At 43.4% G+C, this 288,358-nt stretch overlaps 15 protein-coding genes and 12 pseudogenes across 17 annotated transcripts; 18 read left to right on the top strand and 9 right to left on the bottom strand.

Annotated features, from left to right (window-relative positions):
- The first annotated feature begins 3,039 nt into the window (after positions 1–3,039).
- Positions 3,040–4,366, top strand: LOC117191839 (annotated as a pseudogene).
- A 15,010-nt stretch (positions 4,367–19,376) lies between these two features.
- LOC117191838 (NADH-ubiquinone oxidoreductase chain 5-like) lies at positions 19,377–20,501 on the bottom strand. The gene is given in 2 exon segments (XM_033396607.1): positions 19,377–19,841; positions 19,843–20,501. Coding segments are annotated over 2 exon segments (957 nt in total). The 5' UTR covers positions 20,352–20,501; the 3' UTR covers positions 19,377–19,393.
- A 4,810-nt stretch (positions 20,502–25,311) lies between these two features.
- Positions 25,312–26,783, bottom strand: LOC117190398 (annotated as a pseudogene).
- Positions 26,784–62,787: 36,004 nt separating this feature from the next.
- Positions 62,788–63,985, top strand: LOC117190396. Its single transcript, XM_033395473.1, has 2 exons — positions 62,788–63,088; positions 63,978–63,985. Exons 1-2 carry the CDS (start codon positions 62,788–62,790, stop codon positions 63,983–63,985), a joined length of 309 nt encoding a protein of 102 aa, XP_033251364.1.
- A 6,103-nt stretch (positions 63,986–70,088) lies between these two features.
- LOC108158199 lies at positions 70,089–115,276 on the top strand. 3 transcript variants are annotated; one of them, XM_017290418.2, is made up of 3 exons: positions 70,333–70,776; positions 105,156–105,347; positions 114,223–115,276. In XM_017290418.2, the coding sequence occupies exons 1-3, from the start codon at positions 70,476–70,478 to the stop codon at positions 114,447–114,449; spliced, it is 720 nt and encodes a 239-aa protein (XP_017145907.2). In that variant the 5' UTR covers positions 70,333–70,475; the 3' UTR covers positions 114,450–115,276. The 3 variants fall into 3 exon arrangements, with proteins under 3 accessions (XP_017145909.2, XP_017145907.2, XP_017145910.2); XM_017290421.2 differs by lacking the exon at positions 70,333–70,776 and adding an exon at positions 86,551–86,790; XM_017290420.2 differs by lacking the exons at positions 105,156–105,347; positions 114,223–115,276 and adding an exon at positions 84,307–84,437 and having other exon boundaries at positions 70,089–70,776.
- A 1,690-nt stretch (positions 115,277–116,966) lies between these two features.
- Positions 116,967–118,413, top strand: LOC117190983. The gene is made up of 2 exons (XM_033395963.1): positions 116,967–118,223; positions 118,301–118,413. Exons 1-2 carry the CDS (start codon positions 117,150–117,152, stop codon positions 118,307–118,309), a joined length of 1,083 nt encoding a protein of 360 aa, XP_033251854.1. The 5' UTR covers positions 116,967–117,149; the 3' UTR covers positions 118,310–118,413.
- A 4,383-nt stretch (positions 118,414–122,796) lies between these two features.
- On the top strand, positions 122,797–124,301 carry LOC117189745. The gene is made up of 2 exons (XM_033394821.1): positions 122,797–123,473; positions 123,551–124,301. Exons 1-2 carry the CDS (start codon positions 122,844–122,846, stop codon positions 123,557–123,559), a joined length of 639 nt encoding a protein of 212 aa, XP_033250712.1. The 5' UTR covers positions 122,797–122,843; the 3' UTR covers positions 123,560–124,301.
- A 3,013-nt stretch (positions 124,302–127,314) lies between these two features.
- Positions 127,315–128,498, top strand: LOC117189744. The gene is made up of 2 exons (XM_033394820.1): positions 127,315–128,308; positions 128,386–128,498. Exons 1-2 carry the CDS (start codon positions 127,490–127,492, stop codon positions 128,392–128,394), a joined length of 828 nt encoding a protein of 275 aa, XP_033250711.1. The 5' UTR covers positions 127,315–127,489; the 3' UTR covers positions 128,395–128,498.
- A 3,651-nt stretch (positions 128,499–132,149) lies between these two features.
- Positions 132,150–133,333, top strand: LOC117189743. The gene is made up of 2 exons (XM_033394819.1): positions 132,150–133,143; positions 133,221–133,333. Exons 1-2 carry the CDS (start codon positions 132,325–132,327, stop codon positions 133,227–133,229), a joined length of 828 nt encoding a protein of 275 aa, XP_033250710.1. The 5' UTR covers positions 132,150–132,324; the 3' UTR covers positions 133,230–133,333.
- Positions 133,334–136,950: 3,617 nt separating this feature from the next.
- Positions 136,951–138,409, top strand: LOC117189740. Its single transcript, XM_033394816.1, has 2 exons — positions 136,951–138,219; positions 138,297–138,409. Exons 1-2 carry the CDS (start codon positions 137,146–137,148, stop codon positions 138,303–138,305), a joined length of 1,083 nt encoding a protein of 360 aa, XP_033250707.1. The 5' UTR covers positions 136,951–137,145; the 3' UTR covers positions 138,306–138,409.
- Positions 138,410–142,026: 3,617 nt separating this feature from the next.
- On the top strand, positions 142,027–143,485 carry LOC117189741. Its single transcript, XM_033394817.1, has 2 exons — positions 142,027–143,295; positions 143,373–143,485. Exons 1-2 carry the CDS (start codon positions 142,222–142,224, stop codon positions 143,379–143,381), a joined length of 1,083 nt encoding a protein of 360 aa, XP_033250708.1. The 5' UTR covers positions 142,027–142,221; the 3' UTR covers positions 143,382–143,485.
- Positions 143,486–149,714: 6,229 nt separating this feature from the next.
- On the top strand, positions 149,715–151,194 carry LOC117189742. The gene is made up of 2 exons (XM_033394818.1): positions 149,715–150,984; positions 151,062–151,194. Exons 1-2 carry the CDS (start codon positions 149,911–149,913, stop codon positions 151,068–151,070), a joined length of 1,083 nt encoding a protein of 360 aa, XP_033250709.1. The 5' UTR covers positions 149,715–149,910; the 3' UTR covers positions 151,071–151,194.
- A 6,767-nt stretch (positions 151,195–157,961) lies between these two features.
- Positions 157,962–159,368, bottom strand: LOC117191847. The gene is made up of 2 exons (XM_033396613.1): positions 158,118–159,368; positions 157,962–158,040 (listed from the first exon to the last, which is right to left on the bottom strand). The coding sequence occupies exons 1-2, from the start codon at positions 158,979–158,981 to the stop codon at positions 158,032–158,034; spliced, it is 873 nt and encodes a 290-aa protein (XP_033252504.1). The 5' UTR covers positions 158,982–159,368; the 3' UTR covers positions 157,962–158,031.
- A 14,128-nt stretch (positions 159,369–173,496) lies between these two features.
- LOC117190395 (nischarin-like) lies at positions 173,497–174,891 on the top strand. The gene is made up of 4 exons (XM_033395471.1): positions 173,497–173,547; positions 173,751–173,883; positions 174,058–174,477; positions 174,540–174,891. The coding sequence occupies exons 1-4, from the start codon at positions 173,497–173,499 to the stop codon at positions 174,683–174,685; spliced, it is 750 nt and encodes a 249-aa protein (XP_033251362.1). The 3' UTR covers positions 174,686–174,891.
- A 420-nt stretch (positions 174,892–175,311) lies between these two features.
- Positions 175,312–175,999, top strand: LOC117190394. Its single transcript, XM_033395470.1, has 2 exons — positions 175,312–175,486; positions 175,572–175,999. Exons 1-2 carry the CDS (start codon positions 175,312–175,314, stop codon positions 175,997–175,999), a joined length of 603 nt encoding a protein of 200 aa, XP_033251361.1.
- A 282-nt stretch (positions 176,000–176,281) lies between these two features.
- Positions 176,282–183,476, bottom strand: LOC117190024 (annotated as a pseudogene).
- LOC117190070 lies at positions 177,776–179,556 on the top strand (annotated as a pseudogene).
- A 567-nt stretch (positions 183,477–184,043) lies between the features above and the next one.
- Positions 184,044–185,293, bottom strand: LOC117190393 (annotated as a pseudogene).
- A 30,576-nt stretch (positions 185,294–215,869) lies between these two features.
- On the bottom strand, positions 215,870–217,792 carry LOC117189845 (annotated as a pseudogene).
- Positions 217,793–217,974: 182 nt separating this feature from the next.
- On the top strand, positions 217,975–220,915 carry LOC117189844 (nischarin-like). The gene is made up of 4 exons (XM_033394918.1): positions 217,975–218,376; positions 218,408–218,641; positions 219,623–220,484; positions 220,547–220,915. The coding sequence occupies exons 1-4, from the start codon at positions 218,134–218,136 to the stop codon at positions 220,690–220,692; spliced, it is 1,485 nt and encodes a 494-aa protein (XP_033250809.1). The 5' UTR covers positions 217,975–218,133; the 3' UTR covers positions 220,693–220,915.
- On the top strand, positions 218,704–219,558 carry LOC117189843 (annotated as a pseudogene).
- A 1,110-nt stretch (positions 220,916–222,025) lies between the features above and the next one.
- Positions 222,026–229,259, bottom strand: LOC117189842 (annotated as a pseudogene).
- Positions 223,517–225,297, top strand: LOC117190069 (annotated as a pseudogene).
- A 576-nt stretch (positions 229,260–229,835) lies between the features above and the next one.
- LOC117190917 lies at positions 229,836–231,068 on the bottom strand (annotated as a pseudogene).
- Positions 231,069–231,709: 641 nt separating this feature from the next.
- LOC117190566 lies at positions 231,710–232,625 on the top strand (annotated as a pseudogene).
- Positions 232,574–233,163, bottom strand: LOC117190567 (annotated as a pseudogene).
- Positions 233,164–233,546: 383 nt separating this feature from the next.
- LOC117185961 lies at positions 233,547–245,678 on the top strand. The gene is made up of 5 exons (XM_033395624.1): positions 233,547–234,478; positions 242,734–242,952; positions 243,036–243,380; positions 243,444–243,836; positions 243,897–245,678. The coding sequence occupies exons 1-5, from the start codon at positions 233,753–233,755 to the stop codon at positions 244,857–244,859; spliced, it is 2,646 nt and encodes an 881-aa protein (XP_033251515.1). The 5' UTR covers positions 233,547–233,752; the 3' UTR covers positions 244,860–245,678.
- Positions 245,679–288,358: the final 42,680 nt, after the last annotated feature.

The raw sequence follows: 288,358 nt of genomic DNA, 5'->3' as shown, positions 1-288,358 counted from the left end.
AGGTCCAACGCGAGGAGCTGGCTCATCTGACTCAACCTTTTCTGTTGCGCTCTCGTACCCATCAGTACCGCTGCTACTGGGATTCTCCCCGTCAACGCTTGCACCATGGCTGCTGTCTCCACCGCTGCTGTCAATGTCATCAGTATCGCCGCCTGACTGCATGCTAACTTCTGCCTTCGGAAGTTCGAATGTGACTGTATCCTTGTCGTCTTGGATCTCGTCAAAGAGAACATCTCGCCTCTCAATCACCTGAAGAGACACAGGGTCATACAGTCGATAGCCCTTAGCCGCTACTGAATATCCAATCATGCGATATTCTTTGCCTTTTGGTTGAAGTTTACTCTTACTTGGACCCTTGTCCAAAGCTACTGCAACGGAGCCAAAAACCTTTAGATGACCAACAAAAGGTTTCTTACCAGTCCACGCTTCCATAGGCGTCATACTGGTCAGCGCCTTGGTCGGTGATCGATTCCGTACATACACAGCTGCGTTGACTGCCTCAGCCCACAAGGATTCGCCTAATCCTGACTGGACCAGCATACATCTTGACATTTCCACCAGAGTGCGGTTTGCCCTCTCAGCAACGCCGTTTTGCTGTGGAGTGTACGCCACTGTCAGCTGCCTCTCAATCCCATTAGTTTTCAGAAATTCATCAAACGATTTGTTGACAAATTCACCGCCATTGTCGCTCCGGATACATTTGAGACTTTTTCCCGTTTGCCGTTCAACCAGGGTTTTGAACTCGACGAACTTCTGGAAGACTTCATCCTTTGTCCGCAGGAAATACACAAATATACGCCTTGATTTGTCATCGATGAAGGTTAGAAAATACTTTGATCCAGCAAGCGACTGTGTGCCAAAGGGCCCGCACACATCTGCATGAACTAGTTCCAATATATCTTGAGCTCTAATGGTGGTTGCAACAGGAAATGGTTGCGCATAAATCTTGCTGACCATACATGTTTTGCAATTCATATTCGCCAGGAAAACCATATTTTCAATGCCGCGCACCATTCCTTTGCTGATCAAATCTTTCATATTACTGATGTTCAAGTGGCCGTACCGTTTATGCCACAGGGCACCATCAGCCTTAACCGCCGCAAAACAGTTGTTTTGTTTTCCTCGAAACATATACAAGTTTCCAACTCTGTTCGCCTTTACAATGCATTCGCCATTTTGGATAACTCGTGCATATTCTTGTCCAAAAGTGACGAAACATTTATTCTGTACAGCGCTGCTCACCGAGAAATAATTTCCATTCATTTCGGGCACATAGAGAACATTCTTTAACAGCAGCGTGCATATCTCTGTCTTCAGCTCTACTTCCCCTTTTCCTTCAGCTTTTAGGAAACCGGAGTCAGACAGACCAATCATTTCTGTGTGTTTCTCGAACTTTGTGAATAACTGTTTCTCACAACACATGTGGCTTGTGGCACCACTATCCAAACACCACATACTCTTTTTCAAATTATCTGCGTCCAACGCATTTAATAGACTGCACTGCTTGTTCTCCACTCTTGCTGCCCTTTCCACATTTGCGCTCTCCTTCTTACACTGAGCCTTCATATGCCCGCGCTCACCACACTTGAAACATATCATTGTATTGTTTCTCTTCTTTTGCGCTCTGTGCGCGGCCGGCTTATGTACTGCGGTATATGCCTTTGCGTATTCCTTTTGATCTTCTGTGTTTCCCTTTCGTTCGCCTTCTTCCTTCAGTTTTACGCATAGAACATCGAAAGTCGGCAGACTGTCGCGCGTCTCTATGGCGACAACGAAATTTTCGAATTGTTCTGGAAGGCTTGACAACAAAACAATTGAGCGCAGTTCATCATTTAGCTCGATTCCTACTGACCCAAGGCCATCAAGAATATCCACGAACTCATTAATGTAGCTTGAAATGCTTTGCCTTTGGTCCATGCGCTTGCTTAGCAATTTCTTGTACAGTTGAACCTTTCGTACAGGTCCACTTGGTTGATGAACACTCTTTAATTTGTTCCATGCTTCGGACGACCTACTGCAATTTTTAATGTATCCCAACTGTGAAGTTTTCACACTCAATGTGATCATGGCCAGCGCCTTTTCATCCTTGGCCTGCCAATTCACACCTTCGGGAACATTCGTTGATAGCAGGTCACCAGATGCCACACTCCACAATTCAGCGTGCACCAACACAGACCGCATTTGAATACACCAGGAGTCATAATTTCCCTCCTCTAATTTGTCTATTTGATACATCCCGCTCATTGCTGATTATCGTTTAGTCTCTGAGTCACACCGATGTTAATAGTTCGTAACTAAAACAATCACTTTACTTTTAATTTACAAAATCCGAACCTGGGCCCATAACCTGTTGGACAGAATTTCGCTGCCGTTGCAAGGGAAGTTCTTGTACCAAAAAGTAAAAACGCAACCATTCATATGTAAGGTTTATTTGTGACTAATAAATGCTCTGCTCGCAGGCAGATAGAGACCGAAACGAAAGGGAGAACAAAAAGGGAGATAAGAGAACGTCGCTTCGTTACGTCTCTCACTCATACATACGTCTACATACTCATATGTCTGTCAATACATGCGTGCATTGCTAGAGATGGTCATTCTTCAACAGTAATTCAAGAATTAACATTTTGTAATCAATATTTTACATTAACAATTATAATAATATCAACATTAATTACATTATTTTTTTATTTACGAATTTGTTATTCAGCATTCATGCTAAATTATTATGAAAATAATTGAACAGTTAATACTCAATTTAATAATATAAACGCAAATTTATATTTAATTTGTACTTTTTTTTCAATTTTTGGATTATTTTTTATTTCTTTGTTCTTTTTTATACTTTAAGGCTTTAAGTTAAATAAACTAATAGCCTTCAAAGCTGTAAATAGGGGTAATCCTTTAAGCCTTAGTAAATTTTTACTCCTTCAAAATTGCAGTTTGATGTCATTATTGACTATAAGACTGTTTGATTAAGAAGAATAACTCTTATAAATAAATTTACAATCTATCGCCTAAATTTCAGCCACTTAATCGCGACAATGATAATTTTCTACAAATCATAAAGATATTGGAACATTATATTTTATTTTTGGAGCATGAGCCGGTATAGTAGGAACATCTTTAAGAATTTTAATTCGAGCTGAATTGGGACATCCAGGAGCTTTAATTGGAGATGATCAAATTTATAACGTAATTGTTACAGCTCATGCATTTATTATGATTTTTTTTATAGTAATACCTATTATAATTGGTGGATTTGGAAATTGATTAGTTCCTTTAATACTAGGAGCTCCTGATATAGCTTTTCCACGAATAAATAATATAAGATTCTGATTACTACCTCCTGCTCTTTCTCTTTTATTAGTAAGAAGAATAGTTGAAAATGGAGCTGGTACTGGGTGAACAGTTTACCCTCCCCTATCATCAGGAATTGCACATGGAGGTGCATCTGTTGATTTAGCAATTTTTTCTCTTCATTTAGCCGGGATTTCTTCTATTTTAGGAGCAGTAAATTTTATTACAACTGTAATTAATATACGATCTTCAGAAATTACTCTTGATTACCATTATTTGTATGATCAGTTGTAATTACAGCTTTATTATTATTATTATCTTTACCAGTTTTAGCGGGAGCAATTACTATATTATTAACTGATCGTAATTTAAATACTTCTTTTTTTGACCCAGCTGGTGGTGGAGATCCAATTTTATACCAACACTTATTTAGATTTTTTGGTCACCCATATGTTTATATTTTAATTTTACCTGGATTCGGAATAATTTCTCATATTATTAGTCAAGAATCAGGTAAAAAGGAAACTTTTGGATCTTTAGGAATAATTTATGCTATATTAGCTATTGGATTATTAGGGTTTATTGTATGAGCTCATCATATATTTACAGTAGGTATAGATGTTGATACATACACGAGCTTATTTTACATCTGCATCTATAATTATTGCTGTACCGACAGGAATTAAAATTTTTAGTTGATTAGCAACTCTTCATGGAGCTCAACTTTCTTATTCTCCAGCTATTTTATGAGCATTAGGATTTGTATTTTTATTTACAGTTGGTGGATTAACAGGAGTAGTTTTAGCTAATTCATCTGTAGATATTATTTTACATGATACATATTATGTAGTAGCTCACTTTCACTATGTTTTATCAATAGGAGCTGTATTTGCAATTATAGCAGGATTTATTCATTGATTCCCATTATTTACTGGTTTAACAATAAATAAGAAATTATTACAAAGACAATTTGTTATTATATTTATTGGAGTAAATTTAACTTTCTTTCCTCAACATTTTTTAGGATTAGCAGGAATACCTCGACGATATTCAGATTATCCAGATGCTTATACGACTTGAAATGTAGTATCTACAATTGGTTCTTCAATTTCACTTTTAGGGATTTTATTCTTTTTTTATATTCTTTGAGAAAGTTTAATATCACAACGACAAGTAATTTACCCAATTCAATTATGTTCATCTATTGAATGATATCAAAATACTCCACCCACTGAACATAGCTATTCTGAATTACCTCTTTTAACTAATTAATTTCTAATATGGCAGATTAGTGCAATGGATTTAAGCTCCATATATAAAGTATTTTACTTTTATTAGAAAATTTATGTCTACATGAGCTAATTTAGGTTTACAAGATAGAGCCTCTCCATTAATGGAACAATTAATTTTTTTTCACGACCACGCATTATTAATTTTATTAATAATTACGGTATTAGTTGGATACTTAATAATTATATTATTTTTTAATAGATATGTAAATCGATTTCTTTTACATGGACAATTAATTGAAATAATTTGAACAATTTTGCCAGCAATTATTCTTTTATTTATCGCTATGCCTTCTCTTCGATTATTATATTTACTAGATGAAATTAATGAACCTTCAATTACACTAAAAAGAATTGGACATCAATGATATTGAAGTTATGAATATTCAGATTTTAATAATGTAGAATTTGATTCTTATATAATTCCAACAAATGAATTATCAAATGATGGATTTCGACTACTAGATGTAGATAATCGAATTGTTTTACCTATAAATTCTCAAATTCGAATTTTAGTGACAGCCGCTGATGTTATTCATTCATGAACAGTTCCAGTTTTAGGAGTTAAGGTAGATGGAACACCTGGACGATTAAATCAAACTAATTTTTTTATCAACCGACCTGGTTTATTTTACGGACAATGTTCAGAAATTTGTGGGGCTAATCATAGTTTTATACCTATTGTAATTGAAAGTGTTCCAGTAAATTATTTTATTAAATGAAGTTCTAATAGAGTAAATTCTTCATTAGATGACTGAAAGCAAGTACTGGTCTCTTAAACCATTTTATAGTAAATTAGCAATTACTTCTAATGATAATATTATTATTAATGAATTTTCTTTTAATTTATAAAAAATTAGTTAAATCATAACATTAGTATGTCAAACTAAAATTATTAAATTTTTAATATTTTTTGATTCCACAAATAGCACCAATTAGATGATTACTTTTATTTATTGTATTTTCTATTACATTTATTTTATTTTGTTCAATTAATTATTATTCATTTATACCTTCATCACCTAAATCTAATGAATTAAAAAATATTAATTTAAATTCAATAAATTGAAAATGATAACAAATTTATTTTCTGTCTTCGACCCATCAGCAATTTTTGGATTATCATTAAATTGATTAAGAACATTTTTAGGACTTTTAATAATTCCTTCAATTTACTGATTAATACCATCTCGATTTAATATTTTTTGAAATTCAATTTTACAAACTTTACATAAAGAATTTAAAACATTATTAGGACCTTCAGGTCATAATGGTTCAACATTTATTTTTATTTCATTATTTTCTCTAATTTTATTTAATAATATTGTGTATTGCGCCTTTTGTCATGTATTAAATAGAGAACGACGCGTCTGTGTTCATAAGTGGTTTATTCAGAACTGAAGAGATGACATGTGTACATATGTACTTACATACGAATAGGAGAGACGAGAGATAACAGAGGCTCTCGCTGTTCATGTACATTATGTTAATTAGCGTTGCCAGACAGATCATATTATGGTTACACTTCAAATTTCAACCCTTTTGCTTAAGCATAATATTTTGTGATTACAATGTATTAATCAATTAATCCAAGCGATTTTACAAATCTATAATGCTTTTGCTTACATAAACTTTTGGTTAATACATCGGCAACGTTTTTCTGTGTGGATACATATTCAAGTTTTATCTCTTTACTTTCTACTTTGTCTCTAACAAAATGATATTTTAAATCTATATGCTTTGTGCGTTTATGGTGAATAGGATTTTTCGCAATATGATGCGCACTGAGGTTGTCACCATAGATAGCCATTGGCCCTTGATTTGAGTATCCAATCTCTTGCAACAGACCTTGTAGATATACTGCTTCTCTAGCGGCTGTTGATAGCGCCACATACTCTGCTTCGGTGCTGCTCATGGCGACGACGCTCTGCTTGGCTGATGTCCACGAAAACGCACTACCAGCTAGGAAGAAAACGTATCCGGAATATGATTTTCGGTCCAGCTTGTCATTTGCCCAATCAGCATCGGCGAACCCTTTTACTGGCTCTCCAGACTTTTGGTAGATGATGCTCATATTCATTGTGCCTCGTAAATAGCGAAACACATGCTTAGCTGCAGTTTCGTGCTCCACATGAGGGTCTTGGTTTCGCTGTGATAGTTTGCTCACAGCATGAAGAATGTCGGGCCGGCTCAAAACTGCTAAGTACATGAGCGAACCAATAAGTGATTGATAATATGTCTTATTTACCTTTACACATTCTTCATCTTTACAACCAACGTGAAAACCTGGGTCAAGTGGTGTTGCGACTGGACGGCAATCCTGCATACCGAAAGTATTCAAAACGCTTTCAATATACCTCTTCTGGCATAACTTGAGGGCGCCTTGTTTGCCTTCTCGATGAATTTCCATGCCTAGGAAAAAGTTGAGCTGACCTCCATCTTTCATCTCAAATACGGATGCGATATTTTGCTTGATCGCGCTGACGTCCATCTCTTTTGGACAGATGATTATCAGGTCGTCGACGTAAACTGCTATATAACTGAAGCCTTGTTGATGCTGTTGTAAAGTAGTGATCCTAGGCTGGGGTCAGTCTCAGTCTGCCCAGGGTCACCTACAGTTTATTTGTAAGTTGCTGAGACGTTGAGACTGGGGGGGGGGAGGCGGGTCGTTGGCGCAGGGATCGCCGAGCCGCCGTCAACGACGGGGCCTTCGGGAGAAATTAGGGAGGGGGGGGGGGGAAAGCGGCGTTGGGCCGGGCGGCGCGAAACTCACCCGAGACGCTGCACTCCCCGACTTCAGCAGGGTAAAACCCCTGTTGCCAAGGTCGAAGTGGGCCGCGGGTCCGGGGAGGTGAAGGAAAAGGATGAGGGGGGGGCGCCTCTGTCGAAACGCGTACCACTTCTCACTCCAGCAGGGTAAAACCCTGTTGCCAGAGTCAGAGCGGGAGCGTAGTGACCGAGAACAGTCAGGAAAACGGGTGGGGAGGGGGTGGAGAGATGACCGCAGTCGGTGGTCCGACCAGAGAAAATAAATGGAAGCCAACGCGTTCTTAATTCTATGATCGAAGTTTTATTGGATTGGTTCCCCTCGCACTCCCCCCTACTCCTACTACTACCTTGGCCAGCGGCCAGCTCACCCGCGGATCCGGCGCCTGTGTTCCCGCAGCTCCTCCATGCTTTTCTCTCCTCTCTGGCGCGCGGCCGTTCAACACTTTTTTTTCTCCTCACTTCGATGTCCGCGACGTTCCGTCTTCGCTCACTTCCCAGAATCGACTCTCTCTCTCGCTACGGTCGCTCGACGTTCTCGCCACGCCTCGCGCTCGTTTTCGGGCCAACGGGACTTTTCCGAAAGAGCTCCGCTCTGCTGCCGGCTGAGCATGGCTCCCTCTCCTCGCCGTCTTCTTTGCGGTTGTTCCGTGTGAGCTGGCCGTTTGGCGGGATTTCGGCTATGCAAAACATAACTAGCTTATTTACTACTATAGCATATGGTTGTGAGTAATCCAATTATTAATATTATTATTATTATTCTTGTTACTATGTGAGGGTCCCAGTATGGGTCCTCACACCCTCTCCTTACTTCGGGGGGCCCGTGAGCGAATAGTCACTTTGCTCGTCTTGCTGATGTGGACCTGGAAGAAGGTGTTGTCCGCCTCTGCCAAGAATCGGACATCTTTACGCCGCGGGTTGACGAGTTGTGCCAGGAGCCGGGCTTTCAGGGTGTCTGGCAGCCGGCCGTCGGGCGTACGTACTCTCCAATCCGCCTCCCCAGTCACCCAACGAACGGCTGGGTTGGGGGTCGACGTTTCTGGTATCTCCGGACGGCCGCCCTCGGGATGTAGGATGGCGTCCAGATCGCAGGCGTCCGGTAGCTCTGCGTCTTCGGTGGCGATGTCTTCGGGACGCAGGATGGCGTCAAAGTTGCTGACGGCCGGTAGTCCTGCATCTTCGGTGGCGATGTCTTCGGGACGCAGGATGGCGTCAAAGTTGCTGACGGCCGGTAGTCCTGCATCTTCGGGGGCGATGTCCAACCCGTCTATCCGTTCGAGAAGGTTGAGCGTATCAAGGGCCCCGAAGAGTGCCGGAAGCGGTGGCTCTTCCCAGCGGAGCACCTCTTTTTCGAACTCCGTCGGCTCGAATTGCTGGCGGTATCCGCGTGCGGTGGCACCTGGCAGCCCGTCAGGGATAGTGATGGCCTCTGCCCCCTCGTCGGGGCTCGGACCCGGAGCGGTGTAGTCGGCTGCTTCTCCTACGGTGGCGTGTCCAGGGCCCTGCGCGTGGTCTTCGGCGACCTGGTCGGGGTTGACCTGGCTGGGGCCCTGAGCATGGGTGAACGTGGCTCTGGCGGCGTTGCCAGGGCTTGGGTCCCTGTACGTCTGGGCCACGTCTCCTGTAATATTGACGTGATCGGGGTCTGAATCGTGCCCCTCGATGATCTGGTCGATGCGGGGCCAGCTTACGACGTCGCCGCATAAATTTTCCCAGCTGAGGACCTCTGGGTGGACTTGGAATTCTCGTGGAGTGGGGCGAAGAATCAGTTCCTCGATGATCTCCCAGTCGACTGGGGGCTCCGGCCTGGCTTTTGTCGTAGTTCTCCGACGGCGGGGGTCTCTCGCATTCGATGAGCTGTGAATAGGCATGGACTTGTTGACTACAGGCAAGAAATACTTTGATACTCTATGAGTGCGGCGGAGCGGTTATAGACTTAATGAGAATCTCCAAAATGTCGGCCTTGGTTGGTCCCTTCGGTACAATCACGGTTGCGGTTTGCCCTTGAAGGAACAGCCACGCCCGCTTCGTTTGGTGCGTCGTTCTTCGAAGGATGTCCGGGTCCCGGAAGCGGATGTGTCCAGGAGAAGCGGCCACGCACGCCTCGTTCGGTGCGTCGTTCCTCGCAGGATATCCGGGTTCCTGAAGCGGATGGGTCCAGGAGAAGCAGCCACGCACGCCTCGTTCGGTGCGTCGTTCCTCGCAGGACATCCGGGTTCCTGAAGCGGATGTGTCCAGGAGGAGCAGCCACGCACGCCTCGTTCGGTGCGTCGTTCCTCGCAAGATATCCGGGTTCCCGAAGCGGATGTGTCCAGGAGGAGCAGCCACGCACGCCTCGTTCGGTGCGTCGTCCCTCGCAAATTTTCCCCACCTCACCATCATGGATCTCAGGGGATCGGCCACGCGCTCCTCGTTCGGCACGTCGTTCCTCGTCGGTTCTTGATGCTGGGCGACCCGGTCTCGGCTGAGATTCGTAGGTTGATCCAGGCGGGCTGGGGATCCTATGTCTTGAGTCCTGGTATCATGGCTGTGTTTAAATTGCAGGCGCAAGGGGACTCCTCCACACTGCAGGGTCGCGTCTATTCCGCATAGGAAATCCATCCCGAGGAGGACGTCATCCAGCACGTCTTTCATTACTAGCACCGGCATCTTTACTTGTTGATCTCCTAGTCGTATGTCTGCCATCAGCGCCTGAGTCAATTCCCGGAGGGACCCATCCGCCAATCTGATCGTCGTTCGCACCATCGCTATACTCTGTCCGTTGTCCAGCTCCAGGGCTTTGCGTTCGCTAACGAAGCTCCGTGTGGCGCCTGTGTCCAGAGTAGCGAGTAGGTCCTCTCCTTCCATGGTTACTTGCGCGCGAATTCGTCCTCTCTCCAGCCGCAGGGTTCCCTTTACTGCCTCGGGGTGGGATTGGCGGTCTTCGCCCGGTCCCCTGCCGAGTGAAGCGCCTGTCCGTTTCCCGACGAATTCCTGCGACAGCATTCGATGGTGCGTAGCCCGCGACGGCCGCAGTCCCAGCAGTACAAGACTTGGGGCTGTTTACACTCCCTGGAAAAGTGTCCGGACCCGCCGCAGTTCCTACAAGCATGCTGCACGTCGATTATGGGGTCGGCGTCTTGGAGGATGGTTCCATTCCTGACATCCGGCTGCTGCGAGTCCGTCGACCAATCCCTCACCTGGGTTCTATCGTGCCGGAGATCCTGTGTCCTCGCGGCCGCGTGATTCCTTGGTCCTCGTTGACCAGCCGTTGGCCCTAAAGTTTCCCGCGGATGGGTGTCTCGTGCTTGGTTCGCGTAGCCCGTGAGCTCCGACGGTCCCTTGTTACGCGTCACCTCGAAGTTCACAACCAGTTGCGTTAATTCGGAGAGAGAATCAAAATCTTTTCGTCTCGTAAACAACTGGTATTCCGGGAGCATGTTATCGTATATCCTTTCCAATTCCTGAGCCTCGGTGTATCCCGCGCGCTGCATCATTAGTCGAATGTCCACGAGGTACGTTTTAAACGCTTCTTTTGGTCGTTGAAAATGGGTTCGGATCTCGTCTTCTAGCCGTTGAAAGTACCGGGGAGGCAAAAAAAACTCTGAAAACTCTTTGCGAAAGGTCTCCCATGGTTCTCCACTAAGGCGGCTCGTTCGAAACCAACTCTCGGCCCGACCGGTCAACAACACGAGGATTCCTTGTGATAAGTGGCGTAGATCTATCTTATAAGTGGCTGCCCTCTCTTGCACGTGCTCCAGGAAACTTAACGGATCGCCGGACCCATCAAACACGATTCCCCAGCGGACCATTTTCTCGGTGATCGCAGCGTTAAAATGCTCTTCGTTCCAGGTGGACCCCTTCGTTGGTGGGTCCTTGCTACCGTGCAGGTTTCTCTGCGCGGCACCGACGTCGATGCCATGGAGTAGGCTCTCTGCCGGCACAGCGGATCCCGACGCCACGATACTACGGCTACTGGCGGGTACGACATCATACGCAGCCGGGGGATGGGGTTGTAGGTTAAGAGGCGCGAGTGTAGAAGGGCGGGGAGAAAGTGGTTTAACCTCTGGAGTCACGGCGACTCCGTACTGGGCCTCCAATTCCTCCAACCGAGAACGCGCCGTACTTGGTAAATCGGCCGAGTTTGCGAAGGTCGCGAGTCGACGTCTCAACTCTTCGACAGTTCCAGCGCTGTCTAACCCAAGCTCCGCGGTAATCATCTCCAACTCGTTCTTGCGCCTGACCGAAATCCACTTGACTCCCATGTTGAGTTGGTCCGGGTCGCTGTTGCTGCACGTGGTCTACGATCAAATGTCTGGAGCGTCGCCCGAGGAGTCGAAAAACGTAGCTAAGGACGCGGCGAAAGACGGGGCTCTGAATCCTTAAACGGCGAGGACGCGTGCGAGGCTATTCGGTAGTGAATTACCGGTGGGCCGTCTTGGTCGTGGGCCTGGACACGGGGGCTGGCAATTAACACGCGCTTGTTCAGGGGTACTTCAGTCGTTGGTTTCTGCAGGATTGTTCCGGTTAGAATCCGTTGGTTCGTGTTCAGTTTCGGGGGGAGCGCGAGGTGGACAGAAGACGCGGGGATCGCTGTCTTTCGCACGTTGTATGCTGCGGGATAGGGACCACTGTATGCTGCGGGTTGTGTACTGATCGAAGGCAGGGGATCACTCTGTTTCACACGTTGTATGTTTGACCGAATGCTGAGGATGACTGTCTCTTGCGTTGTATACAACCCGGCTTATATTGGGTCTGGCTGAACGGCCGAGCCTCTGCCGACGTCGACGTCTCGGAGTCGGCCGAGAACACCACGCGAGAGAGCCGCGGGCGAATGGTTAGGTAAATAGTCGAAGATCGGGGGGTGCGGGTAGTATGAGAAAGGGATAATTTCATGTATTATACTCGTGGGTCGTTCGGCTCATGCCCGCCGCCGACGCCCAGAACTGTTCTCCGGTCTTCACCCCCTCTCTCCCCACTGAGATGTAACAGAGGTCTGGCTGCCCTTGGCTCTTTCCCCACTGTACCGGGCGCTATGATCCCGCATGGTTTTGCCTGAGGATAACGGGGACCACAGAATTTTCGTTCTGCTTTGCGTGCTGCTTCGTCGCTGGTGTTTCGCTTGGATTTTTTTTTTCTCTTTCTGCTGGACATGGGAAGGGCATCACTATGCTTTGCTTGGCTGCGGGCTGTACTTTCATTCTGTCGTTTTCCTCTCTCATTTCCTCTTTCCCGTTCTCTCCTCTTCATTTGCCGACGGCTAACGGGGATTGTACAGCTTTTCAGCCACGCTTTGCTCGCTGCTGGCCTGTACCTTCGTATCGTATTTTCTTATTGATACCCTATAAATTTCTCCTCGGTTTGATGCGGCGCTACCTACGCGATCTACTTGTGGGTCTTTAGGCCACGAAGGGTGAAATCCCCCCCAGAAAACTATCGTTTGAATTGTCTCAACAGTCCCTGCTCGGGCGCCATCTGTAAAGTAGTGATCCTAGGCTGGGGTCAGTCTCAGTCTGCCCAGGGTCACCTACAGTTTATTTGTAAGTTGCTGAGACGTTGAGACTGGGGGGGGGGAGGCGGGTCGTTGGCGCAGGGATCGCCGAGCCGCCGTCAACGACGGGGCCTTCGGGAGAAATTAGGGAGGGGGGGGGGGAAAGCGGCGTTGGGCCGGGCGGCGCGAAACTCACCCGAGACGCTGCACTCCCCGACTTCAGCAGGGTAAAACCCCTGTTGCCAAGGTCGAAGTGGGCCGCGGGTCCGGGGAGGTGAAGGAAAAGGATGAGGGGGGGGCGCCTCTGTCGAAACGCGTACCACTTCTCACTCCAGCAGGGTAAAACCCTGTTGCCAGAGTCAGAGCGGGAGCGTAGTGACCGAGAACAGTCAGGAAAACGGGTGGGGAGGGGGTGGAGAGATGACCGCAGTCGGTGGTCCGACCAGAGAAAAAAAATGGAAGCCAACGCGTTCTTAATTCTATGATCGAAGTTTTATTGGATTGGTTCCCCTCGCACTCCCCCCTACTCCTACTACTACCTTGGCCAGCGGCCAGCTCACCCGCGGATCCGGCGCCTGTGTTCCCGCAGCTCCTCCATGCTTTTCTCTCCTCTCTGGCGCGCGGCCGTTCAACACTTTTTTTTCTCCTCACTTCGATGTCCGCGACGTTCCGTCTTCGCTCACTTCCCAGAATCGACTCTCTCTCTCGCTACGGTCGCTCGACGTTCTCGCCACGCCTCGCGCTCGTTTTCGGGCCAACGGGACTTTTCCGAAAGAGCTCCGCTCTGCTGCCGGCTGAGCATGGCTCCCTCTCCTCGCCGTCTTCTTTGCGGTTGTTCCGTGTGAGCTGGCCGTTTGGCGGGATTTCGGCTATGCAAAACATAACTAGCTTATTTACTACTATAGCATATGGTTGTGAGTAATCCAATTATTAATATTATTATTATTATTCTTGTTACTATGTGAGGGTCCCAGTATGGGTCCTCACACTGTTTGACGTATAGACATGGCTCGTGTTGACTTTTTTTAAAGCCCATGTTAACCAGCACCTCGTTCAATGTGTCATTCCAGACACGTCCAGACTGCTTCAGCCCATAGATAGCCTTTTGAAGTTTGAGTACCTTGTGGGGGTTCTGCTCATCTATAAAGCCTACGGGTTGCTTCATATAGACGAATTCTTGGAGTTTACCGTTGAAATACGCGTTAGAGATATCCACCTGATGCATGTGTAACTGCTTTTCTGCAGCAATCGCAAATAACATTCGGATTGTCTCATAACGTATCACTGGAGAATATGTCTCCCAGTAGTTAACGCCAAACTGCTGGCCACATCCTTGTGCCACAAGTCTCGACTTAAACCTTTCAATGTCACCGTTTTGGTTGCGTTTGATTCTGAAAACCCATTTTGAACCTATAGCCTTTTTTCCGGGCGGAAGATTGACAGGAGTCCATGTATTATTTGACACGAGTGCATCGAATTCCTTTCGCATAGATTTTTTCCATTCTTCTGCATCGTGGCTTTGCAACGCCTCTGCAAAGGTCCGTGGAGTCTCAATGTCATCGGAGCAGCTAAGATTGTTGAGGACATTGTACTGCTTCTTTGGTCTGCCAGGTTGACCAGCACGAATGATTTTTGGCCTTCCTGGGCCACGTATTTGTGGGATGTCTTCTTCATCTGAGCTGCGGCTCTGTTCTGGATCGCTTGCAATTACGAAGTACTCCTCCTCATCATCATCGCTGTTGTCAATGTTGCTAATCGTTTCGTCTTCGGGCTCAACAACAGTTTGTACCTGCACAGGTTCTTCGTTTGACTCAAAGCGTATGATGATTTTTGCAAGATCCTCAGTCTGATCTCTATTTTCGTAAATATCATTTACTTCCTTGACGAACTCACCCTCCACAATTTTGACTGCAAAAGAGTAGCCAACAAAAATGTACTCCTTTCCTTTTGCAACGAATTTGCCTTTTTTGGTTTTTTCCAGTGCAAATGCGCGTGAACCAAATATTTTCAGATGGTTTACCGACGGCTTGCGCTTGTTCCAAGCCTCGAAGGGGGTGCATCCATTTAACGCTCTGGTCGGACATCTATTTCTCAAATATACTGCAGTTTGAACGGCTTCAGCCCACAAAAATTCTTTTAAATTTGCATGAATTAACATACTCCTAGCCATTTCAACGATTGTACGATTTGCGCGCTCAGCAACGCCGTTTTGCTGAGGTGTGTAAGGCACCGTTAGTTCTCTTTTTATTCCGCACGCATTTAAAAAATTTGTAAATTCATTGCTATTTACTCAGTACCGTTATCGCTTCGCAAGGCTTTGATTGTTTTTTCGGTTTGGCACTCAACATAACTTTTATACATTTTAAATTTCTCAAAAACTTCATTTTTGGCGCGCATAAAATATACGTGAATTTTTCGCGAGTAATCGTCTATAAATGTAACAAAATAACGGTTTCCAGCCAGAGATTTAACATTCATAGGTCCGCATACGTCGGTATGGATCAATTCGAGAACACTTTTCCTAACACGTTCTGCCTTTTGTGGGAACGGCAATGCACATATTTTAGCCTTATTGAATGTGTCGCAATTTGTGTTTACGGATACGTTATTAATTTTCATCCCGATTACACGTTCTTTCTCACAAAGATTCTTTAAATTTTGAAAATTTAAATGCCCGTAGCGGCTATGCCATTTTTTTGCAAGAGATATATCGGATATCAAATGCACTGCATCAGTGGTTTTTTCCACTCCATACACGTATAAATTGTTTTCTTGTACCGCTCGCAACATTATATGTCCATGTTTATTTCGCACTAAAGCTTCTGAATTTCCGAATGTAGTGACATTCCCGAACTCGGCTGCTTTGCTCACCGACAAAAAATTCATTTTTAAATCCGGCACATACAACACGTTTCGCAATTCTATATTTGTTTCATTTGATTTAATTTTTACAGTTCCAATACCTAGGGACTCAATATACTTTTCTGCAGCCAACATAATGGTTGTGTTTTTCTTATTAAAGGTTTCAAACAAATTTTTATTACAACACATATGCGATGTTGCCCCACTGTCGATACACCAAGAATTTTTTCGCTGCTTAACAACGCAGCTGTGCATTAAACAGTTTGATTTTTCATCCCTTACGCACTCTTTCGTATTATCTTTGTTGCTTTTGCACTCGGATGCGCGGTGCCCGCTTTGTTTACATTTGTAGCATTTTCCTCGAAACTCGCGATGCTCGTTGGATTTCTGGCCGTCTCGTTTGATGTCTTTTTGACTGGCGCCGTAATTCTTCGAACGCGCACCGTTTCTTTGAGTCTGTGTGTGTGCGTACACTGCCTGTACAGCAAGCTCACGATCGTCTCTTTCGTCTTTACGTGCTCCTTCTTCAAGTATTTTTACTTTACCGTTTCGAACGGCGGCAGACTGTCGCGTGTTTCTATCGCCACGACGAAATTTTCCCAACCGCTGGGCAAGCTCGACAACAACATTATTACTTTTAGCTCGTCTTGAATGTCGATATTTAGCTCGGCTAACTTTTCAGTAATTTCCACGAAAGAATTTACATATTGTACCACGTTATCACCGTTTTGCATATTTTGCCGCAAAAGTTTTTGGTATAACTGTACCTATCGCACTGGTCCCACTGACACATGTACATCGCGTAATTTTTGCCACGCCTGATTCGACGTTGTGCACGACTTTATGTGCATCAACTGCGTTGCTTTTACATTTAATATAATACATGCCAACGCCTTTTGATCAGCCTTGTCCCACTGTGCCAAGTGTTCCTGTGTTCCTGCTGCTTCCTCCTGTGGCCTTTCGGTTTTACCACTTACATATGTCCACAAATCCGTTGTGATCAATACACTACGCATGGACATAGACCACACATCGTAATTGTCTTCCCCCAATTTTTCAATTTGCAGAGACACACTCATATTGTTTTAATTGCTACACGCCACTTTCTAACTGGTGCACGATTCATTTGCAATTGCATCAAACAAAATATTAACTTCCAGTTCTACCACGGTTTTTTAATTGTTTTTAATAAACGCCCGATCTTTCGGTGATCTGGGCCCATAACCTATTGTGTATTGCGCCTTTTTTCATGTATTAAATAGAGAACGACGCGTCTGTGCTCATAAGTGGTTTATTCAGAACTGAAGAGATGACATGTGTACATATGTACTTACATACGAATAGGAGAGACGAGAGATAACAGAGGCTCTCGCTGTTCATGTACATTATGTTAATTAGCGTTGCCAGACAGATCATATTATGGTTACACTTCAAAGTTCAACAAATAATTTTATAGGTTTATTTCCATATATTTTTACAAGAATAAGTCACTTAACTTTAACTCTTTCTTTAGCTTTACCTTTATGATTATGTTTTATACTTTACGGTTGAATTAATCATACACAACATATATTTGCCCATTTAGTACCCCAAGGAACACCAGCTATTTTAATACCATTTATAGTATGTATTGAAACTATCAGAAATGTAATTCGACCTGGAACTTTAGCTGTTCGATTAACAGCTAATATAATTGCAGGACACTTATTATTAACTTTATTAGGAAATACTGGTCGTTCTATGTCGTATTTTTTAGTAACATTTCTATTAATTGCTCAAATTGCTTTATTAGTTCTTGAATCAGCTGTTGCTATAATTCAATCTTATGTATTTGCTGTATTAAGTGCTTTATGCTCTAGAGAAGTAAATTAATTGATAATGTCTACACATTCAAATCACCCATTTCATTTAGTTGATTATAGCCCATGACCTTTAACAGGAGCAATTGGTGCTATAACTACTGTTTCAGGAATAGTAAAATGATTTCATCAATATGATATTTCTTTATTTTTTTTAGGAAATGTAATTACTATTTTAACCGTTTATCAATGATGACGAGATGTATCACGAGAAGGAACATATCAAGGATGACATACTTACGCCGTAACTATTGGATTACGATGAGGAATAATTTTATTTATTTTGTCAGAAGTATTATTTTTTATAAGATTTTTTTGAGCTTTTTTCCATAGAAGTCTATCTCCAGCTATTGAAATTGGAGCTTCATGACCTCCTATAGGAATTATTTCTTTTAATCCATTTCAAATTCCTTTATTAAATACAGCAATTTTATTGGCATCAGGAATTACAGTAACTTGAGCTCATCATAGTTTAATAGAAAGAAACCATTCACAAACAACTCAAGGGTTATTTTTTACTGTATTATTAGGTATTTATTTTACTATTTTACAAGCATATGAATATATTGAAGCCCCTTTCACAATTGCAGATTCAGTTTATGGATCTACATTTTATATAGCAACAGGATTCCATGGAGTACACGTTTTAATTGGAACAACTTTTTTACTTGTATGTTTATTGCGTCATTTAAATAATCATTTTTCAAAAAATCACCATTTTGGATTTGAAGCAGCAGCTTGATATTGACATTTTGTTGATGTAGTTTGATTATTTTTATACATCACAATTTACTGATGAGGAGGTTAATTAAATATTAATATCTATATAATATAAAAGTATATTTGACTTTCAATCATAAAGTCTGTTAATAACAGTGTAGATAATTTTTTCAATTATTTTAATTGCTTCATTAATTTTAACAATTGTTACTATTGTAATATTTTTAGCTTCAATTTTATCAAAAAAAGCTTTAATTGACCGAGAAAAAAGATCACCGTTTGAATGTGGATTTGACCTTAAATCATCTTCACGATTACCCTTTTCTCTTCGATTTTTTTTAATTACTATTATTTTTTTAATTTTTGATGTAGAAATTGCTTTAATTTTACCTATAATTATTATTTTAAAATTTTCTAATATTTTCATCTGAACTTTTACTTCAATTATTTTTATTTTAATTTTATTAATTGGACTTTATCATGAATGAAATCAAGGTATATTAAACTGATCAAATTAATTAGGGTTGTAATTAATTATAACATTTGATTTGCATTCAAAAAGTATTGAATATTCAATCTACCTTAGAATATGAAGCGATTTATTGCAATTAGTTTCGACCTAATCTTAGGTAATCTTACCCTTATTCTTTAATTGAAGCCAAAAAGAGGCTTATCACTGTTAATGATACAATTGAGAATTAATTGAAGCCAAAAAGAGGCTTATCACTGTTAATGATACAATTGAGAATTAACTCCAATTAAGGAAGTATGGTGATCAAGTAAAAGCCGCTAACTTTTTTCTTTTAATGGTTAAATTCCATTTATACTTCTGTTTATATAGTTTAATAAAAACATTACATTTTCATTGTAAATATAAAATAATTTTTTTTTATAAATTACTAAAATTAATTCACTATATTCAAAGATAAATTTATCTCCATAACATCTTCAGTTTCATACTCTAAATATAAGCTATTTGAATAAATAAATAATAAAAAATTAAATAAAATTAAGATTCAAAATACAAATAATATTAAATAAATTTTTAAACTATTATTATGTATTAAAAATAAAATTTGAGAATAATTAACTAATTTTTGATATAAATGTTGAACACCAAAATACTCTGATCACCCTTGGTCAAAACTTTTTACAACAATTTGACCATAATTTAAAGGATAAAAAATTATTCCATAAGTTCTAATATAAGGTATAAATCATATTGATCCTAAAAATGTTGAAAAATTATAAAAAATAAAAGATTTATTTAAACTATATAACTTAGTTAAAGAAATTAAATAACCTAATAATCCCCCAAAAATACAAACAAATAATGTTAATAATTTTATTGATAAAGGTAAACAAATTATATAAGGGTAAGGAAAAATTAATCAATTTAATATTCTACCCCCAATAATTCTTATAATTAATAACCCTATTATACCACGTAATATAATTCATCTTTCATCATTTAATATATTTAAACTACCACAATTTAAATCACCAGTTATTGAATAGTAAACGAACCGAAAAGAATAACTAACAGTTAACCCTGTAGAAAAAAAATAAAAAAAATGAAAATAAATGATTATTACTAATTATGACAATTTCTAAAATTATATCTTTTGAATAAAATCCAGCTAAAAATGGTATTCCACATAAAGCTAAATTAGAAACATTAAAACAAGCAGAAGTCAAAGGCATATGAATTCTTAAACCTCCTATTAAACGAATATCTTGAGAATTATTTATATTGTGAATAATAGCACCTGCACATATAAATAATAAAGCCTTAAATAATGCATGAGTTAATAAATGAAATATAGCTAATTTATAAAATCCTATAGAAAGAATTCTTATTATTAATCCTAATTGTCTAAGAGTTGATAAAGCAATAATTTTTTTCAAATCAAATTCAAAATTAGCCCCTAAACCAGCTATAAATATAGTTAAACCAGATAATAATAATAATAATTGACCTAATCAAGAAGTTCTTAATAAAATATTAAACCGAATTAAAAGATATACCCCAGCTGTAACCAAAGTAGAAGAATGAACCAACGCAGAAACAGGAGTAGGAGCAGCCATAGCAGCTGGTAATCAAGATGAAAAAGGAATCTGAGCTCTTTTAGTTATAGAAGCTAATATAACTAAAAACCCAATTATTAATATTTCATAATCATTTTTTATAACTTCTAAATAAAAAATATAATTTCAACTCCCATAATTTAATATTCAGGCAATAGCTAACAATAAAGCTACATCTCCCACACGATTTGATAATGCTGTTAATATACCAGCATTATAAGATTTTACATTTTAAAAATAAATAACTAAACAATAAGAAACTAATCCTAAACCATCTCAACACAAAAAATTCAAATTAAATTAGGACTAATAATTAACATTATTATTGATAAAACAACAATCAAAACTAATATAATAAATCGATTAATATTTTCATCTCTACTTATATATTCTTTTCCATAAAAAATAACTAAAGAAGCAATTATTAAAACAAAAGATATGAATAATAAACTTATTCAATCGAATAATAAAGTTATTACAATTCTCAAAGAATTTAACGAAACCAATTCATATTCAATAAAATAAACTATATTATTTAATAAAAAATATAAACTTAATAAAAAACAACATAATCTAATAGAAATTAAATTAACAAATCTAATTCTACAAATTGATAAATATTTCACGATCTAAAATGAATTATTTCATATCACTAACACCACAAATTAGTATTTTTATTAAACTATTTAAATTTATAATCATAATATACATGAATCTCTTCTTAAAATTAATAAATTTAGAGGTAATCAATGTAAAATTATTAATAAATATTCACGAATTTTCCCTCCTCTAAAAGAATTTACACCAGAAAATAATTTTCCATGTTGACTAAAAGAATATAAATATAAAGTGTAAGCTGCTCTAAAAAATGATAAAAATGATAATATAATTATTGTTAATCATGATCAAGAAACAATTCTATTTAATAAAGAAATTTCTCCTAATAAATTTAATGTAGGAGGAGCTGCCATATTAGCTGAACTTAATAAAAATCATCATAATGTTATAGCAGGTATAAAATTTAATAACCCTTTATTAATTAATAAACTTCGTCTACCTAAACGTTCATAAGATACATTAGCTAAACAAAATAATCCGGAAGAACAAAGCCCATGAGCAATTATTAATGTGTATGAACCACATAACCCTCAATAAGTTATTGTTAAAAGACCAGCTAATACAATTTCTATATGAGCAACTGAAGAATAAGCAATTAAAGCTTTTAAATCAGTTTGTCGTAAACAAATTAATCTTACTAAAACACCACCTACTAAACTAATTCTAATTCAAATAAATCTATATTTTAAATTTATTAATTGAAGAAACGAAATAACCCGTAACAAACCGTAACCTCCTAATTTTAATATAATTCCAGCCAAAACTATAGAACCTAAAACAGGGGCTTCAACGTGGGCTTTTGGCAATCATAAATGAACTAAAAACATAGGTATTTTTACTAAAAAAGCACACAATATTCAAAAATATAATAAATCATAATTAAATATATAATTATTTATTAAATAAAAATTTATTGAATTTACTTCATTTATCACATAAAAAATACCAATTAATATAGGTAAAGAAACTAATAAAGTGTAAAATAATAAATAAACACCAGCCTGTAAACGTTCAGGTTGATAACCTCAACCTAAAATTAAAAATATGGTTGTGTTTTTCTTATTAAAGGTTTCAAACAAATTTTTATTACAACACATATGCGATGTTGCCCCACTGTCGATACACCAAGAATTTTTTCGCTGCTTAACAACGCAGCTGTGCATTAAACAGTTTGATTTTTCATCCCTTACGCACTCTTTCGTATTATCTTTGTTGCTTTTGCACTCGGATGCGCGGTGCCCGCTTTGTTTACATTTGTAGCATTTTCCTCGAAACTCGCGATGCTCGTTGGATTTCTGGCCGTCTCGTTTGATGTCTTTTCGACTGGCGCCGTAATTCTTCGAACGCGCACCGTTTCTTTGAGTCTGTGTGTGTGCGTACACTGCCTGTACAGCAAGCTCACGATCGTCTCTTTCGTCTTTACGTGCTCCTTCTTCAAGTATTTTTACTTTACCGTTTCGAACGGCGGCAGACTGTCGCGTGTTTCTATCGCCACGACGAAATTTTCCCAACCGCTGGGCAAGCTCGACCACAACATTATTACTTTTAGCTCGTCTTAAATGTCGATATTTAGCTCGGCTAACTTTTCAGTAATTTCCACGAAAGAATTTACATATTGTACCACGTTATCACCGTTTTGCATATTTTGCCGCAAAAGTTTTTGGTATAACTGTACCTTTCGCACTGGTCCCACTGACACATGTACATCGCGTAATTTTTGCCACGCCTGCTTCGACGTTGTGCACGACTTTATGTGCATCAACTGCGTTGCTTTTACATTTAATATAATACATGCCAACGCCTTTTGATCAGCCTTGTCCCACTGTGCCAAGTGTTCCTGTGTTCCTGCTGCTTCCTCCTGTGGCCTTTCGGTTTTACCACTTACATATGTCCACAAATCCGTTGTGATCAATACACTACGCATGGACATAGACCACACATCGTAATTGTCTTCCCCCAATTTTTCAATTTGCAGAGACACACTCATTTTGTTTTAATTGCTACACGCCACTTTCTAACTGGTGCACGATTCATTTGCAATTGCATCAAACAAAATATTAACTTCCAGTTCTACCACGGTTTTTTAATTGTTTTTAATAAACGCCCGATCTTTCGGTGATCTGGGCCCATAACCTATTGTGTATTGCGCCTTTTGTCATGTATTAAATAGAGAACGACGCGTCTGTGCTCATAAGTGGTTTATTCAGAACTGAAGAGATGACATGTGTACATATGTACTTACATACGAATAGGAGAGACGAGAGATAACAGAGGCTCTCGCTGTTCATGTACATTATGTTAATTAGCGTTGCCAGACAGATCATATTATGGTTACACTTCAAAGTTCAACAAATAATTTTATAGGTTTATTTCCATATATTTTTACAAGAACAAGTCACTTAACTTTAACTCTTTCTTTAGCTTTACCTTTATGATTATGTTTTATACTTTACGGTTGAATTAATCATACACAACATATATTTGCCCATTTAGTACCCCAAGGAACACCAGCTATTTTAATACCATTTATAGTATGTATTGAAACTATCAGAAATGTAATTCGACCTGGAACTTTAGCTGTTCGATTAACAGCTAATATAATTGCAGGACACTTATTATTAACTTTATTAGGAAATACTGGTCGTTCTATGTCGTATTTTTTAGTAACATTTCTATTAATTGCTCAAATTGCTTTATTAGTTCTTGAATCAGCTGTTGCTATAATTCAATCTTATGTATTTGCTGTATTAAGTGCTTTATGCTCTAGAGAAGTAAATTAATTGATAATGTCTACACATTCAAATCACCCATTTCATTTAGTTGATTATAGCCCATGACCTTTAACAGGAGCAATTGGTGCTATAACTACTGTTTCAGGAATAGTAAAATGATTTCATCAATATGATATTTCTTTATTTTTTTTAGGAAATGTAATTACTATTTTAACCGTTTATCAATGATGACGAGATGTATCACGAGAAGGAACATATCAAGGATGACATACTTACGCCGTAACTATTGGATTACGATGAGGAATAATTTTATTTATTTTGTCAGAAGTATTATTTTTTATAAGATTTTTTTGAGCTTTTTTCCATAGAAGTCTATCTCCAGCTATTGAAATTGGAGCTTCATGACCTCCTATAGGAATTATTTCTTTTAATCCATTTCAAATTCCTTTATTAAATACAGCAATTTTATTGGCATCAGGAATTACAGTAACTTGAGCTCATCATAGTTTAATAGAAAGAAACCATTCACAAACAACTCAAGGGTTATTTTTTACTGTATTATTAGGTATTTATTTTACTATTTTACAAGCATATGAATATATTGAAGCCCCTTTCACAATTGCAGATTCAGTTTATGGATCTACATTTTATATAGCAACAGGATTCCATGGAGTTCACGTTTTAATTGGAACAACTTTTTTACTTGTATGTTTATTGCGTCATTTAAATAATCATTTTTCAAAAAATCACCATTTTGGATTTGAAGCAGCAGCTTGATATTGACATTTTGTTGATGTAGTTTGATTATTTTTATACATCACAATTTACTGATGAGGAGGTTAATTAAATATTAATATCTATATAATATAAAAGTATATTTGACTTTCAATCATAAAGTCTGTTAATAACAGTGTAGATAATTTTTTCAATTATTTTAATTGCTTCATTAATTTTAACAATTGTTACTATTGTAATATTTTTAGCTTCAATTTTATCAAAAAAAGCTTTAATTGACCGAGAAAAAAGATCACCGTTTGAATGTGGATTTGACCTTAAATCATCTTCACGATTACCCTTTTCTCTTCGATTTTTTTTAATTACTATTATTTTTTTAATTTTTGATGTAGAAATTGCTTTAATTTTACCTATAATTATTATTTTAAAATTTTCAAATATTTTCATCTGAACTTTTACTTCAATTATTTTAATTTTAATTTTATTAATTGGACTTTATCATGAATGAAATCAAGGTATATTAAACTGATCAAATTAATTAGGGTTGTAATTAATTATAACATTTGATTTGCATTCAAAAAGTATTGAATATTCAATCTACCTTAGAATATGAAGCGATTTATTGCAATTAGTTTCGACCTAATCTTAGGTAATCTTACCCTTATTCTTTAATTGAAGCCAAAAAGAGGCTTATCACTGTTAATGATACAATTGAGAATTAACTCCAATTAAGGAAGTATGGTGATCAAGTAAAAGCCGCTAACTTTTTTCTTTTAATGGTTAAATTCCATTTATACTTCTGTTTATATAGTTTAATAAAAACATTACATTTTCATTGTAAATATAAAATAATTTTTTTTTATAAATTACTAAAATTAATTCACTATATTCAAAGATAAATTTATCTCCATAACATCTTCAGTTTCATACTCTAAATATAAGCTATTTGAATAAATAAATAATAAAAAATTAAATAAAATTAAGATTCAAAATACAAATAATATTAAATAAATTTTTAAACTATTATTATGTATTAAAAATAAAATTTGAGAATAATTAACTAATTTTTGATATAAATGTTGAACACCAAAATACTCTGATCACCCTTGGTCAAAACTTTTTACAACAATTTGACCATAATTTAAAGGATAAAAAATTATTCCATAAGTTCTAATATAAGGTATAAATCATATTGATCCTAAAAATGTTGAAAAATTATAAAAAATAAAAGATTTATTTAAACTATATAACTTAGTTAAAGAAATTAAATAACCTAATAATCCCCCAAAAATACAAACAAATAATGTTAATAATTTTATTGATAAAGGTAAACAAATTATATAAGGGTAAGGAAAAATTAATCAATTTAATATTCTACCCCCAATAATTCTTATAATTAATAACCCTATTATACCACGTAATATAATTCATCTTTCATCATTTAATATATTTAAACTACCACAATTTAAATCACCAGTTATTGAATAGTAAACGAACCGAAAAGAATAACTAACAGTTAACCCTGTAGAAAAAAAATAAAAAAATGAAAATAAATGATTATTACTAATTATGACAATTTCTAAAATTATATCTTTTGAATAAAATCCAGCTAAAAATGGTATTCCACATAAAGCTAAATTAGAAACATTAAAACAAGCAGATGTCAAAGGCATATGAATTCTTAAACCTCCTATTAAACGAATATCTTGAGAATTATTTATATTGTGAATAATAGCACCTGCACATATAAATAATAAAGCCTTAAATAATGCATGAGTTAATAACTGAAATATAGCTAATTTATAAAATCCTATAGAAAGAATTCTTATTATTAATCCTAATTGTCTAAGAGTTGATAAAGCAATAATTTTTTTCAAATCAAATTCAAAATTAGCCCTTAAACCAGCTATAAATATAGTTAAACCAGATAATAATAATAATAATTGACCTAATCAAGAAGTTCTTAATAAAATATTAAACCGAATTAAAAGATATACCCCAGCTGTAACCAAAGAAGAAGAATGAACCAACGCAGAAACAGGAGTAGGAGCAGCCATACAAGCAGGTAATCAAGATGAAAAAGGAATCTGAGCTCTTTTAGTTATAGAAGCTAATATAACTAAAAACCCAATTATTAATATTTCATAATCATTTTTTATAACTTCTAAATAAAAAATATAATTTCAACTCCCATAATTTAATATTCAGGCAATAGCTAACAATAAAGCTACATCTCCCACACGATTTGATAATGCTGTTAATATACCAGCATTATAAGATTTTACATTTTAAAAATAAATAACTAAACAATAAGAAACTAATCCTAAACCATCTCAACCCAAAAAAATTCAAATTAAATTAGGACTAATAATTAACATTATTATTGATAAAACAACAATCAAAACTAATATAATAAATCGATTAATATTTTCATCTCTACTTATATATTCTTTTCCATAAAAAATAACTAAAGAAGCAATTATTAAAACAAAAGATATGAATAATAAACTTATTCAATCGAATAATAAAGTTATTACAATTCTCAAAGAATTTAACGAAACCAATTCAAATTCAATAAAATAAACTATATTATTTAATAAAAAATATAAACTTAATAAAAAACAACATAATCTAATAGAAATTAAATTAACAAATCTAATTCTACAAATTGATAAATATTTCACGATCTAAAATGAATTATTTCATATCACTAACACCACAAATTAGTATTTTTATTAAACTATTTAAATTTATAATCATAATATACATGAATCTCTTCTTAAAATTAATAAATTTAGAGGTAATCAATGTAAAATTATTAATAAATATTCACGAATTTTCCCTCCTCTAAAAGAATTTACACCAGAAAATAATTTTCCATGTTGACTAAAAGAATATAAATATAAAGTGTAAGCTGCTCTAAAAAATGATAAAAATGATAATATAATTATTGTTAATCATGATCAAGAAACAATTCTATTTAATAAAGAAATTTCTCCTAATAAATTTAATGTAGGAGGAGCTGCCATATTAGCTGAACTTAATAAAAATCATCATAATGTTATAGCAGGTATAAAATTTAATAACCCTTTATTAATTAATAAGCTTCGTCTACCTAAACGTTCATAAGATACATTAGCTAAACAAAATAATCCGGAAGAACAAAGCCCATGAGCAATTATTAATGTGTATGAACCACATAACCCTCAATAAGTTATTGTTAAAAGACCAGCTAATACAATTTCTATATGAGCAACTGAAGAATAAGCAATTAAAGCTTTTAAATCAGTTTGTCGTAAACAAATTAATCTTACTAAAACACCACCTACTAAACTAATTCTAATTCAAATAAATCTATATTTTAAATTTATTAATTGAAGAAACGAAATAACCCGTAACAAACCGTAACCTCCTAATTTTAATATAATTCCAGCCAAAACTATAGAACCTAAAACAGGGGCTTCAACGTGGGCTTTTGGCAATCATAAATGAACTAAAAACATAGGTATTTTTACTAAAAAAGCACACAATATTCAAAAATATAATAAATCATAATTAAATATATAATTATTTATTAAATAAAAATTTATTGAATTTACTTCATTTATCACATAAAAAATACCAATTAATATAGGTAAAGAAACTAATAAAGTGTAAAATAATAAATAAACACCAGCCTGTAAACGTTCAGGTTGATAACCTCAACCTAAAATTAAAAATAAAGTCGGAATTAAACTTCTTTCAAAAAATAAATAAAATAAAAATAAATTTATTCTTCTAAATGTTAAAACTAATACTAACAATAATAAAATAACATTTAATAAAAATAAATTTTTAGAATTATTATATTTATTAACACTTTCTCTAGCTAATAATATTAAAGAACAAATTCACAAACTTAACAAAATTAATCCATACGAAAGCATATCATTCCTTAAAAAATAAGAAATTTCAGATCAATAATTTATAAAATTATTTATAATTAAAAAAATAAATCTAATAAAAAATAATAAAATTTGTACCATCCAGTACATATTATTAATAAAACAAATTGGAGATAAAAATACTAAAAAAAATACTAACTTTAACATTATATAATTCTAAAAGATTGAAAATAATCATTACCATGAGTACGAATTATAGAAACTAAAATAGATAAACCAAGAGCACCTTCACATACACTAAAAGTTAAAAATATTATTCTAAAATAAATTTCATAATTTAATAAAGTTAAATAAATAAATAATATAAAAAATAATATTAAAACAATAAATTCTAAACTTAATAATATAGAAAGTAAATGTTTTCGATTAGAAACAAAACAAAATAAACCTAAAATAAATAAAATTATAGGTAATCTTCAATATAAAATTATAATCATTAGTTTTAATAGTAGAGTAAAACATTAGCGCCTAGATCTCAGAGACTATAAAAGCAAGAGCAACCAAATTTGGTATCCACACTCCTTATATATCGGACCGAGACGAGTTTGTTTCAAAATTTCGCCACACCCCCTTCCACTCACGCAAAGGATGAAAATCTGGGGATATTCACAAATCTCAAAGACTATTAAGGCTAGAGTAACCAAATTTGGTATCCGCACTCCTGTTAGATCTCACTTTAAAACGTATATCTCAAAATTTCGCCCCACCCCCTTCCGCCCCCACAAAGAACGAAAATCTGTTGCATCCACAATATTGAGGATACGAGAAAACTAAAAACGCAGAATCATAGATAATGATCATAACTATCAGATTGCTGAATCTGGATCAGATCAGATCATTTTTATGCTCAAAAGGAACAAATCAACACGCTCAGACTAATTTTCTGTCTCTCTCGCACGCACTCTTTGTCGTGTCGTTCAATATTAGCGGCGTCTGCCGGAGGAGAGCCATACTGACTTAGTATCGGGTATAACTGTAGAGTTGCGGTGTCCGCTGAAACTCACAACGTTCCCCCTCGCTGGCCTTTTTGTTTAGGCTCTGGCTTTGGATAGTTAGGGAAGATGAAAGGAAGATTAAAACGAGGGGGAACGTTGTGAGTTGCTGCGGAGACCGCAACTCTACATTTATACCCGATACTTAGTCAGTATGGCTCTCCTCCGGCAGACGCCGCTAATATTAAACGACACGACAAAGAGTGCGTGCGAGAGAGACAGAAAATCAGTCTGAGCGTGACGTCGGGCGCTGCGTAGCCACTGCAAATTGATTTCTTGCTTTTGGTTACAAAAATGATCCGATCTGATCCAGATCCAGCAATCTGATAGATATGGTCATTATCTATGATTCTGCGTTTTTAGTTTTCTCTAATGTGCAATATTGTGGATGCAACAGATTTTCGTCCTTTGTGGAAGCGGAAGGGGGTGGGGCGATATTCTGAGATATACGTTTTATAGTGAGATCTAACAGAAGTGCGGATACCAAATTTGGTTACTCTAGCCTTAATAGTCTCTGAGATTTGTGGATGCCCCAGATTTTCGTCCTTTGCGGGGGCGGAAGGGGGTGTGGCGAAATTTGGACACGAAACGGTCAAGGTCCGATATCACAGGAGTGTGGATACCAAATTTGGTTGCTCTGGCTTTTATAGGTTCTGAGATCCTTGAACTCATATTTTGCAATTGGCAAAACCGACCATGAAACCTGTGTGTTAGAGAGAGACAGAGCGAGAAAGAATGAAATTGTTTTCTTGATTATGGCTATAATAATTATACGTTCTGGTTCAGATTTTACACTCTAGAACATATAGTCATCCTCTAAGATTCTGCGTTTTTGGTTTTATCGTATCTTTAAAAATGTGGATGCCACAGATTTTCGTCCTTTGTGGGGCGGAAGTGGGCGGAGCGAAGTTTTGAAATATTTTTGTAGCAGTGACATATCACAGAAGTCTGGATCCAAAACATCGTTGCTCTAGCTTTTATAGTCTTTGAGCACTAGGCGCTGAAGGGGACGGACAGACGGACGGACGGACGGACGGACGGACGGACGGACGGACGGACGGACGGACGGACGGACGAACAGACGGACAGACAGACAGGGCTCAATCGGACTCGGCTTTTGATGCTGATCAGGAATATATATACTTTATGGGATCGGAAACGATTTCTTCTGGACGTTACACACATCCACTTTTACCACAAATCTAATATACCCCGATACTCATTTTGAGTATCGGGTTAGATTACTACAAGTATTCCAAAGGGGTTTCCACTTTGTCTGCTGTGAAATCTGGGCAACTTTAAAGCATTTACCATTTTTAAGCTATTAAGCGTTTTTAACAACTGTTGCAATTTGAAGTTAATGAAAGTCGAGAGGCTGTTTATAATTCACAATTTATTTGCATATGTAAACCAACTTATCGCGTATGTACATATGGGGATGATTGGGGCGAACGAATGATGCGAGGATGTTAGTCTAATAGCTGCGACGATTAGCTCAAGACTGCCCATGCAAGGGCTGACGGGCCAAATTGATGGGCCCTATGCAGCAAGCTTAGACGCGAGCGAGAGCGTATGATAGCCCGAGAGCGTTAGAGCTGCTCGGGGACGCTGTTAAGCCGAGTCCGAGAGATTGCGACATAAGGAGACGAAAGAATTCCGCTGCATGCGCATATGCGGTAGCAAATGATCTTTGCAGTAGGGGCATTGCAAACGACAACACCAAAATGCAATTCCTTTGGGCCGCACCACTGGCAATAATTTAAAATATTTAAGCTGCTTGACCCGACATACTCCCCCCGTTGGAAGCCTGACTTTCAACAGCATCTTTAAGGGGCAGCAGGCACAGCTTGTTGACGGCGCGCTTGGTGATTCCAGATGACTTCTTCAGCACAGCACCTCGGGCAACGCCATCTCGTCCAGGCAAAAGCTCGACCACTCTCGCCAGTGGCCACTTCATGGGAGGAAGATTCTCATCCTTGACAAGAACCAAATCTGCGACTGCTAAACTAGGCTTCGCAGTGCGCCACTTTGAGCGCTGCTGCAGTGACGTTATGTACTCCTCCTTCCACCGGGACCAAAAGAGCTGCTGCAGGTACGAAACGCGCTGCCAGCCGTCCAGGCGATCGAAGTTTAGCTGCGTGACGTCAGGCTCAGCGAACGAAGCAGGAGGGTCACCATTCAAGAAATGCGCTGGAGTTAGAACATCTAGATCGGCAGGGCTCTCTGAAATTGAAACTAAAGGTCTTGAATTAATCACTGCCGTGATGTGGCACAACAGCGTCCGCAGCTCGTCAAATCCAAGAACCGAGTTGCCTATCGCACGGTAGAAGTGGTACTTGGCCGTCTTCACTGCAGCCTCCCATAGACCACCAAAATGAGGGGAGCGCGGCGGAATGAAATGCCAGTCTATAGCCTCGACCAAGCAAAAATCCAGCAGCGCCTTCTGATGGTCATCGCTGAGGACCAGGCGCTTTAATTCCATCAGCTCATTCTCAGCGCCGACAAAATTGGTTGCGTTGTCTGACCAAATTTGCCGCGGCTGCCGCGCTTTAGTCCATGTAGAAAAGCAACTGTGGATAAGTCCTTTATAAGCTCCAGATGAACAGCCTTGGTAGCGAAACAAATGAAGACGCAGACGTAGCACTTGATTGGAGCCTTGTTGCGTGCCTCCGGTTTGTAGAAAAACGGCCCACAGAAGTCCACGCCTGTGATCTCAAAGGCATGAGAACCATCGAGCCGCTCCTTTGGAAGATCCGCCATAATATGCTCCAATACCCTGGGCTTCAGTCGAAAGCATCTTACGCACTTGTTTACTGCCTTGTTTACCGTCTTCCTCCCCCCAATAGGCCAATATTGGGATCGAATTAGTCCAAGCAAAGCTCGAGGACCAGCGTGCAGATTCCGCTCATGAAAATGGGAGATTATTGAAAGAGTCAGTGGATGGCTGCTGGGCAAGATGATGGGATGACGGCCATCAAAATCCAACGAAGAGTTTTTTAGTCGACCATCTACCCTGAGAAGTCCAAACTGATCCATGAATGGCGATAACGATGCGATTGAGGTCGATGAGGAGACTGCTCCCCTTGCCCGCAGTGACTTCATGTCCTCCCATACCTGAGTACGCTGGACTAGTCGTAGCAATACCTGGGTTCCATGTTCAATGTCAGAGACAGTGAGTCCGGGGCGCCGAATTCGGTTGCAAAACTTGTGAATGTATCCGAAAACGCGTTGCAAAGAAGCAAATAAATTCGCATACTTGGAATCAGCAATAATGTCCATGTAGGGCGATTTGACCAGAAGAGCCTTCCGACGAAGTTCAAGGGCTGGCTTATCAGGTAGCACAGTGGTTGGCCAGTCATCTGAGGAGCCGCAAAGAAATGGAGGACCATGAGCCCAAAGAGGTGACTCATTCAGCTCAGTCGGATGAGCCCCTCGAGACAGAATGTCGGCTGGGTTTAAAGCTGTGGGAACATAGCGCCATTCCATTTTTTCGGTCATTTCCTGAATCGTTGACACTCTATTTGCAACAAAAATATTAAATCTTGACGGCTCGTCCCGAATCCAAGAGAGCGCAACGGTAGAATCACACCAACAGTAACACCTTCCCTTGAATACATTCATTCCAGCTATCTCTGATATGAGCCTAGCCAGCAACTCCGCTCCACAAAGCTCCAACTTTGGTACTGTAAGTGTCTTCAAAGGAGCCACACGAGATTTGGCACAAAGTAAGTGACTGCTGAAATGCTGACCCTTGGACACGACATAAATGCATGCACCATAAGCCTCGATGCTGGCATCGCAAAATCCGTGAATTTCCAGCGTAGAGTCTGGAAGGAGCACAAGCCGAGGAAATTCAAGTCGACGAATCTGACCAAAACTGGTGCATATTTCCTGCCACTCGGTGTTCAGTGCGACTGGAAGGCTTTCATCCCAGGACAACTTCTCTTGGCACAAACGCTGGAGAAAGATTTTGGATTTAGTAATTACGGGACCAGCTAGTCCGAGAGGATCGTAGAATCGCGCTATGGATGACAAAACAGAGCGCCTGCAGGAATTCAAAGAAGATTGAAGGGCCGAGAACGAAAATAATAGTAGATCAGAAACCGGATCCCACGCAAGTCCTAAGGTTTTAGTCACATGGCTGCCATCGTCGAACTTCAAAAATGTTTCCTTGTCCTCTTCCGGAACTCCATCCAGCACAGCAGGGACGTTCGAACACCATTTCCTCAATCTGAACTGACCTCTAGACAAAATTCCAGTAGTTTGCTCCCGAATCCGGATAGCCTCCTCCTGCGAGCTGGCTCCAGATATCAAGTCATCCACTTAGAAGTCACGGCGAAGGATTTCAGCTCCAACTGGAAACGCCATCTGCTCGTCTATTGCCAACTGATGCATCGCTCGCACAGATAGATAGGAGGCAGGCTTCGTCCCATAAGTAACGGTGTCCAATTGAAACACACGCAAGTCTTCCTCCCTGGAGTTTCTCCACAGAATACACTGCAAGTTGCTATCCTCGGTCGAGACTCTAACACAACGATACATCTTACAGATATCTCCCGTAATCGCAACGGCGTATGACCGAAATCGAGCAAGAATATGAAACAGTTTGGGTTGGATTACGGGACCAGCCATTAAAACGTAGTTCAGGGAATATCCAGATGAGGTTGAAGGGGATCCATCAAAAACGACGCGAAGCTTGGTCGTAGAACTATCTTCCTTCATGACGCAATGGTGAGGCAAAAAATATCGGCAGTTGCTGATTGACTGGGTAGGAACCTGAGACATATGGCCTAAATCAAGGTACTCCTTTATAAATGCTGCATACTGAGATTTAACATCAGGGCGACGATCTAACTTTCTCTCAAGGGTCAGGAATCTACGAAGCGCTTGATTGTAAGATTCTCCAAGGAGATCCAAATTAAATTTTGCTGGCAGCCGAACACAATAATCGCCTTTATGTAGTCGACGGAAATGCTGGCGCTATGTTCCCACAGCTTTAAACCCAGCCGACATTCTGTCTCGAGGGGCTCATCCGACTGCACATCTAGCTCTTCTTTGGTAGACTTTATTATTGGTTCGATGCAATTTTCTACCTCCCAAAACCTCCGAAGAAGCACCTCAAGCCGATCCTCTGGACTATTATCCTCAGCAGCTACGGCCCGAGCGCGAGAGACCATCAACGAGGAACCTTTTAAACGCGAACTACTTCCAGACACGACCCATCCCAAGCGCGTTTTCTGAATTGAAGGCAATCCTGGCAGTAGCTTGACCTGACCAACACACAGGAGCTCGAAAAACAGACTTGCGCCAATTAGCAGATCGACGAGCTGCGGCTTATAAAACTCCGGATCAGCTAGTGGTATGTTAGATGGAATTTTCCAGTTTTGAGTGTCAATTCCAAAGCTTGGCTGTCGATCGGTTATGCTAGAGGCTACAATGGCAGTGATGAGAGTTGAGTAATCCGATGAGCGAGAGTGCAGGCTAACGTTGACCGAAAATCCATCCGTGACGAAGCTAGAGTCGCCTATTCCCGAGACTGCAGTCGATGATTTCATTTTTCGAAGCTGAAGCTGATTCGCGAAACGAGAAGTTTTTAGATGCAACTGGGAGCCGGAATCCAGCAACGCTCGGCAAGGAACTAAAACTCCGGAACGATTTTTTACTACGACCGTGGCCGTGGCAAGTAAAACAACACCATTCCTGAGATCTTGGGCAATAAGGCAGACGAGGTAGCCGCTGAAGTAGAGGGCGCAGTGGTATGCTCAGACGGCGTAGACTCAGACAGTGCAGACTGAGATGGAGTATACGGCGCTTATTTCCTTTGGACTGCGGTATCTTCAGGGCTACCAAAATGAAGGAGGGTATGGTGTCTACCCCCGCAGGTACGACAGTTGCTCGAGGTGCACTGAAGTAATCGATGCCCTGTTCTGAGACAATTTATACACAACGAAAGCCGCTTGGCTTCTTTATGGCGATTTGTGGGGGACAGTGCTTTAAACTTCTGGCAGTGCTGGACCTCGTGAGCACCATCGTTGCACAGCGCGCAGCGTGCTACGGTTTGGTTCGTTGGAACCAGTGTGGAACTAGAATTATTATGCTTTCTACTTCATCCCACCTGATTGCTCAACGCATAGCTTGCCATAGAAAAGTCCATCGTCTCCAATGATCTGCATCGCTGCTCCAAGAACGAGGCCATAGATTCCCATGACGGAATCAAGTTTGCGAATGCGGGGTCGTTGAATCGTTCCTCCCACTTCTCTTGGCTCGCTGGATCCAGTTTTCGGAGAATTTCCTGCACGACGATGCATCCTGCGATCTGCTCACTGGTGCCCAAACCCTGGAGCGCGCGCATATGTGAATTGAACTTGTCTGAAAGCTCCCGAAGCATGACCACTGACCCAGGTTCCACAGCCTGGAGCGCCAAGATCTCATTGATGTGTGCCTGAGAGACCAATCGCTGATTATTGAATCTGTTTTCCAACAAATCTAATGCCACAGCATAATTGCCATCTGAGAGCTTTTCTATGTTTGTTAAGTCCGGATTCTGGTCTGATGAGCTCGTGAGGTGGCTCAAAGGTCGGGTCGCAGGTTGCGGATAGCGAACGACCTACCTATATACAGGTCATATAGGTAGGTCAGCTGCGAATAATCGGACATCCCTAGGGAGAGTACCGAAAATAAGCAGCCCCGGACAGCCAGCGGGTGTTCGCGAAGTAGCAACACTGACGATGCGCTTGTGGTGCCGCCTCGTATAAGTAGCTCACACCCCCCCCTATCCCTACACACTACCTACCCACATCCCAACCCCCCACATTCAGCTCACACCGGGCCGGACTAAGAGTGTTATTCGACCCGTGCCGAGAGTCAGCCTGGCTGGGGGCCCGGTATATAAAACTAGCCCAGTCGTTAACGGAGAGCTCAGGGACTTGGCAGCCCCCTGTTCTAAGTATGCCTTATCCGGGCAACGTGGATCTCTGCCCGGACGGACCGTACCCCTTCTCTGCAGCTCGTGGGAAAAGAATGGAAGAATTAAAAAACAAACAAAATGAGTCTGGCACTCCCCAAATGCCAACAGGGAGCAATCCCAAACAGGGGAAGGCAGCGGCCCAAAGGCCTGGCCCGACCCGCAAATTAGCAGGGAAACCCTGCGCGGCGGAAGATGCTAGGGAGAGCCCAAAGGGGTCCCATCCCGGTGTCGGGGTGGGTGGTGAATTGGCTCCCAAAACCGATACCTTGGCAGAGTGGCTATGCAATCCTGCGGCTGCTCTGCCTGCTGGTAAAGTGGCGGGTGATGAGTCACCATCTACTTTTACATATGCCGATAGAAGGAGTGCTGGCAATATACTCCGTCGGCAGAACGCAAGCCAGATGTCCAGCCCGACGGACAAATGGATAAAGAAGGTTGAGTGGGCCTCGAAGGTGCTGCCGAACTTTGGCAAGGAAGCACCGAAGAAGGAAGCCCCTCAGCCAAAAAGGCAGCGCTCGCAAGAGACTCCGGGGCCGACACCGAAGCGCTCCAGAGTGCTGCCTAACACATCATTCGCGCAGATTGCCAGAGAAAGAACGCTGATTGGCGTCCTGGACAAAGGCAGCGCGGACTCCCGGATACCTAGAAACCAGTGGAAGTGGGTGGAAGCGGCTCTGGCCGACCGCTGCTTCGAGCTGCTGGAAAAGCAGCCTGGACCCCCCCCCGTCTGCAAAGACATGGGCTGGTACCAGGGCTGCATAAAAATCGTAGCCTGTGAAGACGAGTGCTCCGTACAGCTGTACAAAGCAGCGGTAGCGCAAGTCGGGGAAGTCTACCCAGGGGCGAAGCTCGTCGCTGTAGACTGTAGCGAAGTGCCCAGTAGACCAAGAGCGAGAGTCTGGGTGCCCGCCTCCATGAAGGAGCCGGAGCGCATCCTAAAAATGTTGCAAAGATGCAACCCCCACCTCCCAACAGCGGATTGGAAGGTGGTCAAAGTTGAGACGACACAGGGCCCCACAAACCAGGCGGTGGTCGTCCTCAACAAAGAGTCGCTGGCCCCGATTGAGGCTGCCAAAGGCGAGCTCAATTTTGGGTTCAGCTCTGTGACCGTAAAGGTCTACAAGTCGGATGCGGCGGCCGAGGCACGTCCTGTCGACAAGCCAGTCGAGCAGGACGCTGCCTCGGAGATCGAAGCACCCGACGATCACACAGAGATAGACCCAGAGGGCTACTCCACCTATGGCACGCTGAGATGCGACTTCGAGGCGATGTGTTGCCACGAGGAAGTCGAGGACGATCCGGATGCCGACATTACAGTGGTGGAGAACACTAAGGATGTCCTTGAGGCTCCTTCAGATCAATCTCCACCACTGTAAAGCAGCATCCGCTGCTCTTATACTCCGCCTCGAAGAGAGCTGAGCAGACGTAGCCCTGATCCAGGAACCTTGGATAGTGGGAGACAAGGTTTGTGGACTAGGGTCGAAGGAGTACAAGATAATTGTAGCTCAACATGAAGGTAAAACCCGCATCTGCATTCTCGCCAGAAAGCACCTTAATATCTTTCTGCTCCATAATTATAGCGATAGCGACAACACGGCGGCAAGCCTAGAGCTGAAAGGGACACATCTAAGGCTGATGTCGTCCTACATGGCCCATGAGGGAAACGATCCTCCCAACGACCTTGTTCTCAAACTAGCCAGCGAAAGCGAGAGGTCGGACATAGACCTATTAATAGGTTGCGATGCCAACGCTCACCACACTCAATGGGGGAGCTCGAACACAAATGTAAGGGGTGAGTCACTTTTCAGCTTCATCCTTAACTCAAATCTATTTATTTGTAATCGGGGCAACGACCCCACTTTTATAATTAAAAATCGACAGGAGGTTATTGACATCACCCTAGTGTCTTCCAACCTGTTAGACATAGTCAAGAGTTGGCAAGTCCTTGATGACCACTCTTTCTCTGACCACAGATACATCGAGACCACACTATCCCTCGAGGGTCTGAAACCTAAGGACTATATTAATCCCAGGAAAGCCAACTGGGAAAAATATAGCTCAGCCCTGGAGGACTTACTCCCCTCCAAAGCACCATCATGCCCTGACACAAAAGACGACCTAGATCGCCTAGTGAACAGGTTCACAGAGGCATGCAACAAAGCCTTCGCGGCAGCGTGCCCCTCTAGCAAACCTAGGGGGAAAAAGAAACAAATAGACAAATGGTCAAAACAAATAGACATCCTACGTAAAAGCTGCAGGACCCTCTTCAACAGGGCCAAAAGCGCGAACGAGGAGAGCCACTGGGCAGACTACAAAATCAGTCTGTCACTATATAAAAAGGAAACAAGGAAAGCAAAAAGGGCCTCTTGGCAAAAATTTTGCTCGGAAATTGAGGAAACGTCAGAGGCCGCAAGGCTTCGGAAGATTCTCTCAAAAACTAACCCCTCGGTAGGGTATCTTAAATGGAATGACGGCACGTGGACTAACTCTAGTGAGGAGTCCCTGCACATTCTACTAGACACACATTTTCCAGGGTGCACAACCATCGAGACGGCACATCTTCCAGGAGAGGGACCGGTAACCTCGATGGATCACATCCTCACAAAACGTAACATAAGCTGGGCAATAAACAGCTTTAACCCGTTCAAATCGTCAGGCCCAGACCAGGTAATCCCGGCCCAACTTCAGAAGGCCGGGGATACGGCCATCAACTGGCTACAAGGTATCTTCAGGAAGATACTGGCTGTGGGTACAATCCCGCGAACATGGCTTAAGGCAAAGATAGTCTTCATTCCCAAAGCTGGGAAAGCCTCGCACTCAGCTGCAAAAGACTTTAGACCAATCAGCCTATCGTACTTCCTCCTCAAAACCTTTGAGAGACTCGTCGGGCTGCAACTGAGGACAACTATACTCCCTCAGTTGCTGTCAGGCGCACAGCATGCCTACCGGAAAGGAAAATCCACGGAAACGGCTCTTCATGAAGTGATCTCAGCGGTAGAGAAATCTCTGCATCACAAAGAGTACTCTCTCATAGCCTTTCTCAATATTGAGGGAGCTTTCAACAACGTTGTACCGGGCGCCATTACAGAAGCCCTGACTGACCTGGGGGTGGACCGTCACTTGGTGATGCTCATTGATCAATTGCTCACATGCAGGACGGTGACATCATCGATGGGATCGTCCGCCCAGTCAAGGTATGTCAACAGAGGCACCCCGCAAGGTGGTGTCCTGTCTCCTCTTCTGTGGAACATAGCAGTCAACAAGATTCTATGTGACCTAGAAGGGGGGGGGGGGGCTGCAAAGTCGTGGCCTATGCGGACGACGTTGCGATTATCTTCTCGGGGAAATACCCCCAAACACTGTGCGACTTAATGTCCACAAATCGCGCGGTCTGGGAGTTAATCCCTCAAAAACGGAACTAGTACTATTCACAAATAAATACAAGGTCCCGCCCCTCAACCCTCCAATACTACAAGGATGCAGGCTCTCCTTTAGCGACAGTGCCAATTACTTAGGGTTGGTAATTGACAAGAAGCTTAGCTGGAACCTGAATGTCAAAGACAGAGTGAAGAAGGCAATGACTGCACTCTACACATGCAAACAAGCTATTGGGCTAAGATGGGGTATGATCCCAAGCATAGTCCAATGGATATATCAAGCTATAGTTAGACCAATACTACTCTACGGAGTTACGGTGTGGTGGCCGGCCCTATCAAAAAGGGCGATCACCAAGCAACTGGGCAAAGTCCAGCGGACTGCCGCCTTATGCATCAGCGGAGCTCTTCGCACCACCCCAAATGATGCGCTAAATGCCATCCTATGCCTACAGAGCCTTGACCTCGCAGGAAAGGAACGGGCAGAAGCAGCAGCAATACGTCTAAGAGACTCAGATCAATGGGTGACACAGTGCATAGGTCACTCAGCCATATTAAATAATAGCAGTACCGTCCCTCAAAAACAGACTACCAAGTTCCAAGAGAGTACACAGACACTCCCTTCGACACAATCATCCCTCACAGAGACGAATGGCTCGAGGGACTCCAGGCCCAGATGGGCCTTCACAGATGGATCAAAGCTGGACGACAGAGTCGGAGGGGGAATCTACTCTGAACAGCTAAGCATAAGGCATTCCTTCAGACTCCCAGATCATTGCAGTGTCTTTCAAGCGGAAGTCATAGCAATCAGGGAGGCTCTAGACTGCCTACAAGCGGCTGCCGTCACGGCAACCAAGCTAAACATTTATAGCGACAGCCAGGCTGCGATCAAATCGCTAAGCGCGATTTCCTCGAACTCGGCCACCGTGGCAGACTGCCGCAAATCTCTGCACGAGATGGCTCAGCATTTTGCTATTAGCCTGATTTGGGTCCCGGGCCACCGGGACATCGAGGGCAACTGTATAGCGGACGAGCTGGCCAGATCTGGCACTACAATCCCCCTTCTCCAAGACAAGGAGGATATCTGTATGCCAATGGCCACCTGTAAGCTCATTTTAAGGCAGCAATACAAGCGACTAAAAAACGATATGTGGCAAACAGTGCCACGATGTCGCACAACTCGGCAAACATGGCCGACCATGGACATGAAGCGCACCTCCGAGTTCCTCAAGTTAAGCAGGAAAAGGTGCAGCGTAGTCACACGTTCCCTCACGGGACACTGGCTAATAGGCACCCACGCTAACAGGCTGGGGGCCCCAAATAACGATTTTTGTCGCAGCTGTAGAGACGAGGAAGAGGAGGAGACAGTGGAACATCTGTTCTGCTCCTGCCCAGCTCTCAGCAGAAGAAGGCTACAGCACCTGGGCTCAGCCTTTCTACACGACATCTCAGAGATGTCCAAACTATGTCCCAGGAGGATAGCGAACTTTGTGAGAGCATCTGGATGGGATAATTGCTGACGGGAAGTCTCACAACGCAGGAAGGAAATGATCCTATGCGGTATCACAACGGGCCGAAACCGGCCTAAGTGTGACGGGTTCCGAGTGAGCCCGGCAGCCGCCTCAACCTAACCTAACCTAACCTAAGTCCGGATGGCTGTCGATGATGGTGGCAAACATTGAATAAAAGTCCGTCCAGTTCGCATACCCGCCGCTAAACGTCGGCAATTGTATAGGAGGCAGGGATGGTACTTGTCTACGGTGAGGTAGAAATTGCGAGCCGGCAAACTCAACCGTAGTATTTCCTCCAGCCAAGGTAGAATGAAACGGCATGCGGCCGCTACTCTTAGCCATTTCCCTCATAATCGCCGCCTTCAGCGAGCTTGCAAGTGACTCAAAAATGTCACACAAACCACTGTGAATTTCGCTTCGATCCAATTCCTCAAGCTCGCCGTGAAACATCTCAAATTTGCTGATCAACTTCTCGACTTGCTCTTGCTTTACCACGAGCATGTAGTAGTCACAGTCTGACGACTCATTCTGCCAAGCGGTAGCTAACCTTTTCATTTTCTCGCATAATTCCGTTGACTTAAGCTTCAAAAAAGACACCCTGTTTTGCTCACTGGTCATTGGAATTTCGTTAGCAGCATTAATTTCCATGGTAGCGGCAGCGTTAGCAGAAAGACCAACGTCTCTAGCGGGAAGATGATCGCAAAGAGTAACACGAGCAATAGACGACAAGAACCGAGCCCAGCAAGCGAACAGCTATGTACGAACTGTATATACAAAGGCGACCGGTGTAAGAAACGTTTCTTGCGGGAAGATGACCGAAAAGAGAAGCGCAAGCCAACAGCTCCGTGCACTACCGAATATGCAGGGGAGGCCGGTGTATATATGTATGGATAACTTATGTGGTCGATGACACTGGTTGAGATGGCAATTAGTTAAGATCTTTGAATGCTATTTTAGTTTGTGATTGCACTGATGGATTATTTATTGCACAATCACGTCGGGGTCATCAAATGTTAAGCTATTAAGCGTTTTTAACAACTGTTGCAATTTGAAGTTAATGAAAGTCGAGAGGCTGTTTATAATTCACAATTTATTTGCATATGTAAACCAACTTATCGCGTATGTACATATGGGGATGATTGGGGCGAACGAATGATGCGAGGATGTTAGTCTAATAGCTGCGACGATTAGCTCAAGACTGCCCATGCAAGGGCTGACGGGCCAAATTGATGGGCCCTATGCAGCAAGCTTAGACGCGAGCGAGAGCGTATGATAGCCCGAGAGCGTTAGAGCTGCTCGGGGACGCTGTTAAGCCGAGTCCGAGAGATTGCGACATAAGGAGACGAAAGAATTCCGCTGCATGCGCATATGCGGTAGCAAATGATCTTTGCAGTGGGGGCATTGCAAACGACAACACCAAAATGCAATTCCTTTGGGCCGCACCACTGGCAATAATTTAAAATATTTAAGCTGCTTGACCCGACATACTCCCCCCGTTGGAAGCCTGACTTTCAACAGCATCTTTAAGGGGCAGCAGGCACAGCTTGTTGACGGCGCGCTTGGTGATTCCAGATGACGTCTTCAGCACAGCAACTCGGGCAACGCCATCTCGTCCAGGCAAAAGCTCGACCACTCTCGCCAGTGGCCACTTCATGGGAGGAAGATTCTCATCCTTGACAAGAACCAAATCTGCGACTGCTAAACTAGGCTTCGCAGTGCGCCACTTTGAGCGCTGCTGCAGTGACGTTATGTACTCCTCCTTCCACCGGGACCAAAAGAGCTGCTGCAGGTACGAAGCGCGCTGCCAGCCGTCCAGGCGATCGAAGTTTAGCTGCGTGACGTCAGGCTCAGCGAACGAAGCAGGAGGGCCACCATTCAAGAAATGCGCTGGAGTTAGAACATCTAGATCGGCAGGGCTCTCTGAAATTGAAACTAAAGGTCTTGAATTAATCACTGCCGTGATGTGGCACAACAGCGTCCGCAGCTCGTCAAATCCAAGAACCGAGTTGCCTATCGCACGGTAGAAGTGGTACTTGGCCGTCTTCACTGCAGCCTCCCATAGACCACCAAAATGAGGGGAGCGCGGAGGAATGAAATGCCAGTCTATAGCCTCGACCAAGCAAAAATCCAGCAGCGCCTTCTGATGGTCATCGCTGAGGACCAGGCGCTTTAATTCCATCAGCTCATTCTTAGCGCCGACAAAATTGGTTGCGTTGTCTGACCAAATTTGCCGCGGCTGCCGCGCTTTAGTCCATGTAGAAAAGCAACTGTGGATAAGTCCTTTATAAGCTCCAGATGAACAGCCTTGGTAGCGAAACAAATGAAGACGCAGACGTAGCACTTGATTGGAGCCTTGTTGCGTGCCTCCGGTTTGTAGAAAAACGGCCCACAGAAGTCCACGCCTGTGATCTCAAAGGCATGAGAACCATCGAGCCGCTCCTTTGGAAGATCCGCCATAATATGCTCCAATACCCTGGGCTTCAGTCGAAATCATCTTACGCACTTGTTTACTGCCTTGTTTACCGTCTTCCTCCCCCCAATAGGCCAATATTGGGATCGAATTAGTCCAAGCAAAGCTCGAGGACCAGCGTGCAGATTCCGCTCATGAAAATGGGAGATTATTGCAAGAGTCAGTGAATGGCTGCTGGCCAAGATGATGGGATGACGGCCATCAAAATCCAACGAAGAGTTTTTTAGTCGACCATCTACCCTGAGAAGTCTAAGCTGATCCATGAATGGCGATAACGATGCGATTGAGCTCGATGAGGAGACTGCTCCCCTTGCCCGCAGTGACTTCATGTCCTCCCATAGCTGAGTACGCTGGACTAGTCGTAGCAATACCTGGGTTCCATGTTCAATGTCTGAGATAGTGAGTCCGGGGCGCCGAATTCGGTTGCAAAACTTGTAAATGTATCCGAAAACGCAAAGAAGCAAATGAATTCGCATACTTGGAATCAGCAATAATGTCCATGTAGGGCGTTTTGACCAGAAGAGCCTTCCGACGAAGTTCAAGGGCTGGCTTAACAGGTAGCACAGTGGGTGGCCAGTCATCTGAGGAGCCGCAAAGAAATGGAGGACCATGAGCCCAAAGAGGTGACTCATTCAGCTCAGTCGGATGAGCCCCTCGAGACAGAATGTCGGCTGGGTTTAAAGCTGTGCGAACATAGCGCCATTCCATTTTTTCGGTCATTTCCTGAATCGTTGACACTCTATTTGCAACAAAAATATTAAATCTTGACGGCTCGTCCCGAATCCAAGAGAGCGCAACGGCAGAATCACACCAACAGTAACACCTTCCCTTGAATACATTCATTCCAGCTATCTCAGATATGAGCCTAGCCAGCAACTCCGCTCCACAAAGCTCCAACTTTGGTACTGTAAGTGTCTTCACAAAGTAAGTGACTGCTGAAATGCTGACCCTTGGACACGACATAAATGCATGTACCATAAGCCTCGATGCTGGCTTCGCCAAATCCGTGAATTTCCAGCGTAGAGTCTGGAAGGAGCACAAGCCGAGGAAATTCAAGTCGACGAATCTGACCAAAACTGGTGCATATTTCCTGCCACTCGGTGTTCAGTGCGACTGGAAGGCTTTCATCCAGGACAACTTTTCTTGGCACAAACGCTGGAGAAAGATTTTGGATTTAGTAATTACGGGACCAGCTAGTCCGAGAGGATCGTAGAATCGCGATATGGATGACAAAACAGAGCGCCTGCAGGAATTCAAAGAAGATTGAAGGGCCGAGAACGAAAATAATAGTAGATCAGAAACCGGATCCCACGCAAGTCCTAAAGTTTTAGTCACATGGCTGCCATCGTCGAACTTCAAAAATGTTTCCTTGTCCTCTTCCGGAACTCCATCCAGCACAGCAGGGACGTTCGAACACCATTTCCTCAATCTGAACTGACCTCTAGACAAAATTCCAGTAGTTTGCTCCCGAATCCGGATAGCCTCCTCCTGCGAGCTGGCTCCAGATATCAAGTCATCCACGTAGAAGTCACGGCGAAGGATTTCAGCTCCAACTGGAAACGCCATCTGCTCGTCTATTGCCAACTGATGCATCGCTCGCACAGATAGATAGGAGGCAGGCTTCGTCCCATAAGTAACGGTGTCCAATTGAAACACACGCAAGTCTTCCTCCCTGGAGTTTCTCCACAGAATACACTGCAAGTTGCTATCCTCGGTCGAGACTCTAACACAACGATACATCTTACAGATATCTCCCGTAATCGCAACGGCGTATGACCGAAATCGAGCAAGAATATGAAACAGTTTGGGTTGGATTACGGGACCAGCCATTAAAACGTCGTTCAGGGAATATCCAGATGAGGTTGAAGCGGATCCATCAAAAACGACGCGAAGCTTGGTCGTAGAACTATCTTCCTTCATGACGCAATGGTGAGGCAAAAAATATCGGCAGTTGCTGATTGACTGGGTAGGAACCTGAGACATATGGCCTAAATCAAGGTACTCCTTTATAAATGCTGCATACTAAGATTTAACATCAGGGCGACGATCTAACTATCTCTCAAGGGTCAGGAATCTACGAAGCGCTTGATTGTAAGATTCTCCAAGGAGATCCAAATTATATTTTGCTGGCAGCCGAACACAATAATCGCCTTTATGTAGTCGACGGAAACGCTGCACAAAGTGTGCTTCACAATCTAGCTCTTCTTTGGTAGACTTTATTATTGGTTCGATGCAATTTTCTACCTCCCAAAACCTCCGAAGAAGCACCTCAAGCCGATCCTCTGGACTATTATCCTCAGCAGCTACGGCCCGAGCGCGAGAGACCATCAACGAGGAACCTTTTAAACGCGAACTACTTCCAGACACGACCCATCCCAAGCGCGTTTTCTGAATTGAAGGCAATCCTGGCAGTAGCTTGACCTGACCAACACACAGGAGCTCGAAAAACAGACTTGCGCCAATTAGCAGATCGACGCGCTGCGGCTTATAAAACTCCGGATCAGCTAGTGGTATGTTAGATGGAATTTTCCAGTTTTGAGTGTCAATCCCAAAGCTTGGCTGTCGATCGGTTATGCTAGAGGCTACAATGGCAGTGATGAGAGTTGAGTAATCCGATGAGCGAGAGTGCAGGCTAACGTTGACCGAAAATCCATCCGTGACGAAGCTAGAGTCGCCTATTCCCGAGACTGCAGTCGATGATTTCATTTTTCGAAGCTGAAGCTGATTCGCGAAACGAGAAGATTTTAGATGCAACTGGGAGCCGGAAGCCAGCAAAGCTCGGGGAGGAACTAAAACTCCGGAACGATTTTTGACTACGACCGTGGCCGTGGCAAGTAAAACAACACCATTCCTGAGATCTTGGGCAATAAGGCAGACGAGGTAGCCGCTGAAGTAGAGGGAGCAGTGGTATGCTCAGACGGCGTAGACTCAGACAGTGCAGACTGAGATGGAGTATACGGCGCTGATTTCCCTTGGACTGCGGTATCTTCAGGGCTACCAAAATGAAGGAGGGTATGGTGTCTACCCCCGCAGGTACGACAGTTGCTCGAGGTGCACTGAAGTAATCGATGCCCTGTTCTGAGACAATTTATACACAACGAAAGCCGCTTGGCTTCTTTATGGCGATTTGTGGGGGACAGCGCTTTTAACTTCTGGCAGTGCTGGACCTCGTGAGCACCATCGTTGCACAGCGCGCAGCAGGCTACGGTTTGGTTCGTTGTAACCAATGTGGACCTAGAATTATTATGCTTTCTACTTCTGCCCACCTGATTGCTCAACGCATAGCTTGCCATAGAAAAGTCCATCGTCTCCAATGATCTGCATCGCTGCTCCAAGAACGAGGCCATAGATTCCCACGACGGAATTAAGTTTGCGAATGCGGGGTCGTTGAATAGTTCCTCCCACTTCGCTTGGCTCGCTGGATCCAGTTTTCGGAGAATTTCCTGCGCGACGATGCATCCTACGATCTGCTCACTGGTGCCCAAACCCTGGAGCGCGCGCATATGTGAATTGAACTTGTCTGAAAGCTCCCGAAGCATGACCACTGACCCAGGTTCCACAGCCTGGAGCGCCAAGATCTCATTGATGTGTGCCTGAAAGACCAATCGCCGATTATTGAATCTGTTTTCCAACAAATCTAATGCCACAGCATAATTGCCATCTGAGATTTCCAGCGATCGAACAGTCTCCAATGCCGAATCCCGCAGACAGGAACGCAAATGCTGGAGCTTTTCTATGTTTGTTAAGTCCGGATGGCTGTCGATGATGGTGGCAAACATTGAATAAAAGTCCGTCCAGTTCGCATACCCGCCGCTAAACGTCGGCAATTGTATAGGAGGCAGGGATGGTACTTGTCTACGGTGAGGTAGAAATTGCGAGCCGGCAAACTCAACCGTAGTATTTCCTCCAGCCAAGGTAGAATGAAACGGCATGCGGCCGCTACTCTTAGCCATTTCCCTCATAATCGCCGCCTTCAGCGAGCTTGCAAGTGACTCAAAAATGTCACACAAACCACTGTGAATTTCGCTTCGATCCAATTCCTCAAGCTCGCCGTGAAACATCTCAAATTTGCTGATCAACTTCTCGACTTGCTCTTGCTTTACCACGAGCATGTAGTAGTCACAGTCTGACGACTCATTCTGCCAAGCGGTAGCTAACCTTTTCATTTTCTCGCATAATTCCGTTGACTTAAGCTTCAAAAAAGACACCATGTTTTGCTCACTGGTCATTGGAATTTCGTTAGCAGCATTAATTTCCATGGTAGCGGCAGCGTTAGCAGAAAGACCAACGTCTCTAGCGGGAAGATGATCGCAAAGAGTAACACGAGCAATAGACGACAAGAACCGAGCCCAGCAAGCGAACAGCTATGTACGAACTGTATATACAAAGGCGACCGGTGTAAGAAACGTTTCTTGCGGGAAGATGACCGAAAAGAGAAGCGCAAGCCAACAGCTCCGTGCACTACCGAATATGCAGGGGAGGCCGGTGTATATATGTATGGATAACTTATGTGGTCGATGACACTGGTTGAGATGGCAATTAGTTAAGATCTTTGAATGCTATTTTAGTTTGTGATTGCACTGATGGATTATTTATTGCACAATCACGTCGGGGCCATCAAATGTTAAGCTATTAAGAGTTTTTAACAACTGTTGCAATTTGAAGTTAATGAAAGTCGAGAGGCTGTTTATAATTCACAATTTATTTGCATATGTAAACCAACTTATCGCGTATGTACATATGGGGATGATTGGGGCGAACGAATGATGCGAGGATGTTAGTCTAATAGCTGCGACGATTAGCTCAAGACTGCCCATGCAAGGGCTGACGGGCCAAATTGATGGGCCCTATGCAGCAAGCTTAGACGCGAGCGAGAGCGTATGATAGCCCGAGAGCGTTAGAGCTGCTCGGGGACGCTGTTAAGCCGAGTCCGAGAGATTGCGACATAAGGAGACGAAAGAATTCCGCTGCATGCGCATATGCGGTAGCAAATGATCTTTGCAGTGGGGGCATTGCAAACGACAACACCAAAATGCAATTCCTTTGGGCCGCACCACTGGCAATAATTTAAAATATTTAAGCTGCTTGACCCGACATACTCCCCCCGTTGGAAGCCTGACTTTCAACAGCATCTTTAAGGGGCAGCAGGCACAGCTTGTTGACGGCGCGCTTGGTGATTCCAGATGACGTCTTCAGCACAGCAACTCGGGCAACGCCATCTCGTCCAGGCAAAAGCTCGACCACTCTCGCCAGTGGCCACTTCATGGGAAGAAGATTCTCATCCTTGACAAGAACCAAATCTGCGACTGCTAAACTAGGCTTCGCAGTGCGCTACTTTGAGCGCTGCTGCAGTGACGTTATGTACTCCTCCTTCCACCGGGACCAAAAGAGCTGCTGCAGGTACGAAGCGCGCTGCCAGCCGTCCAGGCGATCGAAGTTTAGCTGCGTGACGTCAGGCTCAGCGAACGAAGCAGGAGGGCCACCATTCAAGAAATGCGCTGGAGTTAGAACATCTAGATCGGCAGGGCTCTCTGAAATTGAAACTAAAGGTCTTGAATTAATCACTGCCGTGATGTGGCACAACAGCGTCCGCAGCTCGTCAAATCCAAGAACCGAGTTGCCTATCGCACGGTAGAAGTGGTACTTGGCCGTCTTCACTGCAGCCTCCCATAGACCACCAAAATGAGGGGAGCGCGGAGGAATGAAATGCCAGTCTATAGCCTCGACCAAGCAAAAATCCAGCAGCGCCTTCTGATGGTCATCGCTGAGGACCAGGCGCTTTAATTCCATCAGCTCATTCTTAGCGCCGACAAAATTGGTTGCGTTGTCTGACCAAATTTGCCGCGGCTGCCGCGCTTTAGTCCATGTAGAAAAGCAACTGTGGATAAGTCCTTTATAAGCTCCAGATGAACAGCCTTGGTAGCGAAACAAATGAAGACGCAGACGTAGCACTTGATTGGAGCCTTGTTGCGTGCCTCCGGTTTGTAGAAAAACGGCCCACAGAAGTCCACGCCTGTGATCTCAAAGGCATGAGAACCATCGAGCCGCTCCTTTGGAAGATCCGCCATAATATGCTCCAATACCCTGGGCTTCAGTCGAAATCATCTTACGCACTTGTTTACTGCCTTGTTTACCGTCTTCCTCCCCCCAATAGGCCAATATTGGGATCGAATTAGTCCAAGCAAAGCTCGAGGACCAGCGTGCAGATTCCGCTCATGAAAATGGGAGATTATTGCAAGAGTCAGTGAATGGCTGCTGGCCAAGATGATGGGATGACGGCCATCAAAATCCAACGAAGAGTTTTTTAGTCGACCATCTACCCTGAGAAGTCTAAGCTGATCCATGAATGGCGATAACGATGCGATTGAGCTCGATGAGGAGACTGCTCCCCTTGCCCGCAGTGACTTCATGTCCTCCCATAGCTGAGTACGCTGGACTAGTCGTAGCAATACCTGGGTTCCATGTTCAATGTCTGAGATAGTGAGTCCGGGGCGCCGAATTCGGTTGCAAAACTTGTAAATGTATCCGAAAACGCAAAGAAGCAAATGAATTCGCATACTTGGAATCAGCAATAATGTCCATGGAGGGCGTTTTGACCAGAAGAGCCTTCCGACGAAGTTCAAGGGCTGGCTTAACAGGTAGCACAGTGGGTGGCCAGTCATCTGAGGAGCCGCAAAGAAATGGAGGACCATGAGCCCAAAGAGGTGACTCATTCAGCTCAGTCGGATGAGCCCTCGAGACAGAATGTCGGCTGGGTTTAAAGCTGTGCGAACATAGCGCCATTCCATTTTTTCGGTCATTTCCTGAATCGTTGACACTCTATTTGCAACAAAAATATTAAATCTTGACGGCTCGTCCCGAATCCAAGAGAGCGCAACGGCAGAATCACACCAACAGTAACACCTTCCCTTGAATACATTCATTCCAGCTATCTCAGATATGAGCCTAGCCAGCAACTCCGCTCCACAAAGCTCCAACTTTGGTACTGTAAGTGTCTTCACAAAGTAAGTGACTGCTGAAATGCTGACCCTTGGACACGACATAAATGCATGTACCATAAGCCTCGATGCTGGCTTCGCCAAATCCGTGAATTTCCAGCGTAGAGTCTGGAAGGAGCACAAGCCGAGGAAATTCAAGTCGACGAATCTGACCAAAACTGGTGCATATTTCCTGCCACTCGGTGTTCAGTGCGACTGGAAGGCTTTCATCCCAGGACAACTTTTCTTGGCACAAACGCTGGAGAAAGATTTTGGATTTAGTAATTACGGGACCAGCTAGTCCGAGAGGATCGTAGAATCGCGATATGGATGACAAAACAGAGCGCCTGCAGGAATTCAAAGAAGATTGAAGGGCCGAGAACGAAAATAATAGTAGATCAGAAACCGGATCCCACGCAAGTCCTAAAGTTTTAGTCACATGGCTGCCATCGTCGAACTTCAAAAATGTTTCCTTGTCCTCTTCCGGAACTCCATCCAGCACAGCAGGGACGTTCGAACACCATTTCCTCAATCTGAACTGACCTCTAGACGAAATTCCAGTAGTTTGCTCCCGAATCCGGATAGCCTCCTCCTGCGAGCTGGCTCCAGATATCAAGTCATCCACGTAGAAGTCACGGCGAAGGATTTCAGCTCCAACTGGAAACGCCATCTGCTCGTCTATTGCCAACTGATGCATCGCTCGCACAGATAGATAGGAGGCAGGCTTCGTCCCATAAGTAACGGTGTCCAATTGAAACACACGCAAGTCTTCCTCCCTGGAGTTTCTCCACAGAATAGACTGCAAGTTGCTATCCTCGGTCGAGACTCTTACACAACGATACATCTTACAGATATCTCCCGTAATCGCAACGGCGTATGACCGAAATCGAGCAAGAATATGAAACAGTTTGGGTTGGATTACGGGCCCAGCCATTAAAACGTCGTTCAGGGAATATCCAGATGAGGTTGAAGCGGATCCATCAAAAACGACGCGAAGCTTGGTCGTAGAACTATCTTCCTTCATGACGCAATGGTGAGGCAAAAAATATCGGCAGTTGCTGATTGACTGGGTAGGAACCTGAGACATATGGCCTAAATCAAGGTACTCCTTTATAAATGCTGCATACTAAGATTTAACATCAGGGCGACGATCTAACTATCTCTCAAGGGTCAGGAATCTACGAAGCGCTTGATTGTAAGATTCTCCAAGGAGATCCAAATTATATTTTGCTGGCAGCCGAACACAATAATCGCCTTTATGTAGTCGACGGAAACGCTGCACAAAGTGTGCTTCACAATCTAGCTCTTCTTTGGTAGACTTTATTATTGGTTCGATGCAATTTTCTACCTCCCAAAACCTCCGAAGAAGCACCTCAAGCCGATCCTCTGGACTATTATCCTCAGCAGCTACGGCCCGAGCGCGAGAGACCATCAACGAGGAACCTTTTAAACGCGAACTACTTCCAGACACGACCCATCCCAAGCGCGTTTTCTGAATTGAAGGCAATCCTGGCAGTAGCTTGACCTGACCAACACACAGGAGCTCGAAAAACAGACTTGCGCCAATTAGCAGATCGACGCGCTGCGGCTTATAAAACTCCGGATCAGCTAGTGGTATGTTAGATGGAATTTTCCAGTTTTGAGTGTCAATTCCAAAGCTTGGCTGTCGATCGGTTATGCTAGAGGCTACAATGGCAGTGATGAGAGTTGAGTAATCCGATGAGCGAGAGTGCAGGCTAACGTTGACCGAAAATCCATCCGTGACGAAGCTAGAGTCGCCTATTCCCGAGACTGCAGTCGATGATTTCATTTTTCGAAGCTGAAGCTGATTCGCGAAACGAGAAGTTTTTAGATGCAACTGGGAGCCGGAATCCAGCAACGCTCGGCAAGGAACTAAAACTCCGGAACGATTTTTGACTACGACCGTGGCCGTGGCAAGTAAAACAACACCATTCCTGAGATCTTGGGCAATAAGGCAGACGAGGTAGCCGCTGAAGTAGAGGGAGCAGTGGTATGCTCAGACGGCGTAGACTCAGACAGTGCAGACTGAGATGGAGTATACGGCGCTGATTTCCCTTGGACTGCGGTATCTTCAGGGCTACCAAAATGAAGGAGGGTATGGTGTCTACCCCCGCAGGTACGACAGTTGCTCGAGGTGCACTGAAGTAATCGATGCCCTGTTCTGAGACAATTTATACACAACGAAAGCCGCTTGGCTTCTTTATGGCGATTTGTGGGGGACAGCGCTTTTAACTTCTGGCAGTGCTGGACCTCGTGAGCACCATCGTTGCACAGCGCGCAGCAGGCTACGGTTTGGTTCGTTGTAACCAATGTGGACCTAGAATTATTATGCTTTCTACTTCTGCCCACCTGATTGCTCAACGCATAGCTTGCCATAGAAAAGTCCATCGTCTCCAATGATCTGCATCGCTGCTCCAAGAACGAGGCCATAGATTCCCACGACGGAATTAAGTTTGCGAATGCGGGGTCGTTGAATAGTTCCTCCCACTTCTCTTGGCTCGCTGGATCCAGTTTTCGGAGAATTTCCTGCGCGACGATGCATCCTGCGATCTGCTCACTGGTGCCCAAACCCTGGAGCGCGCGCATATGTGAATTGAACTTGTCTGAAAGCTCCCGAAGCATGACCACTGACCCAGGTTCCACAGCCTGGAGCGCCAAGATCTCATTGATGTGTGCCTGAAAGACCAATCGCCGATTATTGAATCTGTTTTCCAACAAATCTAATGCCACAGCATAATTGCCATCTGAGATTTCCAGCGATCGAACAGTCTCCAATGCCGAATCCCGCAGACAGGAACGCAAATGCTGGAGCTTTTCTATGTTTGTTAAGTCCGGATGGCTGTCGATGATGGTGGCAAACATTGAATAAAAGTCCGTCCAGTTCGCATACCCGCCGCTAAACGTCGGCAATTGTATAGGAGGCAGGGATGGTACTTGTCTACGGTGAGGTAGAAATTGCGAGCCGGCAAACTCAACCGTAGTATTTCCTCCAGCCAAGGTAGAATGAAACGGCATGCGGCCGCTACTCTTAGCCATTTCCCTCATAATCGCCGCCTTCAGCGAGCTTGCAAGTGACTCAAAAATGTCACACAAACCACTGTGAATTTCGCTTCGATCCAATTCCTCAAGCTCGCCGTGAAACATCTCAAATTTGCTGATCAACTTCTCGACTTGCTCTTGCTTTACCACGAGCATGTAGTAGTCACAGTCTGACGACTCATTCTGCCAAGCGGTAGCTAACCTTTTCATTTTCTCGCATAACTCCGTTGACTTAAGCTTCAAACGAGGGGGAACGTTGTGAGTTGCTGCGGACACCGCAACTCTACAGTTATACCCGATACTTAGTCAGTATGCTCTCCTCCGGCAGACGCCGCTAATATTAAACGACACGACAAAGAGTGCGTGCGAGAGAGACAGAAAATCAGTCTGAGCGTGACGTCGGGCGCTGCGTAGCCGGTGCAAATTGATTTGTTCCGTTTGGCTATAAAAATTATCTGATCTGGTCCAGATTCAGCAATCTGATAGATATGGTCGTTATCTATCATTCTGGGTTTTTAGTTTTCTCGAATGTGCAATATTGTGGATGCAACAGATTTTCGTCCTTTGTGGGGGCGGAAGGGGGTAGGGCGAAATTCTGAGATATACGTTTTATAGTGAGATCTAACAGAAGTGCGGATACCAAATTTGGTTACTCTAGCCTTAATAGTCTCGGAGATTTGTGGATGCCCCAGATTTTCGTCCTTTGCGGGGGCGGAAGGGGGTGTGGCGAAATTTTGACACGAAACGGTCAAGGTCCGATATCACAGGAGTGTGCATACCAAATTTGGTTGCTCTGGCTCTTATAGGTTCAGAGATCCTTGAACTCATATTTTGCAATTGGCAAAACCGACCATGAAACCTGTGTGTTAGAGAGAGACAGAGCGAGAAAGAATGAAATTGTTTTCTTGATTCTGGCTATAATAATTATACGATCCGGTTGAGATCTTACATTCTAAAACATATAGTCATCCTCTACGATTCTGCGTTTTTGGTTTTATCGTATCTTTAAAAATGTAGATGCCACAGATTTTCGTCCTTTGTGGGGGCGGGGCGAAGTTTTGAAATATTTTTGTAGCAGTGACATATCACAGAAGTCTGGATACAAAACATCGTTGCTCTAGCTCTTATAGTCTTTGAGCACTAGGCGCTGAAGGGGACGGACAGACGGACAGACGGACGGACGGACAGACGGACAGACAGACATGGCTCAATCGACTCGGCTATTGATGCTGATCAAGAATATATATACTTTATGGGGTCGGAAACGATTCCTTCTGGACGTTACACACATCCACTTTTACCACAAATCTAATATACCCCAATACTCGTTTTGAGCCCACTTCCGCCCCCACAAAGGACGAAAATCTGTGGCATCCACATTTTTAAAGATACGATAAAACAAAAAACGCAGAATCGGTGAGGATGATCATATCTTTTACAGTGCAAAATCTGAACCAGATCGAATAATGATTATAGAATCAAGAAAACAATTTCATTCTTTCTCGCTCTGTCTCTCTCTAACACACAGGTTTCATGGTCGGTTTTGTCAATTGCAAAATATGAGTTCAAGGATCTCAGAACCTATAAGAGCCAAAGCAACCAAATTTGGTATCCACACTCCTGTGATATCGGACCTTGACCGTTTCGTGTCCAAATTTCGCCACACCCCCTTCCGCCCCGCAAAGGACGAAAATCTGGGGCATCCACAAATCTCAGAGACTATTAAGGCTAGAGTAACCAAATTTAGTATCCGCACTCCTGTTAGATTTTACTATAAAACATGTATCTCAAAATTTCGCCCCACCCCCTTCCGCCCACACAAAGGACGAAAATCTGTTGCATCCACAATATTGAGGATACGAAAAAACTAAAAACGCAGAATCATAGATAATGACCATATCTATCAGATTGCTGAATCTGGATCAGATCGGATCATTTTTGTAGCCAAAAGCAAGAAATCAATTTGCACTGGCTACGCTGCACCCGACGTCACGCTCAGACTGATTTTCTGTCTCTCTCGCACGCACTCTTTGTCGTGTCGTTTAATATTAGCGGCGTCTGCCGGAGGAGAGTTATACTGACTTAGTATCGGGTATAACCGTAGAGTTGCGGTGTCCGCAGCAACTCACAACGTTCCCCCTCGTTTTAGTTTGTGATTGCACTGATGGATTATTTATTGCACAATCACGTCGGGGTCACCAAATGTTAAGCTATTAAGCGTTTTTAACAACTGTTGCAGTTTGAAGTTAATGAAAGTCGAGAGGCTGTTTATAATTCACAATTTATTTGCATATGTAAACCAACTTATCGCGTATTTACATATGGGGATGATTGGGGCGAACGATTGATGCGAGGATGTTAGTCTAATAGCTGCGGCGATTAGCTCAAGACTGCCCATGCAAGGGCTGACGGGCCAAATTGCCGGGCCCTATGCAGCAAGCTTAGACGCGAGCGAGAGCGTAAGATAGCCCGAGAGCGTTAGAGCTGCTCGGGGACGCTGTTAAGCCGAGTCCGAGAGATTGCGACATAAGGAGACGAAAGAATTCCGCTGCATGCGCATATGCGGTAGCAAATGATCTTTGCAGTGGGGGCATTGGAAACGACAACACCAAAATGCATTTCCTTTGGGCCGCACCACTGGCAATAATTTAAAATATTTAATCTGCTTGACCCGACAACCATATTTGCAGTTTGTAAAAAAAGATTGTTTCGGGCCAGCCGCTGAAGAATAACCGTAACTTTAACATTATTATTGTATGAGCAGAGAGAGCCGCTTATGTTGTAAAACGTTGACGTTCTGCAGAGCTGCTGCGCTCTCCCGCTAAAGGGGCTCTCTGCCGCCGGCACTTCGGCAACTACTTTGATCTGCCGCCGCCACCTCGGCAATCACTTTGATCTAACGCCGTCGTCTATAGTTTAGTTCTATGCTAACCCCTCTGCGCATTGGTTGCATATCGATCTCGCATAAGGTTTATCTGGCAATAGCAAGCAATCGGCTTCCGCTAAGCCACCAAGATTAAATACGAATTATTAAGTTTAACCCGAAATCTCTTTTGATTTTTGAAACACATAGGTGCCAAAAAAGCTTGGCATCTCAAACATTGGTGATCCCCGACGTGATATAAAACCATTGCTTAATCGCGTTCCGTTAAAACACTTATTATTTATACAATATTTTGTTGTTGGGTAGTTAAACTACCAACAAATACATTTGGGTGCACGTTGAAAAACAGTTTAAAGTGCAAATTCAGTGAGAGTGCGGCTGGAATATTTATAGACAAAATCCGGTACTTTAAGCGTCGAATCTCTCATTCTCTGCGCAGCTGCAGCCGCGGTTCTTGACTTTTCGTGTCTTGCATTCTCGCTCTCGCGTCTATACATCGTCGCTTAAGCGGTATTTCATTTTCCGTTGTTGTGTCGAATTGCACAACGGTTAACATGGACAACGATCCGAATACAGGCGCGGGCGGAAATATTGTGGTGGCTGATTCCAGACTGAGTCTGTATAAGCGTAAAAGTCAGTCATTATATGATCGATTGCACAGGCTTGGCGAATCCTTCGCGGGGAATAAAATCGATAAGCTGACCGCCGCGGAAGTCGAGGTGCGCCTTGATATGTTGGCAGAAATTCGAGAGGAATTTAATAAGGCCCATAATGAGTTGGAGGCTCTCGATCAAAACGAGATTGGGAGTGAGCTGCGCGAAATCTTCGATACTCTTTTCATATCGTTGAAAGCTGAGTTGCTGGCTGCTGTTGAAGTAAGCCAGTCACACGCCGCTGCCCATTCTACGACTCTGCCAAGCCATTCCGGACATAGTACCATCATCATGGCTCACCAGCAGCGACTTCCTGAGCTGAAGGTGCCTAAATTTTCTGGTGGATAAGTCGAGTTCTCGGATTTTATGGCAATGTTCAAATCGGTGATTGAAGCGGATGCGGATCTCAGTGACATCGAGAAATTCCAGCACCATCGCTCTTGCCTCGCTGATGCGGCTTTGGATTCGGTTCGATCGTTAGAGCTCTCCAGTGCCAATTATCGTGCGGCTCTGGATATACTTAATAAACGCTTTAATAACAAAAGACTTGTTTACCAGGCACACATCAAGAAGATTCTTGGGCTAAAGAGGGTAGACTCGCCTTCTGCTAAAAGGCTTCGGGAGTTTTCGGATGCAGTCAATTTACACATGCGAGCGTTCCAGACATTGGGAACTGCTGAGGAGATTTCAGGATTCATGGTCATCAACATGCTGCTGCAGAAGTTGGATTCGAAGACGCAAACCAAATGGGAGGAGCACACATCGTCGGATGCTATACCTACCGCAGAGGAATTCTTCGAATTCTTGCAGCAACGCTGCCAGAAAATGGAGCGGTTGGAATATGCTACAGCGACACACGCTAGTAGCGATCAGGTGGGAAAAAACCATTCCTATACGCAGATTAAGAAAACGTTTGTAGCTTCCAACTCTTCCGCCGACCCGTCTGTATGCGTCTTTTGCCACTCAGCGGGCCATGGAATATACTCGTGCAAGATATTCGGAAATCTCTCACCGTTGCTGCGCCACAAAGAAGTGAAGAAGCTTTCCCTATGCTTCAATTGCCTAAAGCCGGGGCACCGGACCCGCGCATGCAATAGTGGAAAATGTCGAGTATGCGGCGGTAGGCATCATAGTTTGTTGCACTTCGATAGTATACAGCCCACAACACAAGTCTGCCCAGGTATTACTCCTCCCGATCTGGCCGTTCAACCGGACACTCTTTCCGTTGCTCAAAATTCTGCTAGCAGCTCGTCTCTACCTTCGTCTACCTCTCTTGCTGCCCAAGGTCTTCACTCTGATGTCGTGCTTCTGGCTACAGCCGTGGTTCTCGTAAAGAATCGGTCTGGCGTTTTAGTTCCTTGTCGTGCCATCTTAGATTCAGGATCGCAGCTGCATCTCGTCACATCCAGGTTCGCCCAGCAGCTTCAGCTTAGGAGAACTCAAACGTCTGCACTTGTGTCTGGGCTAGGCGATACCAGCGTTTCTACTGAGGGATCCACCATAAGCATTTGTATGCATTCTCGCACCTCTGCTTACACAACTACCCTTACTGCTCTCATCGCCCCCACGATTACCGATTCTCAACCAAGTATGACAGTAAATGTATCCGATTGGCGTATTCCATCTAACATTCAGCTCGCTGATCCTGCATTTTTCAATCCTCAACGGGTTGATCTTCTCATTGGTGCGAGCGTTTTTTATGATCTCCTCTGCGTAGGGCAAATCAAACTCACCGATGGACTGCCTCTTCTGCAGAAGACCCGGCTTGGGTGGATCGTATCTGGCGGTGGACAGAAGGTATCAAGCTCGGCGCTTTTGGCTACGCACAATTGTCCAGATTCGATAGCTGAGATGGAAGCAAGGTTGGATAAATCTCTTCGTATGTTTTGGGAAGTCGAGAATTGTGTGGAGGCTGGGTTGAATACCAAAGAAGAAGACATTCTCAGGAAACATCAGGAGGGCCGTCACTCGGCTATGTGTGCTGCCCCTTAAGGAATCTGTTGAGAGACTAGCTCCCAACGGGGGGAGTATGTTCGGGCCAGCCGCTGAAGAATAACCGTAACTTTAACATTATTATTGTATGAGCAGAGAGAGCCGCCTATGTTGTAAAACGTTGACGTTCTGCAGAGCTGCTGCGCTCTCCCGCTAAAGGGGCTCTCTGCCGCCGGCACTTCGGCAACTACTTTGATCTGCTGCCGCCACTTCGGCAATCACTTTGATCTAACGCCGTCGTCTATAGTTTAGTTCTATGCTAACCCCTCTGCGCATTGGTTGCATATCGATCTCGCATAAGGTTTATCTGGCAATAGCAAGCAATCGGCTTCCGCTAAGCCACCAAGATTAAATACGAATTATAAAGTTTAACCCGAAATCTCTTTTCATTTTTGAAACACATAGGTGCCAAAAAAGCTTGGCATCTCAAACAAAGATTATATTAACTTTTTACCCATCCTTACTGTTGCATATAATTTAATTCATATTAAGGGATTTATTTACATTTGTTTTTTGTTCATTCGTAGTTAGTTCGTTGTTATTATATTTTGCACTTTAAAGAATGCAGCTGTAATTGGTAAATATTTCCATTTCCATACAGGGTGTTCTCCGCTGAATTTCGGATTAAATTGGTACCGCATTTCTTATGTAAAAGACAATTTGAATATGTGCATGCGAATGTGCCTCCATTTTTGATTAAAATTACGCATGACAGGGGTTACTTCTCTCTCTCTGTTTTTACGATTATACATACGAGTTTTCGTGGGCCTAATTCTCTCTTCAACTAACTAATCCTCTATTTCAACTAGCCGGAACGCACTTTCCTTTATGGCCACGGTACCCTGTGTGCTTAGAGCAGCCATAAAGGAGGCCTGGGATAGGGAAATACTCGTGTATAGATGGAGATGTAGGAATAGAGGATAGGGAGGGGGATAGAGAGATGGGGATGCAGAGAGAGGGATGGAAAGAAACCAACCACAATACAGGCTTTCCAATTCATTTGCTAGTTCCCCAGAAACACTCAGGCAGACAGACAGAGAGACAGAAAGCCAGCATTTCTGTGTAAGATTGGAGTCGAAGAGGCAGCTTCCTAAAAGCCAAAACAGACGAAGCCAAAAATAAACACACAGAAGCCCAGAAAAGAGGGAAGAAGACCGCTAGTGACAGCCGAGGGAGGAGATGGAGCAGAGGTAGGGGAAAACAGTTAGTTTTATGAATTGCACCGCGCTCAGTTAACAGTCTGTTACATCGCCCTCTGCCTCGCTCTCGGTTTGTTCAGGGTAACAGCTGTAACAGGGACCATGCTAACAGCCTGTTATAGCTGCTGGATACCGCGCTTATTTAACAGTCAGTTAACAGTCGCCCTCTGCCTCGCTCTCGGTTTGTTCAGGGTAACAGCTGTAACAGCTTGTTATTGCTGCTGGGCACCGCGCTCAGTTAACAGCCTGTTACTTCGCCCTCTGCCTCGCTCTCGTTCTCTCGGTTGTGGGCGCTCTTACGATCCGTTACGATCACCGTTATCTTAGCAGGTAAGTTAGAATCAGTTTCGATTCCACCCCCGGTCCAAGCTGCCGTCGTGCCTGATAACATACACTTATTGGAACAAACAAATATGAAATACACTTAGTTTAATCATGAAATATATTTAAATCAAAGATATACATAGTAATGCCAAAATGTATCTACGATTTCCACTCCCGGTGAATATTTCAGACCTTTTTTCGATAAGCTCTGCTCACTGTCAGCACTGTGAGACAGAGAGCTTCGCTCTCTCTCGGGCACTCTCTCTGTCACTCGCCTGGTTTTGTGTGTCGTCGACGGCCGGGAAGCGATTGTTGAGCTCCGAGTTGCTGCTGCTGCTGCTGCTCCGCTCCTGCAGGATGGCAGGCACTGGGGTCCCGGCCATTCTTAGTGTTGAAGTGTCGCTGGCCTTTGTCAGTCGTGCCTGAGCTTGTGCCAGAGACAGTCAGTGAGTCAGTCAGCGAGTCTGTGAGCGAGTCTGGCTTCCGTTTCCGTTGGAAGTCCCTGGCTGGTAATCTGTGGTTGTGCACCTTTTTATACCCGATACTCAAAATGAGGATTGGGGTGTATTAGATTTGTGGTAAAAGTGGATGTGTGTAACGTCCAGAAGGAATCGTTTCCGACCCCATAAAGTATATATATTCTTGATCAGCATCAATAGCCGAGTCGATTGAGCCATGTCTGTCTGTCCGTCTGTCCGTCTGTCCGTCCGTCCGTCTGTCCGTCTGTCCGTCCCCTTCAGCGCCTAGTGCTCAAAGACTATAAGAGCTAGAGCAACGATGTTTTGTATCCAGACTTCTGTGATATCTCACTGCTACAAAAATATTTCAAAACTTCGCCCCGCCCCCACAAAGGACGAAAATCTGTGGCATCTACATTTTTAAAGATACGATAAAACCAAAAACGCAGAATCATAGAGGATGACTATATGTTTTAGAATGTAAGATCTCAACCAGATCGTATAACTATTATAGCCAGAATCAAGAAAACAATTTCATTCTTTCTCGCTCTGTCTCTCTCTAACACACAGGTTTCATGGTCGGTTTTGCCAATTGCAAAATATGAGTTCAAGGATCTCAGTACCTATAAGAGCCAGAGCAACCAAATTTGGTATGCACACTCCTGTGATATCGGACCTTGACCGTTTCGTGTCCAAATTTCGCCACACCCCCTTCCGCCCCCGCAAAAGACGAAAATCTGGGGCATCCACAAATCTCCGAGACTATTAAGGCTAGAGTAACTAAATTTGGTATCCGCACTTCTGTTAGATCTCACTATAAAACGTATATCTCAGAATTTCGCCCCACCCTCTTCCGCCCCCACAAAGGACGAAAATCTGTTGCATCCACAATATTGCACATTCGAGAAAACTAAAAACGCAGAATCATAGATATCGACTATATCTATCAGATTGCTGAATCTGGACCAGATCAGATAATTTGTATAGCCAAAAGGAACAAATCAATTTGCACTGGCTACTCAGCGCCCGACGTCACGCTCAGACTGATTTTCTGTCTCTCTCGCACGCACTCTTTGTCGTGTCGTTTAATATTAGCAGCGTCTGCCGGAGGAGAGCCATACTGACTTAGTATCGGGTATAACTGTAGAGTTGCGGTGTCCGCAGCAACTCACAACGTTCCCCCTCGTTCTAACTGTTCTTATAGACATTCAAAATATTGAAAGTAAATTTGGAAATATCCACACCATATTTTTCTAACAACTTTATGCGAAAAGGTTTCTACTCGTGAACGTTACAGTGCAAATTGCCCATTAAATAAACAAAAAATACAAAAGTATAGAAATACAAACAACAAGTAAACCTTAATAAGTTGTTTCCCCTGTGTGAGTGAGAGTGCGACTGCGTGTGTGTGTGTGTGCGAGTGAGTGTGAGTCTGAGTGCGCGCTTGTGTGAGCGATTTATTAAACAAAAGGCATTTGGTAACCTAGGCCAACTGGAATTATAGAGACCCCACCAATACAAGTGACTTAAAATCAAATCAAATATAATGGGCTGCAACACCAGTCAGGAACTGAAGACGAAGGATGGCGCCGCCATCGACGCGGTCAGCAACGGGGAGCCGGAGCCGAGTGCCCCGCAAATGGAGAACGAAGGTCTCCAGTCCTCCGCAAAGTCCTCAAACAAACATACAAATCACGCCAAATCAAATTCAATTACCTCCAATGGCGATGCCAAGGCGCCGAACGTCGGCGCCGGTGGAGGAGGCGCCTCATCCGAAGCAACAAATTGCATTGATCGTCCCTTCGATAAGGCGGCAATCACGGAACTCGACGACGACGAGGACGAAGGTAAGGCTGGGGCGCTTTCAACTTCCTTCACTAATCCTCAATACGCAATACATTCATAACTAAACCTATTCAACATTCTCTGTGTGTGTGCCTGCGTGCTGTTTGTGTGTGTGTGAGCATTGAACGAAATCCCTTGTTCAGGGGATTCAATATTATTTATTAGATCAACATGCTGTGAGCACATCTCTATCACAGTTTGCCGCCCCCTGCTTAATGGTGTCGCAAATATAAATTGTTCCACTATACACGCATATAAAAAGCATACACGCATGCGTATATGTATACTGTATACACTGCACTCCATTACACTCCACTACATACGCCAGAATTTGATGTGGCAATGGCAAATTTGTGTGAGATTCTTAGCTTAGTTAAGTAGCAGCCACGTTGATAGCTCCACGTTTTTGGCTTGAGGCGAGGCTCGGCCAAAGGCCAGGATCCAAGATTCTCCTAATGCACATTATCGCAGTTCATCTTCCCGCTTATGTTATCTAATAATCGTGGCCCGAATATAATTTTATGGCTGGCTATATACCCAACATAATAATACATATTCCATAGCATACTTTTCTGGGCACCATTCGAGATTATGGCTGTGCATGGCTGTGAAGGAAAGAAGCTTTTAATGTGGTCAGCAAGGAAAGATCAGAGAGAATAAGGTGTAGAATAATATAATAAAATGAGCATACGTTAACATAAGTGGATCTTGTTTAGCAGACACCCAATTGGGAATTCTATGGGAGTAATTTAATTAACTTTAATTTATGGAAATCCTTGTGGATATTCCTTTATTATTCTCTCTTGGGAAAACTAAAACCATTTCAAATTTATTCGTTTACTCATTTAAAAATAACCCCGAATAAATTCATAAACTTGTTTCTCGCTTCAGAAGAGTGAAAAGTTCTGCTTTTCGTGTCTTGCATTCTCGCTCTCGCGTCTATACATCGTCGCTTAAGCGGTATTTCATTTTCAGTTGTTGTGTAGAATTGCACAACGGTTAACATGGACAACGATCCGAATACAGGCGCGGGCGGAAATATTGTGGTGGCTGATTCCAGACTGAGTCTGTATAAGCGTAAAAGTCAGTCATTATATGATCGATTGCACAGGCTTGGCGAATCCTTCGCGGGGAATAAAATCGATAAGCTGACCGCCGCGGAAGTCGAGGTGCGCCTTGATATGTTGGCAGAAATTCGAGAGGAATTTAATAAGGCCCATAATGAGTTGGAGGCTCTCGATCAAAACGAGATTGGGAGTGAGCTGCGCGAAATCTTCGATACTCTTTTCATATCGTTGAAAGCTGAGTTGCTGGCTGCTGTTGAAGTAAGCCAGTCACACGCCGCTGCCCATTCTACGACTCTGCCAAGTCATTCCGGACATAGTACCATCATCATGGCTCACCAGCAGCGACTTCCTGAGCTGAAGGTGCCTAAATTTTCTGGTGGATAAGTCGAGTTCTCGGATTTTATGGCAATGTTCAAATCGGTGATTGAAGCGGATGCGGATCTCAGTGACATCGAGAAATTCCAGCACCATCGCTCTTGCCTCGCTGATGCGGCTTTGGATTCGGTTCGATCGTTAGAGCTCTCCAGTGCCAATTATCGTGCGGCTCTGGATATACTTAATAAACGCTTTAATAACAAAAGACTTGTTTACCAGGCACACATCAAGAAGATTCTTGGGCTAAAGAGGGTAGACTCGCCTTCTGCTAAAAGGCTTCGGGAGTTTTCGGATGCAGTCAATTTACACATGCGAGCGTTCCAGACATTGGGAACTGCTGAGGAGATTTCAGGATTCATGGTCATCAACATGCTGCTGCAGAAGTTGGATTCGAAGACGCAAACCAAATGGGAGGAGCACACATCGTCGGATGCTATACCTACCGCAGAGGAATTCTTCGAATTCTTGCAGCAACGCTGCCAGAAAATGGAGCGGTTGGAATATGCTACAGCGACACACGCTAGTAGCGATCAGGTGGGAAAAAACCATTCCTATACGCAGGTTAAGAAAACGTTTGTAGCTTCCAACTCTTCCGCCGACCCGTCTGTATGCGTCTTTTGCCACTCAGCGGGCCATGGAATATACTCGTGCAAGATATTCGGAAATCTCTCACCGTTGCTGCGCCACAAAGAAGTGAAGAAGCTTTCCCTAAGCTTCAATTGCCTAAAGCCGGGGCACCGGACCCGTGCATGCAATAGTGGAAAATGTCGAGTATGCGGCGGTAGGCATCATAGTTTGTTGCACTTCGATAGTATACAGCCCACAACACAAGTCTGCCCAGGTATTACTCCTCCCGATCTGGCCGTTCAACCGGACACTCTTTCCGTTGCTCAAAATTCTGCTAGCAGCTCGTCTCTACCTTCGTCTACCTCTCTTGCTGCCCAAGGTCTTCACTCTGATGTCGTGCTTCTGGCTACAGCCGTGGTTCTCGTAAAGAATCGGTCTGGCGTTTTAGTTCCTTGTCGTGCCATCTTAGATTCAGGATCGCAGCTGCATCTCGTCACATCCAGGTTCGCCCAGCAGCTTCAGCTTAGGAGAACTCAAACGTCTGCACTTGTGTCTGGGCTAGGCGATACCAGCGTTTCTACTGAGGGATCCACCATAAGCATTTGTATGCATTCTCGCACCTCTGCTTACACAACTACACTTACTGCTCTCATCGCCCCCACGATTACCGATTCTCAACCAAGTATGACAGTAAATGTATCCGATTGGCGTATTCCATCTAACATTCAGCTCGCTGATCCTGCATTTTTCAATCCTCAACGGGTTGATCTTCTCATTGGTGCGAGCGTTTTTTATGATCTCCTCTGCGTAGGGCAAATCAAACTCACCGATGGACTGCCTCTTCTGCAGAAGACCCGGCTTGGGTGGATCGTATCTGGCGGTGGACAGAAGGTATCAAGCTCGGCGTTTTTGGCTACGCACAATTGTCCAGATTCGATAGCTGAGATGGAAGCAAGGTTGGATAAAACTCTTCGTATGTTTTGGGAAGTCGAGAATTGTGTGGAGGCTGGGTTGAATACCAAAGAAGAAGACATCCTCAGGAAACATCAGGAGGGCCGTCACTCGGCTATGTTTGCTGCCCCTTAAGGAATCTGTTGAGAGACTAGCTCCCAACGGGGGGAGTATGTTCGGGCCAGCCGCTGAAGAATAACCGTAACTTTAACATTATTATTGTATGAGCAGAGAGAGCCGCCTATGTTGTAAAACGTTGACGTTCTGCAGAGCTGCTGCGCTCTCCCGCTAAAGGGGCTCTCTGCCGCCGGCACTTCGGCAACTACTTTGATCTGCTGCCGCCACTTCGGCAATCACTTTGATCTAACGCCGTCGTCTATAGTTTAGTTCTATGCTAACCCCTCTGCGCATTGGTTGCATATCGATCTCGCATAAGGTTTATCTGGCAATAGCAAGCAATCGGCTTCCGCTAAGCCACCAAGATTAAATACGAATTATAAAGTTTAACCCGAAATCTCTTTTCATTTTTGAAACACATAGGTGCCAAAAAAGCTTGGCATCTCAAACAAAGATTATATTAACTTTTTACCCATCCTTACTGTTGCATATAATTTAATTCATATTAAGGGATTTATTTACATTTGTTTTTTGTTCATTCGTAGTTAGTTCGTTGTTATTATATTTTGCACTTTAAAGAATGCAGCTGTAATTGGTAAATATTTCCATTTCCATACAGGGTGTTCTCCGCTGAATTTCGGATTAAATTGGTACCGCATTTCTTATTTAAAAGACAATTTGAATATGTGCATGCGAATGTGCCTCCATTTTTGATTAAAATTACGCATGACAGGGGTTACTTCTCTCTCTCTGTTTTTACGATTATACATACGAGTTTTCGTGGGCCTAATTCTCTCTTCAACTAACTAATCCTCTATTTCAACTAGCCGGAACGCACTTTCCTTTATGGCCACGGTACCCTGTGTGCTTAGAGCAGCCATAAAGGAGGCCTGGGATAGGGAAATACTCGTGTATAGATGGAGATGTAGGAATAGAGGATAGGGAGGTGGATAGAGAGATGGTGATGCAGAGAGAGGGATGGAAAGAAACCAACCACAATACAGGCTTACCAATTCATTTGCTAGTTCCCCAGAAACACTCAGGCAGACAGACAGAGAGACAGAAAGCCAGCATTTCTGTGTAAGATTGGAGTCGAAGAGGCAGCTTCCTAAAAGCCAAAACAGACGAAGCCAAAAATAAACACACAGAAGCCCAGAAAAGAGGGAAGAAGACCGCTAGTGACAGCCGAGGGAGGAGATGGAGCAGAGGTAGGGGAAAACAGTTAGTTTTATGAATTGCTATCTGGCCAAATGAGAAGCCAAGAAGCAACACAAGAACGTATTCATTGATATCTTTATGGATGAGGTTGCCCCTTTGTAGCATTGTATTTGCCAGGGTCCTTCCTTCTGCCATTCAACCATTCAGCTGTTCACGGCTGGGCCTGCCCGAGTGGGGGTGTGACCGTAGCTTCCATGCTGATGATGCCATTGCCTTTGACAATGCCCGGCTGCTGTTGCTCTTCGGATTCTGTTGCTGCCGCAAGGGTTTTTGTGGCCCACTCTTAGGGGTTTCTGGGTGTATGATTTTGTTTGTGTGTGTGTGTGTGCCCCTGTCGACTGTCGGCTTTTGTTGTCGGTTTGTTTATTTGCGAAAAAGTTTTCAGCCAAAGCAGCACTCAGAGCATGCTCTCTTTAGCTCACTCGCCTGCTCTCAGATTTGGTTATTTTTTAGCCCGCACAGTGGTTGAATGGAAGGCGAAAACTTAAGCAGGAAAACAGCAGGAACAACAGTACATATACCATATAATATTGCATTGGAATTCCTTACCTTCCAACGAACACAAATTGGCAACGACTCTATTTTTACACAACAAGAAACAAAACCATATTTAAATTAAGTATTCGGTTTATAGATACAAACATACACACATTTGAATTCATTTTCTTAAAAGTTATATGAATATTTTAATCGAAACATATTCACTCTGAATATAAAAACCATATTGTTTCCGGGTAGCAGCTGTAACAGGGCAACCGCGCTGTTAGCACCCGAGGCTAACAGCCTGTTATTGCTGCTGGGCACCGCGCTCAGTTAACAGTCTGTTACATCGCCCTCTGCCTCGCTCTCGGTTTGTTCAGGGTAACAGCTGTAACAGGGACCATGCTAACAGCCTGTTATAGCTGCTGGATACCGCGCTTATTTAACAGTCAGTTAACAGTCGCCCTCTGCCTCGCTCTCGGTTTGTTCAGGGTAACAGCTGTAACAGCTTGTTATTGCTGCTGGGCACCGCGCTCAGTTAACAGCCTGTTACTTCGCCCTCTGCCTCGCTCTCGTTCTCTCGGTTGTGGGCGCTCTTACGATCCGTTACGATCACCGTTATCTTAGCAGGTAAGTTAGAATCAGTTTCGATTCCACCCCCGGTCCAAGCTGCCGTCGTGCCTGATAACACACACTTATTGGAACAAACAAATATGAAATACACTTAGTTTAATCATGAAATATATTTAAATCAAAGATATACATAGTAATGCCAAAATGTATCTACGATTTCCACTCCCGGTGAATATTTCAGACCTTTTTTCGATAAGCTCTGCTCACTGTCAGCACTGTGAGACAGAGAGCTTCGCTCTCTCTCGGGCACTCTCTCTGTCACTCGCCTGGTTTTGTGTGTCGTCGACGGCCGGGAAGCGATTGTTGAGCTCCGAGTTGCTGCTGCTGCTGCTGCTCCGCTCCTGCAGGATGGCAGGCACTGGGGTCCCGGCCATTCTTAGTGTTGAAGTGTCGCTGGCATTTGTCAGTCGTGCCTGAGCTTGTGCCAGAGACAGTCAGTGAGTCAGTCAGCGAGTCTGTGAGCGAGTCTGGTTTCCGTTTCCGTTGGAAGTCCCTGGCTGGTAATCTGTGGTTGTGCACCTTTTTATACCCGATACTCAAAATGAGTATTGGGGTGTATTAGATTTGTGGAAAAAGTGGATGTGTGTAACGTCCAGAAGGAATCGTTTCCGACCCCATAAAGTATATATATTCTTGATCAGCATCACTAGCCGAGTCGATTGAGCCATGTCTGTCTGTCCGTCTGTCCGTCTGTCCGTGCGTCCGTCTGTCCGTCCCCTTCAGCGCCTAGTGCTCAAAGACTATAAGAGCTAGATCAACGATGTTTTGTATCCAGACTTCTGTGATATGTCACTGCTACAAAAATATTTCAAAACTTCGCCCCGCCCCCACAAAGGACGAAAATCTGTGGCATCTACATTTTTAAAGATACGATAAAACCAAAAACGCAGAATCATAGAGGATGACTATATGTTTTAGAATGTAAGATCTCAACCAGATCGTATAACTATTATAGCCAGAATCAAGAAAACAATTTCATTCTTTCTCGCTCTGTCTCTCTCTAACACACAGGTTTCATGGTCGGTTTTGCCAATTGCAAAATATGAGTTCAAGGATCTCAGAACCTATAAGAGCCAGAGCAACCAAATTTGGTATGCACACTCCTGTGATATCGGACCTTGACCGTATCGTGTCCAAATTTCGCCACACCCCCTTCCGCCCCCGCAAAGGACGAAAATCTGGGGCATCCACAAATCTCCGAGACTATTAAGGCTAGAGTAACTAAATTTGGTATCCGCACTTCTGTTAGATCTCACTATAAAACGTATATCTCAGAATTTCGCCCCACCCTCTTCCGCCCCCACAAAGGACGAAAATCTGTTGCATCCACAATATTGCACATTCGAGAAAACTAAAAACACAGAATCATAGATAACGACCATATCTATCAGATTGCTGAATCTGGACCAGATCAAAAGGAACAAATCAATTTGCACTGGCTACGCAGCGCCCGACGTCACGCTCAGACTGATTTTCTGTCTCTCTCGCACGCACTCTTTGTCGTGTCGTTTAATATTAGCAGCGTCTGCCGGAGGAGAGCCATACTGACTTAGTATCGGGTATAACTGTAGAGTTGCGGTGTCCGCAGCAACTCACAACGTTCCCCCTCGTTCTAACTGTTCTTATAGACATTCAAAATATTGAAAGTAAATTTGGAAATATCCACACCATATTTTTCTAACAACTTTATGCGAAAAGGTTTCTACTCGTGAACGTTACAGTGCAAATTGCCCATTAAATAAACAAAAAATACACAAAAAATACAAAAGTATAGAAATACAAACAACAAGTAAACCTTAATAAGTTGTTTCCCCTGTGTGAGTGAGAGTGCGACTGCGTGTGTGTGTGTGTGCGAGTGAGTGTGAGTCTGAGTGCGCGCTTGTGTGAGCGATTTATTAAACAAAAGGCATTTGGTAACCTAGGCCAACTGGAATTATAGAGACCCCACCAATACAAGTGACTTAAAATCAAATCAAATATAATGGGCTGCAACACCAGTCAGGAACTGAAGACGAAGGATGGCGCCGCCATCGACGCGGTCAGCAACGGGGAGCCGGAGCCGAGTGCCCCGCAAATGGAGAACGAAGGTCTCCAGTCCTCCGCAAAGTCCTCAAACAAACATACAAATCACGCCAAATCAAATTCAATTACCTCCAATGGCGATGCCAAGGCGCCGAACGTCGGCGCCGGTGGAGGAGGCGCCTCATCCGAAGCAACAAATTGCATTGAACGTCCCTTCGATAAGGCGGCAATCACGGAACTCGACGACGACGAGGACGAAGGTAAGGCTGGGGCGCTTTCAACTTCCTTCACTAATCCTCAATACGCAATACATTCATAACTAAACCTATTCAACATTCTCTGTGTGTGTGCCTGCGTGCTGTTTGTGTGTGTGTGAGCATTGAACGAAATCCCTTGTTCAGGGATTCATTATTATTTATTAGATCAACATGCTGTGAGCACATCTCTATCACAGTTTGCCGCCCCCTGCTTAATGGTGTCGCAAATATAAATTGTTCCACTATACACGCATATAAAAAGCATACACGCATGCGTATATGTATACTGTATACACTGCACTCCATTGCACTCCACTACATACGCCAGAATTTGATGTGGCAATGGCAAATTTGTGTGAGATTCTTAGCTTAGTTAAGTAGCAGCCACGTTGATAGCTCCACGTTTTTGGCTTGAGGCGAGGCTCGGCCAAAGGCCAGGATCCAAGATTCTCCTAATGCACATTATCGCAGTTCATCTTCCCGCTTATGTTATCTAATAATCGTGGCCCGAATATAATTTTATGGCTGGCTATATACCCAACATAATAATACATATTCCATAGCATACTTTTCTGGGCACCATTCGAGATTATGGCTGTGCATGGCTGTGAAGGAAAGAAGCTTTTAATGTGGTCAACAAGGAAAGATCAGAGAGAATAAGGTGTAGAATAATATAATAAAATGAGCATACGTTAACATAAGTGGAGGTTGTATAGCAGAAAACCAATTGGGAATTCTATGGGAGTAATTTAATTAACTTTAATTTATGGAAATCCTTGTGGATATTCCTTTATTATTCTCTCTTGGGAAAACTAAAACCATTTCAAATTTATTCGTTTACTCATTTAAAAATAACCCCGAATAAATTCATAAACTTGTTTCTCGCTTCAGAAGAGTGAAAAGTTCTGCTAGTGCCATTTGCAAATCTCGAAACGAGGGAGACTGAACCGCAAACAATTTTCTTTTTTCTTTTTCATAAGTTTTTTGGGGTTTATTTGCTTTTTGCTGATATAATGAAAATATGAAAAAGCGCACAACGTTTCCAGAGAATGACTCATAAATTACCGCAACGCGTTTTCCCCTGTGGCGGAGAGGGGTGTTTGGCTGCCTTTTCCACACCGCTAACCACCCATTCCCCTGCCCAGTTCCCCTGGGTGGGGTGGTGGTGCTGATAAATTGTTTAGCGACACTTTATCAACGCTGGTCCTTATTGGGGCTGGGTTTTTTTGGCGAAAACGTACAAACTTACCCAGAAACTTCCGCCCCGTTAATGCCACAAATTATGATTATTGCTTAGCAATTTTCCTGCTGCTGCTCCAGCATTCCTTGTCAGTCTTTTTCTTGGTACTGATGTGGCTTTAAATATGCCAAAATTACATTTTTCACAACGCTTTGGTGTATTTTAATGGCCTCCGAAGAAACGATTTCCTTTTGCTGCTGAGAATTTTCATGGTTCTCAATTACGGGCTTCCTCGGCTAATTAGTTATTGATGAATGAATGCCTTTGATGTTGCTAAGGTCGAAGCAATCTCAAGGAGGATTCCAAGGAAAATAATGTACGCAAATTTGCGATACATTTCTGTGAGTTTCTCCTGCTGTTGCTGCTGAAGATCTCAAACTTCTTGCGAATTTTCCATTTCTTGAGTGGTTTTCTATAAATATTTGCCAGACATTCCCAGTCCTCTGTGGCCTTGTGATTGAGCTTACTATAAGTACTAAACTTTCGCAACCTTTCTCTCTCTGTGTCTGTCTCTACAACTTTTTGATATTCCACTGCAGAGGCATAAAAAAGAGCAGCAGGAGAACCCAGCATAAAGCATAAAAACGAACTAAAGAAAATCGAGGCGGAACCCAAATCAACCATAAAACAGCCTCCACTTTTTGGGCAAACAAGAAATGTATTTCATATTACAAACACGTAGACAGCATTCCACACCTACCCTCCCCAATCCGCTCCTCTCCTCGCCGTTTTACGAGCTTCCTTTTAGCTGCATCTGACAATAAATTGAAAACATAAATCCGCAAATGGCCGAGCTAGCGCTGCCGAGTTTGCTCAACTCGGATTTTTTGTGGCCTGTCAACTAATTAGGAAATGCTGATGACGATGTTAATTCCCTATCTTTATGGACTCGCCGACGACGGGGCCACGCCCGGACGCAATTACCTGGCAATTGAGGATAGGCCCGGCAGGATACGCGTATAAATTGCGAATAGAGATGTCAGCTCATGCGTGGCCTACGCCCAAATAAACGGGAGAGATGGGTTAGGCCCTGTCAGGACATGCTAAGCTCTACAAAGCCGCTTTCAGCCGCCTCAGCCTAATGTGAAATGCAAATAAGTCCCAGCCAGTGTTTGTGCTCCGCCTGGCCCATTGTTGTTGCTTCTCTAGACAGGCAATTAAACCAAACAGCCAGCCGTACTCATGGTCGTGTGAATGAGAGGCAATTGAGACTAAGAGATGCTCTGCAGGGAACAATTTACGATCTTAAGTGGAAAGTCGTTGTTCATTTAGGTAGGTGCTGTTAACCAAGATTACTGCATATCATAATAATGTCCTTAGTCAGTTATCAGTTGTATTAAATTCCTAGCCATATGCTATACGGTTTGCAATGGCTTCTATCCCATTCAAGCTAATCAAAAGCAGATTTCACTCAAAGAAATGCTCCCCATTTGCAGCAGCTCAAAAAGATTGTCGCCCAACGGGGCGTATGGTGAATATTTGCATAATTTTAATTAATTCTTTGCCTATTCTGGAGCCAAGTCTAAAACGTTTTCAATTAGAAAATGGAAATTTATACTAGGTGTGGCTCTCTGCGATGCCGTTCTTCTTTAATGAATCCACAAATTGTTTGCTGTGCGGAATGTCTTGCTAATGTTGAACTAATTGAGAGTAAATACGGTGTTCTACTCGCCGCCGACAGGAGTCAATTTGATTTATTGAACAAATGATTTCCACCTGATATAGGCACACTGTTGGCTTTCGTTCTTCTGAGGGTGTGGTCGGTCAGGGCGTATTTGTTGCGTCGTGGACGGTCTGTCGTGTCCTGCCACTGTCCGTGTTTATGATGAGCGTGGCTCTTGTCAGTGTAATTAGCGCAATTCCCGCTCTGAGGTGTGCCTCCATTGAGTTGATGAGCTGTTTGTTCAGAATATGCGGGTACGACCAAGGATGGTTAGATGACAAAGCAATAGATCGGAAAATCCATGGCAATAAAGTATTTTCACACCAACATGTACACATATATACATGCATACATACGTAGAAGGAAGGGACATTAAATTGAACAAGTCAAAAAAATTAAAATTCAAATTTAGCAGAACGCTTACAGCCCATTTGGTGCGCACAGGAGGCTATATCAATAACACGTATACGCCACGTTGGTCCCAACGCATTAATATCAATTTTCGGCAGAGAAGAGGATTGGTCTGGCCTAAAAATACTTCTCTTTTGGCAGTGGCCTTGCCCACAAATATGAACAGTCAAAGGGAGAGAGGTGCGGCACTTATACACGAACTAAATGCATAAAAAATTGGACACTCGGGTCGCATTAAAGTGCCGGCCAAGCGCCACAGATGCGTGCCCGAATGTTATTTAATATTTTTGTCCGACTACAGACTAAAGAATGTCGGCGCCATGGCTGACATTACGCATACCACTGTTCGTGAGGGGGTTGGAGCAGGGGCAGCGGCAGGGGCCATTAATGGCATATCTGTATGTGCTTGTGGGAGTCCGTGGTCGTCCGCCTTAATGTCTGTGTGGATGCTCTGATAAAATGCCTTTTAAAACAGATAAATTGAGATTTTTCTGGAACTCCACGAAGGCGGATGGGACTCCATCCCATCCGAAGCCGAAGCTCCCTGGTTCAGGTTGACTCGTTATTACTCGTATTGTCATTGCTCTGTTACGTTAAAGTATTTCCGCAACGACTGTTGATGCTGCCTTTGGGTTTTTTGTGAGGCTCTCTGTCTGTGTTCCCTGATTGGATTTCGCTTATTGGGATGAAAATGATTTGCGGATTAATGGCACTCGTATTTCGTATTTCTTTTACTTGTCCTTGGACTCGCCTTGGCTGGCTTGTCCTTGTATTCATTTCTCTACGTATTCTTTGTTTTCTTTTTCTATTTCTTCAACAAATTTCTAGCAAACTTTTACTCGTTCTGGTCTTTGAGTTTCCTACTTTTTACACTTTCTCTTTAGAACTTTTGCAACCCCAGCTAAGGAGATTACAAGTAGGACTTCCCTTTTATTTGGGGAGCAATTTCTCATAGGTTTATCGTAATGGTTCACCCTAGAGTATATTTCATTTCCAGCAGAGCGAAATTCCATAGATTTCCTTGGCCAGAAGAACCTCCTGAATTTGGTTACGCCGGCTCTGGGGAATCGTTTATAAATTTATTATAGAGCAATTGATGTGCCTCACATTATTTATGATGCCTATCAGTACAGTCTGACACATCGCCGAGCTCTCTTTTGTCTGGCATTTGTCACTTGACGCAAATATATGCGCATAAAATTTGTATTCATACAGATACGAGCATATCTGGGATATCCTGGACGGCGCATACAGGCGAAGGGAATTCGTTTGGGCTGTGAATAATTAGATGCGATTATGCCGCATCGGCTTAACATTAGTATTCCGTGCAAATGAAATATTTATATTTTCGTTTGGGAAATAAATAAACGGCAGTAAATATAATTTCGTATGTAGGTACAACATAATACTCCGTCATTAGGGAGCCCCACTAAATTGATAAGTTTTTGATTACATACAAACCACCCGATTGCTTGCTTTGGCCTTTGCCCTGTTCTTGATATCAGTTTCAAATTGGGCCAAGGTTTCCCCAAAATAGGTTCGAATTTCTTATTAATAACTTTTTCGGGAACAAAAAAAACTAGTTTGAACCCCAAGGAAGAGTTCAAGCATAAATAGCTCGAAAAACAATTTCAGGCACGCAGCAGTGAAGAGCTTTCCAAATTGTAAATGTCTTTTGTGTCTGCCCTACTTATGTGGCGCACGGCGTCCTAATCAAGAGCACACAAAATAAAGGCTAATTGCACAAAGCCAATGCCTCATCCTACAGCCAACGACCCAATAAAATGGCCCAGAGCAGCCGAACTGGCGACTTATGAAGTGCCATCCATTGTTATGCTCAAAGATGATAATGGATATTACACATACACATATGTACTCGTATATGTATACACTACTGGCCAAAATAATAAGTACACGCTTATAAGCTTTCTTTCATCTCCTATGAAACTTTTCTAATAAACATAATTAAAAAATCAAATTTACTTTTAGTTTTCTAACCTACAATAGACTATAAAAATGTTTATCATAAGCATTTTTCATTTCAAATATATATTTTATGATCGATTAAACCTTAAAATCATAAATAAGGGCTGCCCAAAATAATAAGTACAGCAATTCTCCAAAGCGAAAAACTAAAAGCGTATCAAAATTGTTACACTTTTTTCTTATAATTTATAATCCTTTAATAGTATATAGCCACACTTATTTTGGATGATTTCGGCCATTCTTCTTGGCGTACTAGCAATAAGTTTGCGGCAAGTCTCCACTGGAATCTCATACCACGTTTTTTGCACAAATTCTCCACAATCAGGGAATACAAAATTTAATTAAATACTGTGTGCTCTCTACTTAACAACGTTGGGGCAAGTGTGGCGAGCGGTAATTGGGGGTAGAATGTTACGTATACGTATACGTCATGTTTGAACAGTATTGGCAGCTGAGCTGTTGCTTCCGCTGCCGCTGCCGCTCCGTACACAACAGGAAGACGAAAAAAAAAAAAAAAAAAACGAAGTAAAAACACCGAGCCATGCCCAATAAAGGTTCAATCGAGCATATAACACCAATACAGCGGGACACCCGAACAATAAACTTGGCGCCGCTTTAACCCTCTTTTGTAGTATTTTAACATTCCTGGTAGGCCTTTGAGAGAGGGGTGTCTGCGTTGGGTCTACTTTCTGCCTGGCTTCATTCGGAGAAACGAAAGTTATATCATCAACTGCGATCATGATCCCTTTGGACTTTTCAAGCAGCGACTGGAGTATCCTAGGAATAACTTCTGATACCCTGAGGGCTGATAAGTAGAGCTTCCTGACGGGCCAAAGATATAAGATTTTTGTATACCATCATCAACTTTTTCTCTCTCTTCCTCCTTCTTAAGCTATCTCTCTCACATCAAATTATGTTTTCCTGTCGGTTTGCCCAAAGTTTTAGGGTAGCAAAAGGTCGAATATCGCCACCGTTTTCTTTTCCGGCTTTGTGTTTGGTCTTGAAGCCTTTCCATTTTGCCTTCTTTTCATTGTGCATACCATATTCCGTATGCAATTACGTTGATTATGTTTTTTTTTATATGGAAAATTCTACTATAATTGTGCGCCCAAAAGAAGGCGATGCCAACAACTTTCCTTCTGTTCTTTTTTGAGGCTGATTAAAAGTTTTGGGGGAAACAAGTTGGGGCAGGCCAGGCCGATGTCTGTCTATGCGATGTCTAACTTTAAGCAGACTTTACTTTGTCCTTTGTGTGTGTGAGTGTGCGTCTGTGAGTGTATACTTGGGCCGTGTCATTGGCAGCTTGGCTCAAAATGCTTTTATGTTTTTGACTGGCGGCTAGAACAGGACAGGGAAATGCATATGGCTGGAGCCCAAGCTGATTCCATAATGAAATTTCTAAAGCCATAATCATATAATCGATACTGTTTCGAAATTTATTGGACAAGACGATGGGAAAACTTGTTTGCAGACTAGAGTGGCAAATGAATGGAGAAACTATAAAAGTCTAACTCCCATTTTTGTGTGGCCAGAAAAGGCAGAACTAAAAGAGGTTTAGGAGAATACACTGTTTCCCAATTTACATACAGTGGTGCTCATACACTTAAGCCACAAGAACTACACCAAGAATTTAAGCGAATATCAAGAAAAGTTTTTATTTTACAGCTCCCATTTTTTGTCTCAAATTAGTTCTATATGTCAGTGTTTTAATACAACAACAACCAAGTTATGAAAATATATAGTCAGCGAAATAATTAAAAAATCTGAAATCATCTCCAAAATATCCTGCTCATATACTTAAGCCACATCAAAAAAAATGGTTAAAAAAGTTAAAATTTTCCCAGTATTCCTAGTATTTTTAATAAAAGGTGCCCTAGTGAAGATTCAAAGTATTATGAATGCCGAAATGTAGATAGACATTCTGAGTAACACATTATCTGGAGAACATGCCGATAATTTGCCACTTGCCTGGATATTTTAACAGGACAACGACCCGATACATTGCTGCAGGATAGTCAAGTCGTGGGTTAACCAAGAGGGAATCAATGTTTTGTAATGGCCTCCGCAGAGTTCCGACCAGAACCCTATAGAGAACTTGTGGGGAATTCTAAGCCAAGTCGTTGCCCAAAAAAAACCAGCAATCAAAAGGATTTGTGTCGAATTTTACAGGAAGAATGGAGGAAAATCACCCCTCAACGGTGCGCACGTCCTGTAGATTCAATACCAAGGCGTTGGTCCACTTTTCTTAAGCAGAAAGGTCATCCTACTAAATATTAAAGTAGTTTTATTAAAAATACTAGGAATACTGGGCAAATTTTAACTTTTTTAACCATTTTTTTTGAGGTGGCTTAAGTATATGAGCAGGATATTTTGGAGATGATTTCAGATTTTTTAATTATTTCGCTGACTATATATTTTCATAACTTGGTTGTTGTTGTATTAAAACACTGACATATAGAACTAATTTGAGACAAAAAATGGGAGCTGTAAAATAAAAACTTTTCTTGATATTGGCTTAAATTCTTGGTGTAGTTCTTGTGGCTTAAGTGTATGAGCACCACTGTACTTGTTTTCCCATTAGTCCATAGGAGTTTGGAACATTTTTGGATCTAGGAAATATCCCGCGCATGCCTTTCCTTTTCCAAACCTTTTTACTGTGACAATAGGAATTTCATAATTCATTATTCAGTTAGCAAATCCGCTTGTCAGGTACTCAAACTTTTCTTGGATACTTGGCTCGGGCTCAACTTTGGAAACTCCACTTCAGGATTTCTTTATTACATAACTTCCCCAGGAGCTGAGGAGAGCACTTCACTTCCCAGACACTCATAAGCCAAATGGCAAAGACTTGACTTCCGATTTCATTCCTCCATTGTGCCTTTGCCGCACTATTTGTAGCCTCTCTCGACTGGGAAACTTTTCGCGCTCCCCAAGGACTCGCACTTTATTGCTATTTATATGATTAACGAGGGGGAACGTTGTGAGTTGCTGCGGACACCGCAACTCTACGGTTATACCCGATACTAAGTCAGTGGGGCTCTCCTCCGGCAGACGCCGCTAATATTAAACGACACGACAAAGAGTGCGTGCGAGAGAGACAGAAAATCAGTCTGAGCGTGACGTCGGGCGCTGCGTAGCCACTGCAAATTGATTTGTTCCTATTCGCTATAAAAATGATCTGATCTGATCCAGATTCAGCAATCTGATAGATATGGTCATTATCTATGATTCTGCGTTTTTAGTTTTCTCGAATGTGCAATATTGTGGATGCAACAGATTTTCGTTCTTTGTGTGGGCGGAAAGCGGTAGGGCGAAATTTTGAGATACACGTTTTATAGTAAGATCTAACAGGAGTGCGGATACCAAATTTGGTTACTCTAGCCTTAATAGTCTCTGAGATTTTTGAATATCCCCAGATTTTCGTCTGGTCCGGGGGGGGGGGGGGGGATTTTACTCTAAGCAAAGCCGCCTATGCTACGTGTGTGTTAGAGAGAGACAGGGCGAGAAAAAATGAAATTGTTTTCTTGATGCTGGCTATAATAATAATACGATCCAATTCAGATTCCGCAGTCTTAAAGATATGGTCATTCTCTACAATTCTACGAAGTGCCATCCATTGTTATGCTCAAAGATGATAATGGATATTACACATACACATATGTACCCGTATATGTATACACTACTGGCCAAAATAATAAGTACACGCTTATAAGCTTTCTTTCATCTCCTATGAAACTTTTCTAATAAACATAATTAAAAAATCAAATTTACTTTTAGTTTTCTAACCTACAATAGACTATAAAAATGTTTATCATAAGCATTTTTCATTTCAAATATATATTTTATGATCGATTAAACCTTAAAATCATAAATAAGGGCTGCCCAAAATAATAAGTACAGCAATTCTCCAAAGCGAAAAACTAAAAGCGTATCAAAATTGTTACACTTTTTTCTTATAATTTATAATCCTTTAATAGTATATAGCCACACTTATTTTGGATGATTTCGGCCATTCTTCTTGGCGTACTAGCAATAAGTTTGCGGCAAGTCTCCACTGGAATCTCATACCACGTTTTTTGCACAAATTCTCCACAATCAGGGAATACAAAATTTAATTAAATACTGTGTGCTCTCTACTTAACAACGTTGGGGCAAGTGTGGCGAGCGGTAATTGGGGGTAGAATGTTACGTATACGTATACGTCATGTTTGAACAGTATTGGCAGCTGAGCTGTTGCTTCCGCTGCCGCTGCCGCTCCGTACACAACAGGAAGACGAAACAAAAAAAAAAAAAAAACGAAGTAAAAACACCGAGCCATGCCCAATAAAGGTTCAATCGAGCATATAACACCAATACAGCGGGACACCCGAACAATAAACTTGGCGCCGCTTTAACCCTCTTTTGTAGTATTTTAACATTCCTGGTAGGCCTTTGAGAGAGGGGTGTCTGCGTTGGGTCTACTTTCTGCCTGGCTTCATTCGGAGAAACGAAAGTTATATCATCAACTGCGATCATGAACTTCCCTTTGGACTTTTCAAGCAGCGACTGGAGTATCCTAGGAATAACTTCTGATACCCTGAGGGGCTGATAAGTAGAGCTTCCTGACGGGCCAAAGATATAAGATTTTTTTATACCATCATCAACTTTTTCTCTCTCTTCCTCCTTCTTAAGCTATCTCTCTCACATCAAATTATGTTTTCCTGTCGGTTTTCCCAAAGTTTTAGGGTAGCAAAAGGTCGAATATCGCCACCGTTTTCTTTTCCGGCTTTGTGTTTGGTCTTGAAGCCTTTCCATTTTGGCTTCTTTTCATTGTGCATACCATATTCCGTATGCAATTACGTTGATTATGTTTTTTTTTATATGGAAAATTCTACTATAATTGTGCGCCCAAAAGAAGGCGATGCCAACAACTTTCCTTCTGTTCTTTTTTGAGGCTGATTAAAAGTTTTGGGGGAAACAAGTTGGGGCAGGCCAGGCCGATGTCTGTCTATGCGATGTCTAACTTTAAGCAGACTTTACTTTGTCCTTTGTGTGTGTGAGTGTGCGTCTGTGAGTGTATACTTGGGCCGTGTCATTGGCAGCTTGGCTCAAAATGCTTTTATGTTTTTGACTGGCGGCTAGAACAGGACAGGGAAATGCATATGGCTGGAGCCCAAGCTGATTCCATAATGAAATTTCTAAAGCCTGGCCGCAGGCAAACTTATACATAATCATATAATCGATACTGTTTCGAAATTTATTGGACAAGACGATGGGAAAACTTGTTTGCAGACTAGAGTGGCAAATGAATGGAGAAACTATAAAAGTCTAACTCCCATTTTTGTGTGGCCAGAAAAGGCAGAACTAAAAGAGGTTTAGGAGAATACACTGTTTCCCAATTTACATACAGTGGTGCTCATACACTTAAGCCACAAGAACTACACCAAGAATTTAAGCGAATATCAAGAAAAGTTTTTATTTTACAGCTCCCATTTTTTGTCTCAAATTAGTTCTATATGTCAGTGTTTTAATACAACAACAACCAAGTTATGAAAATATATAGTCAGCGAAATAATTAAAAAATCTGAAATCATCTCCAAAATATCCTGCTCATATACTTAAGCCACCTCAAAAAGAATGGTTAAAAAAGTTAAAATTTTCCCAGTATTCCTAGTATTTTTAATAAAAGGTGCCCTAGTGAAGATTCAAAGTATTATGAATGCCGAAATGTAGATAGACATTCTGAGTAACACATTATCTGGAGAACATGCCGATAATTTGCCACTTGCCTGGATATTTTAACAGGACAACGACCCGATACATTGCTGCAGAATAGTCAAGTCGTGGGTTAACCAAGAGGGAATCAATGTTTTGTAATGGCCTCCGCAGAGTTCCGACCAGAACCCTATAGAGAACTTGTGGGGAATTCTAAACCAAGTCGTTGCCCAAAAAAAACCAGCAATCAAAAGGATTTGTGTCGAATTTTACAGGAAGAATGGAGGAAAATCACCCCTCAACAGTGCGCACGTCCTGTAGATTCAATACCAAGGCGTTGGTCCACTTTTCTTAAGCAGAAAGGTCATCCTACTAAATATTAAAGTAGTTTTATTAAAAATACTAGGAATACTGGGCAAATTTTAACTTTTTTAACCATTTTTTTTGAGGTGGCTTAAGTATATGAGCAGGATATTTTGGAGATGATTTCAGATTTTTTAATTATTTCGCTGACTATATATTTTCATAACTTGGTTGTTGTTGTATTAAAACACTGACATATAGAACTAATTTGAGACAAAAAATGGGAGCTGTAAAATAAAAACTTTTCTTGATATTCGCTTAAATTCTTGGTGTAGTTCTTGTGGCTTAAGTGTATGAGCACCACTGTACTTGTTTTCCCATTAGTCCATAGGAGTTTGGAACATATTTGGATCTAGGAAATATCCCGCGCATGCCTTTCCTTTTCCAAACCTTTTTACTGTGACAATAGGAATTTCATAATTCATTATTCAGTTAGCAAATCCACTTGTCAGGTACTCAAACTTTTCTTGGATACTTGGCTCGGGCTCAACTTTGGAAACTCCACTTCAGGATTTCTTTATTACAAATCTTCCCCAGGAGCTGAGGAGAGCACTTCACTTCCCAGACACTCATAAGCCAAATGGCAAAGACTTGACTTCCGATTTCATTCCTCCATTGTGCCTTTGCCGCACTATTTGTAGCCTCTCTCGACTGGGAAACTTTTCGCGCTCCCCAAGGACTCGCACTTTATTGCTATTTATATGATTAACGAGGGGGAACGTTGTGAGTTGCTGCGGACACCGCAACTCTACGGTTATACCCGATACTAAGTCAGTGGGGCTCTCCTCCGGCAGACGCCGCTAATATTAAACGACACGACAAAGAGTGCGTGCGAGAGAGACAGAAAATCAGTCTGAGCGTGACGTCGGGCGCTGCGTAGCCACTGCAAATTGATTTGTTACTATTCGCTATAAAAATGATCTGATCTGATCCAGATTCAGCAATCTGATAGATATGGTCATTATCTATGATTCTGCGTTTTTAGTTTTCTCGAATGTGCAATATTGTGGATGCAACAGATTTTCGTTCTTTGTGTGGGCGGAAAGGGGTAGGGCGAAATTTTGAGATACACGTTTTATAGTAAGATCTAACAGGAGTGCGGATACCAAATTTGGTTACTCTAGCCTTAATAGTCTCTGAGATTTTTGAATATCCCCAGATTTTCGTCTGGTCCGGGGGGGGGGGGGGGGGGGGATTTTACTCTAAGCAAAGCCGCCTATGCTACGTGTGTGTTAGAGAGAGACAGGGCGAGAAAAATGAAATTGTTTTCTTGATGCTGGCTATAATAATAATACGATCCAATTCAGATTCCGCAGTCTTAAAGATATGGTTATTCTCTACAATTCTACGTTTTTGGTTTTCTCATATCTTTAAAATTGTGGATGCCACAGATTTTCGTCCTTTGTGGGGGCGGAAGTGGGCGGGGCGAAGTTTTGAAATATTTTTGTAGCAGTGACATATCACAGAAGTCTGGATCCAAAACATCGTTGCTCTAGCTCTTATAGTCTTTGAGCACTAGGCGCTGAAGGGGACGGACAGACGGACAGACGGACGGACGGACAGACAGACAGGGCTCAATCGACTCGGCTATTGATGCTGATCAAGAATATATATACTTTATGGGGTCGGAAACGATTCCTTCTGGACGTTACACACATCCACTTTTACCACAAATCTAATATACCCCAATACTCATTTTGAGTATCGGGTATAAAAAGTTTTGTGTGCGGGAAATTAGCTGAAAATTTATGATATTGCCGGAGTGCTGATGGGGTGGAAGAGTGGGCGAGGGTGGGGGGGACTGCGTGTTTGGAGAAAATTGAGTGGTAGAAGCAAATATTGGGTATACGCCGGATATTCATTTCTAACATTTATGATTGCGTGTGTCTTGTCAATGTGACTGTGAATGTGCATCTGTTCCCTGACTTTCACTCTGCTTCAATACACATTTAATTCACCTACTTCATTAAGCAATTCCAACTCGCCCTCACTCTTTCGCTCACTGAATGCATACGATTCTCATAAACCAAAATATATATTAAAAGATAATAAATTTCCATATTATTGATGGTCTTTTTAATGGTTTCTCTTCTGTATTTATCTCTACTTACACATAAATTTGATAAATGATTGCAAAAACTATTAATAAACGAAACCCGAACCTGAACCGACGCAGAACCGGAGTTGGAGATACACATACCACATCACCACCATCACCATGGCAGCCAGAAATTCCGTCGAAATTTCCGTTGAAAAATTTGGATCTCGATTTTAAATTCGATGTTAATTCGTTTTAGCCAACAACCAGTCCGTCAACCGGTGTGTGCGAATTAGCCAAAGATTATCGCTGTTGTGGCTAGAGCTTTTCCGGCGATAGCAGCAACCAAGTGAAAGTCTATCCAATATTTGTCTTAGCTAGAGAGCACGTGCTGTTACATATGGCTTACATACATACATACATACATACATACATATGTAGATATGTAGTTATGTATCTGTGTGTTAGTTGCTGTTATTACTGTTCTCGATGTGTTGAAGTTGTGATGTTAATACTAACCAAAAGTGTTGAACTCTTTGTTAAAGTAGCCAACGTATAGGATCTTTGCACGTTTTGTACACCTTTTCCTTAGCTTTTCTAACTCTGAACTACATACATACATATATCAAATTACAATATAATTAATTGGCATGTTTTCTGTCCTCTAAATAATTACCGAACGGGCTGTAAAAGCTATTTTTGAAATTCAAAATTTAGCTTCTAGCTGGCAACACTTTTCCGAAGCGAGAAAGCTCCCGTGAAAGCTTTCGCTCTCTCACCTACTCTCTTCCATAACTAACCAAAGCTTGCCTTGCTATTCCTTCCTATGTACCGTATCGTATCGTATCGTATCTTTAACATCCCTTTGTTACACAACTATTAATCGTTATTTGTGTGTTCAGTGTGTGTGTTCCGATGAGCGGCTAACCTTTATGTTGTCAACTGATTTCCATATGATTTATTTATTTACAGGTAATTATTGGCATTTAACATTTTACCAAAATCAACAATCAATTTCAAACGAGGGGGAACGTTGTGAGTTGCTGCGGACACCGCAACTCTACGGTTATACCCGGTACTAAGTCAGTATGGCTCTCCTCCGGCAGACGCCGCTAATATTAAAAGACACGACAAAGAGTACGTGCGAGAGAGACAGAAAATCAGTCTGAGCGTGACGTCGGGCGCTGCGTAGCCACTGCAAATTGATTTGTTCCTATTGGCTATAAAAATGATCTGATCTGATCCAGATTCAGCAATCTGATAAATATGGTCATTATCTATGATTCTGCGTTTTTAGTTTTCTCGAATGTGCAATATTGTGGATGCAACAGATTTTCGTCCTTTGTGTGGGCGGAAGGGGGTGGGGCGGAATTTTGAGATACACGTTTTATAGAAAGATCTAACAGGAGTGCGGATACTAAATTTGGTTACTCTAGCCTTAATAGTCTCTGAGATTTTTGAATATCCCCAGATTTTCGTCCTTTGCGGGGGCGGAAGGGGGTGTGGCGAAATTTTGAAACAAACTCGTCTCGGTCCGATATATTAGGAGTGTTGATACCAAATTTGGTTGCTCTAGCTTTTGTAGTCTCTGAGATCTAGGCGCTAATGTTTTACTCTAAGCAAAGCCGCCTATGCTACGTGTGTGTTAGAGAGAGACAGGGCGAGAAAAAATGAAATTGTTTTCTTGATGCTGGCTATAATAATGATACGATCCAATTCAGATTCCGCAGTCTTAAAGATATGGTCATTCTCTACAATTCTACGTTTCTGGTTGTCTCATATCTTTAAAATTGTGGATGCCACAGATTTTCGTCCTTTGTGGGGGCGGAAGTGGGCGGGGCGAAGTTTTGAAATATTTTTGTAGCAGTGACATATCACAGAAGTCTGGATCCAAAACATCGTTGCTCTCGCTCTTATAGTCTTTGAGCACTAGGCGCTGAAGGGGACGGACAGACGGACAGACGGACGGACGGACAGACGGACAGACGGACGGACGGACAGACGGACAGACAGACATGGCTCAATCGACTCGGCTATTGATGCTGATCAAGAATATATATACTTTATGGGGTCGGAAACGATTCCTTCTGGACGTTACACACATCCACTTTTACCACAAATCTAATATACCCCAATACTCATTTTGAGTATCGGGTATAAAAACAACAACAGGTATTTATAGCATCGATTTTTGCATTCAAATAAATACTGGAAACTTTCTGTCAAAGCTCTCCCAAGCTTAAGAGGATTTATATCTGGGGAAAAGCTGTTCAGAACTTCACTCAAAGTGTTCCAAGTAAATTCCCACTCGTTCCTTCGAGGAGACCTACTTTCGGCCGGGTTTCCTCAACGTTTCTCAGTCAACGGCAGTTAACATTGGCCCGAAGAGTGCTAACAGAGCCACACGATATACGTTTTTAATCAAATTCACAGGCTCAAACGAGGCCAGTTTCACAAATCCAGCGAAGCGTTCGGTTCAATAGGTTCCCTTCGGAAAGCAAGCCCCATAACTCCCAGAAAAGGAAAGTGCGCGCCATTGAGAATATTTGAAAGATTGTGAAGTAAAGCGAGCCAATAGTTTGCCCGAGTTCTGTGCTGAGCATTCTCAAAGGAGAGCAAAAGGTAATTCTTTCTTTGGACTTTGGGCTTGGGGTATTAAATATATATATTTGTTTAAATCGACTACTAAGTGAGATGGAATTTTGAATTTAGCCGTCGCTTCACTGCGAGTGGGATGTCCGGTGTCCGGGCTTACGATACGCAGGTGTGTTGCCAGGGCCATCAAAATCTGGGACATATTTCGATAGTGCTCGTAAAAGAAGTATTTCCCCGCATCCAGTGGGGGCGGTACACATCTTAGTTGCTGACTCCTGCTGACGTCCACATCAGTACTTCCTCCGTGCCCATGAATAAATAAGACTTTTGTGTGCTCCGTCGTCACACTCTCCCTCCCCATCCGTCGGCCCCTAGTTTGAACATAAAAATAACATCAAATCTGCTCGGGATTTGCCATTTTATTTTTTTTCCTCTTCCGTTCTGTAGTTTGTTTTGAAGTGTCATTCTCGTAGGCTGGCAACATAGTTTGATATTGATTCGGTATTTTTATCTTTATCACAGCCATTTGCATCTAATCAGCTTAAAATTGATGCCGCAGTACTGGCATATTTGATTTTATTATAATATACTCTACATATACTCCTACACATCTACATAGAACGGCAATTAAAAGTTTCCACATTCCATGTTTACTTCGATTTTTTTCACTATACAACTCGGACTCGTACTCTGAGCTTATTCGCTCGTTCTCTTTCTGGGGCTTTGAATCTTAATGATTAAGTGTTGAAACAGTGGCATGGACTTTTCGTTGGATTTTCGCTTCGTTTTTTTTTCGGTGCCGTTGAGTTCTTTTTTCTTTTTCTGTGAAGCATCCAATTTAATTAAGTGGCATCAAGTGGGCGACGGGGTAAGAGCCGGAAGGCTCAAGCGATGGGCAAATGGCAGTGAGAGGGAAAAGAACAGAAAAGAATGGCTTCTCCTTTTGTTTTTTAATGGGAAAATATGGGTGGAAAATATGAAAACAAAAACTGGGAATAGGCTGTAGGCTTTCGTAGCCCGATATTAGTCAACAAACTCCTGAAATAATATCCAGTGGTGCAGAGTGCTGCTTGCAGTGCCCACTGCTTGTTTGTTTAGCCGCATAACCGTTCTCTCGCCCCTCTGCCCACCCTCTTCGTATATGCAGTTCTCTCGCGCTCTAACTATCGTTCGCTCTCGGCTTAGCTGCAGCCCAAGCGAGCTGCTGTAGCGCTCTCCCTTTCTCGCGCTTTTTCGTTAGGGCACGGACCATTCGGTGCGCTTGCTTGTTCATCGTTCATCGTTCGTTCCCACACATACCAACATACACACTTTCGCTTTTGCCTATCAATAAACTGCAATATACATTTGTACATTCGCATACGTCGGTCTACATCTAACCATAATTGCCTCTTTTTTAAAACAGCTCGACTTTTTATTTAAATCATACTTCAACAGCTGGAGCAAAAGCTCATTAAAAGTCAAAAGTTTTTAAAAATAGTCAACTTTTTCTCTAGCTAATATATCGAAATGAGCAAAGTTCTTCTCCTTCTCCTTTTTTTTTTTGTTATAAAATTCCTCACCAACGCTTCGACTTGACACCGAAAATAATGAAAAAATTCACTCTTCATGTGCTAGAACCGCCAAAGCATTTGAGTCGCTTTTGTGCATCAGCTGTCTAAAATATTTGCGAGGAATGGAATTTAATTAACGGCCCACTCTGTCCCCCACCCCACTCCTCCGAAAAAATTTGTATCAAAGCACTGGCGACAAAGCAGAAATTAAATATTCAATTTCAGACCCGTGGCATGTTACAAAATATTCTGTGTTAAAGTTTGATATCCCCCGAGCACTTCCCGCTGAGTGCAAACAAACATGCCACATGCAACACGAGTCATGAGCCACGAGGCGAAACAAAACTAAACTAAACAAGAGAGCGGAGGAGAGCGGAGGAGAACCAGGACCGGGACCGAGACCAGAACCGGGAGGAGAGGCGGAACTAAGGACTCTGCGAATGACACATGACCTACAACGTTCTGTTATTTCGTCTGCCGTTTTTTGGCTAGTTTTTTATTGTTTGTTGAAATATTTTTATGACTGGCTTTACGTGAGCTTCAGAGCCTCCGAGCGCCTCCAAGGGGCGGGGGCAATCGGCCTGACACTGGAGGATTCGTCTTGCCTTGTTTTCACTTCCACTACCACTTCCAGTCCCACTTCCCGCCGGTCAATCAATCACTGGCGAGCTCCGCTTAGCGCATAATTCGAAAGAATAAATAAACGAGGGGGAAAATATTCGGCAGAGCCATGCTAATCCAGACACGCCAAGACCTCTTCCGAAATCACATTCAGAGGAGCCGAAGGAAAATTAAATAAATGTGATGGATGGCCATACATGAACGGGGAAACAATAATATGTGGGAAACAGTTCCTGAGGGCCGAAGATTAACATACCCTTTCAGGGGGATCGGTGTTCAGCTTCGAAAGTAAACAAGTTTATTTCTAAGAGAACTGTCTTCTAGCTGGTGATGGCAGACCTCCTGACCCTGTTCTCCCTCTGGCTTTAAGGAACTCTCTCTAATGTCATGTTAGAAGTCACTGGCTTCACTGACTTGCCATCTATATTAATGGATTTCTTCAAGCTTCGCTGGCACTTCTACTTCAATCATGAGTTGGCAACATAGTCGTAATAAGCTGGAGTGCCTTCGCAACTCCAGCCTTTTTTGTGGTGTCTTATCTTACCACATGACTGCCCAATATGCCTTCAATGATGTTACCGAAAACAAAAAGGTAAACGTGTATAAAATCCCCTGTCACAATTGTGTTATCCCTGCAGCTTTACACAACTTTAATTTGTTATAATCCTCAGGGCTTGGGGCAGCCTACAAAGCCAAAGCTGAGTCTGAAGCATTCGAGAATACAAATATACAAACACCCACATGCTGAAAGATGCACACATGTATATACGGAGATATCAATTTCACAAAAGAAATCATTCAGGTGCATAACAACAAAACAGAGCGGAGAATGGGGCCCATCATGAATGTCCTGGCAGCATTTCATATTATGTACGAGTACGAGCCTGCTCCTCCCCCATGCCCCTCTCTCTCTCACTCTCTCTCTCTGGGATCCTCTCCTTCAGTTTACACAAATGTCAAGTGACACACAAGCCCTCCAGCTTGCCCCTGTCCCGCCTATAAATACAGAATGAATCTGATCTCTCAGCTTTATTTTACGTGGCGGTTCCTCAGGGAGGGATTTCAACCACGGCGTCTAATGTTTATTTGCAGCCTATAAATACAGTCGTATATGTATGTACATATATACATATATTAGATATATCCTAACAAATTGGAAACGTGTGGTGCTCTGATCTTGACTTTTTGCTGTGCCTTCGGTATGCTATAATTCAATTCCAGATACACTATGACAACAGAAAGGGGGACATGTGTACGTATGTGCGTATCTGTGTGACATATCATTCCTCACTTGCTCTCTGTGGCCACAAATGATTTTCAAGTCTGTCAAATTATGCTGCAAAAGTTTTCTTGATGTGACAGATTCGCTACGACATTCTGTGCCGCTGCCTCATGCCTCCCGCCGCTCCTCAGCTCTTCCTCTGGCCTTCCATGTTATGCCGCATAATTAATGCCAATGACAAACAGTTACTTGCCTCCGACTGAAACTTACAGTCGCTGTTTGTTCTTCAATCGGGCCGTGAAATTGTGCCACTCCATGAACGGTCTGGGGCGCTGCTCATACGCCGCGTTGCTCGGTCAGCTTTCAAGAAAATTCTCCGAGGAGTGCGTGTTTCTGCATTGCTGTTGACTTTGCATCTCGAATGGTTAAAGGCAAGCCCCTGGCTTTTATGTACTAGCACAAATTTGCATCTTCATAGTGGGGTTGGGAAAATCTAGCCTACAACAGATTTGACAGAAAGAACACGATAACCTTTTTCCTTCAAACAATCGGTGCTCTAGTAAAGCTAAAATCTATTTTGATCTGGATTTTCCTATTTACCCAATAACCATCTACCCTGCCTTGTGGCCAAGCGGGGTATCTATTAATAAAGCAGACAAAGGCCTCCTGCTGGGGCTGGGGCTGGACCTGCCCCACTTGCCACTGCCTCCAGTCCCCTCTGGCTAAGTGGCCCGCAATTTAGTGCCGCACTTTTGACAGCGCGCATCGGCACTGGCAGTGGCACTGGCACTGGGCATTTGTCTGGCCCTGCGACACCGTATTCAATTAAATATTGAAAGACGTGGCCAATAAATTACCCAACACGAACACGAACACGAACGCCAAATGGAATACCAAACCAGAGTCAGAACCAGAACCAGAGCCAGAGACTGTCCCGGTTAGGTCAGACCAGTCCTGAGCCTGTCCGGGGGCAAGGTGAATTATTCAGGAAAGCTCATAAATATAACCCACATTAGGACCAAATCGCTATAGATCTACAAATTGCCTAAATATTTAATAGCAATGGGGCCCGGCAGCCGAACAAGAACTTTTAACCAGCGCCAGGAAGAGCGTTGGGGGATAGTCATCAGTATTGGGTAGCTGAAAAGATTTATACGCCCCGTTGACAGGGCCCAAACGCACGTGTCTTAGCACTGGTTTGGCATCGGCCTGGGCCTGGGTTTCGGGCTGGGGCTTGGGTGGGCTCCCTCCATTCAAGGGGTTGGCACAAAGGAAATCACTTTTTTTGTTTGGCCACATCATAATTCATTTGTTTCGGTTTCGGTGATGAAGGCGGAAAATGTAATTTCCCAAATTCAAGCCCGGCCATTGTCTGGGAAATTCAAATCGCTTTCTGCCGCTGCGTTGCTGTTGGCTGCCTTCCGATTCGCAGTCAATAAAATCAAATTTATTTCAGTTAGGGATTTTCGGTCATTAAGTGGAATTTGTATTCCTTGAGTTTTCCTGTTTTGAGCTTCGGCTGTTCTCCATTAATCCGCTCAGCCAGGAAATTGAAAGAGGCGAGGCGAAAGCATCTCTAAATGTGAAATGTGATCCAAATTTCTCTGTCGTGGGATGAGTGGGCGGATGTAAGGGGGATTTCGTAATGCATTAAGTGACAGGAAAGCAAGCTTTAACCTTTAACTAGTCGCTTAGCTCATCAATTATTCCACAGTCCTTTGTATCTCTGCGAAACCCATTTCCCAGCAGCCAATAATCTTGGCAGATATCATCGCATACCCGTGGCAACCTTGTGTCCCGGCCCGATAATCTGCCAAAGGACATTCATACCCAGATGCTCATATTTTCCTTGAGACAGTCTGTCAGTCAGTTGACTCTGAGTCAATACTTTTGACTTTTCCTTTGGGGAAGTTGGCTGCAGCCAGCCGCCAGTCGCCAGCAACAAACAAGACAGCCAGCGAGCTAATGTATTGGCAAAGTTCAAAGTATGCAAAGTCGGTGGCAAGCAGAAAAATTGCTGCCACAGTAACGAACTGACAGCAACCTCGTTATGGCCAACCAAGAGGCCACTTTGCCTCCTCCTCCCTCACTCCTCACTCCCGCTAAAAAGCAAGGAGTCTCCGTCGTAAGCCGCTCTTGGTACATTGGCTTAGCTGCCATTTGATACAGTTAGATGGGTCCTCTGCCCCACCGCCCCCGGTCCAGCACAATCCGTCGGTTACTCAATACATGGGTATGGTCTGGTCTGGTCTGGTCTGTCTCCGTTCTTTAGTCCTTTAGTCCTTCAGTACGTCAGTCCGCCAGTCGAGCATGTATTTCCTGCCTTTCTGCGCTGCAGCGCAGAATTTCCGTTTCAATGCACTCTGATTGAATGTCTTACGTGGTGCTCTGTGTCTGTGTGTGTGTTTTGGTGGGTCTGTGTGCTGCCTGAAGGACCTCCCCGTCCGGGACCCACTTGACTGTGTAGTACTTTTTGCAATTTTAATGTGCAATGACGTAGATGCAGGCGCTGATAATGTCGTAACGCCCCCATTTTCGATAAGGCGTCAAACTCGAATAAATTCAAGGTGAAAACGCTTCTTTGGAATGCCACGAAGAGAAGCATACCCTGTGATAGATAGATGCCTGGAGATAAAAACTAGACAACCCACACCATCAAAAGTAGTACAGATAAAAATATTCGAACTGAAGCATATATGTGTGTACATAAGTAGCACACAATATTCCAACAATTTATGCACTTATGCTTCCGTTAGCAACACTATTCAATGCAGTAGAGAAGGGGCCGTTCAGCTGTGAAGAGTATAAAGTGTGTCATGCCCCATAGAGGAAGCCTTTGTTGCATGTTGTGTGTGTGTGTGCTCTGCTGACAATGCAACTGTCCACGAACTCTTCAATCAGCACAATGCAGGCCAAAGAGCCGAGCCTTCTGATGCTTTTGGCCTTTGTTAATCAGTTGCCTCAAGAGCTATTGGCCTCCCCCATCGAGGGCGGAAGTGAGAGCATGGGCGTTGTCTGTGACCCAAGATCTGCACCGTTCCGTTCAGTTCAGTTCCGTTCAGTCCTGTTCCGTCATCAAGTATCTAATTAAATTGAGCGTTCTACTTGGACGTTATCAAACGAATCTCACTTTCGAGGGGGGAAACCAAGGCTGAAACGGATTCCGTGGAATTGCTTTCTCTTTAATTGGATTGGGATTGCTGTCGTGTTTGTCCAGGACGGTGAGCGCAAGGAGCGCATGGAGCGACGACCAAGGTCCTGAAAATACGGGCATATGCCACCTTCTCTTGGATTTGCGCTCTCATTTATTTGCTTTACGGCATGTTTGTGCTCATAACTGTAAATCCGTTTTATTATCCGCCCTTAAATCGTGGAGCCGGGCAGCAGAGCTCCAGGCCAAAATGGTCGCAAGTAGTTTTTGGCCAAATTTTTCGTTCCTCCCGTTGCCCCGTTACCCCGCTCTTCGTTTCCCCCTTTGGAAATTGTTCAGGCTACAAATTTGACGCTCACTCTGTCCGTATCTCGCTCTGCATGCCGCCCAGTCCATCCGGACTCTGTCTCCCCTTACTCCACTTGGCTTGTGCTATTTCTGTGGCGTGGCTCTAGCCTTGGCTTGTTTGACTCTTGCCACACAAACTATTGTGGGCCAAAAAATAACCAGCATTCCATGTAAATATGAATTGGGTGAAGATTCTGCGGGAAGGCATAAATAGCTGGCAAAGACCCTTGATTTACGGCCACGGTTCGGGAATGGGGAATCTCATTCAATTGGATGATATTTCCCAAGGAATTCGTTTGTTGAGTCACTCATTTTCCTGGCTTCTCCTACGAGTAGGATCGAGTGGTATCTGAAATTCCGACTGCATTAAATTGTACATCTTTAATCTGGGGTAATTTTCCAATCCGCAGCCCCATTTGATCAGATTTCTCCCTCTAACATCTTCGAGTATTCGGCATAAATTTGTGGTTTGCCTTGGTATTTATAATGAAAATGGCTGCAGGCTGCAGTTTTCCCATTACCCAGCACAAGTCCCTGTTGGGCGACACAAAAATGAGCCGCTCCTGCGGCAAGGCACCTGCTCGGAGTACTGTAATTGATTTTAATATTTAATTGCGACAACATTGAAATGCAAACAAGCTAAAAGTATTTCGAGCATAAAATCAATTTGTCCAAAATGCATAAGGCGGCAAACTGCACTGGCATACATTGCTCATTCCTTCTCGCCCCATGGTGTCTGATATCTTTAGAGTGTCTGAAAAATATTTACCAGGGATATGTGTTTCCAAGCAGATCTCTTCAGCTAGATGATTGGCTTTCCACAGAGCACAGAGTTTATTTACACAGTGGGGTGGGGAGTTTTCAATTAGTTGCCTCTAACATCGATATTGGCTTGCTTTCGTTTACTCTTTCGCTTGAAATGCTGCGAAAATTGTTCTAAAATTGACTTTTATATTTTCGTTGCGTTGGCAAACTCTGGCTGTTGTCAGTGGGCAAACACTTTGAGTGACAAAACATTTTTGGTGAGCTGCTTTTGCGCTGAGCTCCTCTTTCTACCCACTGGAGCACCCACTGGAGCACCCACTACACGCCCCGCTCTGTTGTCTTTTAGCCACACAAATGCCTCGACGACTACAGATACAAAACAACATAAACAAAAATTCCATTGGGCTTAGAGTTTCCACTCAACAGCTGCAATTTTCATGGTCTGACACTTTATGGTGCCGTTGTCCAATATCATCCACATCCCCATCTGACATTGAAGTTGGCCAATCTATGGGAACATCTCGAGTTACTACTCTTTTTTCTTTGAATTCCTATCTTTTGGTTGCCAATATACAGTATCGTTTTGAATTATTTTGTTGTCTACTTTCGCCTTTCCATAAACTGATTCTGTGTTCTTTTGATTAAAAATATGGACTGCCGACTTGTCTTTGGCTATTTGGGTCGGCTGTTGTTCTTTCATTTGGTTGCTTGTCACATGCCCCACAAAATGACACTTGAGATCCCCCAATGTTTAGTCACAGAATCCCCACTCACTCACTTTTGTTATGACTCTTTGGGGGAGTCATGAGTTAATTACTTCTGGGCTTCGTTCTCCCCTTTCCAGCGGTCGCTCGGACAGGCTTTCTTTGTCAGCGCAAATGGAAGAGAAATGTTGGGACCGGGTCTCTTCTGGGGCCACGATGGGGTCCACATGACATGCCACTTAATTTTACTTAGTTTGGCTCTTATTTGTCATTTATTTTGCGACACTGACAGTCCATTGGCGTGGTATTAGTGCATTTGGGATTGGCTTGGAAGACAGTGGGATTGTCGAAGCGAGAGTGCTGACCCAGTTCTAGTCGTATTCGTATGCATACAAGGTGAAATGCGGCTAAGACCCCTGACAAGAATCAGTTAATTAAGACTTTGTTGGTATATTCAATTAAATTTTTAGACAACAATGTGTGCGACGAGTTTAGTTTAGAAGAGCGAAGAGATATTTCTCTGCACTTGACGTCGTGACAGTTTTGTTAATTTCATCTGACACTCGGACATTAATGTGCATAAACCAGTTCGAGTGAAACAATAACCATCGCACTCAAGAGCAAACAAAAGACGGCAGCCATAAATAAAAGAGGCAGCCATGAGTAACGGCAGGGGCACGGACATGCGCCACAAGTTTAAGTATAAATTACCAACATAAATATAAGACCCTGGCAACAATGGCAATGCCAGTCAATAGCTCACGCATCAGGGAAACGGAACCGAAAAAAAACCCAAGGAACAACAAGAAACCACAAAATGGCAACGGAAACTGCTGCACGGGTAAATAATGAAAACGGGAATAACGTGGGACAAGCAAGGGCGGGAAAAGAAAAGGGTTTCCCCATAAGCATGACTCTTTAGAAAGTTTCTTTTACGTTATGTTTTTGGTGTACATTACAAGGTGGAAATTAAATTTTCGCATGTCAGCTTGCAATTAATTCCCAAACCCGTCGAGGGGCTGAGAGCAGAATCCTAACGGAAAGTGACCTGAACATAAAATAATATAAAATCAACATTCAAAAAGAAAAGCAAAGAATCTAGAGGGTATCCTCTACCATACTCCTTTCAAGCCTCAATGCATTGAAATCTATAGTTCTCGCTTCGATTCCCATCAGCTTCAAGCAGACGTGTAACAAAACCATTCGAGTATCTTGTAGGAAGATTAACGTGGGAGAAAAATATGTACCCCAATGATACTTCCGCTGGGGAGGAGCATCAAAAGGCTGCGCAATTATGGCAATCCGGAGCCCTGGCCCGGCCAAAAGAACCAGTCAGCAAATTGCTATTTGGCATGCAAGCCCAGCCCAGTTACCACTGGCACGGCTTGAACTTTAACTCTTCCCAGATGCCCAAGGACCACAGGGCGGACCCTTTGCACTGCTGCACTTGTTTTTTATGGGTTCTGGTTGCCTGTTGCCGCCGCGCCGTGGCAGCATCAGGAGTGCTCAATGCGTCATCGACGTAATAAGTTTCAATTTCAATTGGCCTCCACAAAAGGACAGCAATTCGAGTGGCAAAAAGAGCAGGAGGAGGAGAGGGAGAAGGAGAGAGGATGCATGCAGATAGCGGGCAGAACGAGTGGATTCTTTATTAATAAATATAACTTTTGAAGGCCTCGCCATAGGGCTGGAGTTTTGGTCCTGCCTTCAGTGCCGGACCTGGCCACATAGTTTCGTAGGAGTGAATACTGGGAAAAGGGCAAATGGGACTGTCAGTGGATAGCATTTTTTCGACCTCGCTGTTCTTTTCTTTATGGCCAGGTTTTTGTGCTGCGTTGGCGCGAGCCTCGCCTGCGGACTGTTTTAATTTTGTTGCCAAAAGTTAGAGGCGAATTTTTGAGTAGCATTTTAATAATAAATACTGCCAACGCTCGCAACTCTGGAGGGGCCAGACCATACATGACGAACGCGAGGCGCTTTCATAAATAGACCGGAAATATGCTAATGGCAGGTGGAGGAGAGGAGAGGAGAGCGCACATCCGGTAGCGCTGCAGGCAATCTGGCCGCACTTATTTAAGAGACGAGTATTCTCCACTTTTAAATTGTATCTAAAACACAAAACTTAGCTTTCTCTTTTATTTGCCTCTCCTTCCTGTTAGAGGGTTTAAATGAATAATGATAGTTGACTTAATTTGATTGCTTTTCTTGCCGAGAACTAAAACACTCGGAGCAGTACTAAAAAATAACAAAATTGTGTTAATTTAATTGAAAACTTTCAAACTAGGAGCTTCAACTCCAATGAAAGCAAATGCTCGTAGTCGACACGTAGTCAAATGGTTAACAAATGGGTTTATTTATTTTCCGTTCTTTTCTGGAGTGAAACGTGACCAGCCTAGGGCCACCGAACGAATTCCCCTGTGGCAGAACGGTCCACAGCTGTCATCATCTCTTGCATCTTCATAATTTCCAATGCCTCCTCGTCTGCATATCAAGTAGTTAAACTTTGTATTGTCCCTTGTCCGAGGCCTACGCTTCGTATGCGCAATTTTCTGTAAGTTTACAAAGGCATCAATCTGTAGGAAATCGGTCGTGTGTCGACTAACTAATTAGGGCCTTAACTGACAGGCTAATCGAAGCGATTATCTTAATGGAATAATCGAATTTCCCAGACAATCAGTGGGAGGGAAACGAGTAAGAGCATAAATTACCCATAGTTATCCTTGATTGTATGGAAAAGGTATCAAAACAGCTAGCATTTTAATTTTTATTGGAAAAGCAATTTGGAAATTGAAAAACGAATAAAGGATTTCTATAGAAATTAATGAACAATTGAATGGCCAATGTTTTCAGAGAAGTGGGTTTTTATCGCAACTCGTACACACATTAATGATGTTTTCAATTTCCCTGTTCCTGGTCCTGGTGCTGGTCCTGGTCCTGGGCCTGGCCCTTACGCATGTACCGACTCCCTCCAGCCATTCTGCCAGAATAATGGTGTATTGTGGTCAGCCCGGGCTTCATTATGCAAAGCCTGTTCATTATGGTGCCATCTGAACGAGAGTGTTGGTAAGTCACATATAACTCAGATAAGAGCCTGTAATTAATGGCACAGTCCTGTCCGGTCTGCACATAACTCGACCAGCCAAAGCTCTGCAATTAGGTGCCGCCCCTAGTTAAGAGAATGACATCACATAAATTCCGATAATTTGTTCAGAATAAGGCAGGGCACTGCCTTTGAGGCTAAGAAATAAATATGAACTGCAATCAATGGACAAGAAAACTTCCCGGGCAATATCGAGCGATGCACTACATTTCGTATTGCCACCCGCCGCCCTCTATTTGTGGCTCGTTTCCACAAACATTTCCATTTCGCACGCCACCGAATCAACAGCAAAACGTTCACCTGATATCGATTGTTCGCCCTACTCAAGGCCATCGAAGGCGGAGGAGCAGTGGCAAAAATGGCACGCACTACGGAAAATAGTGGCCGGAGGCAAACAGCGAACATGGCAGCCGAATACAAAGAGAGTCACGGCCATAAATTAGAAATGTCAACTGTATAAATTGAGAGTGCCCACAACTGTGGGTCTGTGGAATACCAGTTGTAATACAGCTCGTGACCCCGTGCCTGACCTCATAAATAAACACATCATGGAGGTATCAATTTGCCACCAAATTATCACAGTCGCAAGTGCCTCCGTACTTGTGTGGCATAAAGAGGGCCCCCCCCCCCATCAATTCCGGGTGTGGCTGTTGATGGACCCATGTGGCTGGCCAAGTACGAACCTTTAATGGACTTTTTCAAACTCCCCGGCAGGTTAACGAGGACTGTGGGAATGCCAAAGAGCCGGCTGTGAATATGGAACTGGTTTGCTCCTGGCTTTTGGTACGAAAAGAGCTACAAAGCCAGATTGGACTTTCATTGGAAATTAGTCTGTCCGTGCGGTTGGCAGATCAAAGCGGAATTAATTACCAACTTTATTGCTGTCTGGGGAACTGACTGCACATTAAAAGTCAACCTGACATCCTCTTATATTTTTATTAATCCGTTTTTTTTGCTTGTGGAATTTAACCTGACAAAAACATTTAAGATTTCTCTTGACAAAATAATTGAAAATAGAGGGGAAACTGGTTCAGTTTATGCATCCCCCTGCTTCCGTTGTTTGCTTATTTATTTAAGCCATGGCCCGAATCTGCTCGGAGTTTATGGCTCTAAGGCCAAGGCGCATCTGGGCCAAGTTTTCTCGCTGGCTCCTTGGCTGCTGTCTCCTGTCTCCGGTCTCCTGCATAACTCATTCGTTTTAATATTCTCCAGGCATTCTGTGCCTCAGTTTAGCATTCTTTCCGCCTCCTGTTGACCGTATTATTGTTTCTTGCGCCAGCAGCAGACCTGCGGAACCTGTGCAAGCGCTGTAATGGCAGGAGAAATTCCAGTTCAACTGCACCAGCCCACCGACAGTGAACGATTTAATTAAAATAATAAATTGCAAGTAATTTGTTGCAGGCAACTGCCGGGCGGGACGCATTTTGATTATAAGGAATATACTAGAGCATTCCAGGAATAAGCCAGCGCTTCTACGAGGTCAGGGTTAGCCCTCTGTGGGGGATGCCTCCTTACCCTAGGAGTATTACAGATCCCACAGCGCCAGCAAATGTCCCCCTCAGTAGTTTAATTTCCATTAGCAGGAAAAATTGGCTTAGCAGAAAACAACATAACTACTACGAGTATATCCACTGCACAGCTGCCGTTGACAGAAACGAGCCACTGCAATCTATCAGCAATCTGATAGATGTGGTCGTTATCTATGATTCTGCGTTTTTAGTTTTCTCGAATCTGCAATATTGTGGATGAAACAGATTTTCGTCATTTGTGGGGGCGGAAGGGGGGGGGGCGAAATTCTGAGCTATACGTTTTATGGTGAGATCTAACAGAAGTGCGGATACCAAATTTGGTTACTCTAGCCTTAATAGTCTCTGAGATTTGTGGATGCCCCAGATTTTCGTCGTTTGGGGGGGCGGAAGGGGTGTGGCGAAATTTGGACACGAACGGTCAAGGTCCGATATCACAGGAGTGTGGATACCAAATTTGGTTGCTCTGGCTCTTATAGGTTCTGAGATCCTTGAATTCATATTTTGCAATTGGCAAAACCGACCATGAAACCTGTGTGTTAGAGAGAGACAGAGCGAGAAAGAATGAAATTGTTTTCTTGATTCTGGCTATAATAACTATACGATCTGATTGAGATTTTACGATCTAGAACATATAGTCATCCTCTACGATTCTGCGTTTTTGGTTTTATCGTATCTTTAAAAATGTAGATGCCACAGATTTTCGTCCTCTGTGGGGGCTGAAGTGGGCGGGGCGAAGTTTTGAAATATTTTTGTAGCAGTGACATATCACAGTAGTCTGGATCCAAAACATCGTTGCTCTAGATCTTATAGTCTTTGAGCAATAGGCGCTGAAGGGGACGGACAGACGGACGGACGGACGGACGGACAGACGGACAGACGGACAGACGGACAGACAGACAGGGCTCAATCGAATATCCAGAATATATATACTTTATGGGGTCGGAAACGATTCCTTCTGGACGTTACACACATCCACTTTTACCACAAATCTAATATACCCCAATACTCATTTTGAGTATATAAACGAGGGGGAACGTTGTGAGTTGCTGCGGACCCCGCAACTCTACGGTTATACCCGTATGGCTCTCCTCCGGCAGACGCCGCTAATATTAAACGACACGACAAAGAGTGCGTGCGAGAGAGACAGAAAATCAGTCTGAGCGTGACGTCGGGCGCTGCGTAGCCACTGCAAATTGATTTGTTCCTATTGTCTATAAAAATGACCTGATCTGATCCAGATTCAGCAATATGATAGATATGGTCATTATCTATGATTCTGCGTTTTTAGTTTTTTCGAATTAGCAATATTGTGGATGCAACAGATTTTCGTCCTTTGTGTGGGCGGAAGGGGGTGGGGCGAAATTTTTATATACACGTTTTATAGTAAGATCTAACACGAGTGCGGATACCAAATTTGGTTACTCTAGCCTTAATAGTCTCTGAGATTTTTGAATATCCCCAGATTTTCGTCCTTTGCGGGGGCGGAAGGGGGTGTGGTGAAATTTTGAAACAAACTTGTCTCGGTCCGATATATTAGGAGTGTGGATACAAAATTTGGTTGCTCTAGCTTTTGTAGTCTCTGAGATCTAGGCGCTAATGTTTTCCTCTACGCAACGCCGCCTATGCTACGTGTGTGTTAGAGAGAGACAGGGCGAGAAAAAATGAAATTGTTTTCTTGATGCTGGCTATAATAATAATACGATCCAATTCAGATTCTGCAGTCTAAAAGATATGGTCATTCTCTACGATTCTGCGTTTTTGGTTTTTTCATATCTTTAAAATTGTGGATGCCACAGATTTTCGTCCTTTGTGGGAGCGGAAGTGGGCGGGGCGAAGTTTTGAAATATTTTTGTAGCAGTGACATATCAGAAGTCTGGATCCAAAACATCGTTGCTCTAGCTCTTATAGTCTTTGAGCACTAGGCGCTGAAGGGGACGGACAGACGGACAGACGGACGGACGGACAGACAGACAGGGCTCAATCGACTCGGCTTTTGATGCTGATCAAGAATATATATACTTTATGGGGTCGGAAACGATTCCTTCCGGACGTTACACACATCCACTTTTACCACAAATCTAATATACCCCAATACTCATTTTGAGTATCGGGTATAAAAAGGTATTGAGGGTATAAAAAGTGTTTTGGAAAGGACAATTGTCGAAGTTCGAGGAGGAATACGGAGTGAATTTTAATTACGAAAATAATCTGCTTGGTCATTGTGGCATTCACATTCCTAGGAAGCAGCTCAGAAATCCCACAGGGGATGGTAGGATGCGCAGCAGGAAGAGCAGAAAGCATTCGCAGCTTGACAAATGTAATCAGATTCTGTGCGTTCTGGGCGGAAACGGAAATGGTTTCGGGCTATTTCTTGCCAAATGGCAAATTATGAATGAATTAAGCATGAGAGATGGAGCTGCCACGCGCGGTTCCTGTTCCTGGCACCAAATTGCGTATACGCCGTGTGTAATTGGGTGCGTGCTGCGTTTAGTGTCAGGCACTTTATACTCCTGCCGTTCGCGTGTCGATGTTCCGGGGCGAGAGCCACAGGTGTGAATGTCTGCCTATACGAGTATGCCACTCCATCTGTCCTCCCCCACCCCCTTCCCCTGCTCCATCTCCTTCTGCGGTTATCCAATTTTATTTCGCATTTGGGGAGGGTTCAGCGGAGCCTTTTGGCATTTTTTAGCGCCTGCCTTCATTTTTCTGTTTAATGAGGCGCATGCAATATTTATTTAATAAATAACCTTGCCTTGCCCCACACATAATTCGCTCCGTTTGATGGCCACACTGAAGCCGAGGCCATTAGGCTCCACCGCCAGACGGCACGTATAAATTTTCATTTTCCGTTTTTAGTTTCTAATTGGAGGATGACAGTGGCTTATGTTCATTAGTTTTCCCGGCTATTCGAAGCTTTTTTGATGGCTCTGCAGACATAAAACCAATGCTAATTGGAAACATGCATATACCCGTATTATAGTTTAAAAAGCAGCTCTCAAAAGAGCCTTCCTGGTGGTCTCTGTTTTTATTCCTAGCAAAACTGATTGGAAGATTTTTTTTTTCTTTAAATGATTAAATATGGAGCATCTTTTTCAGGACTTCTCGAATGTAGGCCATAAAAACACATTTCCATTTATGCTATAATGCTATATTGTTTTTGCTGAAAAACCGGCCTGAACAAATGCCTGCATTCGGAACAGATGTGGAATAAACAAACTCAATTTGGTGTAAAATTTTCATCTTTTTTTGTCAATCAAAAAACATACAAACAGCAGCTGCTTGTAGCCCGGAATATATTGGATTTTTCTTCATGGAAAAAGTGTTGCATTACAAATGAGATAATTTGATTACAGTTCCGATGCCCAAAGCACTTAAATTCGAGAAACAATCCTTAAAGCGAGGCAGGAATGCCGCTCCATTTCGTTCAGCTCTCACTCGATAGCAGGGGATAAGCGATGATTTAAGGGGAAAAGCCGGAGAGCAGTTTCAGCCGCTGTGGGCAGCTATTAAAAGCATAGCACTCGCCACTTGACAGCGACAACCTTGCCACAACCTGCCCCTGCCCCAGACCCCTTTCTGGTGAGGCAGCCCTGCGCCAGGCACAAACAACCATTTTTATACCCGATACTCAAAATGAGTATCGGGGTATATTAGATTTGTGGTAAAAGTGGATGTGTGTAACGTCCAGAAGGAATCGTTTCCGACCCCATAAAGTATATATATTCTTGATCAGCATCAATAGCCGAGTCGATTGAGCCATGTCTGTCTGTCCGTCTGTACGTCTGTCCGTCCGTCCGTCTGTCCGTCTGTCCGTCCCCTTCAGCGCCTAGTGCTCAAAGACTATAAAAGCGAGGGCAACGATGTTTTGGATCCAGACTTCTGTGATATGTCACTGCTACAAGAATATTTCAAAACTTTGCCCCGCCCACTTCCGCCCCCACAAAGGACGAAAATCTGTGGCATCCACAATTTCGACGATACGAGAAAACTAAAAACGCAGAATCGTAGAAGATGACTATATCTTATAGAGTGCAAAATCTGAACCAGATTGTTTAATTATTAAAGCCAGAATCCAGAAAACAATTTCATTCTTTCTCGTTCTGTCTCTCTCTAACACACAGGTTTCATGGTCGGTTTTGCCAATTGCAAAATATGAGTTCAAGGATCTCAGAACCTATAAGAGCCAGAACAACCAAATTTGGTATCCACACTCCTGTGATATCGGACCTTGACCGTTTTGTGTCCAAATTTCGCCACACCCCCTTCCGCCCCCGCAAAGGACGAAAATCTAAGGCTAGAGTAACCAAATTTGGTACACACACTCCTTTAAGATGTCACTATAAAACGTATATCTCAGAATTTCGCCCCACCCCCTTCCGCCCCCACAAAAGACGAAAATCTGTTTCATCCACAATATTGCAGATTCGAGAAAACTAAAAACGCAGAATCATAGATAATGACCATATCTATCAGATTGCTGAATCTGGATCAGATCAGATCATTTTTATAGCCAAAAGGAACAAATCAATTTGCACTGGCTACGCAGCCCCCGACGTCACGCTCAGACTGATTTTCTGTCTCTCTCGCACGCACTTTTTGTCGTGTCGTTTAATATTAGCGGCGTCTGCCGGAGGAGAGCCATACTGACTTAGTATCGGGTATAACCGTAGAGTTGCGGTGTCCGCAGCAACTCACAACGTTCCCCCTCGTTTTTTTTAGAAATGGCCTCTGTTTCGGTTTCGGTTTCGCTTTTGCCGTTGACGTTGCCTTTTCCTTATTGATAGTGTTTGGCAGGAATGCACGTACCAAAAGCCTCACGTGTCAATTTATTATTCAAGGACGGCAGCATTTTTTTTTTTTCTGCTTGGTATCTGCGTGAAAAATGCCATAAAATATTAATGCTGACCCAGTAATGCTCGTAGAAACATGGTCGATATATCTCTGTTTATTGCACATGGCCTTAGTCCGTTTCCGCCGTTTCTTTGCGATTCTTTATCCTTCTTATCCTTCGTCCTTACGAAACTTGCGCCTGAAGTTTATTAGCCGAAGAGAACTTTCCCTTTTTCCATTTTCCTTGGAGTCAAATGGCAGGGGGCCAGAAATTCTGAGCATTCCTTCAGCTCGGGTCGAAATCGATTGAACAGCCCCGGGGGCTGGGTGGCTGGAGAATTCCTTTGAAGTTAATTATTTGAGAGCTGCCAGAGAAAAAGTTGGAGAACTTGGCCGGAACGGAGCTCATTTTTATTGATTTTCTGACCGTTTTATAGAAGTGATCTAAGTCCCTTAGCTCCATATTGAGTTTCCATTAAGGGGGAAACTTTTCTGCACTTTCAACCCAATTAATGCACTTCTATCTTCTATCTTTTTCTTTTGTCTCTGCTCTCCACTTTTGATTACAGCAAAAGCGGCAACAAAAATTCAAGCCGTCTTTCGAGGCCACAAAGTGAGAGAAACCATGAAAAAATCGGAAACCAAAACTGTGACCAACAATGGGGCCGCCGCAACTGCTGCAGGAGTCGAGGAGGCAGCCGGCTCCTCGGCAGAACAGACCAAGGCAGTGCTCGAGGCTGAGTTTGATCCGAACGACAAAGGTAAGTGCCAGGTTGACCCCACCCCCACCCATCGCCCATGTGGCGGAATGTTCCAGCCTGGAACTTCCAGGAGATCCCAGCTCTGGAGAAAATCCAGGAAATCTGCTTTACAGCTCCCCATCTCTGTGCTCCAGCTGCCCCCCAGAGGATTCCCAATTCCTCCATTCACACATTGTTTGGCGAGCAGCTGGCTTCCACTCCACGGAAACGCAAACTTTTCGTGTTATGCAATTTATTTTCAAGTGTGAGGCAACCAAAGTGTTTGTCACTTGCCAAAAACAAGCCCAAGTTTCAGCGAAGCCTAGGCCCAAACTTTTGTGCCTCCCCCCACTCGCCCTTGGGGTATTCAAACGCCAACTCCACGGATCCACAACGCTCCTAAATAATATAAAATCTTGAAACCCTATTAAGATGTTGCAGCCGCTGACAGGTTTTAGGCATAATTTGCCTGGGGCACAATCAAGTCGCGGGCATGGGAGAAGGAGAAATATAAAGCCTCCTCAGCCTCATTAAAAACTTACAGAAAACTGTCACCGAGGCGCATAACCAAAGAGGACAGCGTCAGTAGCTGTTAGACGACAGTTTCCAGCCTAAGCTCACGTGTGTGACACTTCCACGGCTCCTCCCTGGATCTCTCTCTCTATCTCTCTCCGTGTTTCTTTGTAGGCTTAATTATAGGGCTGGGCGTGTCTCTGGAGGCGTAACCCCCTCTTAAGCCATTCATATGCACATGTGTATGAGACGGCGCGCACGAGATCTCAAAGAAGAGGAGCCGCGCAGGGACTGCGCCACTGAGACCACACTTAATTATAGGTGGAAGGAACTTGGAGGCTTGGGGCTCTACCAAGATGCATCCCAGTTGGCCTTAACATCTAGGCCTGTACGTTGTGTCCTAGTCCATAATTTAATCCACTTCGCTCACTTCACGCGAACATTTAACTCTTTCAAAGCACGCTCATCGGATCCAGTAAGAACTTCATCATTATTCACAGCCATCGCGCTCCAACGACAGGCTAATGGTGTTGGCCTAGTTGTAAACTTCTGGCCCATACGGCTGGACTTTAAAGCAATATTAGCAGCAACAACAGGGACGTACTTTCGTGCGGAGCCTCAGAAAAGAAAAAAAAACGTACATACTGAAAGCCAAACAAGGAAGCCCGCATATGGCCTTAGCCACAACTAAAGCCATTTCCAAGCCCAAAACAACGATTTTGGCCATTTTATATGCAAATTGGAGTGCACACAGACACACACACATACTCAAGCACATGTCCCCAAAAAAGGACAAAAATCGAAAGCCATTTGAGGATGGTTTCTTGTGTGCATTTCGCATTTTGGAATAACGCTTGCGGCTTTGCCAGGTCTTGGCTTACCGGCTCTTGGTATTGCTTAGGAGTTGCTTTGGCTCTGTGCAACCGATTCACAAATGCACAACTAACACAAACACATGAACACAAACCCCATTGACCGACATAAACATGGGCTTACGCATTTGCTCTAATGTCTTTTGGGTCGAGTTGTTTGTCTGGCGATTTGTTTTGGGGGTCTATGGCATGGCCGGGGCTGGCCTCATTCTCCCTGCAGTAGCATACCCTCACTAATTATAGTTTATGGCGATGCCACAGCACCCCGCCCCGCCCGGCCCCGCCCCGCTCCCGGAACCGCCGATCAATGCCAAAACCAGCATTTGCCTGTGAGTGCAAGTACGCTATGGTAATTCGAACTACATTCGTGCGGTTGTTTGCGATAATTGGGCGGGGTTTGGTTGCCATTCGACAATGATACATTATGACTGTGCAATAGCGAAACCGATATGGATCGACTTTTCATATGGACTAAGTGATGCCGAAAGAGATGTACACAAGAATGGAGTCGAATTAGAGTTATGTATATTTCCCCGCAAAGAATGAAAGGACAATATGTATGATGAAACCAAGGAAGTGGGGGACTTGTGGCCACCCTGTTAACGTTAAATAAGGAACTACCAACCGAGCGACAGCTATAGAAGACCCCTCGTTCCAGCAGATGTTGTCAGCGGACAGGAACATCTCGACAGAAACAACTGCGATAAAACAGCGGCACAGCACAGCACAGCAGCTCTCCTAATTGGATTTTCGGTTTTAAGGAAGCTTGTAATTCCATTTACACCGCCAGGAGGCCCACAAAAACACAGAAGCATCAACAGCAGCAGCAACAGCACCAGTATCAGGGGCAGTGTCAGTGGCAGTGGCAGCGGTGGGGCAAGCCATTTAAGTAAAATGTTAAGTGCTGTTGTTTTTGATGTATTTGTTCAGCTGCCTCCCGGTTGGCCCCGCCAGTGGCACGAACAAAAAGGCGGATCTAAAAAGCATGCGACAGAAGAAAAAACGAGGGGGAACGTTGTGAGTTGCTGCGGACACCGCAACTCTACAGTTATACCCGATACTAAGTCAGTATGGCTCTCCTCCGGCATACGCTGCTAATATTAAACGACACGACAAAGAGTGCGTGCGAGAGAGACAGAAAATCAGTCTGAGCGTGACGTCGGGGGCTGCGTAGCCAGTGCAAATTGATTTGTTCCTTTTGGCTATAAAAATGATCTGATCTGGTCCAGATTCAGCAATCTGATAGATATGGTCGTTATCTATGATTCTGCGTTTTTAGTTTTCTCGAATGTGCAATATTGTGGATGCAACAGATTTTCGTCCTTTGTGTGGGCGGAAGGGGGTGGGGCGAAATTTGGACACGAACGGTCAAGGTCCGATATCACAGGAGTGTGATATACCAAATTTGGTTGCTCTGGCTCTTATAGGTTCTGAGATCCTTGAACTCATATTTTGCAATTGGCAAAACCGACCATGAAACCTGTGTGTTAGAGAGAGACAGAGCGAGAAAGTATGAAATTGTTTTCTTTATTCTGGCTGTAATAATTACACGACCTGGTTGAGATCTTACATTCTAAAACATATAGTCATCCTCTACGATTCTGCGTTTTTGGTTTTATCGTATCTTTAAAAATGTGGATGCCACAGATTTTCGTCCTTTGTGGGGGCGGAAGTGGGCGGGGCGAAGTTTTGAAATATTTTTGTAGCAGTGACATATCACAGAAGTCTGGATCCAAAACATCGTTGCTCTAGCTCTTATAGTCTTTGAGCACTAGGCGCTGAAGGGGACGGACAGACGGACGGACGGACGGACGGACAGACAGACATGGCTCAATCGACACGGCTATTGATGCTGATCAAGAATATATATACTTTATGGGGTCGGAAACGATTCCTTCTGGACGTTACACACATCCACTTTTACCACAAATCTAATATACCCCAATACTCATTTTGAGTATCGGGTATTAAAAGTGGAATAAAGGAAGAGAACGACATTGACATGAGACACGCACGCACCAAGCAGGCTGAAAAGCATTGTTCGGCCGCTGCATTGGCGATTTTTTGTGTCTTTCCACGCTAACACACACCCACAGATGGAGGTAGCATGCCCCACAAAGTAGACAACACCGAAGGTAAATGCCAACCCAATAAAACAGACAACAGAATGTGCACGGTGAATGGGACTCGGACTGGGACTGGGACTGGGACAGACACCGAGTCGGACCTCTAATGTACGGATAATGTGCGCTGGTCACGGGGTGTCTGCAGGGGATCGGGCAGACCTGGACATGCCATGCATTTTGTTTTGTCTGCTTTCCAGTGTTTAGGCCAAGTTGGTTTTGTTTAAATATTTCAACAATTTTAGCACCTTTTCATTGATTCCCCCACAGGCCTGCTGTCCGCTGGTCAACGTGTTTATCGTGGCTCGAGGAAGGTTCCCTCGATAAATAATTAATTGCCATTTGACTGGAGAATTCGACTAAATAATATAGAGAATTTTCCCTCTCGAACAGCTACGAACAGGTGTCCCCGAGTGCAGTGGTGTTTAATTTAAATGGCTTATGCCTCGCTGGCTGGGCCCGCAAACAGTCAACAAATTAAGAACGTAACTGAAAATTGTCGGCAAACACTTGGCCAATACGATTAATAATAATTCATGACTCAATATCTCATAATCAATTCAAGCCTTTAATCTAGTTAATTATGGGCTGGGATTAGCCGGAAGCCGAGCTAACTTTTAATGAGTTTCGCAGTCAGGCAGAGCCTAGCCAGCCATATTTTATAATAAGCCATAAGAAGCTTTTTCTACGATGGATTAATATTAATTAAAGTTTTGTTTGAATTCCCGGGAAAGCACCTCCTTAACACTCTTCTCTCTAGTGAAAACGAGGGGGAACGTTGTGAGTTGCTGCGGACACCGCAACTCTACGGTTATACCCGATACTAAGTCAGTATGGCTCTCCTCCGGCAGACGCCGCTAATATTAAACGACACGACAAAGAGTGCGTGCGAGAGAGACAGAAAATCAGTCTGAGCGTGACGTCGGGAGCTGAGTAGCCACTGCAAATTGATTTGTTCCTATTGGCTATAAAAATGATCTGATCTGATCCAGCTTCAGCAATCTGATAGATATGGTCATTATCTATGATTCTGCGTTTTTAGTTTTCTCGAATGTGCAATATTGTGGGTGCAACAGATTTTCGTTCTTTGTGTGGGCGGAAGGGGGTGGGGCGAAACTTTGAGATACACGTTTTATAGTAAGATCTAACAGGAGTGCGGATACCAAATTTGGTAACTCTAGCCTTAATAGTCTCTGAGATTTTTGAATATCCCCAGATTTTCGTCCTTTGCGGGGGCGGAAGGGGGTGTGGCGAAATTTTGAAACAAACTCGTCTCGGTCCGATATATTAGGAGTGTGGATACAAAATTTGGTTGCTCTAGCTTTTGTAGTCTCTGAGATCTAGGCGCTAATGTTTTACTCTAAGCAAAGCCGCCTATGCTACGTGTGTGTTAGAGAGAGACAGGGCGAGAAAAAATGAAATTGTTTTCTTGATGCTGGCTATAATAATAATACGATCCAATTCAGATTCCGTCATGTTTAAGGTATGGTCATTCTCTACAATTCTAGGTTTTTGGTTTTCTCATATCTTTAAAATTGTGGATGCCACAGATTTTCGTCCTTTGTGGTGGCGGAAGTGGGCGGGGCGAAGTTTTGAAATATTTTTGTAGCAGTGACATATCACAGAAGTCTGGATCCAAAACATCGTTGCTCTAGCTCTTATAGTCTTTGAGCACTAGGCGCTGAAGGGACGGACAGACGGACGGACGGACAGACAGACAGGGCTCAATCGACTCGGCTTTTGATGCTGATCAAGAATATATATACTTTATGGGGTCGGAAACGATTCCTTCTGGACGTTACACACATCCACTTTTACCACAAATCTAATATACCCCAATACTCATTTTGAGTATCGGGTATAAAAAATACAGGCCGGGAAGCAAAATCTCTGCATGTTTTCCTCAGGGCCTAATGGGAAAACCACATTTATGGCTAAACCAATGTGAGGGATATTTCTATGGGCCACGCAATTACTGTTTGCCAATAAACTGTTTGTCTTTCAGGACGATTTATTTTCTCCAATAACAAGCCATTTGCAATGGAGGAAACGACCAAGCCTAAACAGAACTGAAACGAAAACCGCAAGTGTTTGTTCTGGCGGAAATTGAAAATTGGGCTTAGTTCTTGTGGCCGGTTGGGTCACCAGACCAGCAAGAAGCAAACGTATAAGGCCGAAATGAAATGGCAAAATCTTGGCAGCCGCAACCATTTCTATCTCAGTTCTGGCAGCGAAGAACTTTTGCTTAAAAATTCCATTTACGAGCTTATTATCGTGGTTCATTTGTGACAATTTGTCGTTATTTGGTAAACGTCGAAAAAATAGAAAACTTACCTACACGAAAACACAGAAAATCTTCTATTCTGTCGAGTCGGCCATTTTGTAAGACTCAAAATGGAGTCGCAGCTGCCAGATGTTGGGCAGGGGACAGGAGACAGGGTAGCAAAGTGATTATTAAAATGTAGATTTATGACAAGGACTCAGCAACGGAATTGTTAAAGTTGCCTCCCAAGGACGAGCAGGGGACCCTGAGGGCAGGCCTGAGCATCCTCCGCCAGGTGTTGGATCAGATATTCTTAGTACTTAAAGTATTACAACTTTTTGGGCCTAATCCCAGCTCAGTCTTATCACTCATTACAAAGTTGGACACCCACAAGTTGACATCCTTTTTGTATTTGCATTTAACAATTGCTCAGCTTCCGTGGCTGTCTAGTTTTTGAACATTCGCTCATTACCAGTACGAGTATGTGCGTGTCTGGGCCACTTCTTGTTCACATATTGTTTCCGACACAATTGCTTAACAAACGTCAGAGATTTGTACTTTCGCTAATGGTCATCAAGCCTCCTCTCCCCACACACGTACGGCACTGTCATATTTCATAGCCCTGCATTCTTTTTCATATAAATTTACATTGTACTGGGAATCTGGGTCAAGACCACAGTGAGACCAGATACAGGCGCGAAGTGGCAACACGTGTGTTGGGGCTGCTGTTGTGGGACACACACACACACACAAACACTCGCTCAACCAATAATCGCCATATACAGGGGAGGCCACGAAGGACAGGTGAAAAGTGCAGCAAAGACGGCTCATGATTGATTTCATTCGGGGCAGGCCCTTTGGGTATTCTGAGGCATTGAGTGGAGGCTGCAAAGGAGCTTAATGGCTGGAGGCACAAAGGTCTTGCCCATTGATGGAGGGGTTGGGAGTGCCATAAAACCGAAGGCCAATTAAACAAACTGCAAAAAGACCTCGAAGCTGCTAGCGTGACGGAACCCAAAGTCCACAGTCCCATAGTCAGTCAATCAGGGCGACGTGACCGATGTCCCGAGGCTCGAAACATGCAAATCAGCGTGCAAAAACAGGAACAGCAACAGCAACAGCAATAGCAACTAGGGTATCTCCGCCTGCCTCGTACCGATATTAAAATGTGCAGGTGCAACAGTCACTGTGACATTTTGCCGAGAAAGAAAAGCAAACTCAATTTGTGTGCCTCGAACAGGCAGCGCAGCAAAACCGAAAGCAAAAGAAAGTTGGGATAGCAGGACATGCATGTTGCTCTGCCTGATGACTGATGTTAGGTTTTTAGACACTATTCCCTTGGATGTTGGGTCTTTGGGCGGTCCTGTGACAGAACACGCAGTGTACGTGAGCGGCTTGCGACATGGGCTACATGACCGTCGACAGCAGAAAATCTCTTAAATCCAAACAGGGTGCCACGGAAAACGTTTTAGTTGCAAAATCGCAAAAGTTTTTGAACAGAAACACCCAAAAGTGTGGACATGGAAAAACTTTCAAAGAAATTGAGACGAATTTCGTTGCGAGAACGACGGTAAACACCTAGAGACAGGCTGATTAGCGCCAGACAAGGACGAGTGGCAACAGCCACGATAAGGCAGGTGGCTTCCACTGACCCACATGTGGCACAGCATATCCGTAGAATTACGAGGCAATTTGCACGTCTTGGAGGTATTTTTAAATATTTTATAAATAAACATACACAAATGCAGCGGCAGCGTACGTCAGCACGTGCTGGGGGCCTGAGGCACGTTGCGTATACGCCGTGTGTCCGTAATTTGATAAAGGAGCAGCAGCTGAGCTCCAGCTACTACCGGTTCGTATGCCCCTGCCAAATGCTTATCTTGGCTAAACTCCAATTATGCTTAACGAATTAACGCAGACCGTTCTCTCAGACAATATTTGCCAGGGGAAGGAAGTGGATTGCGAATGGAAGTGGAAGTAGCAGGGAGGTGAAGTAGGTTACCTCTGCCCGCAGGGAAACGCGCAATTTAGCTGGGTAAATTGGCCATGTTAAGTATGTATATATGTATATATATGTATATATATATACATATGTATATCTGTATGCACTCTTGTTGCTTTAGAGCTGAGCGAAATCTCAACAAGGCCAAGGCAAATGTAATCAAAAACGAATTTTTTTAAAAAGAATTTCCCCAACATTTGCATAACTGCACAAAAGCAATGGGGGGAAAACTGAGAGCAATGCAAAATGGCAGCTGAGATGATGTAATTTCGTAACGGAACACTGCAAAAATTCTATCCCTTCAGCCGGGGGTACACATATCCGTATGCACAGAGAACTTTTAGACAATTACCCAGTAATTACATTGACCATCAATCCTGAAAAAGTAAGCATATTAAGGCCAAGAACTCTAGACCACGTAGGACGTAGGCCACAGCCACATGCGCCGGGATGCAGGAGCTGTGAGTGTTTCAAATGTAGCTTAATTCTGTGGTCTGTTCCCTTTTGCCTCCTCCTACACTCGGGGCAGATTAAATATGCAGGAAGTATGCGTCCCATCGCGTCCAGTTCTGCGTAGACGTAACTTGATTAGCCATGGCCATGGGGAGACGGAACATGAATTGCGGACAGAAATCGGCATACAACGATTACCGAACACTCTGAAAAGAGTCTGGGGAATAATTCCGCGTGTGATTTCGATTATTTTGCGTTTATACAAGCGCTCGGGGAGTCGTAGAAGATTTACTGCCATTGTGGGCCACGAATGAAAACACAATCAAGGCTGCAGAATATCCCAAGGAGGGGCCGGAGGAGGAGGAGGAGGAGCTGGAAATAATAATAATTGCAGTGCTGGGATACGCTGAACTAATTATATAGGAAATTGTGGAAGCCAAAACAACATTTGTCGGACACACTCGCAGGCTAATTGAAAATAGTTTACAACAAATTGAGGCATTTGTTGGAGTATCATCTCAAGTTGCAATTGGCCAAGGAACCCTCGACAAGTTTCTTACAACTTTTGTATATAGTTTAGCCAAAATTTGTGTGTGTTTTTCTGGCCACTCAACAGCAGTTGCAACACTCTTAACAGCCACTCTCTTTCACTCTTTTTTCCTTCTCTTAGAGCTCTGCCATGCAGCACTGAAGATTCAGTCCACATTCCGTGGCCATTTGGCACGCAAGCTGGTCAACAAGGACGCGCCCGAGGACGAGGACATCCAGGAGATAACCAAGAAGGTGGCCGAGGAATTGGACATAGATCTGACCGATCCGGAGTTGAACAAGGCCGCCACCAAGATCCAGGCCTCGTTCCGCGGCCACAAGACACGCAGGGACACCCAGCCCGAATAAGGGAAAATTGTAAATGTGCAAAAGGCCGATCGAGACGAGGGCACACAGTTGTAATCTTTTAAGTGAATGTACGTTTAACTTAATGGAAAACCAAAGAAAATCTCATAATAACTATACAATACATATTAGCTACCATAAGGATGATTTTGCTTAGCTTTAAAGAGCTGAAGGGAGCATTGTTTGATTTTCGGGCGTTTCTTGCTATTTGAAAGTTTCTCAATTAATCGGAAAAACTGAGTTAATTAATATTTAATTAAATTTAATTTCGGTTTTCGAACTTAGGATCTACCAAAGCAATCCCAAAACAGTAACTAAACCTTAACTAAAGCTAACTAAAAACGTTAAAAGAAAACAAGTTGAATTTGCAAAGTAATACTAAATGTTACAATAACAAAAATGGTAATTAAAGGCACGATGTTCCATAAACATTTATTGTAGACAAATCGACAAATGCAAGGAAAATGCTGAACACATTTTTGGGAAAACATTTTTCCGTTTTGTCTGGCCAAAGCCAAAAGTCAAAGAATTGTAATTGTACCTACATGAAGATATATAAAAACATAAACACGAAGAACATGAATTATAACCGATGAAACTCGATGTTGGTGTTTCACACTAGGGGTATCCGAGCAACAGGAAGCAGCTACGAAACGTCAACACACAACAATTTTTCAGCCTCTGGTCTCTCTATATATATAAATACGAGTATGTATGGAAACTGATGGATGGATAAACCAAAGCAAATCGAAAGGCGATAACTAATCTGGTGGCACAATTTTCGTTTTTCTACCAAGGGTATTACCAATTTGTCTACTTAACAAGAGAAACGAGGGGGAACGTTGTGAGTTGCAGCGGACACCGCAACTCTACGCCGCTAATATTAAACGACACGACAAAGAGTGCGTGCGAGATAGACAGAAAATCAGTCTGAGCGTGACGTCGGGGGCTGCGTAGCCAGTGCAAATTGATTTGTTCCTTTTGGCTATAAAAATGATCTGATCTGATCCAGATTCAGCAATCTAATAGATATGATCATTATCTATGATTCTGCGTTTTTAGTTTTCTCGAATGTGCAATATTGTGGATGCAACAGATTTTCGTCCTTTGTGTGGGCGAAAAGGAATGGGGCGAAATTTTGAGATACACGTTTTATAGTAAGATCTAACAGGAGTGCGGATACCAAATTTGGTTACTATAGCCTTAATAGTCTTTGAGATTTTTGAATATCCCCTGATTTTCGTCCTTTGCGGGGGCGGAAGGGGGTGTGGCGAAATTTTGAAACAAACTCGTCTCGGTCCGATATATTAGGAGTGTGGATACCAAATTTTGTTGCTCTAGCTTTTGTAGTCTCTGAGATCTAGGCGCTAATGTTTTACTCTAAGCAAAGCCGCCTATGCTACGTGTGTGTTAGAGAGAGACAGGGCGAGAAAAAATGAAATTGTTTTCTTGATGCTGGCTATAATAATAATATGGTCATTAAAGATATGGTCATTCTCTACAATTCTACGTTTTTGGTTTTCTCATATCTTTAAAATTGTGGATGCCACAGATTTTCGTCCTTTGTGGTGGCGGAAGTGGGCGGGGCGAAGTTTTGAAATATTTTTGTAGCAGTGCCATATCAGAGAAGTCTGGATCCAAAACATCGTTGCTCTAGCTCTTATAGTCTTTGAGCACTAGGCGCTAATAGGGACGGACAGACGGACAGACGGACGGACGGACGGACAGACGGACAGACAGACATGGCTCAATCGACTCGGCTATTGATGCTGATCAAGAATATATATACTTTATGGGGTCGGAAACGATTCCTTCTGGACGTTACACACATCCACTTTTACCACAAATCTAATATACCCCAATACTCATTTTGAGTATCGGGTATAAAAACACATATAGCCGAAAGGGAAGCCCCAAAAAAGACAGCGGGGAAACTGAACCACATATACTTATATAACTATACAAACCAAATACAAGTATTAGAGCAAGTTGAATTGGTAAACTTTTAAGCTACAGCCCGCAACCGGCAGCCTAAGCCACTACATAAATGTTTAAAATTCAAATTAATTAATGTAAACTAGCGGAGAGAATTGAAATTACGAGTATATTAAAGATCAACGTCAAATTCAAGTGAATTGCATATGAAAACCAGCATCTATAGGCATCTAAGCCAGCAAATGTGTAAGGCAGATACATATTTGTGGATAACTGAAGGAGAAAACAGGATTAAACAGATACAAATGACAGCATACCTATTATACAAGATGAAAAACCAAAAACCAAATGTGTCCCAACTAAATTTTAATTGAGTAATAAAGTAAATACAATAAAAATAATAAAATTGTTAGATTGTTTAGTATTGTTAGATTGTTTAGTATTATAACTCTACAATTGTATTTACTATTAACATTGTACGAAATATCGTAAGTATCGATATGAATTATCATCCGATAGTTCTAGTTCGCAGAACTATGAGAGAACGGGTGATCGGTGCTGGGGTTGAATGAACACTTTTGGCGGTATCGATAAGACGAGGAGGTTGAAAAGAATTAAGTAAAAATAAAATCATAAAAAGCACGAAACATCCGTGGACCTTTTGCGCCAATAACTTCAGAAGTGGGATCGTAGCCCTTTAAAGTATCTGCCTACATAAGTATTTGTCTACTGGCATCCCCGACAACGAGTATTTTCCACATTTTATAAATGGCCGAGGAAACCATGGCAAACATTGACAAAGAAAAAATTGTAGAGTGGTTGCTGGAGAAGGAGATCATTTGTCCAGCCAGCGCAACACTAAGGCAACTTCGTAAGCTTGCCATAAGTGGTGGAATGGACGAAGTTTCTGAAAGTCCGGTGAATAAATCGGATATTGAATCGGATGGAAAAGTGTCTGAAAATGAGCAGATCGACGATATGAAAGAAGAAGAATTACTTGACGCCGCAATAAGGATGGCTGAGAAAAAGAAGAAACTGGCTGCTTTAATGGTAATGGACAACTATATGATCGATGACATCCGAATGGTCAAGCAACTTATTGCCCCTTTTTCTGCCAGTGAAAATGATGAAGCCTCTGAATGGGTCTTGAATTTTGAACGGATTTGCGGAGGCGTGAACGAAAGCAACAATTTTAAGCTTCGTTGTGTGCGCATGTTGATGAAGGCGGGAACAGAGGCGGACTTGTTCATGCGTGTCGACAAATCAAAGACTTACGACGAGTTTAAGGGAAACTTCCTAAAAACTTTTGGCCGCAGCAATTCAACTGCCGACGTGGTACTTCTGTTGAAGGAAACCTTTTTCAACACGGAGAAAAACTCCGTAATGGGATATATTCTTCGCATGGAAGAAATTGCTATGCGTGCCGACATCGAAGAGAAATTGACAGTGCAGTTCATCGTTGATGGTTTTCGTGATCGATCTTCCAGTATCGCCTTATTGTATTCAGCGTCGACCATCGGAAAACTTAAGGAGCTAGCTCGACAATACGAAGCTTCGAGGAAGATTACCCAGGCGAATTTTAAGCGCACTGGGATGACCGCTTCCGGAAATGACCGGAGCCAGGTGCGCTGCTATAATTGTTCAGCACATGGACATTATGCTTCATCGTGTCCCGCACTTAAGCGGGAGAAGGGATCGTGTTTCCAGTGTGGATCCATGCAGCACCAGGTGAAGGATTGCCAACAGAAGCCTATGTCAACCCAGCGATCCGTGGGTACAGCCAGCAACCCGCCAATGGACGACAGAGAGGAGAACAATATTTTTGTTCCTATTGTTAATCAGGTAGGGTTATATTTTTACACTGATTTGAAACGCAGGTATCAAATTAAATTTCTTTCTGGCATGTTAAACACCGGTAGCGCTATTAATTTGATGCAGCGCTCGGCGATACCTTATGAAAATTTTGATGGTGTACTAAGACCGACAGAGTATTTTGGAGTTAACGGTTCGAGAATAAGCATTTTTGGAAAAATAATTGTCAATTTAGTTTTTCATAACATTGAAAAAGAACTTATATTTTTCGTTGTACCAAACAACTATATTTCGTGTAATGTCCTTCTGGAGCGCAGTTTCCTTGAAAATTATGGAATAAAATTAATTTTTGAAAATGTAAAGCGAGTTACGCAAAGCAATATGGTCTCAATTGAAAATAGAGTATTAGTAAACAGTGACTTAGATGAAAATAGGGTATTAGTGAACAGTGACTTAGATGAAAATAGAGTATTAGTGAACAGTGACTTAGATGAAAATAGAGTATTAGTGAACAGTGACTTAGATGAAAATAGAGTATTAGTGAACAGTGACTTAGATGAAATTAGAGTATTAGTGAACAGTGACTTAGATAAAAATAGAGTATTAGTGAACATTGAGAGTGACCAAATTGAAAATGTAGTATTGACAAATAGAGATAGTGAGATGATGTTATCAGATATCAATAAGAATGGATTATTAAAGGATGAAAATTATGAGAATAAGATTAGTGACCAATTGAATTGTAATAACATTGACCTTTTATTGAAAGATAACGAGCAAAAGCATATGGCAAGTGAATCATTAGAAAGAACCGACATAGATATACCGTGTATATATAGTATTGAAATAACAAAAGAAGAGGACAGCTATAATATCGACCCAAAGCGAACTGATAAAGAACGTAGTAAATTCATGGAATTGATAAAACTTAACTATTCAGACTTAACTAACATTCCAGCAATTCAACATAACTACGAAATGAATCTCAAACTTAAATCAGAAGAACCTGTACGCACTGTTCCGAGAAGACTTTCATATCAGGAGAAAAAAGAAGTATATACCCAAATAGATGAACTATTGAAAAAAGGCTTCATAAGAGAAAGTAAATCGCCTTACAGCTCTGCAATAGTATTAGTTAAGAAAAAATCAGGGGAAAAAAGAATGTGTGTAGATTACAAACAGCTTAATAAGATTTGCATTCGTGATGGATATCCATTGCCACTAATAGACGACTGCTTAGAGAGATTAGAAGGGAACACAATTTTTACACTTTTGGATTTGAAACACAGTTATCACCAAGTAAAAGTAGCAGAGAGTTCGGTGCAGTATACAGCATTTGTCATACCTAGCGGACAATATGAATACACAAGAATGCCTTTTGGACTTATGAATGCACCACCAGTATTTATGAGATTTATTAATTTCATTTTACAACCATTAATTCGCGAGCGTAATGTAGTAGTTTATATGGACGATATCGCTATAGGTTCCAAGTCGTTGAACGAACATCTTATAACAGTAGGTAGAGTTTTAAGAATTCTCGCAGAATATCGACTAGAAATTAAGGTTAGTAAATGTCAATTTGGTTATGAAAGTATTGAGTTCTTGGGATATACCCTTTCTGGTAGCGGAATAAGCCCAAACTGTGAACACACAGAAACCATTAAGCATCTGCCATTGCCAAAAGATCGCCATGAAATGCAAAAGGTTTTGGGATTATTCTCTTATTTTAGCCGTTTCATCCCTGCTTACTCAAAAATAGCAAAACCATTACAAGAACTTACAAAACCTGGAACTAAGTTTGAGCTTCAAGACAAATGCATACAAATTTTTGAATATCTTCGAGAAAAACTGATTTCGTCACCAGTATTAGCTCTGTATAATCCAAATCGAGAAACAGAATTGCATTGTGATGCAAGTAGTGAAGGCTTTGGTGGAATTTTGTTGCAGAAACAAGATGACAATAAGTTTCACCCAACAGCATATTTTTCACAGAGAGCGACAAAACTAGAGGCAAGATACGAAAGTTTCAAACTGGAAACGTTAGCTGTGATCTATTCATTGAGGAAATTTCGAATTTATTTAGAAGGGATTCCGTTTAGAATTATAACAGATTGTAACTCAGTAGTTTTATGTTTAGGAAAGGGACGTCTTCATTCAAATATCGCCAGATGGGCCATAGAACTAGCAAATTATAATTACACTTTAAAACATCGTAGTGGAAAATATATGTCCCATGTGGACACCTTAAGTAGATATCCTTCAGCGCTTAATCAAGATTTTGAATATGAACCAATAGTGACAATTCATGAAAGTGATAACAAAGACCGAATAGTTTCCGTGATTGAGTGCGACGACATTAATCTTCAGCTTCAGATAACACAAAACAGGGACAACCATATAGGAAAATTAAAAGAACAATTGGAGCATGGACCTGTTAAGAAATTTTCATTGAGCGACGGAATTGTTTATAAAATAGGTGAGAACGACGTTGAGCTGTTTTATGTCCCAGCTGAAATGGAAACGAAAATAATCAGAAGAGTTCACGAAAACTTATGTCACTTAGGAACCGAGAAATGTATGAAAGAAATCTTAAGACATTATTGGTTCCCGAATATGAGATCTAAAATCGATTTGTTTATAGGAAATTGTTTAAATTGTATCATGTTTTCAGTCCCCACACATGCGAATAATCGAACACTTCACAATATTCCTAAGCGACCAATCCCATTCGACACCTTACACGTAGACCATTTTGGACCACTTCCCGCTGTTATATCAAAGAAGAAGCATGTATTAGTTATCATTGACGTCTTTACGAAATTTGTAAAATTGTTTTCTGTAAATACGACAAGCACTAAAGAAGTCAACACATGTTTTTCAAAGTATTTTCAATTTTATAGTCGTCCACGTAGAATTATCAGCGATAGAGGAACGTGTTTTACATCATTACATTACATCAGTTTAGTACATTTTTGCTAGAAAATAATATAGAACACGTGAAAGTGGCAACTGCTTCACCCCAAGCGAATGGTCAGGTAGAACGGGTTAACAGAACTATGAAAGCTATGCTCGCCAAAATAACTGAGCCAATAAATCACGAAGATTGGAGCAAACTTTTAATAAAGGCTGAATATGCAATTAATAACTCAGTCCATTCGACCACGAAAGAATTGCCTTCAGTGTTGTTATTCGGAGTCCAACAGAGGGGTTGTAATATTGACGGGTTAACAGAATACTTAGATGATAAACAAGACCGAACTCCAAGCAATTTAGAATCAGAACGTAAGAAATCTTTGGATAAAATCGAGCATTGTCAGCAGAAGAGTGAAGAGTATTTTGAAAGGAATCACAAAAATCATATTGAGTTCTTGGAAGGCGATTTCGTTGTAATGAGAAACATTGACACCACAATAGGTACAAATAAAAAATTTGTTCCGAAGTACAGGGGTCCGTACATCATCAAAAAGGTATTGCCGAACGACAGATATGTGTTAAATGACATTGAAAACTGCCAAATAAGTCAAATCCCGTATGAGGGCATTATAGAGGCATGCCGATTAAGGAAATGGGCATATTGGCGTAATCAGTGTGAAAGTGACTCCTACTTAAATAGTTAACAATTTATATATATACACATTAAATTAAAATTACTCTTAATTACATATTTACGATCGAGGGCGATCTAATTGTCAGGATGGCCGAGCTGTTAGATTGTTTAGTATTATAACTCTACAATTGTATTTACTATTAATGTTGTACGAAATATCGTAAGTATCGATATGAATTATCATCCGACTCGTTGTCGGGGATGCCAGTAGACAAATACTTATGTAGGCAGATACTTTAAAGGGCTACGATCCCACTTCTGAAGTTATTGGCGCAAAAGGTCCACGGATGTTTCGTGCTTTTTATGATTTTATTTTTACTTAATTCTTTTCAACCTCCTCGTCTTGTCGATACCGCCAAAAGTGTTCATTCAACCCCAGCTCCGATCACCCGTTCTCTCATAGTTCTAGTTCGCAGAAACAAGACGAGGAGGTTGAAAAGAATTAAGTAAAAATAAAATCATAAAAAGCACGAAACATCCGTGGACCTTTTGCGCCAATAACTTCAGAAGTGGGATCGTAGCCCTTTAAAGTATCTGCCTACATAAGTATTTGTCTACTGGCATCCCCGACAACGAGTATTTTCCACATTTTATAAATGGCCGAGGAAACCATGGCAAACATTGACAAAGAAAAAATTGTAGAGTGGTTGCTGGAGAAGGAGATCATTTTTCCAGCCAGCGCAACACTAAGGCAACTTCGTTAGCTTGCCATAAGTGGTGGAATGGACGAAGTTTCTGAAAGTCCGGTGAATAAATCGGATATTGAATCGGATGGAAAAGTGTCTGAAAATGAGCAGATCGACGATATGAAAGAAGAAGAATTACTTGACGCCGCAATAAGGGTGGCTGAGAAAAAGAAGAAACTGGCTGCTTTAATGGTAATGGACAACTATATGACCGATGACATCCGAATGGTCAAGCAACTTATTGCCCCTTTTTCTGCCAGTGAAAATGATGAAGCCTCTGAATGGGTCTTGAATTTTCCAGGGATTTGCGGAGGCGTGAACGAAAGCAACAATTTTAAGCTTCGTTGTGTGCGCATGTTGATGAAGGCGGGAACAGAGGCGGACTTGTTCATGCGTGTCGACAAATCAAAGACTTACGACGAGTTTAAGGGAAACTTCCTAAAAACTTTTGGCCGCAGCAATTTAACTGCCGACGTGGTACTTCTGTTGAAGGAAACCTTTTTCAACCCGGAGAAAAACTCCGTAATGGGATATATTCTTCGCATGGAAGAAATTACTATGCGTGCCGACATCGAAGAGAAATTGACAGTGCAGTTCATCGTTGATGGTTTTCGTGATCGATCTTCCAGTATCGCCTTATTGTATTCAGCGTCGACCATCGGAAAACTTAAGGAGCTAGCTCGACAATACGAAGCTTTGAGGAAGAGTACCCAGACGAATTTTAAGCGCACTGGGATGACCGCTTCCGGAAATGACCGGAGCCAGGTGCGCTGCTATAATTGTTCAGCACATGGCCATTATGCTTCATCGTGTCCCGCACCTAAGCGGGAGAAGGGATCGTGTTTCCAGTGTGGATCCATGCAGCACCAGGTGAAGGATTGCCAACAGAAGCCTATGCCAACCCAGCGATCCGTGGGTACAGCCAGCAACCCGCCAATGGATGACAGAGAGGAGAACAATATTTTTGTTCCTATTGTTAATCAGGTAGGGGTATATTTTTACACTGATATAAAACGCAGGTATTAAATTAAATTTCTTTCTGGCATGTTGGACACCGGTAGCGCTATTAATTTAATGCAGCGCTCGGCGATACCTTATGAAAATTTTGATGGTGTACTAAGACCGACAGAGTATTTTGGAGTTAACGGTTCGAGAATAAGCATTTTTGGAAAAATAATTGTCAATTTAGTTTTTCATAACATTGAAAAAGAACTTATATTTTTCGTTGTACCAAACAACTATATTTCGTGTAATGTCCTTCTGGGGCGCAGTTTCCTTGAAAATTATGGAATAAAATTAATTTTTGAAAATGTAAAGCGAGTTACGCAAAGCAATATGGTCTCAATTGAAAATAGAGTATTAGTAAACAGTGACTTAGATGAAAATAGGGTATTAGTGAACAGTGACTTAGATGAAAATAGAGTATTAGTGAACAGTGACTTAGATGAAAATAGAGTATTAGTGAACAGTGACTTAGATGAAAATAGAGTATTAGTGAACAGTGACTTAGATGAAATTAGAGTATTAGTGAACAGTGACTTAGATAAAAATAGAGTATTAGTGAACATTGAGAGTGACCAAATTGAAAATGTAGTATTGACAAATAGAGATAGTGAGATGATGTTATCAGATATCAATAAGAATGGATTATTAAAGGATGAAAATTATGAGAATAAGATTAGTGACCAATTGAATTGTAATAACATTGACCTTTTATTGAAAGATAACGAGCAAAAGCATATGGCAAGTGAATCATTAGAAAGAACCGACATAGATATACCGTATATATATAGTATTGAAATAACAAAAGAAGAGGACAGCTATAATATCGACCCAAAGCGAACTGATAAAGAACGTAGTAAATTCATGGAATTGATAAAACTTAACTATTCAGACTTAACTAACATTCCAGCAATTCAACATAACTACGAAATGAATCTCAAACTTAAATCAGAAGAACCTGTTCGCACTGTTCCGAGAAGACTTTCATATCAGGAGAAAAAAGAAGTAGATACCCAAATAGATGAACTATTGAAAAAAGGCTTCATAAGAGAAAGTAAATCGCCTTACAGCTCTGCAATAGTATTAGTTAAGAAAAAATCAGGGGAAAAAAGAATGTGTGTAGATTACAAACAGCTTAATAAGATTTGCATTCGTGATGGATATCCATTGCCACTAATAGACGACTGCTTAGAGAGATTAGAAGGGAACACAATTTTTACACTTTTAGATTTGAAACACAGTTATCACCAAGTAAAAGTAGCAGAGAGTTCGGTGCAGTATACAGCATTTGTCATACCTAGCGGACAATATGAATACACAAGAATGCCTTTTGGACTTATGAATGCACCAGCAGTATTTATGAGATTTATTAATTTCATTTTACAACCATTAATTCGCGAGCGTAATGTAGTAGTTTATATGGACGATATCGCTATAGGTTCCAAGTCGTTGAACGAACATCTTATAACAGTAGGTAGAGTTTTAAGAATTCTCGCAGAATATCGACTAGAAATTAAGGTTAGTAAATGTCAATTTGGTTATGAAAGTATTGAGTTCTTGGGATATACCCTTTCTGGTAGCGGAATAAGCCCAAACTGTGAACACACAGAAACCATTAAGCATCTGCCATTGCCAAAAGATCGCCATGAAATGCAAAAGGTTTTGGGATTATTCTCTTATTTTAGGCGTTTCATCCCTGCTTACTCAAAAATAGCAAAACCATTACAAGAACTTACAAAACCTGGAACTAAGTTTGAGCTTCAAGACAAATGCATACAAATTTTTGAATATCTTCGAGAAAAACTGATTTCGTCACCAGTATTAGCTCTGTATAATCCAAATCGAGAAACAGAATTGCATTGTGATGCAAGTAGTGAAGGCTTTGGTGGAATTTTTTTGCAGAAACAAGATGACAATAAGTTTCACCCAACAGCATATTTTTCACAGAGAGCGACAAAGCTAGAGGCAAGATACGAAAGTTTCAAACTGGAAACGTTAGCTGTGATCTATTCATTGAGGAAATTTCGAATTTATTTAGAAGGGATTCCGTTTAGAATTATAACAGATTGTAACTCAGTAGTTTTATGTTTAGGAAAGGGACGTCTTCATTCAAATATCGCCAGATGGGCCATAGAACTAGCAAATTATAATTACACTTTAAAACATCGTAGTGGAAAATATATGTCCCATGTGGACACCTTAAGTAGATATCCTTCAGCGCTTAATCAAGATTTTGAATATGAACCAATAGTGACAATTCATGAAAGTGATAACAAAGACCGAATAGTTTCCGTGATTGAGTGCGACGACATTAATCTTCAGCTTCAGATAACACAAAACAGGGACAACCATATAGGAAAATTAAAAGAACAATTGGAGCATGGACCTGTTAAGAAATTTTCATTGAGCGACGGAATTGTTTATAAAATAGGTGAGAACGACGTTGAGCTGTTTTATGTCCCAGCTGAAATGGAAACGCAAATAATCAGAAGAGTTCACGAAAACTTATGTCACTTAGGAACCGAGAAATGTATGAAAGAAATCTTAAGACATTATTGGTTCCCGAATATGAGATCTAAAATCGATTTGTTTATAGGAAATTGTTTAAATTGTATCATGTTTTCAGTCCCCACATGCGAATAATCGAACACTTCACAATATTCCTAAGCGACCAATCCCATTCGACACCTTACACGTAGACCATTTTGGACCACTTCCCGCTGTTATATCAAAGAAGAAGCATGTATTAGTTATCATTGACGCCTTTACGAAATTTGTAAAATTGTTTTCTGTAAATACGACAAGCACTAAAGAAGTCAACACATGTTTTTCAAAGTATTTTCAATTTTATAGTCGTCCACGTAGAATTATCAGCGATAGAGGAACGTGTTTTACATCATTAGAATTTAGTACATTTTTGCTAGAAAATAATATAGAACACGTGAAAGTGGCAACTGCTTCACCCCAAGCGAATGGTCAGGTAGAACGGGTTAACAGAACTATGAAAGCTATGCTCGCCAAAATAACTGAGCCAATAAATCACGAAGATTGGAGCAAACTTTTAATAAAGGCTGAATATGCAATTAATAACTCAGTCCATTCGACCACGAAAGAATTGCCTTCAGTGTTGTTATTCGGAGTCCAACAGAGGGGTTGTAATATTGACGGGTTAACAGAATACTTAGATGATAAACAAGACCAAACTCAAAGCAATTTAGAATCAGTACGTAAGAAATCTTTGGATAAAATCGAGCATTGTCAGCAGAAGAGTGAAGAGTATTTTGAAAGGAATCACAAAAATCATATTGAGTTCTTGGAAGGCGATTACGTTGTAATGAGAAACATTGACACCACAATAGGTACAAATAAAAAATTTGTTCCGAAGTACAGGGGTCCGTACATCATCAAAAAGGTATTGCCGAACGACAGATATGTGTTAAATGACATTGAAAACTGCCAAATAAGTCAAATCCGGTATGAGGGCATTATAGAGGCATGCCGATTAAGGAAATGGGCATATTGGCGTAATCAGTGTGAAAGTGACTCCTACTTAAATAGTTAACAATTTATATATATACACATTAAATTAAAATTACTCTTAATTACATATTTACGATCGAGGGCGATCTAATTGTCAGGATGGCCGAGCTGTTAGATTGTTTAGTATTATAACTCTACAATTGTATTTACTATTAACGTTGTACGAAATATCGTAAGTATCGATATGAATTATCATCCGATAGTTCTAGTTCTGCGAACTAGAACTATGAGAGAACGGGTGATCGGAGCTGGGGTTGAATGAACACTTTTGGCGGTATCGATAAGACGAGGAGGTTGAAAAGAATTAAGTAAAAATAAAATCATAAAAAGCACGAAACATCCGTGGACCTTTTGCGCCAATAACTTCAGAAGTGGGATCGTAGCCCTTTAAAGTATCTGCCTACATAAGTATTTGTCTACTGGCATCCCCGACAACGAGTATTTTCCACATTTTATAAATGGCCGAGGAAACCATGGCAAACATTGACAAAGAAAAAATTGTAGAGTGGTTGCTGGAGAAGGAGATCATTTTTCCAGCCAGCGCAACACTAAGGCAACTTCGTAAGCTTGCCATAAGTGGTGGAATGGACGAAGTTTCTGAAAGTCCGGTGAATAAATCGGATATTGAATCGGATGGAAAAGTGTCTGAAAATGAGCAGATCGACGATATGAAAGAAGAAGAATTACTTGACGCCGCAATAAGGACTTACGACGAGTGTAAGGGAAACTTCCTAAAAACTTTTGGCCGCAGCAATTCAACTGCCGACGTGGTACTTCTGTTGAAGGAAACCTTTTTCAACCCGGAGAAAAACTCCGTAATGGGATATATTCTTCGCATGGAAGAAATTACTATGCGTGCCGACATCGAAGAGAAATTGACAGTGCAGTTCATCGTTGATGGTTTTCGTGATCGATCTTCCAGTATCGCCTTATTGTATTCAGCGTCGACCATCGGAAAACTTAAGGAGCTAGCTCGACAATACGAAGCTTTGAGGAAGAGTACCCAGACGAATTTTAAGCGCACTGGGATGACCGCTTCCGGAAATGACCAGAGCCAGGTGCGCTGCTATAATTGTTCAGCACATGGCCATTATGCTTCATCGTGTCCCGCACCTAAGCGGGAGAAGGGATCGTGTTTCCAGTGTGGATCCATGCAGCACCAGGTGAAGGATTGCCAACAGAAGCCTATGCCAACCCAGCGATCCGTGGGTACAGCCAGCAACCCGCCAATGGACGGCAGAGAGGAGAACAATATTTTTGTTCCTATTGTTAATCAGGTAGGGGTATATTTTTACACTGATATAAAACGCAGGTATCAAATTAAATTTCTTTCTGGCATGTTGGACACCGGTAGCGCTATTAATTTGATGCAGCGCTCGGCGATACCTTATGAAAATTTTGATGGTGTACTAAGACCGACAGAGTATTTTGGAGTTAACGGTTCGAGAATAAGCATTTTTGGAAAAATAATTGTCAATTTAGTTTTTCATAACATTGAAAAAGAACTTATATTTTTCGTTGTACCAAACAACTATATTTCGTGTAATGTCCTTCTGGAGCGCAGTTTCCTTGAAAATTATGGAATAAAATTAATTTTTGAAAATGTAAAGCGAGTTACGCAAAGCAATATGGTCTCAATTGAAAATAGAGTATTAGTAAACAGTGACTTAGATGAAAATAGGGTATTAGTGAACAGTGACTTAGATGAAAATAGAGTATTAGTGAACAGTGACTTAGATGAAAATAGAGTATTAGTGAACAGTGACTTAGATGAAAATAGAGTATTAGTGAACAGTGACTTAGATGAAATTAGAGTATTAGTGAACAGTGACTTAGATAAAAATAGAGTATTAGTGAACATTGAGAGTGACCAAATTGAAAATGTAGTATTGACAAATAGAGATAGTGAGATGATGTTATCAGATATCAATAAGAATGGATTATTAAAGGATGAAAATTATGAGAATAAGATTAGTGACCAATTGAATTGTAATAACATTGACCTTTTATTGAAAGATAACGAGCAAAAGCATATGGCAAGTGAATCATTAGAAAGAACCGACATAGATATACCGTATATATATAGTATTGAAATAACAAAAGAAGAGGACAGCTATAATATCGACCCAAAGCGAACTGATAAAGAACGTAGTAAATTCATGGAATTGATAAAACTTAACTATTCAGACTTAACTAACATTCCAGCAATTCAACATAACTACGAAATGAATCTCAAACTTAAATCAGAAGAACCTGTTCGCACTGTTCCGAGAAGACTTTCATATCAGGAGAAAAAAGAAGTAGATACCCAAATAGATGAACTATTGAAAAAAGGCTTCATAAGAGAAAGTAAATCGCCTTACAGCTCTGCAATAGTATTAGTTAAGAAAAAATCAGGGGAAAAAAGAATGTGTGTAGATTACAAACAGCTTAATAAGATTTGCATTCGTGATGGATATCCATTGCCACTAATAGACGACTGCTTAGAGAGATTAGAAGGGAACACAATTTTTACACTTTTAGATTTGAAACACAGTTATCACCAAGTAAAAGTAGCAGAGAGTTCGGTGCAGTATACAGCATTTGTCATACCTAGCGGACAATATGAATACACAAGAATGCCTTTTGGACTTATGAATGCACCAGCAGTATTTATGAGATTTATTAATTTCATTTTACAACCATTAATTCGCGAGCGTAATGTAGTAGTTTATATGGACGATATCGCTATAGGTTCCAAGTCGTTGAACGAACATCTTATAACAGTAGGTAGAGTTTTAAGAATTCTCGCAGAATATCGACTAGAAATTAAGGTTAGTAAATGTCAATTTGGTTATGAAAGTATTGAGTTCTTGGGATATACCCTTTCTGGTAGCGGAATAAGCCCAAACTGTGAACACACAGAAACCATTAAGCATCTGCCATTGCCAAAAGATCGCCATGAAATGCAAAAGGTTTTGGGATTATTCTCTTATTTTAGGCGTTTCATCCCTGCTTACTCAAAAATAGCAAAACCATTACAAGAACTTACAAAACCTGGAACTAAGTTTGAGCTTCAAGACAAATGCATACAAATTTTTGAATATCTTCGAGAAAAACTGATTTCGTCACCAGTATTAGCTCTGTATAATCCAAATCGAGAAACAGAATTGCATTGTGATGCAAGTAGTGAAGGCTTTGGTGGAATTTTTTTGCAGAAACAAGATGACAATAAGTTTCACCCAACAGCATATTTTTCACAGAGAGCGACAAAGCTAGAGGCAAGATACGAAAGTTTCAAACTGGAAACGTTAGCTGTGATCTATTCATTGAGGAAATTTCGAATTTATTTAGAAGGGATTCCGTTTAGAATTATAACAGATTGTAACTCAGTAGTTTTATGTTTAGGAAAGGGACGTCTTCATTCAAATATCGCCAGATGGGCCATAGAACTAGCAAATTATAATTACACTTTAAAACATCGTAGTGGAAAATATATGTCCCATGTGGACACCTTAAGTAGATATCCTTCAGCGCTTAATCAAGATTTTGAATATGAACCAATAGTGACAATTCATGAAAGTGATAACAAAGACCGAATAGTTTCCGTGATTGAGTGCGACGACATTAATCTTCAGCTTCAGATAACACAAAACAGGGACAACCATATAGGAAAATTAAAAGAACAATTGGAGCATGGACCTGTTAAGAAATTTTCATTGAGCGACGGAATTGTTTATAAAATAGGTGAGAACGACGTTGAGCTGTTTTATGTCCCAGCTGAAATGGAAACGCAAATAATCAGAAGAGTTCACGAAAACTTATGTCACTTAGGAACCGAGAAATGTATGAAAGAAATCTTAAGACATTATTGGTTCCCGAATATGAGATCTAAAATCGATTTGTTTATAGGAAATTGTTTAAATTGTATCATGTTTTCAGTCCCCACATGCGAATAATCGAACACTTCACAATATTCCTAAGCGACCAATCCCATTCGACACCTTACACGTAGACCATTTTGGACCACTTCCCGCTGTTATATCAAAGAAGAAGCATGTATTAGTTATCATTGACGCCTTTACGAAATTTGTAAAATTGTTTTCTGTAAATACGACAAGCACTAAAGAAGTCAACACATGTTTTTCAAAGTATTTTCAATTTTATAGTCGTCCACGTAGAATTATCAGCGATAGAGGAACGTGTTTTACATCATTAGAATTTAGTACATTTTTGCTAGAAAATAATATAGAACACGTGAAAGTGGCAACTGCTTCACCCCAAGCGAATGGTCAGGTAGAACGGGTTAACAGAACTATGAAAGCTATGCTCGCCAAAATAACTGAGCCAATAAATCACGAAGATTGGAGCAAACTTTTAATAAAGGCTGAATATGCAATTAATAGCTCAGTCCATTCGACCACGAAAGAATTGCCTTCAGTGTTGTTATTCGGAGTCCAACAGAGGGGTTGTAATATTGACGGGTTAACAGAATACTTAGATGATAAACAAGACCAAACTCAAAGCAATTTAGAATCAGTACGTAAGAAATCTTTGGATAAAATCGAGCATTGTCAGCAGAAGAGTGAAGAGTATTTTGAAAGGAATCACAAAAATCATATTGAGTTCTTGGAAGGCGATTTCGTTGTAATGAGAAACATTGACACCACAATAGGTACAAATAAAAAATTTGTTCCGAAGTACAGGGGTCCGTACATCATCAAAAAGGTATTGCCGAACGACAGATATGTGTTAAATGACATTGAAAACTGCCAAATAAGTCAAATCCGGTATGAGGGCATTATAGAGGCATGCCGATTAAGGAAATGGGCATATTGGCGTAATCAGTGTGAAAGTGACTCCTACTTAAATAGTTAACAATTTATATATATACACATTAAATTAAAATTACTCTTAATTACATATTTACGATCGAGGGCGATCTAATTGTCAGGATGGCCGAGCTGTTAGATTGTTTAGTATTATAACTCTACAATTGTATTTACTATTAACGTTGTACGAAATATCGTAAGTATCGATATGAATTATCATCCGATAGTTCTAGTTCTGCGAACTAGAACTATGAGAGAACGGGTGATCGGAGCTGGGGTTGAATGAACACTTTTGGCGGTATCGATAAGACGAGGAGGTTGAAAAGAATTAAGTAAAAATAAAATCATAAAAAGCACGAAACATCCGTGGACCTTTTGCGCCAATAACTTCAGAAGTGGGATCGTAGCCCTTTAAAGTATCTGCCTACATAAGTATTTGTCTACTGGCATCCCCGACAACGAGTATTTTCCACATTTTATAAATGGCCGAGGAAACCATGGCAAACATTGACAAAGAAAAAATTGTAGAGTGGTTGCTGGAGAAGGAGATCATTTTTCCAGCCAGCGCAACACTAAGGCAACTTCGTAAGCTTGCCATAAGTGGTGGAATGGACGAAGTTTCTGAAAGTCCGGTGAATAAATCGGATATTGAATCGGATGGAAAAGTGTCTGAAAATGAGCAGATCGACGATATGAAAGAAGAAGAATTACTTGACGCCGCAATAAGGACTTACGACGAGTGTAAGGGAAACTTCCTAAAAACTTTTGGCCGCAGCAATTCAACTGCCGACGTGGTACTTCTGTTGAAGGAAACCTTTTTCAACCCGGAGAAAAACTCCGTAATGGGATATATTCTTCGCATGGAAGAAATTACTATGCGTGCCGACATCGAAGAGAAATTGACAGTGCAGTTCATCGTTGATGGTTTTCGTGATCGATCTTCCAGTATCGCCTTATTGTATTCAGCGTCGACCATCGGAAAACTTAAGGAGCTAGCTCGACAATACGAAGCTTTGAGGAAGAGTACCCAGACGAATTTTAAGCGCACTGGGATGACCGCTTCCGGAAATGACCAGAGCCAGGTGCGCTGCTATAATTGTTCAGCACATGGCCATTATGCTTCATCGTGTCCCGCACCTAAGCGGGAGAAGGGATCGTGTTTCCAGTGTGGATCCATGCAGCACCAGGTGAAGGATTGCCAACAGAAGCCTATGCCAACCCAGCGATCCGTGGGTACAGCCAGCAACCCGCCAATGGACGGCAGAGAGGAGAACAATATTTTTGTTCCTATTGTTAATCAGGTAGGGGTATATTTTTACACTGATATAAAACGCAGGTATCAAATTAAATTTCTTTCTGGCATGTTGGACACCGGTAGCGCTATTAATTTGATGCAGCGCTCGGCGATACCTTATGAAAATTTTGATGGTGTACTAAGACCGACAGAGTATTTTGGAGTTAACGGTTCGAGAATAAGCATTTTTGGAAAAATAATTGTCAATTTAGTTTTTCATAACATTGAAAAAGAACTTATATTTTTCGTTGTACCAAACAACTATATTTCGTGTAATGTCCTTCTGGGGCGCAGTTTCCTTGAAAATTATGGAATAAAATTAATTTTTGAAAATGTAAAGCGAGTTACGCAAAGCAATATGGTCTCAATTGAAAATAGAGTATTAGTAAACAGTGACTTAGATGAAAATAGGGTATTAGTGAACAGTGACTTAGATGAAAATAGAGTATTAGTGAACAGTGACTTAGATGAAAATAGAGTATTAGTGAACAGTGACTTAGATGAAAATAGAGTATTAGTGAACAGTGACTTAGATGAAATTAGAGTATTAGTGAACAGTGACTTAGATAAAAATAGAGTATTAGTTAACATTGAGAGTGACCAAATTGAAAATGTAGTATTGACAAATAGAGATAGTGAGATGATGTTATCAGATGTTATCAGGATGAAAATTATGAGAATAAGATTAGTGACCAATTGAATTGTAATAACATTGACCTTTTATTGAAAGATAACGAGCAAAAGCATATGGCAAGTGAATCATTAGAAAGAACCGACATAGATATACCGTATATATATAGAATTGAAATAACAAAAGAAGAGGACAGCTATAATATCGACCCAAAGCGAACTGATAAAGAACGTAGTAAATTCATGGAATTGATAAAACTTAACTATTCAGACTTAACTAACATTCCAGCAATTCAACATAACTACGAAATGAATCTCAAACTTAAATCAGAAGAACCTGTACGCACTGTTCCGAGAAGACTTTCATATCAGGAGAAAAAAGAAGTATATACCCAAATAGATGAACTATTGAAAAAAGGCTTCATAAGAGAAAGTAAATCGCCTTACAGCTCTGCAATAGTATTAGTTAAGAAAAAATCAGGGGAAAAAAGAATGTGTGTAGATTACAAACAGCTTAATAAGATTTGCATTCGTGATGGATATCCATTGCCACTAATAGACGACTGCTTAGAGAGATTAGAAGGGAACACAATTTTTACACTTTTGGATTTGAAACACAGTTATCACCAAGTAAAAGTAGCAGAGAGTTCGGTGCAGTATACAGCATTTGTCATACCTAGCGGACAATATGAATACACAAGAATGCCTTTTGGACTTATGAATGCACCACCAGTATTTATGAGATTTATTAATTTCATTTTACAACCATTAATTCGCGAGCGTAATGTAGTAGTTTATATGGACGATATCGCTATAGGTTCCAAGTCGTTGAACGAACATCTTATAACAGTAGGTAGAGTTTTAAGAATTCTCGCAGAATATCGACTAGAAATTAAGGTTAGTAAATGTCAATTTGGTTATGAAAGTATTGAGTTCTTGGGATATACCCTTTCTGGTAGCGGAATAAGCCCAAACTGTGAACACACAGAAACCATTAAGCATCTGCCATTGCCAAAAGATCGCCATGAAATGCAAAAGGTTTTGGGATTATTCTCTTATTTTAGCCGTTTCATCCCTGCTTACTCAAAAATAGCAAAACCATTACAAGAACTTACAAAACCTGGAACTAAGTTTGAGCTTCAAGACAAATGCATACAAATTTTTGAATATCTTCGAGAAAAACTGATTTCGTCACCAGTATTAGCTCTGTATAATCCAAATCGAGAAACAGAATTGCATTGTGATGCAAGTAGTGAAGGCTTTGGTGGAATTTTGTTGCAGAAACAAGATGACAATAAGTTTCACCCAACAGCATATTTTTCACAGAGAGCGACAAAACTAGAGGCAAGATACGAAAGTTTCAAACTGGAAACGTTAGCTGTGATCTATTCATTGAGGAAATTTCGAATTTATTTAGAAGGGATTCCGTTTAGAATTATAACAGATTGTAACTCAGTAGTTTTATGTTTAGGAAAGGGACGTCTTCATTCAAATATCGCCAGATGGGCCATAGAACTAGCAAATTATAATTACACTTTAAAACATCGTAGTGGAAAATATATGTCCCATGTGGACACCTTAAGTAGATATCCTTCAGCGCTTAATCAAGATTTTGAATATGAACCAATAGTGACAATTCATGAAAGTGATAACAAAGACCGAATAGTTTCCGTGATTGAGTGCGACGACATTAATCTTCAGCTTCAGATAACACAAAACAGGGACAACCATATAGGAAAATTAAAAGAACAATTGGAGCATGGACCTGTTAAGAAATTTTCATTGAGCGACGGAATTGTTTATAAAATAGGTGAGAACGACGTTGAGCTGTTTTATGTCCCAGCTGAAATGGAAACGCAAATAATCAGAAGAGTTCACGAAAACTTATGTCACTTAGGAACCGAGAAATGTATGAAAGAAATCTTAAGACATTATTGGTTGCCGAATATGAGATCTAAAATCGATTTGTTTATAGGAAATTGTTTAAATTGTATCATGTTTTCAGTCCCCACACATGCGAATAATCGAACACTTCACAATATTCCTAAGCGACCAATCCCATTCGACACCTTACACGTAGACCATTTTGGACCACTTCCCGCTGTTATATCAAAGAAGAAGCATGTATTAGTTATCATTGACGCCTTTACGAAATTTGTAAAATTGTTTTCTGTAAATACGACAAGCACTAAAGAAGTCAACACATGTTTTTCAAAGTATTTTCAATTTTATAGTCGTCCACGTAGAATTATCAGCGATAGAGGATCGTGTTTTACATCATTAGAATTTAGTACATTTTTGCTAGAAAATAATATAGAACACGTGAAAGTGGCAACTGCTTCACCCCAAGCGAATGGTCAGGTAGAACGGGTTAACAGAACTATGAAAGCTATGCTCGCCAAAATAACTGAGCCAATAAATCACGAAGATTGGAGCAAACTTTTAATAAAGGCTGAATATGCAATTAATAACTCAGTCCATTCGACCACGAAAGAATTGCCTTCAGTGTTGTTATTCGGAGTCCAACAGAGGGGTTGTAATATTGACGGGTTAACAGAATACTTAGATGATAAACAAGACCGAACTCAAAGCAATTTAGAATCAGTACGTAAGAAATCTTTGGATAAAATCGAGCATTGTCAGCAGAAGAGTGAAGAGTATTTTGAAAGGAATCACAAAAATCATATTGAGTTCTTGGAAGGCGATTTCGTTGTAATGAGAAACATTGACACCACAATAGGTACAAATAAAAAATTTGTTCCGAAGTACAGGGGTCCGTACATCATCAAAAAGGTATTGCCGAACGACAGATATGTGTTAAATGACATTGAAAACTGCCAAATAAGTCAAATCCCGTATGAGGGCATTATAGAGGCATGCCGATTAAGGAAATGGGCATATTGGCGTAATCAGTGTGAAAGTGACTCCTACTTAAATAGTTAACAATTTATATATATACACATTAAATTAAAATTACTCTTAATTACATATTTACGATCGAGGGCGATCTAATTGTCAGGATGGCCGAGCTGTTAGATTGTTTAGTATTATAACTCTACAATTGTATTTACTATTAATGTTGTACGAAATATCGTAAGTATCGATAAGAATTATCATCCGATAGTTCTAGTTCTGCGAACTAGAACTATGAGAGAACGGGTGATCGGAGCTGGGGTTGAATGAACACTTTTGGCGGTATCGACAAGACGAGGAGGTTGAAAAGAATTAAGTAAAAATAAAATCATAAAAAGCACGAAACATCCGTGGACCTTTTGCGCCAATAACTTCAGAAGTGGGATCGTAGCCCTTTAAAGTATCTGCCTACATAAGTATTTGTCTACTGGCATCCCCGACAACGAGTATTTTCCACATTTTATAAATGGCCGAGGAAACCATGGCAAACATTGACAAAGAAAAAATTGTAGAGTGGTTGCTGGAGAAGGAGATCATTTTTCCAGCCAGCGCAACACTAAGGCAACTTCGTAAGCTTGCCATAAGTGGTGGAATGGACGAAGTTTCTGAAAGTCCGGTGAATAAATCGGATATTGAATCGGATGGAAAAGTGTCTGAAAATGAGCAGATCGACGATATGAAAGAAGAAGAATTACTTGACGCCGCAATAAGGGTGGCTGAGAAAAAGAAGAAACTGGCTGCTTTAATGGTAATGGACAACTATATGACCGATGACATCCGAATGGTCAAGCAACTTATTGCCCCTTTTTCTGCCAGTGAAAATGATGAAGCCTCTGAATGGGTCTTGAATTTTGAACGGATTTGCGGAGGCGTGAACGAAAGCAACAATTTTAAGCTTCGTTGTGTGCGCATGTTGATGAAGGCGGGAACAGAGGCGGACTTGTTCATGCGTGTCGACAAATCAAAGACTTACGACGAGTTTAAGGGAAACTTCCTAAAAACTTTTGGCCGCAGCAATTCAACTGCCGACGTGGTATTTCTGTTGAAGGAAACCTTTTTCAACCCGGAGAAAAACTCCGTAATGGGATATATTCTTCGCATGGAAGAAATTACTATGCGTGCCGACATCGAAGAGAAATTGACAGTGCAGTTCATCGTTGATGGTTTTCGTGATCGATCTTCCAGTATCGCCTTATTGTATTCAGCGTCGACCATCGGAAAACTTAAGGAGCTAGCTCGACAATACGAAGCTTTGAGGAAGAGTACCCAGACGAATTTTAAGCGCACTGGGATGACCGCTTCCGGAAATGACCGGAGCCAGGTGCGCTGCTATAATTGTTCAGCACATGGCCATTATGCTTCATCGTGTCCCGCACCTAAGCGGGAGAAGGGATCGTGTTTCCAGTGTGGATCCATGCAGCACCAGGTGAAGGATTGCCAACAGAAGCCTATGCCAACCCAGCGATCCGTGGGTACAGCCAGCAACCCGCCAATGGACGACATAGAGGAGAACAATATTTTTGTTCCTATTGTTAATCAGGTAGGGGTATATTTTTACACTGATATAAAACGCAGGTATCAAATTAAATTTCTTTCTGGCATGTTGGACACCGGTAGCGCTATTAATTTGATGCAGCGCTCGGCGATACCTTATGAAAATTTTGATGGTGTACTAAGACCGACAGAGTATTTTGGAGTTAACGGTTCGAGAATAAGCATTTTTGGAAAAATAATTGTCAATTTAGTTTTTCATAACATTGAAAAAGAACTTATATTTTTCGTTGTACCAAACAACTATATTTCGTGTAATGTCCTTCTGGGGCGCAGTTTCCTTGAAAATTATGGAATAAAATTAATTTTTGAAAATGTAAAGCGAGTTACGCAAAGCAATATGGTCTCAATTGAAAATAGAGTATTAGTAAACAGTGACTTAGATGAAAATAGGGTATTAGTGAACAGTGACTTAGATGAAAATAGAGTATTAGTGAACAGTGACTTAGATGAAAATAGAGTATTAGTGAACAGTGACTTAGATGAAAATAGAGTATTAGTGAACAGTGACTTAGATGAAATTAGAGTATTAGTGAACAGTGACTTAGATAAAAATAGAGTATTAGTTAACATTGAGAGTGACCAAATTGAAAATGTAGTATTGACAAATAGAGATAGTGAGATGATGTTATCAGATGTTATCAGGATGAAAATTATGAGAATAAGATTAGTGACCAATTGAATTGTAATAACATTGACCTTTTATTGAAAGATAACGAGCAAAAGCATATGGCAAGTGAATCATTAGAAAGAACCGACATAGATATACCGTATATATATAGAATTGAAATAACAAAAGAAGAGGACAGCTATAATATCGACCCAAAGCGAACTGATAAAGAACGTAGTAAATTCATGGAATTGATAAAACTTAACTATTCAGACTTAACTAACATTCCAGCAATTCAACATAACTACGAAATGAATCTCAAACTTAAATCAGAAGAACCTGTACGCACTGTTCCGAGAAGACTTTCATATCAGGAGAAAAAAGAAGTATATACCCAAATAGATGAACTATTGAAAAAAGGCTTCATAAGAGAAAGTAAATCGCCTTACAGCTCTGCAATAGTATTAGTTAAGAAAAAATCAGGGGAAAAAAGAATGTGTGTAGATTACAAACAGCTTAATAAGATTTGCATTCGTGATGGATATCCATTGCCACTAATAGACGACTGCTTAGAGAGATTAGAAGGGAACACAATTTTTACACTTTTGGATTTGAAACACAGTTATCACCAAGTAAAAGTAGCAGAGAGTTCGGTGCAGTATACAGCATTTGTCATACCTAGCGGACAATATGAATACACAAGAATGCCTTTTGGACTTATGAATGCACCACCAGTATTTATGAGATTTATTAATTTCATTTTACAACCATTAATTCGCGAGCGTAATGTAGTAGTTTATATGGACGATATCGCTATAGGTTCCAAGTCGTTGAACGAACATCTTATAACAGTAGGTAGAGTTTTAAGAATTCTCGCAGAATATCGACTAGAAATTAAGGTTAGTAAATGTCAATTTGGTTATGAAAGTATTGAGTTCTTGGGATATACCCTTTCTGGTAGCGGAATAAGCCCAAACTGTGAACACACAGAAACCATTAAGCATCTGCCATTGCCAAAAGATCGCCATGAAATGCAAAAGGTTTTGGGATTATTCTCTTATTTTAGCCGTTTCATCCCTGCTTACTCAAAAATAGCAAAACCATTACAAGAACTTACAAAACCTGGAACTAAGTTTGAGCTTCAAGACAAATGCATACAAATTTTTGAATATCTTCGAGAAAAACTGATTTCGTCACCAGTATTAGCTCTGTATAATCCAAATCGAGAAACAGAATTGCATTGTGATGCAAGTAGTGAAGGCTTTGGTGGAATTTTGTTGCAGAAACAAGATGACAATAAGTTTCACCCAACAGCATATTTTTCACAGAGAGCGACAAAACTAGAGGCAAGATACGAAAGTTTCAAACTGGAAACGTTAGCTGTGATCTATTCATTGAGGAAATTTCGAATTTATTTAGAAGGGATTCCGTTTAGAATTATAACAGATTGTAACTCAGTAGTTTTATGTTTAGGAAAGGGACGTCTTCATTCAAATATCGCCAGATGGGCCATAGAACTAGCAAATTATAATTACACTTTAAAACATCGTAGTGGAAAATATATGTCCCATGTGGACACCTTAAGTAGATATCCTTCAGCGCTTAATCAAGATTTTGAATATGAACCAATAGTGACAATTCATGAAAGTGATAACAAAGACCGAATAGTTTCCGTGATTGAGTGCGACGACATTAATCTTCAGCTTCAGATAACACAAAACAGGGACAACCATATAGGAAAATTAAAAGAACAATTGGAGCATGGACCTGTTAAGAAATTTTCATTGAGCGACGGAATTGTTTATAAAATAGGTGAGAACGACGTTGAGCTGTTTTATGTCCCAGCTGAAATGGAAACGCAAATAATCAGAAGAGTTCACGAAAACTTATGTCACTTAGGAACCGAGAAATGTATGAAAGAAATCTTAAGACATTATTGGTTGCCGAATATGAGATCTAAAATCGATTTGTTTATAGGAAATTGTTTAAATTGTATCATGTTTTCAGTCCCCACACATGCGAATAATCGAACACTTCACAATATTCCTAAGCGACCAATCCCATTCGACACCTTACACGTAGACCATTTTGGACCACTTCCCGCTGTTATATCAAAGAAGAAGCATGTATTAGTTATCATTGACGCCTTTACGAAATTTGTAAAATTGTTTTCTGTAAATACGACAAGCACTAAAGAAGTCAACACATGTTTTTCAAAGTATTTTCAATTTTATAGTCGTCCACGTAGAATTATCAGCGATAGAGGATCGTGTTTTACATCATTAGAATTTAGTACATTTTTGCTAGAAAATAATATAGAACACGTGAAAGTGGCAACTGCTTCACCCCAAGCGAATGGTCAGGTAGAACGGGTTAACAGAACTATGAAAGCTATGCTCGCCAAAATAACTGAGCCAATAAATCACGAAGATTGGAGCAAACTTTTAATAAAGGCTGAATATGCAATTAATAACTCAGTCCATTCGACCACGAAAGAATTGCCTTCAGTGTTGTTATTCGGAGTCCAACAGAGGGGTTGTAATATTGACGGGTTAACAGAATACTTAGATGATAAACAAGACCGAACTCAAAGCAATTTAGAATCAGTACGTAAGAAATCTTTGGATAAAATCGAGCATTGTCAGCAGAAGAGTGAAGAGTATTTTGAAAGGAATCACAAAAATCATATTGAGTTCTTGGAAGGCGATTTCGTTGTAATGAGAAACATTGACACCACAATAGGTACAAATAAAAAATTTGTTCCGAAGTACAGGGGTCCGTACATCATCAAAAAGGTATTGCCGAACGACAGATATGTGTTAAATGACATTGAAAACTGCCAAATAAGTCAAATCCCGTATGAGGGCATTATAGAGGCATGCCGATTAAGGAAATGGGCATATTGGCGTAATCAGTGTGAAAGTGACTCCTACTTAAATAGTTAACAATTTATATATATACACATTAAATTAAAATTACTCTTAATTACATATTTACGATCGAGGGCGATCTAATTGTCAGGATGGCCGAGCTGTTAGATTGTTTAGTATTATAACTCTACAATTGTATTTACTATTAATGTTGTACGAAATATCGTAAGTATCGATAAGAATTATCATCCGATAGTTCTAGTTCTGCGAACTAGAACTATGAGAGAACGGGTGATCGGAGCTGGGGTTGAATGAACACTTTTGGCGGTATCGACAAGACGAGGAGGTTGAAAAGAATTAAGTAAAAATAAAATCATAAAAAGCACGAAACATCCGTGGACCTTTTGCGCCAATAACTTCAGAAGTGGGATCGTAGCCCTTTAAAGTATCTGCCTACATAAGTATTTGTCTACTGGCATCCCCGACAACGAGTATTTTCCACATTTTATAAATGGCCGAGGAAACCATGGCAAACATTGACAAAGAAAAAATTGTAGAGTGGTTGCTGGAGAAGGAGATCATTTTTCCAGCCAGCGCAACACTAAGGCAACTTCGTAAGCTTGCCATAAGTGGTGGAATGGACGAAGTTTCTGAAAGTCCGGTGAATAAATCGGATATTGAATCGGATGGAAAAGTGTCTGAAAATGAGCAGATCGACGATATGAAAGAAGAAGAATTACTTGACGCCGCAATAAGGGTGGCTGAGAAAAAGAAGAAACTGGCTGCTTTAATGGTAATGGACAACTATATGACCGATGACATCCGAATGGTCAAGCAACTTATTGCCCCTTTTTCTGCCAGTGAAAATGATGAAGCCTCTGAATGGGTCTTGAATTTTGAACGGATTTGCGGAGGCGTGAACGAAAGCAACAATTTTAAGCTTCGTTGTGTGCGCATGTTGATGAAGGCGGGAACAGAGGCGGACTTGTTCATGCGTGTCGACAAATCAAAGACTTACGACGAGTTTAAGGGAAACTTCCTAAAAACTTTTGGCCGCAGCAATTCAACTGCCGACGTGGTATTTCTGTTGAAGGAAACCTTTTTCAACCCGGAGAAAAACTCCGTAATGGGATATATTCTTCGCATGGAAGAAATTACTATGCGTGCCGACATCGAAGAGAAATTGACAGTGCAGTTCATCGTTGATGGTTTTCGTGATCGATCTTCCAGTATCGCCTTATTGTATTCAGCGTCGACCATCGGAAAACTTAAGGAGCTAGCTCGACAATACGAAGCTTTGAGGAAGAGTACCCAGACGAATTTTAAGCGCACTGGGATGACCGCTTCCGGAAATGACCGGAGCCAGGTGCGCTGCTATAATTGTTCAGCACATGGCCATTATGCTTCATCGTGTCCCGCACCTAAGCGGGAGAAGGGATCGTGTTTCCAGTGTGGATCCATGCAGCACCAGGTGAAGGATTGCCAACAGAAGCCTATGCCAACCCAGCGATCCGTGGGTACAGCCAGCAACCCGCCAATGGACGACATAGAGGAGAACAATATTTTTGTTCCTATTGTTAATCAGGTAGGGGTATATTTTTACACTGATATAAAACGCAGGTATCAAATTAAAATTCTTTCTGGCATGTTGGACACCGGTAGCGCTATTAATTTGATGCAGCGCTCGGCGATACCTTATGAAAATTTTGATGGTGTACTAAGACCGACAGAGTATTTTGGAGTTAACGGTTCGAGAATAAGCATTTTTGGAAAAATAATTGTCAATTTAGTTTTTCATAACATTGAAAAAGAACTTATATTTTTCGTTGTACCAAACAACTATATTTCGTGTAATGTCCTTCTGGGGCGCAGTTTCCTTGAAAATTATGGAATAAAATTAATTTTTGAAAATGTAAAGCGAGTTACGCAAAGCAATATGGTCTCAATTGAAAATAGAGTATTAGTAAACAGTGACTTAGATAAAAATAGGGTATTAGTGAACAGTGACTTAGATGAAAATAGAGTATTAGTGAACAGTGACTTAGATGAAAATAGAGTATTAGTGAACAGTGACTTAGATAAAAATAGAGTATTAGTGAACATTGAGAGTGACCAAATTGAAAATGTAGTATTGACAAATAGAGATAGTGAGATGATGTTATCAGATATCAATAAGAATGGATTATTAAAGGATGAAAATTATGAGAATAAGATTAGTGACCAATTGAATTGTAATAACATTGACCTTTTATTGAAAGATAACGAGCAAAAGCTTATGGCAAGTGAATCATTAGAAAGAACCGACATAGATATACCGTATATATATAGTATTGAAATAACAAAAGAAGAGGACAGCTATAATATCGACCCAAAGCGAACTGATAAAGAACGTAGTAAATTCATGGAATTGATAAAACTTAACTATTCAGACTTAACTAACATTCCAGCAATTCAACATAACTACGAAATGAATCTCAAACTTAAATCAGAAGAACCTGTACGCACTGTTCCGAGAAGACTTTCATATCAGGAGAAAAAAGAAGTATATACCCAAATAGATGAACTATTGAAAAAAGGCTTCATAAGAGAAAGTAAATCGCCTTACAGCTCTGCAATAGTATTAGTTAAGAAAAAATCAGGGGAAAAAAGAATGTGTGTAGATTACAAACAGCTTAATAAGATTTGCATTCGTGATGGATATCCATTGCCACTAATAGACGACTGCCTAGAGAGATTAGAAAGGAACACAATTTTTACACTTTTGGATTTGAAACACAGTTATCACCAAGTAAAAGTAGCAGAGAGTTCGGTGCAGTATACAGCATTTGTCATACCTAGCGGACAATATGAATACACAAGAATGCCTTTTGGACTTATGAATGCACCACCAGTATTTATGAGATTTATTAATTTCATTTTACAACCATTAATTCGCGAGCGTAATGTAGTAGTTTATATGGACGATATCGCTATAGGTTCCAAGTCGTTGAACGAACATCTTATAACAGTAGGTAGAGTTTTAAGAATTCTCGCAGAATATCGACTAGAAATTAAGGTTAGTAAATGTCAATTTGGTTATGAAAGTATTGAGTTCTTGGGATATACCCTTTCTGGTAGGGGAATAAGCCCAAACTGTGAACACACAGAAACCATTAATCATCTGCCATTGCCAAAAGATCGCCATGAAATGCAAAAGGTTTTGGGATTATTCTCTTATTTTAGGCGTTTCATCCCTGCTTACTCAAAAATAGCAAAACCATTACAAGAACTTACAAAACCTGGAACTAAGTTTGAGCTTCAAGACAAATGCATACAAATTTTTGAATATCTTCGAGAAAAACTGATTTCGTCACCAGTATTAGCTCTGTATAATCCAAATCGAGAAACAGAATTGCATTGTGATGCAAGTAGTGAAGGCTTTGGTGGAATTTTGTTGCAGAAACAAGATGACAATAAGTTTCACCCAACAGCATATTTTTCACAGAGAGCGACAAAACTAGAGGCAAGATACGAAAGTTTCAAACTGGAAACGTTAGCTGTGATCTATTCATTGAGGAAATTTCGAATTTATTTAGAAGGAATTCCGTTTAGAATTATAACAGATTGTAACTCAGTAGTTTTATGTTTAGGAAAGGGACGTCTTCATTCAAATATCGCCAGATGGGCCATAGAGCTAGCAAATTATAATTACACTTTAAAACATCGTAGTGGAAAATATATGTCCCATGTGGACACCTTAAGTAGATATCCTTCAGCGCTTAATCAAGATTTTGAATATGAACCAATAGTGACAATTCATGAAAGTGATAACAAAGACCGAATAGTTTCCGTGATTGAGTGCGACGACATTAATCTTCAGCTTCAGATAACACAAAACAGGGACAACCATATAGGAAAATTAAAAGAACAATTGGAGCATGGACCTGTTAAGAAATTTTCATTGAGCGACGGAATTGTTTATAAAATAGGTGAGAACGACGTTGAGCTGTTTTATGTCCCAGCTGAAATGGAAACGCAAATAATCAGAAGAGTTCACGAAAACTTATGTCACTTAGGAACCGAGAAATGTATGAAAGAAATCTTAAGACATTATTGGTTCCCGAATATGAGATCTAAAATCGATTTGTTTATAGGAAATTGTTTAAATTGTATCATGTTTTCAGTCCCCACACATGCGAATAATCGAACACTTCACAATATTCCTAAGCGACCAATCCCATTCGACACCTTACACGTAGACCATTTTGGACCACTTCCCGCTGTTATATCAAAGAAGAAGCATGTATTAGTTATCATTGACGCCTTTACGAAATTTGTAAAATTGTTTTCTGTAAATACGACAAGCACTAAAGAAGTCAACACATGTTTTTCAAAGTATTTTCAATTTTATAGTCGTCCACGTAGAATTATCAGCGATAGAGGAACGTGTTTTACATCATTAGAATTTAGTACATTTTTGCTAGAAAATAATATAGAACACGTGAAAGTGGCAACTGCTTCACCCCAAGCGAATGGTCAGGAAGAACGGGTTAACAGAACTATGAAAGCTATGCTCGACAAAATAACTGAGCCAATAAATCACGAAGATTGGAGCAAACTTTTAATAAAGGCTGAATATGCAATTAATAACTCAGTCCATTCGACCACGAAAGAATTGCCTTCAGTGTTGTTATTCGGAGTCCAACAGAGGGGTTGTAATATTGACGGGTTAACAGAATACTTAGATGATAAACAAGACCGAACTCAAAGGAATTTAGAATCAGTACGTAAGAAATCTTTGGATAAAATCGAGCATTGTCAGCAGAAGAGTGAAGAGTATTTTGAAAGGAATCACAAAAATCATATTGAGTTCTTGGAAGGCGATTTCGTTGTAATGAGAAACATTGACACCACAATAGGTACAAATAAAAAATTTGTTCCGAAGTACAGGGGTCCGTACATCATCAAAAAGGTATTGCCGAACGACAGATATAGTGTGGACGTTGACATGCAATGACTGCATCTTTCAAGAGGCGATGCAGTTACAGCACCGTCAAGTGGCCCGTGTGACACCAGCAGAAGGCTGTTACGCGCGGATCCCAGGCAAAACGCAGCCCTCCTCCCGCCCAACCGACCGAGGGGCGCTGCCGCATGACGCGCGGTGCGTAGCCGAACCAAACGCGAACATGCAAGAAAGATAGCTATTAGACTAACATTCGAGGAAAATTAGTACTAAACTTACTAAGAAACTAAGCATGCAATCAAAGTACAAATACCACTACAGTTACAAACTCATAGAAAGGTGTGTAAGGATTAATAATTTAATAAGAGGAAGAGAATTAGTGGTGGATATAATATGGTAGAGGGAATTATAATCCGAGCATAAGACCCTAAACGGTTCATGCAAAGAATAATTCGATCTACAAAGTGGAAGGAACAACGGTATAAAATTTCTAGTCAGTCTAATAGGAATCGTGAAGTTTATGCGGCTCAACAGATCAGGGCTGTCTATGTCACCCCTGATCAAGTTGTGCATAAATATCACACCAAGCATTTTTCTACGGTTAACTAAGGATGGGAGGTTTACTAATAGTAGTCTACTAGAGTAAGATGGGAGTCTTACACCCGCATCCCAGTTAAGGCCCCGCAGAGCAAAGAGTAAAAAGTTTTTCTGTACTGATTCTATACGGTCCTGGTGTACTTTGTACTGAGGGCACCATACACAGGAGCCGTATTCTAAGATCGGACGAACAAGCGAGGTATAGAGAGTCTTTGTTATATAGGGGTCGTCAAATTCCTTTGACCACCTCTTTATAAACCCAAGCACGCTCATGGCCTTATTTACCATGGTAGAAATGTGTTCGGAAAACTTTAACTTGGGGTCTAACATAACACCCAGATCATCCACCAGGGTAATTCTCTCAAGAGAACCACCAAATAGGGTGTAAGGAGCCAACAAATGGCTAGAACGATGAAATGTCATAACTTTGCATTTCGAGGCATTAAGGTGTAACAAGTTTGCACAACACCATGACTGAAAGTTATTGAGATCGGATTGCAAGCGAGAATGAAATGAAATGTCCTTGTACTGGACACAGAGTTTAGCATCATCCGCATACATAAGTACTCGAGAGTATGTTAATACTGAAGGTAAGTCATTAATAAAGAGTGTGAAGAGTAAGGGGCCTAGATGGCTGCCTTGTGGTACTCCCGAAGAAACCTTTACTGGGAAAGAGAGGGAGTTTTTGAAGAGGACTCTTTGAGACCTAGAACAAAGATAGCTAGAAATCCATCTCAGGAGGTTGGGCGGAAACCCTAAAAGGTCAAGTTTATGCGCTAAAAGGGAATGGTTTACAGAGTCGAATGCTTTACTACAGTCGGTGTAAATAACATCCGTCTGTAAGTTACCTTGAAAGCCTTTAATAATGAAAGAGGTAAACTCTAACAAGTTCGTGGTGGTTGATCGCCGCCTTATAAATCCATGCTGAGTTGGAGATATAAGTGACTTGCAGAGATGTTGCAAGTGCGGAGTTAAAACCCTCTCAAACATTTTAGGAATAGCGGATAACTTTGATATACCTCTATAATTTTTTGCATCAAACTTGCTACCTTTTTTATGGAGAGGAATTATAAACGATTCCTTCCAGATCGGGGGAAGCAAGAAGAATCAATGGATAGGGTGAATAGTTTAAGCAAAGGTCCACACAGAGCCTCGGCGCAGTACCTGAGTACACAACCTGGAACCCCGTCTGGACCCGGTGAAAACACCGGCTTAACTAGTCGAAGATCATGAAGTAGGGAACATTCATTTAACAAGGGACTGAAAATGCCGTTCGACCTCGGTAAACCGTATGGGTACGGATGACCAGAGTAGCTTTCCTCAGAATAGGTGGTTTGGAAGAATTGGGCAAAAAGATCGGCAATTGCCTGATCATTATTTGCCGACGTATTACAAAATGATAGCGAGGATGGGTGTGCGGACGTTCTACGCTTACTGTTTACGAAGCTGTAAAACTGTTTAGGGTCCTGAGAAAAACGTATCCTGCATCGAGATAGGTAGTTCTTATAGCATTGAGCATTAAGAACTGAAAAGTTTGACCGAGCTAATACATAGCGAGAGTGAGAAGTAGGAGAACCCACTTCTTGAAATTTTTTATAAAGTCTTGATTTTAAGTTTTTTAGACTGGATAACTCTTTGGTAAACCAAGGGGGTTTTCCAGATCTAGTCGGACAAGAAAGCGGGACACAAGAATCGAAAAATGTGCCAAGAGCATTGTAAAAAATGTTTGTGCCTTTTATGATATCAGTGCACAAGTACAAAGCGGACCAATCAAAATCCCTAATGGGGTTATTAAGCTTCGCAAACTCGGCTTTACGAAAGCAGCGGACACGTTCGGGCAGCCTACTCGACCGATCCAATACAGTTGGTCCTATATCTAGCGACACCTCGAAAGTAGGGTGGTAGGCGTCTTCAGGTATAGTGAGCGGAAGGGCTCGGGTTAACAACACTATGGTCGGATCCGATACAAAGCACAGATCAAGCAATCGACCCAAGGAATTATTCACATGGTTGACTTGAGACAGGGATAGGTCAAGCAAGCCGTCAACAAAGTCATGTCGTGACATGGGCACTAGGATACTAGACTCGTTTACCGAAGACCAAATGACATTGAAAACTGCCAAATAAGTCAAATCCCGTATGAGGGCATTATAGAGGCATGCCGATTAAGGAAATGGGCATATTGGCGTAATCAGTGTGAAAGTGACTCCTACTTAAATAGTTAACAATTTATATATATACACATTAAATTAAAATTACTCTTAATTACATATTTACGATCGAGGGCGATCTAATTGTCAGGATGGCCGAGCTGTTAGATTGTTTAGTATTATAACTCTACAATTGTATTTACTATTAACGTTGTACGAAATATCGTAAGTATCGATATGAATTATCATCCGATAGTTCTAGTTCTGCGAACTAGAACTATGAGAGAACGGGTGATCGGAGCTGGGGTTGAATGAACACTTTTGGCGGTATCGACAAGACGAGGAGGTTGAAAAGAATTAAGTAAAAATAAAATCATAAAAAGCACGAAACATCCGTGGACCTTTTGCGCCAATAACTTCAGAAGTGGGATCGTAGCCCTTTAAAGTATCTGCCTACATAAGTATTTGTCTACTGGCATCCCCGACAACGAGTATTTTCCACATTTTATAAATGGCCGAGGAAACCATGGCAAACATTGACAAAGAAAAAATTGTAGAGTGGTTGCTGGAGAAGGAGATCATTTTTCCAGCCAGCGCAACACTAAGGCAACTTCGTAAGCTTGCCATAAGTGGTGGAATGGACGAAGTTTCTGAAAGTCCGGTGAATAAATCGGATATTGAATCGGATGGAAAAGTGTCTGAAAATGAGCAGATCGACGATATGAAAGAAGAAGAATTACTTGACGCCGCAATAAGGGTGGCTGAGAAAAAGAAGAAACTGGCTGCTTTAATGGTAATGGACAACTATATGACCGATGACATCCGAATGGTCAAGCAACTTATTGCCCCTTTTTCTGCCAGTGAAAATGATGAAGCCTCTGAATGGGTCTTGAATTTTGAACGGATTTGCGGAGGCGTGAACGAAAGCAACAATTTTAAGCTTCGTTGTGTGCGCATGTTGATGAAGGCGGGAACAGAGGCGGACTTGTTCATGCGTGTCGACAAATCAAAGACTTACGACGAGTTTAAGGGAAACTTCCTAAAAACTTTTGGCCGCAGCAATTCAACTGCCGACGTGGTACTTCTGTTGAAGGAAACCTTTTTCAACCCGGAGAAAAACTCTGTAATGGGATATATTCTTCGCATGGAAGAAATTGCTATGCGTGCCGACATCGAAGAGAAATTGACAGTGCAGTTCATCGTTGATGGTTTTCGTGATCGATCTTCCAGTATCGCCTTATTGTACTCAGCGTCGACCATCGGAAAACTTAAGGAGCTAGCTCGACAATACGAAGCTTTGAGGAAGAGTACCCAGACGAATTTTAAGCGCACTGGGATGACCGCTTCCGGAAATGACCGGAGCCAGGTGCGCTGCTATAATTGTTCAGCACATGGCCATTATGCTTCATCGTGTCCCGCACCTAAGCGGGAGAAGGGATCGTGTTTCCAGTGTGGATCCATGCAGCACCAGGTGAAGGATTGCCAACAGAAGCCTATGCCAACCCAGCGATCCGTGGGTACAGCCAGCATCCCGCCAATGGACGACAGAGAGGAGAACAATATTTTTGTTCCTATTGTTAATCAGGTAGGGGTATATTTTTACACTGATATAAAACGAAGGTATCAAATTAAATCTATTTCTGGCATGTTGGACACCGGTAGCGCTATTAATTTGATGCAGCGCTCGGCGATACCTTATGAAAATTTTGATGGTGTACTAAGACCGACAGAGTATTTTAGAGTTAACGGTTCGAGAATAAGCATTTTTGGAAAAATAATTGTCAATTTAGTTTTTTCATAACATTGAAAAAGAACTTATATTTTTTCGTTGTACCAAACAACTATATTTCGTGTAATGTCTTTCTGGGGCGCAGTTTCCTTGAAAATTATGGAATAAAATTAATTTTTGAAAATGAAATTGAAAATGTAAAGCGACTTACGCAAAGCAATATGGTATCAATTGAAAATAGAGTATTAATGAACAGTGACTTAAATGAAAATAGAGTATTAGTGAACAGTGACTTAGATGAAAATAGAGTATTAGTGAACAGTGACTTAGATGAAAATAGAGTATTAGTGAACAGTGACTTAGATAAAAATAGCGTATTAGTGAACAGTGACTTAGATAAAAATAGAGTATTAGTGAACATTGAGAGTGACCAAATTGAAAATGTAGTATTGACAAATAGAGATAGTGAGATGAGGTTATCAGATATCAATAATAATGGATTATTAAAGGATGAAAATTATGAGAATAAGATTAGTGACCAATTGAATTGTAATAACATTGACCTTTTAATGAAAGATAACGAGCAAAAGCTTATGGCAAGTGAATCATTAGAAAGAACCGACATAGATATACCGTATATATATAGTATTGAAATAACAAAAGAAGAGGACAGCTATAATATCGACCCAAAGCGAACTGATAAAGAACGTAGTAAATTCATGGAATTGATAAAACTTAACTATTCAGACTTAACTAACATTCCAGCAATTCAACATAACTACGAAATGAATCTCAAACTTAAATCAGAAGAACCTGTACGCACTGTTCCGAGAAGACTTTCATATCAGGAGAAAAAAGAAGTATATACCCAAATAGATGAACTATTGAAAAAAGGCTTCATAAGAGAAATTAAATCGCCTTACAGCTCTGCAATAGTATTAGTTAAGAAAAAATCAGGGGAAAAAAAGAATGTGTGTAGATTACAAACAGCTTAATAAGATTTGCATTCGTGATGGATATCCATTGCCACTAATAGACGACTGCTTAGAGAGATTAGAAGGGAACACAATTTTTACACTTTTAGATTTGAAACACAGTTATCACCAAGTAGGCCGTCAGCCATCGGGTGCTACAGAGGGACAAACGGATGACGGGTCGGCTCGCACAACTGTGAACTCGGAACTGAGGCGCAGCCGCTCCGGTTAGTAATACCCGGTGCGGTCTGCGTCTCACACCCCCCCTAGGACACAGAGGGTTGCGAGCGAACCGTCACCCGCCGTAACTGTGCACACCGGTGGAAGTGCGACTATACTCTCCCCGTGAGGGCGGCTGGAAACAGGTCCTAGCACGGTCATGTCTCTGCTAGGATGCTGGCGAATGATAGTCGGGCGGAGAGAAGAAAACTCTCAGTGAAATTACCCCAATCCAAGGTGACACTGTTATATGCCGAGGGATGCATGGCCGGGGGGTGCCCGGTCGCTAATATGCGGACTCTGGATACCTGCCGACCTCCAGTTTAAATCAGGCTTCCCGGGGCAAGCGGGCTATGCCTCGGGTGACCAGCCCCTTCCCGCCTACTCGTGGGAACAAAAATGCCAAACACATCAAAAATACCAAATAAAAACACCGCAAAGGAGCTCGGTACTCCTCTTAAAGTCCCGGAGGGACAAGCCAATCCCTCTGCACCAGCGCCTGGGAAACCGGGTCCAAAGAAGACGGGGAAGGAGACTGAGTCGGTCCACCGTCTTCAGGCAGCAGCCGCAGCGAGGGGGGGCCCGAAAAGCCAATCGGGTCCTTCCAAGTCGGGTAGCTCCAAGGGCGAAGCGGATACCGGGGCGGCTGCCAAGCAGAGCGTAATCGCGGCTGGTAGGCGCACCGGGACCGAAGAACCCATGGGAGCCCCGGCGGGCAGCGTCTCTGCACCACGGGGTGGAAAGCCGTCGTACCAGGACAGGAGACGAGCGGCTTTCATCCTGTCCAACGAAGACCCGAACTTCAAGGCGTCAGCCGAAGGAAAGGAGCAGAGGCTGTGGGCCTGCTCAATCCTTCCACTGTTCCAGCCAGCCAAAGCCGGAAAGGGCGCAGCCAAGGCCGCCAACAAGCGGCAACGCTCAGCGGAGGACCCCGCAAATCAGCCAGGCCAAGCCCAGCAAGCCAAGCGGGTGAAGACCCACCCCACGAACCGGTCGTTCGCTGAGGTGGCGAGGGGCAAGACCCTGATCGGTGTCCTGGACAGGGGCGCCGAGGACGGCCATGTCCCTCGCGATAAGTGGCACCTGGTGGAGAACGAGCTCCAGGACCGGTTCCTACTGGAACTGGAGGAGAACGGCGGACCACCGCCAAAGTGTGAGGACGCAGGGTGGCATCAAGGCAAGGTGAAAGCCATCGCCTGCCAAGACGCTCGCTCTGCGGCTCTTTACATGAAGGCGGTGGCGGCCCTAAAAGAGGTCTATCCAGGGGCGAAACTGGAGGCCGTGAAGTGGGAAGATGTCCCTAGTCGCCCGAGAGCCAGAGCGTGGGTCTCGGCTAAGCCTGCAGAGCCTGAGAAGATCCTCAGGTTACTGCAGGTCTGCAACCCCCACCTTCCTACAGCCGATTGGAAGGTGGCAAAGGTGGAGGATATCCAAGGGCAGAGGCGCCAGATTATCCTCGTCCTAAATGAGGAATCCATTGATCTCCTCGCAAAGTCGGACGGTGTAGTGGATTATGGCTACAAGAAGGTCACCATATCCACTTACAAGTCCGATCGCAAGGGCAGGCAAGCGGAGGTCGAGCCAGACCCGGAGCTGCCGGAGATCCCAAAAGAGGGGGCCTCGTGCGAGGAAGACAACCCGGAGTCGGATGCGGCGTCCATGATGTCGGACGATATCTTGGACGACTACGCGTTCGACGAGAGCGACCTAGCCAGAGGTCTCAGCCACATCGTTGTCGGGGAGGAGCCGGAGTCCCCTGACAGTGATCTAGAAGTAACAATGGTGGAGGCGAGCCTCAGGAATGTCGTTGACGCTCCTGCAGATAAACCTCCACCATTGTAAGGCAGCATGCGCTGCTCTACTACTCCACCTGGCCAAGGGTGGAGCCGACATAGTCCTCATTCAGGAGCCCTGGATCCTCGGAAACAGGGTCTCCGGTCTGAGGACTTCTGACTACAAGCTATATGTAGCTGAAACCGCAGGTAAAATTCGTACCTGCATTCTTGCAAAAAGAGAGTTGCACCTATTTTTGCTCCCAAATTTCAGCAATGAAGACCACACCGCAGTGAGCCTCGAAGGCCAGGAGCGCTCACTGAGGATCTGCTCCGCATACATGGGGCATGAACAACCAGACCCCCCTCCACACGCGCCTCTCCGGGCTCTAATCGCAGACTGCTCGGCCAAGGACATCGGCCTAATTGTGGGGTGCGATGCCAATGCACATCACTGTCAGTGGGGAAGCACTGACACAAACGAAAGGGGTGAGTACCTTTTCAGTTACTTACTGACCACTCAGATGGTCTTACTAAACCGGGGTAGTGATCCCACCTTTATCATTAAAAACCGCAAGGAGGTCCTGGACCTCACGCTTGCCTCTCATGAGATACAGCGTAACATTGTATCCTGGAGGGTCCTGGAAGAGCACTCCTTCTCGGACCACAGGTACGTGGAAACTGTCTTCTCCTTCTCAGTACCGAAGCCAGTCCGATTCCGAAACATCAGGCGGACAAACTGGACTCGGTACTCTGATTACCTCTGTCGTGTTCTCCCTGAGCCCCCATCTGAGGAGGAGTTCTCCACGGAGGCCACGACTCGTCTTCTTAAGATCTTTACCGACGCCTGCAATAAGGCGCTCGACAAAGCATGCCCCTCTGGCAAGAACAGAGGCCGGAAGAAACCTGAATGGTGGAATCCGAAACTGGGTGAACTCCGGAAAGCCTCCCGGAGACTCTTCAATAAAGCTAAGGCTGAAAACGTTGAGCAAAACTGGGCCGAATACAAGGCCAGTCTGTCAACCTACAACAAAGAACTTAGAAAAGCCAAACGCGCCTCCTGGCGTAAGTTCTGCAGCGAAATCGAGAGTAACTCAGAAGCCTCACGCTTGCGCAGAGTTCTCTCGAAGACAACACCCACCCTGGGCTACTTGAAGAACACCGACCAGTCGTGGACTACGTCCAGCGAGGAGTCGCTAAATCTTCTCCTAAATACCCACTTCCCTGGCTGCGATGAAAACAGACCCAAATACCTCGCGCCTCCTTCTGTCGCCTCAAATGCCATCTTGGGACTGCTAAGCCAGGAGAACATTTCCTGGGCGATCAGAAGCTTTAAACCCTACAAGTCCGCGGGGCCAGACGGCATTTTCCCTGCCCAACTGATTCACGCGGGACATAAAGCCATTAACTGGCTCAAAATAATTTACGAGGGAATCTTCTCCCACGGGTGCATTCCTGACACCTGGCTTCAGACCAAAGTCGTATTCATACCCAAGGCAGGCAAGCCCTCGCACACTGCCCCAAAGGATTTCAGACCCATAAGTCTATCGTCTTTTCTTCTAAAGGCGATGGAGCGGCTCCTGGGGCTGCATCTAACGGCGTGCATTCCGTCCAGTCTGATCTCAGACTCCCAGCATGCCTATCGGAAGGGAAGATCCACCGAAACGGCCCTACACTCGATCACATCGATCATCGAAGCATCCCTTAATTTTAAGGAGTACACCCTAGTAGCCTTCCTCGACATAGAAGGCGCCTTTAACAACATCCTTCCGACCGCCATCACGGGCGCACTGACGGATCTGGGCGTTGACTCCAGGACGGTGAGCCTGATCGATCAGATGCTACAATGCAGGACGGTTGAGGCATCACTGGGGACGTCAACGTGTACCAGATTTGTCAGCAGAGGCACACCGCAGGGCGGAGTCCTCTCGCCCCTCCTATGGAACGTGGCAGTGAACACACTGCTGCGGGAGATAGAGGGGGGTGGCTGCCGTGTGGTGGCGTACGCGGACGATGTTGCCATAGCATTCTCCGGAAAATTTCCGCAGACATTGTGTGAGTGCATGACAAGTACTCTCACGAAAATGTCGAAATGGGCAGACAAATGCGGGTTAGGCGTCAACCCGTCTAAAACGGAACTGGTGCTTTTCACTAGGAAGTACAAAGTTCCGGTACTGATTCCCCCAAGACTATGTGGGGAAGCGCTAGTCTTCAGCAACAACGCCAAGTATCTTGGCCTAATCCTCGATAGAAAGCTCGATTGGAAATTGAGCATAGAGGATAGAGTAAAGAAGGCCACAGTGGCCCTCTATACTTGCAGGAAAGCCATCGGACTAAAATGGGGAATGACCCCCTATATAGTTCGGTGGCTCTACACCGCCATCATACGACCAATCATGCTCTATGGAGTGGTGGTATGGTGGCCAGCCTTGGACAGAAGGACATGCCTCAATAAACTCAGCAGAGTTCAACGCATGGCAGAGCTATGCATAACTGGCGGGCTACGCACTACTCCAGGGGAAGCCCTGGATACTGTGCTGGACCTCCTCCCTGTGGATCTCATGGGAAAGAAGGTGGCAACACTTTCCGCCCTCAGAATGAGAGAAGCCAGACTGTGGAAAGCATCCGCGGTTGGGCACTCGGGAATCCTGATGAGACTCCCGCAATTACCAGAGAGGACAGATTACTGTATCCCCAGTGATCACCTCTCGACGCCCTTCCAGGTATCAATCCCATCTAGGGAGGACTGGGAGAAGGGCGAACCAGGACCTGCAAATGCGGTCCACTTCTACACTGATGGCTCAAAGCTAGACGGCCGCGTGGGAGGCGGAGTCTACTGCAGCGAGCTGAACATCAGTCATTGCTTCAGGCTCCCGGATCACTGTAGTGTGTTCCAAGCGGAGGTTGAAGCCATCAAGGAGGCCAGTTCGATCGTCTCCAAATTACTTCTAGATACGCACTTAGTGTGCGTCTTCTCGGACAGCCAAGCAGCTATCAAAGCTCTAGGCTCAATATCGTCGAACTCAGCGACTGTAAATGACTGCCGCAGGTCTCTGCACGAGATCGCAGATCAGTTAGATCTCTTCCTTATATGGGTCCCCGGCCACAGGGACATCGAGGGGAATGACGCCGCCGACGAGCTAGCCAGGCAGGGTACTACGATTCCCCTCCTACCGGAGAGGGAGCAAGTAGCGATGCCCTTGGCTACGTGCAGGCTCCTAACGCACGAATTGTTCGAGCAAAATGCCAATAGGAGATGGCAGCAAACCGTTTCCTGTAAAGTCTCAAGATTGATATGGCCATATCGATCGAAGAAGCGCTCAGCAGAGCTGTATAAACTCAGCAGAGCACAGTGCTCTGCAGTTACTAGAGCCATTACGGGACACTGGCAGATCGGCACTCACGCCTCTAGACTGTCAATCCCTCATAACGACTTCTGCAGGAGTTGTCGCGACGAGGAGGAGGAGGAATCGGTCCCCCACTTCTTCTGCCACTGCCCAGCCCTTGGAAATCGTCGTCTTCGAATTCTCGGGGCCGCTTTCCTCACGGACATTTCGGACCTGTCCGTAATCAAACCAGGGACCTTGTCCAAATACATCCAAGCCACCGGATGGGACTGCCCTTAACCTGCAGTAGTATGCTCTCACGGTTCGGGCAACGCGAAGGGGCACATGCCCATGCGGCAACACAACGGACCTTTTATAGGTCCAAGTGAGCTTGGGGGCGGGAGGCTCTTATCCCCCCCTCCCGGCTGCCGCCTTAACCTAACCTAACCTATCACCAAGTAAAAGTAGCAGAGAGTTCGGTGCAGTATACAGCATTTGGCATTTTAGATTTTTCCAAAAATGCTTATTCTCGAACCGTTAACTCCAAAATACCCTGTCGGTCTTAGTACACCATCAAAATTTTCATAAGGTATCGCCGAGCGCTGCATCAAATTAATAGCGCTACCTGTGTCCAACATGCCAGAAATAGATTTAATTTGATACCTTCGTTTTATATCAGTGTAAAAATATACCCCTACCTGATTAACAATAGGAACAAAAATATTGTTCTCCTCTCTGTCGTCCATTGGCGGGATGCTGGCTGTACCCACGGATCGCTGGGTTGGCATAGGCTTCTGTTGGCAATCCTTCACCTGGTGCTGCATGGATCCACACTGGAAACACGATCCCTTCTCCCGCTTAGGTGCGGGACACGATGAAGCATAATGGCCATGTGCTGAACAATTATAGCAGCGCACCTGGCTCCGGTCATTTCCGGAAGCGGTCATCCCAGTGCGCTTAAAATTCGTCTGGGTACTCTTCCTCAAAGCTTCGTATTGTCGAGCTAGCTCCTTAAGTTTTCCGATGGTCGACGCTGAATACAATAAGGCGATACTGGAAGATCGATCACGAAAACCATCAACGATGAACTGCACTGTCAATTTCTCTTCGATGTCGGCACGCATAGTAATTTCTTCCATGCGAAGAATATATCCCATTACGGAGTTTTTCTCCGGGTTGAAAAAGGTTTCCTTCAACAGAAGTACCACGTCGGCAGTTGAATTGCTGCGGCCAAAAGTTTTTAGGAAGTTTCCCTTAAACTCGTCGTAAGTCTTTGATTTGTCGACACGCATGAACAAGTCCGCCTCTGTTCCCGCCTTCATCAACATGCGCACACAACGAAGCTTAAAATTGTTGCTTTCGTTCACGCCTCCGCAAATCCGTTCAAAATTCAAGACCCATTCAGAGGCTTCATCATTTTCACTGGCAGAAAAAGGGGCAATAAGTTTCTTGACCATTCGGATGTCATCGGTCATATAGTTGTCCATTACCATTAAAGCAGCCAGTTTCTTCTTTTTCTCAGCCACCCTTATTGCGGCGTCAAGTAATTCTTCTTCTTTCATATCGTCGATCTGCTCATTTTCAGACACTTTTCAATCCGATTCAATATCCGATTTATTCACCGGACTTTCAGAAACTTCGTCCATTCCACCACTTATGGCAAGCTTACGAAGTTGCCTTAGTGTTGCGCTGGCTGGAAAAATGATCTCCTTCTCCAGCAACCACTCTACAATTTTTTCTTTGTCAATGTTTGCCATGGTTTCCTCGGCCATTTATAAAATGTGGAAAATACTCGTTGTCGGGGATGCCAGTAGACAAATACTTATGTAGGCAGATACTTTAAAGGGCTACGATCCCACTTCTGAAGTTATTGGCGCAAAAGGTCCACGGATGTTTCGTGCTTTTTATGATTTTATTTTTACTTAATTCTTTTCAACCTCCTCGTCTTATCGATACCGCCAAAAGTGTTCATTCAACCCCAGCACCGATCACCCGTTCTCTCATAGTTCTGCGAACTAGAACTATCGGATGATAATTCATATCGATACTTACGATATTTCGTACAATGTTAATAGTAAATACAATTGTAGAGTTATAATACTAAACAATCTAACAATACTAAACAATCTAACAATTTTATTATTTTTATTGTATTTACTTTATTACTCAATTAAAATTTAGTTGGGACACATTTGTTTTTTGGTTTTTCATCTTGTATAATAGGTATGCTGTCATTTGTATCTGTTTAATCCTGTTTTCTCCTTCAGTTATCCACCAATATGTATCTGCCTTACACATTTGCTGGCTTAGATGCCTATAGATGCTGGTTTTCATATGCAATTCACTTGAATTTGACGTTGATCTTTAATATACTCGTAATTTCAATTCTCTCCGCTAGTTTACATTAATTAATTTGAATTTTAAACATTTATGTAGTGGCTTAGGCTCCCGGTTGCGGGCTGTAGCTTAAAAGTTTACCAATTCAACTTGCTCTAATACTTGTATTTGGTTTGTATAGTTATATAAGTATATGTGGTTCAGTTTCCCCGCTGTCTTTTTTGGGGCTTCCCTTTCGGCTATATGTGTTTTTATACCCGATACTCAAAATGAGTATTGGGGTATATTAGATTTGTGGTAAAAGTGGATGTGTGTAACGTCCAGAAGGAATCGTTTCCGACCCCATAAAGTATATATATTCTTGATCAGCATCAATAGCCGAGTCGATTGAGCCATGTCTGTCTGTCCGTCTGTCCGTCCCCTTCAGAGCCTAGTGCCCAAAGACTATAAGAGCTAGAGCAACGATGTTTTGGATCCAGACTTCTCTGATATGGCACTGCTACAAAAATATTTCAAAACTTCGCCCCGCCCACTTCCGCCCCCACAAAGGACGAAAATCTGTGGCATCCACAATTTTAAAGATATGAGAAAACCAAAAACGTAGAATTGTAGAGAATGACCATATCTTTAAGACTGCGGAATCTGAATTGAATCGTATCATTATTATAGCCAGCATCAAGAAAACAATTTCATTTTTTCTCGCCCTGTCTCTCTCTAACACACACGTAGCATAGGCGGCTTTGCTTAGAGTAAAACATTAGCGCCTAGATCTCAGAGACTACAAAAGCTAGAGCAACCAAATTTGGTATCCACACTCCTAATATATCGGACCGAGACGAGTTTGTTTCAAAATTTCGCCACACCCCCTTCCGCCCCCGCAAAGGACGAAAATCAGGGGATATTCAAAAATCTCAAAGACTATTAAGGCTAGAGTAACCAAAATTTCGCCCCACCCCCTTCCGCCCACACAAAGAACGAAAATCTGTTGCATCCACAATATTGCACATTCGAGAAAACTAAAAACGCAGATTCATAGATAATGACCATATCTATCAGATTGCTGAATCTGGATCAGATCAGATCATTTTTATAGCCAATAGGAACAAATCAATTTGCAGTGGCTACGCAGCGCCCGACGTCACGCTCAGACTGATTTTCTGTCTCTCTCGCACGCACTCTTTGTCGTGTCGTTTAATATTAGCGGCGTCTGCCGGAGGAGAGCCATACTGACTTAGTATTGGGTATAACCGTAGAGTTGCAGTGTCCGCAGCAACTCACAACGTTCCCTCTCGTTTTATGTGTCGCTTCACGGTTCACAAATATTTCAGCCGTTGAATTTATGCGTGGTGCCGTCTATGATAAATGATATCTATCTATCTGATATCTATGTTCAACGCTGGCTCTCGCTGTGGCCTCTGCTCCTATTCCTACTCCTGGCCCTGTTCTGTGGCCTCTCTGTGCGACATGGCGTATGCGCAATTTATGAGGCATGCAAAACAAAGCGCTGTATAAGTGCAGAAGCAACAAGAACGACGGGGCCATTTCGTAATGGAGCATTCGTGAGAGCATGAAGTGCCATGTAAGACCTGCGAGTGGGCAACAAATTAGCAGCTTTTTAAAGGCAGATTGCAATTTACAATTTGATGGGATCCCCATATATATTTGCAGCCCGAGAAGGGGGACTATTCCAACGGGTAACTAAAGGCCAGACGTCCATTTTTATAGCACTTTCAGCGATCGATTGCACTGGCAGCCTTTTAGCTCCTAAAATGTTCTTCTCAAGGGAAAATCGACTGACAATTCGATTCAGTCAACGCACACTGCCAATGCTTTTTCCGCTGCATCTGTGGAGGCGCACGTGTACGGTTATCGCACATTTGCAGCGGCAAGTGCCAGTCTTCCTCTCCCTCAACTTTCAATTTCTGAGACCACTTTCGCGCGGGACCAGCAACGGCAGACAGGCCACAGCGGGTGGGGCTGCAACGGAAGGCACATGAATCCGTGCCAAGTAAGCAACAGCATCACATCAAAAGAGTTACTATTCCGGCTCTGGCTTCGGCTACGTCTCCGGCATCTGCGTCAGCTGCTAATGTTCACACCTTTTGTGCGGATCCCAACCGCAAAATATGGATGGAGCAATAGAGCAGGATGCCGGGCGCTCGGCATTTGGAAAGCATTCAAATTGGTTACTCTTGCCGCCAGTGCCAATGCCACTGGCAGTCCATTCCTTCCGCTCCTGCTCCACAGGTTCTGGCACCTACGACACGTGTAAAGCAGCTGCATCTGCTGATTAGATATCCTGGGTATTATATGGAGTTTACACTTTCTGAGAAATGTTAAGTTGAACCATCTGGTTGCTATAGTTTCGAATGAATTTTCTATATTATTCACAGAATTTCCCCCATCTTGATTGCCTTTTTCTTCAGCTGGTCTCGCTTGGGCAGCAGCCTGGACTGAATGGCAGGACTGGCCAACCTGTCTGATAGGGTGAGAGTAGGTTTAATTTGTTGGCCAACCGCCAGGACATGACGTTTTGCCCACAGTTTGGATGGCTGCAATTGCAGCCCGTAAACAAGTTGTTTACCATCATTTTGGTCCTGTCCTCCTCCATTGATTGCGGTGGTTCATTATTGGCACCGCCCGACAGCTACGCCCTGGGGGGATATGGTTTTATCTCTTTCTTATCTCTTGCTCCAGTGAAAAGTTAAACATCTTAAAATATTTAACCCTTGCGAAGTGGACAGATGCTTCACCGAGAATTTTGAAGATAGGATATATACTACTCAAAAATATGTACTACTCTTCCTCTGCATACCATCTGGTGTATGTTTATGAATAGCTAAACAAGCCTGACCCCTTACCATCTCCGCCCACCTCTAAATAAATGTAATTTTAGTTATTATGTGGACCATAGATCACGGCCATAGACGTAGAGGCGCAAAACACGTCACATGGCTGTGACCACACACACGAGAATGTCCTCTGCGCTGCGCCGGGCAGCTCCATCCAAAGCTGTCCACCTGTCTAGCGGTCTATAATTAAACTCAATCAAACCAGAACGAGTGTAGAGCGTGGCGGAACCTGGAATTTGCCACCCGGTTATTCAATTTGTATGCGACAGGCGGAAATTTTCAGATAATAATAATAAAACTAAAGCGGCCCCGAAAAAAAAAAATCGATGGCCACTCTGGATTTACGGAGCACACGGCTGGCGGTTGGGGTGGGCCGTGCGGATATTTGGACAGCATATCTTGTTTATATTTTGTTGCAGCTTCCGATATATTTGTATTTATGTGTTTTTCGTGCATCAATGCATCAATGCAACAAAATGTGGCAATATTTCTGCGGAATCCCCTGGTATGGATTCACGGAATATTTCACATGACTTTTTTTCCAGGCTTACGAATAATAAGGCCGTCAGCCATCGGGTGCTACAGGGGGACAAACGGATGACGGGTCGGCTCGCACAACTGTGAACTCGGAACTGAGGCGCAGCCGCTCCGGTTAGTAATAACCGGTGCGGTCTGCGTCTCACACCCCCCCCTAGGACACAGAGGGTTGCGAGCGAACCGTCACCCGCCGTAACTGTGCACACCGGTGGAAGTGAGACTATACTCTCCCCGTGAGGGCGGCTGGAAACAGGTCCTAGCACGGTCATGTCTCTGCTAGGATGCTGGCGAATGGTAGTCGGGCGGAGAGAAGAAAACTCTCAGTGAAATTACCCCAATCCAAGGTGACACTGTTATATGCCGAGGGATGCATGGCCGGGGGGGTGCCCGGTCGCTAATATGCGGACTCTGGATACCTGCCGACCTCCAGTTTAAATCAGGCTTCCCGGGGCAAGCGGGCTATGCCTCGGGTGACCATCCCCTTCCCGCCTACTCGTGGGAACTACTATGTCAAACTCTCTAAATATAAAAACCAACAAAACCGCAAAGGAGCTCGGTACTCCTCTTAAAGTACCGGAGGGACAAGCCAATCCCTCTGCACCAGCGCCTGGGAAACCGGGTCCAAAGAAGACGGGGAAGGAGACTGAGTCGGTCCACCGTCTTCAGGCAGCAGCCGCAGCGAGGGGGGGCCCGAAAAGCCAATCGGGTCCTTCCAAGTCGGGTGGCTCCAAGGACGAAGCGGATACCGGGGTGGCTGCCAAGCAGAGCGTAATCGCGGCTTGTAAGCGCACCGGGACCGAAGAACCCATGGGAGCCCCGGCGGGCAGCGTCTCTGCACCACGGGGAGGAAATCCGTCGTACCAGGACAGGAGATGAGCGGCTTTCATCCTGTCCAACGAAGACCCGAACTTCAGGGCGTCAGCCGAAGGAAAGGAGCAGAGGCTGTGGGCCTCCTCAATCCTTCCACTGTTCCAGCCAGCCAAAGCCGGAAAGGGCGCAACCAAGGCCCCCAACAAGCGGCAACGCTCAGCGGAGGACCCCGCAAATCAGTCAGGCCAAGCCCAGCAAGCCAAGGGGGTGAAGACCCACCTCACGAACCGGTCGTTCGCTGAGGTGGCGAGGGGCAAAACCCTGATCGGAGTGCTGGACAGGGGCGCCGAGGACGGCCATGTCCCTCGCGATAAGTGGCACCTGGTGGAGAACGAGCTCCAGGACCGGTTCCTACTGGAACTGGAGGAGAACGGCGGACCACCGCCAAAGTGTGAGGACGCAGGGTGGCATCAAGGCAAGGTGAAAGCCATCGCCTGCCAAGACGCTCGCTCTGCGGCCCTCTACATGAAGGCGGTGGCGGCCCTAAAAGAGGTCTATCCAGGGGCGAAACTGGAGGCCGTGAAGTGGGAAGATGTCCCTAGTCCCCCGAGAGCCAGAGCGTGGGTTACTGCAGGTCTGCAACCCCCACCTTCTTACAGCCGATTGGAAGGTGGCAAAGGTGGAGGATATCCAAGGGCAGAGGCGCCAGATTATCCTCGTCCTAAATGAGGAATCCATTGATCTCCTCGCAAAGTCGGACGGTGTAGTGGATTATGGCTACAAGAAGGTCACCATATCCACTTACAAGTCCGATCGCAAGGGCAGGAAAGCGGAGGTCGAGCCAGACCCGGAGCTGTCGGAGATCCGGAAAGAGGGGGCCTCGTGCGAGGAAGACAACCCGGCGTCGGATGCGGCGTCCATGATGTCGGACGATATCTTGGACGACTACGCGTTCGCCGAGAGCGACCTAGCCAGAGGTCTCAGCCACATCGTTGTCGGGGAGGAGCCGGAGTCCCCTGACAGCGATCTAGAAGCCACAATGGTGGAGGCGAGCCTCAGGAATGTCGTTGACGCTCCTGCAGATAAACCTCCACCATTGTAAGGCAGCATGAGCTGCTCTACTGCTCCACCTGGCCAAGGGTGGAGCCGACATAGTCCTCATTCAGGAGCCCTGGATCCTCGGAAACAGGGTCTCCGGTCTGAGGACTTCTGACTACAAGCTATATGTAGCTGAAACCGCAGGTAAAATTCGTACCTGCATTCTTGCAAAAAGAGAGTTGCACTTATTTTTGCTCCCAAATTTCAGCAATGAAGACCGCACCGCAGTGAGCCTCGAAGGCCAGGAGCGCTCACTGAGGATCTGCTCCGCATACATGGGGCATGAACAACCAGACCCCCCTCCACACGCGCCTCTCCGGGCTCTAATCGCAGACTGCTCGGCCAAGGACATCGGCCTAATTGTGGGGTGCGATGCCAATGCACATCACTGTCAGTGGGGAAGCACTGACACAAACGAAAGGGGTGAGTACCTTTTCAGTTACTTACTGACCACTCAGATGGTCTTACTAAACCGGGGTAGTGATCCCACCTTTATCATTAAAAACCGCAAGGAGGTCCTGGACCTCACGCTTGCCTCTCATGAGATACAGCGTAACATTGTATCCTGGAGGGTCCTGGAAGAGCACTCCTTCTCGGACCACAGGTACGTGGAAACTGTCTTCTCCTTCTCAGTACCGAAGCTAGTCCGATTCCGGAACATCAGGCGGACAAACTGGACTCGGTACTCTGATTACCTCTGTCGTGTTCTCCCTGAGCCCCCATCTGAGGAGGAGTTCTCCACGGAGGCCACGACTCGTCTTCTTAAGATCTTTACCGACGCCTGCAATAAGGCGCTCGACAAAGCATGCCCCTCTGGCAAGAACAGAGGCCGGAAGAAACCTGAATGGTGGAATCCGAAACTGGGTGAACTCCGGAAAGCCTCCCGGAGACTCTTCAATAAAGCTAAGGCTGAAAACGTTGAGCAAAACTGGGCCGAATACAAGGCCAGTCTGTCAACCTACAACAAAGAACTTAGAAAAGCCAAACGCGCCTCCTGGCGTAAGTTCTGCAGCGAAATCGAGAGTAACTCAGAAGCCTCACGCTTGCGCAGAGTTCTCTCGAAGACAACACCCACCCTGGGCTACTTGAAGAACACCGACCAGTCGTGGACTACGTCCAGCGAGGAGTCGCTAAATCTTCTCCTAAATACCCACTTCCCTGGCTGCGATGAAAACAGACCCAACTACCTCGCGCCTCCTTCTGTCGCCTCAAATGCCATCTTGAGACTGCTAAGCCAGGAGAACATTTCCTGGGCGATCAGAAGCTTTAAACCCTACAAGTCCGCGGGCCAGACGGCATTTTCCCTGCCCAACTGATTCACGCGGGACATAAAGCCATTAACTGGCTCAAAAGAATTTACGAGGGAATCTTCTCCCACGGGTGCATTCCTGACACCTGGCTTCAGACCAAAGTCGTATTCATACCCAAGGCAGGCAAGCCCTCGCACACTGCCCCAAAAGATTTCAGACCCATAAGTCTATCGTCTTTTCTTCTAAAGGCGATGGAGCGGCTCCTGGGGCTGCATCTAACGGCGTGCATTCCGTCCAGTCTGATCTCAGACTCCCAGCATGCCTATCGGAAGGGAAGATCCACCGAAACGGCCCTACACTCGATCACATCGATCATCGAAGCATCCCTTAATTTTAAGGAGTACACCCTAGTAGCCTTCCTCGACATAGAAGGCGCCTTTAACAACATCCTTCCGACCGCCATCACGGGCGCACTGACGGATCTGGGCGTTGACTCCAGGACGGTGAGCCTGATCGATCAGATGCTACAATGCAGGACGGTTGAGGCATCACTGGGGACGTCAACGTGTACCAGATTTGTCAGCAGAGGCACACCGCAGGGCGGAGTCCTCTCGCCCCTCCTATGGAACGTGGCAGTGAACACACTGCTGCGGGAGATAGAGGGGGGTGGCTGCCGTGTGGTGGCGTACGCGGACGATGTTGCCATAGCATTCTCCGGAAAATTTCCGCAGACATTGTGTGAGTGCATGACAAGTACTCTCACGAAAATGTCGAAATGGGCAGACAAATGCGGGTTAGGCGTAAACCCGTCTAAAACGGAACTGGTGCTTTTCACTAGGAAGTACAAAGTTCCGGTACTGATTCCCCCAAGACTATGTGGGGAAACGCTAGTCTTCAGCAACAACGCCAAGTATCTTGGCCTAATCCTCGATAGAAAGCTCGATTGGAAATTGAGCATAGAGGATAGAGTAAAGAAGGCCACAGTGGCCCTCTATACTTGCAGGAAAGCCATCGGACTAAAATGGGGAATTACCCCCTATATAGTTCGGTGGCTCTACACCGCCATCATACGACCAATCATGCTCTACAGAGTGGTGGTATGGTGGCCAGCCTTGGACAGAAGGACATGCCTCAATAAACTCAGCAGAGTTCAGCGCATGGCAGAGCTATGCATAACTGGCGGGCTACGCACTACTCCAGGGGAAGCCCTGGATACTGTGCTGGACCTCCTCCCTGTGGATCTCATGGGAAAGAAGGTGGCAACACTTTCCGCCCTCAGAATGAGAGAAGCCAGACTGTGGAAAGCATCCGCGGTTGGGCACTCGGGAATCCTGATGAGACTCCCGCAATTACCAGAGAGGACAGATTACTGTATCCCCAGTGATCACCTCTCGACGCCCTTCCAGGTATCAATCCCATCTAGGGAGGACTGGGAGTTGGGCGAACCAGGACCTGCAAATGCGGTCCACTTCTACACTGATGGCTCAAAGCTAGACGGCCGCGTGGGAGGCGGAGTCTACTGCAGCGAGCTGAACATCAGTCATTGCTTCAGGCTCCCGGATCACTGTAGTGTGTTCCAAGCGGAGGTTGAAGCCATCAAGGAGGCCATTTCGATCGTCTCCAAATTACTTCTAGATACGCACTTAGTGTGCGTCTTCTCGGACAGCCAAGCAGCTATCAAAGCTCTAGGCTCAATATCGTCGAACTCAGCGACTGTAAAAGACTGCCGCAGGTCTCTGCACGAGATCGCAGAGCAGTTAGATCTCTTCCTTATATGGGTCCCCGGCCACAGGGACATCGAGGGGAATGACGCCGCCGACGAGCTAGCCAGGCAGGGTACTACGATTCCTCTCCAACCGGAGAGGGAGCAAGTAGCGATGCCCTTGGCTACGTGCAGGCTCCTAACGCACGAATTGTTCGAGCAAAATGTCAATAGGAGATGGCAGCAAACCGTTTCCTGTAAAGTCTCAAGATTGATATGGCCATATCGATCGAAGAAGCGCTCAGCAGAGCTGTATAAACTCAGCAGAGCACAGTGCTCTGCAGTTACTAGAGCCATTACGGGACACTGGCAGATCGGCACTCACGCCTCTAGACTGTCAATCCCTCATAACGACTTCTGCAGGAGTTGTCGCGACGAGGAGGAGGAGGAATCGGTCCCCCACTTCTTCTGCCACTGCCCAGCCCTTGGAAATCGTCGTCTTTGTATTCTCGGGGCCGCTTTCCTCACGGACATTTCGGACCTGTCCGTAATCAAACCAGGGACCTTGTCCAAATACATCCAAGCCACCGGATGGGACTGCCCTTAACCTGCAGTAGTATGCTCTCACGGTTCGGGCAACGCGAAGGGGCACATGCCCATGCGGCAACACAACGGACCTTTTATAGGTCCAAGTGAGCTTGGGGGCGGGAGGCTCTTATCCCCCCCCTCCCGGCTACCGCCATAACCTAACCTAACCTACGAATAATAACCATTCAGAAATCAGCATTCCGATGGGAATACCAACTGTCATTGGTAAAAATAATCGAGAGTCGAAGCTCTAACCCTTTTCCCACTTCATTTTTGGTGGTGTCTGGAACTTAATAAAAGTTTTGATTGAGGTGCAAATTGAGGGCCATTTCAGGATAAATTCAGCAGCATATTGAACACTTTCCGTAAATTGACAAAGGATTCAAGCAGGGACTAGCCAAAGCGGAGTGCTGACAGATTTCTGAAGACCTTTGTCTGGAGAAACGCTTTGTTCGACAAGAAAACGAGGTGGAACGTTGTGAGTTGCTGCGGACACCGCAACTCTACAGTTATACCCGATACTAAGTCAGTATGGCTCTCCTGCGGCAGACGCCGCTAATATTGAACCACACGACAAAGAGTGCGTGCGAGAGAGACAGAAAATCAGTCTGAGCGTGACGTCGGGCGCTGCGTAGCCACTGAAAATTGATTTCTTGCTTTTGGCTACAAAAATGATCCGATCTGATCCAGATTAAGCAATCTGATAGATATGGTCATTATCTATGATTCTGCGTTTTTAGTTTTCTCGAATGTGCAATATTGTGGATGCAACAGATTTTCGTCTTTTGTGGGGGCGGAAGGGGGTGGGGTGAAATTCTGAGATATACGTTTTATAGTGAGATCTAACAGAAGTGCGGATATCAAATTTGGTTACTCTAGCCTTAATAGTCTCTGAGATTTGTGAATATCCCCAGATTTTCATCCTTTGCGGGGGCGGAAGGGGGTGTGGCTAAATTTTGAAACGAAAAGGTCAAGGTCCGATATCACAGGAGTGTGGATACCAAATTTGGTTGCTCTGGCTCTTATAGGTTCTGAGATCCTTGAACTCATATTTTGCAATTGGCAAAGCCGACCATGAAACCTGTGTGTTAGAGAGAGACAGAGCGAGAAAGAATGAAATTGTTTTCTTGATTCTGGCTATAATAATTATACGATCTGGTTGAGATTTTACACTCTAGAACATATAGTCATCCTCTACGATTCTGCGTTTTTGGTTTTATCGAACCTTTAAAAATGTGGATGCCACAGATTTTCGTCTTTTGTGGGGGCGGAAGTGGGCGCGGCGAAGTTTTGAAATATTTTTGTAGCAGTGACATATCACAGAAGTCTGGATCCAAAACATCGTTGCTCTAGATCTTATAGTCTTTGAGCACTAGGCGCTGAAGGGGACGGACGGACGGACGGACGGACGGACAGACGGACAGACAGACAGGGCTCAATCGACTCGGCTATTGATGCTGATCAAGAATATATATACTTTATGGGGTCGGAAACGATTCCTTCTGGACGTTACACACATCCACTTTTACCACAAATCTAATATACCCCAATACTCATTTTGAGTATCGGGTATAAAAATAGAGGAAAATATTTGTGTTTGATATAAGATTCTTTTCAGTAGGTTTACACGTCAAGGAAGAGAAAAAGCAAGCGTGGAGCAACTCCAATATTCATGGATCTTACGATTATAGCTTCCATAAGCTTAATAAGGCTTCCATTATGGATTTCACACACTATTTAATTCCACTATTCAGCGTCTTTAAGTTTCTCTAACATCTCCATCACGAAACATAATAGCATAATCGCATATCAACACCTTCGCGATGGGTAAAACAACAACATCACACTACAATGGGTCTTTGTGTGTCTTTGGCAATTGATGGTTCCACAAAAGAAACACAAGAATCAACCGATGGAACTGTCACTCCTTTCTCCCTCTCTATTGCTCTCATTCGCTCACTCTTATGCATCTCCCTCTGTCTCTCTCTCTCAATGGACAACTGGATCCATGGGATAGCCATGGGGACTGTCGGGCGACATTGTCGTTGTTTATGACAGCTCTGATTGAGGCCATCATTGGCAGTGTTAGAGGCGATGCCCGGCCCGGCTGGCATCCAGCAAATGGCCAGTTAGAGTGCTGATTGCATGGGTTGCGGCCTCTGCACTGACGGAGGACTGGAGAAGTGGCCGCCATTGTGGGCCGGATGAGAGATGACTCCACACAGTTGCTGAAAGCTGCTGGAAAATGCCATTTATTCGAAAGAAATGTCTTTTGCTCTTAGGCTGGCGCATAAATTGCTATGCTAATAAATCGACAGACATACAAGTACTGTGTATGCAACTTATAGATGACTTGCTGTAGGGGTAATAAAGTAATCTATAGCATATCTGCCAGACAAACAACCTGGCACACATTTCTTTCCCCTCAGCTCGGGCAGGTGCACGGGGCAATCAAGGAGGTTTGACAAACATGTCTTATCAACATTTATGACACTTTTATGAGCCTCTCACCTCTCATCCTCTCTCCACACAGGCGGGCTAACTTTGCCGTTAGTGGAGGAAAAGTCTTTGGGGCGCAAAATGGAGCAATAATCTTGGCCCAGTAAAAGTGTGTGGGGGCACAGATGGAGAGCGAGGAGCGGCGGGCTGCGGCACTTGCAGCTTATGGCTCGGGGTGTATGTTCGATAGCTTGAGAAAGCTTACCGCCTTGTCTTGTCAGGTGGTCAAGGCGGCCTTGGACGCATAAAAGTAAGCTTAACACACCTCTGTACTTCCATCCATATACCGAATATGACAGATGTACATACATACTCGGCCCACAATCACATCGGATGGCTTACAGTATATAGAACGACGCAAAATAATTAAGTTCTTCCCTGAGCCCAGGTTGTTCCTCCTACCACAGCCACTCCATCAGCAGCATCATGATTAAAAACGTTGATTGCACACAGCTCGGTCCAGTTGGGAAAAAATAGACTATACGGACATCAGGGCTAAGGCAACAAAAAATATATTACTTTACCAAAACAGGGTGTCTGTGTCTGTGGCTGTGCTGTGAAGCTGAAAAATTATAGCAATTTCGGACGGATGCACTCTGGCAGGGAACCATGCACATTATCGTAGCATTTACGAGTATTTTCTGTTTAAAAATACCCCATCGATCCCCCGGTTCGCTGGCCAACTTCCATTGACTGGCCATCAGTTCCCTTTGCCGAGGGAGCACTGCGGTCCATTTAAATATTTGATATACCAAATAATTTGATTGCAAATCTGTATTGAGATATTTAATATTCCGCTTAAAGTTTAAAGGTGGAATGGCCAGGTAATCCTGGAAAATTGGCCAGGTAATCCTGGAAAATGAACTGAACATTTCTGTATGTAGCTTCAGCACCTCTGTTTATTGGCCAGGGTCCTTCGGGTCTGTATCGGCCATTTATGGCATTCATCTGGTAATCAATGTAATAATTGCAGAATTCCTTGATGGCTTGATTCCTTGATTGTTGTTGCACTTTGCTCCTGGCCGAGCTTTAATTATATGGAGTCCTACAGTAATGAGCAGCCCAGGACGTGGGCAGAGCCCGAAGTGGAGATGGAACCTAATTAGTTGGTTGGTTGCTAGGTAGAGCCTCTCGGACGCCCACCGTAGATGAGGTTTAATGAGGCTGAAGCGAAAGCCAAAGGTTAACGAATGGCAAACGATGGCCATTAAGGCAGGAGTTGGCTCCACTTCGGAATCAATTCATCCGCCCGGTAACCAGTCCCCCAAGTACTATTATCCGTATCACACTTATCTCCCATGGGAACGTACATACGTAAAACCTACGAGAGGACGTATTGCATAACTTGTCACAGATTCGTCGGCAATCTGAAGAAACGCCTCCCTGCTTATGCAAATGCCTTTTGTCCCGGGCCAGAGCCGGAGACAGATAACCGCCACAGCCACAAATCGTTTCTGTGGCAGTACCTTTGGCAGCGCGCGAATCTGACGCTCACACATTCCGTGAATGCACAACAAAAGGTCAGATGTCAAACAGGAAATATGCTAAGTATGGCCACGCCCTACGTGGAGGCGAGAGCCGCCAGAAGCGCAAGTGTGCCCTAAATTGGAGGCGGGAAGGAGAGTGAAGGGTGGACTGCGGCTTCCAAGGCTCCAGAGACAACCGAAGGCGCAAACAAGAAACCTAATTGAATTTATGCTAATTAGCCAACCGTGACTAGGGCATACAGCGTTAATTATGGGAGCCGAAGCATACGAAGCATAAGGGACGGGGCGTATGTGCAATGGGACACTAAAATTCTAATCAATTGTTGGCCACATTTGCATAGTGGCCATGAAGCCAGCCCCGAGACAGCGGGGGCATCCATGAAATCGGTGGATAGGTAGGTGCCGAGCATAGCCGTTTTTCTGTAAATAAAACCCATCGAATTTACAGCAGATTGATTCCTCGACATTCTACTCATGTCCTGCACTTCTGACAACGACATGATTACAGCTCTGGGAGACATCGAATGACTCTATCCATGTGGGCGTGTACCCGTGAGGGCGTGAGGAACCCGCCATGAGAACCCCTCAATCATTTTTGTTTCATGATTTATTCATCTAGACACTCGAAATGTATTTTTTCCGCCAGTTGGATCTGCGGCAGCCGCAACATTTTAATGGCATTTTTAGCCAGCGATGTGCGGTCCCGGAATAGCCCATTAAGTTGCTCCTCATCTGAGTGGGTTGTGCTGGGCCATCGGCTTGGGAGCGGGAACAGTTGCAAATTCAATGGCTGATGTGCTTCTGTTTTTTTTGGGAGGACGTATGGCAACGCCGTATACAAAACGTCGTCCACCTTTAATTGAAAGGGCTTTTTATGGAAGTTTTTCCAACACCAGAAGTGTTTGCTGTAGAAGCCTATGAAACTGAATGTATATGGTTCGAATGTTTTCTTTCAAGATGAGCCCCAGGTGCGTGCAAATTCACAGAAATTGAAATGAAATGAAATGAAATGAAATGTTTGGGAGAGCTAAGAAATTCGGAGTAAAGAGAAGCGGATATCTCAAAGGAATTGCTTGTTACAGTCTTACATATTCATATTCTTTAATTGAATTTCATATTTGAACAGCATTGGCAATGTCCAGTCAAGTTTCTATCCGCCCTATCCTTTCAGCTACCCCAATACTACCACAGCACAGCCCACACCCCACCACAATTACCCAACAAGACAATTCTATTCGCCTTGCCTCAAGGAACAATAGAGCACTATGTTAAGATCCTGGGAACAATGGGATTGGAGCGTAACAGTAATTTGAAATGCGCTCAAAGTTGGTGCGCGGACTGGACTCTCTCAATGTTGAGTCAACAACCTTATGTCACGGCGTAACCCAGCAACCCAGAGACCTAGAAAGCAAAGCTGCAAATGAAAGCCTCCAAAGCTTAGAAAAGCTTGAAAATACTGGGAAATCGGTACAATACAGATAGGGCAAAACAATTATTAGAATTAAACCCAACTATAGCGTCTCAAAATGGCAATCTGCTCACCCAAATCGATGGCAGTGTGAGGACAGCACCAAAACTGCGTCGCCTGGTGCTCGAGCAGAATCGCATCCGGGTTGTACAAAACCTGGACGAGCTTCCCCATCTACAGCTGCTCTCTCTGTCCGGAAATCTTATAGCCGAGTGCGTGGACTGGCATCTGACAATGGGAAATCTCGTCGCACTGGAGCTGGCTCAAAATAAGCTCAAGTCCTTGAAAGGCCTGCGCAAGCTGCTTTCATTGGTCAATCTAGACCTGAGCTGCAATCAGATTGAAGATCTCGAAGAGGTTGATTATGTGGCTAATCTTCTACTGCTGAAGTCCCTTAGACTCACTGGCAATCCCCTGGCGGGCAATGTGGGTGAGTTCGCATGTTGATTTTCTTCTTTTTTCTTTCCTATTTGAATTGTATTTTCTCTGTAGACTATCGGCCCCGTGTCCTGGCTCGTTTCCATGAGCGCGCCGTCGAGATTTCTCTGGACAATGAGCGAGGCAGTCAGCAAGAGTTGGACACAGCCCTAGTGCTCTCCGCTCTGCTTCAATTAAAGCAGCGCCAGCGCCAGAAATGATATCGGCTCAATTCTAGAATTCCACAAATCTATTCATGCGTAAAAGTATTCCAACCGTCTAAATTTATTAGTCCTAGTTTTTTAACCAAGCCCTAATGCCGTGTGTCTCTGTTTCTGGTAATGTTTTAACTGTTTCGTCTATCTCCGATGTGCAATATTTCAATCATCACCTGAAAATGTAAAGTGTATATCTAAATCAAATTTATACCTGTAGGACCACGAATGATTAAAAGCTTGCCCTGCGCACATTACGTTCCCAATTATAAGAGGCCACCCTATACCGCGTTGAGACCAATTCGAAGCAAGTGAATTATCCACACAATGTTCATCACTGATAAGACTAATCAAGGCTGATTATATTTAATGAAGGTTATTCGCTGCCTTAAAAGCCTGACCTCTGTGCTGCAAGAAATCACAACAGTCCCAGCCCGCTATGTGCACAGTGCTGATACTTCTGCTCCTGCTCTGCACTTCCTCCCGGCTGGAGCCTGTCGAAGGCGTCCACAACATGAGTTTGCTGAGGTCCGTTATGAGCGTCATCGCTAGCCGGGAGAATTGGAAAAATACGCCAATCTTCGTGGGATGGCTGTCTGATTGTCCCCGTGAGGAACGAGATTCCGCGTCACATGTACCTACTGCTGCCCCTCAACCGCTGGAGTTGGTTGCTTCTTCTTGGGGGAGTGTTCTACATCAGCGCCGTACTTTACTGGATGAATCCCGGGCAGCTGACGATCTTGGGATTTGTTCTGACCAGCTGGTACAACATTCAGTTGGACAGCTTCCTCACCGCATTGGTCGTGGGTAAGCAAGTGGAGACCATGGAGGACCTGATCGAGCAGCAACAGCAGGTTCTGGTGAAGCACTACGAAGCTAGCTCTCCACGTAGAACCCCAACTCATCAATGAAGTGGCCAGCCTGTTGGTGGGCGTTAATTCCAGTGAACAGGTGTCGGCCCTGCTCTGCTTCAATCGCAGCTACGCGTATCCCTTCACCATGGAGCGCTGGGAGTTCTTTTCCCTACAACAGCAATATGCCTTCAAGCCGATCTTTCGATTCTCCTCGGCTTGTCTGGGCTCGCCCATTATAGGCTACCCGATGCGCAGCGACTGCCACCTGGAGTCATCTCTCAGCATGTTCATTATGAGGATTCAGGCCACAGGGCTTCTGCAGCACTGGTTTGTGTCCGACTTTAACGATGCGATGCGGGCTGGCTATGTGCGCCTGTTGGACAATGACCTCGGTGGCGGTTGGCTGCTGTCCTTATTGGTATTCGTATTCGAGCACTTACGGCTGAACACAGGGCGTTCTATCTAAGAAATAACCTTACTACATATAACCTCGATATGTGTTGCATTAGAAATATCACTTTTGAAGAACACCGAACTTCTAATCAATCTTGTCTCCTTTTTGGAAAAGGTCATTCGTCATTTATTCTTTTACTTGGCAGCGGCAGTGCACTTGGCATTCGGTTCCTTGATTGCACCACTTAAAACAATTACCAAACAGGAATGAAAGTATAAAAACCGACAGCTCAATAACGGGATTATTTTAACAACTTAATTCGTAAATTGTCCAACACAATGGAAAGGCACATTCTAAGGATAGCGTGATATACTTTTATTGAAAGTTCGATTTCTTTGTTTAATTAACAAATGATTATTTTTCTTATATCCAGACTGTAGGCCAAGTTCAAGCTATTTCAATTATTCAGGATAGATCGAATTGCAGAGGAGTGATTACGTTTCCTTCAAGCAACTGAGATTATTTCCAGTATGTAAGTATATTTTTACTGCAAAAAGATGCAAAATTAGATGCTAACAAACTTAAAGCCCTACCCTAAAATGTCTCAACTGGGTGTCTATGTACTTCATTCTTCGCGATATTATACGAGAGGATACTAAAGGGATTCATTTTTGAATATCTTAACTGTTTTTATGATAAAAAAAGTCAAAATACGATTTTTAAAAGCAAATCGTGTGTCTAGTAATTCTGCCAATGAATTGTGTAGTCGCGTGATTTTAGCTTGCCGGGTGGCCTATATCATTGGGGATGATGATGGTGCTGGGCGTGATAGTGCTGCTGCTCGGCGGCGGCCACTGCATCGAACATGGGCGTGTGCACTTCGCCCAAGAACTGGGGCGTGGGTGGAGCATTGGGCTCGGACAGCTCCCCAATAAGCGGCATGTCAATGTCGGTGGATATGCCGCCTTGGCCATAGTTACCGAGTCCATACGACTGCTGCTGCTGGTGCTGCTGCACCACGGACACTTGAGCGTAGTCGGTGGGTGCCGGTACCTGATGCTGGGGATCAATCAGGACCGGGGCCGCCTCCATTTCACCGAACTTAATGGGAGCCGGCAAGGTCTGCAGCACGGGTAGGACTGGCACTGGTTCGGGGTCCACAGATGCGGACAAGTAGTTCTGTTGAAGCTCTGTCTGAGGCTCCGGCTCTGTCTGTTGGACCTCCATTAGGTTCTGCTGCTGCTGCTGCTGCTGCTGCAGGTGTTGCCCTCTTGGGGTCTGCAGCATTTCGCCGTGATCATCAGTGGCATCGTACGCAGTCTCACTTATGTCGGCACCCTCGCCAGACGTATCCCCATCGCGTCGAACCAAACCCAACATGTCCAGCATGTTGCGCTTCACGGCGTTCTCATTTGCCGCCTCGAGACTGGGGTAGCAGGTGCTCAGGCCACAGTTGGCCAAATGCTGCGTCATCTTGTTGCCATTGCTGGTAGCGAAGCCGCAGATGCAATTCATCTCCTGGGGCAGATTGACCTCCATGGCGTCCACGAAGTTTCCATTGCAGTCCACGCCGTGCCGGAACTGGACCCGCTGGCAACATGTCTGATAATTGCACTTCACGCAGTGCAGCCACCCGCTGTAACGAGAGAAGGGGAGCCATTGAATTTCAGGCTACATAACGTTTCAAATAGACTCCTTTCAGCCCCTAGGAACAAGTCCTGCAATTCACCCGTTATTACTCTGATTTCTATCGGTAATAAAGCCTGATTAGATTCAATTAAAGCAATTATTTACGGCCTTATAAGGACGTCGCAGGCGCGCCCAAAAGCCACAACGTAGTCAACCATAATGAGCAACGGGCTGTTATTATTGCTGCTCTTCAGCTGGTCACAGCCAGCGTTGATCCACGGCAGTCACAACATGACCTTAGTGAGGTCTGTTCTAAGCGTTATCGCTACCCGGGAACACTGGAGTAATTCGCCAATCTTCGTGGGACACAGAACAAAACTGGATGATATCAACAGTCTGATAACTTGGTTGCATCGAGCCATGGAAGTCACAAGTCACACGGTGGATTTGTCTACGCCAACTCGAAAGCAGAGACCCCTTGGTCATTATAACATGAACGCGGACAATGCCAATAGCTTGCTCTTCTGCCACAGCCGCCAGGATCTCATTAGGAATGCTCTGAATAAAAGTCTGCAAAGGATGCGTCGCGGTCGCTTAATTGTCGTCTTGCGCTCAAAACGAAGTGGCTCGTACAAGGCGATACACGCCATATTCCAGAAGCTCTGGCACCAGCAGTTTCTAAACGTGTTGGTGCTGCATAAGGATCGAATCTATTCCTATACTCCCTATCCGGCAGTGCGCTTCTTTCAGATTAATTTCACTTCGATTCCGCTCTTTCCAGCAACTACAAACAACTTCCAGGGCTATTTTGTGTCCACTCCAGTGGAGAATGATATTCCGCGAGTGTTTGTGGTGCATGATCCCCACACAGGACGGAGACATATACGAGGCTACGCCTATCGCACCTTTGTGGAGTACTTGCAACGCCACAATGCCACTCTGCAGATTACTAATCCTCATGAGAATCTTGGCCCCACGAGCAGTGTCAATATGGACCGAATTGCGCAGCTTATAATGGAAGGACACTTGGAGATTTCAGCGCATCCGTACATCAGATCCCCCAGTGATTTTGGGGACAGAAGCTATCCGTTGATGGTCACACAAAACTGTATGATTGTTCCGGTACGGACCGAGATTCCCCGCCACATGTATCTACTGCTGCCCCTCAACCAATCAAGCTGGCTTCTGCTGCTTGGTGGAGTGTTCTACATTAGTGGTGTGCTTTTTTGGGTTCGTCCCGACATAGGCAGGAGGAGCTGGCAAAATCGTGTTGGGTTGAGCTTTCTGGACGCCGTCAGCCGTGTACTGTATATCTCTTCGCCTGCAAGGATAGACAGTCCTTCTCTGCGATACTTCACAGTTTTCCTGCAGCTGACCATCTTGTGATTTGTGATGTCCAACTGGTACAACCTTCAGTTGGATAGCTTCCTCACCGCAAGGAGTATGAGGTCGAAACAGTTCTGCGTCATGTACATCCGCGTCTCGTCAGTAGAGTGGCCCGCCTGATAGTGGGCGTTAATTCCAGCGAACAGGTCTCGGCCCTGCTCAGCTTCAATCGCAGCTACGCATATCCATTCACCACGGAGCGCTGGGATTTTATCGCCATGCAGCAGCAGTACGCCTTCAAGCCGATCTATCGACTCTCCTCGGCTTGTCTGGGCTCGCCCATTATAGGCTACCCGATGCGCAGCGACTGCCACCTGGAGTCATCTCTCAGCATGTTCATTATGAGGATTCAGGGCACGGGGCTTCTGCAGCACTGGCTTGTCTCCGACTTCAACGATGCGATGCGGGCTGGCTATGTGCGTCTGCTGGACAATGTCCTCGGATTCCAAGCCCTGACTGTCGACACGTTGCGATTTGGTTGGTGTGTCCTGGGCTTCGGCTGGCTACTCTCTGTCTTGGCTTTCACTTGCGAACGCTTACGATTTTACCGACCCCGTACAGCCATACTTTGAAAATAAATAAAATACATGCAATGAATGTGGTTAACACTGACGTGTAATGTGTCTCCTCGCTGGCGTAATCGGTGTTGCACTCGGCACAGGTCTTGCCCTCCAGAAACGCAAAGAATATCGGTCGCTTGTAGGTGGAGAAGGGAGCCGGCTCCTTGTGGTGGAGGAATCAGCAGCGAAGTGTTGAGCAAGAGACGGACCGGCCTGTTGGTCTTGGTCATGCTGATATGATGCTGAACCGTATGCTGCTTCAGATCACCCTTCTCCAGGAAGCTGAGCGAGCACTTCTGACAGCGCAACGATGGATCCCGCTTGTTGACGTGATCATTCAAGTGCATGAAGTAATGCTCGATGTGCAACTGGCTGACAGACCCGCGAATGGAAAAGTAAAATATCTGCAAGGAATGAGAGCTATGAAATATTTTACTTTACAGGCTATTTACGAATGGAACTTACGTCCAAGCAGTAAGGGCACTGCAGGAAGTTCTGGTTCTTGTGGTCATCGTAGAAATGCCTGACAAGATCGCGATGGGACGACGAGCGGTAGCCACAGGACTGGCACCAATAGGGCAGCTCCAGGGTGCTGTGGACCCTCTGTAGATGGGTCGTTAGCAAATGCAGAGAGTTGTGCCGCTGCTGGCAAATGAGGCAATAGTAGGAGGGCGAACCCTCCGTCTTGGTCTCGGTGGGATGCATGATCTGGTTGTGCTTGGCCAGCACTGACTCCGTAGGATGTTTCTCCAGGCAGAACAGGCACTGGAACTGATGCTGCTTGCCATCGGACGAGATGTGCGACACCAAATGCGTTTGCAGCTTCTCATTGGAGTCAAAGGATTCGCTCAGGCAAATCGGGCAGTCCACTGTCTTGGTAAGCTCATGGGGATTGGCCCTGGGCGAGTTGTATGGGAATTGTTCAAAGTATTCGTCCATCCCATCGCTTATGCCGTAGTACAGCTCCTCCAGTCCCTTGAGGTCGTCCTCCTCTCTCTTGACCACCACGGGAAGTTTCTCTTCTTTCTCCTTTGGCTTCTTTGCCGCCGATTTTGTCACCGTTGGTGAAGGTGCGACTGGCTTTGAAGGCGTGTGTTTGACTGAGCCCTTGCCTGGTGGTCTTCCCGGTCCCTTCGTAGCTGGTGGCGGCGGTGGCGGTGTGTTCACCGCGCGCCTCTTGGTGCCAGCTGGCAATATGTCCTTCTCAACATCTTTCTCTTTCTTTTCCTTCTTGGGCGCCTTGGTGGAGCTGGTATAATCAGCATCGTTAATCGCTGCGCACAGATAAAGGGTAAGGGTAAATTATCAATGTGGATCAAACTCGCCAAACAAAAAACAACAACAACAAAACAACTTAACTTCCGATCAACTTTCAATATCAAATAAAGTTAGCACATGGCTGGAGCCACATTATAAAATTAACTGTATGCGTTTTATCACTCCAAATTATAAATAAATCAAATAAAAACATAGCTTTAGCAAGGCTTTCCATTTCTTAAGTTTTTGGACAATTTTATTTAGTGGTTTTCGTTTAGTTCTCTGTTGTTTAAAATAAGTTAACATGAAAGATGCCATAAAATAAGCTTATGTGCTGGGTTTTTTGCGAGTATCTAGATCCAACACTTGGTGTTGTCATAAGTACTTTTCCTGAGCTCAACACTGACAATGACTGAATAAGTAAAAAAGAGGAAAACACTTGACTTTGGATCAGTGGTCGGAGCGCCAATACAATAACATTTTTCCGCTTGGTTCTGTGTGTAAACAACAGGGAATACGAAGCCTAAGACAACGGAAAAACGACCACTGTTTGACAGGCGACGACCACTGCTTTGGAGTGACAAACGCTTTTGCTTAGAATTATTCTATTAACGGCCTTGTATTAAATTCAAGTCGATTGAACACTACGAAACTACTAACGTTTCATGAGGCGCTTGGGTGCCGCATTGGCCGGTGTCTCCTTGTAGTTGGCCGGCAGTACGCTCCAGTCTTTGAAAGGGTTTGTTGCCACCTGAACAGAACAAGAGATGGATTAGAAAAGTGTTAGTGCCATAAAATGGATCCACTTTGCTTACCTGATACAGGCGTTGAGTGATTGTCTCGGTGGGGGTAACTCTTGTCTGCTCGGCTATGTGTATTATAATGTTATTGAAGGCCTGAAGGGCATACGTTCTAAACGATTCACGCCAAACAAGCTCGTCCAGGAATTGCTGAATCATCTGACGCGAGAGCAGCGACAATGTGTTCTGGAACATGCGAGGAACGATTCTACGCAAGTACTCCATCACCGCCGAGTTGTTGTGCTTGCTTCAATATTCTTGAATCCCAAACTGAACAGGGTGATCTTGTCTACCGTCAGGTCGATGCAAATAGTACTGTCCTTGTGGACCCAACGCGAAAGCGGCTCCAGGATGCCCTGGAAGCGTTTCTTGTAATTACGATCTCCATCGATAATCGGCTCTACTGCACGCAATCGGATTGATTTGTCTGCATAATCATAGACACCTAGCACTTCGACCTTAACCTGACGCTGAGCTCCATCTTGCGAGGTGGTTCCCAGCGATATGACGCCCACCTGGGAAGAACAACATCAAACAGTGAATGGGCAAACATCAAGGGAATAATTTTGTACATTACCTCCACAAACTTTCCGGGACCTCCTAACTTTTTGCACTTCTGATGCACGCCCAAAGTGCAAATGGCTCTCAGCCATGTGTAGATGCCCTTGATGTACACACTGTCCACCTTGACCCACTGGACTACATTCTAAATGCAGGTCTGGCAGGCCCAATGGTAGATAAGCTTTAAAAGAAATGTGGGCGGATGCGAATCTCCCTCGAATATTGAATTATTGAAGACGGAAACGAAGCGAAAAGGACAGAAATCACTAATCCACACATAGCCTCCGGTATAGGGGAATTTCGATACATCCGAGTATATTCCCAGGGATTTAAGGAGAAGTGAAAGTGAGAAGAGTTTTCGGTGTGATGCACAACTGATCCTACTTACCCAATTTCAGTTCACTATTTCGATGATTAATGCAATTCTGCTGGGATCTGAGAAGACCCTCCTGGAGCAGCCACTCGCAAAACTTGTTCGGAGTCAGCATGAGAACCAGTTTAACCTTGGAATCCAGCTTGCTGCGTGTTGCAGCCATGTCTTTGATCTTAAGGAACGGTTTGGCCAGCACCACCAGAGACGGATATGTTTTTCCCTGCATTTTGGAGTCCTTGCCATCCTTAACGTCTTTAGAATCCTTACTTTCGTCAGTGCTGCCCACAACTAGACCTCCCACCGAGTTGACCTCAGCTGGGCGATAGTTTTTAGGAGGAGATTCGCCACCTTTGTTGGAGTCTTTTGGAGATTTGCTACTCGAGTCACTTTTGCTGCCCTTGGGTTGAGGCGAAGCTTTGCCAGGGGATGCGGCAGCGGCGGCGGCGGCTGCTTTTTTTTCCAAGCTTTGGAGACGTTCCAGCAGCCACTGCCTTTTTACCCGCGGACAGGGCCAATCTCTTGGCCAACGGAACATCATCATCGCCGTCGTCGGATGACTCCAAGTAAGCAATATTTAAAGACTGTTTTGGTCGGCCACGTCCTCTTCCCGTGGAGCCAGGCAAGGTGCCCTCTTTCAGCTCCTGCAGCACTTTTCCCTTGAACGAATAAGCTTGAAACACTTGGCCATTGAACAGTTCCTTTCCTTCATTGGCGTTCACGGCGCTCTTAAGTGCATTTTTCACAGCATAATGCTCGTTTGTGATTTTGTAGTAGTACGCCAACTGCGCCTCCGACATCTCCTCCACCCAGACCTCCATATCGAGCGAAATATCACTTTTCGTTACACGCGACATCTTGGGGATTAACTTAACACGACCACTGGCCAAGATATGGCGTTTTTTAGATAAATTTTAAGCGAAAATAAATTATTTTCCGTATTGGATTAGGTTTTTTGTCGTGGGTGTACCTGTGGCCAGTATGACCGCGGGTAGTATATGGCATATACGGTCCCACCCTCAGAAATATACCGTCTCATTTTCAAAATATACCGTAAATATACTGACTAATTCAAGTTATAATTTACATATTCCTTGATTTTAATATTCCATCAAATATTACTAGCTAGATAGAATATTTAGCCATGCCCACATAATTTTATCCGATTAGTGAATCTATTTTCTAATTGTCTGGTTTATATTCAACACTTGCTTTTATTGGATTTTGGATAAAAATGGTTTTAACGAAATAGGTCAAAACAAAAAAACGCAAAGGATAATCATTGGAGTAGTCGAAAGTCACTTATCGATACTAAGCAGTGTTTATTTTGCGCATATCTCAAAAAAATACCGCATTTTCAAAAGAACGAAACATATATAACGATAATTTGAAACAAATAAAACGCTGTTTGGCTTGTGTTATGTCACGGTGAAATACCGACAATTTAAATTGTATTTATGACCCCTTATCAAATATCACCGCATCAGTAATTAAACCCATTGCTTAAATAGTTGAAAAGTGTTTTGTTGTTTTGAATTCTAATTATCACGATCTTAAGTTTTATTTTTAACACATGCTTCCGCATTCTTTATGTCATTGATCACTCGGTCATAAAGTATTTGCTTGACATTCAGGCCCCACAGGAAGTCCAAATGATTCCATTTAGTCTCGGGTAGGCGATACGCACTCTTCAGGGAATTCGGATCCATTACGTAGCGAAGACGATCCACATCGATTAAACTGGCAAAGTAGTCGTTGTCGCTGTAGTAAAGGTATGTGGGAACGTTTATGCCCTCCACATTGTAATCTTGTGGAGCCTTGGAGCCGTACTCCTTCTTGTTTCGGGTCGAACCGTAGTCGAATCGACGGAAATATCCCGAATTGTACTCCTGCAGATAGTGGAAGATCTGGTTCACCGAACAGCCTGCCGTGGTGGCCATTATTTCTGGGATCATTGACTTGTTCAAATATGGCGAGTTCCAGCCGCCCATGAGGAGCAGGCTGTTTGTGCAGATAACCTGGGATATAGCCTGATCACTGCACAATACAGCGCCCAGCAAATTCATGAGCTGAGTGTTTGGCAGAAACTCCATACTGCCGAATAGCTCAACAAAGGCATTTGGTTGTCCCAACAGAGGATCTCCTACGGTGGCTAGGGGACTCTCCATGTGCTCCAGCCGAGCGTATGCGACTCTTAAATCGCGGAATCATCGAGTTGAGCACGAAGAAAGCGGTGGTGCCCTGGGAGTGACCCACGTACGAGGTTGATCTACACCCGTGGCGTATAGGACGTAGTCTATCATGGCGGGCAGATCATAGATTCCAATGTCATGCCACTCGAAGTTTCAGAAGGGCAGCAGCAGCGGTGTGTGGGTTGCATGTTTCTTCGAATAGGTGTTGCCACGAGCATTGCCCATCCAGACATCATAGCCAGCCTCAGAAAGCAGGTAAGCTAGGCCACTGTGTGGACCGCCCAATCACCCAGTCAGAGGACGAGCAGAGCAGACCGTGCATGAGGAAGGCAACAGGACGAGCGCCATCGTAGCCGGTATTCTTGGAGTATGGAATGCGGTGCATGGTGAGAATATATCCATCCGACGTCTGAACAGTATGCTCCTGAATCTCATAGCCTTGTGCTCTCACTAGAGTCAACTGAATAATACAGAGATATTATAATAAAGAGATTCGTTTTTACCGTTGTCACAGAGCTCACCCGCCCGCCGTCGGCGGGCAAGGCTGTGGCCAGGCCTAGACATAGAAGACCCAGAAATACTTGGGGAACCAGCATTTTTGATCACAGGTGCAGGTACTTTACCAAATGGTGTGACCACTCATTCCTTTTATATACCCCCAAGGAACATCTGATAAGGACTGGAAGATTTGGGCGGGCAAATTTATGGCAGGCTATTTTCGCACAGAAACTACGTTTAATTCAACAAGACTGGTAGGTCGTCTGGGAAACTCATGAGCGATTTGCCAGAAGCGATAATACAGGTGGCTTCAAGTCTCACGACAAGTGGTGCAGCTATCACTCTGTGAATCTTGATAGCTGCGCTACTGGCGGTTACAAGTAATTAGATTTTATTATCAGAATTTTCAACGACCTTCTGAAAGTTCAAATTGTTAAGCAAGTGATCCCAGATCTAGTTAAAAAATCCATTACTAAAAGAAGCTATCGTAACGGGCGCTTCTTTATATCATTTTTTAGTTTTTGGCGCCCAAATTTAAATTTGGATTCAGTAATATTATAATTTAGAGGGCAGTCGATAGACACAGTATATAATATCGATATTATATATAATATATGCAACCAATGAGCAGAGGGGTTAGCATAGAACTAAACTATAGACGACGGCGTTAGATCAAAGTGATTGCCGAAGTGGCGGCAGCAGATCAAAGTAGTTGCCGAAGTGGCGGCGGCAGAGAGCCCCTTTAGCGGGAGAGCGCAGCAGCTCTGAAGAACGTCAACGTTTTACAACATAGGCGGCTCTCTCTGCTCATACAATACTAATGTTAAAGTTACGGTTATTCTTCAGCGGCTGGCCCGAACATACTCCCCCCGTTGGGAGCTAGTCTCTCAACAGATTCCTTAAGGGGCAGCAAACATAGCCGAGTGACGGCCCTCCTGATGTTTCCTGAGGATGTCTTCAGGTCAGCGACGCGACACACTCCGTCCTTGCCCACAACGACATCGACCACTCTAGCCAGTGGCCAACGCATTGGAGGAAGATTTTCGTCCTTCACCAGAACGAGGTCGTTCTTGCAGATGTTTTGCGCGGGGGTACGCCACTTCGCGCGCTCTTGCAAAAGAGTGAGATACTCTTCGCGCCAACGCCTCCAAAATATTTGCTGTAGTTGGGTGACCCGCTGCCAGCCATCCAGACGATTGTAGTTCAGCTTCGTTAGGTCAGGTCTAAATCATCTGGATTTTCTGAAAGCGAGAGCAAAGGGCGAGAGTTAACAATTGCAGTGATCTGACAGATCAGAGTGCGCAGCTCGTCGAAGCTACGCACAGATGGTCCAACTGAGCGGTACAGGTGATATTTTGCGGTCTTCACGGCCGCTTCCCACAACCCGCCAAAATGCGGAGAGCGAGGTGGGATGAAACGCCAGTCGATCGAGTCAGCCAAGCAGGATTCGTGGACCTCCTTCATATGCGGTTCGCTCAGACAAAGCTTCTTTAGCTCCAGAAGCTCGTTCTTGGCCCCAACAAAGTTTGTCGCATTGTCCGACCAAATTTGACTTGGCCTTCCTCGAGTGGAAGTAAAACGCTTTAGTGCGCCTAGAAATGATGCGGTGGTCAAATCCTTTACGAGCTCCATGTGTATAGCCTTAGAAGTGAAACAGATGAATACGCTAATGTAGCACTTGATCGGAGGCCTCGTGCGGATTTCTGATCGGTAGAAAAAAGGTCCACAGTAATCTACTCCAGTGACTTCAAAAGCTCGAGATCCTTCCAAACGTTCCTTAGGTAGGTCTCCATGATGTGTTCGACCATGCGCGGCCTATTCCTGAAGCATCTCACACATCTGCTGACGACCCTTGACACTGCCTTAACACCTCCAATGGGCCAATATTCCAGCCGAATTTTGGATAGCAAGGCGCGAGGTCCGGCATGGAGGTTTCTTTCATGATAATATCTTATCAGCGCAAAGGTAATGGAATGTCCCTTTGGCAGAATGAGCGGGTGCTGAGCGTCAAATCCTAGCGATGAGTTGCCAAGACGACCTCCAACTCTAAGTAGTCCAGAATGATCGATGAACGGGTTGAGCGAACTAATAGGACTGGATTTCATGACTGGACCATTGCGCCGAATCTCCTTTATGTCCATCCACAAATTTGCCAGCTGAATGTGTCGAATTAGAAGATGCGTTCCTTGCCGAATATCAGAAACGGTGAGTCCTGGATGCCTAAGACGATGTATAAATTTATGCATGTAGGCGAATGTGCGCTGCATGCGAAAGAATGAATTCGCAAATTTGCATCCGGACGTGAGATCGGCATGTGGAGACGTGATTAGCAATCCTCTCTTGCGAAGCTCCAAAGTTGCTATGTTGTTAGATGGAGATTCAGGCCACTTATCCTTGGAGCCTAGCAAAAAGGATGGGCCGTGAAACCATAGCTCTGACTGGATAAGATGGTTGGGAAGCGAGCCTCTCGAGAGAATATCAGCAGGATTTAACGATGTGGGAACATAGCGCCATTCCATGGCTGCCGTCAACTCCTGAATTGATGCCACTCGATTTGCCACGAAAACTTGAAATTTAGCTGGCTCGTCCCTAATCCAAGATAATTCTGTTGACGAATCCGACCAGCAATAGAACCGACCTGTAAAGATTCCCATGTCCTTTACATTCTGCATGATTTTCGCAAGCAAATGGGCTCCACTTAATTCCAGCTTAGGAATCGATATAGTCTTTAGCGGCGCCACTCGCGGCTTTGAGCACAAAACGTGGCTCAAAGAATGGGCTTCCCTGGACACGACATACACGCAAGCGCCATATGCTTCTAAGCTGGCATCACAGAATCCGTGAACTTCTGTAGCCACACTAGAACGAAGAACCAAGCGAGGAAATGAGATCCGAGAAATGCTTGCCAAACTATTTCTCAAGTCCATCCACGTTGAATGCAACGCTGAGGGTAGGCTTTCATCCCAATCCAAATTTTCTCTCCAAAGCTGCTGAAGGAAGATTTTGCACCTGACAATGACTGGGTTTATCAATCCAAGAGGGTCGTAGAACCGCGCAATCGTAGATAAAACCGACCGCTTTGATGGCTTTGAGTTTGTGTCCAGTGCGGACAAGGCAAAAAGCAGCTGATCCGAAGCAGGGTTCCACGCTAAGCCGAGAGTTTTGGCAATGTCGCTTCCATCATTAAACTTTAGGAACTTCTCTATGTCATCTTCAGGGGTTCCCTCAAGTACTTCCTGGTGACTGGAGCACCATTTCCTAAGTCTAAAATTACCACGGGACAGTAAAGCTGATGTTTGGTGCATCTTGTCCATGACCGGTGCGACCGAATTACCGCCCGAAATAAGGTCATCCACGTAAAACTCCTGCCGCAGAGCAGCTGAGCCCAGAGGGTAGGACTCACCCTCGTCGATGGCCAGCTGGTGCATTGCGCGGACCGCTAAAAATGATGCAGCCCTCGTCCCGTATGTGACGGTGTCTAATGTGTAGACTTGAACCTCGGACTCGATGGAATCTCGCCATAGGATGCACTGATACAAATTGTCGGGTGGAGACACTCGTACGCAGCGGTACATTTTACAAATGTCCCCAGTGAGAGCGACTGGATATGTTCGAAAGCGAATCAATATGTTAAACAATGCAGGCTGAATAACAGGGCCTGTCATCATCACATCATTTAGAGAATATCCAGTTGATGTAGCTGCGGATCCGTCGAAAACGACACGGAGTTTTGTCGTCGTACTGTCCTCCTTTAGGACACAGTGATGAGGCAAGAAATATTTGCAGAGACTACGGGAATCAGGGTTGACTTGGTGCATATGATGCAAATCAATACTCCCTCATAAAGGCGGAATACCGCTCCTTGAGTGTAGGATTGTGGAAAATTTGTGGAAAATTTGTATTTTATTGTAAACAAGTTTACTGCTACCTTTCGTGGCAACTTAATCTAGTTTTACATTTAAGGGGAAAAACAATTGATCACAGGAGATACATACTTAAACTTAATGTTACATATATGGAGTAGGTACATACATTATTTAGAATATTTACAAAAAGTTAATGAGATGTTATAGGAGGGATCTAGTAGGGAGATCCAGTGGATGACTCCTTTTGAGTCTTCTTTTCCTTGGCGGGTTAATTAGACGTCTGGCTAGCGCATTAGGGTGACCACCAAGTCGTTGCAAGTACCTTGCTGCATGTAATTGTATAACATCGCCCACTTTGGGAACCTTTAGGTCCCTCTCGATGTCGCTGTTTCGTATGTACCATGGAGCATTGCATATTCGTCGTAGAATTTTTGACTGAGCAACTCTAATTTTATTTAAGTTGGTTTTTGACGCGATGCCGTAAACTTGAAGTGCGTATTTCCATATGGGGCTGAGGATGGACTTGTATATCGTGACTTTGCTATACAGCGATAGCTTATTTCTTGGTGCAAGTAGCCACGCCATCTTTCCCGCTTTCGCCATCACAGACTGTCGAACCATGGTAGTATGGGTTTTGAAATTTAGTGACCTGTCGAGTACAACACCCAGGTATTTGTACGAGCTCTTGTGCGTAAGTGTGGAGCCCAGCATATTAATGCCTCCGCAAGAAAGTGTTCTCGTAGCAAAAGTAACATTAGCACATTTGCTGCTGTTGATGCCTATGTTCCATTTCTGAGCCCAGACCTCAAAGCTGCTCACATATTGTTGCAGAGCTTGCGTAGCTAGATTTATGCTTGGACTTCTGGTCAGCACTGCAGTGTCATCCGCGTAGGTTGCTATCAACACATCGTCCTCGTCCAACCCAGTTATTACCCTTGAGGAAGGCATATCGGCTGTATATAGGGTATATAACTTTGGTCCAAGAACGCTGCCTTGTGGGACGCCTGCACAGATTGGGCGCTTCGATGATTTTGCTCCATTTACAACAACTCTAAAACTTCTGTCCATTAGAAAGCTACTCACCAGCTGGAATAGCTGCGGCGGCAATATGATTCTCAGCTTAAAGAGGAGGCCATCATGCCACACCCTGTCAAACGCTTGTTGAATGTCCATAAACACAGCTACCGAATACATTTTTTGCTCCATTGCATCAAGCGCGAAGTTGACCACTCGATGAAGTTGTTCTGGCGTGCCGTGACCTTGTCTAAATCCAAACTGCCACTTTGGAATTCTTTGCTTTACAGGTTCAAGCTGCATGATGCGGTTCAGTATCATTCTTTCCGCCTGTTCGGAGCAGAACCCAGCCGATTAGCTGCTTGCCAAATAGCACCTAATTCTTGGCCCTCAGCCGCTTATTTTGTTTGTTACTTATGTCTATGCCACTCATTTGTTTGTTAAAGCTTTGCGCTTGCTTGCCCTGCTAAACGCTCTCTGCCAGCTCGCTCTTCGCTATCTCCGCTTTGCGTCTGCCTACCGACGTCGGCCGAGCGAAGCTGCGCTTAGCGATCGGAGCGGCAATGTAAAGGGCAGGCAAGCCACACTTGCAATTTGGATGTCACGCATTAAAGAACATATCGTAATTTTATTTCTGCGCCGAGTTTTATTTAATTCGAAATAATTAGGCGGCCGATTGGGGATAAAAAACATTATCTCCACATAAAATTTGGTGACCCCGACGTGATCGAAGAGTTGCAGTGTCAATTAATAATCATTCGCGATCGACATTCGTTAGCCCTAGCAAATTTTCGGCGGTTAAGCACAATTCGGTGCTAAAACACACTTACATACACCTACATACACGCATTGCTGGCTATTAATTTCTCTGTCGCGACAATTCGGTCAGTGCAGTGCGGTAGGCAGTGCAGCGAACTCACTAATACACACAAGCGGAGTACAAAGCGGAATCGGACAGCTCGCACAGCCGCACAGCTAAAGGCATTAGCTGTAATCCCTTTGCTTTCGGTTCCCACGTTTATACGTATACAGGGTGTCTTTTTCGGTCGTGCTGAGTGACTCTTTTAAAACCTCAACATGGCAGCACCTGAGCCTACCAATGTCGCGAACGCAGCAATGCCGAGTGATGTAGATTTCTACAAGCACAAGGCCGAGTCCATCGCGCGCCAACTAAAGGCCATGGATCGCTTTCTTACCAAGGAAGAGCTTGCCGAGTTTGATGAGGCAGAACTTCAAGCTCGCTTAGAGCAAATCGAGCGAATGAATGCGGATTTCGATGCCGCTCAAACGAGCCTTGAAAGGCTGGATTTCCTGCAGTTAGCCCATGATGCCCGGCTGGACTTTTCGAATGTTTATGTCAAGGTTAGGTCCAGGCTGTCGCGGGAGTTGATGGCTGCTCGCACGGTAAATGTTGCCAATTCAACGGCTCGGCATACTCTCGAGGGGAATTCGTCGTTGTTCGCCTATAATAGTATAGGCCGTTCTCGAATGCCCGAGTTGCAGCTTCCGCGATTCAGTGGGAGCTACATGGATTGGCCAGAATTCCACGCGATGTTTTCGACAATGGTGCACAAAGACCATCGTATACCAATCATCGAAAAATTCCAATATCTTCGTGGATGTCTAGATGGTGCTGCGCTGGATACGATTCGTTCCTTGGAACTTTCTGAGGAGAATTACGACAAGGCGTTGAATTTACTAATGTTGCGATTCGATAATAAACTGTTACATTTTCAGGCACACGTCAAGGCTATTTTCGGGCTGCAAGGGGTGGAGAAGGGCTCGGCTATCGGCTTGCGCGCGCTCAGCGATAAAATCAATTCGCACTTGCGTGCACTTCAGACCTTGGCGACCCCGCAGGAGATTTCCGATGGGTTGCTGATCTTCATCATAGGCACGAAATTGGACCACAAGACCAAGGAGAAATGGGAAGAGAACTTGCCGACGTCAGGATTGCCTCGGTGGTCAAGCATGGCCTCATTCTTGGAAGCAAGATGTCGGATGCTGGAAAATTTGGGATCGGCTATGGTAACAATTCCTAGCCAGCAGGTGGGAGAAAGTAAACCTAGCACCCTAATCACCTCCATTAACGATCATAATAGCTCAACATGCAAGTATTGCAAATCCTCCGAGCACTACATATCCCGATGCCAGGCATTTATAGATCTCCCTGTTTTTTCTCGATACAAGGAGGTGAAGAAGCGCCATTTATGTCTAAACTGCCTCAACAAAGGCCATTCATTGCAACGCTGCAAGTCAGGGGCATGTAGAAATTGCCAAGCCAAGCATCACACACTGCTCCACATGCAGTCGGGCGCTGACGCTGAGTTGCCGTCGCCGAGCACGGAATCGACCCAGCATGATCCTGCAAGTGCCCTAGTAGCAAGCAAATATATTAGCCCTCCCCCCTCGAGTCAAAAATCTCTGCCTAGCCAAAACGTGCTGCTAGCTACTGCAATCGTATATGTCAGGGGCCGTTTTGGATCGCTTATTCCATGTCGTGCCATTTTAGATTCCGCTTCTCAGGTTAACTTTATAACATCGAGACTCGCCAATCAGCTGCAGTTAGATCCTCACCCGTCTCACGTTAAAATCGCCGGTATTGGAGAGTCAATTCTAAAATCCAGCAAGGCTGTGGACATCGTCCTGCAATCTCAAGACGAAAGCTATCGCGGTTTCCTCTCTGCAATTATCACTGCCTCAATCACAGGAATGCAGCCTAACTTCGGCCTAGACGCAAAGGATTGGCCAATGCCAAATAACCTAAAACTAGCTGATCCTAATTTCGCCAAGCCCCAGCGTGTCGATCTGTTGATAGGTGCTGGTTTGTTTTTCGAATTAATGTGCGTTGGACAGATTCGACTGTCAGACCAATTGCCAACATTGCAGAAGACGAAACTTGGCTGGATAGTGTCAGGAAGTATTAAAAACTCTGAGAAAGCCCGTGCGGCGCTAGCAGCCGTTGAAGATCCCCCTGTCATCTCCGCTTGCGAGACTAATTTGTGCGATATTGTAAGGCGGTTTTGGGAAGTCGATGGAGATTATTCGCCCTCATCAATTTCGGAGGAAGATGTTCATTGCGAACAGCATTTCGTCACAAACTGCATTCGCCTAGAGTCCGGAGCTTACTCCGTGCGTTTGCCAACCAAATTCAGTCTAGAGGAATTAGGAGAATCGTATCAGCAGGCGCTACGTAGATTTCTCAATTTGGAGAGGAAGCTAGCAAAAAGTGCACAGCTTAAGGCAAAATATATGGAGTTTCTTCAGGAGTATCGTGATTTAGGACACATGTCGCCAGCTTCGCGGCAGTCAGACCTCCCGCAGTACTTCTTGCCTCACCATTGCGTCCACAAGCAGGATAGTACAACCACCAAATTACGCGTAGTGTTCGATGGATCTGCCAAAACAGCGTCTGGAGTATCACTGAATGATGCGCTTATGGCTGGACCCACCATCCAACCTAAAATTCTGATAACTCTGCTTCGTTTCCGCTTTTTTAAAGTCGCCTTGTGTGGCGATATCTGCAAAATGTACCGCTGTGTACGCGTTTCCCATCCCGATACGCACGTGCAGTGCATCCTATGGCGCAATGACCCGAAGGAGGAGATTCAGGTGTTCAAGTTGGAGACTGTTACTTACGGAACCAAACCTGCCGCTTTCTTAGCAATTCGTGCTATGCATCAATTGGCAAATGATGAAGAGTTGCGTTTTCCGCTTGGCGCTGAAGTTGTTCGAAGAGATTTCTATGTCGATGATCTCATATCTGGAGGGGACAGCATTGATTCTGTCATCAAAATTCGTCAGCAGGTAAAGGAGCTACTTTCGAAAGGATGTTTTCCCATACGTAAATGGTGTTCCAATGAACCCGCTGCTTTGGAAGGCGTATCGGAGGCGGATCGCGAAAAGTTCCTTACCTTTCATGACGGGACTGAAGTAACCAAGGCGCTTGGTCTAGTTTGGGATCCCACCACGGACAATCTTCTGTTTAGCTTCGCTCACGTCGGAACCGCTGCAGGCCCAATATCGAAGCGTTCGGTCCTGTCTACACTAGCTAGGTTCTACGATCCTCTAGGGCTCATCTCTCCCATCATCACAAAAGCTAAAATATTTATGCAGTCGCTATGGAACGAAAGCCTAAAATTGAATTGGGACGAAAGCCTGCCCCAGGATCTACATACGACTTGGATTGAGCTGACTTCGCAGTTGTCGATGGTTAAAAACTTTAAGTTTCCACGTTACGTGCTTCGGCAGCAAGCCAGATTAGAAATGCACGCGTTTTGTGATGCGAGCCAAGCAGCATATGGCGCCTGTGTATACATGCGTTCGGAAGCTCTTGGCATTGTGCAAAGTCATCTCTTATGCTCTAAATCCAGAGTCGCGCCCTTGAAAAGTATGACTATCCCCAAGCTTGAGCTGTGCGCTGCCCTCGTATTAGCCGAACTAGTGTCCACCATAGTTAAGGGATTATCAGCTCCATGCCAAATACATTGCTGGTCGGATTCATCCATAGCCCTTGCCTGGATTCGAGAATCACCATTGAATTTTAATATATTTGTTTCTAATCGAGTTCAGCGGATTCAGGAGCTCACCGCTGGAATGACTTGGCATCACGTGCCCACAAAGTTGAATCCTGCCGACATCATATCACGTGGAGCCACGCCCGCTGAACTAATGGATAGCAGCCTTTGGATCTCTGGACCACCATTCTTGCGTCTTGAGAGCTCAGAGTGGCCTGCAGGCTTGCAATTGCCGACCGATGTACCAGAACGTCGTCATGCAGCATTGGTTGTTTCAAACGAAAGGGATGTATCGTACGATTGCAAATTTCAAAACTCATTCGGATCCATGCAGCGCGTCTTTGCTTACATATATCGATTCTACATTCTCAAGGACAAAGGCATAGCGCGGTCGAAGGGTCAACTTACCGTAATCGACATCAAAAATGGTACACATTTGCTCATAAGGGCAATACAGCAGCAACAATTTTCGGAAGAGATAAGGGCCCTCGCCAGCAAACAGGCCCTACCCCCAAAAAGCACGATGGCCTCACTGAATCCATTTCTGGATAGCTTTGGATTGCTGCGTGTTGGAGGCCGCCTCCAAAATGCCGAATTGGACTACGACGCGAAGCACCCGATCCTGCTTCCTAAGGGACATCCTGTCACTGTCTCTATTATTATCTTCTTTCACGAAAGGTTTCTCCACGCAGGAGCTCAAGGATTGCTCGGACTGCTTCGGCAAAAATTCTGGCCTATTGGCGGACGCAAATATGTTGCGGGAATCATTCGCAAATGTGTTAGATGCTTTCGTTTGAAGCCAGTGCTGAGGGAACATATCATGGGAAACTTACCTGCGGATCGCGTAAGGACTAATCCAGCATTCCACACAACGGGCGTTGATTTTTGCGGACCCTTTTATCACAAGTCGGAAGTCAGAAGCAGGCCTCCTATCAAATGTTACATCGCTGTCTTCGTATGCTTTAGCACCAAAGCAACTCATTTGGCAAGCAAAGCAACTCACGCTACAAATTTTGTAGGAGCAAAAAATGAGCTTTTGGAGCTTCGGCAAATGTTCCTCAGCGATCCTCATACGTCGGCTGTGTCACATCTCTGCGTTTCTAGTGGAATCGACTGGAAATTCATCCCCCCTCGCTCACCTCATTTTGGGGGTTTGTGGGAGGCGGCTGTTAAAGCAGCTAAATATCATTTTCATCGCATCGTCGGGACCTACATTTTTACTCTTGATGAAATTCAGACCTTGGCTTGTGAAATCTCTGCTTTGTTAAATTCCCGTCCGCTTTATGCAATTACAGAAAGTCCCGATGATCTAGATGTGCTCACGCCAAACCACTTTCTCAATGAAGCCCCGAAAGCTGCATTCGACGAGCCAGATGTGGCGCATCTCCGGGTCAACCTACTTAGTCGATGGCAGCGGCTGTGTCAAATGAAGCAGGCGTTTTGGAGAAAATGGAGCACGGCGTATCTTTCGATTCTTCAGGAGCGGAGCAAGTGGCGGTCATCGTCTCCAAACATCAAGCTAGGAGCGCTCGTCATGATCAAGGAGGAAACGCTGCCACCATTAAGGTGGCCGCTTGGCCGCATTGAGAGCGTCATCCCAGGAGAAGATGGAACCATCAGAGGAGCCGTCATCCGCACTCAAAAAGGCCTTTTCAAGAGGGCCGTTGGAAAAATAGCGGTTCTGCCCCTTCAGGATGGATCTGTTGAAAGCCTTTGCCTTCCAACGGGGGGTGAATGTTCGGAGCAGAACCCCGCCGATTAGCTGCTTGCCAAATAGCACCTAATTCTTGGCCCTCAGCCGCTTATTTTGTTTGTTACTTATGTCTATGCCACTCATTTGTTTGTTAAAGCTTTGCGCTTGCTTGCCCTGCTAAACGCTCTCTGCCAGCTCGCTCTTCGCTATCTCCGCTTTGCGTCTGCCTACCGACGTCGGCCGAGCGAAGCTGCGCTTAGCGATCGGAGCGGCAATGTAAAGGGCAGGCAAGCCACACTTGCAATTTGGATGTCACGCATTAAAGAACATATCGTAATTTTATTTCTGCGCCGAGTTTTATTTAATTCGAAATAATTAGTCGGCCGATTGGGGATAAAAAACATTATCTCCACACCGCCATCTTCCCTAGCACTGAGAGCAGGCTAATTGGTCTGTAGCCATCGACTTCTGTGTGTTGTTTTTCTGGCTTAGGTACCATGGAGATTAGCGCCATCTTCCAGCAGGTAGGAAAGTGTCCTATCCTAAGAATGCTGTTGAGGAGCAGCACTAAAAATAGCAGGGATTTTTTAGGCAGTAGTTTTAAAGTCCTGTTGTCCAGCAGGTCCTCACCAGGGGATTTTTTGGCTTTCAGCTTCTTAATTTGCTGCACCACCTCTTGAAATGTGACTGGGCTTGCTGGCAAGGACATTTGAAATGGCATTTCCAATTGTAGCTCGACGGCCCTTCGTGTAACAGCAGACGTAAGATTAAATGGCTTAAATCTTTGCTCTAAACTGTCTGCGAAGATATCAGCCTTTTGCTGACTGGAGTAGCACCAACCGCCTGCAAATCTTGGCAAATTACCTTTTATTTATGCGCACACACCATGACGCAAAGGTGAAGTATCTTAGCATATTTTTGGGTTGACTTTTGGTGTAGAATACATGTAGTTGTCATTTCCTTTAAAATTCGCGATGGAAAAGGTCTTAAAACAGTATCCTTTTGGGATCCTTGACAAGAGGGGACTAGTTCTTAACAGTTAACTAGTTCTTCTAGTTGCCGAGTAGCAGATGTCAAATTGTTCCTTTTGTCTGCTTCACTGATACTCAACTGATACTGGAGCACTCGTGTAATTGAAAACTGTCCAGAGGAGCAAAGGAGAAGACCAGCATTCCCATTTACCATATTACACCGCCCCAGCTAAGATAGAGCAAATAGAGCAGCCACGCCACACACAAGGAGGCTGGCTGTTGATTTGCTCATTTAGGGTCGCCAGCCCTCAGGTCGTTATCTCCATAGTGCATGTGCATCGCATTAGACAACGATGACGTGCCATGCACGACACACACACACAGACACCCGCGGGCTTCCCGTTCGGAATTGAGGACGTGTGACATTACATTACAAAACATTACGTGTGACAACGGGAAATGCAGAAAAGGGGGGCGATCGGAGGAGGGCAGCCTGTGCCCAATGTCATTCAACCTAAATGGAGGAAGGAGCCTATGCTTTGTGCGTTTGTGTGTGGGCATTCATTCATTCATTCTCTCACTTACTTATTCATTGGTTTGGCTTGTGGTACACAAATTCGTAAACAAAAACGTTCATCGGAATATTGGTCAAAAGGAAATCGATAGAATAAACAGGCACGCAAGTGGGGATTGGAAAATCAATGAGAATTGAATGGAAACCGAATGAGAAGAATCAAATTCGAATCGCAAAATGTGCACGGAGACTTTTCTTTTGTTGAAACATCCAACGAGCCACTGTTTCCACTGGCGCTGACTAAAGTACAATTTTAGATTTTATTATAGCCGATACTCAAAATGAGTATTGGGGTATATTAGATTTGTGGTAAAAGTGGATGTGTGTAACGTCCAGAAGGAATCGTTTCCGACCCCATAAAGTATATATATATATATATATATGACTTGACCATTGCGCCGAATCTCCTTTATGTCCAGTAAAGGACAGTAAAGCTGATGTTTGGTGCATCTTGTCCATGACCTGTGCGACCGAATTACCGCCCGAAATAAGGTCATCCACGTAAAACTCATGCCGCAGAGCAGCTGAGCCAAGAGGGTAGGACTCACCCTCGTCGATGGCCAGCTGGTGCATATGATGCAAATCAATGTACTCCCTCATAAAGGCGGAATACCGCTCCTTGAGTGTAGGATTACGCTCCAGTTTTCGCTCCAGACTGATGAACCGTCGATAAGCCTGAGCATAAGATTCCCCCTAACGATCAGTATTGTTATTTAGCGGCAGACGAACTGCATACTCCCCGGATGGCAACCGTGAAAGGTGGCTTACGAAATGTGCTTCACAATCGTCTTCTTCTTTGGTATTCAAACCAGCCTCCACACAATTCTCGACTTCCCAAAACATACGAAGAGTTTTATCCAACCTTGCTTCCATCTCAGCTATCGAATCTGGACAATTGTGCGTAGCCAAAAGCGCCGAGCTTGATACCTTCTGTCCACCGCCAGATACGATCCACCCAAGCCGTGTCTTCTGCAGAAGAGGCAGTCCATCGGTGAGTTTGATTTGCCCTACGCAGAGGAGATCATAAAAAACGCTCGCACCAATGAGAAGATCAACCCGTTGAGGATTAAAAAATGCAGGATCAGCGAGCTGAATGTTAGATGGAATACGCCAATCGGATACATTTACTGTCATACTTGGTTGAGAATCGGTAATCGTGGGGCCGATGAGAGCAGTAAGTGTAGTTGTGTAAGCAGAGGTGCGAGAATGCATACAAATGCTTATGGTGGATCCCTCAGTAGAAACGCTGGTATCGCCCAGCCCAGACACAAGTGCAGACGATTGAGTTCTCCTAAGTTGAAGCTGCTGGGCGAACCTGGATGTGACGAGATGCAGCTGCGATCCTGAATCTAAGATGGCACGACAAGGATGTAAAACGCCAGACCGATTCTTTACGAGAACCACGGCTGTAGCCAGAAGCACGACATCAGAGTGAAGACCTTGGGCAGCAAGAGAGGTAGACGAAGGTAGAGACGAGCTGCTAGCAGAATTTTGAGCAACGGAAAGAGTGTCCGGTTGAACGGCCAGATCGGGAGGAGTAATACCTGGGCAGCCTTGTGTTGTGGGCTGTATACTATCGAAGTGCAACAAACTATGATGCCTACCGCCGCATACTCGACATTTTCCACTATTGCATGCGCGGGTCCGGTGCCCCGGCTTTAGGCAATTGAAGCATAGGGAAAGCTTCTTCACTTCTTTGTTTCGCAGCAACGGTGAGAGATTTCCGAATATCTTGCACGAGTATATTCCATGGCCCGCTGAGTGGCAAAAGACGCATACAGACGGGTCGGCGGAAGAGTTGGAAGCTACAAACGTTTTCTTAACCTGCGTATAGGAATGGTTTTTTCCCACCTGATCGCTACTAGCGTGTGTCGCTGTAGCATATTCCAACCGCTCCATTTTCTGGCAGCGTTGCTGCAAGAATTCGAAGAATTCCTCTGCGGTAGGTATAGCATCCGACGATGTGTGCTCCTCCCATTTGGTTTGCGTCTTCAAATCCAACTTCTGCAGCAGCATGTTGATGACCATGAATCCTGAAATCTCCTCAGCAGTTCCCAATGTCTGCAACGCTCGCATGTGTAAATTGACTGCATCCGAAAACTCCCGAAGCCTTTTAGCAGAAGGCGAGTCTACCCTCTTTAGCCCAAGAATCTTCTTGATGTGTGCCTGGAAAACAAGTCTTTTGTTATTAAAGCGTTTATTAAGTATATCCAGAGCCGCACGATAATTGGCACTTGAGAGATCTAACGATCGAACCGAATCCAAAGCCGCATCAGCGAGGCAAGAGCGAAGGTGCTGGAACTTCTCGATGTCACTGAGATCCGCATCCGCTTCAATCACCGATTTGAACATTGCCATAAAATCCGAGAACTCGACGTATCCACCAGAAAATTTAGGCACCTTCAGCTCAGGAAGTCGCTGCTTGTGAGCCATGATGATGGTACTATGTCCGGAATGGCTTGGCAGAGTCGTAGAATGGGCAGCGGCGTGTGACTGGCTTACTTCAACAGCAGCCAGCAACTCAGCTTTCAACGATATGAAAAGAGTATCGAAGAATTCGCGCAGCTCACTCCCAATCTCGTTTTGATCGAGAGCCTCCAACTCATTATGGGCCTTATTAAATTCCTCTCGAATTTCTGCCAGCATATCAAGGCGCACCTCGACTTCCGCGGCGGTCAGCTTATCGATTTTATTCCCCGCGAGGGATTCGCCAAGCCTGTGCAATCGATCATATAATAACTGACTTTTACGCTTATACAGATTCAGTCTGGAATCAGCCACCACAATATTTCCGCCCGCGCCTGTATTCGGATCGTTGTCCATGTTAACCGTTGTGCAATTCGACACAACAACGGAAAATGAAATACCGCTTAAGCGACGATGTACATATAGACGCGAGAGCGAGAATGCAAGACACGAAAAGTCAAGAACCGCGGCTGCAGCTGCGCAGAGAATGAGAGATTCGACGCTTAAAGTACCGGAATTTGTCTATAAATATTCCAGCCGCACTCTCACTGAATTTGCACTTTAAACTGTTTTTCAACGTGCACCCAAATGTATTTGTTGGTAGTTAAACTACCCAACAACAAAATATTGTATAAATAATAAGTGTTTTAACGGAACGCGATTAAGCAATGGTTTTATATCACGTCGGGGGGGCACCAATGTTTGAGATGCCAAGCTTTTTTGGCACCTATGTGTTTCAAAAATGAAAAGAGATTTTGGGTTAAAATTTATAATTCGTATTTAATCTTGGTGGCTTAGCGGAAGCCGATTGCTTGCTATTGCCAGATAAACTTTATGCGAGATCGATATGCAACCAATGCGCAGAGGGGTTAGCATAGAACTACATATAGACGACGGCGTTAGATCAAAGTGATTGCCGAAGTGGCGGCAGCAGATCAAAGTAGTTGCCGAAGTGGCGGCGGCAGAGAGCCCCTTTAGCGGGAGAGCGCAGCAGCTCTGCAGAACGTCAACGTTTTACAACATAGGCGGCTCTCTCTGCTCATACAATACTAATGTTAAAGTTACGGTTATTCTTCAGCGGCTGGCCCGAACAACAGTTTTGCATTTTTTTTTGTTCGAGGAAATTCCTGCTGGTTAAATAACAAAATTAGGAAACAGCAATCATCTGTGAATTGTGCGCGCTGCCAACGTATGTTTATCCTCCAGCGCTGCCAATCTACTTTTCTCTGCAGTTACTCTCATACTTTTATCTTTACCTTTTTTAGGCAAAATCCAATTAAAGCGAGTATTTAAAATAAATCAGTCAAGTAAAAAATTGATTCATCAATCATATAAAACTATGTGGGCAGGGCTGAGGGTTCTATTTAGCTAGTAATATTCGACGGAATATCAAAAACCAGTAATATGTATATCGTTAGTATATTTACGGTATATTTTTAAAGTGCGATGGTCTATTTTGGTATATTTCTGAGGGTCGGGCGGTATATTTGACCGATATATCCGCGGTCACACCGGGCACAACAGACGAGCGCGACTGTCAAACATTTGAAAAACGCCGGCGCGTGTGATACCAATACCAACACAATGTCGTGTGTTTAATCAAAGACTATACAATACCAAGATGTTGCATGAGGAACAAATGCTTTTTATACCCGATACTCAAAATAAGTATTGGGGTATATTAGATTTGTGGTAAAAGTGGATGTGTGTAACGTCCAGAAGGAATCGTTTCCGACCCCATAAAGTATATATATTCTTGATCAGCATCAACAGCCGAGTCGATTGAGCCATGTCTGTCTGTCTGTCTGTCCGTCCGTCCGTCTGTCCGTCTGTCCGTCCGTCCGTCTGTCCGTCCCCTTCAGCGCCTAGTGCTCAAAGACTATAAGAGCTAGAGCAACGATGTTTTGGATCTAGACTTCTGTGATATGTCACTGCTACAAAAATATTTCAAAACTTCGCCCCGCCCACTTCCGCCCCCACAAAAGACGAAAATCTGTGGCATCCACATTTTTAAAGATACGATAAAACCAAAAACGCAGAATCGTAGAGGATGACTATATCTTCTAGAGTGCAAAATCTGAACCAGATCGTATAATTTTTATAGCCAGAATCAAGAAAACAATTTCATTCTTTCTCGCTCTGTCTCTCTCTAACACACAGGTTTCATGGTCGGCTTTGCCAATTGCAAAATATGAGTTCAAGGATCTCAGAACCTATAAGAGCCAGAGCAACCAAATTTGGTATCCACACTCCTGTGATATCGGACCTTGACCGTTTCGTGTCCAAATTTCGCCACACCCCCTTCCGCCCCCGCAAAGGACGAAAATCTGGGGAATCCACAAATCTCAGAGACTATTAAGGCTAGAGTAACCAAATTTGGTATCCGCACTTTTGGTAGATCTCACTGTAAAACGTATATCTCAGAATTTCGCCCCACCCCCTTCCGCCCACACAAAGGACGAAAATCTGTTGCATCCACAATATTGAGGATACGAAAAAACTAAAAACGCAGAGTCATAGATAATGACCATATCTATCAGACTGCTAAATCTGGATCAGATCGGATCATTTTTATACCCAAAAGGAACAAATCAATTTGCACTGGCTACGCAGCGCCCGACGTCACGCTCTGACTGATTTTCTGTCTCTCTCGCACGCACTCTTTGTCGTGTCGTTTAATATTAGCGGCGTCTGCCGGAGGAGAGCCATACTGACTAAGTATCGGGTATAACTGTAGAGTTGCGGTGTCCGCAGCAACTCACAACGTTCCCCCTCGTTTAATTTTCGTTTGACGCTTCAAGGTACGGGCGCGCGGGGCTAGTACTTCAATTCTCTTTTACGCTACCTTCGCCTCCGAAATGCTACTCGGCTTCGTCAATGCCTCGGTCAGCGTCGAGTCGGTGTGAAAGCATGTCAGAGTCATCGTGCCGAAACCGTAGGGCAGCGTGGTCGCTGATGTCTTTGAAATAGTCAAAAAATTGTATGAGTGCTTTAGATAAATTTAATGTACGCATCTAATAGAGAATTTTCCAATCGAATTTTCAAGATAGTTTTAGTTTAGGAGATATAAGCGATCAAAGTTTAACATTTTTTCAGTGTGCAAATATTTATTGAACTCATATTCACTAACTAATTTAGCAAGCTGAGACGGTCAAAGGTCCCACTGTGCCGCTCCAAAGACATCGGCGATCCGCGACCACCGCTTTGACGGTGCTGAGGTTCGAGAGTCCAGAATTATTTCGTTGCTGGTGAAGGCATTGCCGAACAGACGAAACCGATGGGCAGCGGGGTCGCGGTAGAGACGAAGTACAGGCGAAAAGGGAATCGAAACCCCGCGCGCTCCCTCGTGCCTTTTGGGTCCTAATGTTAGGACCCGCCATAGAACAGCTTTTTGGTCGCTCATGCAACATCTTGGTATTGTATAGTTTTTGCTCATATTCAAAACGGGAACAATATATGTATATGTATGTAAGATTAATAATAATGTGTCGTTTATTAATAGTGTTTTTCGAAAAAGAGTACAAAGTGTATGATTTAAGATGTGCAATTAATGAGTCTGTTCTTCCGACTTTTTGTTCAACTTTCTGCTTCTACTTCCAACAACCGACTCCCGTATCGATAACCCCTTATCGGTTAGGTCTTTTAAACATCGGTTAAGTCTGGTTATATCGGTTAGGTCTTATCGATGGTATCTTAAGTTCAAATGTTAATTTAGATGGGATAGTGCTAACTGCTTGATACACTGTCCTTTACATTCGGCCCTCCTGCTCATCTTCATCTGTCCCAGATGATAATATATCATCGTTCTCTGAGACAAAACGCCATAGCTTCATATTGTCCCTGCTCGTTGCTGTGATATTTGGCCCCTCGACTTGAGCAATCTTTCTGACGTCGTAGCGACCGTTCCGCTTTACCTTGGTGACTTCATATGGGCCTAGATACTCGCTGGCCAACTTGCGTCCTGCGACGAACTGCGACCTCTTGATCGCGACCATGTCTCCTAGTCTGTAGCCGTGCTCAGGTCGTCGTTTTTTATCATAATAGCGCTTGTACACCTCTTGCGCCTTCTGAATGTTTTGTTTCGCTTGGTCACGCAGTTCTTGGCGCTCGTTGTTAAACTGCGTAACCAACTCCTCGTTGAGCACCTCCAATAGTCGACTTTCAGCTTGTCTGTGCATCTTTGTCCCAAACATGACCTCGAATGGCGACGACTTCAACGTAGAATGCACATGCGAATTAATCGCCATCTGGACCTGTGGCACATGCTTGTACCACTTCGTTGACTCCTGAGCTGAGAGCTTTGCGATGATACCCAAAATTGAACGGTTCACCCGCTCAATCTGACCGTTGCCTCTCGCCACACCTGTCGTTGTACACACATGTTCGACTTTGTTCTCGTTGAGAAACTCGCTGAATGCGTTGGATGTAAACGCTGCTCCTCTGTCGCTGACTATGCGCTTGGGAAAACCAAACACAAATGACCAATCTCTCAGCCTCTTCACAACTTCTTCGTGACCTGTTGACTTAGTTGGGAACAGCCACACAAACTTGGAGAATGCATCTACCACAGCAAAAATGTACTTGTATTGCTTGGCTGTCGCATCCATTGGTCCCAAATGATCAACGTGCAGCGTGTATAGTGGTGTGTCACCCTTGTCAATGCAATGAAGATAGCCTTCTTGTTTGCCCAACTTTTTGCTGAAAATTATACAACTGATACAATTAGTAATCAACTTATTTACTTTCCGTTCAAGGTGCGGAATCCAGTATTGCTGCTGAACTGAGTGCATTGTCTTCGCTGTGGAGAAATGACCAACTTCATGCGATCCTTGAATGATTTCCCTTTCCATCAGCCTTGGAACCACCAAAACGTCATTGCCATTTACAGATTTGAAGAGAAGGCCTCCTTTAAGCTTGTAGTCTTGATATGGGTGCTGCTTCAGGATCTCAACTGTGGCTTTGATGAAATCGTCATCCTGCTGTGCTTTCTTTATCCGAGCTGTTAGCTCCGTCGTCACGAACATGCATGTCTGCGGAAAACGACTGAGACAGTCCACGTGTCTCATTCTGTCCCCTGGGCGGTGTACTGCTTTGAATGTAAAGTCCTCCATATACAGAATCCACTGGGAAACTTCTCTGGGTATATCTACTTTCGTTGTTGTCTGCTTAAACGCCGCACAGTCAGTGGCAAGATCAAATTTGATCCCCAACAGGTAGTGACGAAACTTCTTGAGTGCGAGGTATGCAGCTTTGACCTCCAAATAGTAACTGTGACGTTTGGACTCGGCTTGTGTAGTCTTTTTACTCCAATAGTAAATCGGGTGGAAATTGCCATCAAACTGCTGCAACAAAACTGCTCCGAAACCTTCTTTGGATGCATCCGTGTGGAGTTCCGTTGGCGCTTCTCGTGAGTATAAATGTAATACAGGTGCGATTACAAGCAGATTCTTTAATTTTTTTAGCGATTGTTGCTCTGCTTCGCTAATGTTGAAAACTGCTTCCTTCCTGAGTAGATTCGTGAGCGGCCGGGCAACTTGTGCATAGCCAGGGATGAACTTTCTGAAAAAGCCTGTGAGTCCCAGAAATGCTTGAACTGCTTTAATGTCTTTGGGCGTAGCAAGCCGACTGACAGCTGCTGTCTTCTCTTTGCCGGGCCAGATTCTCCCGTCCTCAATGATATGGCCCAGAAAGCTAATGCGTGGCTGCATGAAGCTACATTTCTTCCACTTGATCTTTAGGCCAAACTGCGCAGCTGTCTCCAGGACCAACTTCGTCTTCCTCATGCATACCTCGGGCGACGCGGCGTAAACAATTATGTCGTCCATATAAAGCTGCATAATGTCAGAGTTGATTAATTCTTGAAAAATATAGCTTACGAACCGAATGAACGCAGCTGGCGAGTTCTTGAATCCGAAAGGCGCTTTATTAAACTCGAATAATCCCTCCTTTGTGACGAAGGCCGTATACGACTTGCTTTGCTCTTCCATAGGCACATGGAAAAATCCGTTTTCAAGGTCCATTATGGTAAACCACTTAGCCGACTGCAGCTTTTCCAAGACTTCCTCCATGATCGGGACTGGGAAGCAGTCCAGCAATACCATGCTGTTTAACTTCCTGTAGTCTACGCAAACTCTAAGTGTACCATCTTTTTTCTTCACGACGACAACTCTGCTCGCTACATTTGAAGATGACTTGCGCACGATTCCTTGCTCGATCCATTCTTCGACTTGCTTCTTTACGGCACTGGCTTCGTCTGTTGATAAACGACTCGGTGAGTGATTAAACGGCTTGATTACTCCGTCGGGAACTATCTTCAGTTGGATTGGAGACTGCTTTGCAACTTCTGTGGGCATTTGGTAACTGTTTCTTATCATCTGTTCAACGTCTTTTCGATATTGCGGCGGAGCTACAAAGGATGACTCTTCAGTTACATTATATATAAGAGCATGCTCATCTGTTGGCACAGGATCTGCGTCATGCTTCAAAAACGCGTATCCTTGCATATCAGCGACGAAACGGAACTTTTTAATGAAATCATGCCCCAAAAGTACGTCGAAATCAATCTGGCTACTGGGGACTACTAAAAACTTCTGTGTGGTCTGCAACTTATCCACGGTAACTTCTGCATTAAAGTATCCAACAGGCTTTGTTGATATCTGACCCAGACCGCGCAACATAGTTGTGCACTTCAAAAGTTTAACGTTTTTCATGGTCTTCAACATACTCTCTTTGATTAGGGTTACATCTGACCCTGTATCCACAAGACAGTCAACAACAATGCCGTTTATTTGAATTTTTTTCATGCGACTGCGATCCAAAATGACGCGAACTTTATCAACTTTATCAGCTTCATAAGGACAGTTACGCGAAATGTGACCATTCTGATTGCACTTAAAACACTTCGTTTCGGCTTTGCAGTCTTTGCGTTTGTGTTCTCCTGATCCACAGTTATAGCAATATTCTTTTTTACCGCTTTGCCCACTTTGCTGCTTGAAACTCGTTTTATGCTGTTAGTTATTGCCCTTCTTCTCCGATATGTTCAAACGATCATAGATATCGAACTCTTCTTTCAAGGCCCTGAAGGTCTTACAGCGATACATGAAATACTTATACTCGTTTCTTATGTCCAGACCGTTCACAATATGGCTTATAACAGCCGCGTGTTCAACATGTCCGACTGCTGCTATTTTTCTCATCTGCAGCAAGTACTCGTGCATCGACTCACTACTCTTCCTCTTTCTTTCTTGCAGCAGCTTATGAATGTCTGCACTGTTATAGCTACATGTGAATTCATCCAATAATACGTTCTTGAGTTCCTCATAGGTGCACACGCATACAGCTTCAAGGAAAAGCTTAGCTGCACCGGTCATTTTTCCTCTGGCCTGCACATACTTTTGCTTTTCAGTAAGCTCATATGCGTCGGCATTTTTTTCGAATATCTCAAACCATTTTTCTATGGGAACCGATTTTCCATCACAATCGCTCACAACTTTTGTAAAATTATCTGGAGCGATCTTCATTTCTCGTTGCTCATCGCAAAGCAGTTTCAAACTTAGCAACTTTATCATTTGATCAATCTTGTCATCAGTATTGTTTTCCGCATTTTCAAAATCTTTCATCTCGTTTGCACTCGGGCGCGACGTTCCTGGTACAGCTTCTTCCTTCTCTCTCTCTTTCCAGTGCAACGGCGGCGGTGTTTGCATCATTTTGCGGCTCTTTTCGACTTGTGTCTGTGTACCCGACGAGTGCTTGTCTTTTCTGTTTATAAGTGTGTATCACACACAACGTGTCTGTGCGTGTTTTTTCTGCTTGTGTACGTACTGCGCACGGACAAGGCGACGCTGCGGCGCGACAATGAATTTCACAATTTTCCAACCGAATTAAACGACCGATCTTTTATTAAACTCCGTGTCTACTGTTAGGCTCACAGAATTTGGATTGTTCAACTTAATGTTTATAGCCACCAACATCAACTTTACAACTTTATGTAGCTACAAACAACAACTTTAACAACTTTTCAACAATCCTCTTCTTGCATCAGCTTCTGCTTTCTTCTGTTTTTCTTTTTCACACACTCCGAGCTCTGTATTCGACGCGTACGAGCCCCCAAATGTAAGATTAATAATAATGTATCGTTTATTAATAGTGTTTTTCGAAAAAGAGTACAAAGTGTATGATTTAAGATGTGCAATTAATGAGTCTGTTCTTCCGACTTTTAGTTCAACTTTCTGCTTCTACTTCCAACAACCGACTCCCGTATCGATAACCCCTTATCGGTTAGGTCTTTTAAACATCGGTTAAGTCTGGTTATATCGGTTAGGTCTTATCGATGGTATCTTAAGTTCAAATGTTAATTTAGATGGGATAGTGCTAACTGCTTGATACACTGTCCTTTACATGTATACCCATTAATTATTAATATCACTCCCTCATAATTAATTAAACAAAAACAGAAGAAATCTATACAACTTTAATAGAGAAAGCTGATGAATTTAAAAACGAAATTGAAGTACAATATTTAGTAGACAAACTCCAAAGGAAAATAAATGGGCTGAAAAAAGTCAAACGTAATAAAAGAGGTATAATAGATATATGTAGCAGGATCCGTATTGAAGTATTTGTTCGGAACATTAAATGAAGCGGACAAAGAAGAAGTAGATCAGAAAATTAACAACCTTTCAAGCTACAGTGTTTAAGCAAATGAACTAAACTTAGTAATAGATGCAGTAAATAAAGGCATGGAGATCATTAACAAATTGAACGATGCGAACAATATAAATCAAACGAGGGGGAACGTTGTGAGTTGCTGCGGACACCGCAACTCTACGGTTATACCCGATACTAAGTCAGTATGGCTCTCCTCCGGCAGACGCCGCTAATATTAAACGACACGACAAAGAGTGCGCGCGAGAGAGACAGAAAATCAGTCTGAGCGTGACGTCTGGCGCTGCGTAGCCACTGCAAATTGATTTGTTCCTATTGGCTATAAAAATGATCTGATCTGATCCAGATTCAGCAATCTGATAGATATGGTCATTATCTATGATTCTGCGTTTTTAGTTTTCTCGAATGTGCAATATTGTGGATGCAACAGATTTTCGTCTTTTGTGTGGGCGGAAGGGGGTGGGGCGAAATTTTGAGATACACGTTTTGTAGTAAGATCTAACAGGAGTACGGATACCAAAATTGGTTACTCTAGCCTTAATAGTCTCTGAGATTTTTGAATATCCCCAGATTTTCATCCTTTGCGGGGGCGGAAGGGGGTGTGGCGAAATTTTGAAACAAACTCGTCTCGGTCCGATATATTAGGAGTGTGGATACAAAATTTGGTTGCTCTAGCTTTTGTAGTCTCTGAGATCTAGGCGCTAATGTTTTACTCTAAGCAAAGCCGCCTATGCTACGTGTGTGTTAGAGAGAGACAGGGCGAGAAAAAATGAAATTATTTTCTTGATGCTGGCTATAATAATAATACGATCCAATTCAGATTCCGCAATGTTAAAGATATGGTCATTCTCTACAATTCTACGTTTTTGGTTTTCTCATATCTTTAAAATTGTGGATGCCACAGATTTTCGTCCTTTGTGGGGGCGGAAGTGGGCGTGGCGAAGTTTTGAAATATTTTTGTAGCAGTGACATATCACAGAAGTCTGGATCCAAAACATCGTTGCTCTAGCTCTTATAGTCTTTGAGCACTAGGCGCTGAAGGGGACGGACAGACGGACGGACAGACAGACAGGGCTCAATCGACTCGGCTATTGATGCTGATCAAGAATATATATACTTTATGGGGTCGGAAACGATTCCTTCTGGACGTTACACACATCCACTTTTACCACAAATCTAATATACCCCAATACTCATTTTGAGTATCGGGTATAAAAATAAACATCCAAAATGGCAAATGGGGAACTGGACTCAATAAATATCAATAGTATTTTCAAAAAGCTCAATTCTAGAGCATATGGCAAATATTCCTGGAATATTGCAAGCCCCTGAATACATGTTTCAGAGAATTGTTCTTTAACTATTGATTTGTATCATTTTACACATCTGAAGCAAAACAAAGCCGTAGTCATGTGGAACAAGGTATATTCTGGTCTGGGCCCGAAACATTACCAAATCACGCGATGTGCCGACGTTTTTCTTGCCTTTCGTTGTGCAATCTCGCCGGAGTGGCGTTGCCAAAGGGCAGCCCGAGCCAAAGACCGGCTTGAGTCACAGACTGAAGCGAATCATCAAATGAAAAAGGGTACAGCCAGGTTACAGAGCGCGGCTCTTGGCCAGAATCGGTAGATGACGTGAGTGCGTCGGGTTAGGATCTCAAACAATTTCGTCAGACAAGAAGGCGCCGGCTTGGTGGTGTCTGGAACTTAATAAAAGTTTTGATTGAGGTGCAAATTGAGGGCCATTTCAGGATAAATTCAGCAGCATATTGAACACTTTCCGTAAATTGACAAAGGATTCAAGCAGGGACTAGCCAAAGCGGAGTGCTGACAGATTTCTGAAGACCTTTGTCCGGAGAAACGCTTTGTTCGACAAGAAAACGAGGTGGAACGTTGTGAGTTGCTGCGGACACCGCAACTCTACAGTTATACCCGATACTAAGTCAGTATGGCTCTCCTGCGGCAGACGCCGCTAATATTGAACCACACGACAAAGAGTGCGTGCGAGAGAGACAGAAAATCAGTCTGAGCGTGACGTCGGGCGCTGCGTAGCCACTGAAAATTGATTTCTTGCTTTTGGCTACAAAAATGATCCGATCTGATCCAGATTCAGCAATCTGATAGATATGGTCATTATCTATGATTCTGCGTTTTTAGTTTTCTCGAATCTGCAATATTGTGGATGCAACAGATTTTCGTCCTTTGTGGGGGCGGAAGGGGGTGGGGCGAAATTTTGAGATATACGTTTTATAGTGAGATCTAACAGCGTTAATAGTCTCTGAGATTTGTGAATATCCCCAGATTTTCGTCCTTTGCGGGGGCGGAAGGGGGTGTGTCGAAATTTTGAAACAAACTCGTCTCGGTCCGATATATTAGGAGTGTGGATACCAAATTTGGTTGCTCTAGCTTTTGTAGTCTCTGAGATCTAGGCGCTAATGTTTTACTCTAAGCAAAGCCGCCTATGCTACGTGTGTGTTAGAGAGAGACAGGGCGAGAAAAAATGAAATTGTTTTCTTGATGCTGGCTATAATAATTATACGATCCAATTCAGATTCCGCAGTCTTGAAGATATGGTCATTCTCTACAATTCAACGTTTTTGGTTTTCTCATATCTTTAAAATTGTGGATGCCACAGATTTTCGTCCTTTGTGGGGGCGGAAGTGGGCGGGGCGAAGTTTTGAAATATTTTTGTAGCAGTGACATATCACAGAAGTCTGGATCCAAAACATCGTTGCTCTAGCTCTTATAGTCTTTGAGCACTAGGCGCTGAAGGGGACGGACAGACGGACAGACGGACGGACGGACAGACAGACAGGGTTCAATCGACTCGGCTATTGATGCTGATCAAGAATATATAATCTTTATGGGGTCGGAAACGGTTCCTTCTGGACGTTACACACATCCACTTTTACCACAAATCTAATATACCCCAATACTCATTTTGAGTATCGGGTATAAAAATAGAGGAAAATATTTGTGTTTGATATAAGATTCTTTTCAGTAGGTTTACACGTCAAGGAAGAGAAAAAGCAAGCGTGGAGCAACTCCAATATTCATGGATCTTACGATTATAGCTTCCATAAGCTTAATAAGGCTTCCATTATGGATTTCACACACTATTTAATTCCACTATTCAGCGTCTTTAAGTTTCTCTAACATCTCCATCACGAAACATAATAGCATAATCGCATATCAACACCTTCGCGATGGGTAAAACAACAACATCACACTACAATGGGTCTTTGTGTGCCTCGGCAAAAGTCAATTAAATTTGCATAATTTCCATATTAATGGCAATTGATGGTTCCACAAAAGAAACACAAGAATCAACCGGTGGAACTGTCACTCCTTTCTCCCTCTCTATTGCTCTCATTCGCTCACTCTTATGCATCTCCCTCTGTCTCTCTCTCTCAATGGACAACTGGATCCATAGGATAGTCATGGGGACTGTCGGGCGACATTGTCGTTGTTTATGACAGCTCTGATTGAGGCCATCATTGGCAGTGTTAGAGGCGATGCCCGGCCCGGCTGGCATCCAGCAAATGGCCAGTTAGAGTGCTGATTGCATGGGTTGCGGCCTCTGCACTGACGGAGGACTGGAGAAGTGGCCGCCATTGTGAGCCGGATGAGAGATGACTCCACACAGTTGCTGAAAGCTGGAAAATGCCATTTATTCGAAAGAAATGTCTTTTGCTCTTAGGCTGGCGCATAAATTGCTATGCTAATAAATCGACAGACTTACAAGTACTGTGTATGCAACTTATAGATGACTTGCTGTAGGGGTAATAAAGTAATCTATAGCATATCTGCCAGACAAACAACCTGGCACATCATTTCTTTCCCCTCAGCTCGGGCAGGTGCACGGGGCAATCGAGGAGGTTTGACAAACATGTCTTATCAACATTTATGACACTTTTATGAGCCTCTCACCTCTCATCCTCTCTCCACACAGGCGGGCTAACTTTGCCGTTAGTGGAGGAAAAGTCTTTGGGGCGCAAAATGGAGCAATAATCTTGGCCCAGTAAAAGTGTGTGGGGGCACAGATGGAGAGCGAGGAGCGGCGGGCTGCGGCACTTGCAGCGAATGGCTCGGGGTGTATGTTCGATAGCTTGAGAAAGCTTACCGCCTTGTCTTGTCAGGTGGTCAAGGCGGCCTTGGACGCATAAAAGTAAGCTTAACACACCTCTGTACTTCCATCCATATACCGAATATGACAGATGTACATACATACTCGGCCCACAATCACATCGGATGGCTTACAGTATATAGAACGACGCAAAATAATTAAGTTCTTCCCTGAGCCCAGGTTGTTCCTCCTACCACAGCCACTCCATCAGCAGCATCATGATTAAAAACGTTGATTGCACACAGCTCGGTCCAGTTGGGAAAAAATAGACTATACGGACATCAGGGCTAAGGCAACAAAAAATATATTACTTTACCAAAACAGGGTGTCTGTGTCTGTGGCTGTGCTGTGGAGATGAAAAATTATAGCAATTTCGGACGGATGCACTCTGGCAGGGAACCATGCACATTATCGTAGCATTTACGAGTATTTTCTGTTTAAAAATACCCCATCGATACCCCGGTTCGCTGGCCAACTTCCAATGACTGGCCATCAGTTCCCTTTGCCGAGGGAGCACTGCGGGCCATTTAAATATTTGATATACCAAATAATTTGATTGCAAATCTGTATTGAGATATTTAATATTCCGCTTAAAGTTTAAAGGTGGAATGGCCAGGTAATCCTGGAAAATTGGCCAGGTAATCCTGGAAAATGAACTGAACATTTCTGTATGTAGCTTCAGCACCTCTGTTTATTGGCCAGGGTCCTTCGGGTCTGTATCGGCCATTTATGGCATTCATCTGGTAATCAATGTTGTTCCTTGATTGTTGTTGCACTTTGCTCCTGGCCGAGCTTTAATTATATGGAGTCCTACAGTAATGAGCAGCCCAGGACGTGGGCAGAGCCCGAAGTGGAGATGGAACCTAATTAGTTGGTTGGTTGCTAGGTAGAGCCTCTCGGACGCCCACCGTAGATGAGGTTTAATGAGGCTGAAGCGAAAGCCAAAGGTTAACGAATGGCAAACGATGGCCATTAAGGCAGGAGTTGGCTCCACTTCGGAATCAATTCATCCGCCTGGTAACCAGTCCCCCAAGTACTATTATCCGTATCACACTTATCTCCCATGGGAACGTACATACGTAAAACCTACGAGAGGACGTATTGCATAACTTGTCACAGATTCGTCGGCAATCTGAAGAAACGCCTCCCTGCTTATGCAAATGCCTTTTGTCCCGGGGCCAGAGCCGGAGACAGATAACCGCCACAGCCACAAATCGTTTCTGTGGCAGTACCTTTGGCAGCGCGCGAATCTGACGCTCACACATTCCGTGAATGCACAACAAAAGGTCAGATGTCAAACAGGAAATATGCTAAGTATGGCCACGCCCTACGTGGAGGCGAGAGCCGCCAGAAGCGCAAGTGTGCCCTAAATTGGAGGCGGGAAGGAGAGTGAAGGGTGGACTGCGGCTTCCAAGGCTCCAGAGACAACCGAAGGCGCAAACAAGAAACCTAATTGAATTTATGCTAATTAGCCAACCGTGACTAGGGCATACAGCGTTAATTATGGGAGCCGAAGCATACGAAGCATAAGGGACGGGGCGTATGTGCAATAGCACACTAAAATTCTAATCAATTGTTGGCCACATTTGCATAATGGCCATGAAGCCAGCCCCGAGACAGCGGGGGCATCGATGAAATCGATGGATAGGTAGGTGCCGAGCATAGCCGTTTTTCTGTAAATAAAACCCATCGAATTTACAGCAGATTGATTCCTCGACATTCTACTCATGTCCTGCACTTCTGACAACGACATGATTACAGCTTTGGGAGACATCGAATGACTCTATCCATGTGGGCGTGTACCCGTGAGGGCGTGAGGAACCCGCCATGAGAACCCCTCAATCATTTTTGTTTCATGATTTATTCATCTAGACACTCGAAATGTATTTTTTCCGCCAGTTGGATCTGCGGCAGCCGCAACATTTTAATGGCATTTTTAGCCAGCGATGTGCGGTCCCGGAATAGCCCATTAAGTTGCTCCTCATCTGAGTGGGTTGTGCTGGGCCATCGGCTTGGGAGCGGGAACAGTTGCAAATTCAATGGCTGATGTGCTTCTGTTTTTTTTGGGAGGACGTATGGCAACGCCGTATACAAAACGTTGTCCACCTTTAATTGAAAGGGCTTTTTATGGAAGTTTTTCCAACACCAGAAGTGTTTGCTGTAGAAGCCTATGAAACTGAATGTATATGGTTCGAATGTTTTCTTTCAAGATGAGCCCCAGGTGCGTGCAAATTCACAGAAATTGAAATGAAATGAAATGTTTGGGAGAGCTAAGAAATTCGGAGTAAAGAGAAGCGGATATCTCAAAGGAATTGCTTGTTACAGTCTTACATATTCATATTCTTTAATTGAATTTCATATTTGAACAGCATTGGCAATGTCCAGTAAAGTTTCTATCCGCCCTATCCTTTCAGCTACCCCAATACTACCACAGCACAGCCCACACCCCACCACAATTACCCAACAAGACAATTCAATTCGCCTTGCCTCAAGGAACAATAGAGCACTATGTTAAGATCCTGGGAACAATGGGATTGGAGCGTAACAGTAATTTGAAATGCGCTCAAAGTTGGTGCGCGGACTGGACTCTCTCAATGTTGAGTCAACAACCTTATGTCACGGCGTAACCCAGCAACCCAGAGACCTAGAAAGCAAAGCTGCAAATGAAAGCCTCCAAAGCTTAGAAAAGCTTGAAAATACTGAGAAATCGGTACAATACAGATAGGGCAAAACAATTATTAGAATTAAACCCAACTATAGCGTCTCAAAATGGTTTTATAAAGAGAAACAACTCGATACTTAATTTTCTTACACAGATATACTTAACTTTGATTTTTGTGCATTGATTGTGAAGTTACATAGTTACATAATATTCAATTCAATATATACACTGGTATATACATTGATTTAAACAACTTTCATATTGCCGTAGTTATACTAAATTATTCTAAGACAATTCTCCTTAGCCTAATAGAAAGACTATCTGTCTCTCCCTCTCTCAGTGTAAGTCGGAGTCATCCGAAGGAACAGGCTTCCGAGACATATATAACACAATGGTGGTAGTCAGGGCGCTGACCAGGAATATGACATCGAACCAACGATGATAGAAGTTAAAGTGTAGATTGCCGAGAACCTCGGTGATGATCACCCGATACTCGGCTGGCATATTCATGCGCATTAGCAGCACCGAGGAGCAGAAATACATGCCCATGATCTGCCCCAGGATCAGCACGATGATGTTGCTCGACTTACTCGATGAAATGCGATAAAAAAACTGCAAAATAGAAAAGGTTAGAGACAAAAAAACAGTCTTAACCTTTTATCACCTGAGGGTTAGCAACAGGCCCCGTATGGAGGTGATCACGATGTAGCCAACCAGCCAAAACGAAATGTGCTGGTTCCAAAAGGCAAAGTCTATGTCAAAGCCGCATCAATGGATGGCTATCTCCAGGCCACGGGTTACGGGATCCTTGCGACCCACTCTGTCGAATATGATATTGATGCAACACTATTGAGGAAAAACATAAATAAAGACTTCGATATAAATGTTAAACTATGTTTTTGTTGACCTACCATAAATATCTTATAGACGCAGTAGACACTGAAAAAGTGTCCAATCACATTAAAGTACTTTCCCTTCAGCGTTTCCGACCAACGCTGACGCTCTTCCATGTTTTTCAGCGAATTCAACTCCAGGAAGACGGAGCGCAGTAGCTCCTCCAAGCCGTAGACTTCTTGCTTTAGTTGTTTGATGTCTGGAAATCACCAACGAAATTAATTTAAACGCAGATTGATGGTCAATGCGTTCCCACCTTCGCCGCTGTTTGTGCGGTGCACTGCCGACGTTATTAAATAATTATTATAAATAAATTAAATAAAACGTACATCACAATGATAAGAAACGATTAACATTACTTGATAAAGTAGGTCATGCTGGTGTAGGGATAGTTCACGGCACCAAATCCAGACAGTATGGCCATTACAGTGACACCAATGACACTGATCCGGGAAACGCCCTGCTCAATGGTAAATATGCCGTGGGATGCACTAAGCAGTGGAAATGGTTCACCAATACGCCAGAGGCCATAGAGAAAGACAAACCAGCAGATTGTCGTCAATATTCTCACCAATTTGTCGGGAACTAAGGAAGATTCAGCGATTTGGAGCGAGTATATATTGGAGGGCATGCTGACAACTTACAAAAGGAAATGCTGTGTATCACAGAGTGGCAGATATAGATCGGTATCACAGCCGTCACCATAAACAGTAGCAACGTGAGACCCAAGCGCCAATGGAAGTACCGGGAACTCGACTCTAGAACGCCGATGATCTCGAATGTAATCAACTCAAACATGGTCACCGACAGGGCGAAGGTGGATGAGAAGATCAGCTGAACGGATATGTGGCGAATTTCATAGTGCTTGAAGAGTTCCTTGTTGAAAAACATCCATCCTCCGGTAAAAAACAGCATCTACAAATAAAAACAATTGAAATTTCAATGGTTGGCATCAACATGAGATCTCCCACCACTTGCCTGCGACACAAATACAATCACACAGTCGCCCAGGAATGCCATTTTTAGCCCTCGTCTCCTTTCATCTCAGATATAATAGTTATTTCTCAGGTGGCCCAGCCAGTGGCATTGCTTCGTTGGATTAATTTCGCTCTTAGAACAAATGCCAACAAGTACAAATATAAACAAAAGGTGCCACCGATAGGAATATATCGATAGGCGGTGAGGAGTAGCAACTTTTGTTGTCAGTGATCCAATTGGCAGCTGTGAACATCGCTAGTACTACAAACTCCAATGATTCATTACATTTATTGACATTTTCATTTAATAATTGTCAAAGCCCAGTCTTAAGTGCAAGTCGGGATTATCAATTTAATGCCGCAGTGACAGTGACTTGCTTGTGACTTTCGCTCATCTCTAATCGATAACAGTAAACAGCTGTCCAATTAATTAACTACAATTGCAATAAATTAGAAAATTGCGTTTAAATGCATGTTTAGCCTAGAAATACGTGTTTAATGCGTCAAACATCTGTGAGGAAAGGACAGCGATGGCTTGCTATTACCGCCAGAACGAGGAGACGACGGTGACAATACCGAAATACACGAACGAAACCTCCAGCGCCGGGGTCACCTACTATGACATCAAAGTGCGGGTGGCAAAGGTGGAGTGGATGGTGGAGCGGCGCTATCGAGACTTTGCCCAGCTCCATGATAAGCTGGTGGAGGATATAGCAATCAGCAAAAACTTATTGCCCCCAAAAAAGTTACGCCCCTTAAAACAAAACATACTCGTATATCTATTCATGTTGATCTCGGTTGCAGCTTGTGGGTAATAAGCAGCCAGCGTTTCCGGAGCAGCGTCGCGAACAACTGGAAGCCTACTTGCAGGAGCTGCTCATCTATTTTCGCACGGAACTACCGCGGGCTCTGGCTGAATTCCTGGATTTCAACAAATACGACATTATCTATCTGCTGCAGGATCTTGCGAAGTTATTCGACGAGAGCGGCGATGCGCTTCTCAGTTCCAAAAAGGAATACAACCTGTCGGCATTGGAGGTGAGAAAAATCTCACTTTTCTATCCCTGCAACATATGTACATATGTAGGCTCATGTTTCAGATATAATTCACACTTTAAAACGAACACAGTATATACTAGTAATATTTATTTATTGAAATGTCGAAATTTTTGTTAACTTCTATAGTCACGTGCTGGCCTTTGCAGCTGCAAAAACTAGGCAGTAACTTTATCCTCTTTCGAGGTGCCAAGTACTCCCTTGGCACTATCGCAAATAGGCGCTACACAAACTTCTCTCCTGAGCTGGAACAGACCCTGCAGTAGGAGAACAATTGTCAGAGCATCAAAAAACTCTCAAAGTATGCCGCCCCCCACATTAAATGGCATCGCGAACAGGGGAATACAGATCTGCAATATTTCAACTATTTGTTGCTGGATCTCCGCGTAACAAACAAGCTTGTGAATCGGGCCCCAGGAATGCACTGCATTGATGTCTGGTTCACTTTCCTAAGAGCAATTTTCTATGTAGGCAAGGGCAAGGGCATCCGTCCATTTGTCCACTTTCTGCAAGCCGAGAAACTTCTTGGCACACCTGACAGCATCAAGCAGGCCAAGGATCCGAAACTAGCGTTAATTTTGTCCATTTGGGAGCAGAAACGCGGCATCCTGCTGATTCGTGGCTTTCGCGGCATATCCTCCGCGGATGCGCAAACCCGCGAGGCCTCCATGATTAATGCCCTGGGCATGAACCATTTGACAAATCGACGAGTGGGTGTTTTTTTCGGTCCGGCTAAGAACAAATATACACCAACGCAGAGGAAGCTTCTGGGAATCGCTTTACTCTATAAGCTGATGTCTAAGTTCATTGCAAAAGAAGAGCGGGAAATTTATCCTCAGATATCTGTGGACCCAGTTGCAAAGGCAGCCTAATATACACATATAAATTGCGATTAATACTAAGAAATGTAGCTGAGATACTATTTACATATATTATTTATGGAATAATCTACCTTATGCACAGGTCTTTGCCATTAGCGAGCGTCTGAGTCTTCCCTGCCCGCCGAACCTGGATCGTGACGGAAAATACGACTTCTCGCACGTCCTGGGCTTCTGCACACAACTCGTGGCATTAGTAGTGACGCCAGTGAAGGATAATGCCAGCTATGCGCAGGACTACAACACAGTGGACGTACCCATTGGGCGAAGCAATATCATTCCGAACAGACTAAACTTCAATCTGAATGCATTTCGAAATCTCAAAACCCTCAAATTCTCGGCCCTGTCCACGGAGAACATCGTGGACATTGAGCTCCTGAAGCCAACGTTACAAACAATCTGTGTTCACAACACGACTATACAAAACATATGCCAGGTGCTGCTCTGCGATAACTTGCACAAGTACTGCGATGTTCCGAGCCTCCTGCCTGAGGCCATCCGTCCATCCTCCGCAACAAACGGCAGTATCCTCATCAGCACAGATGCGTGGCAGGAGCTAACTGACCTCGATGTGACTGGCAATCTGCTCACCCAAATCGATGGCAGTGTGAGGACAGCACCAAAACTGCGTCGCCTGATGCTCGAGCAGAATCGCATCCGGGTTGTACAAAACCTGGACGAGCTTCCCCATCTACAGCTGCTCTCTCTGTCCGGAAATCTTATAGCCGAGTGCGTGGACTGGCATCTGACAATGGGAAATCTCGTCACACTGGAGCTGGCTCAAAATAAGCTCAAGTCCTTGAAAGGCCTGCGCAAGCTGCTGTCATTGGTCAATCTAGACCTGAGCTGCAATCAGATTGAAGATCTCGAAGAGGTTGATTATGTGGCTAATCTTCCACTGCTGGAGTCCCTTAGACTCACTGGCAATCCCCTGGCGGGCAGTGTGGGTGAGTTCGCGTGTTGATTTTCTTCTTTTTTCTTTCCTATTTGAATTGTATTTTCTCTGTAGACTATCGGCCCCGTGTCCTGGCTCGTTTCCATGAGCGCGCCGTCGAGATTTCTCTGGACAATGAGCGAGGCAGTCAGCAAGAGTTGGACACAGCCCTAGTGCTCTCCGCTCTGCTTCAATTAAAGCAGCGCCAGTGCCAGAAATGATATCGGCTCAATTCTAGAATTCCACAAATCTATTCATGCGTAAAAGTATTCCAACCGTCTAAATTTATTAGTCCTAGTTTTTTAACCAAGCCCTAATGCCGTGTGTCTCTGTTTCTAGTAATGTTTTAACTGTTTCGTCTATCTCCGATGTGCAATATTTCAATCATCACCTGAAAATGTAAAGTGTATATCTTAATAAAATGTATACCTGTAGGACCACGAATGATTAAGAGCTTGCCGTGCGCACATTACGTTCCCAATTATAAGAGGCCACCCTATACCGCGTTGAGACCAATTCGAAGCAAGTGAATTATCCACACAATGTTCATCACTGATAAGACTAATCAAGGCTGATTATATTTAATGAAGGTTATTCGCTGCCTTAAAAGCCTGACCTCTGTGCTGCAAGAAATCACAACAGTCCCAGCCCGCTATGTGCACAGTGCTGATACTTCTGCTCCTGCTCTGCACTTCCTCCCGGCTGGAGCCTGTCGAAGGCGTCCACAACATGAGTTTGCTGAGGTCCGTTATGAGCGTCATCGCTAGCCGGGAGAATTGGAAAAATACGCCAATCTTCGTGGGATGGCTGTCTGATTGTCCCCGTGAGGAACGAGATTCCGCGTCACATGTACCTACTGCTGCCCCTCAACCGCTGGAGTTGGTTGCTTCTTCTTGGGGGAGTGTTCTACATCAGCGCCGTACTTTACTGGATTAATCCCGGGCAGCTGACGATCTTGGGATTTGTTCTGACCAGCTGGTACAACATTCAGTTGGACAGCTTCCTCACCGCATTGGTCGTGGGTAAGCAAGTGGAGACCATGGAGGACCTGATCGAGCAGCAACAGCAGGTTCTGGTGAAGCACTACGAAGCTAGCTCTCCACGTAGAACCCCAACTCATCAATGAAGTGGCCAGCCTGTTGGTGGGCGTTAATTCCAGTGAACAGGTGTCGGCCCTGCTCAGCTTCAATCGCAGCTACGCGTATCCCTTCACCCTGGAGCGCTGGGAGTTCTTTTCCCTACAACAGCAATATGCCTTCAAGCCGATCTTTCGATTCTCCTCGGCTTGTCTGGGCTCGCCCATTATAGGCTACCCGATGCGCAGCGACGAAGAACCCCGAACTTCTAATCAATCTTGTCTCCTTTTTGGTAAAGGTCATTCGTCATTTATTCTTTTACTTGGCAGCGGCAGTGCACTTGGCATTCGGTTCCTTGATTGCACCACTTAAAACAATTACCAAACAGGAATGAAAGTATAAAAACCGACAGCTCATTAACGGGATTATTTTAACAACTTAATTCGTAAATTGTCCAACACAATGGAAAGGCACATTCTAAGGATAGCGTGATATACTTTTATTGAAAGTTCGATTTCTTTGTTTAATTAACAAATGATTATTTTTCTTATATCCAGACTGTAGGCCAAGTTCAAGCTATTTCAATTATTCAGGATAGATCGAATTGCAGAGGAGTGGTTACGTTTCCTTCAAGCAACTGAGATTATTTCCAGTATGTAAGTATATTTTTGCTGCAAAAAGATGCAAAATTAGATGCTAACAAACTTAAAGCCCTACCCTAAAATGTCTCAACTGGGTGTCTATGTACTTCATTCTTCGCGATATTATACGAGAGGATACTAAAGGGATTCATTTTTGAATATCTTAACTGTTTTTATGATAAAAAAAGTCAAAATACGATTTTTAAAAGCAAATCGTGTGTCTAGTAATTCTGCCAATGAATTGTGTAGTCGCGTGATTTTAGCTTGCCGGGTGGCCTATATCATTGGGGATGATGATGGTGCTGGGCGTGATAGTGCTGCTGCTCGGCGGCGGCCACTGCATCGAACATGGGCGTGTGCACTTCGCCCAAGAACTGGGGCGTGGGTGGAGCATTGGGCTCGGACAGCTCCGCAATAAGCGGCATGTCAATGTCGGTGGATATGCCGCCTTGGCCATAGTTACCGAGTCCATACGACTGCTGCTGCTGGTGCTGCTGCACCACGGACACTTGAGCGTAGTCGGTGGGTGCCGGTACCTGATGCTGGGGATCAATCAGGACCGGGGCCGCCTCCATTTCACCGAACTGAATGGGAGCCGGCAAGGTCTGCTGCACGGGTAGGACTGGCACTGGTTCGGGGTCCACAGATGCGGACAAGTAGTTCTGTTGAAGCTCTGTCTGAGGCTCCGGCTCTGTCTGTTGGACCTCCATTAGGTTCTGCTGCTGCTGCTGCTGCTGCAGGTGTTGCCCTCTTGGGGTCTGCAGCATTTCGCCGTGATCATCAGTGGCATCGTACGCAGTCTCACTTATGTCGGCACCCTCGCCAGACGTATCCCCATCGCGTCGAACCAAACCCAACATGTCCAGCATGTTGCGCTTCACGGCTTTCTCATTTGCCGCCTCGAGACTGGGGTAGCAGGTGCTCAGGCCACAGTTGGCCAAATGCTGCGCCATCTTGTTGCCATTGCTGGTAGCGAAGCCGCAGATGCAATGCATCTCCTGGGGCAGATTGGCCTCCATGGCGTCCACGAAGTTTCCATTGCAGTCCACGCCGTGCCGGAACTGGACCCGCTGGCAACATGTCTGATAATTGCACTTCACGCAGTGCAGCCACCCGCTGTAACGAGAGAAGGGGAGCCATTGAATTTCAGGCTACATAACGTTTCAAATAGACTCCTTTCAGCCCCTAGGAACAAGTCCTGCAATTCACCCGTTATTACTCTGATTTCTATCGGTAATAAAGCCTGATTAGATTCAATTAAAGCAATTATTTACGGCCTTATAAGGACGTCGCAGGCGCGCCCAAAAGCCACAACGTAGTCAACCATAATGAGCAACGGGCTGTTATTATTGCTGCTCTTCAGCTGGTCACAGCCAGCGTTGATCCACGGCAGTCACAACATGACCTTAGTGAGGTCTGTTCTAAGCGTCATCGCTACCCGGGAACACTGGAGTAATTCGCCAATCTTCGTGGGACACAGAACAAAACTGGATGATATCAACAGTCTGATAACTTGGCTGCATCGAGCCATGGAAGTCACAAGTCACACGGTGGATTTGTCTACGCCAACTCGAAAGCAGAGACCCCTTGGTCATTATAACATGAACGCGGACAATGCCATTAGCTTGCTCTTCTGCCACAGCCGCCTGGATCTCATTAGGAATGCTCTGAATAAAAGTCTGCAAAGGATGCGTCGCGGTCGCTTAATTGTCGTCTTGCGCTCAAAACGAAGTGGCTCGTACAAGGCGATACACGCCATATTCCAGAAGCTCTGGCACCAGCAGTTTCTAAACGTGTTGGTGCTGCATAAGGATCGAATCTATTCCTATACTCCCTATCCGGCAGTGCGCTTCTTTCAGATTAATTTCACTTCGATTCCGCTCTTTCCAGCAACTACAAACAACTTCCAGGGCTATTTTGTGTCCACTCCAGTGGAGAATGATATTCCGCGAGTGTTTGTGGTGCATGATCCCCACACAGGACGGAGACATATACGAGGCTACGCCTATCGCACCTTTGTGGAGTACTTGCAACGCCACAATGCCACTCTGCAGATTACTAATCCTCATGAGAATCTTGGCCCCACGAGCAGTGTCAATATGGACCGAATTGCGCAGCTTATAATGGAAGGACACTTGGAGATTTCAGCGCATCCGTACATCAGATCCCCCAGTGATTTTGGGGACAGAAGCTATCCGTTGATGGTCACACAAAACTGTTTGATTGTTCCGGTACGGACCGAGATTCCCCGCCACATGTATCTACTGCTGCCCCTCAACCAATCAAGCTGGCTTCTGCTGCTTGGTGGAGTGTTCTACATTAGTGGTGTGCTTTTTTGGGTTCGTCCCGACATAGGCAGGAGGAGCTGGCAAAATCGTGTTGGGTTGAGCTTTCTGGACGCCGTCAGCCGTGTACTGTATATCTCTTCGCCTGCAAGGATAGACAGTCCTTCTCTGCGATACTTCACAGTTTTCCTGCAGCTGACCATCTTGTGATTTGTGATGTCCAACTGGTACAACCTTCAGTTGGATAGCTTCCTCACCGCAAGGAGTATGAGGTCGAAACAGTTCTGCGTCATGTACATCCGCGTCTCGTCAGTAGAGTGGCCCGCCTGATAGTGGGCGTTAATTCCAGCGAACAGGTCTCGGCCCTGCTCAGCTTCAATCGCAGCTACGCATATCCATTCACCACGGAGCGCTGGGATTTTATCGCCATGCAGCAGCAGTACGCCTTCAAGCCGATCTATCGACTCTCCTCGGCTTGTCTGGGCTCGCCCATTATAGGCTACCCGATGCGCAGCGACTGCCACCTGGAGTCATCTCTCAGCATGTTCATTATGAGGATTCAGGGCACGGGGCTTCTGCAGCACTGGCTTGTCTCCGACTTCAACGATGCGATGCGGGCTGGCTATGTGCGTCTGCTGGACAATGTCCTCGGATTCCAAGCCCTGACTGTCGACACGTTGCGATTTGGTTGGTGTGTCCTGGGCTTCGGCTGGCTACTCTCTGTCTTGGCTTTCACTTGCGAACGCTTACGATTTTACCGACCCCGTACAGCCATACTTTGAAAATAAATAAAATACATGCAATGAATGTGGTTAATACTGACGTGTAATGTGTCTCCTCGCTGGCGTAATCGGTGTTGCACTCGGCACAGGTCTTGCCCTCCAGAAACGCAAAGAATATCGGTCGCTTGTAGGTGGAGAAGGGAGCCGGCTCCTTGTGGTGGGTGCGCACCTTTGGTGGAGGAATCAGAAGCGAAGTGTTGAGCAAGAGACGGACCGGCCTGTTGGTCTTGGTCATGCTAATATGATGCTGAACCGTATGCTGCTTCAGATCACCCTTCTCCAGGAAGCTGAGCGAGCACTTCTGACAGCGCAACGATGGATCCCGCTTGTTGACGTGATCATTCAAGTGCATGAAGTAATGCTCGATGTGCAACTGGCTGACAGACCCGCGAATGGAAAAGTAAAATATCTGCAAGGAATGAGAGCTATGAAATATTTTACTTTACAGGCTATTTACGAATGGAACTTACGTCCAAGCAGTAAGGGCACTGCAGGAAGTTCTGGTTCTTGTGGTCATCGTAGAAATGCCTGACAAGATCGCGATGGGACGACGAGCGGTAGCCACAGGACTGGCACCAATAGGGCAGCTCCAGGGTGCTGTGGACCCTCTGTAGATGGGTCGTTAGCAAATGCAGAGAGTTGTGCCGCTGCTGGCAAATGAGGCAATAGTAGGAGGGCGAACCCTCCGTCTTGGTCTCGGTGGGATGCATGATCTGGTTGTGCTTGGCCAGCACTGACTCCGTAGGATGTTTCTCCAGGCAGAACAGGCACTGGAACTGATGCTGCTTGCCATCGGACGAGATGTGCGACACCAAATGCGTTTGCAGCTTCTCATTGGAGTCAAAGGATTCGCTCAGCCAAATCGGGCAGTCCACTGTCTTGGTAAGCTCATGGGGATTGGCCCTGGGCGAGTTGTATGGGAATTGTTCAAAGTATTCGTCCATCCCATCGCTTATGCCGTAGTACAGCTCCTCCAGTCCCTTGAGGTCGTCCTCCTCTCTCTTGACCACCACGGGAAGTTTCTCTTCTTTCTCCTTTGGCTTCTTTGCCGCCGATTTTGTCACCGTTGGTGAAGGTGCGACTGGCTTTGAAGGCGTGTGTTTGACTGAGCCCTTGCCTGGTGGTCTTCCCGGTCCCTTCGTAGCTGGTGGCGGCGGTGGCGGTGTGTTCACCGCGCGCCTCTTGGTGCCAGCTGGCAATATGTCCTTCTCAACATCTTTCTCTTTCTTTTCCTTCTTGGGCGCCTTGGTGGAGCTGGTATAATCAGCATCGTTAATCGCTGCGCACAGATAAAGGGTAAGGGTAAATTATCAATGTGGATCAAACTCGCCAAACAAAAAACAACAACAACAAAACAACTTAACTTCCGATCAACTTTCAATATCAAATAAAGTTAGCACATGGCTGGAGCCACATTATAAAATTAACTGTATGCGTTTTATCACTCCAAATTATAAATAAATCAAATAAAAACATAGCTTTAGCAAGGCTTTCCATTTCTTAAGTTTTTGGACAATTTTATTTAGTGGTTTTCGTTTAGTTCTCTGTTGTTTAAAATAAGTTAACATGAAAGATGCCATAAAATAAGCTTATGTGCTGGGTTTTTTGCGAGTATCTAGATCCAACACTTGGTGTTGTCATAAGAACTTTTCCTGAGCTCAACACTGACAATGACTGAATAAGAAAAAAAGAAGAAAACACTTTACTTTGGATCAGTGGTCGGAGCGCCAATACAATAACATTTTTCCGCTTGGTTCTGTGTGTAAACAACAGGGAATACGAAGCCTAAGACAACGGAAAAACGACCACTGTTTGACAGGCGACGACCACTGCTTTGGAGTGACAAACGCTTTTGCTTAGAATTATTCTATTAACGGCCTTGTATTAAATTCAAGTCGATTGAACACTACGAAACTACTAACGTTTCTTGAGGCGCTTGGGTGCCGCATTGGCCGGTGTCTCCTTGTAGTTGGCCGGCAGTACGCTCCAGTCTTTGAAAGGGTTTGTTGCCACCTGAACAGAACAAGAGATGGATTAGAAAAGTGTTAGTGCCATAAAATGGATCCACTTTGCTTACCTGATACAGGCGTTGAGTGATTGTCTCGGTGGTGGTAACTCTTGTCTGCTCGGCTATGTGTATTATAATGTTATTGAAGGCCTGAAGGGCATACGTTCCAAACGATTCACGCCAAACAAGCTCGTCCAGGAATTGCTGAATCATCTGACGCGAGAGCAGCGACAATGTGTTCTGGAACATGCGAGGAACGATTCTACGCAAATACTCCATCACCGCCGAGTTGTTGTGCTTGGCCGTGTTGTCTGTGGCCGATGCCTGGACAATATTCTTAAATCCCAAACTGAACAGGGTGATCTTGTCTACCGTCAGGTCGATGCAAATAGTACTGTCCTTGTGGACCCAACGCGAAAGCGGCTCCAGGATGCCCTGGAAGCGTTTCTTGTAATTACGATCTCCATCGATAATCGGCTCTACTGCACGCAATCGGATTGATTTGTCTGCATAATCATAGACACCTAGCACTTCGACCTTAACCTGACGCTGAGCTCCATCTTGCGAGGTGGTTCCCAGCGATATGACGCCCACCTGGGAAGAACAACATCAAACAGTGAATGGGCAAACATCAAGGGAATAATTTTGTACATTACCTCCACAAACTTTCCGGGACCTCCTAACTTTTTGCACTTCTCATGCACGCCCAAAGTGCAAATGGCTCTCAGCCAGGTGTAGATGCCCTTGATGTACACACTGTCCACCTTGACCCACTGGACTACATTCTGAATGCTGGTCTGGCAGGCCCAATGGTAGATAAGCTTTAAAAGAAATGTGGGCGGATGCGAATCTCCCTCGAATATTGAATTATTGAAGACGGAAACGAAGCGAAAAGGACAGCAATCACTAATCCACACATAGCCTCCGGTATAGGGGAATTTCGATACATCCGAGTATATTCCTAGGGATTTAAGGAGAAGTGAAAGTGAGAAGAGTTTTCGGTGTGATGCACAACTGATCCTACTTACCCAATTTCAGTTCACTATTTCGATGATTAATGCAATTCTGCTGGGATCTGAGAAGACCCTCCTGGAGCAGCCACTCGCAAAACTTGTTCGGAGTCAGCATGAGAACCAGTTTAACCTTGGAATCCAGCTTGCTGCGTGTTGCAGCCATGTCTTTGATCTTAAGGAACGGTTTGGCCAGCACCACCAGAGACGGATATGTTTTTCCCTGCATTTTGGAGTCCTTGCCATCCTTAACGTCTTTAGAATCCTTACTTTCGTCAGTGCTGCCCACAACTAGACCTCCCCCCGAGTTGACCTCAGCTGGGCGATAGTTTTTAGGAGGAGTTTCGCCATCTTTGTTGGATTTTTTTGGAGATTTGCTACTCGAGCCACTTTTGCTTCCCTTGGGTTGAGGCGAAGCTTTGCCAGGGGATGCGGCAGCGGCGGCGGCGGCTGCTTTTTTTTCCAAGCTTTGGAGACGTTCCAGCAGCCACTGCCTTTTTACCCGCGGACAGGGCCAATCTCTTGGCCAACGGAACATCATCATCGCCGTCGTCGGATGACTCCAAGTAAGCAATATTTGAAGACTGTTTTGGTCGGCCACGTCCTCTTCCCGTGAAGCCAGGCAAGGTGGCCTCTTTCAGCTCCTGCAGCACTTTTCCCTTGAACGAATAAGCTTGAAACACTTGGCCATTGAACAGTTCCTTTCCTTCATTGGCGTTCACGGCGCTCTTAAGTGCATTTTTCACAGCATAATGCTCGTTTGTGATTTTGTAGTAGTACGCCAACTGCGCCTCCGACATCTCCTCCACCCAGACCTCCATATCGAGCGAAATATCACTTTTCGTTACACGCGACATCTTGGGGATTAACTTAACACGACCACTGGCCAAGATATGGCGTTTTTTAGATAAATTTTAAGCGAAAATAAATTATTTTCCGTATTGGATTAGGTTTTTTGTCGTGGGTGTACCTGTGGCCAGTATGACCGCGGGTAGTATATGGCATATGCGGTCCCAACCTCAGAAATATACCGTCTCATTTTCAAAATATACCGTAAATATACTGACTAATTCAAGTTATAATTTACATATTCCTTGATTTTAATATTCCATCAAATATTACTAGCTAGATAGAATATTTAGCCATGCCCACATAATTTTATCCGATTAGTGAATCTATTTTCTAATTGTCTGGTTTATATTCAACACTTGCTTTTATTGGATTTTGGATAAAAATGGTTTTAACGAAATAGGTCAAAACAAAAAAACGCAAAGGATAATCATTGGAGTAGTCGAAAGTCACTTATCGATACTAAGCAGTGTTTATTTTGCGCATATCTCAAAAAAATACCGCATTTTCAAAAGAACGAAACATATATAACGATAATTTGAAACAAATAAAACGCTGTTTGGCTTGTGTTATGTCACGGTGAAATAACGACAATTTAAATTGTATTTATGACCCCTTATCAAATATCACCGCATCAGTAATTAAACCCATTGCTTAAATAGTTGAAAAGTGTTTTGTTGTTTTGAATTCTAATTATCACGATCTTAAGTTTTATTTTTAACACATGCTTACGCATTCTTTATGTCATTGATCACTCGGTCATAAAGTATTTGCTTGACATTCAGGCCCCACAGGAAGTCCAAATGATTCCATTTAGTCTCGGGTAGGCGATACGCACTCTTCAGGGAATTCGGATCCATTACGTAGCGAAGACGATCCACATCGATTAAACTGGCAAAGTAGTCGTTGTCGCTGTAGTAAAGGTATGTGGGAACGTTTATGCCCTCCACATTGTAATCTTGTGGAGCCTTGGAGCCGTACTCCTTCTTGTTTCGGGTCGAACCGTAGTCGAATCGACGGAAATATCCCGAATTGTACTCCTGCAGATAGTGGAAGATCTGGTTCACCGAACAGCCTGCCGTGGTGGCCATTATTTCTGGGATCATTGACTTGTTCAAATATGGCGAGTTCCAGCCGCCCATGAGGAGCAGGCTGTTTGTGCAGATAACCTGGGATATAGCCTGATCACTGCACAATACAGCGCCAAGCAAATTCATGAGCTGAGTGTTTGGCAGAAACTCCATACTGCCGAATAGCTCAACAAAGGCATTTGGTTGTCCCAACAGAGGATCTCCTACGGTGGCTAGGGGACTCTCCATGTGCTCCATCCGAGCGTATGCGACTCTTAAATCGCGGAATCATCGAGTTGAGCACGAAGAAAACGGTGGTGCCCTGGGAGTGACCCACGAACGAGGTTGATCTACACCCGTGGCGTATAGGACGTAGTCTATCATGGCGGGCAGATCATAGATTCCAATGTCATGCCACTCGAAGTTTCAGAAGGGCAGCAGCAGCGGTGTGTGGGTTGCATGTTTCTTCGAATAGGTGTTGCCACGAGCATTGCCCATACAGACATCATAGCCAGCCTCAGAAAGCAGGTAAGCTAGGCCACTGTGTGGACCGCCCAATCACCCAGTCAGAGGACGAGCAGAGCAGACCGTGCATGAGGAAGGCAACAGGACGAGCGCCATCGTAGCCGGTATTCTTGGAGTATGGAATGCGGTGCATGGTGAGAATATATCCATCCGACGTCTGAACAGTATGCTCCTGAATCTCATAGCCTTGTGCTCTCACTAGAGTCAACTGAATAATACAGAGATATTATAATATAGAGATTCGTTTTTACCGTTGTCACAGAGCTCACCCGCCCGCCGTCGGCGGGCAAGGCTGTGGCCAGGCCTAGACATAGAAGACCCAGAAATACTTGGGGAACCAGCATTTTTGATCACAGGTGCAGGTACTTTACCAAATGGTGTGACCACTCATTCCTTTTATATACCCCCAAGGAACATCTGATAAGGACTGGAAGATTTGGTCGGGCAAATTTATGGCAGGCTATTTTCGCACAGAAACTACGTTCAATTCAACAAGACTGGTAGGTCGTTTGGGAAACTCATGAGCGATTTGCCAGAAGCGATAATACAGGTGGCTTCAAGTCTCACGACAAGTTGTGCAGCTATCACTCTGTGAATCTTGATAGCTGCGCTACTGGCGGTTACATGTAATTAGATTGTATTATCAGAATTTTCAACGACCTTCTGAAAGTTCAAATTGTTAAGCAAGCGATCCCAGATCTAGTTAAAAAATCCATTAGTAAAAGAAGCTATCGTAACGGGCGCTTCTTTATATAATTTTTTAGTTTTTGGCGCCCAAATTTAAATTTGGATTCAGTAATATTATAATTTAGAGGGCAGTCGATAGACACAGTATATAATATCGATATTATATATAATATAATATCGATGTGTAACAACCCCATAGAAAGGGGTAGGGACGACGAGCAAAAATAGCCTAGGCAAGTTGCAGACTTCGTACGAACCTCACCTCGCCGTTTGAGGATAATATACCTTGAAGACAAAATTGACTTGTTATCTTTTCAAGTTATATTAAGCAAATATAAATGCAAATGCATTTTACATTGCATGCGTTGCATTTTCCGTGCTGCTTTGCCTGTTGTTCATATCTTTTTGTAGTGTACTGTATTTATTATGTACATGAGCCAAGCGACAATAGAATCAAAAATAAATAAATAAAAAAAGACAATGCGTGAACGGGAAAGACATGATAGAGACCGCGACCGGGAAAGAGAGCGAGATCGGGACCGCGACCGAAGGTACCACTCCAAGTCCCCACCAGAAGCAGCCGGCAAAGCTCCAAACCCAAAAAAAAGAAGTCGAAGAAATCTAAAAAGTACTACAGGCGTAGTCGTAGTAGTAGCCGCAGCTCGTCGCGCAGCTCATCACCACGCAGTCCAAGCAGCTCCCGGAGCCGGCACAGCAAGAGTCGCAGTCGGGACTATAACAAATCTCGCTCTGCCTCCCAAAGGACAACCAGAGCACCGAGTTCGGAGAGCAATTCACGTTCAACGCCTCTCGCTAGCAACGTCAAGGGCATCGATTTGCTGGATACCAAAGTGCAGAAGGCCTTGGAAAAGATAGACGAGGATACCTTCAAGCCGTCAGCTTTCTTCAGCACCAAAGATCGTGAGGCTCCAGAGAAGGTTATCATAGATCTGAAAAACGAAACGGTGACCGTACCGAATCCATCGAACCCGGTCCAAACCGAAGATGTAATATTTCATCCCAACGTAAGTTGCTTTTCTCGGTTCTATCGTCCTCTTCTCACAAATATGTGTCATGTTTTCGTTTATCAGTTCCTTGGAAATCCTGACCTTAAGACGGAGAAATGGATTCGCAAACTTTACGTATATCGCCAAAAGTACATCCAGGAATAGTAAAATTTACAATTTTTATTTAAGAAACAATAAACGTATGTCTAGAATATGTCGCTGCCAGTTCTTCGTGCACGGAGAAATGCCTCCGATGAAGTGAGTTTCTCTTCGGCCGATGGTTCCTTGGGACTGCCGTCTGCCTGGAGGCTGCCCGCCTTGAAATCCTCAACAATCTTTTTCGAATAGACTGCGTTGAACAAGTCCAGACTGGTGAATTCTGATTGCACTACTTCCGGTGCTTTGTACGACACATAGGCCTTCAGCTTGCAGTCCGTTAGATCGGGCACAATAATATCGGGGATTTTCTAAGGGATCTCCACAAATTTTCCATCAACCAAGATGCCTGTGTCGCGGACGCCCCGCTTGTCAATGGGCACCGGGGGATTGGCCATGGTCTTTTGGGCCTCCTTAACCACGCGAGTGCCGCGCTTGCTGTGTACGTTAAATTTGCGAAAGTTCCGCTTGCCATCCAAGACAGCAGACGTGCTGATGGCTCTCTGCGGGCACTTGAGTGCCAATGGCACCAGTTTAATACAGTTTTGCATTTTTTTTGGTTCGAGGAAATTCCTGCTGGTTAAATAACAAAATTAGGAAACAGCAATCAGCTGTGAATTGTGCGCGCTGCCAACTTATGCTTATCCTCCAGCGCTGCCAATCTACTTTTCTCTGCAGTTACTCTCATACTTTTATCTTTACCTTTTTTAGGCAAAATCCAATTAAAGCGAGTATTTAAAATAAATCAGTCAAGTAAAAAATTGATTAATCAATCATATAAAACTATGTGGGCAGGGCTGAGGGTTCTATTTAGCTAGTAATATTCGACAGAATATCAAAAACCAGTAAAATGTATATCGTTAGTATATTTACGGTATATTTTTAAAGTGCGATGGTCTATTTTGGTATATTTCTGAGGGTCGGGCGGTATATTTGACCGATATATCCGCGGTCACACCGGGCACAACAGACGAGCGCGACTGTCAAACATTTGAAAAACGACGGCGCGTGTGATACCAATACCAACACAATGTCGGTATTGTATAGTCTTTGGTTTAATGATAGAATAAATCGCTTTTCTTATGAGAAAGCCCGCCGCTGAAGTTCGCTTCCACCGTGACGTGTGTGCGCCAAACAAATTCAGACAAAGTAAACAACTCTCTGTGTAATCAAGAAACAACCACCATGCTGTCGCTGCAGGAGCAAGTGCAGCAGCAACCGCCGCCACAACCCCAGACCTTTAATTGGCAACTGGAGGATTACGCCTACTTTCGAAAATGTGGAGAACTTACCACATCGCCGGATGTGCAGAGCTTTGGCTTCAATTGCGCCTTCTGCCCTGCAATTTGCCTGCCGTTCTCGGTGTTTATGGATCACATTCGCGGCCAGCATATTCAGGACGTGAGACGACGGTACGAGGACTCCGAGGATACAATCGAACAAACAACCCAAACAGATTTAATGATAATGGAAATGGACTGCCATGACATATTCCAACTGGAAGACCAGGACCAGACCACAACCGACAAATGCACGAAGAAATCAAATTTGACTGGAATGGAGATGGGAACTGGGAAGGAATCCACGATTCCATGGACATCCACGATAGACATGGACATTCAGCTGATGAATATCGTCGCAGCGACCCCCACAATGCAACTATCCCATGCAGTAGGAGCACCCGAAATAGATTTGGTTTATGTTATGGAAAATCCATTGCCACCCTCACCGCCGCCATCCGCGGACATTTCGGGTGACGAGCAGACCTGCCTGCAGGCACTGGGTCCGTTTGAAGTGCTTCATGAAATAGTGGGCACGGTCACGTCTACGCCGACGCCCTCACCTTTGGCTGGGCCTGGTGTTGGGGTCGCCGCTCCACTTCAACCGCCGCGATACGAGACACGACGCGTGGTAAGTTAATCGCCGATTCCTTCTGTACATTCGGTCTTTTTCCCGCTCACCCGCTCTGCGTCACTTCGCTGCCCTCTCTTGTTACAGTAAACGCTCTGCCGCGAGCGCCCTATATTGCTTGCTCTTCCAATTACCAAAGTAGTTTGCGCTCGGGTGATTCACTGTTGTTTCCCCTTTTCCTTCTTTTTATTCGATTTTTTAATGCAAAAATGGTTTTCCGCCGCTGTCTAGAGGTGGAGGAAGAGTTGAAGGCTGAAAGGCAGTTCCGGAGGAAGCTTAACCTGGTCACTTGACCTTCAAAATAACGGCGCAATGGCACACAACAAAATATTGAGAAAAAGTGTGTCGCTTCGTCGCCCTGTCCGTCCGCGCTCTCCCGCTCCCTCGTGTTTCTCCTTTGTTTTTTGTCTTCCCCTTTGAGTCCCTGTTGTTATCCACGGCCCTATGTTTTGGAAGCACAGAGAGAGAGAGAGAAAGAGAGAGACGTTTTGTCAGTTCGTCAGAGCCGTTGCTATTTTTGCTGTTCCGTTTGTATACACTTGCATAGGGTATTATCATTTTGATCAGATGTTTGCAACGCAAAGAAAATGGAGGGTATATTCTTGATCAGCATGGACATTTGAACGGTGTTATTTTGTGGTGCTTTTTTTAATCCCAACTACTGTTTCTTCACACATACTTACCCGTCTATGTGCAGCACTCAGCACTACTGTATGCAGATTTAAAAGTGGTATCAAAAGCTTCGGCCAAAAACTTTTCATGTTGCTTTTCTTCTCCCCTCAACGCGACGCAATTTTTCAGTTTCTTTTCATCTTCGGGGTTCCAATTCTGTTTTGTTGGTTTTGTTTTCGTGGACATGGAAATTTCGAAGAAGACACAACAATAACTTTTTTTGTGCATATGTCTCGTACGTAGGATCTGTGCAATTTCTGTGCCACCGAAAAAAATAAATACATACATACATATACTCAAAATGTGGGACACAAAAATTTCATCATTTTGGAAAAGCTTATACATAGTATATTTTCGGGTTTGTTGTGGCACGTTCTTTGTTGTGGATTTTTAAAAATAAAAACCTATTAAACGAGAATTAACGAAATTCGTGGACATTGTCAGCCTATACATAGACACCGAATTGGTTCGGTAGTATAATGTGTTTCGAATTATGCATATACTCGTACTCATATTCTGAGTATAACTCGTACCCGTAAATGGTCATTAAATAGAGTTTATATAATTTTCTAGCAACCCTCCCTGAGTTAATTGCTTTCTCTGTTCTGACATACACTTTAGGCCATGATGTAGATGCTTGTCAATGAGGAAGGTGGTAATCGGCCTTTAAACTATCAGACCATAGATTGGTAATGTTTTTCGTTCCCCATCAATTTGACGTAGTGAAATTTCAAGAGTTTTTCGCTCTTCCAGATAAATATAGACCAAAGATACAGGCCACTGTATTGACGCAATGTAAATGGTGGCGGTCACAGAATAACAGAACTCTCTGTGAAAAGTGAATGTGAATGCTGATAAAAATCATTTCCTATTTGCCCCTAGACCCCCGGCTACACGACACTTTCAATACAAATTATGGGTAATTTTTGGTCTTTTTCCTTTCGTTTTTTTATACCCGATACTCAAAATGAGTATTGGGGTATATTAGATTTGTGGTAAAAGTGGATGTGGGTAACGTCCAGAAGGAATCGTTTCCGACCCGAGTCGATTGAGCCATGTCTGTCCTGGCCGTCTGTCCGTCCGTCCGTCCGTCCGTCCGTCTGTCCGTCCCTATTAGCGCATAGTGCTCAAAGACTATAAGAGCTAGAGCAACGATGTTTTGGATCCAGACTTCTGTGATATGTCACTGCTACAAAAATATTTCAAAACTTCGCCCCGCCCACTTCCGCCCCACAAAGGGCGAAAATCTGTGGCATCCACAATTTTAAAGATACGAGAAAACCAAAAACGCATAATCGTAGAGAATGACCATATCTTTTAGACAGCAGAATCTGAATTGGATCGTATTATTATTATAGCCAGCATCAAGAAAACAATTTCATTTTTTCTCGCCCTATCTCTCTCTAACACACACGTAGCATAGGCGGCTTTGCTTAGAGTAAAACATTAGCGCCTAGATCTCAGAGACTATAAAAGCTAGAGCAACCAAATTTGGTATCCACACTCCTAATATATCGGACCGAGACGAGTTTGTTTCAAAATTTCGACACACCCCCTTCCGCCCCCGCAAAGGACGAAAATCTGGGGATATTCACAAATCTCAGAGACTATTAACGCTGTTAGATCTCACTATAAAACGTATATCTCAAAATTTCGCCCCACCCCCTTCCGCCCCACAAAGGACGAAAATCTGTTGCATCCACAATATTGCAGATTCGAGAAAACTAAAAACGCAGAATCATAGATAATGACCATATCTATCAGATTGCTGAATCTGGATCAGATCGGATCATTTTTGTAACCAAAAGCAAGAAATCAATTTGCAGTGGCTACGCAGCCCCCGACGTCACGCTCAGACTGATTTCCTGTCTCTCTCGCACGCACTCTTTGTCGTGTCGTTCAATATTAGCGGCGTCTGCCGGAGGAGAGCCATACTGACTTAGTATCGGGTATAACTGTAGAGTTGCGGTGTCCGCTGCAACTCACAACGTTCCCCCTCGTTTTGATATATTTCTTTGTCTGCCATCACTAAGTGAATAAACGATGGCGATGGTGATGGCGATGACAATGACGCGCGTCTCTCCAGCCAATTTGAGTAATTTAACATTCGCCCGAGCTAACGATCGATCGATCGATCGATTCGACTCGACCGATCGTTGCCCCAGACAACCCAATCAGTCCTCCTCTCTGACTCCCAGTGCCTCTTTATCACCAACCCCACCACGCCTTCGCGTCGGGGGTAATAAAATAATTGTAGATTTCTGTCGATGTTTTTAGCTATGGGAAATGGCTTAGAGATAAGACGGCTAAAAGACGGCGAAAGCGCTGCACTTGTAAATTGGAATTTTTAGAGCACCTGCCATAAAGGCGATCGCTGCCCATAAATCATTGTCCAAACAGAGTGACATATAGAGATCGTCATACCATAGGTGACGTTAGTATTGGCAGAATTGGTAGAGTTTTATGGATAATTATTGCTCCACAATGATGATAAATATTTATCAACTATATATGTATGTACTCGTAGGTACATTTCTTGGTTCTTGGAACCCATTATATGTTGAAAAATCTCAGAAATTATTACCAGAGATTAGTTATTTGCTTTTTATTATCAGCAAACAGTATCTCGAAGACTTAGCCACATCTAAATCATCGATAATCCGTTGAAATCAAAGTATAATTCACCGAAAACTATCCCATATATCACTGGCTATAATCTTAAGTCGGGGATATCACTGTGCTGGTTTATTATGTGCCCCAACGATAATTCCTTTCCCATATTTCAACATCTTCGGACAGTGGCGTTTTATGGCAACGTTAACCATTCTTGAGCCCAAAAATGTGGTGGCTGGGGAGGCATTTTGACAGGCGATGCCTCAGTTTTATCAGTCACAGCCGCGCAAGTTTAACTAAACATTCAACATTTTGGGAAGGTGGAAGGTCTGTCTGGGGAAAGAGGGCTTAGAGTGCGGTTTCCACCCGCAACCAGGCCGCTGATCGATCAGCTGACGGGGTTTTATAATCAGTCTAATTAAATTAAGGCTGCCTTGTGACAGACTCCGCCGGCCTGACGGTCTGACGGAAGTTATTTGTTTAAAGTTTTGGCCACGACTCCGCGCTTAAGAGCTCTCCGACCTTTTCAAACCGAACGCATTTCGCTTTGTCAGAAATTGATTGCACCGTAATGCCCCGCGTAGTACGAGGATTATCTTTGATTTTTCGACTTTTGTTTGTATTTTCTTCCCGGTTCTAGCATTCTCTATAAGGTTTCCCGCCCCAAGCTTTATTTTCGTCGGTTGCATGGGCTTCCTCCATCAGAGGGCGTGGGCCAGGCCATAAAAGAAATGAATGAAACCCTCCCGCAGGTTGCGTGGAACCACACACCAAGTATTGCTCATAATTTATTAGCGCACGTTTCGTTTATATCATTCCATTCCATTCCAGTCGAGTCGAGTCGGGTCTCGTGTTCTTCCGGATTTTGCATGTCGGTGTTTTGCCTGTTGTCATATGGCTTTGGGGATATTTGATATAGCCTACAAATGGGAGCGTGGCCCATCATTCGCATCAATGTTTGAGTTTTGGTAAATGTCGATCAATAAGAGCCCTCCCTTGGGGGTGTCAAACGATTCACTGGGAACAATAAATTGAACATAAAACGGGGAAAAAACCGAACCGAACAGAACACCTAAAACTTGCAATCATTAAGCAGGGCCGAATACACAAGTTGACACCATTTGCCAGCGATTCGGCATGGCTTTCCATGCCCAAGGCCTTATAATGGTATTACCCATAAGTGCAGCATTAACGGGCTTTGCCATGAATCTTTTTATTTGCACTCGGCCCATACCCAGCTCAGCCCCCGGCCACATCCAAAGCTCCACACACATTTGGCCAGTGGCTTAACTGGAGCGCGTTCTAATTAATAAGTAAGAGATTGGGAGGGGGGGCGGAACGGGGCTCCACCAGCAGATCCACCGCGATAATCGGCAAATGGCTACGATGTCGAAATACAAAATGGTAATGGAAACGTATCGGAATAAGTGTATTTCTATTAATTAGTTTGAGGCGAAAACGAAAACAGCATCGCAACATCGCATCATCATCAAAGGAACTTTTGATTGGCCCTGCCCGCATATTTCTTGGTGACAAATGCAATAAACAATCGTTTTTAATTGACGAGAAAACATCAGAGTGGACCACCCCCCTCCCCCCAACCCCATTACCATTACCCTCTTCATCCATTGGCATGGATGACGCAGCTGCTCGCACTCGCACTCGAACCCGGAATTGAAATCGGAATCGGAATCGTTCGCCATGGAGCCGCACTGCAAGTGTGGATTCTGCTTATCGCTTAACTTATTCCTTATATTTAGTCTTGGGAAAGTTTGACCACATACATTCCTTCCTTTCGTTGAAATGAAAATATTCAGATGTCCTTAATCCCTGCCCCAACACAATCTATTCCGCCTTCGAAACATCACTTAAAATGCATTGCTGCACTGCCTTCCTCCCACCCTATCAGCCCCTGACAATCCCTTGATAGTTTCGACCCCTTTCCATTTAAAAAATATATAAATAAACCATAAGGGAGAAACAAAACACACAGCTAACTCAATCAAATTGGTCTGCGATCTGGTTTCAGTGCAGTATACCCGGAGAAGTCCAGTCCCTGCCCCATCTATTGGCGCCCGTTGACGTTGCCGTTGCCGTCATGGTAGCGCCTTTTGTTTCTGTTGTTGCTTATTGAATTTTTATGCAATTTTGTTAAACAGTTAACTGGATCAATTATTTGAATTGCGTGTTCAGTAAACAGACACAGAGAAAAGGCAGGCAGACTGGACACGCCTTAGAAATGTGTCTGTCGTGTGTCGAGTGTAGGTGTCTGAGCGGTCCGAAGAAGCGGCAAAGCCCGTCTAGCCTCGCATTTGTTTGCCTCTCTCGCCCGACACTCGACAATAAAACACAAAAGAATAAAATAAAATAAAATAAAAGCTAAAAAGAAGAGCACTAAGAAACAGCTGCTCAACCATTTGCACTATTCAAATTTCTGATATGGTCGGTCTCTACAGCGATGTACAGCGACGGATATGTGCTGTAGGGATATGCAACTATTTCCTGTTGCTAGGTAGACAACGACGTCAAGGATAGACCCAGGCCATAGAGGGTCAGCCGGCGGGTCAAGCTTGAGAATACGACTGAGAGAGAGAGGGGTAACTTTAATGGGCTTTCAGTTCCCTTCGCTCACCTTTTTGGGGTGGCGTTCATTTCGTCGAGAGTTGGGTGTGACCCGAACATGTTTTTCCTGGGTCCAACAGAGAGGGGTCGAAACTTTAATTTCCACGTTTTTAAATTGCATTCTCGATTGGGCCAAGGCTTTTTTTCTTTTTTTTTTTTTGTAGTTGTGTGCAATTTTTAGTTATTAATTAACTTGGAAAGGGTTCCGTTCGTTTTTAATGGAAAAGGTTAGGCCAAGGCCCCTTTTCGAAAGGTGAATGAGAGTGGTTGAGTTCCGCTGAAATGCCATCCAATTAATCAGAATCCACTCTGGCCAGTAACCCCAATTGGATATTGATTATTGGACTACCACTCACTGGGCTTGTGGACACAGCTGTAGCTTTGATAAACGTCAGCAGGGGAATGATTTTAATGGAGTTTCCCCGTACCCTTTAATTGGCTATCGTACGACACTAGAAATTAGTGTTGGGTAAACATTGCTCATTTTGGTGAACATGTTCACTTGTTCTTTTTTAGTAAGTGAGTCAACTCACTCATATTGCTCACTTGCTCTCTTAGATTGCTCAGTTACTCACTTGTTCAGTTGCTCACTTGCTCAGTTGCTCTGTTGCTCACTTGCTCAGTTGCTGACTTGCTCACTCAGTCGTTCACTATTCATGCACAGATGGTTCCAAATTTCACTATACTTTCGAATTAGCGACATACTGAATATTTGAAAGAGTAAACAGCTTTGCCGGTAATACAAAAAGTTTGAAGTAAACGCAAATATGAGCAACAGCTGCCAGATCGCAAAATGACCTTTGAGGAGCAAAATTGCGCAAAAAGTGAGTAGAGAACAAGTGAACAAAAATGAACAAGTGAACAACAAAGAACAAGTGAGCAAAAAAGAACAAGTGAACAACAAAGAAAAAGTGAACAACAAAGAACAAGTGAACAAAAAAGAACAGCTTGGAAGGAACATGTTCAGTTGCTCACTTAAGTGAACAACTCTTTTTTGTTCACTCACTCATGAGCAACACAACACTACTAGAAATGGTCATTAGCTTGGACTCAAATGGTGGTTAATGCCAAGAGCAACATTTCCGTAGTACCATTTTAGTTTAGAACTCTTTCTACTTCTGTCAGCCACAAAGGACACTCTTGAAATAGTGCATAATTATTAGAACAGTTTAGCCCGAAGCTAATGTACCAGCTTTTGGGCTAATCGTTACCAATACCACAAATCCCAATTAAGTCTCCCCAAAGAACGTTTTATTATACTTTATCTACCACCCCCAATAATGATATCGACTTTTTATGGGCGGGTATGGAACAAAAAAGAGGTGATAAAACATGGACGATTGTTGGGGCCCGGCCACTCGCCTTCCGCTCTAATTCCAGACAACTTCAATTACAACTACTGGAAGCAAGGGTAGAGCTAGAATACCCTCTCGCAGTGGGGACAACCAGTAGGAATTATTCGTCGAATGGTGCAAAATTCCCATAAGCGAAAGGAAACATTTGTTTGCGTTGCTAACCTCTAGTCAAAGCTGAGGGTGTGCCATTACAATATATTATGTTTCACGCGATGCCGATCATAGCGGGTGGGAACCGGTTAGAACTGCTTATCACATATGTACATATACCGTATCTAATGTTTGCGCCCCAGTCGACCGGTAGGACAAAACATTTGCTTACGCAAATTAATTTGTCTGTTTCTGTATCGATTTCTGTTCTCAATGGTACCTATGCACTGTATATGGGGTAGGTCGGAACTCGTTTGGTTTTCGAGGGATCAGGGGAATAGCATATCGGATTGAAGTTACATATATCCACCCAGCGCCTTGAATTATTCATGCATACTCGTATGTTTCATTCATGGGGACAATACAATAGAATGCGAAGAATGAGAACGATTAGGCGCTCGCTGGCGAGGGATTCGGTTTGTATATTTTTCGAAACGCAAAGCAACAACCAACAGGGGAGCAAAAAGATATATAGTACACATCGAAATGTGTACATATAGTAGGTATGTATGCCATATGCAATGCCGATAAGAACAATGACGACGACAACGACAACGTAGACGACACAAAGGCCAATAGCCGCTGATATTGGAGGAATGGGAACTGTGAACTGTGGCGAGGAGAGCGGACTTTCCCTTTTTGTTTGAGTTCGTGTTCATGTGATTGTTTTTGTAATTGTGTGCTTGCTTGTTCCATCGATAAACCCAACCCCTCGCAATCCTCTGAGGCTGGCCAAGATCATGTGGCCTGGTCATTGCTTATCTTAAAGATACAAAACACAAACAGAAGCAAATCAAAAATGTATTTATTTATGCGAAAAATTTATGCTTGTTGGATCTCCAGGCAATGCAGCGCCAGCTTCGTCAGGCGGAAAACCAGAATGCAAAAGATTCCAACCGGCAAGAGGCGGAGGCAGAGGCAGAGACAGTGACGGGAGCGGCAGATGCAGAACAGTTCTCCCCCGAAAACGTGTCGGAGGTAACACCGCCAGCGACGCCTCCAACCCCAGGGCCGCCCACGTCCCCCACGAGTAGCATTGGCAGCAACGTGGACTTCCAGGTGGTGTGTAAATATATATATATGCCAATGATGGCCCCTCCCCCATATGATCGTTCTCTAAGAGATCCACCTTTCCCTTCCTGCAGCGCACTCGTCGCGAACTGGAACGAAATCGAGAATTCGTTGGCTCTCTGCTGGCGGCTTATGAACGCATGGAAAAGTTGTGGAATCCCCGGCATCCCGACTACAAGTACAATGCCAAGCGGAGTGTTTACGGAGGACTGGCTGCCCCACTGGAGGGCATCTGCCAGATGCAGCTGACGGGCGTCGAAATATTTGCGGTACTCAAGGAGCTGCGTGGCCGCTATCGCCGGGAGCTGAGCAAGCTAAATGTCCTCGGCGGGAAGTACAAATCCCGCCTGTGGTACTTTGACAAGATGCACTTCCTCAGAGGCGTCATCGAGAACAAGCGGGCCGAAAGGGAAGCCAAGGTAGGTAGCCAGATACGGGACTCTCGTATCGCACATCGCACTCATCTGGAGGAGTACTTACAGATCAGCAATGATAGCACCGAAAGCGAAAAGTCATGCGAAACCGATGGCGAGTCCTGCAGCAAGTCTGTCCTGTATCGTGAGGTGCTCAGCTTCATACTGGATGCGTTCAAGCGGCTGGAGTGCTTATGGAATCCCCAGCACTACGAGTATACCAGCTGCTGCAAGAAGGAGCTGTACCGGGAGATCTCCGCCCAATTGCAGGAGGAGCTCAACTACGAGCTGAGCGGCGAGGAGTGCCACAAGGAGATACTGAAGCTGAGGACGCGCTATCGCAAGGAGCTGCGCATGGTGATCAAACACAAGGGATTGTATCTGCCCAAGCTCTGGTGCTACGACGAGATGGAGTTTCTGCATCCAATACTCCAGGAGCAGATCTTTAACAAGATCAGCAAGGTAGGTCTACTGATTTTCTACATTTCTAGAACCTACAAAATCCATTCTTTGGCTTTGCAGAAGGTCGGTGTGGTGGAGACCAACCAGAAGACGAAGTTCATCGATGCCAGCCCCATTGAATTCGGAAGGGCAGAGGATCAGCTGCAGTTTGTGGAGATCTATCGCAATTATGCGGCGTTGTGGGATGTGGATCATCCCGACTTTAGATCGAATGCCTACCGCAGTCAGGCGCTGGCCCAGATGTTGGACGAACTGAACATAACCTTCCATACGGCATATGCCGCGGAGCAACTGGAGAAGACTCTGTTCGATCTGCGCAAGGAGTTTTCAGCGCAGAAACGGAAAATACTCACCAACCCAGGGGACTCGTGCAGCATTCCCCTGCTGCACGCAAGACTGGCAGACTTTTTGGAACAGAACCTGGGGCCCTTCCGATGTGACGTCTGCTCGGAGCTCATCAAGACCTGCGACCAGTATAAGGTGCATCGGTCCGGGCACGACAGCACCCCGCCCTTCATATGCACGCTCTGCGGCAAGGGCTTCCAGATGCCGTGCAATCTGACGGTGCACATTCGACGGCATCGGCGCGACTTTCCCTATGCGTGCGAGAAGTGCGACAAACGCTTTGCCACCTCCACAGAGGTGGCCATCCACCTGCGGACGCACACTGGAGAGCGGCCCTACATTTGTGACCTGTGTGGGAAATCTTTCAAGACGTGGTCCTTCTTCGATATACATCGGCGCAGGCACCTTAACCTGTCGACATTCAGCTGCCCCATCTGTGCAAAGGGGTTCTACGAGAAGAATCGCTTCACCGACCACTTGAACTCCCACTGGGCCATACGCAAGCACCTGTGCACGGTGTGTGGCAAGACCTTTACCACCTACGGCAATCTCAAGAAGCACACCGAATTGCATTTGGCCGTGAAGAAGTACAAGTGCTGCTCGTGCGGCAAACGATTCGCCCAGTTTGCCAGTCTGCGCTGGCACAAAAAGCGGGCACACAGCTCTGGGCAATCGTAGAGAGTTAGCTACGAGTTGTACAACTTATATTGCCATCATCCACTTGAAGATATTGCTAGCTGGAAGTGTACTTATCTAGCACTAAGTAATGTATTTATTTACTATTTAAGTAAGTCTGTTATATGGCCTGGTCCCTAGAGTTCGCTGCTTGAGTTTGTAGTGTTCAGTCTTCGCCAGTGAGTTAGGGCCAGAGCCTATTTAGGCTCTAACTCCGACATTGGCCAATAGATGGTTTTTTTCTGACCTCATGTTAATAGGAAGCTAGGTTCGAAGGCGCGCATTCTTGCTGTGCTCGGGTCCAGCTCGTCGGATTGGTCGGGGTTCTTTCTTCCCTAGCTACACAGTTTTCCTGACACAAATCAATATAATGCGCTTCAAAAAAAAAATAAACAGGATCTCGACGTTAATATCAATAACCAATAAAAAAAAAAAACTCATTTCCACTCTGCGCCGATACGCATTTAGAAAACGCTTAGAAAAAAAGTGTAGTTCGTCTTCTGTCTGATGGAGGGAACAGCGGTGATGTATGTCCCTAGTCTTTACCCTCCCAACCATGACAAACGCGTTTACATTCGGGCGTTGTCCCAATTCAAAGATTCAACATCTTCTAGTGCATTTTGAGGGAGATAAGCATAAGTACTTGACGGACGGAGACAATATTTAGCTTAGGCAGACATATTCATGATTACCAATTCATTTTATTTTTATGTCAAATGTCCCTAACCATAAGAGATTGTATTGATATATATATATTTTTTTTACATAAATTACAGATATAATCCGATTCCTTACATTTACAAATAAACAAAAATATACAAACTTCCTTCTTCTTGGATCAGCAAAAAAAAATTTAAATATTTGAGCATTTGAGGGGGAAATATTCTTTCAAATCAGTATATATATATCTACCTTAACAAACTTACGCCTGCATTGGTGTATAGGCATTGTGGTTTCAGCCACTAGTGGTACTCACAGTAATTGATGAAACTCATCGGTGTATCGTTGGGCCCAAGATGACTTTGACGGATTCATTTATATACGCTGTGTAATTTAGATGTTGGTCAGTTTAAATGTATGTATATATATAAAGAGAAACACATTATCCCAAACTCATATTGCTCAGTTTTCAAAATATACATTAATCAACACAATGATAAACGAGATATGAATATGTGGATCTAAACAGCTGGTTCTTAGAGCAGCAGCGTATAGATTTTTATGTGATAATGATAAAGGCAAACGGGAACTTGCACTTGAAATTTAACTTGAGAAACACGGGAATCAAAATAAAACAAAAATCTGCTGACAGCAAGAGTGGTTCTGAGGCAATGTGGTTTAGGCTAGCCTAATTACTCAATCCTTTGTAAATTTTCGTAGGTTGGTGACGATTATGTCCGATTATGTTATTTTGAGATCGGCAGGTTCAAACTGAAGTTCGGACATCCAGCAGTGGTGTATGGTGGTTGGTCTTTCACGAGACGTAAATGATTTCCGATATTGAGCTAGCCCAACGTCAACGGTTCAGCCTTCACTTTGCCGCCGTGGATGTGCACTGCACTAACTCCCAAACGGTCAGCTTTGTTGTTTTAGTAGTTGATACCGTAGATTGGTTGGCCGGCTTGGCTGTATTAAGATTTTCCAGTACTCCTATCCCTAAATAAAACTGTGTCAGAACCTTATCTTTCCACGGTGGACTAACGTACCTTTGCTTCTTTCAAGAATTTCACTTTATTTGCACTTTTCCCTCGGATAGTTCAGCTAAAGCCACTGTTCGGATTTATTAATCCAAATAAACAGTGGATGATTGGATAATAGCGAAAAATTGGAAGTTATGTAACTCCACGTGTCTTCACCATTCACTCTGCGATTGCTATCACGAAAATCTATATATACGTGTGCTATGCAGGGGAATGATTTCACATGAAGAAAGTCTATTCGCCTGTACCTATTGCATTTCTAAGCTGAGCTTTAAGCTTTAACATAACTGTGCAATCGGATGATCTTCTGGATCTCCTGCATTCCACCAATTTCTTCGAGCTATGCTAGCGAGGGCGGTATGAAAAGTATCTTTCTAGAAAGTGTACCTAACTTGTTCGACCTTTTCCTTTTTCTTTTGATTTTCGAATAGTTGGACACTACAAGTTCAGTATGCTTAATCGCGATAATCGAGCGATTAGGTTTCCATTAACCAAATGGTTGTAACTTGCTGTTGTGCTGTCGAAATGTCATTTAAAGTGAATCCAAATATACATACAAGTTAACGTACCCAATTCTATTGAGCTCTTATACGAGTTGTAAACAATCTTTGGCTTTCCAAAACGAAAACAATTTCAATCTTGGGCCTCCGCCTAATTGATTTCTAAGATGTACAATCGCAAGGGCCCCCGCCGCAATCCCAATCTTTGACACTCGCCTAAATGGAAAACCAATGTTTGCCCACACCCGGCTTCTCATAAACAATCTCACTCCCGGCTTTCTGCAGATCCTGCACTTTAGGCATTTTACAGTTCTCTCTTTGGATGACGAAATCCAATACTCGGGATGGCGAAATCAATTGAAATGTTTATAGAAAAACTATTCCCGAAAGGGATCAACGATGCAAAGATCAGAAAGTTCAAGTCAGTCTTGATCCAGAAGCGACACCGCAAAGTCGAGCTAAAAATTAAGATCACGCAAACCCTTTGCGCGGAATCCTTTGTGACCCTCTACTTAAATCTATATCAGTGAAGTTAGAAGTAAAATAAAAACTTTTTAAAAACACAATCCGCTACCGCAGTTATTTAATTGGCGCCCAACGTGGGGCGACGTTGTATAAAAAGCACCGAATAATAAAAGTGTTGCGTCGTGCCGAAACCCGAAGGACAATTAATTAATGGAATAAATCCTTCAGATATAAAAACGCGGAGTGACTGTGAGATATAAGATAAGAAAAAGTGAGATAAAAAGGAAACAAACCGGAGCTTAGGGTGTGCAAAAATAAATGCAATATACAATACAAATACAAATACAAATACAATACAAAATACAAATAAATACAAAAGCTAATCAAGACAATTCAAAAATACAAAAAAAACAAAAAAACCAAAGTTTTTAAACAAAACCAACCAAACCAAAACACAAAGAAAGTGAAACTATCAGCTAAACCAAAGAAGGAAGACCCCCAGAAGACCCAGTTAAACAAAGAAATTTAAGAAGGAAGACCCGTTCGAAGACCTGTCAGCCGAAATCAAGAAGGAAGACCCGTTCGAAGATCTGTCAGCCAAACTAAGAAGGACGACCCCTACCGGATAGTTCGTGAGCAAAAGTTGTATTAATAAATATATAAGTTCAATTAGTTTATATTAGATTATAAAAACAAACATATAAGAAAAATTTAAGGTGGATCAACTAACTTTAGATTTTGAAAAACTAAAAATGATTAACTCACAAACAAGGACCGATCTTACTGCAGATCTGGTCAAACAATTGATAGCACTTCAAATTTCACAAGTACAGGAGCAAATTGTAAATTTAAAACAACAAATAGAAACTAAATCCGATCAGGTATCAGATTATCAGGCAGAAGCAATAGACGAGACAATAAAAGATGACACCACATTAAAGGATGGAGGGAAGCTGCAGAAACTGCAGTGAAGTTATATAAGAAAGGAAGTAAGCAATATTATATTGCCTTAACAATTTTGAGAAACAAAATAACAGGACCAGCACATGACGCACTGACCAACCACGGGACAGTTTTAAATTTTGATGCCATACTTTCACGACTTGACTTTGTTTACAGTGACAAGAGACCAATTTACATAATAGAACAGGAGTTAAGCGTTCTCCGACAAGGGAACCTTTCAATAATAGATTTCTATAACGAGGTTAACAAGAAAATGACCTTGTTAATAAATAAGACAATAATGACTCACGGAAAGGACAGTGAAATCACGAAAGAATCAAATAAAAAATTAGAGACAATGCCTTACGCATTTTTGTCACTGGCCTAAACGGCGGCATTGCAGAAATCCTATTTTCATTGAATCCCCCAGATTTACCGAATGCCTTGGCAAAGGTACAGGAATTGCAATCAAATAACATTCGGGCCCAATTTGCCTACCAATTCAGTGGCCCCAGAAATTCAGGGAATAATAACTACAATACATTAAGATTCAACCAACGACAACCAAGGACTAATAGTTCACCATTCGACCAAAAAAGGGATCTTCAGAGGAATAACATGTCATGGGGACAACCCTATTTCTTGGGTAATAGACAACAAAATCAGGCCCCAGAACCAATGGATGTAGACGAATCGATACAAATCAAGAACCGACAGAACAGCAATCAATTCAGGGGAAATAATAATAATAGAAATTATCGGGAGAATACTAACGGTTATTATAGGAGAAATAATAACAATTATAACCAAGCTCAGCATTTTAGGGCAAACGTATAACCGAATAATCAGTCTAACGAAAATCAGGCGCAGAAACGAAAGCCAAACGAAATGTCGGAACAACCGGCTAATAAAGCAATGCGGATAAATAACATTGAGGAGGACCATTTTTTAGATCAGCCCCCGAAGTAGGTCTGCCCTACTTAAAAAGAGTGGATAAAAAAATAAACAGAGAATTAAAAGTTTTGATAGATACGGGAGCAACTTCCTGTTATATAAAAAAGGGAATTTACGAAAATAAAAAAGAATTATCAATTTATAAGAAAGTTGCTACAGTGAATGGGTTTTCAATAATTAAATATTTCCATAATATAACTATTTTCAACACAAAACAAGTGTTTTATGAAATAGATGGAATGGAGGCAGATTTACTAATAGGATTTAACCTATTAAAGAAAATCGGAGCTGTTATTGATACAGGAAAGGGGACTTTAAGTTATAAAGACAATGAGGAGAAACTGGATTCTGCGTTTTTGGTTTTATCGTATCTTTAAAAATGTAGATGCCACAGATTTTCGTCCTTTGTGGGGGCGGAAGTGGGCGGGGCGAAGTTTTGAAATATTTTTGTAGCAGTGACATATCACAGAAGTCTGGATCCAAAACATCGTTGCTCTAGCTCTTATAGTCTTTGAGCACTAGGCGCTGAAGGGGACGGACGGACGGACGGACGGACAGACAGACAGGGCTCAATCGACTCGGCTATTGATGCTGATCAAGAATATATGTATATACTTTATGGGGTCGGAAACGATTCCTTCTGGACGTTACACACATCCACTTTTACCACAAATCTAATATACCCCAATACTCATTTTGAGTATCGGGTATAAAAATATTTTGAAGAAGAAAAAGAAATGAAAAGTGATTCAGTAAAGGTAGAAGGAAGTTTATATAGCTTGGGATCAAAAAATCCTGAGCACGCCGACGAAGAATTATCCGTCAATAGTTTGGGATTCAAATATCCTGAGCCCGCCGTCGTTGAATTATCCGACATCCAAAGTTTTAATAGTTTGGGGTTAAAATATCCTGAGCACGCCGTCGTTGAATCATCCGACACTAAAAGTTCGAATAGTTTGGGATTAAAGAATCCTGAACACGCCGTCGTTGAATTATCCGACAATGAACAATTTAAAAGTTTGGGATGCAAAAATCCTGAACGCGCCGTCGTAGAAATATCCGACATTCAAAATTATGCAAATTCTGAATTGAAAAAAATGAAATTGTTTAACACAATAACCTACAAAGAGGACAATTTAGAAAATCTCAGAGAGAAAATGGTATCTATCATCGAAGAAGACCATGCCAATATAAATTTACAGTTACCGTTCAGAACGGATATAAAAGGAGAGATTAACACTAAACATGATAGACCGGTATATGGCAAGCAGTATCCATACGCTTATTCGGTTAACGATTTCATTAATAACGAAATAAGTAAAATGTTAGATGAAGGTATAATCAGACCTAGTAAAAGCCCATATAATTCACCGGTAATAGTAGTACCAAAGAAGGGAGTAAATGAGGACGGAACTCCTAAACATAGATTAGTAATAGACCTTAAGAAACTTAATGAAAACACCATACCGGATAGATACCCTATGCAAGATCCTTCAGTAATCCTTGCCAATTTAGGTAAGGCAAAGTATTTCTCGGCCATTGATTTAGAGTCAGGTTTCTATCAGATTTTAATGAGGGAATCAGATATTGAAAAAACATCTTTTTCCATAAATAACGGCAAATATGAATTGTAGTGGTCGCTTGTCGGGCGGATAGGAAAGCATATTTGTGTTCTTCGCCTGAAAGTATGCCCGATGGTATTTGTACAATTTATATATTTATGTATATAATATATATATAAATATATTTATATATATTATATTATTTATACAAGTATATATCACACCTCACCGAGATACTTATTAATTATTAAGTTTAGTCCCCATAGTTAGTGTATAGTTAGGTTGGCTTAATTTCTTGTTGTGGTGTTACATGTTAAATGTTCCTGGTCGTGTGAGGGCTAGCGCCATCTAGGGTTGACATTAAGAATATGCTTAAAAACGAACAAAAAAAATCTCCCCACCATGTCCATAACCATTCAAGGTGAATGGCGAAGGATCGTGCAAAGGCAGATCCAGAGAACAAAATTTTTGTTGGTCAGTAGATCCGCCCAAATCTTTCTTTCTCCTCGTGGCCGTACAAGCATTCAGTTGCGCGGTGAGAAAAAAAAAAAAATAAATAAAATTAAACCGCCGTAAATAACCGTGGTGTGAAACCAAAGTGCACTCGATCGGGAAAAAAGAACCCAAGAAAGCAGATTGGGCTCTAATCGAAAACGTGAGTACCGGCCTTCGACAGTGCTAGGAGCCTCGAAGTTAGATTTTCCGACTTTTTCTGTAGTTTCCGCTTGGAGGTGAGCAGCCCCAACACAAAAAAAAAAAAACACCTGGAGAAAAAAGGAATTAGCACCTCAACCCCATCCCCCTATTTTCGCAGTGCCAGTTCCAACCGGGTAAATATGTGCATGGAGTAACTGTTAGAAAAAGTAGCCTGATCAGTATTTTCAAATTCCACATTAGAATCGGCACTTAGTTTGGGAATTATCCAAAAGCTGCAGCCCGAGCTTTAAGCCCCCGCACTACGAACCAGCTGATCCACCAAGTCGCGGGCAGTGAACTTTGGCTGCGCGAGACGAGGACAGCCGTCTGAACGGGCTTAGTGCGGCGAAGTGGCGTAACCGTTTCGCATTCAAAACCGGGCCAAGAAACGGAAACCGGTGCTTGCAGTCAGCGTAGGCCCGAAGCCGCTTAAATGTTCCTACCGGGCGGGAAAAAATAGTGCACCACGTGTGTACATAACCTCCCGGCGACCCCTAGTGGTATCGCCTCTCTTGTTCTTCTCGTGATTCGGCCTTACTGTTCCAAACGTTTATTTAAAGTGCAGTGGAGGCCAGCGTTTGTCTTATGTGCACGTTAGTGTCATTATGTAGGCTGAATGAAAACTGTAAGAGATGTGCTCACATACATATGTATACACCGCCCACTGAAAGCCACTGAGGCCAGTAAGATCCCACCGTGACTCGCATTCCCTTGAACCTCGCAGTCCGTTGATATGTCTGTTTTTGTGTAGTTGGATATACTTAGTGTTAATTGAAACAGAAAAAAAACCAGAAAAAAAACCCACCAACACATGGAAAGTTTGAAAATGCATTTGATAAAAGCTTAAAAGTTTGAGCTTAAAAGCGTCCGCTCGGCCGGGTCCCCTCCGCGAGCTTATGCCATGCAGCACGCGCTGTACGATTTTGTTTTTGGTTTGCAGGTAAAAGTTTAATGCACCCACACACAGCCACACGCCCAGCTACGAAAGATCTTTCGCCGCGGGAACACAAACAAAAACTGAGTGAGCTTTATAATATACCAACAACATTACATTTTATTGCCACCCAAAATTCCGCGAGCGTGGCAAAAGCTTCGTTCTTTTTTTTGCTAGAGCTGTTTGTCGGTCGTTGACCTCACACTTTTAAAGTAGTCACAGCTGATTGGCCTTCTGCCTTTACAATACGCTTGGTAGAACGAATAGTATGTCCAACTACTCCCTGAAGCCGATGTGCTGGGACATGTGTACCTATATTGCGCTATAGTATTATCTTTCTATCTAAGGAAAAATCATTAGTTTATATCGCACTATAAAATATCGTATATGCACTTATAACTATTTACACTTATCGTATTTATTTATCTAAATATTCCCTAGTAATAATAGCTATATCTCTTGTGACGCTTTTCGTTCCTCCTTTTGTCCATTTAGCCTTGTCTTGGAGTTCTCGGTTAGTGTTTCTTTTTTCTTGTAACATGAATATAGTATCTGAATATAGTTTCTAATAAAATGATTGCTAAGATGAATATGTGCTAGACGTTACCGCAGTTGGGGGAACCATGCCGCTCGTGAGCGAAATAGGATGACCAATACCGGACACTCCAGGGATCCTGATATTATTATTGGCTCTTTCAGGATCATGGTAGGGTGGGCGTGGCACGACTCCGTGCCAGCAAAACAGAGATGTCCGCCGCGGTGGTAGATCCCTACTCCTTCTCTGCACTATCTTTGCCCCACTATACTTTCCGTACCCCTAACGATCCTTTCCTTGTCTGTCCCCCTCCCATTACCAAAAAGAGTACGCGAATTTTAATAAAATAATACCAGCAGGAGCGAAGCAACCTAACTGGAGGGTTACCCCAAAGAACCCATCCCCATTTCCGACCAGAGACCAGCCGTGGAAGCGAGCGCGTACTCCTTCTCAGTTAGCCGACCACCAGCTTCATCGTGCGAAGATTCTCTTCGTTACTCGTTACAGTAATAATTATTTTATTTGGCGCCCAACGTGGGGCCGAAAGGCCTGAAGGTCAGGTTTGACGTAATTGTAAACGTTACAAAGCGGAGTTACGTTAACTTATATGGTTGTGTGTGACCCCAGCCAAACTTGACCCCGAAGCAGAAAAATTGTTGAGTGCATAGTCATGCACTGGCTTAAGACTTTTGTTCCCTGTTTCCCACCCCCCTTCCTTAAAGCCTTCCTTTTGTCCTGGAATTGGATCCTGTGATGGTGGATGCTTATTAGTTTCCGATAACGGTTAGCCCGCATCGGAGTATGATCCATAACCCTTGCTCGATGGTAAGCTGCTCTGGAATCGATAATAGCTTCACCATAGCTTTATTGCCGAGCAGTATATGCCAAAGCAGTGAAATCTAGATGGATTCACTGGTATGTGGAAGTTGGCTGGACACAGGGTTATTAGTGGAGTAAATCTACGACCTGCCGCTATACAGAAGCATATTAGTGAATACATTTGCCCGTATCCCTTGGAAATTGACATGTACCTTGGGTAGCTTTGGTTCAGTTGTCGCCGGAGTCAGCTAGAAGAATCAAAATTATTTTTTGTTGCCGCTCAACTCGAATCGGGGTTATTAGGGTGCCTCCGTCTTTTGTTTCTCTCTCTACTTTCTAGTGATTGGTCTATTCGTGCGCCGATTTATACAGCAGGTTATCGCCGGCCGAACGTGGTTCCCCTGGTGCTGGTGCGTTTCTTCGTGCTACGTTTCCGGCCCGGACCGATAATGGCTGCGAAAAAGGTATAGGTCGTAGCACGCAGAGACTATTACAAACTCCCCGTAACCGCTTCGGTAATGTTTCCTCGATGGGCGGCTGACGAACACCGTCGTGATCCTGGTATGGGCACGCGGGCAAGAACGTCGTCCGTCCCTATGTTTAGGCGTTCGCCGCAGACAGGAAGGGGCCTAGAGCTACTACTTGGGTCACGATTGCCGAAGATACCTTTTCTTTATTTCCCCCTTTTTCGCTCTACCACGCATAGTTATTGGCAACCTTTCGGAGGGAAAGGGTTGCATGGTTTCCCCCAAAATCTCTCTATCAAAGATCGTTTTTTTTGCTTTCCCCGTTATTATTGTTTCTTTTTTTGTTAATATTTGTCTGAACTAGATTTATAGGAACGTGCTTAAAGCTAGTTAATATATAGGATAACTTTACAATGCCGGTAGACCGAAGCCCGGATTATAGGATTCAGCCAAAAGAGAGCGAAACCTTTTGCTGTGTATGCACGCAAGAAGTCGAATACCCAGGCCAACTATTAGCTACCAGCTGTAACCATTATTTCCATCACACCTGCTTTAGTGCACGTTCAGGAAATAAGAAAGTCTGTCCAGTGTGCAGAACTGCGCTGAGCAAATCGACCCTTAATTTGGCAGAAGAACTAGAAGCAGCTCAAGCCTCAGGCAACCAACCAGGGGCAGTTGCAGTGACCAGTTCCCGTTCGAAAACACTTAAATCACAGCAAAACCAATTATCCGCTGCCAATATGCAGAGTGGGGTCCGAAGTGTTAGCCAACCCGAAGGGCATAGTATGTGCGGTCCAATGGCCGCTCCAGATCGTCCTAGAGGCCAACCGCCAAATTCGGCGGCAGCAGTGGTGTCAGCTTCAGCAGCTCGAACGGGTCTGCCAGCCACGGATGGTAGCTTGCAACAGACCATTGCGGACGCAGTGACAGCCGCACTAGCACAGCACACTCAAATGCTAGCTAACGCGATTGAAGCGGGGTTTCAAAGATTGTCGCTCCAGAATGCAGCTCCAGTTCCAACGGAAAGGGTACACCCAGCCCATAGGCAGTCCTCTCCCGTTAGGTCAAATCAATCCTTTGAGCAACTCTTTAGGTTATCCGCCAGGGAAAACGCAGCATTGCCAAACTCAGCGTCCGAGCGACCGACTAACTTGTCAGCCCCACCCGAGTCGCAGCAATCACATCAGTTGCGCGCGGATCGGATTAGCCAGATAATCGCGAACTGGAAGTTGAGATTCTCAGGGCGCTCCTCTATGTCAATAGATGATTTTTTGTATCGCGTCGAAGCTCTGACCAGCCAGATATTAGATAGCAATTTTGAATTGTTATCTCGCTACGCGAGCAACCTGTTCGAAGGAAGCGCGGGTGAATGGTACTGGAGGTATCATAAAAGCGTACCAAGAGTGCGCTGGATTGATCTCTGTATTGCTCTGAGATCGCAGTTTTCGGACGGCAGAACAGATTTAGAAATCAGAACCGCGATCACCCAGAGGAAGCAGAAAGTCAACGAACCGTTTGACAGTTTTTATGAGGCCATAGTGGCGCTTGCAGACAAGCTCGTGCAGCCGATGACCGAGCAGTCCTTGTTAGAGGTGTTGCGAGCAAATCTGCTCAATGAGATACAACATGAGATTTTATATGTGCCCATACCGAACATTGTGCAGTTGCGACAAGTGGTCCGCAAGCGTGAAAGGTTCATCGAAAATACTGCTAAGCCAATCCCGGCTACTCGACGATTTGTTCCTCGCAATCAGGTGAACGAAATGTCCATCCAGACAGAAGGTCTGGCAGAAGCCGATTCGGAAGAAGCTGACGCTTTTGATATCGACGCGATGACGCTTTCTTGCTGGAATTGCAATAAACAAGGCCACCGATATCAAGAGTGCGAAGCAGAGCGTAAAGTATTCTGTTATGGATGTGGTAAGCGGGACACATATAAACCATCGTGCCGAAAATGTAGCTCGTCAAAAAACGAGTTGGCTCGTGCACCGATATCGAGTGCACGCAAGTTAGTGTCGAAGGCAACGAATACGGAGTAACCGGGGCTACGTCAAGCTCACTCCCCCTACCTCCTGACATGATAACGACCACTATGATACCAGTACAGGACGACGATCAGGAAACGACCCCTGCGCCTAGCAAAACTCGAGACCGTAAGCGTAGGAAGCTGTTCCGCACGCAGAGTAAAAATGCGCGCAGAGCATTATTAGCCTCTGTTATTAGTAATATCACTGACCTACGACCCTACGCCAATGTCACTCTGTTTGGCAAGACGATAAGTGGATTAATGGACACAGGCGCCTCAATCAGCTGCCTTGGGGGTAAATTTGCAGAAGAGTTATCTCGAACAAACCCTGAGGTCAAGCCGATGAAGTCAGCCGTGCGAACCGCAGATGGGAAAAAGCAAGTTATTCTAGGTAGGATCTCCACACTCATTTGCTTTCGTGGAAATTCAAAACGAATATGCCTTTATCTTGTACCATCGTTATCGCAGTCTAGGAATAGACTTTTGGATAAGCTTTAATCTACTGCCGTTCTTCTTAATGAGCAAAGCGAATAACAACAGTATGGCGGCTATAAACTTTGACAACCCGATGCAAATACCTTTGTCGGAATTACAGCAGAAGGAACTAGTAGCGATAGTACAGATGTTCCCTTCGTTTGCCGAAAAAGGATTAGGAAAGACAAACTGGCTTACACATGACATAGAAATTGCCGAGACTCGGCCCATAAAACAACGCCACTACGCAGTGTCGCCTGCAGTCGAAAAATGTATATACGAAGAGTTGGACCGAATGTTAGGCCTTGGGGTGATTGAAGAATCAGATAGCCCGTGGTCTTCCCCGGTAGTAATTGTGCGTAAGCCAGGTAAGGTTCGCCTTTGCCTTGATAGCCGGAAAGTTAACGGAGTAACAGTCAAAAATGCTTACCCTATGCCCCTCATTGATGGCATTTTAAGTAGACTTCCAAAAGCGCAGTTCATTTCAAGCATCGATCTTAAAGATGCTTACTGGCAGATTCCGCTTACTCCAAGGGCTCGGGAGAAGACGGCTTTTGCTGTGCCTGGGAGGCCGCTATATCAATTCACGGTGATGCCGTTTGGTTTATGCAATGCCCCACAGACCATGTCCAAACTGATGGATAAAGTTATCCCACCATCTTTGCGAAATGAGATTTTCATTTATCTCGACGACTTATTGGTGATTTCGGAGTCCTTCGAGAAGCACATGTCCGTGTTGAAAGCGCTGGCCGACCGACTGTCTCAAGCTGGACTGACGATAAACGTAGAGAAGAGCAAATTTTGCCTGAAGGAAGTGAAATACCTGGGCCACGTGATAGGGTATGGGATGATACAAACGGATCCCGAAAAAGTTGCTGCTATTCGGGAGTTTCCAGTGCCACGATCGGTGAAGCAAGTGCGACGATTTTTGGGAACCACTGGATGGTACCATAAATTTATTAAAAACTATGCCGGAATTGCTGCCCCAATATCAGATACACTAAAGCAACGTCGATCGTTTGTATGGACCAACGAAGCGCAAAGGGCGTTTGAAAGTTTAAAAGACCAAATGTGCGAGGCATCAGTCCTACATAGCCCCGACTTTACCATTCCATTTGCCATTCATTGCGATGCCAGCCACACCGGAGTTGGCGGCGTGTTAATGCAAACGGATAGCGATGGTAATGACATCCCAATCGCATTCATGTCTCGCAAGCTGAATCAGTGTCAGCGAAACTATTCAGTCACGGAGAAAGAGTGTTTGGCAGCCATAATGTGTGTGAAGAAGTTTCGAGCTTATGTGGAAGGACACGAGTTCTCCATCCATACCGACCATGCATCATTGAAGTGGCTAATGTCACAATCGGACCTAAGTTCTAGATTGGCAAGATGGGCTCTCAAATTGCAGGGGTTCAACTTCAAAATTTTCCACCGCAAAGGTAGCCAAAATGTTGTCCCAGATGCTCTGTCGCGGGTGCACACCGAAGATCTATCGGCATTCAGCTGCGATGGATTGGTAGACCTGCAGTCTGATTGCTTCAAGTCGGCAGAATATTTGGAACTAATTCGAAAAATTAAAGGCAACCAGACACAGATGCCAGACATTAAGGTGATCGATAATCTCATATATCGGCGAGCAGAACACGCGGCTGCTGATCAGATAGCTGACGACCTGTGTTGGAAGCTGTGGGTTCCAACGGAGCTGGTGTCCGATGTACTAAAACAGAGTCACGAACAGTCGCTAGCAGCTCATAGCGGCATTAATAAAACGTTGGAGAGAGTTCGACGTTATTATTATTGGCCAAGTTTAGTAACCGATGTGAGAGCGTTCATAAACAGCTGTTCGGTCTGCAAGTGCACCAAGTACCCGAATCGTTCGTTACGACCCCCATTAGCTCCAGTGAAGGAAACTCAACGAGTGTTTCAGAAGTTGTTTGTGGATTTCCTGGGTCCGTATCCACGAAGCAAATCCGGAAATATCGGTATCTTCGTTGTTTTGGACCATCTTTCAAAATATCCGTTTTTAAAACCCGTAAAGAAATTTACAGCGGAGGCGATAACTCGATTCATGGAAGAGGACTTATTCCATTGCTTCGGGGTACCCGAAGTGGTTGTGTCCGACAATGGAGTACAATTTAAGTCCCATCACTTCAATTCGCTGTTGAAAAAGTACAATGTGCAGCATTTTTATACGGCTGTGTACGCACCTCAAGCCAACGCATCGGAACGCGTTAACAGATCCGTTATTGCCGCCATTAAAGCTTACATCAAGCAAGATCAAACTAATTGGGATGAGCAGCTTAGTTCTATTAGTTGTGCCTTACGATCTAGTCTGCATTCAGCCCTAAACGACAGCCCCTATCGGGTTGCATTTGGACAGCACATGATCACCAATGGAGACACCTATCAGCTCTTACGAAATTTGCAGGTTTTAGAAGATCGTACCGTGAGTTTTGGTCGGGAAGGTTCGTTTGATGTGATTCGAAAAACAGCCCAACGAACAATACAAAAACAACACCAAGGAAACGTTCAGCAGTACAACCTTCGAAGTCGTGAAGTGGCGTTCAAAGTTGGCCAGGAGGTCTACAGACGCAACTTTCAGCAGAGCAATTTTGTTAAAGGTTTCAGCGCAAAACTAGCTCCTACTTTTGTAAAAGCTAGAATAAAACGTAGGCTTGGTCACAGTTATTACGAGTTGGAAGATCCCCAAGGTAGACTTATCGGAAAATACCACGCTAAAGACATAAAGCAGTGACCATCCTAATACAGGTTAACGGGTTTCCTCCAAGCGTCTATCACCCTTTGATGTGATTAACACCAAAGTGTGATCTTGGCCGGGGGATTTGTAGTGGTCGCTTGTCGGGCGGATAGGAAAGCATATTTGTGTTCTTCGCCTGAAAGTATGCCCGATGGTATTTGTACAATTTATATATTTAAGTATATAATATATATATAAATATATTTATATATATTATACTATTTATACAAGTATATATCACACCTCACCGAGATACTTATTAATTATTAAGTTTAGTCCCCATAGTTAGTGTATAGTTAGGTTGGCTTAATTTCTTGTTGTGGTGTTACATGTTAAATGTTCCTGGTCGTGTGAGGGCTAGCGCCATCTAGGGTTGACATTAAGAATATGCTTAAAAACGAACAAAAAAATCTCCCCACCATGTCCATAACCAATCAAGGCGAATGGCGAAGGATCGTGCAAAGGCAGATCCAGAGAACAAAATTTTTGTTGGTCAGTAGATCCGCCCAAATCTTTCTTTCTCCTCGTGGCCGTACAAGCCACGTCCGCCAGGGAAAACGCAGCATTGCCAAACTCAGCGTCCGAGCGACCGACTAACTTGTCAGCCCCACCCGAGTCGCAGCAATCACATCAGTTGCGCGCGGATCGGATTAGCCAGATAATCGCGAACTGGAAGTTGAGATTCTCAGGGCGCTCCTCTATGTCAATAGATGATTTTTTGTATCGCGTCGAAGCTTTGACCAGCCAGACATTAGATAGCAATTTTGAATTGTTATCTCGCTACGCGAGCAACCTGTTCGAAGGAAGCGCGGGTGAATGGTACTGGAGGTATCATAAAAGCGTACCAAGAGTGCGCTGGATTGATCTCTGTATTGCTCTGAGATCGCAGTTTTCGGACGGCAGAACAGATTTAGAAATCAGAACCGCGATCACCCAGAGGAAGCAGAAAGTCAACGAACCGTTTGACAGTTTTTATGAGGCCATAGTGGCGCTTGCAGACAAGCTCGTGCAGCCGATGACCGAGCAGTCCTTGTTAGAGGTGTTGCGAGCAAATCTGCTCAATGAGATACAACATGAGATTTTATATGTGCCCATACCGAACATTGTGCAGTTGCGACAAGTGGTCCGCAAGCGTGAAAGGTTCATCGAAAATACTGCTAAGCCAATCCCGGCTACTCGACGATTTGTTCCTCGCAATCAGGTGAACGAAATGTCCATCCAGACAGAAGGTCTGGCAGAAGCCGATTCGGAAGAAGCTGACGCTTGTGATATCGACGCGATGAAGCTTTCTTGCTGGAATTGCAATAAACAAGGCCACCGATATCAAGAGTGCGAAGCAGAGCGTAAAGTATTCTGTTATGGATGTGGTAAGCGGGACACATATAAACCATCGTGCCGAAAGTGTAGCTCGTCAAAAAACGAGTTGGCTCGTGCACCGATATCGAGTGCACGCAAGTTAGTGTCGAAGGCAACGAATACGGAGTAACCGGGGCTACGTCAAGCTCACTCCCCCTACCTCCTGACATGATAACGACCACTATGATACCAGTACAGGACGACGATCAGGAAACGACCCCTGCGCCTAGCAAAACTCGAGACCGTAAGCGTAGGAAGCTGTTCCGCACGCAGAGTAAAAATGCGCGCAGAGCATTATTAGCCTCTGTTATTAGTAATATCACTGACCTACGACCCTACGCCAATGTCACTCTGTTTGGCAAGACGATAAGTGGATTAATGGACACAGGCGCCTCAATCAGCTGCCTTGGGGGTAAATTTGCAGAAGAGTTATCTCGAACAAACCCTGAGGTCAAGCCGATGAAGTCAGCCGTGCGAACCGCAGATGGGAAAAAGCAAGTTATTCTAGGTAGGATCTCCACACTCATTTGCTTTCGTGGAAATTCAAAACGAATATGCCTTTATCTTGTACCATCGTTATCGCAGTCTAGGAATAGACTTTTGGATAAGCTTTAATCTACTGCCGTTCTTCTTAATGAGCAAAGCGAATAACAACAGTATGGCGGCTATAAACTTTGACAACCCGATGCAAATACATTTGTCGGAATTACAGCAGAAGGAACTAGTAGCGATAGTACAGATGTTCCCTTCGTTTGCCGAAAAAGGATTAGGAAAGACAAACTGGCTTACACATGACATAGAAATTGCCGAGACTCGGCCCATAAAACAACGCCACTACGCAGTGTCGCCTGCAGTCGAAAAATGTATATACGAAGAGTTGGACCGAATGTTAGGCCTTGGGGTGATTGAAGAATCAGATAGCCCGTGGTCTTCCCCGGTAGTAATTGTGCGTAAGCCAGGTAAGGTTCGCCTTTGCCTTGATAGCCGGAAAGTTAACGGAGTAACAGTCAAAAATGCTTACCCTATGCCCCTCATTGATGGCATTTTAAGTAGACTTCCAAAAGCGCAGTTCATTTCAAGCATCGATCTTAAAGATGCTTACTGGCAGATTCCGCTTACTCCAAGGGCTCGGGAGAAGACGGCTTTTGCTGTGCCTGGGAGGCCGCTATATCAATTCACGGTGATGCCGTTTGGTTTATGCAATGCCCCACAGACCATGTCCAAACTGATGGATAAAGTTATCCCACCATCTTTGCGAAATGAGATTTTCATTTATCTCGACGACTTATTGGTGATTTCGGAGTCCTTCGAGAAGCACATGTCCGTGTTGAAAGCGCTGGCCGACCGACTGTCTCAAGCTGGACTGACGATAAACGTAGAGAAGAGCAAATTTTGCCTGAAGGAAGTGAAATACCTGGGCCACGTGATAGGGTATGGGATGATACAAACGGATCCCGAAAAAGTTGCTGCTATTCGGGAGTTTCCAGTGCCACGATCGGTGAAGCAAGTGCGACGATTTTTGGGAACCACTGGATGGTACCATAAATTTATTAAAAACTATGCCGGAATTGCTGCCCCAATATCAGATACACTAAAGCAACGTCGATCGTTTGTATGGACCAACGAAGCGCAAAGGGCGTTTGAAAGTTTAAAAGACCAAATGTGCGAGGCATCAGTCCTACATAGCCCCGACTTTACCATTCCATTTGCCATTCATTGCGATGCCAGCCACACCGGAGTTGGCGGCGTGTTAATGCAAACGGATAGCGATGGTAATGACATCCCAATCGCATTCATGTCTCGCAAGCTGAATCAGTGTCAGCGAAACTATTCAGTCACGGAGAAAGAGTGTTTGGCAGCCATAATGTGTGTGAAGAAGTTTCGAGCTTATGTGGAAGGACACGAGTTCTCCATCCATACCGACCATGCATCATTGAAGTGGCTAATGTCACAATCGGACCTAAGTTCTAGATTGGCAAGATGGGCTCTCAAATTGCAGGGGTTCAACTTCAAAATTTTCCACCGCAAAGGTAGCCAAAATGTTGTCCCAGATGCTCTGTCGCGGGTGCACACCGAAGATCTATCGGCATTCAGCTGCGATGGATTGGTAGACCTGCAGTCTGATTGCTTCAAGTCGGCAGAATATTTGGAACTAATTCGAAAAATTAAAGGCAACCAGACACAGATGCCAGACATTAAGGTGATCGATAATCTCATATATCGGCGAGCAGAACACGCGGCTGCTGATCAGATCGCTGACGACCTGTGTTGGAAGCTGTGGGTTCCAACGGAGCTGGTGTCCGATGTACTAAAACAGAGTCACGAACAGTCGCTAGCAGCTCATAGCGGCATTAATAAAACGTTGGAGAGAGTTCGACGTTATTATTATTGGCCAAGTTTAGTAACCGATGTGAGAGCGTTCATAAACAGCTGTTCGGTCTGCAAGTGCACCAAGTACCCGAATCGTTCGTTACGACCCCCATTAGCTCCAGTGAAGGAAACTCAACGAGTGTTTCAGAAGTTGTTTGTGGATTTCCTGGGTCCGTATCCACGAAGCAAATCCGGAAATATCGGTATCTTCGTTGTTTTGGACCATCTTTCAAAATATCCGTTTTTAAAACCCGTAAAGAAATTTACAGCGGAGGCGATAACTCGATTCATGGAAGAGGACCTATTCCATTGCTTCGGGGTACCCGAAGTGGTTGTGTCCGACAATGGAGTACAATTTAAGTCCCATCACTTCAATTCGCTGTTGAAAAAGTACAATGTGCAGCATTTTTATACGGCTGTGTACGCACCTCAAGCCAACGCATCGGAACGCGTTAACAGATCCGTTATTGCCGCCATTAAAGCTTACATCAAGCCAGATCAAACTAATTGGGATGAGCAGCTTAGTTCTATTAGTTGTGCCTTACGATCTAGTCTGCATTCAGCCCTAAACGACAGCCCCTATCGGGTTGCATTTGGACAGCACATGATCACCAATGGAGACACCTATCAGCTCTTACGAAATTTGCAGGTTTTAGAAGATCGTACCGTGAGTTTTGGCCGGGAAGATTCGTTTGATGTGATTCGAAAAACAGCCCAACGAACAATACAAAAACAACACCAACGAAACGAACAGCAGTACAACCTTCGAGGTCGCGAAGGGGGGTTCAAAGTTGGCCAGGAGGTCTACAGACGCAACTTTCAGCAGAGCAATTTCGTTAAAGGTTTCAGCGCAAAACTAGCTCCTACTTTTGTAAAAGCTAGAATAAAACGTAGGCTTGGTCACAGTTATTACGAGTTGGAAGATCCCCAAGGTAGACTTATCGGAAAATACCACGCTAAAGACATAAAGCAGTGACCATCCTAATACAGGTTAACGGTTTTCCTCCAAGCGTCTATCACCCTTTGATGTGATTAACACCAAAGTGTGCTCTTGGCCGGGGGATTTGTAGTGGTCGCTTGTCGGGCGGATAGGAAAGCATATTTGTGTTCTTCGCCTGAAAGTATGCCCGATGGTATTTGTACAATTTATATATTTATGTATATAATATATATATAAATATATTTATATATGTTATATTATTTATACAAGTATATATCACACCTCACCGAGATACTTATTAATTATTAAGTTTAGTCCCCATAGTTAGTGTATAGTTAGGTTGGCTTAATTTCTTGTTGTGGTGTTACATGTTAAATGTTCCTGGTCGTGTGAGGGCTAGTGCCATCTAGGCTTGACATTAAGAATATGCTTAAAAACGAACAAAAAAATCTCCCCACCATGTCCATAACCATTCAAGGTGAATGGCGAAGGATCGTGCAAAGGCAGATCCAGAGAACAAAATTTTTGTTGGTCAGTAGATCCGCCCAAATCTTTCTTTCTCCTCGTGGCCGTACAAGCCACGTCCGCCAGGGAAAACGCAGCATTGCCAAACTCAGCGTCCGAGCGACCGACTAACTTGTCAGCCCCACCCGAGTCGCAGCAATCACATCAGTTGCGCGCGGATCGGATTAGCCAGATAATCGCGAACTGGAAGTTGAGATTCTCAGGGCGCTCCTCTATGTCAATAGATGATTTTTTGTATCGCGTCGAAGCTCTGACCAGCCAGACATTAGATAGCAATTTTGAATTGTTATCTCGCTACGCGAGCAACCTGTTCGAAGGAAGCGCGGGTGAATGGTACTGGAGGTATCATAAAAGCGTACCAAGAGTGCGCTGGATTGATCTCTGTATTGCTCTGAGATCGCAGTTTTCGGACGGCAGAACAGATTTAGAAATCAGAACCGCGATCACCCAAAGGAAGCAGAAAGTCAACGAACCGTTTGACAGTTTTTATGAGGCCATAGTGGCGCTTGCAGACAAGCTCGTGCAGCCGATGACCGAGCAGTCCTTGTTAGAGGTTGTGCGAGCAAATCTGCTCAATGAGATACAACATGAGATTTTATATGTGCCCATACCGAACATTGTGCAGTTGCGACAAGTGGTCCGCAAGCGTGAAAGGTTCATCGAAAATACTGCTAAGCCAATCCCGGCTACTCGACGATTTGTTCCTCGCAATCAGGTGAACGAAATGTCCATCCAGACAGAAGGTCTGGCAGAAGCCGATTCGGAAGAAGCTGACGCTTGTGATATCGACGCGATGAAGCTTTCTTGCTGGAATTGCAATAAACAAGGCCACCGATATCAAGAGTGCGAAGCAGAGCGTAAAGTATTCTGTTATGGATGTGGTAAGCGGGACACATATAAACCATCGTGCCGAAAATGTAGCTCGTCAAAAAACGAGTTGGCTCGTGCACCGATATCGAGTGCACGCAAGTTAGTGTCGAAGGCAACGAATACGGAGTAACCGGGGCTACGTCAAGCTCACTCCCCCTACCTCCTGACATGATAACGACCACTATGATACCAGTACAGGACGACGATCAGGAAACGACCCCTGCGCCTAGCAAAACTCGAGACCGTAAGCGTAGGAAGCTGTTCCGCACGCAGAGTAAAAATGCGCGCAGAGCATTATTAGCCTCTGTTATTAGTAATATCACTGACCTACGACCCTACGCCAATGTCACTCTGTTTGGCAAGACGATAAGTGGATTAATGGACACAGGCGCCTCAATCAGCTGCCTTGGGGGTAAATTTGCAGAAGAGTTATCTCGAACAAACCCTGAGGTCAAGCCGATGAAGTCAGCCGTGCGAACCGCAGATGGGAAAAAGCAAGTTATTCTAGGTAGGATCTCCACACTCATTTGCTTTCGTGGAAATTCAAAACGAATATGCCTTTATCTTGTACCATCGTTATCGCAGTCTAGGAATAGACTTTTGGATAAGCTTTAATCTACTGCCGTTCTTCTTAATGAGCAAAGCGAATAACAACAGTATGGCGGCTATAAACTTTGACAACCCGATGCAAATACATTTGTCGGAATTACAGCAGAAGGAACTAGTAGCGATAGTACAGATGTTCCCTTCGTTTGCCGAAAAAGGATTAGGAAAGACAAACTGGCTTACACATGACATAGAAATTGCCGAGACTCGGCCCATAAAACAACGCCACTACGCAGTGTCGCCTGCAGTCGAAAAATGTATATACGAAGAGTTGGACCGAATGTTAGGCCTTGGGGTGATTGAAGAATCAGATAGCCCGTGGTCTTCCCCGGTAGTAATTGTGCGTAAGCCAGGTAAGGTTCGCCTTTGCCTTGATAGCCGGAAAGTTAACGGAGTAACAGTCAAAAATGCTTACCCTATGCCCCTCATTGATGGCATTTTAAGTAGACTTCCAAAAGCGCAGTTCATTTCAAGCATCGATCTTAAAGATGCTTACTGGCAGATTCCGCTTACTCCAAGGGCTCGGGAGAAGACGGCTTTTGCTGTGCCTGGGAGGCCGCTATATCAATTCACGGTGATGCCGTTTGGTTTATGCAATGCCCCACAGACCATGTCCAAACTGATGGATAAAGTTATCCCACCATCTTTGCGAAATGAGATTTTCATTTATCTCGACGACTTATTGGTGATTTCGGAGTCCTTCGAGAAGCACATGTCCGTGTTGAAAGCGCTGGCCGACCGACTGTCTCAAGCTGGACTGACGATAAACGTAGAGAAGAGCAAATTTTGCCTGAAGGAAGTGAAATACCTGAGTTGAGTTGGCGGCGTGTTAATGCAAACGGATAGCGATGGTAATGACATCCCAATCGCATTCATGTCTCGCAAGCTGAATCAGTGTCAGCGAAACTATTCAGTCACGGAGAAAGAGAGTTTGGCAGCCATAATGTGTGTGAAGAAGTTTCGAGCTTATGTGGAAGGACACGAGTTCTCCATCCATACCGACCATGCATCATTGAAGTGGCTAATGTCACAATCGGACCTAAGTTCTAGATTGGCAAGATGGGCTCTCAAATTGCAGGGGTTCAACTTCAAAATTTTCCACCGCAAAGGTAGCCAAAATGTTGTCCCAGATGCTCTGTCGCGGGTGCACACCGAAGATCTATCGGCATTCAGCTGCGATGGATTGGTAGACCTGCAGTCTGATTGCTTCAAGTCGGCAGAATATTTGGAACTAATTCGAAAAATTAAAGGCAACCAGACACAGATGCCAGACATAAAGGTGATCGATAATCTCATATATCGGCGAGCAGAACACGCGGCTGCTGATCAGATCGCTGACGACCTGTGTTGGAAGCTGTGGGTTCCAACGGAGCTGGTGTCCGATGTACTAAAACAGAGTCACGAACAGTCGCTAGCAGCTCATAGCGGCATGAATAAAACGTTGGAGAGAGTTCGACGTTATTATTATTGGCCAAGTTTAGTAACCGATGTGAGAGCGTTCATAAACAGCTGTTCGGTCTGCAAGTGCACCAAGTACCCGAATCGTTCGTTACGACCCCCATTAGCTCCAGTGAAGGAAACTCAACGAGTGTTTCAGAAGTTGTTTGTGGATTTCCTGGGTCCGTATCCACGAAGCAAATCCGGAAATATCGGTATCTTCGTTGTTTTGGACCATCTTTCAAAATATCCGTTTTTAAAACCCGTAAAGAAATTTACAGCGGAGGCGATAACTCGATTCATGGAAGAGGACCTATTCCATTGCTTCGGGGTACCCGAAGTGGTTGTGTCCGACAATGGAGTACAATTTAAGTCCCATCACTTCAATTCGCTGTTGAAAAAGTACAATGTGCAGCATTTTTATACGGCTGTGTACGCACCTCAAGCCAACGCATCGGAACGCGTTAACAGATCCGTTATTGCCGCCATTAAAGCTTACATCAAGCAAGATCAAACTAATTGGGATGAGCAGCTTAGTTCTATTAGTTGTGCCTTACGATCTAGTCTGCATTCAGCCCAAAACGACAGCCCCTATCGGGTTGCATTTGGACAGCACATGATCACCAATGGAGACACCTATCAGCTCTTACGAAATTTGCAGGTTTTAGAAGATCGTACCGTGAGTTTTGGTCGGGAAGATTCGTTTGATGTGATTCGAAAAACAGCCCAACGAACAATACAAAAACCACACCAACGAAACGAACAGCAGTACAACCTTCGAAGTCGTGAAGTGGCGTTCAAAGTTGGCCAGGAGATCTACAGACGCAACTTTCAGCAGAGCAATTTTGTTAAAGGTTTCAGCGCAAAACTAGCTCCTACTTTTGTAAAAGCTAGAATAAAACGTAGGCTTGGTCACAGTTATTACGAGTTGGAAGATCCCCAAGGTAGACTTATCGGAAAATACCACGCTAAAGACATAAAGCAGTGACCATCCTAATACAGGTTAACGGGTTTCCTCCAAGCGTCTATCACCCTTTGATGTGATTAACACCAAAGTGTGATCTTGGCCGGGGGATTTGTAGTGGTCGCTTGTCGGGCGGATAGGAAAGCATATTTGTGTTCTTCGCCTGAAAGTATGCCCGATGGTATTTGTACAATTTATATATTTATGTATATAATATATATATAAATATATTACATATATTATATTATTTATACAAGTATATATCACACCTCACCGAGATACTTATTAATTATTAAGTTTAGTCCCCATAGTTAGTGTATAGTTAGGTTGGCTTAATTTCTTGTTGTGGTGTTACATGTTAAATGTTCCTGGTCGTGTGAGGGCTAGCGCCATCTAGGCTTGACATTAAGAATATGCTTAAAAACGAACAAAAAAAATCTCCCCACCATGTCCATAACCATTCAAGGTGAATGGCGAAGGATCGTGCAAAGGCAGATCCAGAGAACAAAATTTTTGTTGGTCAGTAGATCCGCCCAAATCTTTCTTTCTCCTCGTGGCCGTACAAGCATTCAGTTGCGCGGTGAGAAAAAAAATAATAAAAATAAAATTAAACCGCCGTAAATAGCCGTGGTGTGAAACCAAAGTGCACTCGATCGGGAAAAAAGAACCCAAGAAAGCAGATTGGGCTCTAATCGAAAACGTGAGTACCGGCCTTCGACAGTGCTAGGAGCCTCGAAGTTAGATTTTCCGACTTTTTCTGTAGGTTCCGCTTGGAGGTGAGCAGACCCAACACAAAAAAAAAAAAAACACCTGGAGAAAGAAGGAATTAGCACCTCAACCCCATCCCCCTATTTTCGCAGTGCCAGTTCCAACCGGGTAAATATGTGCATGGAGTAACTGTTAGAAAAAGTAGCCTGATCAGTATTTTCAAATTCCACATTAGAATCGGCACTTAGTTTGGGAATTATCCAAAAGCTGCAGCCCGAGCTTTAAGCCCCCGCACTACGAACCAGCTGATCCACCAAGTCGCGGGCAGTGAACTTTGGCTGCGCGAGACGAGGACAGCCGTCTGAACGGGCTTAGTGCGGCGAAGTGGCGTAACCGTTTCGCATTCAAAACCGGGCCAAGAAACGGAAACCGGTGCTTGCAGTCAGCGTAGGCCCGAAGCCGCTTAAATGTTCCTACCGGGCGGGAAAAAATAGTGCACCACATGTGTACATAACCTCCCGGCGACCCCTAGTGGTATCGCCTCTCTTGTTCTTCTCGTGATTCGGCCTTACTGTTCCAAACGTTTATTTAAAGTGCAGTGGAGGCCAGCGTTTGTCTTATGTGCACGTTAGTGTCATTATGTAGGCTGAATGAAAACTGTAAGAGATGTGCTCACATACATATGTATATGTATACTGAAAGCCACTGAGGCCAGTAAGCTCCCACCGTGACTCGCATTCCCTTGAACCTCGCAGTCCGTTGATATGTCTGTTTTTGTGTAGTTGGATATACTTAGTGTTAATTGTAAAAGAAAAAAAAACCAGAAAAAAAACCCACCAACACATGGAAAGTTTGAAAATGCATTTGATAAAAGCTTAAAAGTTTGAGCTTAAAAGCGTCCGCTCGGCCGGTTCCCCTCCGCGAGCTTATGCCATGCAGCACGCGCTGTACGATTTTGTTTTTGGTTTGCAGGTAAAAGTTTAATGCACCCACACACAGCCACACGCCCAGCTACGAAAGATCTTTCGCCGCGGGAACACAAACAAAAACTGAGTGAGCTTTATAATATACCAACAACATTACATTTTATTGCCTCCCAAAATTCCGCGAGCGTGGCAAAAGCTTCGTTCTTTTTTTTGCTAGAGCTGTTTGTCGGTCGTTGACCTCACACTTTTAAAGTAGTCACAGCTGATTGGCCTTCTGCCTTTACAATACGCTTGGTAGAACGAATAGTATGTCCAACTACTCCCTGAAGCCGATGTGCTGGGACATGTGTACATATATTGCGCTATAGTATTATCTTTCTATCTAAGGAAAAATCATTAGTTTATATCGCACTATAAAATATCGTATATGCACTTATAACTATTTACACTTATCGTATTTATTTATCTAAATATTCCCTAGTAATAATAGCTATATCTCTTGTGACGCTTTTCGTTCCTCCTTTTGTCCATTTAGCCTTGTCTTGGAGTTCTCGGTTAGTGTTTCTTTTTTCTTGTAACATGAATATAGTATCTGAATATAGTTTCTAATAAAATGATTGTTAAGATGAATATGTGCTAGACGTTACCGCAGTTGGGGAACCATGCCGCTCGTGAGCGAAATAGGATGACCAATACCGGACACTCCAGGGATCCTGATATTATTATTGGCTCTTTCAGGATCATGGTAGGGTGGGCGTGGCACGACTCCGTGCCAGCAAAACAGAGATGTCCGCCGCGGTGGTAGATCCCTACTCCTTCTCTGCACTATCTTTGCCCCACTATACTTTCCGTACCCCTAACGATCCTTTCCTTGTCTGTCCCCCTCCCATTACCAAAAAGAGTACGCGAATTTTAATAAAATAATACCAGCAGGAGCGAAGCAACCTAACTGGAGGGTTACCCCAAAGAACCCATCCCCATTTCCGACCAGAGACCAGCCGTGGAAGCGAGCGCGTACTCCTTCTCAGTTAGCCGACCACCAGCTTCATCGTGCGAAGATTCTCTTCGTAACTCGTTACAGAATTTCTAAGAATGCCTATGGGATTGACGAACGCTCCCAGAATTTTCCAAAGGGCAATGGACGATATACTTAGAGAACAAGTTGGAACAAGTCACGTCTATATGGACGATATAATAATATTTTCAAAAACTATAGAACAACATTATAAAGATCTAATTCATATAATACAGATATTGCAAAACGCTAACATGAAAATTTCCCTAGAAAAGTCTAAATTCTTTCAATTGGAAACCAAATTTCTGGGATACATTGTTTCCCAAAATATCATTAAAACAGATCCAGACAAAATCTCCACAATACAAAACTATCCAATTCCTAAAAATATCAGAGAGCTACGTAGCTTCTTAGGACTAACAGGGTATTACAGTAAAATTTGTCCGAAATTATGCTACAATTGCCAAACCATTAACAAAATATCTGAGTGGAGTAAATGGGAAAGTTTCACGAAGGGCATCCAAGAAAACATTAATACAGCTGGATGAACCAGCAATGGGAGCATTTAATAATTTAAAGGACAGTTTAATAGCACATATTGAATTAGTACAACCAGATTACAATAAAAAATTCACATTAACCACAGATGCATCGGACATAGCAATAGGTGCAGTTTTGTCGCAAGATGGGAATCCCATAACATTTATTTCTAAAACTTTAAGTAAAACCGAGCAATTATATGCTACTAATAAAAAGGAATTATTAGCTATTGTATGGGCATTAAAAAATTTGCGAAATTATTTATACGGAGTGAGTGGAATTGAAATACATACAGATCACCAACCTTTGTCCTTTGCAATGTCGCAAAAAAATCCAAATGTTGAAATGAAACGTTGGTATTACTTCATAGAAAGTTTCACACCAAAAATCATTTATAAGCCAGGCTCAACTAACGTAGTAGCGGACGCTTTATCTCGGATTAAAATAAATCATATGACAGATAGTGATGTCGACCAGACAGAATCAGAATCAGACATAAATACTCAGCATTCAGCAGAGAGTAGTTTTGAAAACGTCATTCAAGAGACTAGCAAGCCTCTAAACCAATTTAAACAGCAGCTACTATTAGCGCAAGGGAGATTCACAGTTCATGAGTTAGTAAGAGTTTATGAAAATACCCGACATATTATTGAATTTGATACGGTAGACAATCTGCTAATCATTTTAAAAGAATTTATTCAGCCTCACTTAACCACAGGAATACACTTCACTTTAGAAGATTTATACCTTATCCAAAATAAGCTAAAGGAAAACTTCATAAATACATTTCTCTTCACGAGAAAGTTCCTCCAAGATGTAGTAAATTCAGAAGATAAAGCTATAATTATAGAAGAAACACATTGCAGAGCCCATAGAGGACTAGACGAAAATTACAAACAAATAACTAAGCTGTATTATTGGCCAAACCTGCACAAAAAATTAAAAGAATATATAAAAAATTGTGAGATCTGTAACAAAAACAAATATCACAGACACCCTGTAAAAATTCCAACTGGGGAAGCTCCCATTCCAGCAAAAGAAGGAGATCAATTACACTTAGACATATACTATGCCCAAAACCTAACATTCATAACTTGTATAGATTCTTATTCCAAATACTTGGTGGTCAAGGAAATTCAAAGTAAATTAAACATTGAAAATAAGGTAATGGAAATTTTGCAACACTTTCCGTTAGCAACATCTTTAATGACTGACAACGAACCAAGCTTTACTTCAGCACAATTTAGATCATTCATACAAAGAAGTAACTTAACTATTTATTATGCTGATCCCAGACACAGCACCTCAAATGGTCAGGTAGAAAGGGTACATTCCACACTAACAGAAATAGCGCGGTGCATCAAGGATGAACTAAATCTAACAGATTATTCAGAAATAATAATAAGGGCGGCACTGAAATATAACCTGACGATACATTCAACGACCAATCAAATGCCATATGACATATTGTATAACAAAATAGAACACAAGCATAATCCAATATTACTTAAGGAAGCTCAGACCAAAATGCTTAAGCTACATAACAAAGATAGAAGAGAAAAAGATTATAAAATAGGAGAAGTAGTTTATGAAAAGAAATTCGGGGAAAGAAATAAACTTCAATCCCGATACAAAAAGCAGGTAGTTAAGGAAAATCGACCGAATAAAATTATAATCAACAATAGAAACAGAATTATACATAAAGATAACATCAAATATTAAATATTTTTTTCCAGAAAATGTATGCGAATATACTTATACTGACTTTTGTTATATTGACGACTTCGGAAGTAATTGACTATACGCATAGTGACTATCTATTGCTCAAAGACGACAGAGACGTTTACACTTATGAAACATACGCTGAACTTTTCCATATTACTAATTTGAGTTTTTATAGAGAGATAATTGATAAAGAATCCAAATATGTCAACAAATCAATTAATTCAGACGATGAGTGGGAAATATCAATGGACTTAAGTCTATTAAAATTAATGATTTCAGAATTAGTTCCAAAACGGAATGAAAGGGGAATAAATGAATTAGGTACCATTTGGAAATGGATAGCAGGCAGCCCTGATCATGACGACTTTTTGAAAATACAAAATAAAGTAAATGAATTAACTGAAAATAATAATAAACAATTTGTAATAAATTCCACATTTTTCAAAGAAATTGAATTGCTATCAAATTCATTTAAAAAATGTCATCTTCAATGAAGAAACGATACTGAGAAAGCATCGTTTAAAATCAATAACTTTTGACCTACTAAATTTAGTTGATACCATAACCCTCTTAAAAGTAAACATTTTCAATACAAAAATTTTAAATAAAAACGAAATAGAGGACATTTATAAGCATGAAAAACATCCTGTTGAACTGTCTGATCTGCTGGACATTGCAACGGTTAAAATAATTCGAAATGCTGATTTAATAATCATTTACATAAAATATCCTCAAATTAAAGATATTTGCAAGTTTTACCATGCAAGAGCCAGCTCACAAAATGATGGAATGTTAGTTATAAGTGAAAAAGTTTGTGAATGTAAGGAGAAATACTATTTAATGAATAATTTTAAAAGTGAAACTTTTAACAATTACGCACAAATAAATTTAAAGAAGACCTGTTTCACCAATTTACTTAATGGCTTTAAAGCCAACTGCACTAAAAAAAGGGAAAAAAAACAAAGAAATAGACATCATTCAGGATGGTGCCATATTAGTTTCAGGCAAAAATATCGTAGACAATACTACTTTGTTAGGATCGTATCTCCTTATATTCAACAACACAATTGTAATAAATAATATAACCCACATAAATGATAAGGGTAAAATTCTAAGATATATATCGCATCATAGATATAGCGATTTTGAATTAGTTGATTATATACAATCGAATGATAAGCAATTTTCTTTTGATAATGTTAATATTTTAAATCCCCTTATAACATTAGGTAATACGGCCTTACCATTTACAACATTATTCTTAATCATTTTGATATTGATAATGCTATTTTACTTCGGCTATAAATTAACCAAATTTGTACTTATTAAATCAATAAGAATACCGTCAGAAGAAATAGTGGAAAGCAACATTCAAATACTGTCAGAAGAAATTAGAGCTCTATCAGAACTTCAAAATGTATCGGAACGAAACATTTAAGAATGGGGGAGTTAACGTACCCAATTCTATTGAGCTCTTATACGAGTTGTAAACAATCTTTGGCTTTCCAAAACGAAAACAATTTCAATCTTGGGCCTCCGCCTAATTGAGTTGGCGGCGTGTTAATGCAAACGGATAGCGATGGTAATGACATCCCAATCGCATTCATGTCTCGCAAGCTGAATCAGTGTCAGCGAAACTATTCAGTCACGGAGAAAGAGTGTTTGGCAGCCATAATGTGTGTGAAGAAGTTTCGAGCTTATGTGGAAGGACACGAGTTCTCCATCCATACCGACCATGCATCATTGAAGTGGCTAATGTCACAATCGGACCTAAGTTCTAGATTGGCAAGATGGGCTCTCAAATTGCAGGGGTTCAACTTCAAAATTTTCCACCGCAAAGGTAGCCAAAATGTTGTCCCAGATGCTCTGTCGCGGGTGCACACCGAAGATCTATCGGCATTCAGCTGCGATGGATTGGTAGACCTGCAGTCTGATTGCTTCAAGTCGGCAGAATATTTGGAACTAATTCGAAAAATTAAAGGCAACCAGACACAGATGCCAGACATAAAGGTGATCGATAATCTCATATATCGGCGAGCAGAACACGCGGCTGCTGATCAGATCGCTGACGACCTGTGTTGGAAGCTGTGGGTTCAAACGGAGCTGGTGTCCGATGTACTAAAACAGAGTCACGAACAGTCGCTAGCAGCTCATAGCGGCATTAATAAAACGTTGGAGAGAGTTCGACGTTATTATTATTGGCCAAGTTTAGTAACCGATGTGAGAGCGTTCATAAACAGCTGTTCGGTCTGCAAGTGCACCAAGTACCCGAATCGTTCGTTACGACCCCCATTAGCTCCAGTGAAGGAAACTCAACGAGTGTTTCAGAAGTTGTTTGTGGATTTCCTGGGTCCGTATCCACGAAGCAAATCCGGAAATATCGGTATCTTCGTTGTTTTGGACCATCTTTCAAAATATCCGTTTTTAAAACCCGTAAAGAAATTTACAGCGGAGGCGATAACTCGATTCATGGAAGAGGACCTATTCCATTGCTTCGGGGTACCCGAAGTGGTTGTGTCCGACAATGGAGTACAATTTAAGTCCCATCACTTCAATTCGCTGTTGAAAAAGTACAATGTGCAGCATTTTTATACGGCTGTGTACGCACCTCAAGCCAACGCATCGGAACGCGTTAACAGATCCGTTATTGCCGCCATTAAAGCTTACATCAAGCAAGATCAAACTAATTGGGATGAGCAGCTTAGTTCTATTAGTTGTGCCTTACGATCTAGTCTGCATTCAGCCCAAAACGACAGCCCCTATCGGGTTGCATTTGGACAGCACATGATCACCAATGGAGACACCTATCAGCTCTTACGAAATTTGCAGGTTTTAGAAGATCGTACCGTGAGTTTTGGTCGGGAAGATTCGTTTGATGTGATTCGAAAAACAGCCCAACGAACAATACAAAAACCACACCAACGAAACGAACAGCAGTACAACCTTCGAAGTCGTGAAGTGGCGTTCAAAGTTGGCCAGGAGATCTACAGACGCAACTTTCAGCAGAGCAATTTTGTTAAAGGTTTCAGCGCAAAACTAGCTCCTACTTTTGTAAAAGCTAGAATAAAACGTAGGCTTGGTCACAGTTATTACGAGTTGGAAGATCCCCAAGGTAGACTTATCGGAAAATACCACGCTAAAGACATAAAGCAGTGACCATCCTAATACAGGTTAACGGGTTTCCTCCAAGCGTCTATCACCCTTTGATGTGATTAACACCAAAGTGTGATCTTGGCCGGGGGATTTGTAGTGGTCGCTTGTCGGGCGGATAGGAAAGCATATTTGTGTTCTTCGCCTGAAAGTATGCCCGATGGTATTTGTACAATTTATATATTTATGTATATAATATATATATAAATATATTACATATATTATATTATTTATACAAGTATATATCACACCTCACCGAGATACTTATTAATTATTAAGTTTAGTCCCCATAGTTAGTGTATAGTTAGGTTGGCTTAATTTCTTGTTGTGGTGTTACATGTTAAATGTTCCTGGTCGTGTGAGGGCTAGCGCCATCTAGGCTTGACATTAAGAATATGCTTGTGCTTGTGTTTGTGTTGTTGCAGTGAGTGAGTACGCATTACATTGCATTGCAGTCCGCTCTCGTCTGGTAGCTTTTGTTGTTTTATCACTCTCTCGCTATCACCTCAACTTCAATAACTGTTCTTTCTCTCTCGCTCTTTAAACTTTCTGAGCAATAGCGCTCTCTGCTTAGTAGCTCTCGCTATAACCGCTCTCCACTCTGCTCTCTTTTTTTTACCAATTCCGCTTTGAGCGTTGTCTGGCACATTGGTCTGATACCAATTTGTTTTGCAAACAATAGTATATATATAAATAAATAATAAAATAAAATGGAATACGCTGTGGTCTGTGCCAAAAAAAGCTGTAAGAAGCAGATCACCCACGATCAGCCGAATGTCCCCTGCTGGCTCTGCGACAGCGTAGTGCACGCAAATGAGTCTCCTGCTGAATGAGTCTCCGAGGCGCAAAAAGGTCACTCCGCGGGATCTGCAATTGCCAACCGTCACTCAGCCGTGCGCCGCCGAAAAACTGACTCCGACCACTCCAAGTGTGCAGCAGTTGATCTCGTTTGCCACTCCAAGGGCAACGACAGCTGCTGGCGACGCAGATTCGGTAGCCGAATTCATCGCCTCGGAGAATGTGCAGCCAAGTACGTCTGCAGCGTCCGTGTCCGTGGTGTCCGCAAGTTCGCTAGTTGTCCCGTCTATACCGATCCCACCAGTAAATAGACGTTCCGGACCTCCGGATATTGCCACCACAGGTACTAGGCCTGTGGTGACTAAACCACTGGTGGGAGTCCCACCAAAACGACAAGTTTTTGTTTCACGGCTGGCCCCTGACCTCACATCTAATGATGTAATTGCTTTTATTCAAAGCAAAATAAAAGCCGTGGGTTTAAAGGTGGAGAAATTTAACTTCTCTTATGCCAGGGAGATAGCCTCGTTTAAGATAAGCATCTCCCCAACTCAATTTGACACCATTTGCTCCGCCAAATTTTGGCCGGAGCATTTGGTGGTGAAGGAGTTTAAGGCTAAGAAGAAGAATAGGCCCCCCATATCCCTTCCAAACCTTTCCAGTGTGCCACCCTCAACCTCAACCTCAACTTCCTCTTCCTCAACTTCCCGTCTTGCTTCCACCTTTCCAAAAAACTAACTTCTCTTTTAGTAACCTATCAGAATGTAAGAGGCTTGCGTAGTAAGCTCAGCATTCTTTTCCGGGATAGTGTTGCATTTGCTTCCCACGTTATTGTGTTTACTGAAACCTGGTTAAAGCCGGACATTCTTAGTTCCGAGGTTTTGGCAGGTCGGTACACAACTTTTAGAAAGGACCGTTCGTCTCGACGGGCAGGGGGGGTTCTAATTGCAGTGGACTCTTACTTCACGTCGGAACACTTCACAGTCCAAGTTCAACAGGAACTGGAATTCCTGTGTGTAAGACTGATTCTTCCCGCTTTCGCTATATTCATTACTTGCTCGTATATCCCACCTTCTTCGGATATTTCAATTTATGAGCAGCACTTGTCCGCTTTAACCGCTGTTTCTTCCTCGCTATCTGATAAAGATCGTATGATAGTTCTTGGTGACTTCAACTTGCCAGGAACTGTTTGGTCTTCGGTAAACGAGTCTAGTATCCTAGTGCCCATGTCACGACATGACTTTGTTGACGGCTTGCTTGACCTATCCCTGTCTCAAGTCAACCATGTGAATAATTCCTTGGGTCGATTGCTTGATCTGTGCTTTGTATCGGATCCGACCATAGTGTTGTTAACCCGAGCCCTTCCGCTCACTATACCTGAAGACGCCTACCACCCTACTTTCGAGGTGTCGCTAGATATAGGACCAACTGTATTGGATCGGTCGAGTAGGCTGCCCGAACGTGTCCGCTGCTTTCGTAAAGCCGAGTTTGCGAAGCTTAATAACCTCATTAGGGATTTTGATTGGTCCGCTTTGTACTTGTGCACTGATATCATAAAAGGCACAAACATTTTTTACAATGCTCTTGGCACATTTTTCGATTCTTGTGTCCCGCTTTCTTGTCCGACTAGATCTGGAAAACCCCCTTGGTTTACCAAAGAGTTATCCAGTCTAAAAAACTTAAAATCAAGACTTTATAAAAAATTTCAAGAAGTGGGTTCTCCTACTTCTCACTCTCGCTATGTATTAGCTCGGTCAAACTTTTCAGTTCTTAATGCTCAATGCTATAAGAACTACCTATCTCGATGCAGGATACGTTTTTCTCAGGACCCTAAACAGTTTTACAGCTTCGTAAACAGTAAGCGTAGAACGTCCGCACACCCATCCTCGCTATCATTTTGTAATACGTCGGCAAATAATGATCAGGCAATTGCCGATCTTTTTGCCCAATTCTTCCAAACCACCTATTCTGAGGAAAGCTACTCTGGTCATCCGTACCCATACGGTTTACCGAGGTCGAACGGCATTTTCAGTCCCTTGTTAAATGAATGTTCCCTACTTCATGATCTTCGACTAGTTAAGCCGGTGTTTTCATCGGGTCCAGACGGGGTTCCAGGTTGTGTACTCAGGTACTGCGCCGAGGCTCTGTGTGGACCTTTGCTTAAACTATTCACCCTATCCATTGATTCTTCTTGCTTCCCCCCGATCTGGAAGGAATCGTTTATAATTCCTCTCCATAAAAAAGGTAGCAAGTCTGATGCAAAAAATTATAGAGGTATAGCAAAGTTATCCGCTATTCCTAAAATGTTTGAGAGGGTTTTAACTCCGCACTTGCAACATCTCTGCAAGTCACTTATATCTCCAACTCAGCATGGATTTATAAGGCGGCGATCAACCACCACGAACTTGTTAGAGTTTACCTCTTTCATTATTAAAGGCTTTCAAGGTAACTTACAGACGGATGTTATTTACACCGACTTTAGTAAAGCATTCGACTCTGTAAACCATTCCCTTTTAGCGCATAAACTTGACCTTTTTAGGGTTTCCGCCCAACCTCCTGAGATGGATTTCTAGCTATCTTTGTTCTAGGTCTCAAAGAGTCCTCTTCAAAAACTCCCTCTCTTTCCCAGTAAAGGTTTCTTCGGGAGTACCACAAGGCAGCCATCTAGGCCCCTTACTCTTCACACTCTTTATTAATGACTTACCTTCAGTATTAACATACTCTCGAGTACTTATGTATGCGGATGATGTTAAACTCTGTGTCCAGTACAAGGACATTTCATTTCATTCTCGCTTGCAATCCGATCTCAATAACTTTCAGTCATGGTGTTGTGCAAACTTGTTACACCTTAATGCCTCGAAATGCAAAGTTATGACATTTCATCGTTCTAGCCCTTTGTTGGCTCCTTACACCCTATTTGGTGGTTCTCTTGAGAGAATTACCCTGGTGGATGATCTGGGTGTTATGTTAGACCCCAAGTTAAAGTTTTCCGAACACATTTCTACCATGGTAAATAAGGCCATGAGCGTGCTTGGGTTTATAAAGAGGTGGTCAAAGGAATTTGACGACCCCTATATAACAAAGACTCTCTATACCTCGCTTGTTCGTCCGATCTTAGAATACGGCTCCTGTGTATGGTGCCCTCAGTACAAAGTACACCAGGACCGTATAGAATCAGTACAGAAAAACTTTTAACTCTTTGCTCTGCGGTGCCTTAACTGGTAGGCTTGGGTAAGACTCCCATCTTACTCTAGTAGACTACTATTAGTAAACCTCCCATCCTTAGTTAACCGTAGAAAAATGCTTGGTGTGATATTTATGCACAACTTGATCAGGGGTGACATAGACAGCCCTGATCTGTTGAGCCGCATAAACTTCACGATTCCTATTAGACTGACTAGAAATTTTATACCGTTGTTCCTTCCACTTTGTAGATCGAATTATTCCTTGCATGAACCGTTTAGGGTCTTATGCTCGGATTATAATTCCCTCTACCATATTATATCCACCACTAATTCTCTTACTCTTATTAAATTATTAATCCTTACACACCTTTCTATTAATTAGTAACTGTAGTGGTATTTGTACTTTGATTGCATGCTTAGTTTCTTAGTAAGTTTAGTACTAATTTTCCTCGAATGTTAGTCTAATAGCTATCTTTCTTGCATGTTCGCGTTTGGTTCGGCTACGCACCGCGCGTCATGCGGCAGCGCCCCTCGGTCGGTTGGGCGGGAGGAGGGCTGCGTTTTGCCTGGGATCCGCGCGTAACAGCCTTCTGCTGGTGTCACACGGGCCACTTGACGGTGCAGTAACTGCATCGCCTCTTGAAAGATGCAGTCATTGCATGTCAACGTCCACACGTAAAAACGAACAAAAAAAATCTCCCCACCATGTCCATAACCATTCAAGGTGAATGGCGAAGGATCGTGCAAAGGCAGATCCAGAGAACAAAATTTTTGTTGGTCAGTAGATCCGCCCAAATCTTTCTTTCTCCTCGTGGCCGTACAAGCATTCAGTTGCGCGGTGAGAAAAAAAATAATAAAAATAAAATTAAACCGCCGTAAATAACCGTGGTGTGAAACCAAAGTGCACTCGATCGGGAAAAAAGAACCCAAGAAAGCAGATTGGGCTCTAATCGAAAACGTGAGTACCGGCCTTCGACAGTGCTAGGAGCCTCGAAGTTAGATTTTCCGACTTTTTCTGTAGTTTCCGCTTGGAGGGGAGCAGACCCAACACAAAAAAAAAAAAAAACACCTGGAGAAAGAAGGAATTAGCACCTCAACCCCATCCCCCTATTTTCGCAGTGCCAGTTCCAACCGGGTAAATATGTGCATGGAGTAACTGTTAGAAAAAGTAGCCTGATCAGTATTTTCAAATTCCACATTAGAATCGGCACTTAGTTTGGGAATTATCCAAAAGCTGCAGCCCGAGCTTTAAGCCCCCGCACTACGAACCAGCTGATCCACCAAGTCGCGGGCAGTGAACTTTGGCTGCGCGAGACGAGGACAGCCGTCTGAACGGGCTTAGTGCGGCGAAGTGGCGTAACCGTTTCGCATTCAAAACCGGGCCAAGAAACGGAAACCGGTACTTGCAGTCAGCGTAGGCCCGAAGCCGCTTAAATGTTCCTACCGGGCGGGAAAAAATAGTGCACCACATGTGTACATAACCTCCCGGCGACCCCTAGTGGTATCGCCTCTCTTGTTCTTCTCGTGATTCGGCCTACTGTTCCAAACGTTTATTTAAAGTGCAGTGGAGGCCAGCGTTTGTCTTATGTGCACGTTAGTGTCATTATGTAGGCTGAATGAAAACTGTAAGAGATGTGCTCACATACATATGTATATGTATACTGAAAGCCACTGAGGCCAGTAAGATCCCACCGTGACTCGCATTCCCTTGAACCTCCCAGTCCGTTGATATGTCTGTTTTTGTGTAGTTGGATATACTTAGTGTTAATTGTAAAAGAAAAAAAAACCAGAAAAAAAACCCACCAACACATGGAAAGTTTGAAAATGCATTTGATAAAAGCTTAAAAGTTTGAGCTTAAAAGCGTCCGCTCGGCCGGTTCCCCTCCGCGAGCTTATGCCATGCAGCACGCGCTGTACGATTTTGTTTTTGGTTTGCAGGTAAAAGTTTAATGCACCCACACACAGCCACACGCCCAGCTACGAAAGATCTTTCGCCGCGGGAACACAAACAAAAACTGAGTGAGCTTTATAATATACCAACAACATTACATTTTATTGCCTCCCAAAATTCCGCGAGCGTGGCAAAAGCTTCGTTCTTTTTTTTGCTAGAGCTGTTTGTCGGTCGTTGACCTCACACTTTTAAAGTAGTCACAGCTGATTGGCCTTCTGACTTTACAATACGCTTGGTAGAACGAATAGTATGTCCAACTACTCCCTGAAGCCGATGTGCTGGGACATGTGTACATATATTGCGCTATAGTATTATCTTTCTATCTAAGGAAAAATCATTAGTTTATATCGCACTATAAAATATCGTATATGCACTTATAACTATTTACACTTATCGTATTTATTTATCTAAATATTCCCTAGTAATAATAGCTATATCTCTTGTGACGCTTTTCGTTCCTCCTTTTGTCCATTTAGCCTTGTCTTGGAGTTCTCGGTTAGTGTTTCTTTTTTCTTGTAACATGAATATAGTATCTGAATATAGTTTCTAATAAAATGATTGTTAAGATGAATATGTGCTAGACGTTACCGCAGTTGGGGGAACCATGCCGCTCGTGAGCGAAATAGGATGACCAATACCGGACACTCCAGGGATCCTGATATTATTATTGGCTCTTTCAGGATCATGGTAGGGTGGGCGTGGCACGACTCCGTGCCAGCAAAACAGAGATGTCCGCCGCGGTGGTAGATCCCTACTCCTTCTCTGCACTATCTTTGCCCCACTATACTTTCCGTACCCCTAACGATCCTTTCCTTGTCTGTCCCCCTCCCATTACCAAAAAGAGTACGCGAATTTTAATAAAATAATACCAGCAGGAGCGAAGCAACCCCAAAGAACCCATCCCCATTTCCGACCAGAGACCAGCCGTGGAAGCGAGCGCGTACTCCTTCTCAGTTAGCCGACCACCAGCTTCATCGTGCGAAGATTCTCTTCGTTACTCGTTACAGAATTTCTAAGAATGCCTATGGGATTGACGAACGCTCCCAGAATTTTCCAAAGGGCAATGGACGATATACTTAGAGAACAAGTTGGAACAAGTCACGTCTATATGGACGATATAATAATATTTTCAAAAACTATAGAACAACATTATAAAGATCTAATTCATATAATACAGATATTGCAAAACGCTAACATGAAAATTTCCCTAGAAAAGTCTAAATTCTTTCAATTGGAAACCAAATTTCTGGGATACATTGTTTCCCAAAATATCATTAAAACAGATCCAGACAAAATCTCCACAATACAAAACTATCCAATTCCTAAAAATATCAGAGAGCTACGTAGCTTCTTAGGACTAACAGGGTATTACAGTAAAATTTGTCCGAAATTATGCTACAATTGCCAAACCATTAACAAAATATCTGAGTGGAGTAAATGGGAAAGTTTCACGAAGGGCATCCAAGAAAACATTAATACAGCTGGATGAACCAGCAATGGGAGCATTTAATAATTTAAAGGACAGTTTAATAGCACATATTGAATTAGTACAACCAGATTACAATAAAAAATTCACATTAACCACAGATGCATCGGACATAGCAATAGGTGCAGTTTTGTCGCAAGATGGGAATCCCATAACATTTATTTCTAAAACTTTAAGTAAAACCGAGCAATTATATGCTACTAATAAAAAGGAATTATTAGCTATTGTATGGGCATTAAAAAATTTGCGAAATTATTTATACGGAGTGAGTGGAATTGAAATACATACAGATCACCAACCTTTGTCCTTTGCAATGTCGCAAAAAAATCCAAATGTTGAAATGAAACGTTGGTATTACTTCATAGAAAGTTTCACACCAAAAATCATTTATAAGCCAGGCTTACAACAACCAGCCAGCCAACAACGTAGTAGCGGACGCTTTATCTCGGATTAAAATAAATCATATGACAGATAGTGATGTCGACCAGACAGAATCAGAATCAGACATAAATACTCAGCATTCAGCAGAGAGTAGTTTTGAAAACGTCATTCAAGAGACTAGCAAGCCTCTAAACCAATTTAAACAGCAGCTACTATTAGCGCAAGGGAGATTCACAGTTCATGAGTTAGTAAGAGTTTATGAAAATACCCGACATATTATTGAATTTGATACGGTAGACAATCTGCTAATCATTTTAAAAGAATTTATTCAGCCTCACTTAACCACAGGAATACACTTCACTTTAGAAGATTTATACCTTATCCAAAATAAGCTAAAGGAAAACTTCATAAATACATTTCTCTTCACGAGAAAGTTCCTCCAAGATGTAGTAAATTCAGAAGATAAAGCTATAATTATAGAAGAAACACATTGCAGAGCCCATAGAGGACTAGACGAAAATTACAAACAAATAACTAAGCTGTATTATTGGCCAAACCTGCACAAAAAATTAAAAGAATATATAAAAAATTGTGAGATCTGTAACAAAAACAAATATCACAGACACCCTGTAAAAATTCCAACTGGGGAAGCTCCCATTCCAGCAAAAGAAGGAGATCAATTACACTTAGACATATACTATGCCCAAAACCTAACATTCATAACTTGTATAGATTCTTATTCCAAATACTTGGTGGTCAAGGAAATTCAAAGTAAATTAAACATTGAAAATAAGGTAATGGAAATTTTGCAACACTTTCCGTTAGCAACATCTTTAATGACTGACAACGAACCAAGCTTTACTTCAGCACAATTTAGATCATTCATACAAAGAAGTAACTTAACTATTTATTATGCTGATCCCAGACACAGCACCTCAAATGGTCAGGTAGAAAGGGTACATTCCACACTAACAGAAATAGCGCGGTGCATCAAGGATGAACTAAATCTAACAGATTATTCAGAAATAATAATAAGGGCGGCACTGAAATATAACCTGACGATACATTCAACGACCAATCAAATGCCATATGACATATTGTATAACAAAATAGAACACAAGCATAATCCAATATTACTTAAGGAAGCTCAGACCAAAATGCTTAAGCTACATAACAAAGATAGAAGAGAAAAAGATTATAAAATAGGAGAAGTAGTTTATGAAAAGAAATTCGGGGAAAGAAATAAACTTCAATCCCGATACAAAAAGCAGGTAGTTAAGGAAAATCGACCGAATAAAATTATAATCAACAATAGAAACAGAATTATACATAAAGATAACATCAAATATTAAATATTTTTTTCCAGAAAATGTATGCGAATATACTTATACTGACTTTTGTTATATTGACGACTTCGGAAGTAATTGACTATACGCATAGTGACTATCTATTGCTCAAAGACGACAGAGACGTTTACACTTATGAAACATACGCTGAACTTTTCCATATTACTAATTTGAGTTTTTATAGAGAGATAATTGATAAAGAATCCAAATATGTCAACAAATCAATTAATTCAGACGATGAGTGGGAAATATCAATGGACTTAAGTCTATTAAAATTAATGATTTCAGAATTAGTTCCAAAACGGAATGAAAGGGGAATAAATGAATTAGGTACCATTTGGAAATGGATAGCAGGCAGCCCTGATCATGACGACTTTTTGAAAATACAAAATAAAGTAAATGAATTAACTGAAAATAATAATAAACAATTTGTAATAAATTCCACATTTTTCAAAGAAATTGAATTGCTATCAAATTCATTAAAAAAATGTCATCTTCAATGAAGAAACGATACTGAGAAAGCATCGTTTAAAATTAATAACTTTTGACCTACTAAATTTAGTTGATACCATAACCCTCTTAAAAGTAAACATTTTCAATACAAAAATTTTAAATAAAAACGAAATAGAGGACATTTATAAGCATGAAAAACATCCTGTTGAACTGTCTGATCTGCTGGACATTGCAACGGTTAAAATAATTCGAAATGCTGATTTAATAATCATTTACATAAAATATCCTCAAATTAAAGATATTTGCAAGTTTTACCATGCAAGAGCCAGCTCACAAAATGATGGAATGTTAGTTATAAGTGAAAAAGTTTGTGAATGTAAGGAGAAATACTATTTAATGAATAATTTTAAAAGTGAAACTTTTAACAATTACGCACAAATAAATTTAAAGAAGACCTGTTTCACCAATTTACTTAATGGCTTTAAAGCCAACTGCACTAAAAAAAGGGAAAAAAACAAAGAAATAGACATCATTCAGGATGGTGCCATATTAGTTTCAGGCAAAAATATCGTAGACAATACTACTTTGTTAGGATCGTATCTCCTTATATTCAACAACACAATTGTAATAAATAATATAACCCACATAAATGATAAGGGTAAAATTCTAAGATATATATCGCATCATAGATATAGCGATTTTGAATTAGTTGATTATATACAATCGAATGATAAGCAATTTTCTTTTGATAATGTTAATATTTTAAATCCCCTTATAACATTAGGTAATACGGCCTTACCATTTACAACATTATTCTTAATCATTTTGATATTGATAATGCTATTTTACTTCGGCTATAAATTAACCAAATTTGTACTTATTAAATCAATAAGAATACCGTCAGAAGAAATAGTGGAAAGCAACATTCAAATACTGTCAGAAGAAATTAGAGCTCTATCAGAACTTCAAAATGTATCGGGACGAAACATTTAAGAATGGGGGGAGTTAACGTACCCAATTCTATTGAGCTCTTATACGAGTTGTAAACAATCTTTGGCTTTCCAAAACGAAAACAATTTCAATCTTGGGCCTCCGCCTAATTGATTTCTAAGATGTACAATCTCAAGGGCTCCCGCCGCAATCCCAATCTTTGACACTCGCCTAAATGGAAAACCAATGATTGCCCACACCCGGCTTCTCATAAACAATCTCACTCCCGGCTTTCTGCAGATCCTGCACTTTAGGCATTTTACAGTTCTCTCTTTGGATGACGAAATCCAATACTCGGGATGCCGAAATCAATTGAAATGTTTATAGAAAAACTATTCCCGAAAGGGATCAACGATGCAAAGATCAGAAAGTTCAAGTCAGTCTTGATCCAGAAGCGACACCGCAAAGTCCAGCTAAAATTGAGATCGCGCAAACCCTTTGTCCGGAATCCTTTGTGACCCTCTACTTAAATCTATATCAGTGAAGTTAGAAGTAAAATAAAAACTTTTTAAAAACACAATCCGCTACCGCAGTTATTTAATTTACATATGCACATATGGAATGAATCGAATGCACATATGTGCACTGTAAATGTACATAAGTGTTCTCTTCAGTTATTTTGAAGTGGAAACAACCAGTTGGAGGGGGTGTATTCTGTCTGAAACTGGAATAAACTCAATTTAAAATTGTTCTTCTCAGACCATAAATCCTCCGTCGCATCGATATTCATTTATATTTTATGCCTCGACTTTGGCTAATTTGTCAAGCCTTTATTTACTCCAATTGAGTTTCTCCACTCCCACAGCGGTCCCTCGGCAATAAAAGTGCAAGTGACAAATGGTGGGGGCAGACCAGACCAGGCCCATAGAAGCACTTCAAGACCAGAGTCAGAGCTCAATTAGATTTCATTAAATTGTTGCAACAGCGAACGAAATGCGAGCACAAATGAAA

Source organism: Drosophila miranda (genome assembly GCF_003369915.1).
Source record: "Drosophila miranda strain MSH22 chromosome Y unlocalized genomic scaffold, D.miranda_PacBio2.1 Contig_Y1_pilon, whole genome shotgun sequence".
Taxonomy (NCBI): Eukaryota; Metazoa; Arthropoda; class Insecta; order Diptera; family Drosophilidae; genus Drosophila; species Drosophila miranda.
This window is presented reverse-complemented; position numbering and strand designations above follow the sequence as displayed.

What these genes read in the sequence shown, in the direction of transcription:
- LOC117189744 (XM_033394820.1), top strand. Translation starts at nt 127,490, where the DNA reads ATGGCCGAGGAAACCATGGCAAACATTGACAAAGAAAAAATTGTAGAG.
- LOC117189844 (XM_033394918.1), top strand. Translation starts at nt 218,134, where the DNA reads ATGGCTTGCTATTACCGCCAGAACGAGGAGACGACGGTGACAATACCG. An exon ending in CCTTAAAACAAAACATACTC is followed by an intron (nt 218,377 to 218,407) that starts GTATATCTATTC and finishes TCTCGGTTGCAG; the next exon opens with CTTGTGGGTAATAAGCAGCC. An exon ending in ACAACCTGTCGGCATTGGAG is followed by an intron (nt 218,642 to 219,622) that starts GTGAGAAAAATC and finishes CCTTATGCACAG; the next exon opens with GTCTTTGCCATTAGCGAGCG.
- LOC117190396 (XM_033395473.1), top strand. Translation starts at nt 62,788, where the DNA reads ATGGGCTGCAACACCAGTCAGGAACTGAAGACGAAGGATGGCGCCGCC.
- LOC117189745 (XM_033394821.1), top strand. Translation starts at nt 122,844, where the DNA reads ATGTTGATGAAGGCGGGAACAGAGGCGGACTTGTTCATGCGTGTCGAC.
- LOC117190394 (XM_033395470.1), top strand. Translation starts at nt 175,312, where the DNA reads ATGTACCTACTGCTGCCCCTCAACCGCTGGAGTTGGTTGCTTCTTCTT. An exon ending in CCTCACCGCATTGGTCGTGG is followed by an intron (nt 175,487 to 175,571) that starts GTAAGCAAGTGG and finishes CTCTCCACGTAG; the next exon opens with AACCCCAACTCATCAATGAA.
- LOC117189743 (XM_033394819.1), top strand. Translation starts at nt 132,325, where the DNA reads ATGGCCGAGGAAACCATGGCAAACATTGACAAAGAAAAAATTGTAGAG.
- LOC117190983 (XM_033395963.1), top strand. Translation starts at nt 117,150, where the DNA reads ATGGCCGAGGAAACCATGGCAAACATTGACAAAGAAAAAATTGTAGAG.
- LOC117189742 (XM_033394818.1), top strand. Translation starts at nt 149,911, where the DNA reads ATGGCCGAGGAAACCATGGCAAACATTGACAAAGAAAAAATTGTAGAG.
- LOC117191847 (XM_033396613.1), bottom strand. Translation starts at nt 158,981, where the DNA reads ATGAAAGAAGAAGAATTACTTGACGCCGCAATAAGGGTGGCTGAGAAA.
- LOC117189740 (XM_033394816.1), top strand. Translation starts at nt 137,146, where the DNA reads ATGGCCGAGGAAACCATGGCAAACATTGACAAAGAAAAAATTGTAGAG.
- LOC108158199 (XM_017290418.2), top strand. Translation starts at nt 70,476, where the DNA reads ATGGGCTGCAACACCAGTCAGGAACTGAAGACGAAGGATGGCGCCGCC. An exon ending in CGACGACGACGAGGACGAAG is followed by an intron (nt 70,777 to 105,155) that starts GTAAGGCTGGGG and finishes TTTTGATTACAG; the next exon opens with CAAAAGCGGCAACAAAAATT. An exon ending in GTTTGATCCGAACGACAAAG is followed by an intron (nt 105,348 to 114,222) that starts GTAAGTGCCAGG and finishes TCCTTCTCTTAG; the next exon opens with AGCTCTGCCATGCAGCACTG.
- LOC117185961 (XM_033395624.1), top strand. Translation starts at nt 233,753, where the DNA reads ATGCTGTCGCTGCAGGAGCAAGTGCAGCAGCAACCGCCGCCACAACCC. An exon ending in GATACGAGACACGACGCGTG is followed by an intron (nt 234,479 to 242,733) that starts GTAAGTTAATCG and finishes TTGGATCTCCAG; the next exon opens with GCAATGCAGCGCCAGCTTCG. An exon ending in TCTTTAACAAGATCAGCAAG is followed by an intron (nt 243,837 to 243,896) that starts GTAGGTCTACTG and finishes TTGGCTTTGCAG; the next exon opens with AAGGTCGGTGTGGTGGAGAC.
- LOC117190395 (XM_033395471.1), top strand. Translation starts at nt 173,497, where the DNA reads ATGAAACTGAATGTATATGGTTCGAATGTTTTCTTTCAAGATGAGCCC. An exon ending in TCTTTCAAGATGAGCCCCAG is followed by an intron (nt 173,548 to 173,750) that starts GTGCGTGCAAAT and finishes CTATCCTTTCAG; the next exon opens with CTACCCCAATACTACCACAG. An exon ending in TCCCCTGGCGGGCAATGTGG is followed by an intron (nt 174,478 to 174,539) that starts GTGAGTTCGCAT and finishes TTTTCTCTGTAG; the next exon opens with ACTATCGGCCCCGTGTCCTG.
- LOC117189741 (XM_033394817.1), top strand. Translation starts at nt 142,222, where the DNA reads ATGGCCGAGGAAACCATGGCAAACATTGACAAAGAAAAAATTGTAGAG.